This window comes from Microcaecilia unicolor, chromosome 2 (assembly GCF_901765095.1).
Source record: "Microcaecilia unicolor chromosome 2, aMicUni1.1, whole genome shotgun sequence".
Classification (NCBI taxonomy): Eukaryota; Metazoa; Chordata; class Amphibia; order Gymnophiona; family Siphonopidae; genus Microcaecilia; species Microcaecilia unicolor.
Genome location: NC_044032.1, coordinates 598,203,256 through 598,491,613, shown reverse-complemented (window position 1 = coordinate 598,491,613; position 288,358 = coordinate 598,203,256). Strand labels below are relative to the sequence as shown.

Genomic DNA, 288,358 nt, shown 5'->3' with positions numbered 1-288,358 from the left:
AGGCATGAATTTTGTGTTAAAATTTCCTTTTCAACGTGTACTGCTATTTCAGGATAAAAGTTATTTTTTTTACCTTAAATCGCTTAGATTTTATAGTGGTAAAAGAAGAATTTTATTTATTTATTGCACTTGTATCCCACATTTTCCCACCTCTTTGCAGTTAAATTGTACAGCGCTGCGTAACCCTAGTAGCGCTTTAGAAATGTCAAGTAGTAGTAGTAGTAGGCGCAATGTGGCTTACAAAACATCATGGATAATGGAAATGAGAAGAGAACAGACATTTGGTGTTACAGAAGGATGTTGGATTGCATGGTAATGGAATGCATGATAGTAATATAATAGAAGGCATTATTAACATTTCTGGAAATATGTTTCACATGATTTGATCTTTGTGGTATATCTTGTCGAAGAGATGGGTCTTTAGTAGTTTACGGAAGTTGGTCAGTTCATAGGTCGCTTTTAGGTTGCGTGGCAATGCGTTCCAGAATTGCGTGCTCATATAGGAAAAGGTTGATGCGTGCATTAATTTGTATTTTAGACCTTTACAGTTGGGTAAATGAAGATTAAGGAATGTGCGAGATGATTTTTTTAGCATTCCTGGGTGGTAGGTCTATCAAGTCTGACATGTAGGCTGGGGCATCTCCATGGATGATTTTATGTACTAGGGTACATATTTTGAACATGATACGTTCTTTGAGTGGGAGCCAGTGTAGCTTCTCTCGTAGGGGTTTTGCACTTTCGTATTTCGATTTTCCAAATATGAGTCTGGCCGCCGTATTCTGGGCTGTTTGGAGTTTTTTGAGTATTTGCTCCTTCCAGCCAGCGTAGAGTGAGTTGCAGTAGTCTAGATGACTGAGTACTAAAGATTGTACCAGATTACAGAAGATGGTTCTTGGGAAGAATGGTCTTACTCTTTTTAATTTCCACATTGAGTGGAACATCTTTTTGGTTGTGTTTTTCACGTGATTCTCAATTGTTAGGTGCAGATCAATGGTAACTCTAAGAATTTTCAGGGTTTCCGAGATTGGTAGATTTAGTTTTGGTGTTTTGATGGTGGTGAATTTGCTCATGTTGTGTTGAGAGGTGAGTATTAGGCATTGGGTTTTTTTCTGCATTGAGTTTTAATTGAAAGGCATCTGCCCAGGAGTGCATGATATGTAGGCTTTGGTTGATATCATTGGAAATTTCTTTTAGGTCTTGTTTGAATGGGATATAGATCGTTCCATCATCAGCGTAGATGTATGGGTTGAGGTTTTGGTTTGATAGTAGTTTGGCCAGGGGTGTCATCATTAGGTTGAATATAGTCGGTGAGAGGGAGATCCCTGTGGAATCCACATTCAGGTGTCCATGTGGCTGATGTAATCAAATTAGATGAGCGTGTGGTTAGGAATCCTTTAAACCAATTCAGAGTCAAGGTTTAAATATTTACTATAAAGAGCCAGCTAGTGGTATGTAGTGGAGGATGTGCTGTTCTATAGTTTTTTTTTTTGTTTTGTTTTTTTTATTTCATTTTCCTTTCTTGGTTCCATTTTTTCCTTTGTATAATGGATGATCATTGTATTATGTTTTTCCTTTTTATAATTTTCCTGAAATTCTTTTGTGGATATGTGAGATCACAGTGATGATTTCCTGTGATGTGTAATTTGAAAATTTAAAAATTTAAAAGAAAAAGAAACTATTTAAGGGCCCTGTTTACTAAGCCGCTTTGTAGACACATTAGCATTTTTAACACGCGTTAACCATGTACGCGCATTAACCATGTATGCGCCTACAATATCCCTATAGGCACCTACACGGTTAGTGCGCGCATTAATTGCAGGCAAGTAAAAAATGCTAACGCACCTTAGTAAACTTGCTTCTAAGTGATAGGCAACAGAGGGTTGTGATAAATAGTATTCACTCCAAAGAATATGGTTTATTGGTGTAGATTTTCCCAAACTGTGGGTTGGAACCACAAATGGAGTCACAAAACCCACATTTGGGGTCATAACCTGAGTGGATTATTCTGCATCTTTAGGGGTGATCACAATTTTATTTGGCCTCTATTATGGGGTCATGGCCACAAAAATGATTGATAAGCATGGTATTAATTGGATACCTCAGGAACCAGTCCTAAATCCAGCCATGTACAATATGACATTGCAGTAAGGCTGGTAGGTAAGGTTTGTATTTTTATAGATGACAGAATGATCTGCATCAAGGTAGACACTCTAGATGAAATAAAAACCATTATAAAAGGTATTTCAATGTGTAATCCCCTATTAGGGTGGAGATTACTAAGCGAGTAAGTCCCTTTAAAGAGTCACTGAGTGGAGTGACTGGGAGGTCCCTGGATGGGAGGAAGCCCAGCCCAAGGGGAATAGTTTGAAATAAAGTACAGAGAAATAGCGCTAGGAGACAGAAGAGTGACAAGGGTGGAGAAGACTAGGAGGAGATACAGTTAAGTGTTTGCCCTTTAGAGGGGTCTTTGATCACCTGCAAGCCCCTGTCAAGTGACCTGAAGAAAGAGAAGGGGGATCCTTTGGCTGTCAAGAGGAGTTGTTGCTCAGCAAAGGAGGAGAGCTACAGGTGGGCAGTGGAGAGTCCCAGCCTGGGATCATGGGATCAGAGGCATGAAGTGCCTATCCCAGGACCAGAGTGAGCCAATGCAAAGGTCACCTTGGAAGAAGGTCATGCCAGGAGGGTCTGGACCTGTAAGAGTGAGGAGCACAGCCTTCAGAACACTATTCTCTGGGATAGGCATGGACAGGAGCCTGTAAAAAGTGTAAATAACCCTGTTTCAGAGTACCTTGTAAAATATACCCTAAGGGAGGAGAATGCAGGAATTCCCTGAGGGATTACACCAAGCGATGGAACGTTTATGCAGTTGTAATGTTCCTGTGGTTACAAGTTGAAGAATAAACTGTTTTAAGCTACTGACTATGGACTGATCATTTTTGCCTTTTAGAGAATATGTGTCTTTTAAACCTAACTAAATCAACAGCCAACCTTATCTCTCACATCAGCATTTGGACTTGTGTTGAATTTCCTGGGAGAGTCGGGGAGAAGACAGTCATCCCACCCACTAACGCTTCTTTCCCCAGGTGTAGACATCGCGTGCCAAGTGACTTTGTGAGTGAGGGTCAGACAGAGTCTGCCCTTCGTGGGGGCTCCAGCCTACTCGATCCCCGGACCCAGAAGCACCCAGGCAAACGGGCGTTACAAATGTTTCAAACAAAAAGGCTTAAACTAGCAAATAAGTGATTTGCCAGCATCCATCTTTCAGCGTCAGCGTGCACAGGAGGAGCAAGAAGAAAGAAGAGCAGGGGGCAGGCTGCGAATGCTGCTGCACCAGAGACCGTCGCTGAAGAAGGATTCGGCTGGCGGGGGTTGGGGACCCCCGCCGGCAAAGGTATTTGTTTGTGAGGGGAAGTGGCAAGGAGGCGAGGTGGTGGGGAGGACAAGGAGGCATGGCGGTGGGGGTGGCGGCACTCAAAATGTACCCCCAACCTCGGGCTCTGGCCCCCTCCCACCGTGAGTTCTGGCTACGCCCCTGCCAATTGCCTTCCCAATTGGCCTTTCCACAAAACAAAAACTTGGTAAAACAAAAGAAAACTCATATGTAATCCAAATTGTGCTCACCCTGTATTGTGTTTTATGCTTCAATGTCCATCTCCTCCTGGCTATTCCACTCTATAATGTCCAGGGGTTCCCCCTCTTCCCCAGCATCAGAGAATATTTGAGTCTTCTGGAAACACTTTTCTCTCTCTCTTCTCTCTGGGGAAAGGATGGTTAAAAGTCATGCCCTCTTGCTTAGTTCCACATAATTGGTTCCCCCTCCCTAGCTCTCTCATTGGGTAGTAGGACTTTGAACTTCACTTTTCTGAATTTCTTAGGTGCTTCTCCTCCTGCCTCTCCCCCATGGTATAAAACCTTCCTTGTCCTTTTCTATTTCCCATGGACCATATGGCTTTTCTAGCCCAGCTCCCATTTGTGCCCTGGGATTTTTGATGAAGAAGGGCTTTCCTTTTCTCTTCCTCTGAGCCAAAACTCAAATGTCCCCATCACGATAGGCAACATCAACAGGGAACTAAATTTTGAAGGAACCATATACTGAGGCTGAAGAGGAGTCCATTCCCACCTGCTTTAAGGCCATATACCCTGCAATTTCAAAAGATGCTACCGTGGCATGCTGATCCCTTCTTATCTCATCCGGCCTTTAAAGTTCCAAAGGGACTCACATCCCCCCAGCTCTCAACACAGCTCTTTTGACCTGCCTCAGGATGCCAATCCGGTCTTGGTTGCAAGAGACGCAGTTAGTGGCCCCTACCTAAAGGCTGTCACTATAATGACTGAGATGATTTGGAGGTGAAAGAGGGGAAACACCTCAGGCAATTGTAAATAGAGGCCCATGGCACCATAGCCATATATTTATAAACAGAAACGTACATATAAAGAGAGAGAGATAGACACATTTATTTAGAAAATACAAAACAGTTCTACAGGTCCCTTCAAGAATTAAAGGGAAAGGGGAATGGGACTTGATATACTGCCTTTCTTAGGTTTCTGCAACTACATTCAAAGTGGTTTACATATATTCAAGGACTTATTTTGTATCAGGGGCAATGGAGGATTAAGTGACTTGCCCAGAGTCACAAGGAGCTGCAGTGGGAATTGAACTCAGTTTCTCAGTATCAAAGTCTACTGCCCTAACCACTAGGCTACTCCTGGTTTTCCTGTGTTTAATCATGAGCAAAACCACAACTATGTCAATATTAGAAGCACATATATAGCAGACATAATTGCCATAGTTACATGTCAGCTCTATCTGTATGCCATCACTTTGTCAACAGATTCCTTAATTCAGAAGAATGAAATCGCATTACAGAATACCTAACCTATTACAAATCTGTGTTCACCTGCTATCTGTCCATGGACAGTTCACTCTTTACTGCCTTCTTGCTTTGTTCTAACTTATTCCATGGAATTACTATGCAGTTAATAAATCTGACTGTTATCAACATTTGTCAAAACACTATCAAGGGCTTCTTAGAGAGACACTGATAGCCTCAGTGATAGAATGAAATTTGCTTGTCTTTGCTGTGAATCTGCTACTACCTGCATGCTTCCTTTCTTTTCACAGTTCCTTCTAAATTTATTTATTTGGATTGTGCTCACAACTTTTTCAGTAGTAGCTCAAGGTGATTACATTCAGGTACACTGGGTATTTCCCTGTTGGGCTCACAATCTAAGTTTGTACTTGAGGCAATGATGGGTTAAGTGACTTGTCCAAGATCACAAGGAGCAGCAATGGGATTTTGGACTGGGTACCTCTGGATGTCAAGACTGGTGCTTTAACCACTAGGCCACTCCTCCAATAAACAGGAATACACTGAAAGTTGTCTGGGTCCCCGGACACTGAGGTTGGTCTGGGCCCCCCGCCCGGCCGCTGCCCGACACACCTTCTACTGCCGCAGTGCTGCCCCCCCCCCCCCCCCACCGCCACAGCCAATTTCCCCGCTGCCCCAATCCTACCTGAAGGGCCCTGGTGGTCTAGTGGTCTCTGCAGGGGGAAGCATGTTCTTTCCTGCCCGCTGCGCTGCCGCTATTCCCCCGCCTGCCAGCACCACCGTGTTTTCAAAATGGCGGCCGAGACTTCCCGTTGTAATCTCGCAGGTCTCGACAGTCTCGCGAGACTTCCGCAGGGAGTCTCAGCTGCCATTTGTAAAGTATGGCAGTGCTAGGCAGGGGGAATAGCAGCAGCACAATGGGCAGGAAAGAGCATGTTTCCCCCTGCAGAGGCCACTAGATCACCAGCGGCACATTTTTAAAGGTAGGACTGGGGAGGTCTGTAGTGTGTGGCGGGCATCTGGGCAGAGCCTCTGGGCCCTCGGGTACTGCCCGGTTGCCTGAATGGTCAGTCAGCCCCTGCTGCTAAATGCCATTTTCATCTGGATTTCTCTGATTTCTCTCACTGTTTCTGTAGAATGTTTCCCTTCCCTTCCCCCCCCCCCCCCCCCCCTCAAAGAAAGAAAAATACAGGGTAAATATTCAGCTGGCGTTGGACAGTGTTTTTGGCTGCTACCAGTGCTATGCCCAGAATTTCAGTGCCAGACCATGTGCAGGTAACAGCACTGTATATTTGGGTATGTGTGGCCAGTTATCCCTTACCCAGGTAAACGTGATATTCAACTCTTAACCACCTAAGTGAAACCAGTTGCATGCAATCCGATTTTTGTGGGGATTGAAGACTTGAGGTGGAGGGTCTGAGCTTTATATTCTTTTAGAGGGAATTTTAAGAAGGATTATTTTGTACATAATGGTCTTTTTATGCATGTAAAAAGACTTTTATAAAATTACCTAGAGGCCTACCAATACCGAATCAGCAGCCGAAATACGTGGCTTGGTTTCAGCTAGAACCAGAACCAAAACCAAAAACATGTCACTGCTCCCTCCCCCCGCCGAGCCAGCCTTCCCCCAGCTCTACCCGCCCTCCCCCTCCCCAGGCCTACCTTCTAAAGGCCCTAGTACTGGTCTTGTGTCTTCTTTGGGAGCATCACTCATTGCTGCTGCCCCAATGGCTCTGTGTTCAAAATGGTGACCGTGGCTTCCCATGGCAGCCTCATGAGACTGTTGTGGGAGGTCACAACTGACATTTTGGAATTGGGAATGGCATGAGCAGGAGAAGAAGCTTGAGTAACGCTGTCTAAGAGGACCATACCCTGATGCAGCCTTCAGCAAAACATGGCCCATTTTGGTTGTGGGTCCTATTATTAAGATAAGTGATCCATTTCGATACAATATAGTGTGCATTTTAAAATGAGCGATTAGTAGTAAAGATTCAGGACTGATGATGAGGTAGGTGAGCCATAAAGCTATATCTCAGACTCTATGTGAAACGTGACACCACTGAGGTCCTTATAAGAATGCATCTATTTACATATACTATATTGATTCAAAGTGTGGTAAGCATTGGGTTTACTTAGTTATAGATATTTGAAAATTGTTTGGACTGTTGAAGTGATTGATCATATGTGTGTAAATGTCAAGATTTTGCCTATGTGCTATTCTGTGCATCTCACTTAAATAGTGCATATATGCAAGGGGGGCATACACAGGGGCAAATCACGAGTGGGATATAGGTGAGACTCTCAGCTACATATGCAGCTTACAGAATACTGTAAGTTATGTGGGCAGCTTCCGCACTCCGGTGCCCACACACCAGCTGTGTAACTATAGCCACCAAAATGTGAGGCATGTTGATATCGGGTTATGCTAGTATTCTATAGGGGAACCTAGACGCCTGTGTTCCCTTATAGAGCAGGCTTTCACCATGCTGCCTCAGGGCATTTAAATGGAGACACCCAGTTCTAGACGTGCCCTCACTCTCCCCACCCCCCGTCTGCCCTCCAACACTCCCTCCTTTCTGTACTGATATAAATGTGTGCACCTACATTTAGGTGCACCAATACCGATGTAAATGCTCTCACAGAAGAGGCCCACTGACCGGGAATTATGCAGCCCTAATACAAGGGAGTTAACACCACCTCAGAATGCAAAGGGGTCCTTCTACTAACCCGCGTAACATAGTAACATAGTAGATGATGGCAGAGAAAGACCTGTATGGTCCATCCAGTCTGCCCAACAAGATAAACTCATATGTGCTACTTTATGTGTATACCTTACCTTGTTTTGTATCTGCCATTTTCAGGGCACAAACCGTAGAAGTCTGCCCAGCACTAGCCCCGCCTCCCAACCACTGGCCCCGCCTCCCACCACCGGCTCTGCCACCCAATCTCCACTAAGCTTCTGAGGATCCATTCCTTCTGAACAGGATTCCTTTATGTTTATCCCACACATTTTTGAATTCTGTTACCGTTTTCATCTCCACCACCTCCCGCGGGAGGGCATTCCAAGTATCCACCACTCTCTCCGTGAAAAAATATTTCATGACATTTTTCTTCAGTCTGCCCCCCTTCAATCTCATTTCATGTCCTCTAGTTCTACCGCCTTCCCATCTACGGAAAAGGTTCGTTTGCGAAATAATACCTACGCGCACCCAACGCATGTCTATTTTGAGTTACCGCCTGGCTACCACGTGGCCCGTGTGGTAATTTCATTTTTGACATGCGTCCGCTACACACGCCGGAAAATTTTTTTATTTTCTGGCACACGGGAGGTAATTGGGCGGTAATCAGCATTTTACATGCGTAGACCAATACCGCCCAGTTACCGAGTGAGACCTTACTGTTAGGTCAATGGCTGGCGGTAAGATCTCAGACCCAAAATGGACACGCGGCAATTTTCATTTTGCCGTATGTTCATTTTCGTCAAAAGATTTTAAGAAGGCTTTTTTTTTTGCAAGGTGCGCTGAAAAATGATTCTTTGCGTGCCCAAAACACATGTCTATACTACCGCAGACTATTTTTCAGCGCACTTTAGTAAAAGGGCCCCATAGTGATCTTTCTAGGTGCACCTGGACTGCATTAACATGGAGCATCTTTAGGGTCAGGGATTTAATATTACTGCCTTTCTATGGTACATAATACCCCAGATTTTATATAATGCAACTAGAGCTGAATGAGCAAATCTAGGCATATTCTGATTTGTGCACGCAACTCAATTGGTTAACAAGCCAATCAGCACTGATAATTGGATGTTAAGCAATTATTGGTACTAATTGGCACTAATTAGAATTTACACGCACTACTCACTAAAGGCCCTTTTCACAAAGGCGTGCTAGCATTTTTAGCACGCTTAACATATTCTATAACATAGTCCGTATAAATTCTGTTGTGTGGATTCCAAAAGGCGGCATGGCTATGTAAGGAGCACGGGCGGGTTGCGGGCATTCCTAAAATGTACGCGCAGTGTTATAGAATAACCCAGTACACACCTAAAGTAAGACATGGGCATTTAAACCAGGCTTTCATTGGCATAATTTGCCGTGCCTAAATTCTACTTACTTACATGGACGGGTTTAGGCATATTCTGTAAACCACGTCTTAGGTGCAGTCTACAGAATACACCTAAGCGTGTTTTGATCAGTGCCAACTTTTTAGGCGCCATAAATAAAATTAGGTACAATGTGGTGTACATTCATTATATGCAGGTAATTTCTCTGCTCCTAGTGGCTCACAATCTAAGTTTACTGCCTGGGACAATGGAGGGTTAAGTGACTTGTCTATTTGCCTCCTATCTGGATTCCATCTCAGAATATCTGGATTTTATTACAACACTGTGGACTGCCTTAAAAAAAAAAATCACTGACAACAGAGTTTAAATATTGACCAGATTGTTTTATTTTAAACCACTGTGAAGCTCATTGAGAACAGTGGTATATCTAGCAAGAAATGCAAAGGGATTCCCTGGTTTAAAACATGTTTAAGCTTTAATGAGCTAGGAATACTGTAATAATAATAACTGTATTATCATTATTTAATATTGTTCTGCACAGCAGATTTGTCCTTACCCATAAGGAGCAAAAGACAATGACATGTGCCTATCTCATGTGTCATATGCTAAGCCAGACATTTGCTTCTGAGGTACTTTTTTAGCAGCTCAGGAGAGGCGAGGCAGGATGCTGTCTGTCAGCAGAAGGGAAGAAGCTGTGCTATGACAAGAGGTGTGTCTCTTTATCTGAATGTACAAAAGTGTTCATGTGAAGCCTGTCTGGCTTTTCATCTGATAAAAGCTTTCCAAGTGACAGCTGGTGAAAGTCTTTGATGAAGAATGGACCAGCACACAACAAAAGGACTAAGAAAAATGAAGCACTTTTTAAAACATTTTTGTAATGCTAAAACCCATACTTAGGACTAAATTTATTTCTGTTATATTTGTACCCTGTGCTTTCCCACTCATGGCAGGCTCAATGTGGCTTACATATTGTATACAGGTACTTATTTGTACCTGGGGCAATGGAGGGTTAAGTGACTTGCCCAGAGTCACAAGGAGCTGCTTGTGCCTGAAGTGGGAATTGAACGCAGTTCCTCAGGACCAAAGTCCACCACCCTAACCACTAGGCCACTCCTCCACTCAGTAAATGGTGCCAAATTTGGGCATCCAAAAAAAATGTGTCCAAAAAAATTCCCTTATGTGGTACACAGGTCCCACCTAGTGCTTCCCAGGATACACTGGGTGCGGAGGGGCGCTGCCATTTTGCAGATGGCAGCGCCCGGAGGCATGAGCAAACGGGCATCACTCCTGCCTCCTTCGAAGTTCGGGGAATGGAGAGGACTAGGCTTGGAGTGGGTGTTGGGGGTCCTACTAGACTACCAGGAATTTTGGGGGGACTTAGTGGGGGAGGAAAGAGCTGCGAGAGAGGAGGGCCAGGGATCCATTAGACCACAAGGCTTTTTTTTTTTTTACATTGGGGAGGGGATTGAGAAGGGGTCAGGGTCCACTAGACCACCAGGGTGTTTTTGTAATGTTTGGGGAAAAGAAGGGGGGTCGGGTATGTGGGGTCAGGGTGGGTGCTGCTAAGGATATGTTTGGGCTGGGTGGGAAGGGGTGCCGGGTTGGGGGTAAGGGTCTGATGCATGCTGCAGCATGCTTGTTTTTGTTTTTATGTCATCTTTCCTGTCAGTACCTGAGCCAATCACCGCTCAGGCACTGATAGGAAAGTTGACATTTAATGCTGAACTGCAAATTACTGCCATAGTTTTAACATGGCATTAAAATTTGCATGTTCATTACTTTGAGCATGCCATGGCAATTTTTGTGCGCAAATGTCATGGTAAAGTGAAGACTCTACTGCGAACCTTTGAACATCAGTTGGCAAAGCATTCCACCGTTGTGGTCCAACAAGAGAAATTATTCAAGTGTTTGTGATCATTTTACTGTAATTGTAGGTATCACTAATAGCTCCTGCTGAGTTTCTTGAAATCCACGTGATGGTACTTAGCTATAATAATGAAGCTAACCCTGCATCTGCAATTCCAAATATAGTCTTAAAACTAAACAGAGACTTTTATATGTTGTCCTAAATTTCACTGTTAACCAGTGTAACTCCTGCAATTTTGAAATAATGTGTTCTGATCTCATCGTTCCACTTAGTAATCATGCTGTGTGGCATTTTGGCTCAACTCTGGAAGGCCTAAATATAAAATATTACAGTAATCAAGATAAGGTAAAATTTACAATTGAACCACCAGTCAAAAATTATTTGGTGCTTGGACATTTCACTAATATTAGAGACATCTTCATCTCAGATTGACTACCGCAGAACTCTTTTGATATCATTTGTTTTTGAGCAGGATATGAATGCAGTTTTGAAGCTGTATTTTAAAAATGCTTTAAAAACTTTTTGTGGTCAAAGTGTGTGGGTATATCCGGATGTTTGTAAAACGACTCAAGATAGGAGAAAGAAATTTTTGTTGTATAGAGAAGAGACCCGAGCGTTGGGGGCAACATATTTATTGGCCTACCCATGTAAATGTCTGATCAAATACTTGGCGGTAAAATACACGTTTTTTTGAGCCAGAACATCTTAAAGCATTTCTAGAAATGAAAAAATTAGCCATTAAACCCGCAGAGTAAGAAATATCATCTGATTATCAAAGTTATGAAGGGAAGATAAGGTCAGGCCATATACGTACTTTTCTTTTTTTTTCCTTTTTGAGATCTCCTATTATCTGAATCACTCCTCCCCCATTGACTGACTTGTGGTCTAATCAATTGTATAACTTGTTTTTTCCTTCTGGGTTTAATGAATGTACTTGTAACTTTTAATATCATGACTAATTTTGTTTTATTGAACTATTCAAGTTATGCAATGTATTTCAAATTGCATGTTTTACGTGTAAAAAAATTTAACTAATTAATAATAAAAAAATTCTTTGGTGCTTCAATGAAGCCTTACAGGCAGGGAAATGGCCAGATACAATGTATGATGCTGTCATAATAGTATTCAGTGGTATGTGCTCAGGGTATTCAATGAATCCCAATACCCTGCCGTTAAGAAGCACACGACTTCTCTTTCCATTTTCCAGCATAGCACTGAGGGAAGGTTTGCACCTAGGCAATCAGTTTCGACCCCAGGACTATTGTGAGCTGGGACCCAAAGGCAGGTACAAATCAATGTAAGGTATACACATATGAGTTTATCTTGTTGGGCAGACTGGATGGACTGTGCAGGTCTTTTTCTGCCGTCATCTACTATGTTACTATCCAGCTTATAATCGAAAGACAAAAACGCCTATATTGCGACCTAAATCGGGAGATAGGTGTTTATCTCCCAAAAACGAATAACGCGGTATAATCGAAAGCCGAATTTGGACGTTTTCAACTGCACTACATCGCGGAAGCGTACAAAGTTGATGGGGGCGTGTCAGAGGCATGGTGAAGGCGGGACTGGGGCGTGGTTATCACCCGAACAGAGATGGGCACCTTTCGCCGATAATGGAAAAAAAGTATGCGTTTGTAGCTAGAATCTAGGGCACTTTTCCTGGACCCTGTTTTTTCACGAATAAGGCCCCAAAAAGTGCCCTAAATGACCAGATTACCCCCAGAGGGAATCGGGGATGACCTCCCCTGACTCCCCCAGTGGTCACTAACCCCCTCCCACCACAAAAAATGATGTTTCACAACTTTTTATCTTCACCCTCAAATGTCATACCCACCTCCCTGGCAGCAGTATGCAGGTCCCTGGAGCAGTTGTTAGGGGGTGCAGTGGACTTCAGGCAGGTGGACCCAGGCCCATCCCCCCCTACCTGTTACAATTGTGCTGCTTAATGCTTAGTCGTCCAACCCCCCCAAACCCACTGTACCCACATGTAGGTGCCCCCCTTCACCCCTTAGGGCTATAGTAATGGTGTAGACTTGTGGGCAGTGGGTTTTGAGGGGGATTTGGGGGGCTCAACACACAAGGGAAGGGTGCTATGCACCTGGGAGCTCTTTTACCTTTTTTTTTTGTTTTTGTAAAAGTGCCCCCTAGGGTGCCCGGTTGGTGTCCTGGCATGTGGGGGGACCAGTGCACTACGACTCCTGGCCCCTCCCACGAACAAATGCCTTGCATTTATTCATTTTTGAGCTGGGCGCTTTCATTTTCCATTATCGCTGAAAAACAAAAACGCCCAGCTCACAAATTGTCGAATAAAACATGGACGTCTATTTTTTTCGAAAATATGGTTCGGTCCGCCCCTTCACGGACCCGTTCTCGGAGATAAACGCCCATGGAGATAGATGTTTTCGTTCAATTATGCCCCTCCACTATGTATGTTACTATGTATGTTTTTGCTGCACAGTGAGTTTTAACTTTCTTTTTCTGCAACATTTCTATTACAGTAGGTACATAATACTACTGTACTACAGTACCGTATTTTTATTCTTCCTCCTTAGATCTGTAGAAGATCACTTCTGAAATGGCCAATCAAAAGAGGAAAAAAGTTGTTTTGTCTATAGAGCAGAAACTTAATACTTTAAAAAGAATTCATAAGGGTGAATCCATCCAAAAAAACTGCAACAGAACTAGGAGTGGGGAGAGTAAGTTATTGACTGGAAAAGGCAACACAGTGAGCTGGAGAAATGGGACTCAAAATCATGCCTCTACTTTTTCATTGGACCCTAGAAAAAACTATGAAAAAATATGAATATGAGAAGGTGAGTGGAGCTTTATTCGTGTGCTTCACACGGCAGAGAGACAAGGGCATAACTATATCAGGGCCTATATTGCAAGAGAAAGCCCTGTTTTTTCGAAAGAAATTCAATGAAGGTGACCCTGATTTCACTGCTAGTACTGGGTGGCTTGATTGTTGGAAAAAAAGATATAGAGTAAAGCAGCTCTACATTGCTGGGGGAAAGCTGTCAGTGAATTCTGAGGAATTTGTCACATTCAGCGTCTCCTTAAAAAGGAAGGCATTTCAAGGGACCAGATATACAATTGTCATGAAACAGACTCCAATTTTAAAATGTTGCTATCAAGAACTCTTGTATCATAGCTCGAAGCCTGGGCTCCAGGTTATAAACAGAGTAAAGAAAGAGTGACTATTCTGACCTTTAGCAGTGCAACTGGTAAACATAAATTACCACTGACTTTCATTGGAAAATCGAAAAATCCTAGGGCCTTTAAAAACATGCCTCCTGCTCACTTCCAGTATCTTATAGGTAATCAATAGAAATAAAACAAAATAAAACATGGAAAAGAAAATAAGATGATACCTTTTTTATTGGACATAACTTAATACATTTCTTGATTAGCTTTCGAAGGTTGCCTTTCTTCGTCAGATCAGAAATAAGCAAATGTTGGTAGATGACGGTATATATAAGTGAAACATCAAAGCATTTCAGTGACAGTCTAACAAGATGGGGGTGGATAGGTGAGAGACAGGAAGAGTCAGGTGGATGAGGGACAGGGAGATATGCATGGAGACAGGAGGGTGACAAAGCAGTACAATTTTATGGTTTATAATGGGCTAGAAAACCCAGATCTTCCTTAAGTCCTTTCTGGTGGGTGTCAAAATATTTAATCATTCTGACTTCAAAAGTCATACATTCCTGTATTGTTTTAAAGTTCCCTTTCAGGATTCTTACCATGAAATCACTGGTACAGTGTTCTGGTTTTGTAAAGTGCTGCCCCACAGGCATGACATCCTTATTGGTACTAGCATTGAATGCCTGCATGGACAAAGACATTTTCCATAATTATTTTCAAGGAATTTGTTCCATCATTAGAAAACTTCTTGAAAATGCCTAGGAAAGCAATCCTTCTCTTGAATAATGTGCCATCTCATCCTGATGCGGACAACTAAGAAGTGCTGACATCAGAGTGCTTTTTCTGTCTCCCAATGTCACATCATTATGTCAGCCAATAGACCAGGGGGTACTGGAAGCCTTAAAGAAATAGTATTGCCGTAAGCTTCTTCCATTGCTCTTCTCCCATCCCCACCTGCCCAGGCATCATACACACACATATCTCTAACCCTCTGCACATCCACTCCAAGAAGAATTGCAATGCACACAACATACTTGGAACTCCTGTATCACATAAAGTTACCCACATAAACCTCTTTTCCTACCCCTACACCCTATAGAGTTACTAAGTTGCCATGAAAATTTATAGTTGTTATTTATTAATCTCGATAAACTTCTTATTCTAGTCACAAAGCAGTAAACAATATTAGTCAGTAAAAATCCTACAAAAGCATTGAGATCAACCAGAGCCCCCATCAATCCTCCCCAATACCAGTAACAGAAAATAAGTTCACCAAACACCCCAAAATACCCATGTCCTCACAGCTGAAATCCACAGCTCTGGCCTCTCCACTCAATCCATCTTCCTCTCTTCTTACCATCCCTTTAAAAAGTAAGATATGACAGCAACTTAATTTGGAAAGGTTTTGTCGTGCCCCTTTACACTTCCAGCATAATAGCTGCCAGCCTTGTGATGAGCTACAATACCATAAGCCTTTCATGTATAACTTCCTGGGAGAAAGGGTTTCCTTATTTTATATCCCCAAACTCAACCAAACCATTGCTGTGACTGTCTTTGGTCAGTGGTCACAAGCTTCCTCAAGAACCAGGTTAATGTGAGCATAAATCTGGCCATTAGGTGGTGCCATTGGGTGGTAACTTGCATTCCCTCCTACCGGAATTGTGAACACCTCTACAGCAGCGCCAGATGACCAGTGGGAAGATGATCGAAAGCCCTGCGTTGTTCCAAACCGTGCAGGGCTTTACTGCCCCTATGATCAGAGATGATAGCATGTACATTTATGTGCGCTATTATCTCTGATCATAGAGTACAATCCTCCCGCACTTGTTTGATAGGTCTGGGCTTTACCTGTCAAACACAGGGGCTGGAGGTCCAAAGGACCACCAGACCCCAAACAGCATGGCCCTGGTGGCCTAGTACCCCCACCATGAGCCAAGTGACTTGGGGATTGGCGATCCAGCGGACCTCCAGTCCCCCCCAACCCCCCACACAAGTTCAGGGGGGCTGGAAACCTGGTGGGTCTCAGATCTCCAGCCCCCTAACCCCCCTAGCATCCCCTCAAATAAATAGAGCCCTGGTGGCCCAGTGGGCTGCGAGACAAACCCCCACCCCACCCCACCCCACCTGGTGGTCTAGAAGCCCTCTTCCCCACCATCCTGGGATGTGCTGGGCGGAGCTTCACACCATGTAGGCCACACCATATAGGAAACAGAAGATGAAATAGCATGGATGGCTTGGTAAAGAGATAGGGGGGTTGATCCTTGATACAGCCAGCAGGCAAACTATGACTCATATGGAACCATATGAACCTCCAGAGCTGACAGTTGAAGCTAAGTTTTTGATTAACCATATGGTCTTTTTCAGCCTTTATTTTGTCTGTTTCTATGTTACTTGTGTCCAGTTTCTCTTCTAATGTATTTGTAATGTTTTTACTCTATTTGGAGCTAAGATTATGGTGTACACCTTCTTTTTTGTAGCTGCTTATCACTGGAATTCTCTTCCTGTCTCCATTCATGGAGAACTATGTCTGAAGAACTTTAAATCAGTCAATAAAACCTGGCTTTTCAAGAAAACCTTCAATACTGCATAAGTTGTGGGTGGGAGGTTTGTATGGCTTGCACTGTTTCTCTCTCCCCTCCTTTTTTACCCTATCCTTCTCACCCGATCTTACCCCTCCTCCCCTAGATCTCCATTCCTTCTCCCCTGCTTTTGTAGTGAGTTTGACTGTGCTACTACTACTACTACTACTTATCACTTCTATAGCGCTACAAGGCATACGCAGCACTGTACACCATACACAAAAAGATAGTCCCTGCTCAAAGAGCTCACAATCTAAATAAGACAGGTAACCAGACAGAACAATTAAGAGGTAAGGGAATTAAAGAAATGGGGTACAGGGTAAGTTAGTAGAGGTTAGGAGTCAAAAGGAAGGTGTGGGTTAAACAGACTTTCAAAAACACATAGAGAGGTGTAGCCTGCGAAGAGCAAACTGTAGAACTCTAGCCATCTTATGGGCAGTCTAGACTACACTACTATGTATATATTGGTGATACAGCTCCATTTACCACTACAGCCCCCATTGCATGTTATGATTGTTTCAAATTTTTTTCCTCTCTAGCATTCTAGTTCTTTTCCTGCTTACCTATTAGTCTCTAAACGCTCAGATCTGCAAGTTAGCACGGGCGGTATAGTAAGTTTTAGTAAACTATAACTATAAACTACCCTTGTAGTTGGTCAACTGGATATCTATATCTATTTACTCCCCTTCTTTATAACAATTTAACTTTGTTAACCACTTTGTTGTGTTTTTTGAAAGGCAGTCAAGTAACCCTTTGGAATAAAAATATGGGAAAGAGTTCTGCATTCACTGGGGGAGATGCTGAGGGAAGGTGCTGGGGTCAGGGTAATGCTAGACTGCTGAGGTCAGAGAGGAAGGATGCTGGAGCTAAGCTGAGGAGAGGAGGATGCTGGGGTCTGGCTTGAGAGAGTTTTGGTCTTAGTATTTATTTTCTATTTTATTTCCAGGTTACATAATAATAATAATAATAATAATAAAAGTGTTTCAATTCTGAGCAGCATAAGAAGCATTCTAACACCTTAGGGTTTTTTTCAGGGGGGAGGGGAATATATTATGTAGCCTGGGAGCATAAGTTGTACGTTATTTGCATGAGGAAACTCAGAGTTGTAAGTGAGGGGATACTCCCCTACCTTTCCTGTTTAGAGCTCTGAAGGGGGCTTACTCCTCAGATCCTGATGCAGGTGAGAGCCACAAATGTAGCCCTGCTAAAATGTTTGGCCACCCCAGCTCCACATGAAATGAATCAAGAAAATATGAGCACTCTGGACCCCTTCATTCCAGGGTGGGGGGTTGTCTATATTGCTGTCAACTCTTGAATAATGTTGCTCTTTGCTCACAGCTGTTTCAAATGTATATTTACTGAGTCAAACCGTGCAGCTAGTGCCCCTCTAACAAACTGCAGAAAAGACCACCTGGGATAGCCTGTTCTGGTTCAGAGATATTTCATTGTCTCAGCCAACCCCAGTAGGAAGGAAAAACTCATCAGTATTTAACATGCTGAAAATGCAACAGGAGATTGCTGCACAGATCAAAAGACCAATTTTCAGTTATTCCAATTGCCATCAAGTGTCTGTAGAATCAGCTTTGTCTTTTCCTAGGGGCAGTGAGGAGTTTAGGAAGGGATCTGAAGCCCACAGTTTATCAGTTCTGGTCAATAAACACCATAGGAGGAATTGTTTCCTCTCCGACAGCTTTCAGCATCTGCTTTCAGGAAATGCCTTCTGCATGTGTTGTGGTGAGATAAATGAAAATATTTTTCACAGGCTGAAATACTGCAAGCAATAATTTAAAAAACCACGCAATCAAAGTGAACGAAAAGTTCAGAGGCTACTAGCAATTAACGGGAATCATTACAAAGCCAGTAAGTCACATGTGGCCTTGTAATGAAATTTCCCAGACTTTATGCAGTGTGTATTTGCCTTTTCTCCTAAGCTCTCTACCAGCGGTTAGCACAGTGCATTCTCAAGGAAGGAGATGGTTTGGCGTTTGGACTTAAATGTATAATTTTAGATTTTCAAAAGTATGCACACTAATTTTCCTGCAAATCTTCTGAATTTTAAATAGCAGGCATAACTGTGTGAGGTTATTTTGGGTGGGATAATTTTCAAAGGGAAAGCATAAGTATATTTTTGTTCTCTTTGAAAACTGTTGTAATCTGTGTATATATGGGCCACATAAGTCAGACAGGCTCTAATCCTTTCTGGGCTGATCGAGATCCTACATGACACTTTCATGCACTTTAAAACACAATTACATATGGTCTGTGTTAGAGGAAACGCGTTAAAATTCCTACCAGATGGATTATGGACTATATAGAGAGCATTTGTTAGCATATACGTAAACATTCATATTTTAACCACTAACCAGAGACAGAATGGAACCTTAGTGAATCACTACTACTACTACTTATCATTTCTATAGCGCTACTAGACATACGCAGTGCTGACCCTATGGGCCAGATTCAGCAATGACACACAATGTTAGGTGCCGTTATGATCTATGCTAAGATAGTATTCTGTAAAGGGCTCTCTGTGCAGTGTACCCTTTACAGAATATTAGCTTGGCATGCTTCTCATGCCTAAGTGACCAGTGACGACTATAATACATATTCTCATTGATAAAACTGAGGTCATGCTGAGGTCATGCAAAAATTATTGAAAAGGTTTCTGCATTGATATCTGATTGTGGGTGATTTATGGTGCATGTAGAGGGGCATTTTCAATATGACATCTAAGTCTGACTTTGGACGTTTTGCAAAAAACGTCCAAAATCCGAATAGAAAAGAAGGTCATTTTCAAAAAAGGAAAACTTCTATCTTCTGTTTTCAAAAATACTGTTTCTAGCAAGGTTTTTTGCTTTGGACGTTTTTGAAATGTAGAAAATCAAGCCATTGGGATGTAGGAGGGGCCAGCATTTTTAGTAGACTGGTCCCCCAGACATCTCAGGAGATAAATGGGGCACCCTAGGGGGCACTGCAGTGGACTTCAAAAACATGCTCCCAGGTACACATCTCACCGTTGTTCCCTTATTTTGTATGCTGAGCCCTCCAAAACCCACCCTAAGCCCACTGCCCACAACTGTATAGCCCTTTATACTCACCATTATACTCTCACCTTAGTTGATTTACTGCCACTTGGTTTTCCTGTACATTTACGCATGAATTTGTGTGCAACTGTAACTACAGTAGCCCTTATGGGTGAAGAGGGGCACCTATATGTGGGTACAGTGGGTTTCTGGTGAGTTTGGGAGTGCTCACAGTTTCCACCACAAAAGTGACAGGTAGAGGGAGATAGGGACCTGAGTCCCCCACTCCATGGTGCACTGCACTGACCATTACACTACTCCAGGGACCTGCATGCTGCTCTAATAGACCTGGCTCTAATATCTGAGGCTGTCAAGTCATATTTTTATTCACATTTTTGGGGGATGAGAGGGGATCAGTGACCTTTGGGGAGTATTGGGGGGGTCACTCCTGATTCCTTCCAGTGGTCATCCTGTCACTTAGGGCACCTTTTTGTGCCTTCTTTGTTATAAAAACAGGTCTAGTTCAAAACATCTTAGTTTTAGTCCTGGACAGTTTTGTTTTGTTCCATTATGGCTGAAAAATGTCCAAGTGTTAGGAACGCCCAAATCCCTCCCTTAACATGCCCCTAGCACACCCCTTTGTGTTTTGAACGCACTTCTGACGGACTTCATAGAAAAACATCTAAAAATTGGTTTTGAAAATATCAATTTGGACATTTTTGAGAGAAATACGTCCAAATGCTGCTTTATGCCACTTTTTAGACATTTTTCTCTTTTGAAAATGAGCTCCTTAGCTGTGTAACTTTGGGTATGAACACTTACATCTCCCAAAAGCTGGTGTAAATACTCATACCCAACTGATGGCAGTTAGGCACACAAATGTAGGTACTCCACAATATTGTACCTACTTTCTGGGAATGCCCCTGACCTGCCCATACCCCTCTCATGGCCACAACCCCTTGGGAGTTGCACGCTATGAAATTTAGGAGCACATGCTATAGAACAGAGCGTAGGGCAGATTCATGCAAAACTCCTAATTACTGCCATTTAAGTGTTTGTTAACTCCAATTATTGATTGTTAATGCCTAATCGATTAATTAGTTTACCTACAGATCTGGGATCTGTGCCCAGTAGTTAAGCTCTGGATGTGGTAACAGTGGTTAGCATATCTGGGTTTAAAAAAGGTTTGGACAAATTCCTGGAGGAAAAGTCCATAGTCTGTTATTGAGATGGACATGGGGAAGCCACTGCTTGACCCAGGATTAGTAGCATTGAATCAGGTACTTGTGAGCTGTAGTGGTCACTGTAAGAAGCAGGATACTGGGCTAGATGGACCATTGGTCTGACCCAGTATGGCTATTCTTATGTTCTTATACAAATCCATGGGTAAATGCTGCTCCTGCCTCTTGCACCCATTATGGGGACAATTTTATAAGTGGGCACCTCCTTTTAGGTGCACCGATGCTGCACTGTGAAAGCCTATTCCGTAATGGCATCTAGGTGCCCAGATTCTATTATAAAAAAACTAGTGTAACCGAGCATCATTGTGCCGTACATACAGTTACACCATCCATAGATCAGGTATAACTGCATGTCCCTAAATGCAGCAGGAACATGCATAACTTATTATCTGTAAGTGGTACATCTTTCGAAACCTAGTGCAATCCACAGTACTCACACACGCAGACTATTGCACCAGTGTCTTCTCAGGATATAAGACCCTAATTTTGAAGAGGCTACAGACTACCCAAAACACAGCAGCCAGACTCATCTTTGGCAAGTCAAGATTTGACAGCGCCATACCTCTTCGAGAGAAGCTTCACTGGCTTCTCATTAGAGAAAGAATCGATTTTAAAGTCGTCACTATGATTCATAAGATCATTTATGGTGAATCCCCTAACTACATGAACAACCTTATCGACCTCCCAGCCAGAAACAGACCATTGTCGTCTCGCACCCACCTTAATTTACACCTCCCAAATTGCAAAGGTATCAAATATAAGACCCCCCCCCCCCCCCCCCCCCCCCCCCCATGCATCCAGTTTCTCCTTCTTGGGCAGCCAGCTTTGGAACACTCTGGCAAGATCTATCCGGAAAATCAATGACCATCTACCCTTCAGGAAAATGTTGAAGACCCACCTCTTTAAGAAAGCATACTCGAATGACTGTACTTAAACTTTTAAACCCAGCCACTTGATTCTGATCCTGATAACTGTTATTCAATCTCCTTATGCACTTCCCTTTATCTTTCCTTACCATCCTTCCTACTCCCTACCCTTCCCTATCTCCTTTCCTTTTGTTATCCCATCTTTGCTTGTATATGTATTAACTCACATTTTCTCAAACCTCACAACTACTACGTCTACTACGATTTGTAATTTCTCCTCTAAACTTTGTAATTGTATTTACTATGTAAGCCGCATCGAGCCTGCAATATGTGGGAAACTGCGGGGTACAAATGTAATAAATACATAAATAAATAAGTGGCAACCTCACTTATGTCCCTTCCATGCTCCACTCATGTGAACCCCTTTTCCAGTTGCATGCTCTATCACTTTATGCTATCACAATACAATACTTAGGGAGAAGTTATCGATGTGGACTACCATTAAGATGAGTTATTTTACGACACAAGTTGTGCTATTTTAGCTCAGGGTCCCATTTTATGCAATGAGACCCTGTGATACAATAGCGCAACCTGTCTGGATGGTAGCCCCATTGATAACTTCTCAACTTAGTTGATTTACTGCCACTTGGTTTTCCTGTACATTTACGCATGCATTTGTGTGTAACTGTATGTGCCCTGTTATAGAATTGCCCTTCTTATATCACGCCTAGCTTCTATTAAATTGATTTTTATTAAACATAAGGGGCCCAATATTCAACCAACAGCAATCAGCATTTTGCTGATTGCCACCAGCATTATCCCTAGAAATTTAATGTCGGGCCATGTCTAGGCGCCGGAATTGAATTTCTGGGTGTACGGAGCTAGTGAAGCCATAGCTGGTTAAGTACAACATTCAGCACTTAGGAGCACGCTAACTCGGAACTAGGCCCAGTGCAGCCGCTGGCAGTAGTTTATCATTTATCGTTTATTTATTTACTAGTCCATCACTTATTACAAAGGTAAATCAGAACGGTTTACAATATAAAATAACATTAAAATAACATTAAAACAATAAGTAGACATACTCTGAAATCCATTTATGATAGAAAAGCACTGCAAAAAGTCAACACACATACAGATTTCACAAGCTATAGTCATAAAAGCATTGATAAAAATCAAAAAACTAAAAGGTTTTTTTTCCCCCTTTATTTTTATTTTAGGCATTTTTTTTCAAATGACTCTAGAAAGAAATGTGTTTTTAAAGCTTTACGAAAATGAGTATAAGAATCTTCAAGCCTAAGTTCTTTAGGAAGACAATTCCAAAGTGAGGGAGCTAAGAAAAAAAATGCCGATGTTCGTGTTGATTCCCATCTAGCTTTAGATGGAGATGGAATTACAAGTATATTGTCTGTCAATGACCAAAGTGTCCGAGCCTGCCTCGAGTGCATGCCATTTCCAGTGCACTAGAAACATTTTTTTTCTAGTGCGGCGGTATTCTGGCATCACCACGCACTGCCCGGTTATCCCTGGGTTACTGTGGGAGCCCTTACCGCCACCTCAATGGGTGGCAATAAGTGCTCCCCCTCATGGCCATGCAGTAAGAGTAAACTAGCTATGGTGAACCCCATAAAGCTAGAAATGACTTTTATGCACTCCTATTTTTGTGATTACCTTGGCCAGTTAAGTGCTGAATATCGGCACTTAATCGGCCATGTGCTGACTCCACCCTCAGAACACTTCCAAAATAGTCAGTTTCACGCAGAGCACTAAATGGACATTTTCAGCAGCACTATGAGTGCCACTGATTATGACTGGTTAGCCCCGGAGTCGTTTCTGGCCAGTTAAATCTGTTCAATATCGACCCCAAGATCAATGGAAATGGCTTTGAAAGGCATTTCTGAGAGGTTTAGAAGGAAGTTTATGATATATGTTCTTAGATTCAATGGGATTTAAAATAGAATATAACTTGATGGTGTTCACTTTGATGGCAACTAGTGCAGCAAAGAACTGCGGGTATATTACTGCTATTAATGCTTGAAGAATATGACTGAAGTAGACCTCTAGGAGGAGCATCTCTACGAGAAAGCAGGCAATACCAAAGTGGAGTAGAGGTTGACCCAGTGATGAACTAACACAGGAGATGTAGCTTCAAAAATCCTTTAACAAAAAGCACCAGGTAAGGGACCCAACACTTTTTTTTTATTTAACAGGAAGTCTTTATTGAAAAGAATGTAGAAAAAGAACCCTATACAGCAGTTGACAATTACAACGATACCAAAAGAAAAATATCATTCTCTACTGTTCACATCAAATACTATTCAACTAACAGGGTTGATAGCTAAAAACAGCTTATAATTAGACTTCACTTTTTATTACCATTTTACCCCAAAGAACCTCAAAGAAAAATAAAAAGGAAAGAAAAAAAAAAAATTCCCCCCAAAGAGCCCTCCCTAATTACCCGGTACATTACCCAGCATATAAAGTAAAAAGAAAACAATGCCTCTCACATTTGACATTCAAAGTATTAACATCAATCCCATCTATGGTCCCAAGCCCAAGGGGGCCCATATTCGTTCCCATTTTGTCATTTGTTTGCGTTCTTTCGCTAATAGTCTCTCTTTTTCTGCAATATTGCCAAGCAATGTTTTCCATCTAATTATGGAAGGACAGTTTCGCTGTTTCCAAGTTTGTGCAATTATCAATCTACCTGCACACAAACAATGTTTAGCTAGAATCTTACCCTCCTCTTTGAGGCCCAATATATGTTTATGAAATAGATACACGGCAGGGTCCCACGGTATAGCAGCTCCTACCCATTGTTGTATCCGCATTTGAATAGCTCTCCAAAATGCCTCTACCTTTCTGCAAGTCCACCATATATGACCCATGGTGCCCAGTTGACCACATTCTCTCCAGCATTTCTGGGATACTGTTTTAAACATGTGATGTAATCTTACTGGGGTTAGATACCACCGATATAGTATTTTTGTGGCATTCTCTTGAATATTGACGGCTGGGGAAATTTTAGTAGTTCCTCTTTCAAATCTCTGCCAATCCGCCTCTGTGTAATTTACTCCTAATTCCTTTTCCCATTGCTCTCGATGTCTAGAGTTCTGTGGAAGTGCATCCCTCAAATATCCATACAGCAGGGAGATTAGTCCCCTTGTTCCCTGTTCTCTTACACAAAGTTCCTCTAAGAACGTGACCTCTCCAAATAGACTTGCTTTGAGCCCCGAGGAATGTAAAAAGTGGATTAATTGTGTGTATGCATATTGATCCTTCTGAGGGAGATGATAAATTTCAGCCAACTCCGAGAACGTGACAAATCTCTCTCCACTTATCAGTTGTCCCCAAAGTTCAATACCACTCCGTGCCCATTTAGTGAACGTCGAGGATTCACATCCCAGAGGGAAAGTCAAATTATATGCTATAGGAGACAGTTTAGAGTTGTAAATTTTCCTTTTACGTTCCATTTTATCCCAACATGAAAGTGTATAACGGATAACAGGGCTCACCCATGCTCCCAGCTTTCTATGTTTAGGTGCTAGCCAAAGCAGATGGCCTAATTTTAATGGGCTGCGAAGTAAGTGCTGTTCCGCCTTTATCCAAAGTTTATGAGTGGTCTCCTGGAACCATTCTATCGCCGCTTTGACCTGGGATGCCCTATGATAAAATTCCAAGTGAGGAATTCCCAGGCCCCCTTTAGATTTACAGGCCATATATGCCACATTTGAGTGAATCCTCGGCGTTTTCCCTTGCCAAATAAACTTTGTCAAACGGCTCTGCACTCGTTGAAGCAAGTGTTCATCTATTGGCAGTGGTATCGATTGAAAAAGATATAATAGTCGCGGCAAAATGTTCATTTTTACTGTGGCTATCCTGCCAAACCAGGACAATCCAAGCGGTTCCCATCTATCCAAGTCTGACTTGAGTTCAGTCACTAAGGGATTATAATTCACCTCACTTAGGCGTTGTAAATTACTAATGAGAAAGACTCCCAGATATCTAATACCATCAGTCACCCACCGCAAGGGGAACAGCCTTTGACAGGTCTGATATATTTGCGTTTCCATTCCCTGTGCTAGTGCTTCTGTCTTAGTATAATTAATTTTAAAACCAGAGACCCTGCTATAGTCCTCCATAGTCTGAAACAGCTTTGGAAGGGAGTCCAAAGGGGATGTGATTGTCAACAAAACATCATCAGCAAAAAGTGCAACTTTGGATTCCCACTCTCCTACTTTCACACCCATAATTCCCGGGTCATTTCTAATGACCCACGCCAGGGGTTCCATCACCATAGCAAACAAAAGGGGTGACAGTGGACACCCCTGGCGTGTACCTCTTTGTAAATCGAAAAGGGGGGGAAACATGTCCATTGATCTTTAAACAAGCTTTAGGTCTGGTGTAAAATTCCCTGATCCAACCCATAAAATGAGTGCCAATACCAAAACGCTGCATTATCTGATAAAGAAAAGGCCAATGAACCCTATCAAATGCCTTTTCAGCATCGATACTTAACAGACAATAGGGTGTGTTCCTCTGTTTTGCAGCATACATAACATCTATTGTTCGCCGTATGTTATCAGAAGCTTGTCTATTGGCAATGAATCCCACTTGATCTGGGTGAATGATAGATGGTAAAACTACAGATAGCCTAGTAGCCAGCACCTTTGCCAGAATACGCACGTCAACATTTAAAATTGAGATTGGCCTATAGGAGGAGCATTCAGTCACATCTTTGTTGGGTTTAGGGATGACAGCAATCCATGCCTCCCGCATAGTTTCTGGCATACTTCCCCCTGTTCGTATGGAGTTAAGCACTTCTGCTAATAAAGGTGCTAAATATGGAGCAAATCTTTTATAAAATTCACTTGTATACCCGTCTAACCCGGGTGCTTTACCAGTTTTTAGGGATTTAATAGCTGTAAGCACCTCTTTTGCCTCAATAGGAGCGTCTAGCACTACCTTATGTTCTGGAGTAATATTGGGCAAATCTAGTTTCTCCAGGTATGATCGAACTTCCCCCTCCTGGATCGAGTCATCCTTAGAGTACAATACTGTCTAAATCGATTTCTAATCTCCTGCGACTGTCGGAGTCGTTCTCCTTGTTGTCCCTTAATACAAAAAATGGTACGCTCTATCCGAAGCTTTCGTAGTTTAAGCGCTAGTTGCCTACTAATCTTATTTTTCTTTGTATAATTATGAAGCTTTAATTTTGCATTAAGGAAGTCTAGCTCCTGACCTAGTAGTGCATCTAATTGTATCCTCTTAGCTTGTAGGACTCGGTAACATCTAAGAGAGCCAGTACTTTTATGTTTTAATTCCAATTCCCCAATCTGGCTTCTCAACTGGTTTAATTCGCTCTCTCTTTTCCGTTTAAGTCGTCCTGCTACTGTCATGAAATGACCTCGGGAAACTGCCTTAAGCGCATCCCAAATTATTGCTACAGAGGGACCTGAGTTTAAATTAAATGACAAATACTCCTCAAGTACTTTAATGTAGTCAGCACATGCCTCCTCTTGTTTTAGGATCAGATTGTTAAGAGTCCAAGTACCTCCCCTGCTCTCCACTTGAGGACTAGCCCACTGTAACATACATGGAGCATGATCAGAGAGGGTAATATTCCCAATTTGGGCCTTCCCAAGTTGAGTTCCTATTAGTTTATCTGTAAGAATGTAATCTATTCGGGAGTATGTCTGATGAACTTGAGAATAATAGGAATAGTCACGTTCTCGAGGATGGCTATCTCTCCAGGGATCACTAAGCCCCATATCCTCTACAAAAGTGGTAAAATGCTTAGCAAGTATCTTATCATTCTTAGTGAGAGAGCCAGATCGATCTAACTCTGGGTGCAACGTAGCATTAAAGTCGCCACCTAATATCACAGACCCTCCTAACACTGTTAACAATGTTCGCTTTAGCAACTGAAAGAAGGAGTGTTGTTCTGAGTTAGGGCCATAGATAGATCCAAATGTAACTTCTCTATCACCTATAGTACCTCTAAGCAGAACATATCGTCCCTTTTGGTCCCGTTTCACTTGGTGGACCTGCAGTGGAAGACTATTATGAAAAAGTAGAGCTACCCCTCTCTGTTTCTTATTAGAAACATCAGATGCAAAGTATATTTTGGAATATTGAGGATGTTTAAACAGATTTTCATGAGCTTTCTTCAAATGTGTTTCCTGTAACATTATAACATGCGGCTTTAGTCTCAAAATTTCTTGCCATACTAGCTGACGCTTTCTCGGAGCATTGAGGCCCCTCACATTAAGGGTTACTATGTGTACCTTATGTACCATTAGGGTTGTGTCGACTTAGTCTCTGTCGTAGGCATGAATGCTGTATTTGAGTAAAGTACTCTCCAAACCCTCCCCCCTCCCACCCTCCCCTGCCCAACCCCCTTCCAAGAAGACCCACCAAACGAGAAAAGACAAGGAGAGAGCCAAAACCCAGCTCCGCCCCTGCCTTTAACTCCCAGCAAGATCAACAAACCCATCCGCAGCCCCCAACTCCAACCCCCCACCCCTCTCGACTCTTTTGTAATACACAGATATTGATTATATCTTTCTCCAGTGGTTTCTCATATAGACACAGTAGTTCAATTACAGAACACTACCAGTTCTTTAGGTCGACTCCATTTCAGCAGAGATCATGTGACCGCTTTAGATGTCGACATTCGAGGTTTCTTGGCTTTATTGAAGACCTGCTGCCATTGCCGCACTTTGTCTCGTGTTGTCACGGATGTTGTCGCGGGTGCCTGCTCTGTCTCCACTTCCATCAGTCCTGCCTTTTGCAGTCGTTGTCGAGCCATATCCACAGTTCGGACTTTATGAAGATGGCCTGCTATAGTAAAGCACAGTGAGAACGGGAACGCCCAGCGATACTTAATATTATGTTTCCCCAGGAACTCCAAGATGGGTTTCATGGTTCGCCTTTGTTGTAATGTATAGGCTGAGATGTCTTGATAAATAGTCACTACGTTCTCTTGGAATTGTAAGTCTTTCTTTTGTCTTGATAAAGCAAGCACATTTTCCTTCTCAGCGTACTTCCAAAAACGTACGACAATATCCCGTGGTTTATTAGCCAACGGCTTTCCCAATGCTCTGTGAGCCCGTTCAATTTCTGGGAGTGTTGTGTCTGGGCCTGCTTCCAGCAATTGTACGCACAGTTCATTTATTATTTTAAGCACGTCCTCTTGTTCACCTGCCTCTGGAATTCCCCGGAAGCGTAAGTTATTTCTCCTTCCCCGATTTTCAATATCGTCCATTTTATATTGTAATTCTTCAAGTTGGGTAAGGAAGCCCTCTTCACGCTGTTTTGCTTGCGCCAACACTTCCTCCTGTTCCTCAACTCGGCCTTCGAGCTCTTCTAATCGGGTCCCGACCTCTTTAATCTCACCTCTTAAATTGTCTATACTTTCCACAATCTCCGATTTCATATGAGCCAGATCTTTCCGGAGTTCTTTAAGTATTTTAGTAAATTGCGAGTCGCGAACGCGAGCCGTTTCATCGTCAGAGCATACCGATTCAGAATCCGACATAGCCTCGTGCTGTGGAGACATATGGCGCCCATGAATCTTGCTCGCCCTTTGGCTGCTCCGCGCACCGCTCTTAGAGTCTGATACTTTTGATTTCTGCGACATCTTGACTTGTCACTGCTTCCACTAGATTTAAGTTTGTTATCGCTAGTTTTTTCATCAATCTGCGCCTCTATGTTCGCTGTTTTAACGAGAGAAGCCCGGGAGCTCCGAGCCTAGGCTGCCATCGAGGATGATGACGTCACCGGAAGTCCGGGACCCAACACTTTTACATCTCACATCTCTAAGACACATTAATCCTGCTAACACTTCTTTTTCAGCAGCACCTTTGCACCAGCCTTGCTTTCAAGTCACTCTGGGTCATAGAGATAACTCTTGTGACCACTGCAGCACAAGGATCACTACACCGAAACATGGCCCATGTTGGGTCCCTTATCTTTTTGTTGGTGCTTTTTATTAAAGGACTTTTGAAGCTGCATCTCCTGTGTTGGTTCGTCATTGGGTCAACATCTACTCCACTTTGATATTGAAGTAGACCTCTGGCATATGTATTTGATTTCTTGGTTAGACAGTATACCAAAACATGCAAAAGGGCAGAGATGGAAGAGAATGTCTGCCTTGACAACTTTTCATTTACAAAGTGATAAATGTTACTATGAGCTGGTCCTTTCAGCTCAGGTAGGTAGGAAGGAGTGGCACTGACTAGTGTTCCTACAACTGGTCAAGTGTGCTGTGTGGGATTAGAGTAAGATGATGGATTGAAGATGAAGGGCAATAAGATGGGAACGTGGTTCAAATAAAGTTGTTATTTTTATAGTAATTTCTTGTCCCAGGTATTACTAACCATTGGGTTGCTCTAGGTCAAGCATACCTGGAATATTCTGATTCAAATCTGATTGACAAATGAAGTAATCAAATTCTGGTGTCAAAATTTGAAACTTATAGGTTTTAGAAATCATTTTGTACTCTAAGGAATAGTAATTTAGGGAGTGTTTTACTAAGCCGTGGTAGCGTTTTTAGCTCGTGGTAGAAATCGGCTGACAGTAAACGCCGAGATGCCCATAGGAATATAATGGGTGTCTCAGCATTTAGCACCAGCTGATTTCTATCGCAAGCTAAAAATGCTACTGCGACTGTGTAAAAGACCCCCTTAGAAAATAGTTTACGTTCAGATCTACATATTACAGATACACTGCTTGATGTACTCTGTATGTACTGTTTGCACAATACAAGTTATTTCAGAAGTATTTCATACAGAGACAATTGGTCTATACAATACATTTGTAACATGGGCACACAATTTTTCTGTTGCTGGTTCTCCTCTGTCATGTGTGTCAGGAGAATTCTCAGTGTCAGTGACTATGGCCGGTTCTTCAAAATCATCAGCATCAGCATTTTCATAAGAACATAAGAGTTGTCATACTGGATCAGACCAAAGGTTCATTTAGCCCAGTAATCTGCTTCCAACAGTGGCCAATCCAGGTCACAAGAACCTAGCAGAATCTCAAAGAGCAGCAAGCTTCCATGCTACTTATCCCAGTGATAAGCAGTGGCATTCCACAGGACTACTTTAATAACTGTTTATGAACGTTATTTCCAGAAATGTATTCAAGCCTTTTTTAAAACCAGCTACATTAACTGCTTTTACCACTTGCCCTGGCAACAATTTTCAAAGCTTAACTATGCATTGAGTGAAAAAAATATTCCGACTGATACTCAAAACGATTTATCCGGCCGGAAACAGCTGCCGACCAGTTAAATCACTTGTTTGCGGCTATCCGGTCATTTTCAGCAATGTCATCGCCGCTGAAAATGACTGGTTGGCACCAAATTCAAAAGTGGCTAACTCATGGGAGTTCCAGGGGTGGGGTCACGTTACGTGTCAATATTCAGCCCCCCAATGCATAAGTAAACCGCTCATATGGGGCCACATAAATTGCAGTAAGTGGTTTGGCTTATGTGGTGGGCAACTGAATATTGACATAACCGACTATGTGTTAGCCAGCTCAAAAAAAATGGATATTCAATACCAAAGCCTGGACAGGGCCTGGCTTTGAATAGCTGGGAATAACACCAGCGGCAGGCAGCAAAACGCTCACCGGCTGAATACAGGGAGGGGGAGCTATCTCCAATGTGTTTTAAATGTGGTCTTTAGTAACTTCACGGTGTGTGCCCTAGTCTTTGCACTTTTTGAAAGAGTAAACAATCGATTCATATGTGCCCTTTCCACTCCACTTCCTCTATCATATTTTCTTCAGCCATCTCAATGTGAAGAGACCTAACCTCCTTGGCCTTTTCTCATATGAGGGTTGTTCCATCTCCTAAATCATTTTGGTTATTCTTCTCTGTACCTTCCATTATATCTTTTTATAGATTTGAGAACCAGAATTACATACAGTATTCAAGGAGTGATACAGAGGCATTATTTATTTTACTATTTATTCCTATCCTAATATTTTATTTGCTGTTTTTATGACTGCCACCTCACACTAAGCAGAATATTTCAACGTACAGTCTGCAATGGCACCTAGATCCTTTTCTTATGTGGCACCAATTCCATAGATTCCCACCAATGGGGCCCGAATACTGAAGTTGAACATAGTGGCAGAAAGGGCAGAATGAAGATGAAGTATACTAAAAACAGGGACCAAATGATTTTTATAGAATGATGATTGATTGTAATGAATGATAGGGAATGGAGTACTAGTGGGAACTTGTTCTGAATGGTCCGATTGTACCCTGAGGAAGTGGATGAAATCCGCGAAACGAGGGCCTTTGTTGTCGTACAGGACGTGACTCAACAGATAAGTTTGTTAGCTCCATATGAGTTCCCTTTGTAATTTGTGAATATTAAGAAAGGATCGTCTCAGATGTGCTAATTCAATGGCTCCCAAGGCAGAATTTTGTCTTGGTAAAGCCAGTTGCTGGCAGAATAAAACAATGGGGGAGGGGAGAGACCAGAGTCCCCCCTGCTCCTAGATGTCTGTCTGTTTTCCCCATCTCCTGTGTATTGTTCTCCAGTCAGCACAAGGAGTCAATGAGTAGCACTTCTTACCTGCTGCTTCTTAATTGTTGATTTTCTGCTGCAGTGAGAACTACAGGGTCAGGGACCCTATTTGTCAAAATTTTTTAAATGCATTTATATTACAATGAATGGCCCAATGAGCTTGTTTGCCTAGAGTATGCCAAAGAGTTAATCCTGTCCTCTTTATATGGTCTGAGAGAAGATTTTATTTATTTATTAGGATTTATTAGCACCTTTTTAAAGGAATTCACTCAAGGCGGTGTACAGTATAAACAGATCAAACATGAGCAATAGGCAATTACAGCAGTAAAAATATTCAAATAACTGTACAAAGTATGGCATAGTGTATACTACTTACAATGTCAACACAATATGTAATAGAACATTATAATTGATAGTGAAGGGTAAAGCAAAGATGTAACATATAGATAGGTAAGAGAGTAAGAAGAGTTAGAAAGTAAGGTGACTGATTTAAAGAAAGTTGCACATGAGGTCAGAGAGATTGTTTAATATTATCCCATCTAGAGTAGGAGTGGATTGTGTACTGACTATACAAAAATAATATAAAAGACGAAAACAACTGAAACCCTTCACTAAATCTAAAGAACAGACACCACACGATGGCCTAAAAAGCAGAATCTTTTTTGTTTTTTAAATCCAAACTAAAATCATAAATCCACTTTCTTGAAGAACAGGTAATTATTCACAGATTTTCTGCAGCAGAACAAATCCCATAAAATCTTGTGAGTGGTTTTATTCTTCATGGGTCATTTACAGCACAGAGAAAAGGTCTGTGAATCCCCAAGAATGGTCCCTATTGTAGTATAATTTATCATCACAAACATGGTTCTATCCTATCTAAATCCAGATAAGCAAGAAAGAGAGCACCATTAAATAAATAACTCAACAAATGGGTATATATTGATTATTTATTCCACAACATGATTCAACAATAAGTATCTTTTTGTGAAAAAGTATGTGATCCCCTAGTTTTCTTAGCACAATTAATTGGCCAATTAGAATCAGATGCTTAAAAAAATTGGGTAATAAACTACTCTGTCAAGTAAATCTACAGAACTCAGTTTGTCCTGGAGGAGTAGCCTAGTGGTTAGAACACCAGTCTTGACATCCAGACAGGGCCAGTTTAAATCCCACTGCTGGGCAAGTCACTTAACCCTCCGTTGTCTCAGGTACATAGTTAGATGCCAGTGTACCTGAATGTAACCACCTGGAGTATTGTGTTCAATTCTGGAGGCTGTATCTTGTTAAGGATGTAAAAAGAATTGAAGCAGTGCAAAGAAAAGCTACGAGAATGGTATGGGATTTGCGTTACAAGACGTATGAGGAGAGACTTGCGGACCTGAACATGTACACTCTGGAGGAAAGGAGAAACAGGGGTGATATGATACAGACGTTCAAATATTTGAAAGGTATTAATCTGCAAACGAACCTTTTTCCGGAGATGCGAAGGCAGTAGAACGAGAGGACATGAAATGAGATTGAAGGGGGGCAGACTCAAGAAAAATGTCAGGAAGTATTTTTTCACGGAGAGAGTAATGGATGCTTGGAATGCCCTCCCGCGGGAGGTGGTGGAAACGAAAACGGTAACAGAATTCAAACATGCGTGGGATAAACATAAAGGAATTCTGCTCAGAAGGAATGGATCCTAAGGAGCTTAGACGAGATTGGGTGGCAAAGCCGGTGGCGGGAGATGGAGATGGTGCTGGGCAGACTTATACGGTCTGTGCCAGAGCTGATGGTGGGAGGCGGGACTGGTGGTTTGGAGGCGGGGATAGTGCTGGGCAGATTTATACGGTCTGTGCCAGAACCGGTGGTGGGAGGCGGGGCTGGTGGTTGGGAGGCGAGGATAGTGCTGGGCAGACTTATACGGTCTGTGCCCGGAAAAGGACAGGTACAAATCAAGGTAAGGTATACACAAAAAGTAGCACATGTGAGTTTATCTTGTTGGGCAGACTGGATGGACCGTGCAGGTCTTTTTCTGCCGTCATCTACTATGTTACTATGTTACTCACCTTGAGCTACTACTGAAAAAGGTGTGAGCAAAATCCACTAACATAAATAAAGGTCCAAATGTTTTGAGTTTAGTTTACCATAAAAGTTAGTGAGAACTCCTCATGCAGGGCCAATGCTGGAGTTTCTGGCACTCCCTAGAACCTATATACCTCTGCCTCTCTCCTCCCCTCTGTCCAGCCTTGCACCATATCCCCTCACTCCCAGCCACCTGTTCACCATCACCAACTCTCTCTCCCCTCCCCTGGTCCGACATTTCCTCTACTCTCCACTTCCTCCAACCCACCCACCCATTCAGCATTTGCCCTCAAACCTCCCTATCTCCCTCCTTTCTGCTATTGCTGCTACCACTGCCTATCACTGCTATGCCTCCAGGCTCACTGACTTGCAGCAGCAACCAAATCACTAATATATGCAGGAGAGCCTTCTAGTCCAAGTGTGAAATATTTCCTGTGTCAGAAGACAGGACCAACAGGGCCTTGGCAAGCAGTAGGCACATGCACCTCCAGTTCTGCATCACAAACTCCATATTCCCATGGAACTATCTCCCTTACAACTTGACATAAAAAAAAAATATTGAAATTGCGATTATCACCTCAGGAACAGCACACACTCCTTCCACTGCCAGACAGCACTCAGGTTTCTTTTTGTGTAGTGACTGTAGTGTGAAGCGCTGCGTACGTCCGGTAGCGCTGTAGAAATGATAAGGAGTAGTAGTAGGGAAGGCCCGAAGGAAGGCGATCTGCAGACTACCACTGCTGCGCTTCTTTCACACGAAGCGAGGTCGAGGTGAGGCGCTATGATTTGAATTCTGGGGTGCCCGGCCTGGTGGTGGACGGAGGGGGGCGGGTGGAGGGGGCGGCGGGGTGGGGCCCCGGGGGCAGTCTTGTCCCGGGCCCGGCCCAGTCTCTCGGCAGCCCTGACCAGAAGTAAAACCTACTAAGTGTAGTTTGCTGCCTACACAACTGGGAAGAAGCATGCCTGGTGTCAGAGTTTGTGTAGTCACCTCTCCTGCAGCCAGGCTGGGTTTCCTGCAGCTGCTCTTCCCTCCCAGCCACTGCTCTGCTCAATGTTGAAGCTACTATTTTGAGGGGAGAGAAAAGAGAGGGGACAGGGAGCTGCTGAACCATAAAGGGACAGGGGAAGGAAGAGATCATGGGGAGTTTCTGCATCATAGGGCTGGAGAGAAAAGGTGAGGGGACAGGGAGTTGCTGCACTATAGGAGTGGAGATGAATTTATATTACTCTTTTGTCAGAGCAGCTCAGAATGGAATGCAATAGTATCAACATTTGTCCTGTAAAAAGGGAAAATTATTTAGTAGAGAACCTAAGGTGAACCTACACAAAGCTATTGAACAAAACTGGTCCCAGGACCAATCCCTGGGGCACTGTACTAATCATTTTTCTTTTCTCAGAGTAGAGAGATTTGATCTGATGAAGAAGGGTTACCTTCGAAAAGTAATCAAAAAATGTATTAAGTTAGTCCAATAAAAAAGGTATCATCTTATTTTGTTTTCTATGTCTTATTTTATTCTATTTCTATTGATTACCTCTTCTCAGAGTGAATTTCATTTATTACCACCCTCCGCTAGTAGTCACTCGTACCATTTCTAATTTAGTCCACCACCTTGAGGCATGCACCTAGTTGCTTAGTTTATTTGAGTCCTCTGTGTGGGACAGTAGAGAATGTAATGCAGTAACATAGCAAATAACATCAGACAAATCAAGTGGAGGAGTGGCCTAGTGGTTAGGGTGGTGGACTCTGGTCCGGTGGAACTGAGTTTGATTCCCACTTCAGGCACAGGCAGCTCCTTGTGACTCTGGGCAAGTCACTTAACCCTCTATTGCCCCAGGTACAAATAAGTACCTGTATATGTAAGCTGCATTGAGTCTGCCATGAGTGGGAAAGTGTGGGGTAAAAGTAAACAAATCCCAAGATGGCCCTCTTATCTGCCCAGTAAAGTATTTAGGGTTGTAACTGCTGCTCTATGTAGCTGTATCCAGTACAAAACCTAACCATCCAATCAAAGAAGTTGATCAGATTTGTTTGCATCATCTTCCGCTTATAAACCCAAGATGCCTTGGATCCTGCCACCCCTTTATCAATGGTGTTTTCTGTTTAAAAAGCAAAACAAACTTGATAACAAAAATGTTCATTGAGCACTCATGAGGATTTTGTGCTCATGGCTTGCGGAGGAGTTATTAGCAGGGAAGAAGGGGTTAGGAGAAGAGTAAGGTTATGGGAGGTGTGGGATAAGCATTTCTAATTATTAGTGAGGGCAACAGTAGGAACCTATAAGACCAAGGGCCCCTTTTACTAAGGGTACGTAGGCACCTATGCGCATCCAACGCATGTCAAATTTCCACTACTGCCTGGCTACCGTGTGCCCCGGGCAGTAATTCCATTTTTGGTACGCGCCCAAAACACGCGATATTTTTTACCGCGCAGCGTTTACCTGGCGGTAATCAGCAGTTTAGGTGCATCGAACCCTTACTGCCTGGTTAATGCGTGAGACCTTACCGCTAAGTCGATGGATGGAGGTAAGGTCGCAGGCCGAAAATAGACACGTGCTAGTTTTATTTTTGCCACACATCCATTTTCCGGCACAAAACAAAAAAAATGCCTTTTTCCAGGCGTGCTGAGTAACTGGACCAGTGCGCATCCAAAATACACACCTACACAAGCACAGGCCACTTTTAGGCGCACCTTTGTGAAATGGACCCCAAATGATGTGAGAAAAATGATACTGGTCATAAACTGAAGTTACTGTTCTTATAATGAGAGACAGATAGGTGGTAAGTATGATTTCTGTAACGTGAAGGGCACCAGGTTTTCGTGTTCTAAATGGATGTATGGTGAGGTAGCCTTGAGGTTTTATGGCTCAAGCGTGCAAGCTGACACAGGCAGTGATTGTTTGAAGATCCCTATTTGCTTGACTTCTGATAAATTGGCTTCTCTGTCTCTCTCATTACCTATGGTGAGGGCTTTTTTTGAGGGGGTACTTGGGGGTACTGAGTACCGGCACCTTTTCCATTGTCTGCTAAAATTGACCCATGGACCCCAAGTTTTAATGAAAGAGCTCAGGCTCTACACACCAATTCTGCCTTGTCATAGATTCTGTGACTAGTTGCAGGAGACCTGGCTATTGTGGGGTATATCCCTCAATGATCACCCCACACCTGAAAGGTGGCCTGGCATTTGAGTACCGGCACCTTTTTCGCTAGAAAAAACACACTGCCTATGGTACTGTGATTTTTTCAAGTTAGTCCTCTACACACTCACTGTTGTGTTTACCTTCATTATAAATGTTTCATGGCAGTTTGTCTTTTACAATAATGCAAGTTAAATTAAACAGGTAAATAGAATGATTAAGACAAAGTCTTGCCTTTAGTCCCAAAGTTGAAGACTTCATTGCTGTTATGAAAGCCAAAAAGCTGATCTTAATCCTGCCCACCTGCTGGTAATGTCATTCCATTCTGTTATGTTCTTTAAGAGACAGAAATTATGCAGATAAATAGGTCTGGAAGGAGTCAATGGACATGGAAAATAGTCAAAGAAAGGTTATTTCACCCTGTCCTTGTTAACTGAAATAATTTTTGCAGAGAGTGCCATTCCTGTGTTTATTTATTTTTGTACCCTGTGCTTTCCCACTCATGGCAGGCTCAATGCAGCTTACATGGGGCAATGGAGGGTTAAGTGACTTGCCCAGAGTCACAAGGAGCTGCCTGTGCCTGAAGTGGAACTTGAACTCAGTTCCTCAGGACCAAAGTCCACCACCCTAACCACTAGGCCACTCCTCCACTCATGCAAAAAGGGTGATACATTCATTCTTTTTGTTCATAGTCCCCTTTAATAAGACTAATTTATTTAAGTTTAAATAAGATTGGAGATTCAAGATGTCTCCATAGAAGTGTTTCGCCTCAGCTCCAGACATCTGGCCCTATTTTTCCTTACTGCTTTTGGTACTGAATTTTAAATTGACATTTATATTTTGCTTGATACATTAGAGCTCAAGGGGAAATTACATAACAGTAATAAAAACACAGGACCCCTTTTACAAAGCAGCAGTAAGCCCAATGCGGACTTACCGCTCGCTAAAAAGGAAGAACCGCCAGGCTACACAGCAGCTCGATGGTACTTCCCACCCCCCCAGCGCTCCATCATATCCGGCATGTGTAACCAGTGTGTGTATCCGGCGGTAATCAGGCAGTGCCGCACGCTGCCTGTTTACCGCCAGGTTAGCGCGGGAGCCTTTACCGCCACCTGAATGAGTGACAGTAAGGGCTCCTCCCTGAAATGGCCATGCATCAAGTGCTTTACTTGCCGCATGGCCGTTTCCTGCAGAAAAGCAAGACCTACCTTTTACATACCGCAGTAAAAAGGGGGCCTCAGCGCGTGTCAAAAACATGCGCCAATGACAGGCAGGTCCCCTTTTGATGCAGCTTAGTAAAAGGGGCCTACAAAGTACAATCAGTACAATCAATAATGACCTCCATGTACATAACAGCAATAAAAATGACTTAATATAATTAATGAAATAACAATCCTTGTTCAAAAGATCTTAGGGGTCCTTTTACTAAGGCATACTAATGGATTTAGCATGCGCTAACAATTAGAACATACTAAATGCTAAGAAGCCCATTATTTATTTATTTATAGCATTTATATCCCATAATATTCCCACCCATGGGCAGGCTCAAAGTGGCGTACAACAGTCTACAAAAACATACAACAATTCTGCAAACAATCAATATCGTAAGAGAGAAAGGGAAAGAGCAAAGTGAGAAAAGGGGAAAGAATAGCGGTGATCAGTATGTCGCTACGACAGTTGTAATTCAGAAGGAAGAGACACCAAGCGGGTTTGGAGCTTATGCTGTACCAAAAAGGAAGGTCTTGAGGCACTTCTTGAAGGTCGGGTGATCAGGAGTAAGTTTGACCAATTGAGGCAGCCCATTCCACAATTATGGGGAAGATACTATATATGACGCCTAAAAAATTGGCGCAGAAACCAGTGCCAACTAAGCATATTCTATAAGCGGCACCTAGATTTAGGCACAGTGTATAGAATATGCTTAGTTGATATCCCAGTGCTTGCAATATAATGTAAGCCACATTGAGCCTGCAAATAGGTGGGAAAATGTGGGGTACAAATGTAGCAAATAAATAATCAAATCTCACCAAAACCAAAGCCTAAGGAACTGTACAATCAGCAATAGTTAGAATATTCTTTAATTCCCTATACAATCTTAGTTGAAAATAAGAAGAGGAAAGTAACTGCTACATAAATGACTTCATTGAAAGAGTAAAATACCACCCCCAAGCTCTTCATCTTTCAACAAATCAGAATAGAAATCTGACCAACATCAAGCCTATCTGGGAGAACAACTAAAAAGTTTCTAGAATAAATCACCATTTTTCTGTCTTTGCTAAATTAATAGCTAATGAATTATTTTGCAAACTAACATAAATTTGAGACAAACATATACTAGTCTTATCCAGTACCTCATGCAAGTCATCCTTATTCGCAAAGAAAAATATCTCACCTGCATATAATCTGTAATGCTCATTAAGCTCTTTCATTAATTTATAAATTGCTGACATAAGTACATAAGTAATGCCACTCTGGGAAAAGACCAAAGGTCCATCGAGCCCAGCATCCTGTCCATGACAGCGGCCAATCCAGGCCAAGGGCACCTGGCAAGTTTCCCAAACGTACAAACATTCTATACATGTTATTCCTGGAATTCTGGATTTTTCCCAAGTCCATTTAGTAGTGGTTTATGGACTTGTCCTTTAGGAAACCGTCCAACCCCTTTTTAAACTCTGCTAAGCTAACCGCTTTCACCACGTTCTCCGGCAACGAATTCCAGAGTTTAATTATGCATTGGGTGACAAACATGATCCTTGAAGTACACCAGTAATAATAGAATGAAAATCCATCAATGAGTCACCAGCCATAGATCTGTGTGTCCTTCCAGTCAATTATGACCTAAATCATTCTAAAACTGTACCTCCTAGACCAATCTTTGCCACACATTCCAACAAGATTGCATGGTTCAATGTATCAAGGCAGCACTAACATCACATGTTACCATGATAAACTGGTCACCCCTATCAAAACCAAGAAAAATGACATCAACGGTGAAGAGCAATGCTGTTTCCGTACTATGGGACCTCCTGAACCCATGCTGAGGAGGACCTAATACAGCACAAGAGTTCTGGAAGTCTAAAAGCTGTTGTAGAACTTCTTTCTCCAATACCTTAACCAACAATGGGAATGAGTAGATAGGTCTATAACTCTGCAGATCATTTATATCATGACATCCCTTTATAGGAATTGACTTAACAAGTGCTCTCTTTAACTGGAATAGTATCCATCCAGACTGACAAGGACTATTAGTCAACTCATTAACATAAGGAGCAATACCTTCTTTCATATGTTTCATGATCTTGGCCAGACAAATGTCTAGAAAAAAAGTTTTAGAATTAACAGCAATCAGCAGAGAGGCAACATCTGAGGAAGATAAACAGGAAAACTCAGACCACTTAACAAGTGAAGTCTCAACAATAAGACTTTCCCGAGATAAAGGTACAAATCTAGAAAAAAAATTTGTTACTTTCTTATTACAAGCACTTGCAAACTGATCAGTAGAAAATAAACAGAAGTTTCGCTAGATTTACCAATCATGGCCATAACAGTGGAGAACAATGGACATAGATGATTTAAACCAGGGCCGGTCTTAGGCAGAGGTTGTCACACAGGGCCTCGTGCTCCTAGGGGCCCTGCATCTCTGGCACATCTGTCCTCCTATCTCGGAACATCTCCCTGCCCTGTACCTTAATGTGCATTCACATTTCAGTAGAGAGCATCAGGCAGCAGCAGTGATTTTCATATCCTGTCAGCTGCCAAGCCCAGAGCCTCCTCGCTGCTGCATCTTGCCCCCTTTTGATGCACTTCCTGCTTCTGCAAGGATGGGATGCAGCAATGAGAAGGCTCTGGACTCAACAGCTGACCAGATATGAAAATTGCTGCCACTGTCTGCCGCTCTCTACTGAAACGTGGTGGATGCATATCAAAGTATAGGGTGAGGTGGGGTTTCAAGAGTTCTAAACCTCCTTTTAAACTGATAAATTATGGCTTATAGTGGCAGGCACAAGTGGGCGGGGGGGCGGTTGCAGGTGGGGGGGCCCACTGAACTGGTCTGCACAGGGCCCCGCAATTGCTGAGACTGGCCTTGATTTAAAGGATCATTAATCTGCATAGAATAAAAAGAATTCCACTGGTTGTTTGTGCTGTTCTGAGATTTCAAGACTAAACAGTCCTTCTCCATCGACATTTTACTTGTACTTTTTTTGTTGTCTCAACTCCTAGGAATATCAAAAAGCTGAATTCGCATTTTTTGTTCCTATACTTCTGTTATGGAGATAAATGATCCAACACATCAACTAACACAAAAGCATGGAAGACAAGTATCTTTTAAAGACTGTACAGTATATGGTTTCCTATGAACTTGCAGTTGATTCTTTAGACAGAAAAAACCTAGTTTCCAACATAATTGAACATTTCAATCCAAAATGGATCAGTCCAGCTGAAAGATTCATGGTCTACAGAAGATCTAAACACATTCCACAGTTTTACTGATTAACAATGTGTATAATTCTGAATGCTGTCATAATAAAAAGAAAATTCTCACAAGTAAGAGATAATGGATTCTCATTTATATGTATATTAAAGTCACCTAATACTATAGTTTGAGAACAATATCAACAGAAAGTGAAAGTTCTGCTACCCAGCAATAGTTCTCAGATACTTCTGGGGGGACAATATGTCAAAGAAATAGTTACTTATTTCAATAACATTATAAGCACCTCAATAGGCTTTTGTCTTCTTTAGTACAGAGGCTTTATTAACAGCCTTGATGCAAGATAGAAAATAAAGATAGAATGCATGCATGAGACCACTCATGAGGATCCAGTTGACAACTCAGGTTGTCTGTTGGGGGACTGAGGTTGCTGAGTAGGTATGTAGCATGGAGGTGACAGCTGATAGGGATCTGATGAATGGTTCTGTTCCTATGCAGAAGACATTTTCCTACTGTTACCGATTAATTTGGATCAAAATTTATTCTCAAGAACATTAACAAATTCTATCAATAAAATTAAAACATGGACTCTGAAGGTTTAGCTTAAACTTAATATTGAAAAATACCAAGCTTTTATGGTTTTGGTCATCATGATGAATCTATCCCTGATTTAATATAGATATCTGATAGAACATCTTTTCAAACTGATCGAGTCTCTAAAGTATTGGGGATCTTACTAGACTCCTCATTAAGCTTTGAGAATCAGGTTAATATATTAGTTCAAACATTATTTTACAATTTAAGACAGTTGCAACTGATTCGTTCATATTTTCTTCAGCAACACTTTAGAGTACTTGTGGAAGCTACTGTGTTGTCCCAAGTAGATTACTGTAATTTCCTTTATTCTGGAATTTCAATAAAACTTATGAAGAAAATTCATTTAGTACAGAATACAGCCACAAGAATGATGTATAGGAAGTCTAGATATGATCATGTTACTCCTTTATTGGTAAATCTTCACTGGCTCCCGGTTGGATTACGTATTGAGTTTATGTAATGCTGTTTGGTCTTCATAACTCTGCAGAGGAGGTGCCAGAAGCTTTTCCCTATCTATTTCAGTTGTTGGGTGGTTTTACGAAGAGACATAATGGTTTCACGAAGAGTCATAATCAGGGCCATCTATTACTATCTTTTCCATCAATGAAAGGAATTAAACTTAAATCAGTATATGAAAAATCTATTTGCTATTGAATGGTTTGGAATTTGTTAGCTTTAAAAATTCATTTGATTCGTTTTTATATGGCCTTTCATTAAAAAAAAAAAACCTATCTTCTTAATGTTTGTATGATTTTCTTCTTTTCAGTAGCTAATTATGTTTAGAAGGATGTATGTATTGTACTGTATTGCAACCTCTTCTGAACCTGTTTTGTGGGGATATGGCGGGATACAAATCTCTAATAACATAACATAGCAAAAGTCCAGATCTTGCATGTCTCCCTGAAAAGTCTGAATGACCCTGTGCATTTTCATGCATATTTGGCCAGGTACATGTTGTCCCTTTAAGATAAGAAAAAAAAAAAAAAAGCTTCTGGAATTTGAAGGAGGAAAGCAGGAGGAGGGAAATTTCAGAGTGATACAGATTTTCTTTTAAAGTTGCATTCCTAAATAGATTCTTCCTAGTGAAAAGCTCTGAACAGTCCCCTAAGAAGAGTCTCCCTTTCATCTAATGAAGACCTACAAGTTTGTTGACTGCATGTATTCTGATCTTCATTTTCCATCTGGCATGCACAGGTTTAACATTTCACCCTAAATACAAAGAGTTGTTTTATTACCTAAAGGAAAGGAGCCAGAGGCATACTTTTGGTTGGCTTTGTACAGATAAGCAACTATTTCCTCAGATGTTTCTGACATCAAACTCTTGATATGCATAACCCCCTACAGCAAAGGTACCAACTACCTCCTTATTCTCATTAGCACAAGAAAAGGTCTACAGAGGGCCTCACAAATGTGACCCCAATGGAAGAATCCTTAAAAAAATGTTGCATGTGATAAATGATTTCTCACTGAAATTTAAATTGATCAAGATGGGAAAACACAAAGTTAATTCAATTCTTTAGCATTTCTTGTTGGCTGTCTTATGACTTCTTAATATAGTAACATAGTAAGTGATTGTAGATAAAGATAAATAGTTCATTCAGTTTACCCACTTGAAGTTCCTCCACTTTTGGTAAATACAGCATACCATCACATCCCCTATCCATAGATCTTTTACCTGACTTCTCATCCCTTTTCCTGCTGTCCCTGAGCAAATCCTTCTGCGACCATGTGAGTATTAATGGTATCTTTACAAGTGTAAGCATTCTCTTGGTGAGCCTCCATTCACAGTGAATTCTGGGGTTAAATAAACAAATTGTGGAGGGCTGGATGGGGAAAGGGGATCTTTTATCTTAGGCCCTAACATCACTATCACTCTATGTTCACTCCACTTCTTTCTTCGGGGCAATAAAGTCCCCTCTTCACAAATAAGTCCACTGCACACAAGGATTATATACTGAACTCCGTTTCTGAACAGTGGCAACCAACTGGTAATAGTATCCTCTGAGAAGACAATGGGCAAACTTATTTACAGTTCTAGTTCCAGTTACACTCTCCTTTACTGATGACAATTTTCTCTACTGTTTCAATATATATGTTCCATTCGTCTCTCTTCTCCTTTAGAAAGGACACCGCTTTCTTTACCTACCATGATTAAGTTAGCTTCCAGTGGGTCTCACCACTTCAGGTGGGCTCTACATTGGACTCTACACTGAGCTTGACAATAGAAATTTCTCCTGGAGAAAGTGTCCCTTCCTCCTGGTCCTTATGTCCCAGGCACAACACACATTTATTTCATCTGAAATTGTTTCACACAAAGGGAAAATCTGTTTTCAAGTTTTCAGAATCCTGAAGAAAGTGTCCCTTCCTCCTGGTCCTTATGTCCCAGGCACAACGCACATTTATTTCATCTGAAATTGTTTCACACAAAAGAAAAATCTGTTTTCAAGTTTTCAAAATTCTCTTGGTAGCCTAGACAGTCACCAATATTGGTCATTTTACTGGGTATTTCCCCCCTTTTTGCATTATTTTATTGGATTTGTTATAAACTAATTAGACATTGATATGATAGGTGATACATCAGATAAATATGGAACTTGAAAACTGTCAGGGTTCCCCTCCATAGACACTGCATACAGCTCACTTCCTCAGTTAGAGCGCAACTTGTTTCTGGTCTAGAGTATGAGTTTGATCACCCTCCACTCCTAGAAGTGAATCTACTTTTTGCTTGCTCTGAGGCCTAAGTGGTATTTAAGCCCTGCCTTGCAAGCCTTACTGCTTGCTGTCAGAAAAAAGAACTGGAAAAAACCATTTTCCCTCTAAAACTATGACCTTAAACAACCTTGAAGGCTCATGGTTCAAGGCATTAGTTTATAAGGTGTCATCTGCCTCTGTCAATTGTGAATAGCCTTGGGAAGACCACCTATCTCTTCTCTTGGGCACATCCCCTTGAGTACCCAACTAGAAAACTCTAGAGGTTTCTTTGCTCATGCTACTTACAGGGCAATTCCATCCTTGAAAGAACTTTGTCACCTTACTTAAAGGGCTGATAGTGACACCTTGACCACACAAATACTAGTTTTATTTTGTATTTTTTTTGTGTGTGTTTATTAGGAACAAATACCTAAGGGAAACAGTTTAATAAGTACAGGTGAAGTATAGCCTAGTAGTCAGAATTTGACACAGAATGTGCCCACCCAGGCCCACCCATAGCTGCGCCACTGGGGATAGCGTGAAGTAATCATCCACACCATGCCCCCTTTAATCCTTGATCATTCCTCCATGATTTCTTCAGTTCCTCTGTCCCAGACTGGAACAGGGTCGTCCATTCACTCATGCAATGCAAGTCCTGCCAGAAGTGAGGCTCACTCGCTCCCACTCCTCCATACCTGGGGCGGTTATCCTCAGGCACTCCTACTTTTGTTCTCACATTGGGAACAGGCACCTTCTGCAGAGTCTTCCAAACACCACACTTGCAAACTTCTCCTGCCTGACTTCTCCCTTGGTGCTACAGGTCTCAGCGGGGGGGGGGGCTACCAAAGACCAGAATTTTCTCCAAACAACCTCTTTTATTATTTCCCTTGGCCTGCCCCCCCCCCCCCCTCCCACGGGCTGGGCTTCACTCTGATTCTCTCACCAGGCTATCAATAGCAGCTCTGTCTCCTTAGTGACCACCCTGAAAATCCTTCCTCCCACCCTCTAAGCAGGGGCATTTTCAGGGAGGGGTCACACATGTATGCCAATCTACTACATGTGTAAGTGCTTCTATTTACAGATGCTTCTAAAATATGAGCATAAAGGAGTTAGGATTTTCCTGCAAAGTTACATTGGGTCAGGTCAGCCATTATACATTTACTGCAGGCATGATCAATTCCTGTAATGGGTAAAAACGCAAGAGCAAAATAAAGCAAAAAAAAAAAGAACAAAGAAAGCCAAAATTGCACTCATAAGAACATTCAGTTTTGAAAAGTCAAAGAACCGGAAATGAACACTGAGGACAGTGGTATCAAACTCCATTCAGTGTCACCAAGCTGCACTGGAAAATATAGTATACTGTAATCAGGCTCATTGACTGGAGAGGAGTCCCAGTGCGATGCTGCACTCAACTGGGAAGGGGGAGGGGGAAATTACATTTCCATGTTTATGTACATTTTCTTCTACTTTTTAAAAATAATTGAAGTATATAATTTGTTGACGTGATTTCTGTAGTATCTCACAGAAGCATTTACAGAATGTTTGAGAAACACTATTCAAAGCACAGTTATACCCATGGAGGCAACACACACACACTCACATACACACACCCCTGATTACATTAATGGACACTATAAAAAGTGATGTAAGGGCTCTGCATACTTCCCCTATCCTATATAATAATTTGCACCTCCAACATTCTAAGTCTGGATGCCTGGGTTCGTAACATCAATTCCCATTGGTCCTCCCTCGCCTCAAAACGTAATGACGTCAGAGGGCAGAACAATGAGAGGGAAGGGAACACTGGAGGCGAGCTGACGTCAGGATGGATGTTATGAACGGAAGTCAGCGCCAGCCAGCCAACCTGCACTGCCCGCCCTCTTCTCCCAGTCCTTTGCCTGCTCCTCCCCTTCCTGCGTGCCGCCCAGAATTTAAAAGTTCTTACCTCGGGGTACGGCGGCAGCAGTGAAAGGCGAGCAGGCTCGGCGCTTCAGCCTGCCTTCCCTTCTCTCGCAGCTCTGCCTCTGGTCCCGCTCTTGCGGAAACAGGAAATGAGGGCGGGACCAGAGGCAGAGCTGCATGGGCAGGTCAGGGGCATTCCTACAATTTGTGTGCAGTTAAAGAATGCCAGAACAGTAATAGAGCTGTGCTGCACCGATGCGTCCTCGTGCTCAGCCTGCACTACCTGCTCAAGATGAGCCTGGAGCACAGCCCAATCTCCTCCTCCAGCAGTCCTTGAAGCAAGGAGCCCCACTTTGCCTACCTCCTGGAATGTGATGCTGGATGCCACCAACCTACTCACCACACTTTTGAGGAGCTGTTGCTGGGGCCACACTGCTGCCTGCAGCTCAGAGGCAAGATACAGATAACCTCTGCCTCCCACACAGTGTGCCAGCAAGATCCAGAGAAAGATAAGGGTGCAGGAGTCTGGGATCCAGAGTATGTACACCAGTAGGGCAGATCAAGGATGCAGCTGAACAAGAACATAAGCATGAGGGATGGGCATATGAGCACAGTACAGGTCATGGACTACAAGACCAAGGACACATACAACATGACCACCAAGGACAGAGAGATCTCCCCGTAGTATCCATTGCTCAGCAGACCTGTATTTTTAAAATTCACGGACTGGCAATGCGTGAGATTAGCACCACCATCTCTGACTATTAAAAATGCTGCTTCAGTGGTTTGTTGAGCAATGGAGATTGCAGGTGGTTCAGCTCTATCAAACGCCGACTCCCGCAGCAGGCCTACTTTTGCAAGGATCAGAGGAAGTTAAAAAAAATAGAAGGAGAAAGGTCTTCTCGGCACCAGTTTCCTTAAGAAAAGAAATGGGTGACTAAGGAACTCTCTATTAAGGCTGCTGAGTGACCACAGTAGTCAGAGGGCTGGATTAAAGAGCCTTGTGTGTCAGAAATTCCTTATATGTTGGGCTTCTTAGAAATCATAAATGTAGGTGTTTATTTTCCAGCTAATTAGGGGGTCCTTTTATAAAGGCGTGCTGAAAAATGGCTTGCGTTAGTGTAGGCGCAGGTTTTGGGCGCACACCAATCCATTTTTTAGCGCACCTATAAAAAAGGCCTTTTTTGGGGGACGAAAATGGATATGCGGCAAAATCAAAATTGGCACGCATCCATTTTGGGTCTGAGACCTTACCACCAGCCATTGACCTAGCGGTAAAGAATCCGGGCGGTAATGACCTACGCGCATCCGTTAAGCGTGCCTGAAAATAAAAAATATTTTTCAGACACGCGTATCGGCCGCGCGCCCAAAATGAAATTACCACAAGAGCCATGTGGTAGTTGGGCAGTAGCTCCATTTTGGCACGTGTTGGGCGCGTGTAGACGCTTACACGGCTGTGAAAAGGCCCCTAGGTGTCATTTGAGGGTTCAAAAATTGGTGTTTACCAGTGTATCTGTGCTACAGATACTATTACTGTGTACGTTTTAAAAGAAATATCAGGACGATTCACAATAACGTATTAAAATACAGAAACAAACAACATAAACTATCAGCATAAGGGGGGTAGGATATGGTATAACACAACAGTAAAATGAAACAAATTAAACAGCACAACAACAAAAAAATTTTCGTCTACTACTGGGTAAAAACCATTTGTCCTATACTAAATTCAGTGTGCGTATTCCAAATCTGAAGTCAGAATTGTTCTAACACGTCAGGAAATGTTGTTATGCATGTTTGCCCAAATGAATTAAGCATTTGGAAAGCATTGAATAATTTTTTACAGAACGAGTTTTACTCCAAAAATTACCTGATCTACATCAAAGTTTTCTAGTATACAGTATATGAAAATGGAATGGAATAACAAAATTTCAACAAAGTCTCGTATTCCAGTTTAAAAGTCTTACTTCAGCCAGGCCCAGTACTGTTAAAAGTGCTTCAGGCATCTGCTTTTGCGTTTGTGACCGGTCATATTTTCCCGTTGCAAAAACCAGCAGTAGTCCCCCATCATGTTGGGATTCCAGCGGCCTTGATATCTGTTCTCCATTGTAGAAATGTCAAAATGCAAAAATAAGTCTGAATGGTGATTTTTCTGCTCACGCCAAACCATCGGCACTGCAAAAGCCATTCCTTTCCTTTTACCATTCAATCATTGTGTTAGCCCAGAGTAATACACAGTGCAACAAATATGAGGTGCCCAGCTTTTATCTTGATCTCCAATTTGGCAGTCAAAGTAATACTTGTAAGCAAGGCGCACTCGCTTTGTCAGATTCTTGCGCTGATCAGTGTATTTGCCACATATGTAGCAGAAATTGTCCGGATCGTTAACACATTTGCGTCTATCCATCTTGCCTTATATACTTACTGCTGACATCAGCCAATAGACCTGTCTGAGCGCATCTGGACAGGTCCGGGCATGTCCGTTGGACTATTTCCAATATATAATGCATTAATATTATAAGTGAATAGGCTTTGCATGTATAACTTAAAATCTAGACATGTCAGGCAAATTCGGAGTTCATATTTTGAATCGGTGGGTTCAATCACATGTTTTTCTCTCAGTAGCAAAATCATTGTTGTGTTGTGATTCAACAGAAACAACAAATGGGAAATTGTAATAAGAAAAGGCACAGAAACTGAGTGGCGGACAAAATGCAAGCAGGGCAAGGGGTGAAAAGGTACTGGGGGGGGGGGGGCTGGTGTTTTTCCAGGGTTTATGCAATAAATCCCTATTACAATTCTTTTTTGCATATGTTTTTACTGGTTAAAAACTGAAATCAGAAGTCCTAACCCAGAGATGCAAGAGTGTCACACATATGACTAGTCAGCAAAACACAGGGAATAACAACACAAAAAATCATCCAGTAGAAAAGATATATCCAAACACAGATGGAACAGACAAGGTGGACTCAGTAGTCAAAGGAAGCAATATTTTATTCAAACCCTGACATGGCCCATCTTTGCCTTTTGGCACAAGCAAACTGCTACTGCTTTTCAGAGCTGCACAGAGAATTGCTTTTTGCATTTTCTTGTGTTATGTTTGTGGTTGAGAAGGACACCACAGATAGACCTCTTAGATTTGACCTTTATCTGACCCCTGATTTAGGCGCTAGCTGAAACAAGGGCCGTGTTGTGTTTTGAATAAAATATTGCTTCCTTTGACTTCTGAGTCCACCTTGTCTGTTCCATCTGTGGTCGGATACATCTTCGACACATATGACTAGGGCAGGATACAGGAGTTCAGGCCTCAAGGGCCACAAACAGGCCAAGTTTTCAGGATATCCCTAATGAATTTGCATTAATGCTACCTCCATTGTAGGCAGATCTATCTCATGCATACTCTTTAGGCATATCCTGAAAACCTGGTCTGTTTATGGCACTCGAGGCCTGAACTCCTGCATCCCTGCCTTAGCCATACGTTGACACCCCTAATCTATGGCTTCTCATTAATACTATTTTTGTAACCAGGGGCAACTTTACTGTGGTACGGATGCATTCTATCAGATGCAGACATTGCTGGCCAGTTATAACAACTGAGCAATTTGTGATGATTTACTGCACTTTACAATGTTTTTGAGTGGAAGGGAAGACAGATTCTTTCCTCTGCAAAAGGGAATACAACATTCATTTTTCACACTCCTATGAATGAGAAGGTTAACAGTAAATCTGATTGATTTTACAGAGGGTTCCAGGCAAATGACCAGAAAAGTGGCAGATGAGATTTAAGGCCTCATTCATTAAGGTTTTTCTTTTTCTCTCCATATACACACAGAATTGCTGAGGGGTTAGGAGGAAGAGTTTGCATTTTGGTGGTGACACAAAGATTTGCAACAGAGTGGACACCATGGAGGAAGTAGACAACACGAAAAGTGATCTATAAAAATTAGAAACATGGGCTAAAGCTCAGCAGATAAACTTTAACACAAAGAGTGATGGATTTTGGGTTAGAGGATGACCAAAACCGGGGATATCAGTTTTGGCCAACACCAAATCTGCAGCCAAAATTCACCGCAGTTTCAGTTGGAACTGAACACCCCCCTCCCCACTGGCCTTCCCAACCAAAAGTCATTGGTTGCCCTCTCACTACCCATAGGCCCTCCTCGGGCCTACCTTAGAAGTAGAGAATGACACAGTGGGCTTACCACTGCTTAGTAAAATGGCCCTGCATAAAAACAAGGTGAATAATGAATCTAACCAAACGGTGATGGACCAAATAAAGGGGTCCTTTTACTAAGCCGAGGCAAGCACTAACGCATGCTTACCGCAGCAAAAAATGCCTTACTGCAGGGTGTACTCAGGCATCCTGCATTAATTTTGTGATTAACGCAAGCTTCCCATGCAATTAAAAATAGATTTTATTTTTTAGCACTGGGGCGGGTCAGGGGGTGGAGAGAAGTGTGTTCTGCGCTGGTCGGTTAGTGAAGCTACAAGGAGGGATTACCAGCAGGAAAAAAGAGGTGATAGTGCCCTTGGTAAGACCACATTTGGAGTACTGTGTGCAATTCTGGAGACCGCACCTAAGGAAAGTTACGGTCCAGAGGGCAGCTACAAGAAAGCTTGGGACAGGTACATGGGATCTCTTAGGAAAAAGAAAAGTTACTGATTACTGAGGAACAGCAGACTGGATGGGCCTTTTGGCCCTTATCTACCATCATGTTTCTATGTTCCTATTGCTGCATGCTAACCGATTAGCATGTCATAGTGCATGAGCCCTTACTGCCTATAAAATAGGTGGCAGTAGGTGCTCACATGCTAATGGCCACACACCAATGGGAAAATTAGAGCATGGCCATTAATTAAAAAATAGAAAAAGTGCCCACTTTACCCATGTGGTAAAAATGGCCTTAGCACACGGGAATGACCCAAGTATGGACGCACTAAGGCCACATTTTACTGCAGTTTATTAAAAGCCCGAAAAGAAGGAATGAAGGTTAAGAATATAACATAAGTGTTGCCATACTGGGACAGACAGACCAAAGGTCCATCAAGCCCAGCATCCTGTTTTCCAATAGTGGCCAATCCAGGTTACAAGTACCTGGCAAGATCCCAAAAAGGCACATTTTATGCTGCTTATCCTACGAATTAACCATGCAGGTTACTAACAAGTTTAGGAGTGAGCCGTGCAGCGTACTGACCTGAGTAAGAAAAAAGGAGTGGAGGACAGTCAATGAATGATACCAAGAAAACTCCTTTAACCAAGACTTTATTGAAGAACTGAATGGATTCTAATTTTTGATCATAATTCTGACTTCCTGCCCTAATTCTCTATCTCCTCCTCTATTTCCTTAACTTGGAGACATTTGTCCCAGATTTAAAAAAAAAAAAAAAACACAACTGAGATAAGCAATTAGTTAAGGCAAATTTCATCCTAGTAATCATCTCCATAACTCAATATTGGTAACTTTTCTGGGAGGAACCACAGGCAAAGATCCACACAAGGAGAGAGATCCAGAAAACACTTGCTGTAAACTAATTGGGAGAGATGATGGCATCTGAGATTTTTTTTTTTTTGTTACATTTGTACCCTGCACTTTCCCACCCATGGCAGGCTCAATATGGCTTACATGGGGCAATGAAGGGTTAAGTGACTTGCCCAGAGTCACAAGGAGCTGCCTGTGCCTGAAGTGGGAATTAAACTCAGTTCCTCAGGACCAAAGTCCACCACCCTAACCACTAGGCCACTCCTCCACTTCCTTCTGCAATTTGGTCAACCCCTTTCCCTATCACTAATGAAACACTAGAAACCCTCTCTGATTTATCAAAGTAGATTACTTGCAGTCAGGGCTACCAAGAGACTGGACCGGGCCCGGGGCAAGGCCGCCCCGGGGCCCTGCCCCCACCAAAGCCACCCCCTGCATTGAAATCACAGCGCCTCACCTCCGTGTGAAAGCGCAGCAGGCAGCGGCAGATCGCCTCCCTTCGGGCCTTCCCTCCCTGTGTCCCGCCCTCGCAGAAGATACGTCAGATGAGGGCGGGTCACAGGGAAGGAAGGAGGCCCGAAGGGAGGCGATCTGCTGCTGCCTGCTGCACTTTCACACAGCGGTGAGGCTCTGTGATTTCAATGCAGGGGGCTCGGCCCAGTGGCGGACGGTCGACGATGGAGCCGAGGGCGGGTGGGTGGGACTGCGGTGCCAGGCCCCCCTTGGAGGCCAGGGCCTGGGGAATTTTGTCCCCCCTGCCCCCCCTCTTGGCAGCCCTGCTTGCAGTGAATCATGCTTTTCATATATTGTTCATGGGGGTCTAGACCATTACCATCCCCCGATGATGACAAAACAGTCCTCACTGTAGCAGGCAAAATGGGCAGCAAGCATGGTATAGAACTCAAGGAAGCTTCATATCCTTCAGATCCCCCCTCCCCCATATTGGGTTCAGGGGAAGTCAGGGTAGGAACCCCAGATGACTCAACTACAGGAGCTCCTAATACAACAAAATGATCCATAAACCCTTGAATAGAAGAAGATGTTGATTTTTCCACAGTACTTGACTTCTCCTTGCCCTTCCTCTTCCCCATTTGGAAAGCACAAACAGAACAAAACAATACTCCAGGTAGAATGTGCCCCTTAGCCTTCTCTTGACTTCTGAAGGGGCAAAGGCATACTGCAGCAAATGCACTGGAGAACTTGGGCAAACGTTGTAGAGTTAAAGGAAAACTGTCCTGGGAATTGCTGGTTGACTTTGGAATCGCCTTCCAGTTGATCTTCATCTTTTGAGGCATTTTTTACATTTTTGTAAGGCTTTAAAGACTTGTTTATTTTCAATGTAATTAATTATCTTTTTTAATAGTTAAATTTTTGTTTGCTATTTCTAATTCCTGATGGTTGTATCAGTTTTCATTTTGCTGTATCCTGCCTCAAATCCTATTCGGAGAGTTGGCGATTTATAAGCCACCTTGTAATATAATGTAATGAGAGTACACTTGGTGAACTGGGGCTGCTGCAGTCATTGAAGGAGGCAGTGTGCATCTGCTAGATACACTGTGCTCAGTGAGAACTCATGCAGGACTCTCCCATTGGCTGTGTGCCAGGACTAGAAGGGCTTGTGAGGACTTCTGAGAGAAATTTTATGCTGCTTACGAAATGGCTTTTGGCAGTTGGGATCAGGTCTTTGAAGAAGAAGGTTGTAAAAGATGGTATTCATGAGGACAGATAATTTCAGATAGGAAAAGGAATTTGTTCAGAAACAGTGACTGTGTTTGAATGCTATCTGTGAGAAGTTATTTATTTAAGGTGAGAAAGACAGGATAGTTTTCTTTAGGGATGAAAGTATGGTTATTTACTTATTGGGATTTATTTACTAGCTTTTGAAGAAATTCACTGTTTGTGTTTAGCATGTGAAAGGGAATTCAATACACTAGGTGCCCGCATTCATGCACCCCTTGTGCTCACATTTACCTGCCCCTAGAATACTAGCACTTACCAGTGAAAGTTCTAGTAGGGCACCGAAGTATTATTCTGTAATGGCGCACCTAATTACATGCAAAGGGGTGGAGTATAAGTAGGACATGGGTGGGGATCCCACTGACACACATAGGACTAGATTCTGTATATGGTGCCTGAAAAATCCACAAAGAAAAAATATGCCTAGGTGTATTCTATAAAGTATGCCTAAATTTTGGTGTAATTTATAGAATAAGCCTAAATTTCCAAGCAGATTATAGACTACGCCGAGTGACTGTCCCTGCGACTAAATTTAGTCACGGGTGGTTACGTCAAGTAAAACTTGGTGTAAATCCCGAAGCCTAAATTAGGCATAGACCGGGTGTATTCTATATCAACGTGCATAGACTTGTGAAACTCCCATAACCCACCCATTCTACGCCCATGATCACACCCCCTTTTCAACTATGCAACTTAGAATTTCTGCGTATCACATTACAGAGTATGCTTAGACAATTGTGTGTGTAAATTTGAATTAATGTCAGTTAGTGTCAATAATTGCTAGTTAAGTGGCAGTGATCAGCACTGATTGGTTTGTTAACTAATTAAGTTGCACACACAAATCCAGAATATGACCGGATTTGCATGTGCAACTTGTTGTGCTATATAGAATCCGGGGGATAATTTATAAAATATTGTAAGTTACATGTGTCTATACTGCATGTACACTCCTGCCCTTATGCCATGTCTATGGCTGATGTAACTGCAGACGTATACATTTTTGGTGGTTTCATAACATGTTATGCTTGTATTCTATAACAGAACCTGGGCTCCTACCGCACGTCCTCAGGGCACCTAAATGAGGCACCTGACTGTAGAATTTCCTCCATAGAGTGAGGACTGAGGACATTAATTGCTCTCGAAAAAGCACCTTGATTAAGAGTGAGAACATTCATTTGCAAGTTTCACTGAAGTGAAAGTAAAGTGACATGAAGTGTGAGTGAGGGGAAAAAAATAAGAATGACTATTAATTTCTTAATTACTGAATTCTGAAGGTGAGCTTGAAGGAAAAACTCAGCATCAGCTGAATTTATTTGACTAATTCTGAATATTAAAAAAAACATTTGGTTGCCGGAGAATGTAGTGACAGCAGCTGGCCTTATGGAATTTAAAGGGGGTTTGGACAGATTCCTGAGGGAAAAGTCCATTGAACATTATTAATTTTTTTGGGGGGGGGGGGCGGGGGTTTGCCAGGTTCTTGAAGCCTGGATTGGCCGCTGTCGGAGACAGGATGCTGGGCTTGATGGACCCTTGGTCTTTTCCCAGTATGGCGGTGCTTATGTACTTATTTATTTATTTTATAGCTTTATATCCTGCTCTATCTTTCAATCTGGACAGGTTACAATTAAATGTACAGAACCGACAAAACATAAACTCCGGATTCTATATATGATGCTCAAAACTGCATGTGCAAATTTGGGCCCATGCCCCGTCTGCATACACAATTTAATAGAGTTACGAGCCAATTAGTGCTAATAATTGTGTGCTAACAATCAATTATTGGCATTAATTGGTAACAATTGGATTTTCGCCTACATCTTGCTAAGTGCTATTCTATAAACATGCACACGTACATTTTTTAGGGGTCCTTTTACTAAGTTGTGGTAAAAGAGGGCCTGCGCTAGAATCAACACGTTTTTGATGTGTGCTGAGGCCTCCTTTAACCACAGTGGGTAAAATGCTGTCCATTTTTGGGAAAAAGAAATGCCGTGCGGTAAGTGAGCCACCTACTGCACGGTCATTTCGGTGGGGACCCCTTACTGTCACCCACTGAGATGGTGGTAAGGGCTCCCGTGCTAAACCAGCGGCGATCGATTACCGCCAGTTAAGTTTCAGTGCTACAAAAACAAGGCATACTTTTGTAGCGCCAAGAATGGGGTGTGTTAGGGGTGGGGACTACCACCGGGCTCCTGCAGTAGCCCAGCGGTAGGTCCAGATTGGCATGCAGTAATCCCGTAGTGGGCTTACTGCAGCTTAGTAAAGGAGCCCCTTAGTGTGCACCTAATCACTACATCTCTTCTCAGGAAATCTCATCTACCCCAACTTGACATTTCGTCCGATTGTAAGCTCTTCTGAGCAGGGACCGTCCTTATTCGTTAATTTGTACAGCGCTGCGTAACCCTAGTAGCGCTCTAGAAATGTTAAGTAGTAGTAGTAGTAGTAAAAGGGGCGTGGCCATGGGAGGAGAATGGACTGGTCAAGAGGTATTCAGTAAAGATGTTCGCAGTAGTATCGAATTTAGCTGTGAGGATTTATACCAGGTTTCAGTTGGACCCGTATCCCAGCGTTATGTGCTGTTCTATAAATGGTACCCAACTCGGAGCGCTGTTTATAGCACTCAGCAATCATTTTTTTTGGCACCCAAATTTGGGCGCCATTTACAGAATCTAGTGCAAAATGTGCAATAGCTAATATTTATTTATTTATTACATTTGTACCCTGCGCTTTCCCACATAAAGCAGGCTCAATGCAGCTTACATAGTTAAAAAAAATAGAATTACAAGTCTTAAAGGAGATTATACGAATAATTGTAAAAAAAAAATAGTAGGGTAAAGGAAAGTGAATTAAGCATTTGAGCGTAGAGGGGAAGGAAAATGGGGAAGGAAGGCTTAGGGAGGATGGGAAAAATGTTATGAAATAGAAAAGATAATACACCTACTGCTCTTTAGTAAACATGCCTATACTTAGCTCTCAATTAGCAAACTTAAGGGCCGATGCAAAAAGCTGAGCCCCTCCACCTCTTTAGCCTCCGCAGGCCTACCTGAAGGGTTCCCTGGTGGTCTAGTAGAAAGCAGAGAGAAGCCATTCCCAGCTGCTCTTACCCATAACAGCTCCGGCAGCAAAATGGTTGCCGCAACCTCTAGTGGTACTCTTGCAGTACTACCAGTAAGGGTCAAGCTGCCATACTGTGTATGGAGCTTCACCTCTAGTGGTAGTACCACAAGACTACTGCTAGACGTTGCCGATACCATTTTGCTGCTAGAGCTGTTAATGGGTAGGAACAACTTGTGGATAGTAGCCTAATGGTTGTGGAGGATTAGCCTAATGGTTAGTGCAGCGGGCTTTGATTCTGGCAAACTGGGTTTGATTCCCACTGCAGCTCCTTGTGATCTTGGGCAAGTCACTTAACCCTCCATTGCCCCAGGTACAAAAACTTAGACTGTGAGCCCCCTAAGGACAGAGAAAGTACCTGTATATAATGTGTACAGTGCTGCTGGTAGTGCTATAGAAATGATTAGTAGTAGTGGGGTGAGAAGAGCTGGTCTTAGGCAGGGGCGACAGGAGCGGTCGCACAGAGCCCCACACCTCCAGGGGCCCCGCGGGGCTCCCTCCTGCTCCCCGCCATTGCTGCAATCTGACTCATTGCGTCCTCTCCCCCAAGCCACTGGGTGCCCTCCTGGCACATACCCGAAGCCACCCTGGTGGTCTAGTGGAGTCTTTGGGGCTGGAAAGATCCCCAGTATTTTCTTCCTTCTGCAGGTGCTGATCCCCCCTGTTGCTGCATTGCTCTTTAAAAATGGCTGCCGAGACTTCCAGCGGCAGCCTCATGAGACTTCCTCTGAAGTGTTGCAAGGAAGTCTCGGCCGCCATTTTAAAGAAGATGCAGCAGCTAGAGGGTATGTGGGGCCCCACCGAACTGGTCTGCACAGGGCCCCGCAATTGCTAAGACCGGACCTGGGGGTGAGGAATGAACCCCAGACCCTCCTGCCCCCACTGTCTGAGGGAACACTGTAATTTGTTTCCACTGTCCACTCATGCAAGGTCAGCAGTATCTAGGTGTAACATGTGATCTGTTTTGCTATTCTGTTCCCGTCTTTGAGTTGATATCGTCCTGTGTAATTGCAAGCAGTAATGATGATGGTGACTTGTCCATTTATTTTGTAACGTTATATTTAATGAAAACTTTCAGAAAGTACTCATTTTAGGAAAACCCTCTTGAATAAGAAAAGACATTTATGCCCTATGATCATATTGTACAAAAAAATGAACATTGAGAAAACAGTGATAAGGATGCAATGTCTTTCCAGCTCACAATCAAAGACAGGAGCTAAGCCTCAGTACGTGGGAGAAATAAACTGTGAATGGAGGTAAAGAGACATGGCATACTAGCAGCTGCTGCAGCCAGCTATATTAAGTAAGCATGTCCTGCGGTATTTAATCAGATCGTAATTAACCGGATGGCACAGGTGCAGTCAGATGGAGAAGCGGAAGGCGATACGTGATGCTTTATCCCTGGAGAAAGGTGATTAACATCAGCGAAAATGTAACAAGCTCCTTGAAAATGAATAACACATTTGCACAGACACTTAAAAAGAACAGGGCCCCAATTTGTGCAACCTTTTGCATGGCTTTTTTGCGTCATCCAGGAATAGAAGAACCCACTGATTCAAGACTAACAACCTCTATAACACAGAAGTCATAAGAATCCAATCATGGTCTGGCTCCAAGAAATAAAAATATATATATATGTGTCCATTAAGGACTGCATGGCCCATCTAGTCTGCTCAGTTTCATTCCTGGTTCATTGCCTCAATCTAACACACTCTGTATTATCCCCTCCCTTCTTAAAACCCTCCTCCTGAGCAACACTTCAAGCCTTCCCATATTCAGACTTTGCCACATTTCTCACGGGATATAACACTTTGCCCCTCCCTCTATACAGTCCCCTTTGCACCTCCCCTCCACCTTTGCCATCCACCTCCCCCAACAACACAAAGAAACTATTGCTTTAGCCAGGATTGTGCAAAATTCCCAGTTGCAGCAATGCAAAAGTATTTTTAGCATGAGATTCAGTAACTTGCTGTACCAAGATACTACAGGTTAGAAAATCTCATGGTAAATTATCTTGCAGTAAAATAGTGCATCGTACTGCACCTTAGTAACTCTGGGCGTACAATTGGAGGAACTTTGGAAGGACATTGTATGAATGCCAACATCAATCTCAGTTGATATTTAAGATTTTATCCCTACATATTTCTGAATCCATCAATAGAGAAGAAGCTGGATAACCCTGGAGGAGAAAGTGGTTAATATCTGGAGGGAATAACTTACTGTAATTAAGGATAATGTAGGTCTGCATAACAGAACTGTAGGAACAGTGTCAAGAAGCATAAATTGTGGTGTAATGATCCTTGCAGGACCCTCACTAACCTTGTATGCTCCTGCATTTAGGACCATACCAAGTCAGTGTAGAGAAGAGGTATACAGCATTTGGTTACAGCTTTCCCTCATAGAATGACTGCAATGGTACCACCTGCCCTTATATAATAAGAAACCTACAGAATCAGTGTGATGTAGTTTTTGTCTTGTGTGGAACTGAAGTCACCCCTTAACTTTTCTGAGTTGTGTCCAGTGTGAAATGAATGTGACAGGACAGACATTTTACCCACTCCTCTGCTATTTATTCGAGGAGTGGAGCAACACCTTGGTCCTCAATTTAAAGTGACCAGGAAAAAGCCCCATTCAGGAGCTGGACTACCACAGGAGGTATCGTGTATTAGACCAGTGGTTCGCAAACGTTTGGGGTTAAAGGCACCCTTGCAGGCTTATATTCAAAAGAGAAGGACACCCATCTTTCGACACAAATTGGAAGACAGGCGTCCTTCTCACACGGTCGCCAAAATTGGTATAATCAAAAGCCAATTTTCCTGAAGGCGTAGCGAAGGTGGGACTTGGGCACGCCTAACACATAGGCGTCCTCGACCCATAATGGAATAAAAGGGTGTCCCTGACGAACATTTGGATGACTTTACCTGGTCCAGTTTTTCTTACGATCAAGAAACAAAAAGTGCCCGAACTGACCAGATGACCACCGGAGGGAATCAGGGATCACCTCCCCTTACTCCCTCAGTGGTCACTAACCCCCCCTCCCCACCCTCAAAAAAGCATCTTTAAAAATCTTTTGTGCCAGCCTCAAATGTCATACTCAGGTCCATCGCAGCAGTATGCAGGTCCCTGGATAAGTTTTAGTGGGTGCAGTGCACTTCAGGCAGGCGGACCCAGGCCCATCCCCCCCTACCTGTTACACTTCTGGTGATAAATGTGAGCCCTCCAAAACCCACCAGAAACCCACTGTACCCACATCTAGGTGCCCCCCTTCACCGCTTAGGGCTATGGTAGTGGTGTACAGTTGTGGGTAGTGGGTTTTGGGGGGAGGGTTGGGGGGTTCAGCACACAAGGTAAGGGAGCTATGTACCTGGGAGCTTTTTATGAAGTCCACTGCAGTGCCCCCTAGGATGCCCGGTTGGTGTCCTGCCTGGCATGTGAGGGGGAACAGTGCACTATGAATACTGGCTCCTCCCACGACCAAAGGGCTTTGATTTGGTCATTTCTGAGATGGGCGTCCTTAGTTTCCATTATCGCCTAAAATCAGAAACGACCAAGTCTAAGGATGACCATCTCTAGGGACGACCTAAATGTCAAGATTTGAGCGTCCCCTACCATATTATCGAAACGAGGACGTCCTCAGGAAACTTGGACATCCCTTTCGATTTTGCGGCAACCCCCACCACCATCACCATCACCACCACCAGCACCAGCACAAAGGTCTCCACCCACCCCCCGACCACACAGGTCTCTACCCCCCCCCCCCCCACTACACATTATGTCCTGTATTTCTCCCTCTCTCCCCCATGCACCATTGCTCCCTTCCCTCCACCCCTATGTCCAACATTTTTCCCTCTCTGGCCTCTCTCCACTCTCCATGCAGCATTTCACCCTCCCCCTCCAACTCATGTCTAACACATGCCCCTCATTCCTCCTGCAGCATCTCTCAATCCCTCCACCACCCCACCCACAGTTCTCACTCCGTTTGAATGGGTTCCTAGCAGTGACAGCGATTCCCACATAGTGCCTGTCACTAACCCAGAAGCCTTCCCTTGGTTTCGTGATTTTTTTTTAACTTGCCGTTCTTACAGGGTCAAAATTCTGCTGCACGACTAATATTCCGCCAGGGTTGTTATACTCATATTAGCCCTCTCCTCAAGTCACTTCACTGGCTTCCTATCCATTTCCGCATACAGTTCAAACTCCTCTTATTGACCTATAAGTGCATTCACTCTGCAGCTCCTCGGTACCTCTCCACTCTCATCTCTCCATACATTCCTCCCAGGGAACTCCATTTACTGGGTAAATCTCTCTTATCTTGCACCCTTCTCCTCCACTGCTAACTCCAGACTCTGTTCCTTTTATCTTGCTGCACAATATGCCTGGAATAGACTTCCTAAGCCAGTACGTCAAGCTCCATCTCTGACCGTCTTCAAATCTAAGCTAAAAGCCCACCTTTTTTATGCTGCTTTTAACTCCTAACCCTTGTTCACTTGTTCAGAACCCTTATTTTATCATACTCACTTTAATATTCCCTTATCTCTTGTTTGTCCTGTTTGTCTGTCCTAATTAGATTGTAAACTCTGTTGAGCAGGGACTGTCTCTTCATGTTCAAGTGTACAGCGCTGCATACGTCTAGTAGCGCTATAGAAATGATAACTAGTAGTAGGATTAATTGTTCTTACCTTTATCTCTTATTAAATGGGATCACAGGCACAGATAAAGGAAGGATGTGGGATATTGCAGTGTTTATTCAATGCTGTTCAACTTCAGCACCGAAAGACTGCCTCAAAGCACATCTTGTTTTGCATGTATTTTCAGCAAAGAGAGTTGGAGCACCCCATATCTGTCTCTGAGTTATCTTTTGGAGAACTTTCTACACAGGACCTGAAAAGAAATCCTTTCCTCTGGTGATAACCTGCATCTTTTGATAAGAGTGTGCATGCAGGGAGTGAAAAGGGGAGAGGACTGGGAAGAAATAACTGTTCTGAGCATGCCCTGGGGTGCGAATCTGTTGAACTACCCCATGAATGGGACACCCTCTCCATAGTGATTTATAACTGTGAGAGAAGCTGTCCTGGTATAAAAGAGTTGGTATAGAGAGATACTTAAATTTCCAGGGGAAGCTATTCTTTCCATTTCTAAAATATATTGGGTCTCTCTTTTGAAGGAATAGGGAAGTAGAATAATTACAAGATATTCAATTATTATTCAGTCATCAAGCAATGTATTAAGTTATGTCCAATAAAAAAGGTATCATCTTATTTTCTTTTCCATGTTTTATTTTGTTTTATTTTTGTTGATTACCTTTAAAAGTGGACTAACACGGATACCACACCTCTCTACTCAATTATTATTTGAAATAGTGGCATAGCCACGGGGGGGTGGGGGGGCTTGGGAGCCTGGCACCCCCCCCCCCCCCAATTTTGGTTCAGACCCCCAAAGTCTGCTGTTTTGGCTGGCGGAGTTCCCCACCATGCCAGCAGAAGCTTTCCTGTGGCAATATTTCATTAAAACCGAGCATGCACGCTGAGTCCCTAAAGTAGTTTCTAGCTCTGCTGGTCGCAGGCTCGCAGTGATTTACTCATACTGCCTGGTGCTCAGCAACCTCCTTGCAGCCGCTAAGCGCTAACCCGGAAGCCTCTCCTCTACTGCAACTTCCAGTTTCTGCCCAGTTAAGATGCAGCAGAGGAGAGGCTTCTGGGTTAGCACTTAGTGGCTGCAGGAGGTTGTTGAGTGGCAGGCAGCATGTAGAAATCGCTATCACTGCCACTACCAGCAACCCGTAGAAGCACGAGCACAGTTGTGGGTGGGATGGGATAGAAAAGAGAAGGGAAGGGGGTGAAAGATGCTGCACAGAGGTGAGGGAAGATGGGCGAAAGATGCTGCATGGGGGAGCCAGAAAGACAGGGACAGATGTTGCAAGGGGGAGAGAACAGATGTTGCACGGGGGGAGGTAAGATGGGGAAAGATGATACACAGGGGGAGGGAAGACAGGGGACAGATGTTGCGTGGGGGGAGGGAACATTGGGGAAGGATGCTGCAAGGAGAAGGGAACATAGAGGAAAGATGCTGCAAAGGGGAAGGGAACATAGGGGAAAGATGCTGCATGGGGGAGGGAACATGGGAGGGAAGATGCTGCGTGGGAGAAGATGCTGCATGGGAGAAGGGAGAGATGCAGCAAAGGGATGGAGAGGTGAGAAAGGGAGAAATCTTGCATATGAGGTGGAGGGGAGGGAGACATGCTGCACAGAGAGGGGATAGGTGGCAAGAGAGGGAGAAATGTTGAACATAGGGGTGGAGAGGAGAGAGAAATGTTGGACATAGGGGTGGAGGGAAGGGAGAAATATTATACATAGAGTGGAAGGGAGGTAGAAATGTTGGACATGATGGTAGAGGAAGGGAGAGTTGCTGCATGGGAAGGGGAGAGAGATGTTGGACCCAGAACACAAGGGAGGGGGAAAGAGAGATGGTGGACAGTGGGAATGAGAGGAGGAGATGTTGGATATGGGGGTGGATGAGAGGGAGGGTGAGGTACACAGGAGGTGGTGAGGGGAGAAAGAGGGAAAATGCTGCACCATGGGGGGGGGGGGAGGCAGGAGGGAAGAGAGAAAGGACAGGAAAATGTCAGGCTATGAGGGTGGGGTGGGGAGGGAAAGAAGAGGGATCAGATGCTGGCTAGAAAGGTGGAGGGAGGAAAATGATGGGAATGGTGGAACCCTGTGAAGGGAGGAAGGGTGGCAAGGAAATGAATGATAGGATAGTAATTACAGAGGGTAGAAATATGGTAATGATTAAAGATGAAAGAGAATGTAGGACTGGGGAAGGAGTGAGATGGGTAATGGAAGAGCTAGTGGGTGAAAGAAGATGATGGAAATTTGATAGGCAGTTGAAAAGTAAAAAGGAGGAGAAGAAGGGTGAGAGAGAGGCAGAACAGAGCTAAAAAGAATGATTGATATGTCAGAGGCATGAGTAGTGAGGGCACAGACAGGAGAGAGGAGAAATGACAAATGGACTGCAGCTGCTTGAAGAAGAATTAGCAGAAAAGAGAAATTGGAACCAGCAAGATGGAAAAATAAAATATCCAGACAACAAAGGTAGAAATAAAGCATTTTATTTTGAATGTTTTAAATGGAGTATGTTAGCTTTTGGAAATGTGCATAGCAACTGTCTTTGTATTAGGTTCATTAAAAAAGGAAATGCATTTCTGTTTTATGTCTCCAGTGTTGCAGTAATGCTAAGTTTAACTTCTTGAGGTTCCCATTCAATTTTTGCCTAAATATTTTTATTTCTAATTTGTGATCCCTTGTTCTGTATTTGGTGAGGGTCTGTTAGTGGGATAGTAATGGCAGGTGGGAAATCGGAGGGGAGGCAGAGAGGAGAGGGAATCGGGAAGGGGGGGGCCCTCCTTTATTTTCTGACCTGGGCCCAAGCCGGTCTAACACCAATCCTGACCCTTGCTGTATAGCTGCTGAGGATCTGCAAGCATCCCCAGCTAAAGACCTCCTCCAAAGACGGTCCAGAACTCCCTTCTACCAAGCTCTGCAGTTGTCAACAGCATCCTTGGACCATCAACAACTAAGCATGTGTGGGGTGCCAGGATCAGTGGCTCAGGATCATAGCTGCTGTCTGCCAAGCTTGGTAAAAGAGAGTTCTGACCAAGGTTGCCAGATGGGAAAAATTTTCCCAGCCCAAAACCAGCCCTAAACCCGCCCAAATTCAAACCCCGCCTCCCACGTCACCGACCCCGCCTCCTACGTCACCAACCCCGCCTCCCACGTCACCGACCCCGCCTCCCACATCACCGACTCCGCCTCTCACGTCACCTACTCCGCCTCTCACGTCACCAACCCCGCCCCCTGACGTCACGCCTGACGTCGTTAACCCCGCCCCTGACATCAATCACGCCCCTGAAAAGCTTCTATTGGACCAAATTGGACCAATAGAAGCCCTGTAAAAGCTTCTATTGGACCAAATTGGACCAATAGAAGCCCCTGAAAAAAGCAGCACAGCACCACAGGAAAAAAAGCCCAAACCCGCATCCCGCAGCCGCCGGAATTTGCCCGCAGCTGCTGGTAGAAAACCCGCCCAGTGTTGCGGGAAGACCGCAACCCTGGCAACAATGGTTTTGACCACATTCAGAGAAAGTCTTCAGCTGACAGCACTTGGGGATCCTCATTAGCTATAGTATTTATATTTTGAGGCGGGGGTAGGGCGGGGCAGAGAAAACTTTGTGCGCACCCACTTTGGGCTCAGGCCCACCCAAAACTGGCTGTCTGGTTACGCCACTGTTTTGAGACTTAAGGGTAAAGGGAAGGAATATATGGAAGCTGATAATCATATGGCAGACTTGCTTAACAAATATTTCGTCCTGTGTTCACAGATGAAGGCTGGGTGTAGGACCTCAGAAGTAAAGCATAAACAGGAATAGAAATGAACGATTTTCAGAGGACTGTGTTTGTGAGGAGCTAGCTAAACTAAAGGTGGACAAAGCTTTGGGACCAGATGGCATACATTTGAGAAGAAATTTAGGAAAGTTCTGGAAGCTTCACTGTCTGACTTTTTCAATGTTTCTCTAAAGTCAGGAGTGGTCCCAGGAGACTGGAGAAGGGTGGATGTGGTCCCCCTCCACAACAGCAGAAGTAAAGAGGATGTTAGGAACTACAGGCTGAATAGTCTGACCTCTGTGGTAAGCAAATTAATGGAAACATTTCTAAAACAGAGAATAGTGAAGTTTCTGGAATCCAATGGATTGCAGGACCTGAGGCAGTATAGTTTCATTAGAAGCAGACCGTGTCAGACAAATCTGATTCATTTTTTGGCTGGGTGACGAGAGTTGGATTGCAGGAGAGCGCTAGATGTGGTATATTTGGATTTTAGCAAAGCTTTAGACCCAGAACTGCATAGATGACTTATAAATAAACAGAGTGCCGTCAGTATGGGCCCTAAAATGACTGACTGGGTTGGGAACTGGTTGCGTAGAAGGCACAGCTCTAAATGGAGCTCACTCTGATGAAAGGGATATTACCAGTGGTGATTCAGTTCTTTGGCTGGTTCTTTTTAACATTTTTGTAAGCGATATTGTGCCAAAGGGCTGTCTGGTAAGGTTTGCCTCTTTGCGGATGATACCAAATTCAGCAATAAGACAGAAACCCCTGATGATATGGATAGCATGAGGCAGGACGTAATGAAGCTTGAAGAATTTGGCAGTTAACATGTAATGCTAAAAAAATGCAGGGTCATGCATTTGGGCTGCAAAAACCTGAGGGAACAGTACAGTTTAGAGGGTGAAGAACTTTTGTGCATGAAAGAGGAGCAGGACTTGGGTGTGATCATATGTGATGATTTTAAGGTGGCCAAACAGTTAGAAAAGGTGACAGCAAAATCTGGAAAGATGCTTGGGTGCACAGGGTGAGGAATGGCCAGCAGGCAAAAGGAGGTGATGATGCCACTGTATAAGACTCTGGTGAGACCTCATTTAGAATACTGTGTACAATGCTGGAGACCCCACCTTCAAAATATATAAATAGAATGGAGTCAGGCCAGAGGGAGGCTACTAAAATGGTCAGTGGTCTTCGTCATAAAGCATATAGGGACCGAAGTTTAGATCTCGATAGATAGATAGATAGATAGATAGATAGATAGATAGATAGATAGATAGATAGATAGAAAAGTGGGAGAGGGGAGATATGATAGAGATGTTTAAATACCTACGTGGCATAAATGCACAGGATGTAATTTGTGTGAATGATGCACTTCTACTATCGAGGGAGAATACTGGATTGATCCTCAAACACAAACAAAGATTAAATTATCTATTAACACCAATTGTGATACACCGAACTGTGTGTATGTGATACAGTGTACTTGTAACAAAATATATATTGGCCGTAGTTTGAGAAAAATTAAGATCTCTTTAAGTGAACAGAAACCAAGAATTAAAACAAACAATTATGACACTCCCCTGGTTCAACATGGGAATACCATGATGGATATTCACTGGAGAATAATTGATACTGTGGTGTGTGGGTGGGAGGGTGAAATCTTGAAGACAAACTGAATTTTAAGGTGCAGCAGAGGATTCACAAATTAAAATCTGCAGAGCCAGCGGGATTAAACAGGGAGATTGAGCGGATGACGTTAGTCTGACATGGTACTGTGATTGGATGATGGATGTAGTCAGCTGACCGTGGTGCTTTAAAGCTTTTGAAAACACTACAGCCATTTTTAGATGCAACAAGCATATATGCCGCAGAAGAATTAAGGTATTTCAGAGGGTTGTTTTTGATAATATAAAAAGCTAGTCATTAAGTGGAGGAGTGGCCTAGTGGTTAGGGTGGTGGACTTTGGTCCTGAGGAACTGAGTTTGATTCCTGGCATTGGCAGCTCCTTGTGACTCTGGGCAAGTCACTTAACCCTCCATTGCCCCCTGTAAGCTGCATTGAACCTGCCATGAGTGGGAAAGTGCAGGGTACAAATGTAACAAAAAAAACAACATTAACACTCTTCTATTTTTGATTCATAGGGGGAAGCCTTGAGAAAGCTTTTGGCGAAGTATGTGTTGGCACATTTACCCCATTAATGCAATTCAGATAAGTGGTCTCTATAAGCCTTAAGAAAAACATACAGACATTTGTTTGTAGAGGCCTGCACTCAAGGCCTGCCACATTATGCCCTCCTTCCGACATGTAATGCGTCAAGGGAGGATGGAATACAGCAGTGCTTGTGTGTAGACCTCTACCTGAAGGCTCAGTGTTGGCATATAGTACTTTTAGAACAGCCCAAAGAGGCAGAGTGAAAGCAGCCACATGGGGAAGGGAAAGGGCGAGAAGATACTGGACCCAGGACCATGGGAATTAACAGGAAATGAGATACTGGCCCGGACGGGGGGGAGGGGGATGCTGGACCTGACAGGGAAGGGAAGGTGAGATGCTGGCCTTTTGGGGTAGTAGGAAGGGAAAAGATATATACTGGAGGAGTGGCCTAGTGGTTAGGGTGGTGGACTTTGGTCCTGGGGAACTGAGTTCAATTCCTGGCACAGGCAGCTCCTTGTGACTCTGGGCAAGTCACTTAACCCTCCATTGCTGCATTGAGCCTGCTATGAGTGGGAAAGTGTGGGGTACAAATGTAATAAAAATATTATAATAATATAACAGAGTAAAAAAGAATTTGGATTGATGAAAAATTAAAGTGATACACATACTTCCAAGTTGTTTAAAGCCCAAGGCTATACTGGAAGTTCACATCTGAAGATCTGTTTTCATAGCATTCTATTAAAATGTTTCTTAGATCAGTAAACAGCAGCATTTTTTTGTATTGAACAGTTGATAAATGCACAGGAGGCAAGTCTCTCAATAGAAAAGAAGTTCTAGAATGAGGGGGCATAGGAGGAAGGTAAAAGGGGATAGACTCAGGAGTAACATGAGGATATATTTCTTCATAGAAAGAGTGGCAAATTCATGAAACACCTTCCTAGTGGAGGTAAAGGACATAAAAACTGCATCCAAATTCAAGAAAGCTCGGGAAAGGTACATAAGATTTCTAAGGGAGGGGAAGGAATAGTAGACGGCATGGACAAGCAGACTGGATGGACCATTTTTATCTGCCTTCATTTTTCTCTGTGTCCGTGTTTACTTTTGATTTCCGCTGCCCTTTGCTGCCTCTCAGAAGTGGCTGCCCTAGGCAACAGCCTAGTTTAGCCCTGCTTCAGCCATATTTGTAGAAATGGATGTCTTCTTTCCATCCAGTGGCAGTTCAAACTAGGAGGTCCCAAGTGACTTTTTTTTAGAAAGGTTTCAGATCAGGAAAGTCCACCATAGAAGACCTGAAAAAGGATGAATTAGCACAAGTTTGAAATGTTTGAGCGGTAGCTCCAGTCATCAAGTACTCAGTCCTGTCAGGAGTGTGACTACTGCCTGAACTTGCCATTCTTGGCAAAATTAGTTAAAAAGCGTATTCTGGCACAACTGGATGACCATTTGAATGCTAATGAGCTATAAGATGACTTTCAGTGTGACACTGAATAAAAAAGGTATCATCTTATTTTCTTTTCCATGTTTTATTTTGTTTGATTTCTATTGCTAACAGTGTGACACTGAAACCTTAATGGTTTCCTTACCTTTGGGCTGATGCACAAAGCCTCACCTCAGCTTAAAAAGCAGTTAGCATCAGACTAGCGCTCTAGCGTGGGTATTAACATGTGCACCACAAAATCTATTGAAATGGTATTTAAATGAATGTGGAGTGGAGGAGTGGCCTAGTGGTTAGGGTGGTGGACTCTGGTCCTGAGGAACTGAGTTCAAGTCCCACTTCAGGCACAGCTCCTTGTGAATCTGGGCAAGTCACTTAACTCTCCATTGCCCCAAGTACAAATAAGTACCTGTATATGTAAGCCACATTGAGCCTGCCATGAGTGGGAAAGCACAGGGTACAAATATAACTAAAAAGAAGTCAGTAGTATTCCTTCCCAGTACTCAAACAGAAGTGCTGCAATACACAGAAACAAACACCAGTCTTAATGCCAAAAACTTAAGGGCAGCTCAGGGGTGGCATAGAAGGTGGACTTTTCATTATTATTTATTTATATTTAAAAAAAAAAAACAACATTTCAAGTACAACTTGAAAGAAAAAAATAATATTGCTTACACAATTCATTCTACTTATTCATCAGAACAACCAACAAGAAAACGAATTAAAACACAGGAAAACTATCACAATATTGTCTTTTAAAAGGAGAAAGAGGAAGGAGAAAAATAGCCCCCCCCCCCAATATGGAGAAATTCAGAGGACAGAAAGGAAAGGAAAAAGAAGAAAGCTTATCAATCAGGAGAATAAAAAATTAGGAGGTGGAATTTCCAAATACAGCACTACATTGAAGGTTTGTTTTCAGGAGCAGATTTCTTGTCAATTTGTCACATTAAACTGCTGGTTTTGTCCTTTCTTGCAAGGGGAAGGAAGCCCGTGCAAGTTTTAAGTGCTGTAGTAAGAGAGAAACATGTGCGAGTCTGAGCAAAACCAAAAATTAAAGCACACATTGGCACATGTTGTCCTGCGCTTAGATATGAGCCTTTGAAAAATGTAAGTGCAAACCATTTTTGAAAGGCTCATACTTACACTCGCAGAACAGTGCTGATATGTGCTTGCACTTTTTTTTTTTATCTGGACATGTGCACAGGAGCCGCACTTACCACAAAAGCTTTGTGCACATGTGCAAGGAACGTTCCTTCCCTACTTTCAGCTACTAGTGTGAATTAATCACACATATCATTTGCACAGATTTCCTTCTAAGCATTGTTTCACTATCAGGCATATTTTCGAAAGAGAAGGACGTCCATCTTTTGACACAAATCGGAAGATGGGCGTCCTTCTCCCAGGGTCGCCCAAATCAGCATAATCAAAAGCCAATTTTGGGCGTCCCCAACTGCTTTCCATTGCGAGGATGACCAAAGTTCCTGGGGGCGTGTTGGAGGCATAGCGAAGGCAGGACTTGGGCGTGCCTAACACATGGGCATCCTCGACCCATAATCAAAAAAAGAAGGGCATCCCTGACAAGCACTTGGATGACTTTCCTTGTCCTTTTTTTGTTACGGCCAAGGCACAAAAAGGTGCCCAAACTGACCAGATGACCACCGGAGGGAATCGGGGATGACCTCCCCTTACTCCCCCAGTGGTCACTAACCCCCTTCCACCCTCAAAAAATTATTTAAAAATATTTTTTGCCAGCCTCTATGCCAGCCTGAAATGTCATACTCAGGTCCATCGCAGCAGTAGTATGCAGGTCCCTGGAAAGGTTTTAGTGGATGCAATGCACTTCAAGCAGGTGGACCCAGGCCCATCCCCCCCACCTACCTGTTACACTTGTGGTGGTAAATGTGAGCCCTCCAAAACCCACAAGAAACCCACTGTACCCACATCTAGGTGCCCCCCTTCACCCATAAGGGCTATGGTAGTGGTGTACGGTTGTGGGGAGTGGGTTTTGTGGGGTCAGCACACATGGTAAGGGAGCTATGCACCTGGAAGCAATTTCTGAAGTCAACTGCAGTGCCCCCTAGGGTGCCCGGTTGGTGTCCTGGCATGTGAGGGGGATCAGTGCACTACGAATGCTGGCTCCTCCCATGACCAAAGGGTGTCCTTTATCGCCGAAAATTGGAAACGACCAAGTCTAAGGACGACCATCTCTAAGGTCGACCTAAATTTCCAGATTTGGGCGTCCCCGACCGTATTATCGAAATGAAAGATGGACATCCATCTTGTTTTGATAATACGGGTTTCCCCGCCCTTCACGGGGACATCCTGCGAGGATGTCCTCAGAAAAACTTGGGCGTCCCTTTCGATTATGCCCCTTCACATTTCTGCATTCATCCTACATTTTGGGCTTCTGTATTATGCACTTTAGTGCCTGGTTTTGTGCATCTGCCTCCAGATGCCTTATGCTGTCATATCGATAATGCAGGTCAGATGCTCCTAGGGGGGTCTTTTACTAAAGCTTAGCTCGAGTTATCTGCAGCCGTGCACATTTCATTCCTATGGGCCTTGCTGCAGATAACTCGAGCTAAGCTTTAGTAAAAGATACCCCTAGTGATGTAACGTGGTGAACTACACAGTACTTGGGGTACCTTTTACTAAAGGGTTGCCGCGTGGCAACGGGCTTGCTACATGGCAACCCAGAAGTACCATCGATCCAACACGGGTGCTGGCGGTAGTTATTTTTTGCCAGCCTGGATGGCACTCTCATTCTCCCTGTCTCATTAGCTCGTAACCTTGGGGTCATCTTTGACTCCTCTCTCTCCTTCTCTGCTCACATTCAGCAGATTGCCAAAACCTGTTGTTTCTTTCTCTATAACATCAGCAAAATCCGTCCCTTCATCTCTGAGCACTCTACCAGAACCCTTATCCACACTCTTATCACCTCTCGTCTTGATTATTGTAACCTGCTTCTCGCCGGCCTCCCTCTTAGCCATCTCTCTCCTCTTCAATCAATCCAAAACTCTGCTGCGCGACTCATTTTCTGCCAAAGTCGCTATGCCCACATTAGCCCTCTCCTTAAGTCACTTCACTGGCTCCCTATCCGTTTCCGTATTCAATTTAAACTTCTCCTATTGACCTATAAGTGCATTCACTCTGCCGCTCCCCAGTACCTCTCCACACTTGTCTCCCCCTACATTCCCCCTCGAGTACTCCGTTCTGTAGATAAATCTCTCTTATCCGTCCCTTTCTCTTCTACTGCTAATTCAAGACTCTGTTCCTTTTATCTCGCTGCACCTCACGCCTGGAATAGTCTTCCTGAGCCTATACGTCTAGCCCCGTCTTTAGCCGTTTTCAAGTCCAAACTCAAAACCTACCTCTTTACCACTGCTTTTGACTCCTAACTCACTTACCCTGTCCTTTATCCTCACCTCTTTATTCCCTCACCCTTAATTGTTCTGTCTTTTTACCCGTCTTAGCTAGATTGTAAGCTCTTTGAGCAGGGACTGTCTTCTATGTATGGTGTACAGCGCTGCGTATGCCTTGTGGCGCTATAGAAATGATAAGTAGATAGATAGATAGATAGATAGATAGATAGATAGATAGATAGTTTCACCCCCAGCGTGCTCCATTTGTGGCGCTAGCGTAAATATTTAAAAAATATTTCTGCAGAGGGTTACCCGGTGGGAATCAGACAGCATTACGCACTGCCCGTTTACCACCGAGTTGACGTGGGAGTCCTTACCGCCACCTCGGTGGGTGGCGGTAAGTGCTCCCCCTCGAAATGGCCACACGGAAGTGCAAACTTACTGCATGACCATTTCTTTTTTTGGCCTTTTTACACACTGCGGTAAAAGGGGCTCTGGCATGCAGCCTTGGGGTCATCTTTGACTCTTCTCTCTCCTTCTCTGCTCATATCCAGCAGATTGCCAAGACCTGTCGTTTCTTTCTTTACAACATCCGTAAAATCCGCCCCTTTCTTTCCGAGCACTCTACCAAAACCCTCATCCACACCCTTGTCACCTCTCGTTTAGACTACTGCAATCTGCTTCTTGCTGGCCTCCCACTTAGTCACCTCTCCCCTCTCCAGTCGGTTCAAAACTCTGCTGCCCGTCTCATCTTCCGCCAGGGTCGCTTTACTCATACTACCCCTCTCCTCAAAACCCTTCACTGGCTCCCTATCCGTTTTCGCATCCTGTTCAAACTTCTTCTACTAACCTATAAATGTACTCACTCTGCTGCTCCCCAGTATCTCTCCACACTCGTCCTTCCCTACACCCCTTCCCGTGCACTCCGCTCCATGGATAAATCCTTCTTATCTGTTCCCTTCTTCACTACTGCCAACTCCAGACTTCGCGCCTTCTGTCTCGCTGCACCCTACGCCTGGAATAAACTTCCTGAGCCCCTACGTCTTGCCCCATCCTTGGCCACCTTTAAATCTAGACTGAAAGCCCACCTCTTTAACATTGCTTTTGACTCGTAACCACTTGTAACCACTCGCCTCCACCTACCCTCCTCTCTTCCTTCCCGTTCACATTAATTGATTTGATTTGCTTACTTTATTTATTTTTTGTCTATTAGATTGTAAGCTCTTTGAGCAGGGACTGTCTTTCTTCTATGTTTGTGCAGCGCTGCGTATGCCTTGTAGCACTATAGAAATGCTAAATAGTAGTAGTAGTAGTAGTAGTATGCAGCAAAAACTGCCACAACTGCTAGCACAGCTTAGTAAAAGGGCCCCTGAGAGCTCATCTGAATTATTTCGGCTTTGGGGAAAGCATCAGGAAGTGGTTTGAGTCTTTTTACTTGTTATTTTCTACTTTTGAATCAACCTGGAAACCCTCATGGTTAGGAGTGCCACAAGAATCAGGTGACTTTGTTCAATATTTTTTATGCCAATTAGCAATGTTTCTTTGGCCTAAGAATATCCAGTTTAGAATGTGTGCAGATAACATACAGTTACTGCTGCTGGTTACCTTGACTGACCCTGCTGTTGAGTTAAACATGGCATTAAATGAAATTAGTGAATGGATGATTATTAATCAATTAGTTTAAAAAGAAAGAAAAGACAGATTATCAGGGTATCAACTGTCTTAGCCTGTGCTTGTGACAACATTTAATTTGGACAATATTAGCTTAGAAACTGTGCCAGGTGCACATAATTTGGGTATTGTATTCATTGCCAGAGAATGTGGTAAATGTGGTTAGCTTAGCGGGGTTTAAAAAAGGTTTGGCCGGCTTCCTAAAGGAAAAGTCCATAGACCATTATTAAAATGGACTTAGGGGAAAATTCACTGCTTATTTCTGGGATAAGCAGTATAAAATGTTTTGTACTTTTTGGGGATCTTGCCAGGTATTTGTGACCTGGATTGACCACTGTTGGAAACAGGATGCTGGGCTTGATGGACCTTTGGTCTGTCTCAGTATGGCAATACTTATGTACTTATGTAGATTAGTGGTTCTCAACACCTAGCTAATCAGGCTTTTAAGATAGCACAATGAAAATGCATTAGATACATTTGCATACAATGAGGTAGTGCAAGCAAATATCTTCTGCATATTCATTGTGGAGATCCTGAAAACCCGACTGGCAGAAAGTGAGGACTGGGTTGAGATGAACATTTGTCTTTGAAGCATCAGATTCAGAAAGTTTTAGTGGCATTCTTTAATGAATTCTGGTTGGTAAGGTGCCTGTACTACCTGGTCCCCCCTGGTGATTTTTGTACAGTCCTTCAATTGTTAGTAATTAGTAATCTTGATTACTGTAATGCCTTTTATTAACAGCTTCCTGCAAAGTCACTTTGGGCATTCCAATTAGCTCCTAATGCAGCTATCCATTTACTCTCTCTCCTTGTGGACCTCCAGACCACATACCAGCAATACTGGAATCTTTGCACTGGCTTCCTGTAATTCAGCATGTAAAATCTGACATGTTTTTGCTTGAATGGAAGAAATAAGATTAACCAGCTGGGGTGTTTGAAAGGGACAGGGCACACTTTGGGGTTGGAGAAGGTAGGTTGCAGGGGACAGGAGAGGGGTGAGTTTAAATGAAAGAGGGGGAAGTTCAGGTCAGTCGTTTCCTCACTTGCAGGCCGATGCTCAGAACTCCTGCGGTAAAACCAACAGCACAAAACCCATCCCGCCGGAACAGCACAGAAAACTAGCTCGCCAATGCTCAAAGGAAATGGTATGCAAATTATATGTGCAACGTAAAAGCAAAAGCAAGGGGGAACATGCTGGGTGTATGTGCAGAATGTTAGTGTCAATGCGATACTTCTTGACCGCTGTTTCCCCCAAAAAGAGTTCAACATGATGTACAGTAAGAGAAAAATATCACAATATTACATAAACCATACCAACAAAAAATCATTCAACAAACATTAGTAACAATAAAGTAATTAACCTTGACAAAAGAGGAATGTTTTCAACATCTTACGAAATTTCAGATAATTCTGCTCGATCCGAATAACTAATGGAAGAGAGTTCCAGTCAGGAATTGTAATAACAGAAAAGAATGTATTTATTTACTTATTATTACATTTGTACCCCACACTTTCCCACAGAAGCAGGTACAAGGCGGCTTACATAGTTAACAGAATTACAATTATTAGATTTATTAAGAAGAATATTAAGAACTATAATGTAACATAATAATAGAATGCTTTAAGTATCTATTAATTAACATGGGAAGGAGTAATGAGGATAGATAAGGAAATGGGGATGGTTATGATGAAGAAAGGAATGGGGAAGGGTAGTATGGAGTAGTATGGAGTATCTTGGGGTACATGGTTAATATATAGACATCGTTATAATAAGAAAAATGTGTAGGTTTATGTCGGGTCATTTGGATAAGCTAGCTTAAAGAGATGGGTATTAATAATTAATAATGAAAAGTGCACTTTTCTAAATGAGAGAGGGCAAAGGATAAGCTGATCCTTCAATCGGAGAGAGTAGCTGAGAAGTAGAGCCATAAACAATCTGAATCAATAAGCAGAGGGGTCCTTTTACAAAGGCGCACTGAAAAATGGCTTGCAATAGTGTAGGTACGGGTTTTGGGCGCGCGCCAATCCATTTTCAACACACCTGTAAAAAAAAGGCCTCTTTTTTTCCCGAAAATGGATGTGTGGCAAAATCAAAATTGTTGCGCGTCCATTTGGGGTTTGAGACCTTACTGCCAGCCATTGTCCTAGCGGTAAAGAATCCGGGCAGTAAGGACCTACGCATGTCAAATGCCACTTGGCGCACATCCATTCTGCGTGTCCGAAAATAACAAATATTTTTCAGACGCGTGCATCGGATGCGTGCCAAAAATGAAATTACTGCAAGAGTCACGCAGTAGTCGGGCAGTAAAAAGGGCCCATAGTGCTTTAAACAGTATACATTTCGCCACTGGAAGCCAGTGTTGCATGACCATAAAACCTGAGATGCTAGTAAATCTATTCACCCTAAAAATTAATCTTAGAGCTGTTTTCTGAATAAGTTGAAGCTTTTTAAGATGTTTATTTATTTGTTTGTTTGTTACATTTGTATCCCACATTTTCCCACCTATTTGCAGGCTCAATGTGGCTTACATAGTACCGTAAAGGCGTTCACCAAGTCCGGTAGAGGCAGTGGCGTAGCGGGGGGGCTGCCACCTGGGGCGGGGCGGTTCGCCGTTGCACCCCCCAGGTGCAGCACGATGACACCCCCTCCACCTGACCAGCTCCCGCACCCTACCTTTAAAAAGAATATCGGGAGGCAAGGCGCAGCGCCTCGCACCTGCCCTGCACACAAAAGAAATGTGGACCGTCGGGCCTTCTCTCGCTCTGTCCCGCCCTTGCGGAAATAGGAAGTTGCGTCAGCGGAGGGCGGGACAGATAGAGCAAGGGAAGACCCGACGGTCCACATTTCTTTTATGTGCAGGGCAGGCGTGAGGCGCTGCGCCTTGCCTCCCGATATTCTTTTTAAAGGTAGGGTGCGGGAGCTGGTCGGGGGGGGGGTGTTGATTTGCTGAGGGGGGAGCTGGCAGGGAGCACCCCCCCCTGAGCAGACACCCGGGGCGGACCGCCCCTCCCGCCCCCCCTTGCTACGCCACTGGGTAGAGGAACAAATATACGGTTATGTTGTGGTCGAATAAGGTAAGTATGTTTCAGGCACATTAGGCTCGAAGATAGGGAAGGTTATATGGTGTCCAATACGATCTGTGGTTTTGCTGTGTTGCAGAGTTCAAGCCTTTATGTTGGGTCGGTAAGGTACGCCTTTAGAACTCAGCCCTAAATAAAGTATGTTGTGATAGTCCGGATGAGGCAGTATCATCATCTGAACTAGGAGTGAAAATGCCTCCTGAGTGACAAATGATCCTATCAGCCCCAACTGCTTGAGTTTAAACAGTGTTTTCTTCCATAAGTGATTAACCTGCAGGACTTAAGACAATGAAGAGCCTAAAATAACCCCTAACACTCCAGATTCAGTCTCAATGGTAAATACCTTGTTATCAGCTAGTACCAAAGAAAAAGGTACTATAACATCTGGTCTTTTGAACCATTGAGTCTTTATTTTACTTGGGTTCAATCTCAGTTTCTCAGACCTGAGGAAATAATATCAGGTAAATCCAAAATATTAGAAGGTACTGGCAGAAGAAACAAAATGTCAGAAGAGTTTCACGGAAAGCTCAGCTGCTGTGTGCGTGCGACAGGTAATTTTTTTTAAAATTACATTTGTACCCCGTGCTTTCCCACTCATAGCAAGCTCAATACAGCTTACATATTATATACAGGTACTTATTTGTACCTGGGGCAATGGAGGGTTAAGTGACTTGCCCAGAGTCACAAGGAGCTGCCTGTGCCTGCAGTGGGAATTAAACCCAGTTCCCCCGGACCAAAGTCCACCACTCTAACCACTAGGCCACTCCTCCACACATTAGTGCCTGTTTTCTGTGCCTTTAAATATAAGCTTTTCAATATTTTCTTTTACTTGGAAGGCTTATATTTAAGCGCAGGAATCAGGCGACAATGTGTACTTTCACTTTTTGGTTTGCTGGGACTCGTGCACATTTATTTCTTAGTACTGGCGAATGCAGGCTTGCACGGGCTTTCTTCCACTTCCAAAAGAATTAAACAGTGACAGATTTTAAAGAAAGAATTTTAAGAAATCCTCTCTTCAAACACCCTAACACCTGTTCCGAGCTGGCGTTAGGTTTTCAGCAGTAAGGGCAGCTTTGTTTTGTGCACTAAATGACCTTATTAATTAATTATTTTTTTTATTTGTTACACTTATACCCCGCGCTTTCCCACTCATAGCAGGTTCAATGCGGCTTACATAATGGTAAGGTTACAGAGTGTTGCAGCGAGAACGTATATTATAGTACATGTGAGATGAGCAGGGAGAAGGGGTAGTATTGGTGGGAGATATAGTGGAATTAGTAGGGGATAAGGTATGAGGTAGATGTGGGATAGGTAGGGTAAGGAGGTCTAAGATGATATGGATTGTTGTCTGTTCTGTTGTTGTTGTGTGGAGGGGCCCTAGGTCAAGTCGGGTCATTTGGGTAAGCTTGCTTGAAGAGCTGGGTTTTCAGCAGTTTCCGGAAGGGTAGGTAGTTATTGGTCGCTCGGATAGATCCATTTATCTACGTTCGCATGCTGTTTGTACTAATCTTCCACGCTAGAGCCCTCTGAACATTCTGTACTCACTAACGCCGGCGCTAGTCTGGCGCTAATTGCCTCTAGCGCAGGCATTACGTTTTGAGCATCGGCCTGCTGGAGAGTCTAATTTTCCCTCCCACCCCACTCCCTATTACAAGCTGGGTGAGGTAGTCATTTGTGTTAATATTCTTATGGTGCAGCAGGTTACCTGAGCCTCACGTTAAACTAAGCAGGATGGCAGAAGGAGGGCATGGCCTATATAACTGGCATCCAGCACACAGGGGTATGATCTTTCTAACTCAGCCTGCAATAATGTGGAGGGCACAAGTCAGGGTTCCCGGCAGCTGGGGATAACCTGGCGCCATGCCCCTAGCCCTGCTCCCAAGGATCGCGGGAGCCACAAAAAGACAAGCTCGTCAGAGACGCGCAACAGAGAAGGTGCCAACCAAAGGTGCGGCTGCTTTTATAAACCGCGGCCATGAGGCATGCACCCTCTCTCTTGCTAGGCGCGGCTGCATCCCAGCCCACCCATCCCAGGTCAGCCGGACTTGGGGGTCTGCAGCAGCCGCAGCTGCGGGGTTACCCGAGCCAGAAAGGAAATCAATGGACTAAGAGAAGAACATTACTAGACAGGGCGGTGTACCCCTAGAACAATGGAATGCTTATGGTTGAGTCGGTGGAGGACGGAGCCACCTTTCTTCATGGCTGGTGCTACCCCCCCCCCCCCCTTCCTCACCAGGCAACTTGTAAGAGAGGGCCTTGCTGGATGGTATGGCGGGTCTACTTGATGTGTAGATCAAAGGTACCAGATAGCTCGTGCACTGATTTATTTGAAATGGCATGTTGAGGCTTTTAATAAAAGCTGCGGCCTAATGTTTACCATCAGTACAATTGTGTGACTAATCATTGCTCCTGGGAGCCTATCCATCGCCTGTTGAGGTGGACGGGATAGGTAAGAAACAGAAATCACAGGGCTAAGGACGGGTCATGGCTGCCCATGTTATAGCTGGGGAGAACTGGTACCCTAGCTAGTCACATGGTGGGGCACCAAAAGATTTTTTTGTGGCATTTGAGGGTGATTCAGCAGCCTTGGGGAGGGAGGGATTGTTCAGCAAGTAATACGGCAAACATCTGAGGTTCTGATGGTTCAAGCATATCTGTAAAGGGTAAAAGGTAATGGATTTGATATTCCGCCTTACTGTGGTACCTTCAATGTGGTTTAAATTTAATTATATGCAGGTACTTTCTCTGTCCCTAGTGGGTTCACAATCTAATTTTTTCTACCTGGGGCAATAGAGGGTTAAGTAAGGATAGGGCAAGGAGCATTAGTTATGTTGTAAAAACTATTTGAAACCTATCATATGGTCTGTCTACTTTTATTCATTGAGGGGATTGGGAGGGGGAGAGGAGGAGGCTAGGACAAGTGGGAGGTTTAATTAGATGCCATATCCACAATCTTTTTATTACATGCAGGTATAAAAGGAGCTCGATTCCTAACTTTAAACAATTCTGTGTGGGGAAAATAAATCTCCTGTGCTGTAGAGTGAGGCTGCTGTAGTGCTAGTATTTTAGAAACCCTTCCTGCAGCGTCTGCTCCCAGCTTTATTAAAACCTGTCCTCCTGGTAGCATCCCCATTTTTGTTTTATTCTGGTTTTGTTTGTTTTGGGGAAACGGAAGGGGGATCGGATTTGTGAGTGTAATCACAGTTGCCTGAAGTTTTCAACTCAAGATTCCCTTTAAGGCACAAAAAGCAAGAACCTGGATTTTACCAGCTCACCTATTCAGCACCACTTTGCAGCTCGTTTGGAAAAGCTGTTTTGCAAGAGTAAGAGCCGGCACAATACAGGCGGGGAGGCTTAAGTGAGTGCTTCAGACTCTTTCAGAAAGAACAAAAGAGAAACTTCCTGTCACTTCCATTCCCCGCTGCATCTGGCACCAAGATGGGCAATGCAAAGTTAAACAGTTGCAAATGGCAACGCATCATGCCTTGTTTTACATATTTCTCCCTGCCTGGCCACTATTTAAAGGGGAAACTGCCCCTTTTGTTCCCAGGACTCTTTACCCCCCCCCCCCCCCCCCCCCCCCCCCCCCCCGTCCATTGACAGGAGTTACTATTTCCAGCCCATCTTTATTTGTCTATGGAAAATAAGGGGAGTGGCAAAAAGGTATTGGGGTGGGAGGGAGGGGGAAGCACTGACTCCAGAGCGTTGCACAGTACCGATAACCTCGTCTCCTGTGTGATCATTAACCGTTGCTGGAAAATGCAGCTGCAGTCTCGCTCCCAAGCTTGGTAGGAGGATGTGAGCCGGAAGAACCAGCTCAACAAGGAGTCTTTTTATTTTACTGCAAGTCATCAGCCTGGTCTGCAACATGAGGCTCCAGCACCTCTTCTCCATCCTCTGGGTCATCCTGATGAGCCTCCTGCTCATCAGTGCACAGAGAACAGGTAGGAAGCTCTTCTAGATCATCATACCGCCCATGCATGCCCCCCCCCCCCCCCAGCTCAAGCTAATTTGGGGAAAAAACAAAAGCAATACGTGCCTTTTCTCTAATATGTACTGCATTTAGAGTCATCCACCCTAGAGGTGGCTGCAGGCGTGCTTCAGAAGTATAAATTGTATTAAAGCTGCTTGCATCAACCCACATTTTTATTATAATTAATAAATCATACAGCGGGCAAGTGAAACAATGATCGTGATGCAAATCATAAAACTATTTTTTTTTTTTTTTTTTTTAAAGCAAGAATCGCTTCTGGTTAAAAGTGACAGCTAAACAGTACGAGGGAATGCGCAGTCTGAAGGCTGAACTCATCACCCATTGATAAAAAAAAATCACAGAAGGAAACCAGCCGGACCGGGTCCAATACCTGCTCTGTTTCCACTGATAAACGTGATCTGGGAGCTCTCACCTAGTATTGAAATCTAATTCCAATAGCCATGCAGCCACTGCAGGACCAAAAATGTCAGTGTAGCTGATCTGTGTCGGACACTTGAGTGTATACCCAAATGTGTACACAATGTAGAGCCTCTTCAACCCAGCAGTCTTTCTAGCTCCTTTTTTTTTGGGGGGGGGGGGGGGGGGGGGGGCAAGGTGCTAAAAGGTCAGTAAACGGAGCGCCACATTCTAATGTAGCTGGAAGTCATCCCTAGAGCACACGGTGAGACCTTTGTTTCAATTAGTTTACTGCAGTCAGGCACTTACCCCCCTCCCCCCCCCCCCCCCCCCCCGATTCTATATAGTGTTCCTGGAGTTATGCATGATTCTGCATGTAAATCTAGACATACTGAGTGTAGATTATTTGTTTTAACAAGCTGTTAAGCGTTAACAGCTCTTAACAAGCAATAACAAGAACTAATTGGCAAAAATTAGACTTTACGTGTGTACATTGTTAAGCGTATTCTGAAATGTACTGTGCCTAAATTCTAACGCGCACAGGCAAAAAGGGGCGTAGTTAGGGGGCGTGGAAATGGGCTTGTTGTGTGCGTTCCAAAATCTACGTGTGTTGTTATAAACTATGGGCTACTACGCGTAAATCTACGTGCAGGGATGTACACCAGCTTTTCGTTGGTGTAAATGGATGAGCATAGATTCAGTCACATTAACTACGCCTAAGCATATTCTAAATACTGCACATCGATTTACGCACGGTATTTAGAATACGCTTAGACGAAATTGCCTAGTGCATGTAAATTTTAGGCACCATATATAGAATCGGGCCCCAAGGGGTAATTTCTATAAGTGGCGCTCATGTTATTCTATGAAGCGGGGGTGTCCAACCTTGCCCCCCCCCCCCCCCCCGCGCCAGGTTGGGTTTTCAGGATTTCCCCAATGAATAAGCATGACATCTATTTGCATACAATGGAGGGAGTGTATGCATATTCATTGGGGAAATCCTGAAAATTCCCACTAAATGCAAAGTAAATTAGTGGCTGGTGTACTCTGGGTATTCCTATGGATCTCTGAGGTCTCTTTCTCCTTAAAAAAAAAAAAGCAAAGTTTTATGATCCTGGAGTTTTGCATTTACTGGTGGTACTGTGGATATTTAGTATATGTTTACCATATTTTGAACACCAGTATATACTGCACAGTTTGTGTTATCATTAGGGGGAAAGGGAAATGGGACTTGATATACCACCTTTCTGAGGTTTTTGCAACTACATTCAAAGTGGTTTACATATATTCAGGTACTTATTTTGTACCAGGGGCAATGGAGGGTTAAGTGACTTGCCCAGGGTCACAAGGAGCTGCAGTGGGAAGTGAACTCAGTTCCCCAGGATCAAAGTCCACTGCACTAACCACTAGGCTACTCCTCTACTCCTGAAATCCTGAAAACCCAACTGGATTGCGGCCCTCAAGGACCGAGGTTGGACAAGGGTACTCGTCCTTTATAGAATAGCGCTTAGGGCATAAACGGTGCCTAATTTTAGGTGCTGGCAATTATGCAGGCTACAAGCTGGTGTAAATGCCAGAGCCTAAATTTAGCACGGTTCAGCTGAAATTCTGTATTTACGCGTATAAAATTGTGGAACGCCTCTGAAATGCCCCTAGCTGCGCACCCCCCCCAAAAAAAAAAATTTACACACATTAGGATTTACACATGGATCATTATGAAACACAATCTTCACCAAATCCTAATTAAGGCCAATTAACGCCAATAATTGGTTGTTAACAACCGATTATTGGCACTGATTGGCTTTTTAAGCAATTAAGTTTATAGAATTGGGGGGGGGGGGGTTAATCTCTATCTGGCAGAAGTGCTGTAATGAAGTTCGTTCCTCACCTTTGTCTTGATAAGAAATTATATTAGTCTTGTGTGTGACAGGAAGCACACACTGCAGAGGCTTTGCAGTTACTATCAAATGAATCATTGGCAGTAAACTAGTGTTCGCATTCCAGGTATGAGAAGAGAAGCGCCGTTGAGCTATTCATGATCTCTCTTCTTTGGATCAGTTGGTTAATATTTGAGGAACTAAAAACCTGAAGCTTTTGTAAATGATTGACTGAAAGAAAACCTTGCTGGCCTGCAGGTGATGACAAATGCGGTGGCAGGTACCTGCACCTTGCCTTTAACTTCAGTTCCAGCTTTCAATGGTCCCCTTGCCCCCCCCCCCCCCCCCATCTCCCCCTCAGCAGTGGCCAACAAACCCTGGCAAATATATCAAAGGGAAAGGGGAAGCCTTTTGTGGCTTTGAAACAAAACGCCCCCTCAAATGCAAATAGAGAGATTAAGGAGTTTTATTGTGCTCCTATTTAGAATACATGGTTACATGACAGTACACAAGAATTAAAAAACATTTTAACAAGGAAGGTTTTGATTGTTTTTCTGAGCAGTCTAATAACTCCGTGTCTTCTTATTTGCAGTGAACCTGGGCCAGCGCCGAAAGCTGCACAGACACAACTGCCTACAGAGGCGCTGTTTGCCGCTGCACTCCCGGGTGCCCTTCCCCTGAGGTAGGAGCGCAGCTATGTCCTATTCATGCCCCTAACGCAGTGCTTCCAAAACCTGTCTTGGGCACCCCACAGCCGGCTGGAGTTTCAGGATATACCAGTGGCGTTCCTTGGTTGGCTGCCATCTGGGACGGGTCACCGCTGCACCCCCCCCCCCCCCGGGTGCAGCATCATCTGTCTGTCTCCCCCCCCCCCCCCGGGTGCAGCACAACACCCCCCCTGGGTGCAGCTTCCCCCCCCCCCCCCCCCGCGCATCACCTCCAAGTCCCCCTCGGGTGCATTCTTCCTACCTGCTGGGGAGCTGAGGGGCAGCTGCAGGGCTGTCGGCTCCCCTGGTTCCCTGCTCTCTCTGCCCTGGAGCAGGAAGTAACAGCAGAGAGAGCAGGGAACCAGCGGAGCCATCAGCTGCTCCCTGCAACCCTCCTGGAGAGTGCATCTGGGGCGGACCGCCCCCACCACCCGACCTCCGTACGCCACTGGAATATAAACAATGACTATGCATGAGATCTATTTGCGTGTATGGGGAACAACAATATAGAGAAACTGATCTCATGTATACTCATTACGGATATCACAAAACTAGAAATCCCTGTCCTAGAAACTGGAAAACGTTTTTTCCATGTGTGTGGCTTTGGGGAGGAGGCAGATTACAGCTGGCCCCTTGGAGTTTGCTTAAAAAAAAAAAAGGGCAGGCGCCATGGTCCAGGGCTCCTCCAGTCCTCCGCATGCCTTGGCTTTCACAGTTGTGGGCACAATCTCCGTACTTTCCAGAAGGGACAGATTTCAAAGTTGAACTGGCCTTCAGCAAACCACACACTGATTTGTTTAACTTATTCTGAGTTTTTTTTTTTTCTATTTAATGGTGCTGTGAAGCTTTACATAAACTTATTACATTTGTTTTGTTTCCAAACTGTGGGTTAGTATTTTCCCAGGGTAACCAGTGAAAAATGCTGCCACAAGACAAAACAGGAGACATTTTTAAGAACAAAATAGTCACAAGAATGTTGGTTTCCTTGCTCTTCAGTGCCTCACCCAAACAAAAGCATGGATTACATTTTCCTAAAATGATGTTTTTATTTAGAAAAATGCTAACGTCCTTCATTTCCAAAGTTTTACGGTTCAAGGGCTGGGGCAGTCGTCAGGCAGGATTAGGCAGTTACCTGGGACAACAGTTTCTTGTGGGGCATCAAAGAGCAACTGCAGTGAAACCAAAACAGTACAGATCCTGACAACTACACAGTCCCCGTATTCCACATAATGGACCAGATTCTATATAAGGCGCCTGCAAAACCCGCGCATTAAACATTTCTGCCTAAGCATATTCTATAAGCAGCGCCTAGATTTAGGTGTGGCATATAAGTACATAAGTAATGCCACACTGGGAAAAGACCAAGGGTCCATCGAGCCCAGCATCCTGTCCACGACAGTGGCCAATCCAGGCCAAGGGCACCTGGCAAGCTTCCCAAACGTACAAACATTCTATACATGTTATTCCTGAAATTGTGGATTTTTCCCAAGTCCATTTAGTAGTGGTTATTGGACTTGTTCTTTAGGAAACCGTCTAACCCTTTCTTAAACTCTGCTAAGCTAACCGCCTTCACCACATTCTCCGGCAACGAATTCCAGAGTTTAATTATGCGTTGGGTGAAGAAACATTTTCTCCGATTTGTTTTAAATTTACTACACTGTAGTTTCATCGCATGCCCCCTAGTCCTAGTATTTTTGGAAAGCGTGAACAGACGCTTCACATCCACCTGTTCCACTTCACTCATTATTTTATATACCTCTATCATGTCTCCCCTCAGCCGTCTCTTCTCCAAGCTGAAAAGCCCTAGCCTCCTTAGTCTTTCTTCATAGGGAAGTCATCCCATCCCCGCTCAAAATATGCTTAGTTGATTTCCCAGTGCCTAAACGTGCCAACGAAAATGTAGCATAAATCCCCGCACATAGATGTACGTGCACTGGGCCATATTTTATAAGTACACGGGTAAACTTTGGAACGCCCACAGAATGCCCATTTTCCCGCCCATAGCCATGCCCCTTTTGAACTGCACGCATTCGAATTTAGATGCAGTTCATTACAGAATACGTTTAGCGAGTTGTATGCATAAATTCTAATTATTACCAATTAGTGCTTATTATTGCTTGTTAAGTGCTGTTATCAACACTGATTAGCTTGTTATGCCAATTAAATTACACGTGCAGTTATAGAATACACCTGGATTTTGCTTCGGATCTCTGGGCATACTATATAGAATCCAGGGGAATTGCTATAAGCTTGGGTGCACAGTCTTGCGACTGTCTAACTGGGCCCTAATTGATTTTAACTGCCAATAATACTGCTAAGTGGGTTAATTGCCACCAGTTTGCAGTTACGCACATAATGCGCTTAGGCACTATTCTATAAATTTACCCCTGGATTCTATATATGGTGCCAAAATAAGGGCATGCTTCCAAGATGTGTGTGCAACTTAATTGGCTAATGAGCTGTTAACCATCATGAATTGGATGCTAACAACCAATTATTGATATTAATTGGTACCAATTGGGATTTGTGTGCACAACTGGCTGCACATTATTCTGTATTGCTGGGTGTCTAAATCCCATAGCACACAACTCAGAAGTGGCCCTGGCCATGGAACGTGCATGGGTAGGGCAGGGGCAGCCTGACCATTAGGCCACTTGAGGCAGGGGCATCAGGCGGCACTCTTTCGGGAGTGGCATCTCCCCCCTTCCTTCCTCCATCTCATGCCATGATTTTACCTTCTTTTTACATTTTTTAAAAGCTGGCAGTTGCAGTGATTCCCATACGCTGCTCTGTTGCTGGCATGTGCCTCTTCCCTTTACTGCAGTTGCCTCTCTGATGTAACTCCCTGTTTCCTCAGAAGTGGCCGCAGTAGAGAAGAGGCCAGTGCCAGGGACAGGGCACATATGGGAATTGCTGCTGCCGGATTTTACAAAACGTGAAAAGAAGGTAAAGTCGGGGAATGGGGTGGAGGAAGGAAGGGGGGAGATGCCAGAATTCAGTCCGGGGGGGGGGGGGGGGGCGGAGGCTGCATCTCAGCCCTACCTCAGGCAGCATCTTGCCTTGGGCTGTCCCTGGTCAGGGGCGTTCTGAAAATTTGTCTGCAGTGTTAAAGAATCATGGGTCTTCACAACCAACTTGGGCGCTGGGATTTACTCAAGATTTTAGCAGGCATAAGCCTGATGCCCACAGAATTGGTGCTAAGCACTATGCACCATTTCTAGACTAGCTCTTAGCACCAATGTTTTCCAGTGCCCATTCCTGAGCTCCATTTATAGAATTCCTTCCTAAGTACTATAACGCATAACTGGGGGAGCACTAGTCCCTCTAAGCTGAGCGGGTGTCCTCCAACTGCATTCCTGCCAGTGGTGCTTCAAGATCGTATTTTCAATCTCTAGGGAGAGGCAAGTTCCCTGGAGTCCTGCAGAACTTGCCTGTCCCTCACTAGTGAAAATGTGATAGGAAACAGCACCCCTCCCCCCCATACACACAGGCACACCAGGGGCGTAGCTACTATGGGCCACGGGGGCCTGGGCCCCCGTAGATTTGGTCCTGGACCCCTTTGCCATGACCTTTTTGACCCCCCTTCCTGCCACCAACCCTCCCCCACCGCTGTTGCATACCTTTGCTGGTGGGGGACCCCAACCCCCGCCAGCCGAAGTTATCTCCTCGGCCGTGTGGCGTTGCTTGCTGAATGATCTGATCAAGTTTCTATGCGTGCAAGAGGACTTCGGCTGGCAGGGGTTGAGGTCCCCCGCCAGCAAAGGTTGGCGGCGGGAAGGGGGGGTCAAAAGGGTTGCGGTGGCGGGGGGGGGGGGTGAAAGTTGGCGGCTGGCAGGGAGGCGGCGGCACCGGGGTGGGGGCTAAAATGTGCCCCCTCACCTCGGGCTCTGGATCCCCTCCCATCGAAGTACTTTTTTGGGATCTTGCCAGGTATTTGTGACCTGGATTGCCCACTGTTGGAAACAGGATGCTGGGCTTGATGGACCTTTGGTCTGTCCCAGTATGGCAATACTTATGTACTTATGAACTCTCTTAGGTACTCTTACTATATTGATGCTTCTTTTTCAAATCTCATGTTAACATCGCCAAATGACGAGAAAACACTCTACCGATTGGTATCCTCCTCCATGCAAAATTAAATCGTCCAGCTAAAGACTGACTGAATCTCAAACAAAGATAATTTCTTTGTAGTCAAAGCCACAGAAATTGCATCATTAACAGCCTGAACCTTTTCTTGTGGTAATCGATATTCCATACAACTTGAATCAAACTCTATACCCAAGAAAACTAATACCGAAGAAGGACCTTCTGACTTCTCTTCAGCCAATGGCATTCCAAATTCAGCAACAACACTATGAAAATTGTGTATTATTCTCAAACAATCATCAGAATTAGTTGCACCGCCAAAAAGAAAATCATCTAAATAATGTACGATGTGCCTGGACTCAGCTGTTTGTTCCAGTACCCAATTCACAGAGGATGGAGATGCCTCAAAGTATGTACATGAGATAGAATACCCCATGGGCATACATTTATCAAAGTAGTATTGCTTCTCAAATAATGTAGAATGTAAATGTTACCTTGCAAACTATCTAGTCATAGATGGTATAAATTTTTTTTTACATAAATAAAATGAAACCCCAGTAGATGAAAAGAACTCAGATGTACCGGAAGCAGACAAAACACAGCACCTATATCTGTTTTTGCCATTAAGGCCCCTCGAACAAGCTGCTGCAGCATCTCAATTGCTCTATCAAAAGATGAATATCGTACCAAACAATTGCATTGATTACATTTATGACGGAACCTGCATCCCAATTAATCGCATCATCCATTATTAAATTGAAAACAGGCATTACTGGACAGTCCACTCCACCATCTGCTGCGCTAATAGCCTCTCCCACATTGTACCCAGATTGTCCAATTTTTCTTGCTCCTTGACCAAAGCTGTATTTCCCCCCCCCCCCCCACCCCCAGGACCTCATAACTGAGGAAGTGCCAGCTTGAAAAAATGATGATCTCCATCCCATCATTCCAGCCAGCCACAAGTCAACATACCTCCACCCCCAACAATCTGCCTTATTTTTTGCAACTATGATGAAAATTTTTATCATAATTAATCCACGCCCACCCACTATATGTTCTACATGCTCTTAAAATTAAATCAGCATAATGTAACAAACCGGGATATAATGCTGTTTCTGCCTCCCCTAACACACTAGAATAAATATTAAACTCTAAAATCCAATTAAATATTGTTCTTGACGCTCTCCCTTTTTCCTTCTTATCCTCGTCCTACGAATCATCACTCTTCTTTTTGTCCCCACTCTCCCTTTCCTTTTCCAATAATGAAAATAAATCCACATATCTACCTGTAAGGATTCATTTCTACTACTACTACTACTAATAGCATTTATATAGCGCTACCAGATGCACGCAGCGCTGAACACTTGACATAGAGAGACTCAAAGAGCTCAAAGAGCTTACAATCTAAGTAAAACGGACAGACAAGACAAGACATTTCTCATTTTTGCAGATAAATGTCAATCCAAAGGAGCTATCTCACTCAAGGTATTTCATTTATTTGGTAGACTTGTATCCCACATTTTCCCACCTATTTGCAGGCTCAATGTGACTTACATAGTACCGTAAACGGCGTTAGCCGATTCTGGAATGAACAAATACAAGGTAGGCACAATTGTGGTAGAATGAGGTGCATGTATGGTAAATTGGGGAACATTAGAGAGGGAGAGGAAGAGTTGGGATATGCCCTCTCCTTGAAACGTTTACACCCTCACTATATTAGTCCCATCTTCCCTTTGCATGAAATACAGTCTCAGAGGTAATCTCTCATCATCTGAAGAGGATTCAGATGAAGATGAGATAGAGAAGTCCCAAGAATCTGATGACTCCCATACTGTCACAGGGTGAATTTTATATGTCTGAACTCACCAACAAAACTAGACATGGATGGACCAGTACCTTCCCCACCTGCTTCTCCCATTTCCACAGGATGAGCTAGCTTATTACCACTCTGACTTTTCCTTGGTGCAGCTTCATCAACAGTTCTTCGTTGCCTTTTATTCCTCTGAGCCCCACTAACACTCAACTGTTGCACAGACTTTCCAGCAGCAATTTTAGCTGATCTCATGTGTGCCTTACTGTTCTTTTCGGTTTCTTTTCTAGCACTACTCTGTCTATTTTCACCCTGCCTTTTTGCAGGCTGCTTTTGAGGTGCCACACTGAAGAAATAAATTAATTTTAAATTTATTAAATGAATTAATTCTGTCCACTGCTAGTCAGGCAGAACTTCAAAGCCCAAACTAAGACCCACACAAGCCCAAACAATGGAAACTCAGCGCTGCAGCTCCCAACCAAGGTACAAGTACCCATCTGATATCCGAATTATATTAATAAATTAATTAACGTAACTCCTAATGACCACAGTCTCATCTCCTTCCTGCCCGTCGAATCTCCACAGCCCGCTGCCTGCCAAAACTATCTCGTTCCTCGCTCTCCTTAAGCCCTGCCCCCTAAGCTTCGATTGTAACACCTGTTAAAAATTCCTTATCATTAAATTTTAAAATTTTCCCTCAATTCATCAATTGTTATGCCTGCTACAATAAACCCCCTTCTCCCTACTTTGCTAAATGAAATCGCTAAAAATGTTAAAACCCAAAACTAATTAAAGTTTTAATAACATGAATTCCAATTTCTTTCTTCTTAGCTTTTAATTAAATTCAATAAATTCTTCTTACTATCATTAATTTTTCTCCCACCCTCCCCCCAAATCAAAACCTTTCATCTCCACTGCCCCACCCCACCCCCACCGCAACAAAATAATAATTGAACTCCTGCAGCAATGCCAATGTTATATGCCCATAGTTAAATCTATGGGCTTTCTCTATTCTAGAAACCCTAATTCTATAAAGTTGTTTGCCCAGTTTTGCAACTAGCGCACAAAGTTGCACAAATTTATATCATAGGGTCAGTTATGCGCATAACTCAAATTGGCATTAATGCCCAATTATTGGCTATAATTGGCAGTAATTTCAGTTATGTGCGTAAAGAAGTGAAAAAGAAACAATAGAATTATAACAATAAAATAAAATTACATAGTACTGAAAGAACAGTTATAAAAACATTTTCCAGATTATGGCTGTAGCTACTTAACACATGTTTTTTTTTTGTCTAAAGCTCTAGTAGCTGTGGAAGGAAAGCTTTAAAACATATCACACTTTTGGACAGATTCTTGGCAGGCGGTGATAGGGGACCAGCATAACAATTATTCCATTTCATTCATAACTTATATTCCTCTATATCTCCATACGGATTCATTGCAGAGTACAAGAAAAGAAACATCTCAGTCAGATGGAATTACAAAATAGCAACCAAAAAATAAAACAATATAACACAGCTTAAACTAAATCGATATCTGAATACGCAAAAGCCTTCAATTGTTTTCTAAATAAAAGATAGGAAAAATGGACTTTATCTGATAAGAAATACATTCCATATTTTCACCGCTGAATATTTAAAAGAATTATTCAAATAACTGTTAAGCTTCACACCTCGAGGACTCGGAAACTCTAAAGTTTACAGATAAGCAGATTGCAACACCCTCCCTGAGGACAACAGAAAAAAATACTTAGATCAGCAATTCCCAAACTGTGCACCGCTTCACCCTGGTGTGCCGCAGCGAACTCTCAGGGGTGCCGCAGCACATTGCTCCCTACTTTCCCCTCCCGCAGGTCCGGCATCTGCCGCTTCCTGCTTCTTCCCCTGCCACTGTTATATTGCTTGCAGCTTACATTTTCAGGTCATTCACAATTCACACAGGCACTGAGGGGACTTACCTCTGCCATGTCTGACCCTTGCAACAAGAAGTTGCTTCAGACAGGGCCGGACGTGGCAGATTGGAAAGGCCCCGGAGTGCCTGTGTGAATCGCTGATGGTCTGAAAATGTAAGCTACAAGCACTGCAGCGGTGGCGGGAGAAAAAGAAATAAGCAGCAGCAATCCTGAACCTGCAGGAAGGAAGGTAGCGAGCAATGCTGGATTTAGGGATGGCAGAGGTGTGCTGGTGTTAGAGAAGGGGACTGCAGGGAGGCAGAGGTGTGCTGGTGTTAGAGAAGGGGACTGCAGGGAGGCAGAGGTGTGCTGGTATGAGAGGAGGGGACTGCAGGGAAAGGGAGACCCATGTGTGTGTGGGGGGGGGGGGGGCTGCAGAGACCCATGTGAATGGGGGGGGGGGTGCTGCAGAGACCCATGTGGCCGGGGGGGGGGGGGGTGCCGCAAAATGAAAAAGTTTGGGAACCCCTGACTTAGATAGGCTGACTGGATTTTATCCTGCTAAAGTCTTAGAAACCATATAGGCTATTTAAAATTTACATGGGAGAATACTGGAAGCCAATGTAGTTTATAGAGAAGAGAAGATACTCTTTCAAATTAGATAATTTTAAAAATCAATCTAGCAGCTGTATTTTGAAGGAGCTGAAGCCTCCGTAATAGCTTCACAGTAATTCCTCCGTATAAAGAATTATAATAGTCAAGATAAGGCAAAAGAACAGCCTGGGCTATACTTCCAAAACTTTCAGCAGTAAGACTAGACCGAATTGCTCTAAACTGATGTAAATTAGAATTAATTTTTTTTTTTTTTACCAGGGCAGTAATCTGTTCTTCAAAAGTTAATCTTTTAGGATTTCCAGATGGATCTGCAACATAAAAAGAGAAACTTCTGTACTTTCAGATATCCTCTCAAAGCACACTCTTACGTCAAACTGGCTGCCACATATGCAGGTCTGGCAAATTCATGAACAAATCATCTTCACATAACTCTTACACTGAGCTGATAAAAAATTAATCATCACAAACTGCATGGAATACAATTTTTACCTGGACTAAAATGACTGAGATATCTGTGCATGCACTTTGTTCTCAAACAAGACAAGATTTGCCTGTCTGTCTTTCACAAACATAGTTCCTTTGTTTGGGTTCATTGTACAAGGGTTAAATGAAAAGTAATGCCTCTATGTCCCTAATTCATCAACAGATGGCAGCACTGATGCACTACACATGTTCACTTGTTCTTTGAAATCTCTTTCTTCACTTCAGTTTACGAGAAATGTCTGTGTGAAGAGGCTGTTTTGCTATTGTTGTGAAATGGAAGCATGCAGTGAGCTTCACTGGTGTGATTTAAGCAGCATACCATGATAGAATCTCTGACTGTTAAAGGAGTCCCTCCAGTTGAAACTCACCGCCAGATGCAGGTTTTTATGGTGATGACTATGTTGATGTCAGTATTGTGCATCACAAGGCAAAAAATTGTGGACCGGGAAGGGCTGATTTATGTGATCATAAATGAAAGGAAGACCCATGACAGCAACAGACGAGACTCACAAGAAAAGGGTTGATGAATTTGTAAAGGACACTTGAGGATTACTCAAAGCATTACATTGCAATACTGAAAACTTTGAAAAAAGCAATTGAGAAGAGTTCAGAAGCACAAGAAGGACATTTTTTTTCAACTTGACAATGCTAGGCCTCACACAACACGAAACACCTCAGAGACAAATGCCAAAATGAGTCTCCCAGTCATACCCCATCTGCCATAAAACCCGGACTTAGTGCCATGCGATTGCCATCTTTTTCCAAAATTGAAGGTATATCTTCGAGGGCATCAGTTTGACTCAAGCAACTGGTATTCAGCCAGTGGCCGGCTGCGCATTAGCTGTCCACAACTGGCGTTAAACCCAGATATTCAATGCCGGGTCATTTCTGGCAACTGACATTGAATATCCAGGTTTATTTTGGCTGCTAAAAGATTAACCAACTATGGCGATATTCAGCACTAACCGGTTAACTTTTAGCGGTCAAAGATAGGCTTGCTATTTAAGTGGCCTATTTTGGCTGCTCAACATAGCCGGTTTGGTGCTGAATATCCATGCCTAACCAGCTATGTTGAGCAATGTAGCTGGTTATCAGCTAGCCGCTGATCGGGATATTCAGTGGGAGATAACTGGTTATCTCCTGCTGAATATCTGCAGTTAGACACTTAGGGCCCTGTTTACTAAGACGCTTTAGCATTTTAAATGCGCCTACAATTAGCACGCACGCTAACCGTGTAGGCACCTATAGGATATTGTAGGCGTGTGCATGGTTAGTGCGCATACATGGTTAACGTGCATTAAAGATGTTAATGCACCTATAACGCAGCTTTGTAAACAGGCCCCTTAAATGCTATTTTACCATCTAGGAGCTATTCCTGGCTGGTTAAATAGCTTTGAATATCAGGGTGAAGAAGTGCAGTTCTTTCACGACAGCTCTCAAAAACATGTCTATCGTTTACAGAAATGTGTGGTGAATGGTAGCAACTATGTAGAAAAGTAAATACATGTACTATATAGAGCAAGTTTCAAGCATTATGTTTTTTTCTTTTATTCATTACAAAATATCTTCATTTAAACAAAAATTATCAAGGTAGAGGTGTAACACCTCTACCTTGATAAGTTTTGTTTAAATAAAGCTTTAACTCTCGTACAGAGGAGGTCACTTAGTTCAGGCATTGTCTCCAGACTTCTTCCAAGCCCTGGCATGGATTCTTTGGCAAATGGATAAAATTCTCCACATCAAGATCCCAGACACATTATTAATAGTTTAAACAGACACTTCAGTTCAGACACAGTAGTGGTGTTCTAACATAACTGTCTTTACTCAGAAAAAATACTCCAAATCAAATAGTGCAGCTGCAGCTTCACAGCATACAAAGCGCAGAATGGGGTTCTACTTTTTTCCCTATGAACATAAAAACTCTTCACCGGACAATAGATTTTACACTCAAACATCACTTTCAGCTGTGATTTTCTACGTGTTCATATATATCGTAGGAAGGAAAAAGCCTCAGAGCCCAGCCTTACTGATCAAATATGTCAACCAGCTCAAAGGGCAAGTACTTCGTCAGCAAAAAAACCCTTCCTACCACACTTCTAATACAATCAAATGTGCACGACAAACAAACAAAAAATAAAGAAACTTATCTGTGCTCAAAGTGCAGCAAAAAATTCAAAAACCAAGAATGTTGTCCCACCTACTTCTTTCCCTCACACACTCCGCTTCCATTGCGTAGGACTTTGGGTTCCTTCTGAACATTAAATGGGTTCTCTGGCTAGCAAGGACTCCGTTTGATAATCTGTTATTCCAACTGCTGCAATCTCTCCTCTTCACTGCTTTGTTTCTTTCCTCCTCTGGACTCTTGGATTAAGCACCGGCTGACCATCTCTCTCCACAAAGCTTGAGTACCTCTGCACAGACAGTAGACACATACACTGCTCACTACTTCTGCAGAACATTCAACAGATCTCAGCTCAGTCTCTCCCCGTAAGAGACAGGCCTAGAGTTAGAGACTTATTATACCCTTAGAGTTGGACCATGCTCCACTCTACCACGGGACCTCTCAGGATCAGCTACTTCAGTGAAATGCCAGGAACAAGGGAGTTTACTACGTAGCCTTCTGTATCCAGCACTGGATGCAGCAAAAAAGAAAGTTGGGAAGACAACAAAAGTAACAGTTCCGGGAGTATATGCAAGAAGATCCCACACAAGTAGCTATCCGGGAGAAAACCTTTATTGGCACCAGTATGTACCCGACACCGGACTGTGTTTCGGCGGAACAAACCCACCTGCTTCAGGGGTTGTATAAACACTACAAATAAAACAATAACATTTAAAACGGTGCATTGCAACACAATATATAAAAAATATAAAATATGAATGTTTAAAAAAAGATAGAACAATAAACCGATAGCACAAATATTACAATGGACTGTGAGAACTTACTATAGCTCTATATAAAAATGTACTGTGTGTGTATGTGACATGTTCAACTTATAGAAAAGTTTATACAGACATAAGATGCTAAGACAAATATTAATGTCTGAAGTGAAGGATAGATAGATAGATAGGTCTGTATAAACATTTATATAAGTTGAACATGTCACATACACACACAGTACATTCAACAGCTTTATTTCCTACATTGATTTTAGACCATTCGGGGCAGCACTTGTACTTTAAAATGTTTTTATATAAAGCTATAGTAAGATCTCAGAGTCCATTGTAATATTTGTGTTATTGTTTTATTTTTCTATCAAGACCTATCACTGTAGTATGATAATGAAAAGTCGGACCTGGAGATACCTTGGTCTGCCACCTCGAGAGGCTGAGGAGCCAGCCTGGGCTGAGAATGGAACTGCACAGTGGCGGGAAGGCTGAGCCTGCCACTAGGAGAGGTTGAGGAGCTGGCCCTGGAAGAAGATGAAATAGCACAATCATGGGGAATCTGGGTCTGGCACTGGGATATGGTAATAACAGCTGGCCCCAGCAGAGAATGGAGCAGCACAGTATTGGGGAGGTTGGGCCTGCCACCAGTGGAGAATAGTACGGCGGGGAAGCCGAGCCCACTACTGGAAGATGGTAGCAGGAATCAGCCCTGGAGGAGAATGGAACAGCTTGGTGGCAGGGAAGCTGCCTGCTATAGGGACATCATTATACTGGTTGAAGAAGAACTCTCATAGTACCATAACATTTTATGTCATGTTGCTTACACTTATCTGATTCTGTTTTCCGCTAAGGCCTACAACAGCCACCGTCATCCTGTACACAAGCACTCATCTCACAGACATTATCTGTGAGGAACCTCATCTGGCCCAATATAATCTTTCACATCACTTCACTTTCACAAACCAAGCCCTTCAGCCCCTCCAACATCTCATTAGATAGTCCAGATGCCATTTCCAGAGTTGATTTATGTCTCCAAGGAAAGTTAACATCCTGGCAAGTCTTTCATTTTGTCAAATGACAAAAATTTACTAAAAGCCACTGCTGCTGAGCTATAATGACCTTCAGATTGGCGCATGCCCATAAATCCCAACAAGCAAAAAGTGAACCAAGTAATGCGTTACGTTTTTATTCTCCACAACTTGGGTCATTACTCAGGGCACAAAGGGGGCATAACACTGAAGATCTTATCGGCACACATGTGTTAACATAATTTTTTAACTTATATTGAAAACTCAACAGTAAAAAGTTGTTGGTGTAGACTGCCATTAAGGCATTAATACCACAGCCCTTTAAAGCTTATCCATTCTGTTGAATGATGTGTGTTGTTAACTGAACATTCATCTTGGGGCAAAACATGATTGACAGAAGCCCTAAGGATAAGACTATCATATCTGGGAAAGGCATATCAAAGAAGGGACTGGCCACGCAACCCAACTGTTGTGCACCAGGGTAGCTGCCAGTTTCTACTCTGGTCAGCAGGAGTGCTGAAGCCAGAATTCCTTGGGGGTGGGAATCCTATGAGAGGCTGATATGGAATCCTGAACCACATGGTTATGGATTATGGCTTATTATGATTTAATATACTGCCTTTCCTCATGAGATAGCAAGGCTGTGTACAGTAATAGTCAATAAAATTTAGAATGAAAGGAACGCCATTTTGTTAAGGAAAGGAAAGAAGAGTGAGGTAAAGAGCAACAAGATTGGATAGCCACTCATGTGATAATACAATTGCGCAGGTTAGTGGATTCCCTGACAACTGTCAGTACTTGGGTGGCATATGCCTTTTTGACTAGGTGAGTCATTAAGAGGATATCAAATTTTGGGTAGGAAGGTTCTAATTATTTATTGCCTATGTCCAGATTATACTTTCTGTACACAATGATACATGCAGAGCTGGCATTGGGGTGGGCAAACAGGGCAATTGCCCTGGGCCCCCATGTTACTGGCCTGAAGTAGAAAGAGGGACAATCTGCAAGAAAGCTTTGTGGCCCCTTCCCTATTGTCTGCCCCGGGCCCCATTGTGTCTAGCGCAAGCCCTGGCTGCAGGCAACCCCCAACTGCTTCTTTCTACATCCATTTGAATCTAGGCTGTTAATTTATTCATATTTATTTATTTATTGGGATTTATTAACCACCTTTATGAAGAGATTCACCCAAGGCAGTGTACAGCAGGTAAAATTTAACATAAAACTTTAAATAACCAAATAACATTATAACTAAACTTCTCAATGTTACAGTTCTGATTTTTTATGGTCAGCACCTGAGAAAAAGCTCTAGGTGTCATCATTGACAATACATGGAAATCTTCTGCCCAGTGTGTGGCAGCTGCCAAAAAAGCAGACAGGATGCTGGGAATTATTAGGAAAGTAATAGAAAATAAGACAAAGAATATTATAATGCCTCTGTATCACTCCATGGTGTGACCGCACTTTGAGTATTGTGTGTAATTCTGGTCACCATATCTTAAAACAGATATAGCAGAATTAGAAAAGGTTGAAAGAAAGGCGACCAAAATGATAAAGGGGATGGAACTCCTCTCCTATGAGGAAAGGCTAAAGAGGTAAGCAAAGAGCTTGGCAAAGAGATGGCTGAGGAAGGATATGACGGACATCTACAAAATACTGAGTGGTGTAGAACGGGTAAACATAAATTCATTTTTTATTATTTCAAAAAGTAGAAACACTAGGGGACACTCAGTGAAGTTACATGGTACTTTTAAAATGAACAGGAGGAAATATTTTTTTCACACAACAAATAGTTAAGCTTGAGAACTCATTGCCTAAGGATGTGGTAACAGTGGTTAGTGTAAATGGCTTTAAAAAAGGTTTGGACACAACTTGCTAAGTGTATTCTGTAACAATGTGTGCCGAACTTCTAATGCATGGAGGCAAAAAGGGGTGTGGTTATGGGCAGGGAAATGGGCATTTCATGTGAGTTCCAAAATTTAGGCACCTAGTTATAGAATATGGCCCAGTGCACCTAAATCTGCGTGCTGAGATTTACACCAGGTTTTTGTTGGCGTAAATGGATGCACGCAGATATTGGCACAGAAATATATATTCTATAATCGGTGCCTAAATCTAGGCGCCGATTATAGAATACGCTTAGTTGGCACTGATTTCAGCACCAGTATTTTAGGTGCCATATTTAGAATCTCCTCCAATATGTCTTATCATTTTAACTTGAAACACCTTACATTTCTGAATTATTTTAAAATTTCCTCTTATTATTCTGATCTTTATAAAATTGTCTCCCTAAACAGGTCCTGCATAATGTTGCCCTCACTTCAAGGCAGCTTTGTGTGAACATACAGTATATATGCTGGTAAGAATTGACACTCATGTGTGTATTTTATAGATGCATGTATAATTATTTATTACATTTGTACCCCGCGCTTTCCCACACATAGCAGGATCGATGCGGCTTACCTAGTAACAAGTAAAAAGAATTACAAAGTCTTGAAGAAGATTATTACAAATTATAGTGAACGTAGTAATAATGGGGTCAAAGGATAAGTAAATTGAGCATAGAAGGGAATGAAAATGGGGAGGGTAAGGCGTAGGTGGAGGAGTAGCCTAACGGTTGGAGCACTTGGCTGGAAATTAGGGAACATTATATTTAATTTATCTGGGCTTTTTACTATAATACTGGTATATAAACTACAAATACTACTACTTGACATTTCTAAAGCGCTACTAGGGTTACGCAGCGCTGTACAATTTAACATAGGACAGTCCCTGCTCAAGGAGCTTACAATCTAAAGGACAAATGTACAGTCAGTGAAATAGTGGCAGTCAAATTGGGGCAGTCTAGATTTTCTGAAAGGTATAAAGGTTAGGTGCCGATACCACTATATTTATACCAATGTAAACATATTCATAACATCATATACCTATTGTAAAAAAAAATGTTATAAAACTTTTTTTAGTGCTCAGTGTAAATAAAGTGCATATCACTGGAGGTATCAACACCTATTGCAGCACTACATGTAATTCCATCATCTCACCAGTCCCCTACCTCCTGCCACGTCCAGCAATCTTTGAATAGTTACTCATAATTTTTGGAGTAACAACCATCACATACACTGTAAGTAAACTTGTTCAAGTGTTCTTTCAACAGAACTAATGTCCTCCAAGAAATGTTTTATAAAATTAGATAAATTAGGGAAGCCAAGCGTCAAATCCCACCGCAGCTCCTTGTGACCTCCACGGGCAAGTCATAAGTACATAAGTAATGCCATACTGGGAAAAGACCAAAGGTCCATCGAGCCCAGCATCCTGTCCCAGACAGCGGCCAATCCAGGTCAAGGGCACCTGGCAAGCTACCCAAACGTACAAACATTTTATACAAGTTATTCCCGAAATTGTGGATTATTTAACCTTCCATTGCCTCAGATACGAATTTAGACAGTGAGCCTTTGTGGGATAGAGAATTACCTAAATGTAACTCACATTGAGCAACTATTGAAAAGGCAGGAGCTAAATCCAAAATACTTTCCTACTATATAAAAGTAGGCACTATCTCTAGCACGCCTAGAGATCTGTATTCTAGAACAACGTGCATAACTTAATTGGCTTAACAAGCTAATCAGCGTTGATAACAGCACTTAGCAAGCAATAATGAGCACTAGTTGGCAATAATTAGAATTTACACATGCATCTCGCTAAGTGTATTCTGTAATGAAGTGCGCCTAAATTCTAATGCATGCAGGAAAACATGCATTTCATGGCGTAACAAATGCAGTTATAAAATATAGCCCAGTGCGCATAAATCTATATGCAGGGATTTACGCCACCTTTTTGTCGGTGTAAATGGAGGTGTGTAGTTCTAGGTGTTGGGATATCAACTAAGCGCATTCTATATACAGTGCCTAAATCTAGGCACTGCATGTTTACCGTGCGGATTTTTTAGGCACCTTATATAGAATCTGGCCCTATGGAAGGAATTCAGTAAAAGGCACCCAAAGATAAGTGCCAGGAAGATCTGCACTAAACTAGTATCCTGCATAGTGCAAGCAGTTACGCCTGCTGAAACCTGGCAGGTCCGCCGAGAGGGGGGGCAGAGGGGGCAAACTTCCCTGGGCCTGGCCTCCAAGGGGGCCGGTGCCAGCAAGCTTCTACTTTCTGCCTGCTTCTGGGTCTGTCCTCCCCTGCTCCTGTATGCTGCCCAGGACCCGGAAGATTGCATTAATGTGATATCGCTTTAATGCAATCATCCGGGTCCTGACTTCCGCAACAGACAGGACCAGGAGAGGACAGACCGTGGGAGTAGGCACGCAGGAAGCGGCTTGCTGGGCCCGGGCCCCCCCTTGGAGGCAAAGACAGAAAGGTAAGGGGGAGGGAGCGATGTGCGAGTGGAGGGGGCCGGTGCAAGTGGGGAGATCAGCTTGCAGCAGTCTTGTTCTGCCCCGGTCCCGGCTATGTCGCTCTGCGACCCTGAAACCTGGAATAAATGCTGGTGCACAACTAATTGTGGTTGGGTGCATAAATGACACTATTCTATAACATTGCACCTAAATTCTGGGAAAGTCACCGACCCACCCATACCCCTCCCATGTCATGCCCCCTTTTGAACTGTGCACATGTTATACAATAGAGCAGTGGTTCACAAACCTGGTCCTAGAGGCACCCCAGCCAGTCAGGTTTTCAGGATATCCACAATGAATATTTATATGTTATGTTACTGTGAGAGAGATTTGCATGCATTGCCTCCACTGCATGCAAATCTCTCTCATGAATAATCATTATGGATATCCTGAAAACCTGACTGGCTGGGGTGCCTCCAAGATCAGGTATGGGAACCACTAGATTAGAGTGCAGGGCAGATCTATGTATAAACCCAAAAGAGTGCCAATTAACACCAATTGTTAATGGCTCATTAACACATTAGTTTGCACATGGATCTGGGTGACCTGTATTGAATCTGGTGTTATAAGGGCAATTCTATAAACTGGTGCTTAAATTTAAAGCACCTTAAAACCATAAAGAGGTTAGAGCTCTTCAGATTGGAAAAGAGATGGATGAGGGGGGATACGATTGAGGTCTAGAAAATCCTGAGTGGTGTAGAATGAGTAGAATTAAATCGATTTTTTACTCGTTCCAAAAGTACAAAGACTAGGGGACACCCGAGGAAGTTAGATGGAAATAATTTTAAAACAAATAGGAGGAAATATTGTTTCATTCAACAAATAGTTAAGTTCTGAAACGCTTTGCCAGAGGATGTAGTAACAGTGGTTAGTGTATCTTGGTTTAAAAAAGGTTTGGACAAATTCCTAGAGGAAAAGGCCATAGTCTGCTATTGAGACAGACATGGTGAAGGCAATTGCATGCAATGTTACTGCTAATTGGATTTCTGCCAGGTACTTGTGACCTGGCTTGGCCACTGTTTGGAAAACAGGATACTGGGCTAGATGGACCACTGGTCTGACCCAGTATGGCTACTCTTATGTTCTTATAAAGCCCAAGAACTGCTGAAGTGATAAGACTGTCTGTAGTGTCATATTTCATGGAGAAAAATGAGACTGTGCACAGGAGAACTCAAGTACTATAAAAGTAAAACAGTCACTATGGAAATTGGTGGTTAATTTTGATGGAGAGACACTGGCGGACTGATGCCCAGAAAGTGTATCATGAACTCTACTGTCTTGCTTTCTTTCCTAGCAGTCTGCAGCTGTGCGGTCTGAATGGGGGAAGAAGGACAGGATGGCTCTGCAACAACTCCCAGACTATTGTTCTCTTGCAGAAAGCAGTGTCCGTGCCATGAGAACAGTCACCTAGGGCCATTCAGCTTTACATTGAGCTGCAGGAGTGAGGACCATGAACTCCAGGGATGGAGGGCGAGGGAAAATAGTGTCATTAAGTGACACTGTTCGGACTCAATTCCACTCCACTCCCCCACCCCCCTTTGCTTCTTTTGCAACATACCAAAGGGACAATCTTCTGCCCTAAATAGAAAGACATGGGAAGCAGAAACTGTTATAATATGAAATCAAAAGAGATTAATAGCAGAGCTGTACTGGACATGAATAAATATATTTTATAAGCTGGTGCTTTGCAGAACAGTTAACTTTGATTGCTGTATATATTACTCTGCAATGCAAACCCTGTTGACGCAGTTAGATGACAAATATTCCAAGAGACATCATAATGTACAGACTGCTCTTCAGAGATGTATGCGTGCGTCTGTGCACGCCCACGTGGACGCATATAGATGTGTCAGCATCAGAAAAATACCTACAAAAATAAAATTGTCTGACTAAAAAAGAATGAAAAAACTTTCTCCTGGCTAAAAAAAGGAAATTTGGTTTTGATTTTTTTTTTGTGTGGACACATTTTTATCTGTGCAGAGTTGTAGTGTGTTTTATTGCTGTCACCCCTATAAAATGGACAAAGGACACAGGTTAACCATGCGATATCAAAACATGTCTTAGTCTATTATGTTATGATACTGTATCATTCAAACAAAAATTGATCTCAGTCACTTTAAGGGACCCTTTTACTAAACTGTGTTAAGCAGTGACCACAAGTGCACAACCGCTTTGAGGGGCTTTCAGGTATTTTTGCAGTTACCATGTGGTAAACTGCGTGTTAAGTGCTTTTTGTGTTAGGGGGACTATCATGGGCAAAGAATGGATTTTGGAGTTAGTGTGTAGCAAATGCTGCATGCTAATAGGCACTTTTGCAGTTAGCTTGGGACCACTTACTGCCTCCTAAATAGGAAGTACTAAGAGGCTGATACTCAAAACTCTGGTGCTGTATAAAACAGCACCAGAAAATACCACTGAAACAAGTGCTATTCCCGGCGGTAATTAGCAGTGTGGCCACATTGCCGCACGCTGCCTGATTATTGCAGGGTTAGCGTGTGAGCTCTTTCCGCCTGGCCATTATTGCCAAAAATAGAAATTAGGCTTTTTGGCAGATGCACTAAGAGGTGGCCTGACCGCACAGAAAAATCACCCGTTAAAAGTAGCGCAGGCCACGTTTTAGCATGCCTTTGTAAAATGGCCCTGTAATGCGGCACCTTTAACAATAAATGCTGGGAATAGTTGCCACAGTGAATTTGCAGCTACCTCATAGTAAAGTCCCACGTTTAGAAAAAGGACCCCTTTGTTTTCATGAGGTAAATGGTTGAACTAGTTGTTTGTATATTTGTAAAAAGATATGCACTTCAATTAACACATCTAGTATGTATCTTTAATAAACTTTGAATCATTTTTATCTTCTTTTTTATTGAAGTTGTCCAAGGAGTTATTACTTTCTATTAATATCCTTTCATATTTAAGTATGTTACAAAAAGAAGGCCACCAAAAGGAGAAAGTGACTAGTTTATGTTTTTCCAGTTGTGAATGATAATGGAGACAGCAATGGCTATTAGTGTATCAAATAACCTCAGGTGCTGTTCAGGTATAGTGCTGAATAAACAGGCAGACTGGAAAATTATAACATAATACGAAAGGGGGATTTTGATTTGGGTGATTTCACAAATCCTATCCCAACATCCAAAAGGAATATAATTCCAGGCATGAAAGACACGTGTTCAAGAGTACCAAAAATCACCATTATATGACAAACACAAATTAGATAATTCTGAATTAGCTTTGTGCTGCTTAACCGGTGACCATAAGGCCTTATGAGCTGAGATATAAAGATTGCAAGATAGGGGCAGAGGCATTCGGTTTCAAGGTTTTAACCCAGTACCATTTCCAGCATTTCTCAGACAATGAAAGATTAGTATCTATAGCCCAAATACTTTATAACGTGTTACGTTTTGGATCCCAAGAGGGTAATAATGTAAAATAAATTATGGAAGCAATGCCCTTGAGCATTGAAATTGAATGAAGTATACTTAAGGCCTCTGGGGACTGATATGACATATTATAATTACGCACTCATTTAGTAATAGCAGCTTTCAATTGAAGATATTTAAAAATCTGATTAGCTGGAAGGTTAAATTTACTTTGTATGTCCTTGAATGAGAGGATATCATTATGTATACAAATATCCTTGAAACGGAAAATACCTCAGGATACCTAGTTTTTCCAAGCAAAAGATTTAGATCCAATTTTTACTTGAGGGTGACCCCAAATATCAGCCTCCATGGAGAGTGAGAGACGAGACTCGCATGTGGAGTCAAAGAAAAGAAGGGCCTGAACAGTGTCGTGAGTAATAGGCCATTTAGCAATTAAGGATACTGAGGACATAGTAAGTAATTTGTCCAAGGGAAATGGATCCACAAGGAAGCATTCAACTAACATCCAGATGGGAGAAGAATCATCTCTGGAATGATACCAAGCCACAACACTCTTAACTAAGAAAGCTTGTTTATAATTATAAAAATCGGGGGGAGGGGGGACTTTAGATCTCCTAAATGTCTGGGCAATCCTAGTTTGAACAAGGAGATTCTAGGTGCAGGGGCGGCCCAAGGGATGAAATGGTGCCCCAGCCCCCCACCATCACACCCCCTCTGCCAACATCCCACCTGCCCCCCCCCCCCAGCTGTGGTCTAGCATCTCTTCCCCCCCCCCCCCAAGCCTATCTTCCTTTTTTTTTGTTTTCAAAACTCAGAAGTGGAGCGGTCCCAATTAGCTGCCCTGGCACTGGCGTCTCCTCTGTACACCGGCCCCCCTCCGAGGAAACAGGAAGTTAGGTCAGAGAGGCGGGCCACAGTACAGAGGGGATGTCGGAGCCGGCGGCATGAGAGCATATGGGGATCGCTGCCGTCGCTGACTTTTAAAAAACAAAAAAAAAGAAGGTAGATTGTGGAGGGGAGTTGAGGAAGGGAGAAAGATGCCGCTACATAATGAATGCCGCCTGAGGCCCCTGCCTCAATTCACCTATTAGTAGGGCCACCACTGTCTAGGTGATTAATTTCTCCAGAGAAATAATGTTATAATTTTATCAAGTGCATGAAAAAAGGTTTAGGGAACTGGAAAGGTAACATCCTTATTGCCAGAGAGCATATAGGTGTGTTCATCTGAAGAGATTTCTTGTTCAGTTGAAGGAGTTCTTGTTTACGTTTTTTGTTAACATGCGCAGAATATGCAATGATTTCATCACAAATGTGGGCTTTATATCATCCCAAATAGTAAAAAGAGAAATATCTAGTGAGATTCAAATTAAAATTGGATTCAATACATTCAGAAATCTTTTGAAGAAAGACATCAACTTGTAGAAGTGCTGAATTAAAATGCCAAATCCTGGATTCAGATAGGCAAGAATTAACATCTAGAGACACTGTAACACCATGCGTGGTCAGATACAGTGCATTTTTTCTAGCGAAAAAAGGTGCCGGTACTCAAATGCCAGGCCACCCTTCAGGGGTGGGGTGATCACTGAGGGACCCACCCCACAAAAGTCAAACCCCCTGCAAACTAGTCACAGAATCTATGACAAGGCAGAATTGGTGTGTAGAGCCTGAGCTCTTTCATTAAAACTTGGGGACCATGGGTCAATTTTAGCAGACAATGGAAAAGGTGCCGGTACTCAGTACCCCCAAGTACCCCCCTCAAAAAAAGCCCTGGTCAGATATATACAAAGGCCCAATGGTAGTAGTAAGTAGATTGTCAACTAAAGACTTTGAAATAAACCAATAATCAAGTCTTGAGTATGATTTATGGGGGATAGACTAAAATGATTCAGGATGTAACAGACACCACATAACTATTAAGCCAAATTGAGCTTTATAAGATTCTAAATTTAACCATAGATTTCTGTCTAAAACAAAATCTATTGGAATGTTCATATTGCCACCCAAGATAACGTGGTCAACATTAAAATTAAGAATAATTGATTAATTTAATCCAAATTAGGGCCATAAACATTAATAAAGGTATATGGCATACAGCAATTATCCACCTGCCATCAGAGTCCGCATGATGGATAATGAGGTCAAATTGTAATTTTTTGCAAATAAGATGGCAAACACCATTTTTTCTTTTAGGACTAGGAGAAAATAAGCAAGTAGTAAACCATTTAGATTTCAATTTGACTGACCCTGAGGCAGATAAGTGTGTCTCCTGGAAAAAAAAAGTCACAAAGGCTGAAAGACTCTGTAAATAGAACAGGGTCTTTTCCCCCTTAATTGGATTCGTGACCCCTTTCAAATGAAGGGAGACACATTTCAAGATTTTCATAAAGAATGCTCATGAATATAATGGAAATCCTTTGTTTTCCACATGAGTTATAAAAAAAGATAAGCAGTATACAGAGCTTATTAAGAAAGCAACTACATATAAACCATAGCAAAAAGTAATCATAACAAGGGACAGAGAGGAAGAATGGACATGAAAAAGAAGCAAATCTCCTAAGCTTCCTGCAAATGCATATTTGTTAAAGGAACAGCCTAATCCAAAAATCTCAAAAAGATATACTGTAGAGCATAATATAATGAGAAGAAAACAATCATACAAATACTACACACAATTTAGTAAGCATACCACATAGGTATATGAATATGATCACGCAGATGTATTCATACTAATCTTGTTCCATTCAGCAATATATTTTTCCAGAAGTGCAGGATTCATGTAAGTTTTTCTGATGTTATTATGCATAATTTTCATCCGTGCAGAATTTAGCAAACCAAACTGGGTGTTTAGTGCCCTCGGTCGTTGCCTCAGAGTGAGAAATTGTTTGCAGATGGTGACAGTGTGTTTGGTGAAATCCAGGAGGAAATAAAGCTGGTGACCATTCCATTTCATGTGCTGAGAGGTTTTTACTGCTTGCAGTATAGCTTGAACCTGAAGAAACCTAAGGATTTTCATAATGAGTGGTCTTGGAGTTTTCCTGCCAGCACAGAAAACTGTAGGAACCCTGTGTGCCCGCCCTATTTCAAACAGATAATTTGGAAGGATAATTTCAAGTTTCAGGATAAACATGTTTGTCTGGGTTATCGCCTTCTGTGTTTTCAGGGAGACCAAACAATCTGATGTTATTAGAACGCTGTTTCTTCCCGGTGTCTTTCATGGCAATTTAAAGTTCCTGTGTCACTTTAGAGATGCACTGGAGAAGTAAGGCCTGATCCTTCACATAGCCAACCCTTTACTCGAGATGATCAATTCTGTTCTCGAATGCTCTGAGACGCATATTTATTTGAGCAACATTGGATTTTATGCATTTTATATCAGAGGAGTTATCCGAAAGCATACCTGTGATGGTATTCAATTGTTCTGTGATCACCGACAGGAAACTGTTGATGTCGGCCTTCACTTTAGCCGATTTATCAGGCGATGAGGAATCTGGTTTGGAGCCAGATGTCAAAGCAAAAGCTGAATCAAGTTTTGTTTGTTTGCTGACAGCTATAAACTACAGGTATGCATGGTATTTATTTGAATTTCAATTGGAAAAGGCTGAAAAATATTATTTTAATTGCAGGGACAGGGGAGCTCCTTATTCATGCATCCATTATGTGCCACTCTCTAGCGCCCCCCCATCAGGGTTTTTCCTGTTCCTGCTCCCAGGCTGGGATTCCTGGAACCCTCCTCCACTTCTCGGTTAATACTTTATTGGCAGAAAACTTCCTCTTTGGTCAGCCTTAGTTTCTCGAACCCATCCAGGACACCCCCCTCTTCTCAAGGGTTCCAGTGGGGGGTAGAGGCAACCAAAGACCTTGTGCAAACCCCAACAATAACATTTGTTAACTTCTAACTCCTCCCCTACTGTCATTCAACAATAAGGAACATTTTGCCCTGCAACTTATACAGGAACCCTTGGGTTGGATCCTCACCTCCCACAACCTCAGAACCCTCCCCTCAGCAACTCTGGAGAGTTCTTTCATGAGCTTCAGTAATCCCTAGTATAATGGGGGATTACACTTGGAATGACAAATATATACAATCTTACCTTTTATAAATACAACCAATCAACTTAACTGAGCCATGCTGTGCCAAAGCAGGACTTTCCAGTCCCCTACTCTATCCCTGTCATGGATGTTCATTTCCTGGGAGAGGAGGTAAAACTGGAGACCACGTTTCCTCATATCTATCAATGTTCCCCCTTAGAGACCAAGTAAGATTTTCAAATTACATCATTTTAATCCCACTTCATGGTACATTCCTCCACTGCAGGGCCAGACCATTCAATTTTTAGGCAACCACCATTCTAGCAGCCAACAATAATTGCTGTATCAGGCTCAAATTCCCCTTGGGTATCTTCTCTTGAGTGCCTAGTCTCAACAAGAAACATTTCAGATATAACCCAAGCTGTACCTGCACCATGGCCTTCATGCAATCTTCTCTCAGAACCCCCTTGTAAACTTACAATCCCACTATATATCCCTCATCACCATATACCATCCAGCATTCGGTAAAAATGATTTTATCAGTACACATTTTAGTGGCTTCTCATTATGTTAGTTCTTCTGCTTCTCTTGTTCTCATACTTTGCACATTCAGCAATTCACTTGCTTGTATACTAGACATCCCTCAGGGAGACTTCATAAACTTTAGTATCTGTAGCACTGTTCCGTAGATGTTCAGAAGAATCCGCAGCCAAGCGGAGAACTCGAACTCCCCACGGGAAAACACAAGTGTAAGTGAGAGTGGGATGTTTGACCACGGAAATTCAAATCCTGGAGACAAGAATCTTAAAAAGCTTGTTTATTGATGAAAAGACTCAACACAACTGTTGTGTTTCGGCCATCAGGCCTGCATCAGGAGTCTTGCTCAATAACGTGTCGTTTATTGAGTCTCAGACGCCAGGAAGAACAGCTGATATGTGCAGTAGGTAGCACGTGATATGATGATCTGTTATTGAGCAAGACTCCTGATGCAGGCCTGAGGTTCGAAACACAACAGTTGTGTCGAGTCTTTTCATCAATAAACAAGCTTTTTAAGATTCTTGTCTCCAGGATTTGAATTTCCGTGGTCAAACATCGCACTGTTCGGTAGAACCATAGCCCTTAGTTGTTGTGTTCCTCTTTTGAGAGTGCATCACTCAGATTTCACATAGAAGCAACACATTCTTTGTTTCTAAGTTCTGCATTTTATTCTGTTTGCTTGCTCACTTGTAGTAAAACAGCATCATCAACCTCTTGCCTGCCATATTCACCTTTTGGTCTTCCCCAAATCACTGGACGGATCACACTGGCTGCCCTGACAAGAAAAGGTCTCATGAAGAGCTGATGAAGGTCCTGGACAGGATTTGATTTGAACATCACACGGCTGTCCCATAGTTTTATGAGGTGGACTTCTTAACCTGACCCTTCTGCCATATCTAGCATGTCCAGTGCAACTGAAGAAAATTAGGTTCATATAACTTTACTGGAATCTCAGTCTTACATATGTTGCCAAGATAATTCGTTATAGTGAATAAGAAGTAGAAAGAAATAATTTACTAAATTGTAGCCAGCCAACTAGCAAACAAAGGAGCCAGGGTGTCAGTGGGCTGGTGTATAGAACCTAACTCCATCCCCCATTTCCGAATTTGCATGCATCCAAAGAGCAGCTAATTATTCTCCCTTGGATAAGTCTTCTTCATCTCCCTCCCCCATAGACACCTCCGCAGACGGGAGGAGCCTGCGAGCCAGCAGCCAATGCCTCAGCAGCCAATGCCTCAAGGCTGCCGAGACAGTGCCTGCCGGTGCCGCGCTTTTTTTTTTTTTTAACATTTCTCGTCCTTAGCGCCGTTAGCGCTTCTTCTTTTTGTAGCGCCGGCCCTGCTGCTCAACAGGAAAAGCAGCAGTGGCCGGCAATGGGTGCTGGGGCTGGCACTGGGGGGGCCTGGACTGAAATTGGGTGGGCCTGGGCCCACCCAGGCCCACCCGTAGCTACGCCCCTGATCCACACCTCCTACTCAACTTTACAATCTCTTCCTCTGCCTGTGAAATTCCCTGTTCTGGTCTCATGCTTTCTTGAATTCTGAAGCTCTTCTTACCTACACCACATCTACCAGGAGGCTGTTCCATGCATCTACTACCCTTTCTATAGAGAAACATTTCCTTGGATTAATTCTACCCCCTTTCCCCTTCATTATTATTATTATTATTTATAACTTGCTTTTATCAAAGACTGATTACAATATAACATACATATTTAAAAAGCAACAAACAAATTGAATAAGTGGGGTAGCATTTTGCACTCTTGCTTAGTAGGGCTGGTGTGTCTCTTTCATTGCATGTTATACCATCCTTGTAAGGTTGCATCACAAGAAGCGGGGGGAGATGGGGGTGGGAAGGGTGAGACACGAAATGCTTAGTTGTGTATTGGTAGAATTTGATTGAAGTATATCTCTCACTTCTTATTCTGTTGTTTCATGGGGAGTATAATGGGAGATGTGAGGGGAGGAGTGTAATTCGACATAGTATGGTTGTCATCTGTGGGATGTTTTGAGGGACTACCAAATTGTTTCAACTAATTGATATGTGTATAATCTGGAAGGGAGTTTAATAGCTTAAGTTGGAGAGGGAAGAAAATGTTAAAACTTTGATGATGGAATTCCACCTTGCTTTGTTCAGAATGTATTAACAACTAGTTTATTGGTGGAACTTGCTGGCAATGATAATATGCTAAATCATCAATAAAAATTATTGAAACTAAAAAGCAACAAACAACAAAACAACATAAATGAATTAAGGTAGAAACAGTAAGCTTAAGCAGATCAGTGCAAATCATGGACCTGACCCAGCAAATATCCTTTCAACATTGAGCCTTCATTCTAGATCTTCCTTATCATCAAAAGCAGCCTGCCTCCTGTGTATCAATATTTTGGAGGTATTAAATGTCTCTATCTTTTTCCTTGCCCACCTTTCTTTAAGCATACATAAAAGTAATATGCTTGAAAACCACTGACAATTTTAGTAGTCACCTTCTGAACTAACTCCATCTGGTTTATATCGTTTAGAAGGTGTGGCTTCCGGAATTGTACACAGTTTTCCAAATGAGGAGGCAATGCTACTTCCTTTTTCCTGCTGGCCATTTCTCTTCTTATGCACCCAAGTATCCTTCTGGCCTTTGTCATCACCTTGTTTACCTATAAGTACATAAGTATTGCCATATTGGGAAAGACCAAAGGTCCATCGAGCACAGCATCCTGTTTCCAACAGTGGCCAATCCAGATCACAAATACCTGGCAAGATCCCAAAAAAGTACAAAACATTTTATACTGCTTATCCCAGAAATAGTGGCTTTTCCCCAAGTCCATTTAATAACAGTCTATGGACCTTTCCTTTAGGAAGCCGTCCAAACCTTTTAAAAACTCCGCTAAGCTAACCGCCTTTACCACATTTTCTGGCAACGAATTCCAGTGTTTAATTACACGTTGGGTGAAGAAAACTTTTCTCCGATTCGTTTTAAATTTACTACATTGTAGCTTCATCGCATGTCCCCTAGTCCTAGTATTTTTGGAAAGCGTGAGCAGACGCTTCACATCTACCTGTTTGATCACCTTAATACAATCACATTTAATCACCTGAAAGTTAACTCCGAAATCCCTCCTGATGAAGAGTACAAAATAAGGGGGCCCTTGTCGAGGATCTCTTTGTGTCATGGCATCTTGGTTATGCTTGTCTGCTTACAAGTGATGTGTTCAGACTTCAGCTTCTAAATGAAGATGAGGATAGAAGATGCCATTGATTAGCAGCTAAGCCGCGGTAGGCTCTACTCGCATGCAGCGTACACCCGAATGAAACTACAGCCAGGCCAGCCAGGGTAATAATCAAGCATTTGAATAAGAAAGGGAGAGAGTGGAATTGGGGAATAGGGAAAGGAAAATGTAGGATGAATCAAATAGGACAGAGATGTTAGAAGAAAGAAAAGTAGAGGAATTGAGGCAGGCAAGAGAAAAGACAGACCACCCTGCTTACAAAGCCACACTAGCGGCTGCCGGTGAACTAATGCCAACACAGCCGTGCGGCTTTGTAAACAGGGGGGAAGAGTGTGGTAAAAGAAAAAGTGAGATGAAAGAAAAGAATGAACGAAGTAAAAAATAAGGTAAAAATAAGGAGAAAAAGTCCCTTTCTCTTGTAGATCAATTTATGATTTATTGGAGTTTAAAAGATCTATTAACATTTTATTGTTCAATCAAGTTTTGTTTAATTTCAGTGAAGTGTTTTATCTACAATATTTGCTTTTATGATTTATAATTGTATTTGTTTTATTTGATTTTGTATGCTTTGGGCCCTGTTTACCAAGCCGCTCTAGAGGCACGTTAATGCTTTTAACGCATGCTGTGTAGGCGCCCACAATATTCCTATGGGCGTCTACACAGTTAGCGTGCGCTAATTGTGTGCATGCGCTAAAAATGCTAGCACACCTTAGTAAACAGAGCCCAATTGTTATTGGAGTTATCGGGAGGACAGGCTAAATATTGAATGAAGGGGCCATTTTACTAAAGCTTAGTGCACGCTAAGACCTATGTTTACTAAGCGGCGCTATGGGCGCATTAGCATTTTTAATGCACGTAAATGGTTTACATGCGTTAAATGCTAACGTGCCCATAGAAATGTATAGGCACGTTAGCGTTTAAGGTGCCTTAAATTTACAGGTGCGTTGAAAACACTAACGCACTTCAGTAAACATACCCTAAATGATAAGAAGCCCATAGCACTTAGCATGTGCTAAGCTTTAGTAAAAAGACCCCTAAATAAATAAATAAATAAATAAAACTTAAGGAAAACATGAATAAATTAAAACATCCAGATACACTTTATAATGAAAAATAGTTTTACATAACAATGTGAATTTAATGCAAATTTATATAAATCTGCTACGGAATTGACAAAGAATTTATAAATATTTCTTTCTGACATTCCAATTACCACTGGGTAACCTCCTATAGAAATATTTTTCAAATATTTCTGCTAGCGCCAGAAACGCCGTATGCTGGTGGTGGAATTACTGCTGACACCCGCGTTGGGCCAGCAGTAGTTCCGGACTGCCATGTCTCTCAATGCTGTAATGTTCTCTGAACATTTATATTATACTAGCCGTTAAGCCCGTAAAAACGGGCGAGTATTGCAGCCCTCCTCTCTCCCCTGGCCTCGCTCCGTCCACCGATCCTCCCCCCCCCCATATCCAGCGACCCTCCTCTTTCCCTTGGCCTCCCCCTCCCCCCATGTCCAGCAACCCTCCTCTGTGCCCTGCTCTCACCCCAAGTCCAGCAACCATGGCCTCTCCCCCCTGCCCTCCCCCATGTCCAGCTACCTTCATTGCCGCCGCTCCCTCCCACCTCCGTGCCGGGCCCCCTGCACTGACCTGACAGCGCCTCTCACCTCCATGTGAAAGCGCTACAGGCAGCAGCAGCAGCGGCGGCATCCGACAATTCGACTCCGTTTACCTCTCTGTTCCGCCTTCTGACGTCATGATGTCATGACGTCTTGACGCGAGGGCGGGACAGAGAGGGAAGTCTGTACTGCGCATTTGCAAGTGAGTACGGTCACTTGCTGTTTATATGTTTGATTGTATTATTGCATAAATCTTAATAAACCAAAAAAAAAAATGCTTGCTGTCTTTTTGTATGGACAGCAAACTTTCATGTGAGATAGTCATTAGGCTGCAGGAAATCTCATGGAGTGGTATACTTGCCTGTAAGGTTCAACTAAATAGGTTTACACTGCTACTTGGATACTCTGGGGGTTGAAACATAGAACCATATGACCCTGGCTTTGGAAAAACTTCACTGGCTCCCCATGACTTTTTGAGTACAGCTCCAGACTCTATTGTTGGTTTTTAAATTATTATTTTTAACTAGCCAGTGTTCATTCAAAGATTTCTTGCAGGCTAATATCCTCAGTAGGGGATATTAGTTCTAAAAATGCTTGTCTTTGTATTCCATCTGTAAAAGAAATTAGAATACATGAATTGAGACTATGAAGAAAGCTTTTCACAGATAGACCCCAATCTCTGAAACAGTGCCCGTAAGGAATTATCCCTTCTGTTTACTAAGCCGGGCTGTGTCGAGGCTAGCGCAGCTTAGTAAACAGGGAGTATATGATTCATGGGGAACAACCTGAATTTTAGCACTGCAAAGTCTATTTATTAAAATATGTCTTTCAACCAAAGGGATTTGAGTGTCTTTTTTTATTATTTTAATCTTGACATTAGTTATTATTGGAACATAGCTATATTTTAGTTATGGTTAATGAGTGATGAGGGGATGGGATTTGATATACTGCCCTTCTGTGGTTACAATCAAAGGGTTTACTTATTTTGTACCTGTTACTTCTGTAACGGGCTCTTTTATTAAAGGATGTTAAGCCTTAATACACGCTTAGTGTGTGAAAAACAGGCTACCATAAAATGCTATGCCATTTTCCAGGATCTCATTTCCATTTTGTGTTTCAACACTCTCCCTGTCCTATATCTGTCTCTGACATTGATCTTTCTGTTTCATCTCTTTTCTTCATTTATCTCATTTCTATTTTTATCTACCTATAATTAGATTTCATCGCTCACCTTCAGTCTTCAGTGTCCCTCTTTTCACCTTTCAGCTACTTATCAACTTTCCATTTCCTACTCTTAACATCCCTAGTTCTCCAATTCCCCACCTGACTCATTGCTGTTCCCCCACATCCTTTGCCCACTTTCTAGTCCCACGTTTGCACTCTGTATTCACTCCCCCAGCCTCAGCTATCTTCTCCTTCTTCTCATCCCCAGTACAGCCCCAGCTGCTTCCCAGTTGCTCATTCTCTCTCTACCTCTAATCCCTTTCTTATGTCTTACATCCAGAGCCCATGCAAGGGTAGTGGGCACCCTAAGTGAACCTTCTCTTACACCCTCCTTAATTAACATTCAGGCAATAGCTTGCAACTACCCCCTGAAGATTCTGATAATTAAACAACAGACATGATATGTAGTTAATGATAGTTCTTTGACTTTGGTGGTTGTCAGGATCTATTGTTTTACTTTGACTGCAGTTGCTCTTTGCTGTCTCCAAGAAGCTGCTGCCCTAGGTGACTGCCTAGTCTTTTGTAACATAGTAACATAGTAGATGATGGCAGAAAAAGACCTGCACGGTCCACCCAGTCTGCCCAACAAGATAAACTCACATGTGCCATTTTTTGTGTATACCTTACCTTGATTTGTACCTGTCTTTTTCAGGGCACAGACCATATAAGTCTGCCCAGCACTATCCCCTCCTCCCAACCACCAGCCCCGCCTCCCACCACCGGCTCCGGCACAGACCATAGAAGTCTGCCCAGCACTATCCTCACCTCCCAACCACCAGCCCTGCCTCCCACCACCGGCTAAGCTTCTGGGGGGTCCCTTCCTTCTGAGGAGGATTCCTTTATGTTTATCCCACGCATGTTTGAATTCCGTTACCGTTTTCCTCTCCACCACCTCCCGCGGGAGGGCATTCCAAGCATCCACCACTCTCTCCGTGAAAAAATACTTCCTGACATTTTTCTTGAGTCTGTCCCCCTTCAATCTCATTTCATGTCCTCTAGTTCTACCACCTTCCCCTCTCCGGAAAAGGTTCGTTTGCAGATTAATACCTTTCAACTTCATTCGTTCTCCCATGTCCCCCTTTACCTCCCTTATTTCCACCCTCTCTCACCTCCTTCAGAGGCCTATCCTCCTTCTTTGTCTCTCACCATCTCCATAGCCTTCTGTCCTTTTCAAGTGCCTCCCAATGCCTTCCCAAACCTCTCTTTCTACAGTCTCACAGCCCTCTCATACCCCTCACCCGATCACCTTATCCATGTTGTCCTTCTTATCCCTGCTCAATTAGTCCCCACTATCCTCCCACCTAATCTCCAAGTCTCCACTCTTCTAACTTTTCCCACTTACAATCCCACCTATGCCCTGAGTCCCCACTTATACTCCCGATACTAGAGTATGTCTTCTTCTGGCCTCCCACCCAGTTCTGGAGCCTCTGCATACATCTGAGTTCTTGCTCTCTCATATCCTCATGTCCACTGTATCTGCTCTCCTGCCTCCTCCTCCTCCCGTTCTCCAGCAACTGTCCATCTACTTTCTCCAGTATTCACTAATTCTGCCTTTCCTCCTCCTCTAGTATTCAATGATATTGCCTGTCCCAGTTGCCACAAACATCAGCCCTTTCCTGTTTGAGACCCCAGCATTAGCTTCTTCCAATCCTAGCATCAGCCCCTTAGCATCTCAGCATCCTTCCAAGTTCCAGCATCAACACCTCTCCCCCTCCCAGAATTAGCCCCTTTCAGCTAGCTCCTCTTCTCCAGCATAAACCCCCTTCCAGCCACTCCTCCCCCAGCATTAGCCTCCTGCCAGTCAGCTCCCCCCCAGCTTTAGTTCAATTTCAGCTAGCTCCCCCATCTCCAGTACAAATCTCCTTCTAGCCACTCCCCCCTCTGCCCCAGCATTAGGCCACTTCCATCCACTCCCCCTCCCCCTCAGCATGATTAGCCCATTTCCAGCCAGTTCTGCTGCACCACCAGTGAGTTCAGGTAGGCCCAGGGGGGCCCTATTCTGACTGGGCATGTGTAGGAGGATTTTTTTTAATTCTTGTGGGGGGGGGGGGGATGGGAGGGGAAATTGGACCTTGCTGGGGAGTGGAGTGAAAAGAAGGAGAGGACATCAAACCATGTGAAACCAGTACCAGAAGTTATATGGGTGCTGGCTAATATTCAGTGCCAGCACCTGCATAGTTAACCAGGCAAAGTTAGAATTACTTTTTTATATGGTCCTATATGCCCAGTTAGCTATGTGGGTGCCAGCACTGAACATTGCCATCATATGCATAATTCCTGGCTCTGCCCTCGCAACTCCCCTGACCAGCTTACTTAAGACATGGCCGGTGAATGTCAATATTCAGCAGCCATGGATATTGCCACTGGATATTGCGGGCTGGGCAGGCATAAGTAATTTAAAGAAGCTGGAAGAACTCCTGCCCATTTAAATTGCTTGGACTATCAACCTCTTTATTTTTCTAATTGTGTTGGCCCGAGCTCTGGTTTCTGCTTTCCTTCATCTTCTCTTCTCATTTTCCTATCTCATCCTTTTCCATTCAGCTTTCTTCCATTTATTTTTCTGCCTCTCTGTCCAGATTTAATTCATTCTTTCTATCCAGTCTTCAATTTCAATCTTCTTACTGCCTCTGCCTACAGCTTTCCATCTCTCCCTCACCCCAGTTCTCCTATTCCCCTTCTTCTTATTCCCCAATCTTTCACTACCTTTATCCTCTTCTCCCCTTCCATCCAGCATCTCCTCTTTTTCTTTCCCCCTTTCTATCCAGCATCTCCCTTCTCTCACCCCACCCTTCCATCCAGGGTCTTTTCTTTCCCATCTCGAGTTTACCCTCGCCACTCTAGTTCTCCCTTGCCAATGCTGCTGTTTCTCTAGACCAGCGGCAGCAGCAACAAAATAGCATACAGCAGTTATGGGGCCACAGTTTCCATGTGGCTGCTGTTGGCTCTGCCAGCCCCCTGACCCCTCTGATGTGATGTCAACTTCTTGTTCTTTTACTAGCACTTCCAACAGATGTTCCTATGGTTATCTCTATTTGCATGATCTTACATTATGTTTGCCCTTTATATAATTTTTCATTGTACTTACGTATGCAAGATTTTAATAGGTTTTATACTATCCAGCTCATTTTTGAAAGAGAAAGACGCCCATATTTCAACCCAAATCGGGAGATGGGCGCCTTTCTCCTGTGGGCGCCCAAATTGGTATAATCGAAAGCCGATTTTGGGCGCCTCCAACTGCAGTCTATCGTGGGAATGAACAAAGTTGACGGGGGGGGCGTGTCGGAGGTGTGGTGAAGGCGGGACTGGGGCGTGTTTATCGGCCGAGGAGAGATGGGTGTGCTCGGCTGATAATGGAAAAAAGAAGGGCGCCAGAAGCGAGAATTTGGGTCACTTTTTTTGGACCCTTTTTTTTCACGAACAAGTCCCCCAAAAGTGCCCCAACTGCCCAGATGACCACCGGAGGGAATCGGGATGACCTCCCCTGATTCCCCCAGTGGTCACTAACCCCCTCCCACCAAAAAAAAAGAACTTTAAAACCTTTTTTTTCCAGCCTGTATGGCAGCCTCAAATGTCATACCCAGCTCCATCACAGCAGTATGCAGGTCCCTGGAGCAGTTGTTAGTGGGTGCAGTGGACTTCACCCAGGTGGACCCAGGGCCATCCCCTCCTTACCTGTTACACTTGTGCTGCTAAATGGGAGCCTCCAACCCGCCCCCAAAACCCACTGTACCCACATCTAGGTGCCCACCTTCAGCTATAAGTGCTATGGTAATGTTGTAGAGTTGTGGGGAGTGGGTTTTGGGGGGATTTGGGGGGCTCAGCACCCAAGGTAAGGGAGCTATGGACTTGGGAGGTATTTTATTTTATTTTTTTTAATTGTTACAAGTGCGCCCTAGGGTGCCCAGTTGGTGTCCTGGCATGTGAGGGGGACCAGTGCACTACGAATCCTGGCCCCTCCCATGACCAAATGCCTTGGAGTTGTTTGTTTTTGAACTGGGCGCCTTCGGTTTCCATTATTGCTGAAAACCGATACCGCCCATCTCAAATCCACCCAAATGCGATGCATTTGCCTGGCATAAACCGTATTATCGAAACAAAAGATGGACGCCCATCTTTTTTGAAAATATGGTCTGTCCCGCCCCTTTGCATACTCCTCCTCGGAGATAGGTGCCCATGGAGATGGGCGTTTGCGTTCGATTATGCCCCTCTAAGGGCCCTGTTTACTAAGGTGTGCTAGTGTTTTTAGCGTGTGCACAAAATTAGCAGGCGCTGTGTAGGCGCCCATAGGAATATTGTGGGTGCCTTACACAGTTAGGGGCCCTTTTATTAAGGCATGCCCAAAAATGGACTGCGCTGATGTAAGCATGTGCTTTGGATGCACGCTGATCCGTTTTCATAGCATGCCTAGAAAAAAGGTGATTTTTTAAAAATGTGCCGGAAAATGGACGTGCGGCAAAGTGAAAACCTGCACGCATCCATTTTCAACCTGAGACTATAATGCCACCCATTGACTTAGCGGTAAGGTCTCGCATGCTAACTGAGCGGTAAGTGTGCAGCACATTCCAACTGCCGATTACCACCAGGTAAGGGCCCTGCGGTATAAAATAGAAAATATTTTCTACTGCGTGTTTTGGGCGCGAGCCAAAAATGCAATTACTGCCTGGAACATGCGGTAGACGGGTGGTAGTGCCAATTTGATGCGTGTTAGACGCAGGTAGGCACCTATGCGCCTTAGTAAAAAGGCCCCTTGCTGCACTAACGAGCCTCTAGCATGACTTAGTAAACAGCGCCCAAAGTTTGATCAGGTTTGTTTTTTTTTTAATATTATACTTCTCACATTCAAATATACATGTTTTCACTCCAGCTTTTTAGATGTTTATGTATAAAAAAAAACTTTTCAAGTTTTAACACTGCAATATTAAACTCATTCTAAATTCTTTGTTAAGGACCCCTGATGATGGTTGTATTGCCAAAACACAGCCTGTAGTGTGTCCAGATGTTAATATCTCTGGACCATTAAAGGTCTTCACTTCATCCAGTGGACAATGGGGCTAATTTCCAAAGCACTATGGAACTTTGTACATCTAAGTGCCTTGATAATACACCTCTTTGTGATTTTTCTGGCATCTTCCACTTGAGTGTGCTGGCTTTGTATTCCTGTGGATGAGACATTTTTTCACTTTGTTTGTGTAAATATATTTGTAAAGTATACAATAAAAGATGCAACACACAGCAGGTCCAAAAGTGGTCTCAATGTGAATATCATTGTTGAAATATTTCAATAAAGATATTCAGGTTCTGAGAAATTCTACAAATGGCACCTCAAGCTGTGTGTGTTAATTTGGCTGCATGGCCAAGTTGCACACACAACTCAGGGGGTCCTTTTACAAAGGTGAATTAGCGGTTTTAGGGCACATTAATCATTAGTGCGTGTTAAATGCTTGTGGCGCCCATAGAACTATATTATATATATATATATATATATATATATATACACATTTGTACCCCACATTTTCCCACCTATTTGAAGGCTCAATGTGGCTTACATAGCGCCGTGGGGCGAAAGCCTCCTCCGGTGAAGAAACAAATATAGAATGATGTTATTTTAAATGAAATAGATATGTACAGACACATTAGAGAAACATAGAGAGGGAAGTTATATAAAGTTCATAACAAATTTGGGTTTCTTTGAATTGCTGGATTCAGATAATTAAGTTGGGTCATTATGATATGCCTTTTCGAACAGGTAAGTCTTTAGTGATTTCCGGAAGTTGAGGTGGTCGTATGTAGTTTTCATGGTTTTTGGGACTGCATTCCAGAGTTGTGTACTTATATATGAGAAGCTGGATCCATGAACTGATTTGTATTTGAGTCCTTTGCAACTATGGTGGCGGAGACTTAAATAAGAGCGTGATGATCTGATTGAGTTTCTGGTTGGTAGGTCTATGAGGTCAGACATATATACTGGGGTATCACTGTATAAACTTTTATGGACTAGCGTACAAATTTTAAAAGTAATACGTTCTCCTACCTTTGTACAAGGACCCCTTAACAAGCCAATCAGCACTGATAATTGGTACTTAAGAACCAATTAGTGACACTAAATGGCTTTAATTAGAATTTACGCGCATAACTTTTTGGAGTATTCTGTAACATGGTGCACGTCAATTCTAATGTGCACAGTCAAAACGGGGGCATGGCCATTGGCGTTTCAAAAAACTATGCGCACTCTTATAGAATACACCTGAACTTCATCTAAATGAGCATTTTACTCACAAGATCAGCCACCTAGCATATTCTATAAACTACGCCTAACTTTAGGCGTAATTCATAGAATCCCGCTAAGCATGTGGTGTTTTGGTGCTTTCTCAATATGAAAACATTATGGAATGTGGAATGGTATGTGATATGGTGCTAAGCAGATATTTATTGTAGAACACTTTTTCCCTTTCCTTTAATTTTGTGCTGTACCAACTTTACTCAGCAGGATGTTTCGCATTCTTCTTGGTGAACTAGCTCAAGTTCTTTCATAGGATAGAAAATCACGTGTGAACTGCGGTCTTAAGTATTGAAACAAATTTTCTATTGGATGCAGGGCTTTCACTTTCTTCTTTCTAAGTCGCTCCCATTGTTGCTTTTGCAACTATTCATATTCTCATTTACTTTATGAATAGTTTTATAATTGCAGTTCAACATAAAAGACTATGTTACTTTAAAGCTTTTTACATAAGTACATAAGTATTGCCACAATGGGACAGACCGTAGGTCCATGAAGCCCAGCAGCCTGTTTCCAACAGTGGCCAATCCAAGTCACAAATACCTGGCAAGATCCCAACAAGGTTCAATACATTTTATGCTGTTTATCCCAGAAATAAGCAGTGGATTTTCCCCAAGTCATTTTAATAATGGTCTATGGACTTTTCCTTTAGAAAGCCAGTCAAACCTTTTTTTTAAATCCCGCTAAGCTAACCGCCTTTACTACATTCTCTGGCAACAAATTCCAGAGTTTAATTACACGTTGAGTGAAGAAACATTTTCTCCGATTTGTTTTAAATTTACTACTTTGTAGTTTCATTGCATGCCCTCTAGTCCTAGTATTTTTGGAAAGAGTAAACAAACGATTCACGTCTACCCGTTCCACTCCACTCATTATTTTATAGACCTCTATCATATCTCCCCTCAGCTGTCTTTTCCCCAAGCTGAAGAGCCCTAGCCGCTTCAGCCTGTCCTCATAGGGAAGAAACAGATGGAGTGACCAGAATTGAACATAATATTCGAGGTGCGGTCGCACCATGGACCGATACAAAGGCATTATAACGTTCTCATTTTTGTTTTCCATTCATTTCCTAATAATACCTAACATTCTATTTGCTTTCTTAGCCACCGCAGCAGACTGAGAATCCAAACTATACAGAGAGAAAGGTCCCACTTAACTTTCTTTCTGAGAATTTCTGAGAGATGAGGCCATCTCTGTGGGTGACATTATTTTATCCTGAGCTTGCTAACTTAAAGATTAGGGTTTAAAAGAGGAAATGTATTTTTTAGATAGCAGAATGTGAAAAATGTACAAAGGTGTGAGGTCTTTTACAATGCGCTATAACTTTGCTAGCTGTGGATCCTGGTATTTAAAGTTCATGTCTCCTTTCATTCCTGTGCCAAAATCTATTTCAATGATGACAGACTCACTAGCAGAAGGATCCCCCCCCCCTTCTGGAATGCTTTACAGGGAGACTCCACATTCATCTCTGCCTCTACACCTTGAACTAATTATGTGGTAATCACTTGAAAGATATGCTTCAGATTTACAAATCTTGTCTTGCTTGATCCCATCATAAGTCATCTGCTCTACATTTTTGGTATCATGAGAGCAGACAAGATATGAGAAGCCCCTTTAAAGCTGGTCTATTCTGCACAATTTCCCACCCCATCCTTACCTTATTTTGCAGCCTCACAGCATGCACCCATCTCCTCCTGGGACTCCAATTCAAGGTACTTTCTCCTCAAGTTAGCCTCTCCATAGCAATTCCAAAAAAACACTCTTTCCCAACATTTCACACAATGCACTCTGACCAGGATATATCTTCAATTGTCTAGAGTGCACTAAACATATATCAAAAAACTAATGAATGCACTCTTGCTATACACTCTGTGAGAAATTGCACAATACTGATATATATCATATACTTTATAAACTAGCCTCAATAGCCCAGGGAACCATTAATTAGGACTCCACTGAATTGGCCTGTATCATGGGCTCCTCCTCCTTTCCGAAAAAACATCCACAAGTAACAAAAAACTCCCTACATAAGGAAGAAAAGGATCTTGTGAATAAAAAACGGATGGAGGGGTATTTTAATGATCTACTTCAAATATCAATATGACTATAAGTGCATTATATCACAGAGAGTATTGAATGGAAGTAAAGAAAAAGTATGTATGATCACTTAGTCCTCTTAAGGCTATATACTGAAGCAATATTCAAACAGAGAACCTTCATTCATTCATTCATTGCTTGATTAGAATCTTTTTTTCATGTTGAAATAAACCACTTATCTTAAAACCTGGGAATATTGTCACTTCTATCCATCAGAGACAATCCATCCAAAGTAATTATAACCGGTTCTCAACTCTAGTTTAAATCCTTCAGTCCGACTCTGACCAGGATGCCAGACTGTTTCCCCTCAGGGACATGGAATAAAGTTAATCCTTACCCCAGAGGTCCCTAGATATATTCTAGATATTGTCATGCTACCCCTACTAATGGGCCCCTTTATTAAGTTGTACTAATAAATGGGCTTAGCATGTTCTTATTCAGGCCTTTCTCACACACTAAGCCCATTTCTACTGCAGCCATCAAAAAGGGCTTTTTCTATTTATTGTATTTCTAGCCATGTGCATATGTGCATGGCTATTTAAAAATATACAAAAATAACATTGGAGCATTTACTATCTCCTGGTGTTAATGGCTCCTGTGTTATGGGCATGCCAATTAGCAGGGGAGTAATGTCAGCACACCATCTGATTAGCTCATCCATGCCCATTCTCCATCCCTGATACATTCCATCGAAAAATAAATACACAGAGGGTCATAATCGAACGGGGCACCCAAGTTTTCCTGAGGGCGTCCTCGCAGGCCGTCCCCGCGAAGGGGAGGGGAAACCTGTATTATCGAAACAAGATGGGCGTCCATCTTTCGTTTCGATAATACGGTCGGGGATGCCCAAATCTCAACATTTAGGCCAACCTTAGAGATGGTCGACAAATGTTGAGATGGTCGTCCCCGGTTTTCGGCCATAATGGAAACAGAGGACACCCATCTCAAAAATGACCAAATCCAACTCATTTGGTCGTGGGAGGAGCCAGCATTCATAGTGCACTGGTCCCCCTGACATGCCAGGACACCAATCGGGCACCCTAGGGGGCACTGCAGTGGAATAACTGATACACTAACTGAAAGGAAAAAGCCCCCTTTACCGATCCCTTAGTGATTCAGAAAGGAATGGGCATGCATGAAGGAAATCGCATTAGTGGCCTAGCCAAGGGTGGGTCTGGGTGGGCCCAGGCCCGCCCACTTTGGGCTTAGGCCCACCCAGTAGCAGCACACCTATGATGTGGCTGGCAGGGATCCCCGAGCTCCACCAGCTGAAAACTCCCAACAACTGTCCCTCCTGCATACCTTGTAAGTAAATCTTCGCCTGCAGGGAGCAGAGACTGATACATATTGCTCGCACCAGCCCCAAAGCCTTCTCTGTGATATATTCCCGCCTATGCAGAAACAGGAAGTTGCATCAGAGGGAAGGCTGTGGGGCCAACATGCAGTGTGCATTAGTTGCTGTTCGCCGCTGGTGAAAATCTGCTATTCAAAAGGTATGCAGGGGAGGGGGATGCATGTTTGAGAGACCATATGGCATGCAGGTGAGAGAGGGAGAGACCAAATCACTTGTGGAACAGAGCAGAGTTCTTCTGCCCACCCATCTTGGGCCCAGGCCCACCCAAAATTGGGTATCTGGCTACGCCCCTGAATCGCATGCAAATGAGCTGAGCTCATTTGCACATGATTTCCTTCATAAGGAGGGGAAGTCAGTGCAGAGCAGCCAAGCGTTATGGGTGTCTGCTCTGCACATGCCAAAGACGGCTTCATAATAGCCATCTACAACCTTAAATAAATAGCCAACAAGTCCAGGTGAAAACGTCCAAGTGCTCGCCAGGGATGTCTTTTTTTTTTTTTTTTTAGTATGGGTGGACGTCCAAGTGTTAGGCGCCTTCGCTAACTGCGACGGGCAGTTGAGGATGTCCAAAATGTGGATGTTTCTGTGAGAAGGACGTCCATGCCTTTGCTATGCCTCAGACATCCCCTTTATTTATTTATTTATTTGGATCACAAGTAGCAGCAGTGGGATTTGAACCGGCCACCTCTGGATTGCAAGACCAGTGCTCTAACCACTAGGCCACTCCTCCACTCCACTCCCTTGTAATTTGGCCGTCCCTGTGTGTGTGTGTGTGGGGGGGGGGGGGGGGGGCAGTCCAGGACGTTCAAAATTTTTGAAAGGACGTCCACGCCTTCATTATGCCTCCGCTGACACACACACACACCTCCTCCCCCCCCCCCCCCCCAGGGACCTGCATACTGCTGCAATGGACCCGAGTATGATACTTAAGGCTGGCAAAAAAAGTTTTATAAAGTTGTTTTTTTCAGGGTGGGAGGGGGTTAGTCACCACTGGGGGAGTCAGTGGAGGTCACCACAGATTCCCTCTGGTCAGTTCGGGCACCTTTTTGAGGCTTGGTCGTAACAAAAAATGGACCAAGTAAAGTCGGCCAAGTGCTCGTCAGGGACGCCCTTCTTTTTTCCATTATCGCTTGAGGACGCCCATCTGTTAGGCACGCCCCAGTCCCGCCTTCGCTACGCCTCCAACACTCCCCCCGGGAACTTTGGTCGTCCCCGCGACGGGAAGCAGTTGAGGACACCCAAAATCGGCTTTCCATTATGCCGATTTGGGCGACCCTGAGAGAAGGACTCCCATCTCCCGATTTGTATCGAAAGATGGGGGCCCTTCTCTTTCGAAAATAAGCCTGATACTGTGCACTTAGGGCCCTGTTTACTAAGCCACACTAGAGGCGTGTTAGCATTTTTAGCATGTGCTTTGCATTTACCCACAATATTCCTACGGGCATCTACACAATTAGCGCATGCTAATTTTGTGCATACGCTAAAAACGTTAGTGCCCCTTACTAAACAGGGCCCTTAGCATGCACAGATGGCAAAACTAACACAGAATTAGCACATCCTGCTTTAGGACTTTTTTTCCCAGGTTAGGTGTGCATTAGCACCTAATGCAGCTTAATAAAAGGGCCCTTAAGATTCTTCACCTTTCTTGAAGGGGGACCACATCAAATAAAAGAAAATCACCATATATACTGTAATAACTGTGCCCTGGTAGCAATCCCTCTGGGGTGGTGGTAGGCTCCCTTCAGCAGTCCAAACAAAGTCGTTCCAGACAACACAGCTTTTAGTCAACCCAGTTTATTCCCCCTCCTCCACAAAACTCAGTTTAAAGGGTTAATGTCCCATTCAGTTCCAAAAACATATCAAAAAGAAAAACTCTCCATTTAAATCCAAGTTCTCCCAGTTCCAACCTCTTGGGTTTCAGTTTTAAAAGTCTTTCCTCTTGAGGGGTCGCAGAATGGCAGTACACCTCCCACAACACAGCTACTTGACTCCTGTGACCACCCACCGCCTTCAATCCCTGCAACTCTGCCCCAGAGTACAATTACAGTCCATGTCAATGGGTTCCTCCAAACCTGGTGTGCTGGGCCCTCCTGACTCTCCTTCCTCCAACCACTCCATTCAGGGTTGCCAGGTGGAAAATTTTTTTCCCACCCAATCCAGCCTAAAAACAGCCCAAAACCCGCCCAAACTCAAACCCCGCCCCTGACACCCCCACCCCCGCGTCATCAACCCCGCCCCCGCCGTCATCAACCCCGCCCCCACCGTCATCGGCCACGCCTCCCCCATCACCGCCTCCCCCGTCATCAGCCCCGCCCAGAACATCACTAACCCCGCCCAAAACGACACTAACCCCGCCCCCCGCGGCCGAAAAAAACACCCGAAAAACCGCGGAAAAGAAAAAAAAGAAGCCCAAAAAACCGCGACCCGCCGCGGGCAAAAATTTCCCATGGCGGGTTGCGGAAAACCGCCCAATTGGGCGGTAAAACCGCCCACCTGACAACACTGACTCCATTAACTCTGCTTCTGTGCTAGTTTGTTGGTTAGAGCCTTCCCCTTCCTCTCAGGTGGGAGGAATCTTGTATTGATTTCTGACCCAAGGGAATTGAGCTTTGTCATCAGGCTCCCCCTTCTGGCCCTTGTCTGCCATAGCAGCTGCTCTTTCCAGCCCTTACCTCCCTCCCTTTCACGTGGTGTCCCTAAAGAGTTTTGGAACCTACCACCCCGATTCCTTCTCTCAGGGTCTTGTGGGAGATGTAGTCTGGCCTCATACCTCCTCCTCACCTGCTTAGACCCTCCAACCTCCTTACAATACATAAATTTCTCATGAACTGCAAAATAAAACTGAGGTACTAAGGTTAAGAAATAAGACGCTCTTTACGTCTTTTTCTGATTATATTTATTATACATTCATTTTCTGTACAGGCAGAAATAAAAGATATAAGTTGAGGTATTTTTCCATACAAAATTTTATGAAGACATTAACAGCAGCACTGTACCTAAGTTCAAAATAAAAAGCTTGGGTTTCGATATTATTTTTAAAAAATCTGACAATGATCATTTTCCGCCCAATTCTCTTCTCCAATCATTGGCTGACAGATTTTAAGGGAAAATTTTATTCAAAAAATACAAAAACCTATTTCCCCACAGAGGAATTCAACATTTGGCATCAGGAAATACTTCAAAGCCTGCTCCGCGAGGTCAAATATAGAGTCTCTTAGCTACACATATTTTCTTACACAAGCAATGCGCTCTGAACCATTGATGGGTTCCCCATTTGAGCGCAAGGAAAAAGATCCAACAAGACCCTTCCTGCATTCAAAGGAAGATAGAAACAGAGACAATGGCTCCAAGTGCTCTACTCCATACCAGTCCTCAAAAAGGAATGAGTATTTGGAAGCCAGAATGCAATGATAGCACCTCACCTCAGAAAACTAATATACAACACCGTTCTTAAGGCAACACAAGCAGAAATTTAAAAAAACTTTAATTCAATACTATAATCCACTGCCCTTCCATTTATTTCCCACAACTTGACCATATGCAAAAGCTAGAGACAGGAAAAAAGGCCAAACGTATAACAGATGATTATTTTTAAATTAAGTTAGGGAAAACTCCATAGCACTGCAAAATACAAGGGCTCCATCCCAACCTTTACAGCAGTGTCATATGGTCTGTGCATAAGGTCACACAGTGTGATAAGTATACAGCTTCAACCATGGAAAGGCGGCTGGAAGTCACTCTTTTAATGCCTTTTCGACTCCCTGCTGCACCCCTCCGATTGCCACTAATGAAATGAGCACTTTCCACATAGCAGAAAGATACCATGCAACACAGGTGCAGACAAATACATCCACCAGCAACTACAAGACAAGGACTGTTTTTCCAACACAGCTTATAAGAAACACAATCTACAGAAAAAATGGAAACTCAGTCCAGAGTGACAAATCAATGGGTCAACTTGATTACACACTGCAAGACAAAAAAAAAAAAAAAAAAAAAAAAAGAACAAAACCTTCCACAAACTCTTGTCCTCTTCAAAAACAACCAAACATGAAGAATGTCCATGACAGGTCATTGCAAATTGATTCGAGTCAACCATTCCCTGCTCAGCTGAGTTTTGGACCACTGGTCACGCAGGCACAGGTTCTGACAGACATGATGCTCCTTTTCCTGCTTCTAGGTGAACCTTCAGTCTCTGTTTTGTTGCAAGGTTAAAGCTAACAGATGTTTGCTGAGAAGCTCATTGTGCCGCCGAAGATACTCTATCATGTCGCCCTGTTTTTCAGCCACTTCTTCCAAACTTGTTCCTGTCCTGAAATATAGAAACAAATGTGAACAGGTTAGTTCACAGAATTAATGCTGGTTCTACCATAAGTACATAAGTATTGCCATACTGGGATAGACCAAAGGTCCATCAAGCTCAGTGTCCTGTTTCCAACAGTGGCCAATCCAGGTCACAAATACCTCGCAAGATCCCAAAAAAGTTCAATACATTTTATGCTGCTTATCCCAGAAATAAATGGTGGATTTTCCCCAAGTCATTCTAATAATGGTCTATGGACTTTTCCTTTACAAAGCTGTCCAAACCTTTTTTAAACCCCGCTAAGCTAGCCTAATATCCTACTCATCTATGACAGTTTCATTTCAGTATTCTGATACCACAAGCCAATGACAGAAAATGTATTAGAAAAAGGATTTGTGCTCTGTCCTACCTTGATGCAATATTCCCATTTTCTCACAAGCTATTAACAAAAATCATGATACACCAAATAATGTCAAAAGATGAACATTTATCAAGAACCAAATCCCCAATACCTCTCTCATCACTTGCTTTTAGTGTTGGCTTCTACAAGGACACCCCTACCAGACGGACAAGCTGCTGTGGCAACCCCCTTTTCCAGAAGAGAATAATGAGGAAACCCCTGCCCCCCAACCAAAATCTGCACTGCCTTGGAGAGGGACCTCTGGCATCATCACATTAAAAACACTTCACCAGAAATAGACTACTTGCCTGATTATTAAAAACGAAAAAAAGCCTAATTCATCAACAAATCTTTCTTCTCACCAACAGCAGCAAAAAACAAACAAAAAATCCTCAATATGCAAGCTTGTGTTAAAATGTGCAGATGCCACAGAAAGATATATGAAGAGCATATTGTTGGTATTCCCCCTGGGCTAATGAATAATTTTTTGGTAACGTCAGGGGCACAAATCTTCATTAACTTCCATGTCTCCAAGATGGATTCAAGGTAGAAGATAAATGGTTCTAAACAAAGCGCAGGAAAAGGCGATGACCTTAAACCTGCCCAAGACTCATTATTTAAATGTTGTCCAAAAGCCCATTGGAGTAACGTAATTAAGTAAAATCCATTCATTTTCAGAGCAGCGCCACAAAGAGATACTATAGTGCCGGCAAAAGTCTCCAGCCTGAAGTTTGTCAAGGTGTAGGCACACGAGTGAACAGAATCTGAAAAGAGGGGCATTTGGTGCTGTGAGTAGAGTGAGAAAAGTTACTTTGGCAACTTGTTTTGTATTTTATTTTTATCCAGAAGTTTCTTCCAGCAAATTTAGGCCTACAGCTCAGACACAGCCAGTACTGGGATCATGCGCCTTTATTTGAAGTTACCCAGGGATTCTCCCCCCCCCCCCCCCACCAATTTTATATATCCATATACCTTGTATAGGCAATATAGCAATGGTCCTGGGTCAGACACACAGCTCCTTCTGGAAGCACCACAAGCAAGAATTCTAAGACCCCGATGATCAAAACTCCTGTGCTGCAGGAAACGGTGCCAGAATTTTACCACCACAGCAACGCCGTGACCTAACTCCCTCATGATCGAAACTAATAGTATGCAAATGATATGCGCACTATTAGCTTCCATCATGAGGGACCAAAGCGGGCAGATGGCGCCTGGTGCATGTGTTCAAAAGTTGTGCGTTAAGTTGAATGCATGCCTAGCCTGGGGGTCCACCCCCCGTTTGTAAGGCCCCACGGGTACGGTACCCCTGGACCCCGCACACAAATAAAAACCAGCCTGGTGGTCCAGTGGGACCCCTGTCCTCACTTTCCCCAGGCCGACGCTGCAGGTCCAGTGTGATCCGCGACAGGGGAACAGACTTCATCCTCCCCCACCAAAAAACTTTCCCTGATGGGCCAGTGGTGGTGGACAGACTTTTGAAAATGCAATCTTTCTTGGTGGAGCTGAGTAACTTTAATGAAAAATTTAGTATCCTCTCTTCCAAAATACAAGAGAATGGGCAACTAATTTCCCAGCGAGAAAGCAGATGGAAGAACAGAGAGACGTCGGAGGAGGCATCACTGATCGCCGATCAGCTGTTCTTGCCCGTGCAGCGCCTTCACACAGAGGTGAGAGGCGCTGCGTGGGCCCGGTAAGGCGGAGGGGGGGTCCGGTGGAGGGGGGGAGCGGCGGCGACGACCTCAGGGGGCAGGGCTGTGGGAGAAGGAGAAAGAGAGAGAGAGAGAGGAAGGGAGGGGGACCGGGGCTACTATAAACTTTTGATTTCTGTTTTGATTTTTTATTTAATACAGGCGGAAGCGGGGAGCAGCGCTGACCTTGGGGGGGGGGGGCAAGGCCGTCCATACAGGACGCTCCTGACGAGCGCCTTTGCCCCCTCCTGATCTTTTTTCGATTTTTGTTTTGCTTTTCTATTAATGCAGGGGGAAGCCTATGAAGTACTACATCCACCTTGTCGTTCTTTATTGGTAGCATTTTTATTTAATCTCACTTAAACATGCCAGCTTGGATTTTTATGGTGCAGGGGGAAGCAGGGAGATGACAGCTCAGTCCTTAACGACAGGTCTGACCTCACGTTAAATTTATCACGGTAAATGATTTGTTGCAATCGTCGGTATGGTTAGTGCATCCCGAATTGTCCACATTTCAATGGTAGTTACTCGTTTGCATTCCGTTTTCGTTAGCTGCTAGCGTTGTCGGAAAATGGCCTTTAATGCATGCTACGGTTGAAAATTTCTTCGTTAAAGGGTCGTTAAGGTTTAGTGCATCTGGGCCTAAGGGACACTGTGCCTATGTCAATGTTCATGGTCAGATCACACATGGTTTGCAAGGCTTGGTCAGTAGAACCTTCCATGTTGCTTAAGTTTGCTGATTACCAGAATTAGTAACAAACTTTTGTTCACTCTAACTAAACATAACTGCCCAATAACCGATTGCAAACCAATGCATTTTTATTTGTCAACTGTCTTGTAGACTGGTAACAAGATAAAAGGAAGCAAAAAAAAAAGATCGGGAAATTTACCTTTTAAAACCTGGTTTAACCTTTCCACTGCAGTTTCTAAATATTATACAACTTCTATCTAGTATCTAAATATCCAAACTTCCTGCCTGACAAAATAACAAATGCATTCCATAAAAGAAATCTGACACACCTGGTCACAAGCTTCTATTCTCTGCTTTTTCAGTCAAAATATTGGAAGACAGATGAGATATAACACATACCATACCAAAAGTCTTCAATAAGGGAATAAAATTCCATCTTCAGTACTCTGCTAAACTCAAGATCCAACATGAGGGCACAACCAAGATTCTCACTTCAAAAATGCTACTGCCAGCTTTGTGACTTTCAGTTTAACATAGTGAGATTACCCATTAAACTCAATTCACAGTAAATCACTCCCATTTCTTTACCATGCATATTATACTGCAAAATCTGCACGCGTGCAAAAAATCTGTTTAATTTGAAAATGTGTATTTTCAAATCGCTTTATCTGTTCCTTTTGAAGAACACAGCAATATTGTGCCAGTGCTCAAGCAATCCTTGTGCTCTGATGATTAGTCTTGTTTCGCAACAATCAGTGATTGCTGGAATCTGGAAATTAGAGTCAAACCAAGGGGCTGTGTGAGCGGCTGCACAGAGCACAAATATGGAGAGGCAGAAAAAAACTGCTCCCAGCCAAATGTCTCCTCTCATTAGTGGTGGCGAAGCAGATGGCGCAGGAGGTAGCGGCCAAGTGGCACAGGATGAAGCTGTATCTCCGTGCGGTCCTGCTGGAAATCAGCTGGGAATACAACTGTCTGATGAACTGTTATAATGTTACTATACTCAGCATGTAGGAGCTTTGTGAAAGTTGAGAGGCAATTTATGCATGGAAAGCTTTTTAACTGTTAACATGAGATAATTACGCTGCCTTCCTTGTGTTGCTGTTCACAAGCATTAATTTATTTTATGACTGTCAAAATGGAAAACTGGTTTGGAAGCAATAGATGGAAGCTGAAAGGTTGGAAGAAATACTGCTACAGATGAGTCAACGTTCTACCAGAAATCAGGCTAACTTGTTCCATAGATGTTGCTCGGGAAGCAGCTGAGTTGGTGAAAAGCAGAACTTTCCACCAGAAACCAGACAATATCCCTCCTGGAATCTACTCTAGATTAAATCATATCCTTATATATTTCTTATTTCTTAATTTGGATTTTGCTCACACCTTTTTCAGTAGTACCTCAAGGTGAGTTTCATTCAGGTATACTAGATATTTCCCTGTCCTTAAGGGCTCACAATCTAATTTTGTATCTGAGGCAATGGATGGTTAAGTGACTTGCCCAACATCACAAGAAGCAGCAGTTCAATCTGAACTGGGCATTTTAAACTTAAGATTTTTACGCACTATTTGCAGAAACTATTCCATATTAACTCTGGTGTCATTAACACTTTTTCAGGAAGCTGGAAACTTTCCATTAGGGGCCCCACTATTAGATATCTTACATGGGAAAAACAGATGCTTATAGAAAAAAAAAAAGCCCATTAGTACAGATACAGAACTTAAGGAAAGTTCAAATTAATGTAATGTGAGGTAACTAAAATAAAACTTAGGGAAGTAAAGTGCAATCTTTGGGCCCTGTTTACTAAGGTGCGCTATCGTTTTTAGCACACGCTAAATGCTATTCCTATGGGTGTCTCTAGCATTTAGAATGCACTAAAAAAACACTAGCGTCTCTAGCGCGGCTTAGTAAATAAGGCCCAAAGTCTTAACAACTCAAAAAGCCAAAACAAAATGCTTTATTTTTCAAATACAAACTGCCAGCAGGACTGAATAAAGGTCAATTTAAATGAACTCATGTTACAACTAAAAAAATAAATGAATAAAGAGGCTTTTTTTTTACTAAGCTGCATAAGGGCCTACGCGCGTACAGCATGTGCCAAATCAGCACTACCGCCTAGCTAGTGCGTGAGCTGGGCGGTAATTCTGAATTTGGAGTGCGCCAAATCCTGCAGTATAAAATAATTTTCTATTTTCTACTGCAGGCCGCTTACCTGACAGTAAATAGCAGTTGGCACACGCTGCATGCTTACTGCGTGGGTAGCACATAAGACCTTACCGCTAGGTCAATGGGTGGTGGTAAGGTCTCAGGCCAAAAATGGACATGCGCTGGTTTCAATTTTAGAGCATATCCATTTTCCGGCCCCTTAAAAAAGGCCCTTTTCCCTAGACGCATTAACAAAAAAAATGGCCCAGTGCGTGCCTAAAAGATGCGCTCGCATTACCAAAGGCCACTTTTTACCGTGGCTTAGTAAAAGGACCCCAAAGTGCCATTATCATGTCAGATTATATACACAATGAGGCAAAAAAAGGTAACCCCCTCAAATTTTTTTGCTGTTTTCTCAGAAACTGCTTAGAATTTCAAAGTTAAATTTTATAGCTTTTTGTTGTTGCTATCTACATTTATGTACCCAGATGAATTAGCTTATCTTTAAACATGGCAAAGTTACAGGCATAACCACCCAGCTATTTTCACGCATTCAAAAAATGTTTGCACTGTAAAACTGCCATCAATTGAAAAAATAAACAAAACGGGGTACCAGCTTACTATAAATGACATCACATGACGTAGACTTTTGTCTGGGGAGCAATGTTAGAGGCTCAGCACAAGCTCCACCCAAAGACACAAACAATCGCCAAACTCAAGGAAGCGCTGCAGATCTGGGAGGCCTGTCATAGGGAGCGATCGACAATGCTATTAAGAACTTCCCAAAGTGACTGAAGGCCTATGGATGCTGAGCATTCACAGTGATTGTGAAATTATAACACATTGTTAACTGCATTGTTTGAATGATGTTATGTTACTGTGTTTTAGCTCGAACACAAAAGAAATCACTAGGTAGTAACGCTAAAATGTCAGTGATAACATAGCTTAAGCTAAGTATTACTATTAAACAGCATTTAGTTAAGTACGATGACTAAATAAGTACGTAAAATTTCTTACTGAAATTCAAAGATGTTGCTGAGAAAACGGCAAAAAACTCTAGGGGGATACATTTTGCCTCACCCTCTATTTGGAATCTGAGGGGGCACGCAGCAAGGACAATACTTATATGACTTTAATGTTAACAGTAGCACTTGCTTATTATTAATTGGAAGAATTCAGCACTATGTTTGTTTCAAAAATATGAAAGATAGCAAAGAGACATTCACACAGAGAAAAGAACAGTAGGAAAAGAGGGGGTAGGGGAGCAGATGTTAAATACCGTGTGTCTCTGCATTTGACCAAAGGGTTAGCACTTAGGTAGGAAGCCGAAGGCCTTCTGGGAAAAAAATACGTTTTCTATTAAAATGGGGCAGGGAAAGTTCATATCTAATATCCGTGGGTAAGCTGTTCCAGAGGAAAGGAGCTAAGAAAAAGAATGCAGAATGATGAGTAGTTTGATAGTGGGCTTGCTTCAGAGAGTATAATACTAATTTGTTAGTATCAAGTGATCTAAGAGCACGAGAAGGGGTGTATAGAATAATCAATGAAGCCAAATAAGGGAGGTTTTATGAGCAAGAAGTAGAACCTTAAATTGAACACGATAGGAAAGTGGTAGCCAGTGTAGCTTTGCTAGTAAGAGGGTGGTTGGATCAAATCGTTTAGCCCTAAACAACAGACAAACAGAAGAATTTTATAGAGTTTGAGTCGATGGAGTTGGGACTGAGGTAGCCCTGCATAGATCATATTACAATAATTTTTTTGAAATATGATAAAGCACGAATTATAATTTGTAATGATGAAAAATCTAAGAAATGTCTAAGTGTAGTCTCCAAAGCCAGAAAAATCTTTTTTACAATCATAGGGGCCTTTTTACTAAGTCACGTAGGCGCACACCAATTTGGAACTACCACTGTCTACCGCGTGGCCCAGGAAGTAATTTCATTTTGTACGCGAGTCCAGTAGGTACGCCTGAAATTTTCCAGTGTGCATCGCTAACCAGGCAGTAATTAGCATTGTATGTATGCTGATGATTACCGCCCAGTTAACGTGAGAGACCTTACCGCTAAGTGAATGGGTGGTGGTAAGGTCTCAGGCCCAAAATGGACATGCACCAATTTTTATTTTGCCGCATGACCATTAACGGCCAAAAATAAAAATTAAAACAAGGCCTTTTTTGCAGGTGTGCTGAAAAATGGACCTGAACACATCCAATACATGCGTCTACAACAGCGCAGGCCATTTTTCGGCACATCTTGGATCTCTTAGATATCTGCTGGTCAAATGCAAGCTTTGAATCAATGATAACCCCAAGGTATTTAAAAGAAGCAACCAGTGTAATAGGAAGGTCAAAAATTGTGAGAAGTACTATGGGATTGGATAATAAGCCAGTGATCCGACAAACAATGATTTTACTTGGATTTAAAACAAGCCTATGGGAGGATAACCAATGGGACAAAGCTGTTAATATGATTTGGATAGGGGCTATGTTCAATGACTGAGGAGACACTGGACAAACCAATAGAATATCGTTGGTATAAGTGAAGCAATGGATGTTATGGTCTTGTAGCAGGGTTGCAAGAGGACTAATAAAAATATTGAATGGAAGTGGGGAGAAGACGGATCACTTTGTCACACCAGAACACAGAGAAACTGATTCAGAAGTTCCAGATGGGTTAACAACAGAAAAACTACAGACTGACAAGTATAAGGGAAACAAGTGAGAGTAAGGTTACCACCAAGTCCAAAGGAGTGGAGACAAGATATAAGCAAAGAATGATCAACCAATTCAAATGTTCCGGAAAGGTCAAGGGAAACTAGCAATACGAGTCATCCGGTGTCTAAAATGGAATGAAGTTCACTGGTTGTTCAGGCCTCTAAGACTTGTAGCTAGCTTCTAAGTCTTATAACCTGACGTATAACCTCGGTACACCAGTTCATACCTGAAGACTCTTATCTCTCTAAAAGTCTTTTATTTGAACAACACAATGTTTACTCACAGTCAACTGTAGATCAGAGATTCTGCCCCAATGGCAAAGAGTCTCCGTGATTCTGAAAACAACATTAGCTCAGAGCTGGTTGAATGGAGTACAATATCTTTTTTAGTAAGATATATTCAAGGTAAAAACTAAGTACTCTAACAGAGGGTAACGCAGGAAAGGGTTCTGTACTGTCTAACAAATGGAGCCTACCTCAGACTAAAGGGAACAAAAAAGGGCACACTCTAACCCACAGGCAGATGATGAAAAGCAAACGCCGGCGCTACTAGCGCCAGCATTTGCTACTGCCCCGTGATCAGAGCCCTCCAGCGCGTGAAACAACGCGCTCAAGGGCTCTTAGCGCAAGTAGCATACAAATGCATGCTAAACATGGCTCTTAGCGCAAATAGCTTGCAAATGCATGCTAATCAGCGCTTAACGCATTTGTCCCCAATGATCAGTGACCAGCGCGCCAAAGATTGGGTCGCTGGTCGAAACAAACCCTACGCCAGCTCCGAGCTGGTGTTAGGGTTTGCAGATCATTGGGGAGGAATGGTGAGCCCTGTCCAGCATGCATTTGCATGCTGGCAGGCCCCCATTCCCCCCTACAGCAAACCTGCCAGCGAGGGCAGTTGAGGATGTCCAAAATTTGGACGTTTCTGTGACAGGCAGACGTCTTTCTCATAAAAACATCTAATTTTGGACGTCCTTGACTGCCCATTGCAGAAACGTCCAAAATTTGGACGTCCTCAACTGCCCCGTCTCTATACCTCCGACACCCCCTTGAAATCTGGCCGTCCCTGCAACAGGGCAGTTGAGGACATCCATCTTCCGATTTAAAGATGGGCGTCTCCATCCCAGACCTGTCAAACAAGTGCGGGAGGATTGTGCTGAGCGCATACTCAGGCACAATTCTCCCGCACTTCTACCCCATGATCAGAGATAATTGCGCTGCTTAAATTTGCATGCATTACCTCTGATCACAGGTCTAACAGCGCCCCACGCTGTTCCAGCGTTATTTTAGAGCGCTGTTTGGAACAGCGCAGGGCTTTTGATCATCTGCCTGCCAGTGAGCAGGGGGAAAACCACCAATGGGAACAGAATGTGCCAACTAGCAACAGCATAACCAATCATATAACAGTTCTATGCAGACAGGCTAGTGAAATCACGTTGCCTGATAACTACACCCCCCCACAATGCTACGCTCATGTGACTCTGCAGTGAGAATGACAAAAAAAGTGTCACACCCACCCCAGAGCCGCATTACAATCAGGGAAAGGCTGTCAGAGGACAGAACACTGGTTAATGCTGTAATAGTAGTTTCTGTGCTTTGGTTAGCCCTAAATACAGTCCATCTGGGGTGAATATCTTTTGATGTTCGACATGAGATAAAAATTGATCAAAAACAACCCTCTCGGTGAGGTTTGAAGCTATACACAAAGATTAGAAATTGGATGGTAATTGGAAGGATTAGAGTGATCTAGAGATGGGCCTTTGAGAGCAGGTTTAACTAAAGCATGTTTACAACACTGAGGTACAGTTCCTGTTGAAAGACCCAAGGAGATCATATGGAGAAGTAACGGTGAAAAGCCATGTCACTGAATTCGCAGCCACCCTGCATCTAATAATACCAAATTTAGTCCATGAAGACCAAATTAGTCGGTTTAGTTGAAGTCCTGAAAGCTGTGAAACAGTACTAAAAAGTTGGATCAGGAAGTGTTATTAAGTTTAGATGCGCAGGTCTTTGACAGGGTAAGCTGTGATTTTTTTTGGCAACTGCCCTGATCAGGTGCTGAAACCATTTTCCTACATAGTCTTATGGCTCTGTATTAATATCCAGGCCCTAGAAGGCATGCAATCTACCATTTACATTTTTTCCACGAGCAAGACAGAGATGTCCCTTACTGCTACTTTATTTTCATATTTATTGACCGCCTCCCCTTAGTGGAAACACAGGCTATTAAACATTAGAAATTAATAACTTTAAAAGGCAATGGCCTATGAAGTGGTAAAATTAATCTAAAGTATATTTGTAGACATGATCCTTTTAGAGAAACCCAAGGTTAACTATTCCTGCAATAAAGCCAAGTTGCTTAAATGTAACTGGTATTCTGCATAGACAGCAGGATTAATCAGGCATACAATATAGACCTCAGAATAGAGCATATGCAGCCTGTCGCCTCGAGGTCTGGTCAGATGATGGACGGTCCTGGGGGGCCTGCGCAGGAGGCCTCAAGATAGGTGGAGACCCATTCGATGCCTCACTACTCTCAGCACACCAGCATCCATGCATACCTCTGCTCCCGATGTCGATGTGTCCCTCAATGTTGACGTTGCTGCTGACCTCGTTTCAGAAGCTGACTGAGCCCCAAAAAGCTTCTCTTTCTGGGCTTCTCGAGCAAGTTGTGTCCTCTTTTTCATACGAAGACAGAGGGCACAATGAGCCAGGCTATGGTCGGGCCCAAGGCACTGGATACACCAAGAATGGGTATTCTGCACAGAGTACGTTTGAAGACACTGAGCGTCTTCGATGCCTCACTACTCCCAACACGCCAGCATCCATGCATACCTCTGCCCCTAATGTCGATGTGTCCCTCGATGTCGACGTTGCTGCCGACCTCGGTTCCGAAGCTGGGCTAGGGCTCTTCAGCTTGGAGAAAAGGTGGCTGAGGAGAGATATGATAGAGGTCTATAAAATAATGAGTGGAGTTGAATGGGTAGATGTGAAGCGTCTGTTCACACTTTCCAAAAATACTAGGACTAGGGGGCATGCGATGAAGCTACAATGTAGTAAATTTAAAAAGAATCGGAGAAAATCTTTCACTCAACGTGTAATTAAACTCTGGAATTTGTTGCCAGAGAATGTGGTAAAGGCGGTTAGCTTAGCAGAGTTTAAAAAAGGTTTGGACGGCTTCCTAAAGGAAAAGTCCATAGACCGTTATCAAATGGACCTGGGGAAAATCCACTATTTCTGGGACAAGCAGTATAAAATGTTTTGTACATTTTTGGGATCTTGCCGGGTATTTGTGACCTGGATTGGCCACTGTTGGAAACAGGATGCTGGGCTCGATGGACCTACGGTCTTTCCCAGTATGGCAATACTTATGTACTTATGTCCTGTGGACAGTTGTCTCCCCAGTCCCCTTAGTCAGTTCCGTAGCTCAAAAAGTAGAACTCAGAGTTGGAAAGGGATTGTACGCCTGATTAATCCTGCTGCCTACAGAGAACTTCCATTTTGGGAAGCAATTGTTCTCTCTGTTGACAAGTAGAATTTAATCAGGCACACAACTAGATGGCTCCCAGACTCAGGATTGTTCCAGTTTGTTGATGGCTTCTTGTTGTTGAGGAACAATCCTGTGAACCGAGTAGATGGGAGATGCCTAACTTATGAAGAAAGATTATTCAGCACTACTAGGCCAAAAGCACTCCCTCAGAAGGCAGTATAATGCGAAGTAAAAGTAAGACGTGAGGACAGAAGCAGCAATGGCTCGTATATGAGGAACAACTTTATTGAAAAAGGCAATACCAGTAAGTACAAAACAAAAACTGGATACAAGACTCTAGACAGTTAGCACTGGAACTCCTAATTAGAGAGTTGCACGGGGACAGAAATTTTACTCATCCCCACTGAAATCTTACTCATCTCCACCCATCCCCGCAAGAATTTAACCTGTCCCCACTCAGTTCCCCAAGAAATTAATGGTACATTAAAAAAATTCCAGTCGCCTCTGGGTTCGAGTCGCAACACTGCAGACAAGGAAGGAACAGAAGCTGGAACTTGGAACACTCTGGTGCGCACATTTAAGACTTGTCTCTGATTCACTGGCACTGTGTGCTGAGAGTTCGTCACATGCACATGCCAGTAGGTCAGGTGACATCTGATGCTCTTGCCTGTGTCAAAGCTGAGGTCTGTGCATCAGCCTGGGAGCAGAGAGGATTAATAGTAATATAGTAAGTGACAGCAGATAAAGACCTGAACGGTCCATCCAGTCTGCCCAACAGTCACACTCAATATCAATTTATGATTAAATCAACAATGAATGTGATATTATATACTTGATTATGGTCTTTGATGTCTCTGGGACATAGACCATAGAAGTCCGCCTGACCCTATCTTTATGTTCCAACTGCTGGAGTTGTCATCGAATCCCACTCCAGCCTATTTGTCTTCTCATATGCAGGACACAGACCGTAAAAGTCTGTCCAGCACTGCCCTCATGTTCCATCCACTAAAGTTGCTGTCCAAGCCCTTTCCAGCCCATCCTAAACCAGATTGCCATATGTGAGACACAGACTGTACAAGTCTGCCTGGTATTGGCCCTAGTTCATCACAGCCTAGTTCATCACAGACTGTCTTTTGTGTATGGTGTACAGCGCTGCGTATGCCTTGTAGCGCTATAGAAGTGATAAGTAGTAGTAGTAGCAGCCGGAATCGCCATCTAAGAGTCACTCGACACATCCACACACATGCAGCCATTTAAATTTAGATTTTTTATAACTTTCATTTTCTAATTAGAGATCCTCTGTGCTCATCCCACGCCTTTTTGAATTCCGTCACCATTTGCGTCTCTACCACCTCCTTAACGGAGACTTTCCACATCTGTGCTGTTAAAGCAAGGAGGAGGAGACAGCACTCAAAGAACTTGGTACTTGGTAGGTGAGAGGCTGGCGCAACTGCAGCGTAGACTTCCACGGGAAACAAAACTGTCATACTGCTCCAAAAAATAACGCCAAGTCGGAGCAGGCGTTAGGCTGTTGGAGAGAGGATTTCTCATGATTCTCATGCTTCTCTCATGAATCTTTCTGCAAAATCTGCCGGTTTTGATTTCTTTTAGAAGCAGAAGGAAGCCCGTGCAAGCCCATAAGCATTGGTAATACAAAACAGCAGACCTATGCAAAAGCACACATTGGCATCTATTTCCTGCATCTAAATATAAGCATCCAGGGTAAAAATAAAAAAAAAATGTCAACGTTTATATTTAGGCCGCACAAACCAGCAGCCAATGTGTGCTTCATGTTCAGGTTTTACCAGGCGCACGCGCACAGCAGCCAAGCTTATCGCGGAACGCCTCTGTGCATGCACAAGCACAATCTTCCCATGCCAAAGCACAATCCTCCCAACAAACTCCCTAATGCCCAACACTATGAGCATACCTATATTTGCATCTCATTAGTGTTGAGCATTAGGACGTTGTTCCGATGGTATTTTTACGAAGCTATTTGGAACAGCACCAGAGATTTAAGCATCGGGGCCGTAATGTACAGTGCTACACCACAGATTAAATGTAAGGCACAGTTCTCACCACATTGCACATTTGCCAGTTAACAACAAAATTAGCATGCACCAAGTGTCAAGACACTTCATTAACTGTTAGCATGGATGTAGGCTAATAGAATGTAATACCTGCATTAACAGCTTAACACACTTTAGTAAACGGGGGCAATAAATGTTTTCATTGAAATTTATTTGCAATGTAAAATCGAGATAGTGTCATTTTTTTTATGTTGCTTTCAATGTGAACTGTTAAACAGAATTCAATTTGTGATTTGTAAATCAGACCCCTTAGGTGGGAGAACTTACATTGTTAGGAAATATAAATGTATTAGCAGACTTCACAAATGTCAAGAAAGATTTGCATTTATTGCACTGATTTTTGGAACAAAAGCTATTCTGACAGTTTGAGTAGGAGACAAGAGACCAAGGATTAAACAATGGGACAACTGATGGTGAATTATCTATTTAATGAGAGGCTAGTATTCATTCTTAGGTGTAAGGCATGGCTGGTCTCAGAATGGTGCCCTGTGGTTTTGGGTTTGCGGCCAACCAGAACTCTGCTAGCTGTGTCTGGTCTTCCGTTTTCTATTTCTGTGTGCTGATTGGCCCTGAAGGGGCTTGTTCCTTGCAGATTTCTCATTTCCTATTGCCGATTCTTGATTCCTTATTTGGAGTCTTTGTTCCCAAGTTCCTGCATTACAGCCTTGTTCTCATCTTTCTTTGCCATGTTTTTATTTTCCTGATTTGTTCCTGTTAATGTTCTACTAAATGTAAAGTGCTATTAACTTGCCTTGTTATACTAAAAGGTAATGTGTCATTAAACCTATCTGTGATACTGTGTAGATTCTGCACTCTTGCCAAAGGAAGCATCTTCCCCAGAATGTGACCTCAAACCCCCACCTACATTCCTAGTCAGGGTCTCCAGTCTGGGAAATCTCTCCTCAAGAATAGACTGTCTTGAAGGGTAAGTTTGCAAACATACTAAGCAAAGAAAATTAAAAATTCTTTTTTCATGACCTTTAAATTCAACCTGCCCTTGCCGATGCCTGCATTTGAGTTGGAAGACTCAATATACGCTGAGGTGATTTCTTGGCTTTTAAGTCCAGTGCTCTGCTGATTTTTTTCAATATGCTCTGTAATTTTGTTCTTTATAAAAGTCTCTACCATTTTGACCGGCACCGGCATCAGGCTCACCGATCTATAATTTTCTGGATCACCTCTGGAACCTTTTTTAAAAAATCGGCGTTACATTGGACACCCTCCAATCTTCCGGTACTATGATTAAAGTTTAAAGATAAATTACACATTACTAACAATAGTTCTGCAAGTTCATTTTTCAATTCTATCAGTACTCTGGGATGAATACCGTTCGGTCCAGGTAATTTGCTACTCTCCAATTTGTCAAACTGCGCCATTACACTTCCAAGTTTATACAGATTTCATTAAGTTTTTCTGTCAGCTTTGAATACCATTTCTGGCACCGGTATCTCTTCCAAATCTTCCTTGGTGAAAACAGAAGCAAAGAATTCATTTAATCTCTCTGCTACAGCTGTCTTTCCCAAGTGCCCTTGTTACCGCTCGGTCATCTAGCAGTCAAACTGGTTCTTTTGTCGGCTTCTTGATTTTAATATACCTAAAACAGTTTTTACTATTTGTGTTTGCCTACAATGCAATCTTTTTCAAAATCTCTCTTTGCATTTGACTTGACATTCCTTATGCTGTTTCTTATTATTTTCTGTCGAATCCTTCCATTTTCTGAAGGATATTCTTTTAGCTCTAATAGCTTCCTTCACCTTACTTTTTAACCATGCAGGCTGTCCTTTGGCCTTCCTTCCTCCTTTATAGTACATGGAATATAACTGGCCTGGGCTTCCAGGACGGTATTTTTGTACAGTATCTATGCCCGATATAAATTTTTGACCTTCGCAGCTGCTCAGGTTTTTTTTTTGGTTGGTTTTTTTTTCACCTTTCTTCTCATTTTATCATAGTCTCCTTTTTTGAAATGTAAATGCTAACAAATTGGATTTTCTGTGTGTACTTACTCCAGAGCTGATATCCAATCTGATCATATCAAGCGGCCTCAGCACCATTACATCCTGCACCAGATCATGCGCTGCACTAAGCACAAGGTCTAGAATTTTTCCTTCTCTTGTTGGCTCCTGTACCCCAGGTGCTCCATAAAGCAGTCCTTGATTTCGTCAAAGCGAATGCTACATACCTGTAGAAGGTATTCTCCGAGGACAGCAGGCTGATTGTTCTCACTGATGGGTGACGTCCTCGGCAGCCCCTCCAATCGGAATCTTCCTAGCAAAGACCTTTGCTAGCTCTCGCGCGCACCGCGCATGCGCGGCCGTCTTCCCACCCGAAACCGGCTCGAGCCGGCCAGTCCAGTATGTAGCAATACAGCTCAAGGGAAGACACAACTCCAAAGGGGAGGCGGGCGGGTTTGTGAGAACAATCAGCCTGCTGTCCTCGGAGAATACCTTCTACAGGTATGTAGCATTCGCTTTCTCCGAGGACAAGCAGGCTGCTTGTTCTCACTGATGGGGTATCCCTAGCCCCCAGGCTCACTCAAAACAACAACCATGGTCAATTGGGCCTCGCAACGGCGAGGACATAACTGAGATTGACCTAAAAAATTTACCAACTAACTGAGAGTGCAGCCTGGAACAGAACAAACAGGGCCCTCGGGGGGTGGAGTTGGATCCTAAAGCCCAAACAGGTTCTGAAGAACTGACTGCCCGAACCGACTGTCGCGTCGGGTATCCTGCTGCAGGCAGTAATGAGATGTGAATGTGTGGACAGATGACCACGTCGCAGCTTTGCAAATTTCTTCAATGGAGGCTGACTTCAAGTGGGCTACCGACGCAGCCATGGCTCTAACATTATGAGCCGTGACATGACCCTCAAGAGCCAGCCCCGCCTGGGCGTAAGTGAAGGAAATGCAATCTGCTAGCCAATTGGATATGGTGCGTTTCCCTACAGCCACTCCCCTCCTATTGGGATCAAAAGAAACAAACAATTGGGCGGACTGTCTGTGGGGCTGTGTCCGCTCCAGGTAGAAGGCCAATGCTCTCTTGCAGTCCAATGTGTGCAGCTGACGTTCAGCAGGGCAGGAATGAGGACGGGGAAAAAATGTTGGCAAGACAATTGACTGGTTCAGATGGAACTCCGACACGACCTTTGGCAAGAACTTAGGGTGAGTGCGGAGGACTACTCTGTTATGATGAAATTTGGTGTAAGGGGCCTGGGCTACCAGGGCCTGAAGCTCACTGACTCTACGAGCTGAAGTAACTGCCACCAAGAAAATGACCTTCCAGGTCAAGTACCTCAGATGGCAGGAATTCAGTGGCTCAAAAGGAGGTTTCATCAGCTGGGTGAGAACGACATTGAGATCCCATGACACTGTAGGAGGCTTGACAGGGGGCTTTGACAAAAGCAAACCTCTCATGAAGCGAACAACTAAAGGCTGTCCTGAGATCGGCTTACCTTCCACATGGTAATGGTATGCACTGATTGCGCTAAGGTGAACTCTTACAGAGTTGGTCTTGAGACCAGACTCAGACAAGTGCAGAAGGTATTCAAGCAGGGTCTGTGTAGGACAAGAGCGAGGAGCTAGGGCCTTGCTGTCACACCAGACGGCAAACCTCCTCCACAGAAAGAAGTAACTCCTCTTGGTGGAATCTTTCCTGGAAGCAAGCAAGACGCGGGAGACACCCTCTGACAGACCCAAAGAGGCAAAGTCTACGCTCTCAACATCCAGGCCGTGAGAGCCAGGGACCGGAGGCTGGGATGCAGAAGAGCCCCTTCGTTCTGCGTGATGAGGGTCGGAAAACACTCCAATCTCCACGGTTCTTCGGAGGATAACTCCAGAAGAAGAGGGAACCAGATCTGACGCGGCCAAAAAGGAGCAATCAGAATCATGGTGCCTCGGTCTTGTTTGAGTTTCAACAAAGTCTTCCCCACCAGAGGAATGGGAGGATAAGCATACAGCAGGCCTTCCCCCCAATCCAGGAGGAAGGCATCCGATGCTAGTCTGCCGGGGGCCTGAAGCCTGGAACAGAACTGAGGGACTTTGTGGTTCACTCGAGATGCGAAGAGATCCACCAAGGGGGTGCCCCACGCTTGGAAGATCTGGCGCACCACACTGGAGTTGAGCGACCACTCGTGAGGTTGCATAATCCTGCTCAATCTGTCGGCCAGACTGTTGTTTACGCCTGCCAGATATGTGGCTTGGAGCACCATGCCGAAACGGCGAGCCCAGAGCCACATGCTGACGGCTTCCTGACACAGGGGGCGAGATCCGGTGCCCCCCTGCTTGTTGACATAGTACATGGCAACCTGGTTGTCTGTCTGAATTTGGATAATTTGATGGGACAGCCGATCTCTGAAAGCCTTCAGAGCGTTCCAGATCGCTCGCAACTCCAGGAGATTGATCTGTAGACCGCGTTCCTGGAGGGACCAGCTTCCTTGGGTGTGAAGCCCATCGACATGAGCTCCCCATCCCAGGAGAGACGCATCCGTTGTCAGCACTTTTTGTGGCTGAGGAATTTGGAAAGGACGTCCCAGAGTCAAATTGGACCAGATTGTCCACCAATACAGGGATTCGAGAAAACTCGTGGACAGGTGGATCACGTCTTCTAGACCCCCAGCAGCCTGAAACCACTGGGAGGCTAGGGTCCATTGAGCAGATCTCATGTGAAGACGGGCCATGGGAGTCACATGGACTGTGGAGGCCATGTGGCCCAGCAATCTCAACATCTGCCGAGCTGTGATCTGCTGGGACGTTCGCACCCGCGAGACGAGGGACAACAAGTTGTTGGCTCTCGTCTCTGGGAGATAGGCGCGGGCCGTCCGAGAATCCAGCAGAGCTCCTATGAATTCGAGTTTCTGTACTGGGAGAAGATGGGACTTTGGGTAATTTATCACAAACCCCAGTAGCTCCAGGAGGCGAATAGTCATCTGCATGGACTGCAGGGCTCCTGCCTCGGATGTGTTCTTCACCAGCCAATCGTCGAGATATGGGAACACATGCACCCCCAGCCTGCGAAGTGCCGCTGCTACTACAGCTAGGCACTTTGTGAACACCCTGGGCGCAGAGGCGAGCCCAAAGGGTAGCACACAGTACTGGAAGTGGCGTGTGCCCAACTGAAATCGCAGATACTGTCTGTGAGCTGGCAGTATCGGGATGTGTGTGTAGGCATCCTTTAAGTCCAGAGAGCATAGCCAATCGTTTTGCTGAATCATGGGGAGAAGGGTGCCCAGGGAAAGCATCCTGAACTTTTCTTTTACGAGATATTTGTTCAGGGCCCTTAGGTCTAGGATGGGACGCATCCCCCCTGTTTTCTTTTCCACAAGGAAGTACCTGGAATAGAATCCCAGCCCTTCTTGCCCGGATGGCACGGGCTCGACCGCATTGGCGCTGAGAAGGGCGGAGAGTTCCTCTGCAAGTACCTGCTTGTGCTGGAAGCTGTAAGACTGAGCTCCCGGTGGACAATTTGGAGGTTGGAGGCCAAATTGAGGGTGTATCCTTGCCGGACTATTTGCAGAACCCACTGATCGGAGGTTATGAGAGGCCACCTTTGGTGAAAAGCTTCCAACCTCCCTCCGACTGGCAGGTCGCCCGACACTGACACTTGGATGTCGGCTATGCTCTGCTGGAGCCAGTCAAAAGCTCGCCCCTTGCTTTTGCTGGGGAGCCGCGGGGCCTTGCTGAGGCGCACGCTGCTGACGAGAGCGAGCGCGCTGGGGCTTAGCCTGGGCCGCAGGCTGTCGGGAAGGAGGATTGTACCTACGCTTACCAGAAGTATAGGGAACAGTCTTCCTTCCCCCGAAAAATCGTCTACCTGTAGAGGTAGAAGCTGAAGGCTGCCGGCGGGAGAACTTGTCGAATGCGGTGTCCCGCTGGTGGAGAGACTCTACCACCTGCTCGACTTTTTCTCCAAAAATGTTGTCCGCACGGCAAGGCGAGTCCGCAATCCGCTGCTGGAGTCTATTCTCCAGGTCGGCGGCACGCAGCCATGAGAGCCTGCGCATCACCACACCTTGAGCAGCGGCCCTGGACGCAACATCAAAAGTGTCATAAACTCCTCTGGCCAGGAATTTCCTGCACGCCTTCAGCTGCCTGACCACCTCCTGAAAAGGCTTGGCTTGCTCAGGGGGAAGAGCATCAACCAAGCCCGCCAACTGTCGCACATTATTCCGCATGTGTATGCTCGTGTAGAGCTGGTAAGACTGAATTTTGGCCACGAGCATAGAGGAATGGTAGGCCTTCCTCCCAAAGGAGTCTAAGGTTCTAGAGTCTTTGCCCGGGGGCGCCGAAGCATGCTCCCTAGAACTCTTAGCCTTCTTTAGGGCCAGATCCACAACTCCAGAGTCGTGAAGCAACTGGGTGCGCATCAGCTCTGGGTCCCCATGGATCCGGTACTGGGACTCGATCTTCTTGGGGATGTGGGGATTAGTTAAAGGCTTGGTCCAGTTCGCCAGCAATGTCTTTTTGAGGACATGGTGCAGGGGAACAGTGGACGCTTCCTTAGGTGGAGAAGGATAATCCAGGAGCTCAAACATTTCAGCCCTGGGTTCATCCTCCACAACCACCGGGAAGGGGATGGCCGTAGACATCTCCCGGACAAAGGAAGCAAAAGATAGACTCTCGGGAGGAGAAAGCTGTCTTTCAGGAGAGGGAGTGGGATCAGAAGGTAGACCCTCAGACTCCTCGTCAGAGAAATATCTGGGGTCTTCTTCTTCCTCCCACGAGGCCTCACCCTCGGTGTCAGACACAAGTTCACGGACCTGCGTCTGCAACCGTGCCCGGCTCAACTCCGTGGAGCCACGTCCACGATGGGGGCGTCGAGAGGTAGACTCCCTCGCCCGCATCGGCGAAGCTCCCTCCGCCGACGTAGTCGGGGAGCCCTCCTGGGAGGTGGCCGCAGTCGGCACCGCACGCGGTACCGACGTCGGGGACCTCACCCCGGGCGATGGGCCAGCCGGCGCCACGCTCGACGGTACCGGAGGCGCAAGCACCGCCGGTACCGGAGGGGTAGGGCGCAACAGCTCTCCCAGAATCTCTGGGAGAACGGCCCGGAGGCTCTCGTTCAGAGCGGCTGCAGAGAAAGGCATGGAGGTCGATGCAGGCGTCGACGTCCGAACCTGTTCCGGGCGTGGAGGCTGTTCCGGGCTGTCCAGAGTGGAGCGCATCGACACCTCCTGAACAGAGGGTGAGCGGTCCTCTCGGTGCCGATGCCTGCTGGGTGCCGACTCCCTCGGCGACCCAGAGCTCTCGGTGCCGACACGGGGAGGGGACCGGTGTCGATGCTTTTTCGACTTCTTCCGAAGCATGTCACCGGAGCTCCCCGGCACCGACGAGGAGGACGTAGAATCCAGCCGTCGCTTCCTCGGGGCCGAGGCCGAAGGAGGTCGGTCTCGGGGGGGCTGTACCGCAGGAGCCCTCAGGGTAGGAGGAGACCCACCCGAGGGCTCACCGCCACCAGCAGGGGAATGGACAGCCCTCACCTGCACTCCACTCGATGCACCACCGTCCGACGACATCAGGAGACGAGGTCCCGGTACCACCGACGTCGATGCAGCTATCCGATGTCTCGGCGCCGATGCAGAGGGCCGATGCCTCGATGCCTCGATGCACTCGATGCACTGGCAGCCAAGGAAGAAGGTCTGGACGCTGATGACGTCGATGCACACGATGACCCCGGTGCCGATGCCGACGAAGAGCCCGAGAACAAAACGTTCCACTGGGCCAATCTCGCTACTTGAGTCCGCCTTTGTAAGAGGGAACACAGACTACAGTTCTGGGGACGGTGCTCGGCCCCCAGACACTGAAGACACGAAGAGTGCCTATCAGTGAGCGAGATTACCCGGGCGCACTGGGTGCACTTCTTGAAGCCGCTGGAAGGCTTCGATGTCATGGGCGGAAAAATCATGCCGGCGAAGTCAAAATCCGAAATGACGAATTTGGAGCACCAAAACTTTAAGGGAGAAAAATCTCGACCGAGGCCGAAAAGAGGCCTACCCCGACAACGAAAGAAAACTTACCGGGGCAAAAACTGGAAATACGGGAAGGGGCAAACGAAACCCAAGGGGGTTTCCGGAGCACTTTCCGAACGAAAAGCAACTTTTCCGAAGAAAAAACACGTCGATTTAGATAACGGACGCGCGAGGTCGACTCTCCGGGGCTCGACACGACAAAAACACAGCCGTACCGAGTGCGGACGAAAGAAGACTGGCCGGCTCGAGCCGGTTTCGGGCGGGAAGACGGCCGCGCGGGCGCGAGAGCTAGCAAAGGTCTTTGCTAGGAAGATTCCGATTGGAGGGGCTGCCGAGGACGTCACCCATCAGTGAGAACAAGCAGCCTGCTTGTCCTCGGAGAAGGAATTTTACCTCCTTAACATGCCTTGATGTTACATTTACCCAGCCAATATTGGGGTAACTGAAATCGCCCATTATTATTTTGTTGCCCAGATTGTTAGCCTCCCTAATTTCTGATAGCATTTCTACATCTGTCTGTTCATCCTGGCCAGGCGGACAGTAGTACACTCCCTATCACTATCTTTTTCACCTTTACAACATGGAATTTCAATCCATAGGGATTCCAAGATGTGTTTTATGTCCTGCAGAATTTTCAATCTATTTGGTTCAAGGCCCTCATTAACATACAATGCTACCCCATAACCTATTTGATCCACCCTATAACTACAGTATAATTTGTACCCTGGTATGACAATGCCCCATTTGTTATCCTCCTTCCACCAACTCTCAGAGATGCCTATTATATCTAATTTTTCATTTAGTGCAATAAATTCCAACTCTCCCATCTTATTTATTAGGCTTCTGGCATTTGCATATAGACATTTCAAGCTATGTTTGTTGTTCCTATCTACATCTTGCTCAGCATTTGACAGTGATAATTTGCAATCTTTTGTCTGCTTTTTATTTAAAGATACATGGTCTACTATGGTCTCTACTTGCTATCTGGATACCTTATCTTCCTTGTTTTGGAGATATCTTTGAAAGATACCTTGTTCCGAACCATGCGCTTTTGAATGACTGTCAGCCTTCTCCCACTTTGTCGTTTAAAAGCTGCTCTATCTCCTTTTTAAATACCGATGCCAGCAGTATTTTCCATGTCTTTCAAACAAATGCAAATACCTGCACTACACCTATACACCTAAACAGATATCTAAACACACTGAGCTCCTTTTGCAAAGCTGCGCTAGAGATTCCAGTGCGGCAAATGTGAAAAAGCTCATTCAATTCCATTGGGCTTCTTTGCATTCAGCACACTCTAACTGGTAGTGTTGCTTTCTAAAAGGAGAACACTGTTAGTCATAGTAGCATAGCAAATGTTGGCAGATAAAACACCTGAATGGTCCATCCAATCTGCTGAATAAGGTGGCCAGAGTTGATCTTGCCACACTGTGCAAGTTCCAGTTCTCCATGATTAAATACTGGCATACTAAAATCGGAACACTGCAGTCAGTCTTATTTTTTCAGCTCACAAGTTTGATAGGGCTACACCTCTGTTGTACAGATTGCATTGGCTTCCAGTGGAAGCTCGGCTTTATTTTAAATTATGTACTATTGTATTTAAAATACTTTATGGTGATACCCCATTATACATGAAAGATTTAATTAGTTTATTGACTCAGTCAACAAGAAATCAGTTACTTTACAGTTCCCCAATCCTCAAAGAATACAGTCTAAACACATTTTTTCATCTAGTTTGCAATATTTAGAATCTCAAGTTTGGAACACTCTTCCAACTTAGATTAGAATAATTTCCGATTATACAGTTTTTAGGAAACAGTTAAAAACACGTTTTTTAAAGAAGCATATTTTTTTATAAGTACTAAATAGATTTTGTTATGCTGTTATGAGTTATCATTTTATGATTGTTAATTCTTCAAGTTTGTCCGAACTTCTTTTGATACATGTAATCCGCACTGTAGTAAAAGGTTTTTGCTGAATGTAAGTGTATATCAATATCAGTATCCCTCTCCCTGCCAATTTTGGGGTATAGACTGTATAAATCTGCCTGGCACCTATTCTATTCCCAAGTACTGTCTGAAAGGATAAAGACAGGCAAACTGCACTGTACCTCAATTACACAAGGCAAGCAAACAAGACTACATACAGGGAATCAAAACCATGTTATACTTCCCAGAAAAGAGATTAGCTGAGGCTTTACTTACAGGACAGTTGAGGAAAGGTTAGGAACTTTGGTAGGGTTTTCTAATAAGTATCTAACAGCAGAAGTATGGCTGGGAAACATTGTCTCGTAAAGTTGTCACCCACCACCACAACCTTAAGTTTACAACTTCTGCCTCTATCCAGATGAGAGCCTGAAATAGTGAGAAAACTGGTTAAGCATGAAAAATTCCTACAGGTTGATTCCCTTAGAAAACAAATGGAGAATTGAGAAGGGAAGTGGCAAGCAGGGCTGTGCCTAGGGTCTATGGCACCCCCCTGCAGACTATCAGTTGGCGCCCCCCCCCCCCCCCCCCCCGGACCTGCCTGGCAATGTGCTCCGCATCCGCTAGCGAGGCTCCAAGGCGTGTGGATGTCAAAGAATAAAGTGGTTGCTCAAAGCATATACTAACCACAATTGCTCAATTGCAAAACACTATACACAAACTTGTGCAAAAACACACTCATAACCTCACCAAACCATAACAGCACTAATTCCAAGGACAGAATGAGCTACAACCTTATGCATGGAAAGGCAGCACTGTAATTACACCGGGCTCTAAAACACCAGTACACAACCTAGTGAAAAAAAAAAACCACCAAAAAGGGCTGAAAATACTACACGCTAGTTACCTCAAGAAGTCAGACTCAGCATGCAGCAATACTAGAAAAATTGAAACTTACATGCAAAATGCACATTTCCAAAAGCTGACATATTCCAGTTAATAAATTCTGAATAAAATACTTTTTTCTACCTTTGTTGTCTGATCATTTAGTTTTTCTATTCGCTTTGGTCCCAGTGTCTTCAGTTTTATGCAGTCTCTTCTTTCCATTTGATATTTTTTCTCTCACCATGTCCATCATCCTCCTGTGTCCTTATGCGTACTGCCTACCATCTGTAGCCCTATCCTTCAGTGTCCCGATCCAGCTCTTAAATTCAGCAGTTTTCCCTCCATCCATATCCAGCATTTCTCCTCACTCCCCTCCATCCATGTGCATATACTTCCCTCCCCTCCATCCATGTCCAGCACCATCCCTCTTTCTCTCCTACCCTTCCATCCAGTGTCATCCCTCTTTCTCTCTCTTCCACCCATTACCCTCTCCTTCCATCCATTGTCTCTCTCTATCTCGACCCTTTTCCATTCAGCATGTCCTCTCTCACCCCATCCTTCCAGTGTCTTTCCTCTTTCCCTACCTACCAGCATCTTCCCTCATTCTGCCCCCTCCTTCCAGCATTTTTCCTCTTTCTCCCTTCTTTCATCCAGCATTTCTCAGTCTGGCTGCTAGGTTCTCCCCCAGTTTCTCCCCAACAGCTTCGCTCTCTCTCCTGCCCATGTCCCCTCTTTCTCTCTCCATCTTTAAACTCATCTCTCTCTCCCTCTCTCTGTACCCCTCTTCCATTCAGCATCTTCTCTCTGGCTCTCACCTGCTCTTTTCCATGGCCTCTCTTTCTCTCCCCATCTCTTTCAGGCTCTCCCCTGCTCTTTTCCATGTCCCCTCTTTCTCTCACCATCTCTCTCTAGCTGTCCCCTGCTCTTTTCCATGTCCCTGGCTCTACCCTGTTCTTTTCCATGGCCCCTCTTTCTCTCCCCATCTCTTTCTGGCTCTCCCCTGCTCTTTTCCATGTCCCCTCTTTCTCTCCCTATCTCTCTCTGGCTCTCCCCTGTCTTCCCAATCCCAACCCTGGGACCAGCATGTCTTCTTCTCTCTTCCTTCCCTCCCAGCTCCCACCCCTCTCTTTGGGAGTTCAGCAACTATTTGTCTTTCCTCTCTTCCTCCTGGGATCCAATAAATATCCATATCTCTTCTCTCTCTCTCTCCTGTTCCCACTTCAACTCCTTCTGTGGGTCTAGTATGTCTCCTGCAGGTCCCAGCATCATTGCCCCCCCAGTCCAATAATCTCTCACTCTCTCTGCTGTGCACTGATCCAGTCATCTCACTCCCTCCCCCACTCAAAGCTTGCTTTAGATTAATGGCGGTGGCAGCACTCCACCCGGGCTATCTCCGATTCTGCCCCCCAAAAAACAGGAAGTCATGTGGCAGTACCTGGCAGAGGAAGGCGCAGACATAACAAGAAAAAGAAGCGCGGAGCCGCCCGCAGCAGCCTTCAGACATGCGCTGTCGGCTCTGCCGGTCCTCTGCCCCCAGAACGGGAAATTGACGTCAGGGGGCAGAGAACCGGCAGAGCCGACAGCGCATGTCTGAAGGCTGCTGCGGGCGGCTCCGCGCTTCTTTTTCTTGTTATGCTGGCTGTGGAAAGAAGCGGCGCCGGCAGCAGCAGAGGTTCAGCGTAGGTCTTGTTTGTCGGGAGTCTAGTACAACACGGTAAGCGGGGTAAGCGCGGCGCCCTTGAAGGCAGGCGCCCCCCTGCGGTGCTTACCCCGCTTACTGTGTTGGCACGGGCCTGGTGGCAAGTCTGAGATGTATCCATGACCATGAGAACAATATCAATTAAATCTATCTTGAGGCCTCTAAGATCTCCAGCAGAGGGGAAGATGAAACCAGACAAAGATTGATGGCAGGACACAAACTGCCAAAGCTAGTAAAATCAAGACCCCCCCCCCATCTCCACCTTCCTTTGGACTGAAGAGCTGTTATGCAGTCCTGGAAGAGGTGAAAACATCCCAGAAAAGGAAGAATAGGAGCTGATAAACCACAAAGCGGAAGAATCAGCAACCACTGTACCCAGGAAGCAAAAGATACTAGTGTTGTATCAAGAAGCATGCTGTCTGCCTGGTGCCAAGATCCAAGACATTATAGAGTCTCTTACTATTATCCAGTGCTGCTCACCCTTAACACAAATACTACTACTAGGTATCCCTTGAAATCTATCCAAAGTGACTACACAGTTCTGCTAGTAGGTGTGTGGATGGTGTTCTTCTCAATTCTCCCCATTGTAAGAACATTTAAGAAACGCCATACTGGGTCAGACCAAAGGTTCTTCTAGTCCAGCATCCTGTGTCAACAGAGGCCAATCCAGGTCACAGGTACCTGGCAGAATCCCAAAAAGTAGCAAGATTCCATGCTGCTTATCCCTAGTGATAAGCAGTGGCTTTCTCCAGGTCTAACTTAACTGTTAATGAACTTTTCTTCCAGGAATTTGTCCAAACCTTTATTAAACCTACCCATACTAACTGCTTTTACCACATCCTCCAGCAATGAATTGTAGAGCTTAACTATGCACTGAGTGAACAAATATTTGTCCTATTTGTTTTAAAATGCACTGCTTAGTGACTTCAAGGCAAGTCGCCTAGTCATTGTACTTTTTGAAAAACTAAACAAATCAGTGTTTACTCTTTCTATTCCACTAAGGATTTTACAGACTTGGAGGGGCATAATCGAAAAGGGCGCCCAAGTTTTCCTGAGGATGCCCTCGCAGGACGTCCCGGTGAAGGGGCGGGGAAACCCGTATTATCAAAACAATATGGGCGTCCATCTTTCGTTTCGATAATACGGTCATGGACGCCCAAATCGTGAAATTTAGGTCGACCTTTGAGATGGTCATCCCCGATTTTCGGCGATAATGGAAACCGAGGACGCCCATCTCAGAAACTACCAAATCCAAGCCCTTTGGTCATGGGAGGAGCCAGCATTCGTAGTGCACTGGACTCCTGACATGCCAGGATACCAACCGGGCACCCTAGGGGGCACTGCAGTGGACTTCAGAAATTGCTCCCAGGTGCATAGCTCCCTTACTTTGGGTGCTGAGCCCCCCAACCCCCTCAAAACCCACTCCCCACAACTGTACACCACTACCATAGCCCTTATGGGTGAAGGGGGGCACCTAGATGTAGGTACAGTGGGTTTCTGGTGGGTTTTGAAGGGCTCACATTTACCACAAGTGTAGCAGGTAAGGGGGGGATGGGCCTGGGTCCGCCTGACTGAAGTGCACTGCACCCACTAAAACTGCTCCAGGGACCTGCATACTGCTGTCATGGAGCTGGGTATGATATTTGAGGCTGGCATAGAGGCTGGAAAAAATATTTAAAAAAAAATTTTTTTTTGAGGGTGGGAGGGGGTTAGTGACCACTGGGGGAGTAAGGGGAGGTCATCCCCGATTCCCTCCAGTGGTTATCTGGTCATTTAGGGCACATTTTTGTGGCTTGGTCGTAAGAAAAAAAGGAGCAAGTAAAGTCGTCCAAGTGTTCGTCAGGGACGCTCTTCTTTTTTCCATTATCGCTCGAGGACGCCCATGTGTTAGGCACGCCCCAGTCCTGCCTTCGCTACGCCTCCGACATGCCCCCGTGAACTTTGGTCATCCCCATGACGGAAAGCAGTTGGGGACGCCCAAAATTGGCTTTCGATTATGCCGATTTGGGTGAACCTGGGAGAAGGACGCCCATCTTCCGATTTGTGTCGAAAGATGGGCGCCCTTCTCTTTCGAAAATAAGCCTGTTGGTCATCTCTTCTCCAAACTGAAAAGCTCCAACCTCTCTAGCCTTTCCTCATAGGATTTGTTCCATCCCCTTAATCATTTTGATCGCTCTTCTATGCCTTTTCTAATTCCGCTATATCTTTTTTGGCATGCAATGACCAAAATTGCATACAATACTCAAGGTGCAATCATGACACTGAGTCATTATGATGCTTTTTGTTTTACTCACTATTCCTTTCCTAATAATTCCTAACATTCTTTTTGCTTTTTAGGCCGCTGCAGCACAGAGCAGAAGATTTCAATGTATTATGCGTGATGACACCTAGATCTTTTTCCTGGATGGCGATTCCTAATGTGGAACCCTGTATCATCTAATATAATAAAACGCACCGTGAACGTTCTGAAGACAACGTTCTGAAGTCACTCAAACACTCCCTGAAGGGTTCGTGGATTCGTGGTGTGAAGCCAGCCAGGCTGCCAGCCGTCTCTGCCCCGCCCTCGCGTCAAACGTCATGACGTCGAGGGCGGAAAAAATAACAAACAAAGCGCAGCATCAGGGAAGGAGGCGGCGCTCCCGACGTCTCTAGCCTTCCCTTCACTGTGTTCCGCCTTCTTCCGCCGCCACGGAGGTAAATTTAAAAAGAAAAAAAAAAAAGGGATGTTGGGGGGAGAAAAGAGGGTGGGCAGTTGAACAATGGGAGCGGGAGGGCAGAGGAGAAACGACAGCAAGGATGCGAAGGGGGGGGGAGAAGAGGGCGAGACAGGCTGGGACATGGGAGAGAGACGAGCATGGATGCGAGGGGGGGCATGGAAGGGAGAGAGGGGAATTGCTGGAAAAGGATGAATGGAGGGGGCAGGGGACAGAGGAGCATGGATGGGCATGGATTGGGATGGCAGGGCTCAGGGAGAGAGGGGAATTGCTGGAAAGGGATGAATGGAGGGGGCAGGGGACAGAGGAGCATGGATGGGCATGGATTGGGAGGGCAGGGCTCAGGGAGAGAGGGGAATTGCTGGATAGGGATGAATGGAGGGGACAGATGGGCATGGATGGATATGGATTGCAGGGCAGGGCTCGGAGAGAGGGGAATTGCTGGATAGGGATGAATGGAGGGGGCAGGGGACAGGAGCATGGATGGGCATGGATTGGGAGGGCAGGGCTCAGGGAGAGAGGGGAATTGCTGGATAGAGATGAATGGAGGGGACAGATGGGCATGGATGGATATGGATTGCAGGACAAGGCTCAGGGAGAGAGGGGAATTGCTGGATAGGGATGAATGGAGGGGGCAGGTGACAGGAGCATGGATGGGCATGGATTGGGAGGGCAGGGCTCAGGGAGAGAGGGGAATTGCTGGATAGGGATGAATGGAGGGGACAGATGGGCATGGATGGATATGGATTGCAGGGCAGGGTTCAGAGAGAGAGGGGAATTGCTGGATAGGGATGAATGGAGGGGGCAGGTGACAGAGGAGCATGGATGGGCACGGATTGGGAGGGCAGGGCTCAGGGAGAGAGGGGAATTGCTGGAAAAGGATGAATGGAGGGGGCAGGGGACAGATGGGCATGGATTGGGAGGGCAAGGCTCACACTCTCTCTCTCATATGCAATGTCTTTCTGACTCTCACTCTCACACACTCTGTCTCACAATGTATCACATTCACTCTCTATGTGCCACACAGTCACTCACACACTCGCTTGGTCTCATACACTCACTCTCACAGAGAATCTGTGTCTCACACACACACTCTCTCTCTCGCAAACACACACACACTCTCTCACATACACACTTGCACACACTCTCATTCTCACACACACACTCTCACAAACACACTCACACCCAGACTCACACACACACACACTCACACTTTCACTCTGACTCTCACACAGTCACTCTCGCATACACTCTCCCAAACATACACACTCCGAGGAAAACCTTGCTAGCGCCCGTTTCATTTGTGTCAGAAACGGGCCTTTTTTACTTGTGTAGCTATAATTTGGGTTATTCTTCCCTATAAGCATCACATTGCCCTTGCCCACATAAAATTTCATCATTGCCCAATCTTCTAAGTTTCCAAAGTCTTCCTGCAATTTCTCACAATCTGCTTGTGATTTAATAACGTTGAAACATTTTGTGTCATCTGCAAATCTGATCGACTCCCTCATTATTCCCATATCATATATTAATAAGCACAGTTTCCAGTACCCTGTGGTATTCAACAATTCACCTTCCTCTATTGACAGAATTGGCCATTTAACCCTACTCTCTGTTTTCTATCTTCCAACCCTCAAAAGAAAATTACTTCCTATCTCACTACTTTTAAATTTCCTCAGGAGTCTTTTGCGATGTACTTTAGCAAAAGCTTTCGGAAAATCTAGATACATTGTATCAACTACCTCACTTTTACGATGATGTTTTCTGCTATATTATCCTTTTTCACCTAATGTTTAATAATGCTGGCTATCGTTTGGATTTCGTTCTGCCTTTAATAGGTGGGGTACATTCATCTTGGGCTTCCAAAATGGTATTTTTAAACATCCATGCCTCATGTAAAGCCTTAATCTTTGTAGCTACTCCTTTTAGCTTTTTTTTTTTTTTTTTTAACCATTTTCCTTGTTTTCTGATAGTCACCCTTTTGAAAGTGAAGTGCTGATAAAAGTATATTTATCTTATTTATAGCCTGCCTTTATCCAAAGCAGGTAACAAGTTAACATACATAAAAACTTACATGGAGACATAGATAATCACAAGCTCAGATTCAGCACAGTTTAATTCATTCCAGTTTAGTAACTCAATTAAATCATGTTACGATCACTTTCGCCAGGGTAGAAAAAACAAAAAGCTATGGGACTAATGGTCACAGGGTGAGGGTGAAAAGGGGCAAACTCCAGAACAGTGAAAGGAACTATTTCTTCACACAACGGGTAGCGGATGCATCAAACAATCACCCAGTGGAGGCAGTGGAGACAAAGATTGTACGTATCAGAGCTCACGGAACACAGGATAAGCAAAGAGGATCTCTAAAGGAAAAGAAAGGGTTGTAGGTACTGGGCTATTGGTTTGGATGGGCAGATTGGGTGGGCTATAATGGTCTTTTTCTGCTGTGTGGGCGAGAAAGCAAGAGCTCCCATCTAATGTTTCAGTTGGAAGCATTGTGTGTAGCTTGAATAAGTATTTGGTTACAGTAAACAGGTTAAAAGATAAAAGGATCATTGCGGATTACAATCTATCTGTATTCCTTGTTGAAAAAAAAATTAAAGTTATATGTTTTTATGCACCAACATACCACAACTGCTCATGCATAAATAAAAAGACAAAATAAAAAATTCAAACAAGTGAACAAGTATACGATGCCCATAGGGAATTATTCAGAAAGGAAAAAAGACTAAAATGGAAAATATAATAATGTCTCTATAAATCTATGCTAAGACCATATATTAAGTATTGTTCTGCAATTCTAATTATCCCACCTCAAAAAAGGCCTTCCAAACAGCATCAGGACTAGGAGATATTCCATGAAATTTGCAGCAGATTTAGATCAAATGTAAAATAATTATTAAACTGTAGAATGTTACTAGTAGAGCTGAGTTAAAAAAATCTTATTTTCTCTTTTGTAGTGATTATTTATGTCCTATAGTTAATGGAATTCCTTTTAGTTGACGTTTTGTTTGATAATTTTAATTTGTAAAAACCACTTTGGCCAACTCTGTTATAGTGGTACATGAAGTTTTTAATAAACTATAAACAAGTTTCTGGAAGACTTGGGAATTGCCATCCCTAATTGTCTAGCAACAAGCAAAAAGAAATGGGGCTTCCCTATTAGCATCTGCTAGGAGTCCCTATTGACCCAGACTGGCCACTATCAGAGAGAGGATATTGTGCTCTATGGACCATTGATTTGACCCAGCATGACACTTCTTATGCACATAGCACTCCTACAAAGACCCTGTGACTCCTGCCAGAGACACAGCACCAGGATGAGAGTGCTGCATCACAAGGCACTTTGTAAGAGACATCCTGATTCTGGATAGAGATACAACACTGCAAGTGGTTTGGAAAGAGGCTACAGTCTCCTTCCTTGGTCAACAAAATGTGAAAGGAGTATGGGAGAATACAGGAGGCGATGCACAACAGCTAATGAGAGGTCAATGGGAACCAGAAAGAAAGCCTTGCAGAAATGGGAAAAACAAAACAGGCATACAGCATTTGTGGGAAAACTGATATGCTTAAGGATAAACATACTGTGACAGCATAATGTAAACATTTCTGAGGTAGAAGCAGTTCCAGTTAAAGTGAAACACAACAATTAGGGAATTGCTTCTTTCAAACTGCCTCTCCCTGTTCTTTATTCTCATCGCCACCGCCTCATAAAACTGCTTGATCCCCCAAAACTACACCCCACCCCCAAAAACAACCTTCACAATTGCCCCCACTCAACCAAAACTATCCCCTACACTTGTTTTACCCTCCAAAACTACCCTACTTCTTACAACTACCCATCACCCCCAAACTGCCCCATCTCAAAACTACCCTTCCACAACTCCACTATACCCCAAACTACTCCCTGCAAGTAGAGGAGTAGCCTAGTGATTAGAGCACCAGGCTAACAACCAAGGAAACCCCATTCAAATTTGCTGCTGCTCCTTGTGATCCTGGGCAAGTCCCTTAACCCTCCATTCCCTCCGGTAGAGGTAGACCGTAAGCTGTCTAGGGACAGGGAAATACCTAGTGTACCTGAATGCAACTCACCTTGAACTACTAGTGAAAAAGGTGTGAACTAAATCCAAATCAACTATTAAAAAGCAGTGGAACCAGGTTGCCACATGTCTCAATATCTGGCCAGAGCAGGAGACACCAGGCAGTTCAACACAATCTAATGCTCAAATTAAAACTGGCCCTCTGTAAATGGTAAAGGAACAATGTGACAGAGAGGAAGGATCTGAACTTAAAAAGAAACCTGAAATCCTAAGTTGCTTCTCATTTTTGTTAATGTCAGTGGACTTTCAAGAGCAAACGCATTCACTGCATGCCTAAACCTCAGTACTTAGTTTTTCATAGTAACACATCTGTTGGAACTTTTCCAAAATGTATTAACAATTACACAGTTACTCCCCAGAGCTGGTGGTTCATATTATTCTGCCTCGTGCCCAGACATGAATGCTCTGTATGAGCCATCACCGGGCCATATTGGAGATGATATTTTATGCAGAGGGCAATTATGGGGATAATTTTGTAAAGTACTTTCTGCATGTAAAGTATGTTCTATATGCATGAAATAGCTCTTATAAAATTACACAAGTGAATATACATATATAGAAGATAATCCTATAACTGGGTCCTCACATTTCAGGGCCACTTGTACATCTGAATGTACAGAATACCTGCGTGCTCAGGGGTAAGTGCGCGCTTACGCCCATAACTGGCAGCAAAACAGATGTTAAGTTTGTAAAGGCATGCCTAAGTGGCATAGGTGTAAATGCAAAGGGGAGGTGCTGCCACTTACACCTGTCACTTACAGAATACTGTAAATGACACGCACCCTTGCCGCACTTACATGAGCTCTAAGCTGGTGTAACTTTTAGGTACCACAATACTGGATTAAGCTACTATTCCATGGGGCTCATTTTCAAAGCACTTAGTAGTCTATGTAACTTTGTAAGTCTAACTGCTTTGAAAATATACCTCTATAATCAGCATCCGAGTGTCTAGGGGCAGATACAGAATAGGCTCCGAATGAGCAGCATTGGGGCGCCTAAAAGGAGACGCTCATCTATACAATTACCTCCATAAAGTCTATGCACCAGCTATGAAAACACTATGTGGAGTAGAACAAAACAAAACAGCCGCCCTGAAAATGGCAGAAACAAATCAAGGTCAGGTATACACAAAAAGTAGCACATATGAGTTTAATCTGGTTGGGCAGACTGGATGGACCGTGTATGTCTTTTTCTGCCATCATCTACTATGTTAACAAAAAGGCCTGGTACGTAAGCAGCATAAACTCTGGAAAAAAACAGTGTCCAGTGCCAACTGACCTATCTCCCCCAAGGAAGAAGTAGTCACCAGCTATAATTACGTGCCAAAATTCCCCTCCAAATGTGACTGCTCCGCTGCAGGCGAAAAGAAGAACGCCGGCGGATCAAAGATGGCCACTGCTGATGCACGCTCTGACAGCAGTATCGAGGGGCCCGCCAAAACTTCAGCCCATCTGATCCTGATTCGGCGGGGGGAGGGCTGGAGGAAGAAGAGGAGGCCTGACTTGAAGAAGAACATAACCCTGACGCTATCCTCCAGCTCCCACATTGGGAGCAGCCTTATTTAATTGTCTCCACGGAAGCCTGCATCAGCAGCAGAAAAACTTACAGGTTGAAGGATCGTCGCTGGCAGAGGTAAGTGCAGTAAGCAAGCCATGTTGCTTCCCAAGGCCCCAGCCCATTAAGTACTGCTTAAGCTGTCCAACAGAACACTCCTGTTTTTTTTTTCTTTAAAGAGGCAGGAGGTTTTCTGGTGAATCAATCCCCCATTTTTTTTAAACCATCAGAAGAAGGCTAAGAAAAGCGGTGATAGGGAAGGGGGGGGAGGAGTGAGATACCCGGCACCACCAGGTGTAACCCGGAGACTTGCAAAGCTGGGGCAACCCCCTTAGCTCAAAACTAGAGACCAGACCAGAAGCAAGCACCCATTGCACAGGATAGGTCCATCCACCTATAGAGACAGAGAGAATACTAAAGAGGGAGCTATGGCACAGGTGGCTTATAGCTCAGATTTGGTGTTCTCTCTATCTCCTCCTGCTGGTAGATGGCCATAACCCGCAAGTCTCTGGATTGATCTGTGGGACAGAATGGAAAAAAAAAAAGCTGTTAGCCTTGATAATCAATTGATTACTATCTTTCAGCAAAGAACCAAACCATCCTAAGGCTCTTCCCCCAATTCCCAACACAGCCAGAGTGTTCAGCAATAATCCATGATGACCCTCATCAAAACATAAAAAGACCACCCAGAACACAATGCATCCTTCCCCCAGATAATGAATGAATCACACAAAACAAATCTCCAGGTCTAGACAAGGAACCCTGTAGTTGCAGCTCATAGTAAGTCTTCTTAGCCTGTTACATTTCTCCTATATACACAGTAACATTCTCCTTCCAGATCTGTTACTGAGCCAAAGACCTCGAGGTCCTCCGTTTTTTCTCCAAACGTCTACACTCCTGCTTCCTCAACCTAAGATCATTAGTACACCAGGGAGCCAAATTGACGTTTACTATGAGGAACACACACATTGTCTGTCTGAACTGGTGCTAGATGGGAACAAAATCCATCCAACCCCAGTTCCTTTCAAACACCATCTGCTCCATATCCTGACCAAGGCAGTAAATTCTCCCACACAACTTTATCCAAGATCTTACCCATTTTTCTTTCCTTCCATCAAATACAGGCCTCTGATTGTCTCCTTTCCAGCAACTTCAATTGAAACCTCAATACCCAATGATCCGACCATGGTACCGGTCAGGATCCAAAAATCAGTCCCTAGAGACTCCTTATCCTGCCTCGCAAGTTCAAATCCAGCATATAACCCCCTACATGGGTCTCCCAAGAACATATTGTTGACATCCTAAATTCAACATACAGGTTACAAAAGATAATACGAACTTATATGCACCAGGGCCATAACCACAGGTGGGCCTGGGTCTGTCTACTTTCAGACCTAGCCCACCTAGCAGCTGGCGGGGGATCCCCAAGTCCTGTCAGCTGAAGATATCTGAACCCCCCAGAACTTCCCTTAGCCAAGCTCTGTAGTCAGCAGCAGCATTCTTGAGCCACTGACACTGGCACTCCATGCATGCTCAGTTTTCGTGCATGTTCAGTTCATGTGCAAAACTATGCATGCACGGGGTGCCAGTGTTGGTGATCATGAGTACTGCAGCTGAATGCCAAGCTTGGCTAAAGGGAGTTCTGCGGATATTTGGAAGTCCAAGGAAGGTAAAATTATGTATAATCATACCTGATAATTTTCTTTCCATTAATCATAGCTGATCAATCCATAGACTGGTGGGTTGTGTCCATCTACCAGCAGGTGGAGATAGAGAGCAAACTTTTGCCTCCCTATATGTGGTCATGTGCTGCCGGAAACTCCTCAGTATGTCGATATCAAAGCTCCATCCGCAGGACTCAGCACTTAGAGAATTACACCCACGAAGGGACACTCTGCCCAGCTCACCACCGCCGAAACGGGGGAGGGGAATTAACCCAGCTCATCCCCACACAAGTGGGGGAGGGGAATCCGTCCAGCTCATCCCCGCGGAGCGGGGGAGGGACACCACACCCGCCGATGCGGGGGGATCTGGCTTATCCTGCAACCGCAACCGCGGGAGGAGCTGACTGACCCTAACACCGCCGAAGCGGGAGGGGTACAAAACTGCCCTACAGCCGCACGAAGCGGGAGGGAGTGCCGGCAGAATTTTAAGTCTCAATCCAGCCCCGTAAAACGGAGGGGAGAGGAATGCAGCAGCTCACTGTAACACAAACTCGTCTTAACTCTTGAAGAATCCAAGTGAAAAAACTTGAACACGAAGTCTTTCTGAAGTAACTGAAGACTGAACTTGAACCTGAAATGCAACCAGAATAAAAACAGTACAGATATCTGGGAGGGGCTATGGATTGATCAGCTATGATTAATGGAAAGAAAATTATCAGGTATGATTATACATAATTTTACCTTCCATATCATCAGGCTGATCAATCCATAGACTGGTGGGATGTACCGAAGCAGTACTCACCCAGGGCGGGACATAGAAATCCCTGACCGCAACACTGAAGCTCCAAACCGGGCCTCCGCCCGAGCAGCCACAGTCAAGCGGTAATGCTTGGAGAATGTATGGGCCGAAGCCCAAGTTGCCGTCTTGCATATCTCTTCCAAGGAGACGGAACCGGCCTCTGCCATCGAGGCCGCCTGAGCTCTTGTGGAGTGAGCCTTCAGCTGGATAGGCGGCACCTTCCCCGCGGCCACATAAGCCGCTGCAATGGCTTCCTTGACCCATCTTGCCACTGTAGGCTTAGCAGCCTGCAGACCCCTACGAGGACCTGCATACAGGACAAACAGATGATCCGATTTCCGGAAATCATTGGTCACTTCCAAGTATCTGATGATGACTCGTCTCACATCCAGATATTTAAGAGCAGAGTACTCCTCTGGGTAGTCCTCCCTACGAAAGGAAGGGAGACAGAGCTGCTGATTCACATGGAAGCGAGAAACAATCTTGGGCAGAAAGGAAGGCACTGTGCGAATAGTCACTCCTGCCTCAGTGAACTGCAGAAAAGGCTCTCGACATGAGAGCGCCTGGAGCTCGGAAACTCTTCTGGCTGAAGTGATAGCCACCAAAAAGACTGCTTTCAACGTCAGGTCTTTCAGAGATGCCCTTGACAAGGGTTCAAACGGCGGCTTCTGCAATGCTCTTAGCACCAGGTTGAGATTCCACGCAGGCACCACTGAGTGCAGAGGAGGGCGCAGGTGATTAACTCCCTTGAGAAAGCGCACCACATCTGGCTGCGAAGCCAGGGAAGCACCCTTCAGGCGGCCCCTGAAGCAAGCCAGAGCCGCTACCTGGACTTTAAGGGAACTGAGCGACAGGCCTTTGTCCAGACCTTCTTGCAGGAACGCCAACACTGAAGAAATTGGAGCAGTAGAAGTAGAGCGCTTCCTCGCTCTCAGCATAGTGGCGATGACCTTGTCTGAGAAGCCCTTCTTCCTCAGACGCTGCCGCTCAATAGCCAGGCCGTAAGACCAAAGGGGGAGGGATCCTCCATCACCACGGGACCCTGATGTAACAGGCCCTGCTCCACTGGCAGCCGCAGAGGATCGTCGACTGAGAGCCTGATCAAGTCCGCATACCAGGGACGCCTGGGCCAATCCGGACCCACCAGGATTACCCTGCCGGGATGCTTTGCCACCCGGTCTAGCACCCTGCCCAACATGGGCCAGGGCGGGAACACATAGAGAAGCTCTTGTGTCGGCCACTGTTGGAGAAGAGCATCTACTCCCAGGGATCGAGGGTCCCGTCCTCTGCTGAAAAAGCGCGGCACTTGGCAATTGGCCGATGACGCCATCAGATCTAGGCTCGGCTGGCCCCAGCGCTTCGTGATGTCCAAGAACGCCTGAGCAGATAGCTGCCACTCTCCGGGCTCCAAGGTATGGCGACTGAGAAAGTCCGCCTTGACATTCATGACTCCGGCAATGTGGGCCGCTGACAGCTGTTCCAGGTTCGCTTCTGCCCACTGGCATAGACTCATAGCCTCCTTGGTTAGAGGGGCGCTCTTGGTACCTCCCTGGCGGTTGACATAGGCCACAGCCGTGGCATTGTCCGACAGGACCCGTACAGGCTTCAACACCAGTACCGGGATGAACTCCAAAAGCGCCAACCGAATGGCTCTGAGTTCCAGGAGGTTGATAGACCACTTTGCCTCTGCAGGAGACCAGAGCCCCTGCGCTGTCCTTCCCAAACAGTGGGCTCCCCAGCCCGACAAAGAGGCGTCCGTCGTGACGACAATCCACTCTGGGGTCACCAGAGGCATTCCCGCAGACAACTTGTCTGTCTGCATCCACCACCTCAGCGCCTTGCGCACTGCTGGATCCAAGGGAAGGCGCACAGCATAATCCTCCGACATCGGAGTCCAGCGCTGCAGCAGAGAGTGTTGAAGTGGTCTCATATGAGCCCTGGCCCAGGGCACTACTTCCATCGTGGCCGTCATAGAGCCCAACAGCTGCACATAGTCCCAAGCCCGAAGAGGAGAGGCTACTAGGAACTGGTCCACCTGAGCCTGAAGTTTGACAATCCGATTGTCTGGCAGGAACACTCTGCCCACTTGGGTGTCGAATCGAACTCCCAGATACTCCAGGGACTGAGTCGGGCGCAGCTGGCTCTTCTCCCAGTTGATGATCCATCCCAGGGAGCTCAAAAGAGCAACTACCCGGTCCACAGCTTTGCCGCACTCTGCATAAGAGGGGGCTCGGATCAACCAGTCGTCCAGATAAGGATGGACTTGTACTCCTTCCTTTCGCAGGAAGGCCGCTATGACCACCATTACCTTGGAAAAGGTCCGCGGAGCAGTAGCCAACCCGAAAGGGAGGGCTCTGAACTGGAAGTGTCGGCCCAGGACTGCAAAACGCAGAAAGCGTTGATGAGGAGGCCAGATGGGAATATGCAAGTATGCTTCCTTGATGTCCAAGGATGCCAGGTACTCCCCTGCCTTCACTGCCGCTAGAACAGAGCGGAGAGTCTCCATGCGAAAGTGCCGCACTTTCAAGGCCCGATTGACCCCTTTGAGGTCGAGGATAGGCCGGACAGAACCTCCTTTCTTTGGTACCACAAAGTAAATGGAGTAACGCCCCTTGCCAAGCTGACTTTCTGGCACCGGAACGACCGCACCCAGGCGGATCAGATTGTCCAAAGTCTGCTGCACTGCCACAGCTTTGACCGGAGACTTGCAGGGAGAGAGTACAAACCCGTCTCTTAAGGGTCGGCAGAACTCTAGCTTGTAGCCGTCTCTGATGACTTCCAGCACCCAAGCGTCTGAAGTTATTGTGGTCCACTCGCCCAGAAACGAGGACAGCCGTCCTCCAATCTGCACTGGGGCATGGACCAAGACCCCGTCATTGGGTACGAGACCCTGGGGGAGGACCGGAGGGAGCACCTCCGGGACGGCGGTCTCTGCGAAAGGAATGCTGCTTGGGGGAGAAATTCCTCTTAAAGGAAGAGGGGGCAGAAGAACCCGACCTGCCCGGGCGGTACCGACGGGCTTCCTGAAACCGTCCTCTGGAGGTACCGGGACGAGCACTAGCCCGAGCCCTGACCTCTGGTAACTTCTTGCCCTTAGACGTGCCGAGATTTCGGTCACGATTTTGTCCAGCTCGACCCCAAAGAGCAGCTTGCCTTTAAAAGGCAATCTAGCCAGGCGGGATTTAGAGGCGTGGTCAGCAGACCAATGTTTCAGCCAAAGCCACCGCCGCGCAGAGACTGTCTGAGCCATGCCTTTAGCTGAGGCTCTCAAGACATCATACAGCAAGTCTGCCAAATAGGCTAAGCCCGATTCCAGGGCCGGCCAATCAGCCCTCAAGGAATGATCCGAGGGGGAAGCCCGCTGCACCATAGTCAGGCACGCCCTGGCCACATAGGAGCCGCAAACTGAGGCCTGCAAACTTAAAGCAGCCGCCTCAAAGGACGACCTTAAGGCCGCCTCCAATCTTCTGTCTTGGGCGTCCTTTAGGGCCGTGCCACCTTCCACCGGCAACGCCGTTTTCTTAGTCACCGCAGTGATTAAAGAATCCACGGTAGGCCACAGATAGGCCTCACGCTCACTCACAGCCAAAGGATAGAGGCGGGACATAGCCCTAGCCACTTTAAGGCTCGCTTCTGGGGCATCCCATTGAGCCGAAATTAAGGTGTGCATGGCATCATGCACGTGGAAGGTTCTAGGCGGGTGCTTCGTCCCCAGCATAATGGCAGAGCCAACAGGGGCTGAGGGAGAGACGTCCTCCGGAGAGGAAATCTTCAAAGTGTCCATGGCCTGTAACAACAGGTTGGGCAAATCCTCTGGGCTAAAAAGCCGCGCTGCAGAGGGGTCATCCGCTCCAACCGAGCGGGGATCCGTCTCCTCCAAGGAATCCGCAAAGGACCGTTGGGAGACCTCAGACACGCTGCCCTCATCTACATCGGAGGAGACAAATTCCTCCAAGGCCTGGGAATCAACCCGAGGGCGTTTGCCTCTGGGAACCTCAACCTCTTTACCAGACGAGGGAGCAGGGGCAGCGTTGTGCATGAGGAAGGCCTGATGCAGCAGCAAAACAAACTCGGGGGAGAAACCCCCCAGACTGTGCACTTCCGCAGCCTGGGCAACAGCCCTAGACGCACTCTCAACCGGCGCTCGAAATAGCGGGGGAGAGACATGCTGCGCATCCAAAATGGCGTCCGGCGCGAAACTCCGCGAAGGAGCCGCGCGGGAAGAACGGCTCTTAACATTAGCCGGTTTTGTGCCGTCGCCAAAATTAAGGGCGTTCATGGCATTAATGTCTCCAACCTCAAGGGCGGCCCCCGAAGAAGCCGTCCGAGCCGCGTGGCCGGCCAAGATGGCGGAGGCGAGGAGCGGGGGATGGGCGTTTATGGCGGGAAAAACCGCCACGCCGGAGGAAGGACCGGGACATTCTTCGGTCACTAAACTGTCACCCATCAAGGGCGAATCAGGCTGTAAAACCCCCGCATCCCCTCTAGAAGCGCTCCAGCGATCCGGGGAGCGACCCTTTGCGCCCTCGCCCTCCGACGCCATATGCCACGAGGAGAAGAATCGGGGAACCCCCTGCCCGCTATAAAAAGGTAAAATTACCTGCTTGCCGCTCCGAGCTGTAACGAACTGGTGTCCCAGTGAGTAGCTGCAATGAACGTTTAAATAAACGTCAAAATAAACGCCTTTAAAGACGTTTAAAATTTTTTTTTTTTTTTTTTTTAAACGGAGCCAGCGGGAGGGGGGAGAAAAGGAGGGACCTGGCACCACCAGGTTTGCACTTGCTCAAAAGAGCCCTCAACCCCAGGCCTCAACAAAACCTAAGGATTAGGCTTGGAGGCCTAGCCAGAGCTGCTGCTGTGTGTGACCACCACCTGCTGAAATAGAGAACATACTGGGGAGTTTCCGGCAGCACATGACCACATATAGGGAGGCAAAAGTTTGCTCTCTATCTCCACCTGCTGGTAGATGGACACAACCCACCAGTCTATGGATTGATCAGCTTGATGATATGGAATAGAGAGAGACAAAACCAACTAGTGGCTTCGGGATCCCCGCCAGCTAAGGTATTTAAACTTTAAGATCAGCTGGGGGAGGGGAGGGGAGGGAAGGATAGCAAATGCCTGTTGGCCCACCCAAAACTTGCAGTCTGGCTACACCATTGATATGCACAGTGTGCAGTGATGTCCTCAAGGGTGTGCTCTGAGTGATGTATGCATTCCATAATGAAGAGAAGGATTAAATTGGTGCAAAATCATTTGTGAACTACACAGGGTCACTGTACAAGCCTATTTTATAAAGGCACATAGATACCTCACATCTTCTCTTTCTGGACTTTTCACACACACAACCTGTTCTAAAACTATTTTAATGTGAAAGATACACCTTTCATATCGAGTGTCATCGTGTCCAGTCAAGTATTGGATAATGCATGGTGAAAGGTCAAAAGTTACTCAAATCATGGTCATATCTGACACAGCATGGAGACATTCACCACAGAACGTCATCTTGTCACGACTGGTATGACAATGCTGTGTGTGTAATGCTATCATCTTTTGGCCAATAAGATTACATCACATCCATCAGCTAATGATGACAATTAACAGGCAGAATTATTACCTGAATCCAACCTCTGAATTGATTAGACCAGGGTAGGCAAGCTTGTTCTCGTCTTCTATCACATCAGGCCTTTTTTTTTCTCTGTTAAATTTGCAGATTTTCACTAAAAGAAAAATAAATTACAAAATAAAAATCATAAAAGAGGAAGAAAGAAGTGCCCATGTTAATATGCAAGGAAACTTTTCAAATCACAAAACATTTCAAAAACTACAAGAAAATAATTTGCCCTATAAACTTTCTTTTTAATTACAACATATACAGTTTCTGTTGCTTCATCACAAATGGAATAAAACCCCCTAATCTATACATTTTGAAGTTGAGAAAAATGGTTTGCACAAAAATTATCCTAAAAAAGCCAACTGGAATTGTTGATTTAGGGCCTGCATTTGAGTTTTCCACTGGAGGGTCACAACATAATTTTTGTTATATTTGTACCCCGCGCTTTCCCACTCATAGCAGGTTCAATGCGGCTTACATATTGTATACAATGCGGCTTATTTGTACCTGGGGCAATGGAGGGTTAAGTGACTTGCCCAGAGTCACAAGGAGCTGCCTGTGCCTGCAGTGGGAATCGAACCCAGTTCCCCAGGACCAAAGTCCACCACGCTAACCATAAGAATAATTACATCACAATAGGACTTTTCCGTTAACCTCGGTTCCCAGCATATACTGCCCAGCAGACAGAAAGGATGTCACATATCTGAAAATCCCGAAATGACTACAACTGAAGAGCTTGATGCAAGCTTTCCTGATATCCAGGTCAGAGACAGGCAACAAGGCAAACATCCAACTTTATTCATACCTCCAACTCTGGATTCCTCTTTTTCAATATACTAGAGGACGGGGTTTAAAAAGAAAGATACTGAAATATCCTGTTTAAATGATTAGAGATTTCACTTGGAAAAAATTCATTTTGCTTGATCCCATGTCTCAGTTTATGCTTTTGACTTATAATTTCTTTATCATTTGAATTGTTCCTTCATGTGCTGCTTTTTACTGCTTGGGATTTCAATAAAGATCTATAAAAATAACCCCCCCCCCACACACACACACACCATGCCCGGGTCCAACCAAAAGTCAGCTGAGCCCAACAGTAGCCAATTAAGGGTAACAGGTACCTGGCGGAATCTAAAGAGCAGATTAAGGGCAAGAGGTGGCTTTCCCTCCCTTTTTTCAGCTCAGCTATGCCAACTGCCTTGAGTACATTCCCAGGCAACAAATGATACAGCTTGATTGTGCACTGAGTGATAAACCCCTCCCCACCACACACACACACCTTTTTTTCAATTTGTTTTAAATGTGCTACCTGTTAATTTCATGGGAATGTCTTCGGAACTTAATACCATTTGAAAAGGAAACAACCAATCCTATTTACTTGTTACATGGACCTCATAATTTTATAGACCATTATCATGGTATAATCTGCAACTCCTGTACAAATTGCTGTAGACTGGATTAATTTGCAAAAGCATTAAAAAAACCCAACTGGGGGGGGGGGGGGGTAACACTTTCTTCATGTATTTGGATTCTGAATTCATACCGCTTTCGCTAACAAAACAATCTATTTATAAACCACAAGGGCACTAATTTCTTTTAGTGCCTAAGAGACTACTAAGCAAGTGGGAAAATAAGGTCTACCCAACAGTTCCAGATCATGAAGGACAGACTGAGCTGGTCCTTGTTTTGCCACACTAAATGCATGGATTTGTAGCTCTTAAAATACAGTACTGTCTTATCTTATTAGCTGTGATCTGAAGCAGGGGTCCTCAACCCAATCCTCGGGACACACCTAGCCACTCAAGTTTTCAAAAAATCCATAATGAATATGAATGAGAAATTTGCATATGCACTACCTCAATTGCGTGCAAAACAATCCTAGGCGTATTCATTATAGATATCCTGAAAATCTGACAGGCTAGGTGTAACCTAGATCTCTCATTATCCAACAATATGCAACTCAACATAAACTCAAACCCTGCTGATGATAGGTAAAAACAATGGAAAGCTGACAAATTTCTAAAACAGTGTTTCTAAAAAAGTAATGCTTAGGAATAGAGTCTGACTTAAATGTCTCTTAAGTGGTACAGAGAATACTCAGCATCAGATTCATATTGCTCCTTGCTGTCATCTCAGGTAAATGTTTGCATTCATTACAGCACTATAGAAAACACACAGTGAATCAGAAGTGCAATTCTTTCCCAGACCTCTTGGCAATCCATAGTTCAGATAATGAAATGAAAATATGATTATAAATAGCAGGTAAGTAAAGACTTGTGATAACCATTCATTTCATACTCTGCTAATGCCTGCAAAGGTGAAAAAAAAATAGCCGTTTCATACAGCTGCAATAAATCTGTTCACAAAACCACTGAGGGTTTGAATGAAATACTCTCTAGAGCAGCAACTTCAGAATATGGCTGACACTCAGGAAGAGTCATTCATTGACCCTCCCCCTTAAAGAAAAAAGGTTTTTCTCAAAGGCTGTCCCAGAACACCTGCTGATGTGGAAGCAGGTCACATGACAGAAACAAGAATCTTTACAAAAGCTTTCCTGCAGAGGAATACATACATCAGACAGCAGGTTGTAAAATAATCACAAAGACCACCATCAGATAGGTGCAGGGTGGTCTGTTCCACCTTCTCCTGATATCATTAAACTTCTACAATGGTAAACCAGGTGTATGGAAATTAGCAAGGTAACTTTAGACTGGTGGCCCTTCAATATATCCTCTCTGGTTGAAACAGCAACACTAAGAAAGGGCATAAAACGTAATTAAAGCATAATCCTGTGGAGTCCTAATTTTAAAGTATTTTAGGAAGGCCCCCTCTTACTTAACCTGACCCACCAGGCTTATCACCTGCCAAAACATTGGTTGGCTAGAGGGATGAGGGAGGTGTCAGTGACATGACACCCCCACTGCTTAACTGATGGTAGAAGCACATCCTGCACTGGCACACAGGATGGGTGCTAATCCTGCACAAAACCTTGAGTTAGACACACAATATATGAAAAATCAATGCTATTGAGCCTATTAGCTATTCCACTCCGATGCAAAGAACTGTGTAGAAGATGAAAGTAAGCACAATACAGGAACTTGGAATGCCAGGTCTGAGGGAGGAAGGAAGGGAGGAAGACCAAACAGCAGCAGCATGGTTAAAAAGTGAGGTGAAGGAAGCTATTAGAGCAAAAAGAAAATCCTTCAGAAAATGGAAGAAGGAACCAACTGAAATTAATAAGAAACAGCATAAGGAATGTTAAGTCAAATGCAAAGTGCTGATAAGGAAGGCAAAAAGGGATTTTGAAAAAAAGATTGTGTTGGAAGGCAAAAAACACATAGTAAATTTTTTTTAAAGTATATTAAAAGCAAGAAGCCAGCAAAAGAATCAGTTGGACCACTAGATGACCGAGGGGTAAAAGGGGCAGTCAGGGAAGACAAAGCCATAGCGGAGAGATTAAATGAATTCTTTGCTTCGGTCTTCATCGAGGAACTTTGAGAGAGATACTGCTGCCAGAAATGATATTCAAAACCGACGAGTCAGAGAAACTGAATGAAATCTCTAAAAACCTAGAGGATATAATGGGGCAATTTGCCATATTGAAGAGTAGCAAATCTCCTGGACCGGATGGTATTCATCCCAGAGTACTGATAGAAGTGAAACATGAACTGGCAGACCTATCATTAGTAATAAGTAATTTATCTTTAAAATCAAGCGTGGTACCAGAAGATGGGAGGGTGACCAATGCAATGCCGATATTTAAAAAAGGTTCCAGTGGGGATCCAGGAAATTATAGACCGGTGAGCCTGATATGATAAAGGTCTATAAAATAATGAGTGGAGTGGAGTGGAGCGGGTAGACATGAATCATTTGTTTACGCTTTTCAAAAACACTTGGACTAGGGGCATGCGATGAAGCTACAAAGTAGTAAATTTTAAACGAATCGGAGAAAATTTTTCTTCACTCAATGTGTAATTAAACTCTGAAATTCATTGCCAGAGAATGTGGTAAAGGCGGTTAGCATAGTGGGGTTTAAAAAAGGACTGGACAGCTTCCTAAAGGAAAAGTCCATAGATCATTATTAAATTGACTTAAGGAAAATCCACTGCTTATTTCTGAGATAAGAAGCATAAAATGTATAGAACTTTTTCAGGATCTTGCCAGGTATTTGTACCCTGGATTGGCCACTGTTGGAAACAGGATACTGGGCTTGATGGACCTTTGGTTTGTCCCAGTGTGGCAATACTTATGTACTTATGACAGGAAAGAGGGCAGCAGAGAACAGCAAGGAATTAGAGCAGCAAATCTGACATGACCTGCAGGCCTGGCCCAGGGACAACCTCAAGAAAGTACAAAAGCAACTTCAAAGAGAAATGTTTTAAGGTCGGATTTAAGTTTCACCAGAGAGGTCTGCAATCTAAGATGAGATGGGAGGGAATTCCATAAAATGGGACCAACAATTGAAAAACTGAGTGATGTGTAGTAATGTATCTAATATGTTGAAATGTAGGCACAACCAGGAAGAGCACGAGGTGGAAAATAGGGAGTCAGAACATGAGCTACGAAAGAAAGAGTGCCCGAGTTCTTGATCTGAAAAACTAATAGAAGAATCTTAGATGTGACTAAGCTGAACTGGCAACCAGTGTGCACTTTTGAGAAGACGGGTGAAATGATCAAATTTTTTGAGCCTGTAATCAATAGAAGTGTTTTGAATTAATTGGATAAGACGCAAGTCTTTTTCCCTCAAGCCCTTATACAGTGAGCTGCAATAATCTATTTGTTTAAGAACAGGAGAGTGAACTACAATATGTATGGCAGAGGGATGAAGGAGTGATTTATTTGATCGGATCAAGCGTAATTTAAAGAAGCAGTGTCAAATTAAAGAGGAAATTTGTGGTTGAAAATTGAAAGAGTGGTCAAGCAAGACTCCCAGAAGTTTTATAGTGTGGGCCAGTGGTATTTGGACATCACAAAGTAGAAATGGTGCAAGGAGTGTCAAGGAGGGAGGATCAGAGAACAATACCATCTTGGATTTTTCCGGGCTTAACTTATTATCTGCAAGCCAAGTTGTTACCTGAGAGAGTTTATCATTGAACGAACGAATGTTTTGAGGATTGGAAGGGTTAATGGGTATCGGAATTTGGATGTCAGCTGCATAAAATAAAGCTTGTGATCCTAAGGACCAAGCAAGAGTTAGAAGTGGCGCCAAGAAGATTTTGAACACAATTGGTGTTAATATAGAGCCTTGAGGGACTCCACAGGCAATGGTAAAGCAACTGCATAAAGTGCCATGATGATTCACAATATATTATCTAGAGGAAAGATAGGGATGAAACCAATCCAAAACACCACCTTTAAGGCCAATGTGATAGCAAATCAAAATCAATTAAATTCTTGTATATCGCTAATATCCACTTTCCAGGGCTCAGTGAGGTTTACATGCTAGGTGAGACAAAAGCCGATATTGTTAGTGTGAGGTATGAGAACAATTAGAGACCACTGGTGTAATGCACGAAACAAAAAACATTATAGAAAAGGATAATGGATGATACTAGGAGGTAGAAGTCAATGGATTGTTATGAAGCAGTCTTTGGGAAGACAAAGCCTCTTCCTGAAGCTGAGGTAGCTGTTTTCTGTTCTGATGGCAATAGGTAGAGAGTTCCATAGTGGAGGTATTTGCTGTTTGAATGATGTGGAGATACCTTACCTGAGGATAGCTCGTTCTTCAGCGATATAATCTGTGAGGATTTAATATCTTTTTTCTTTTTGTTGCTAGTCACCCCCAACCCACTCCCAAAGATAACAACTCTGATCTATCTCAGAGATGACCCCCCCTCTGATCCCCAAACTTCCCACCCCTTGACCCCTCTTTCTCTGATCCTCCAATTCCCCCCTCCAACACCCAACAAAAAATCCCTGGTGGTCTAGTGGAATCTAATCCCCTCCTCCCCACATACTTTTAACAGGAAATACAGGAGGCAGGAGTGATGCCCACTTGTTCCTGCCTCTGCTCATCATCATCTTCCAAAATAGCAGTGCCTAATCGGATGTGGTACATCCTGGGTCAGCCTAACAAATAAGGGCATTTTTGCCTTATTTGGTAGGTTCCTCCTAGATTACCAAATAAGGGGAAAAAATTCCTTTATTTGACAGGATGTAGAATGCGGAGTCTGGTGCCAACATTTTGGAAGATGGTGGTGTAGAAGCAAGAGTGAAATGGGCATCACTCCTGCCTCCTTTTTAAGGCACATGGGGGGCTGAATTCTTGAGAGGAGTCCACTAGACCAAAGAATTTTTTTAGGGGGGGGGAGGGGAAGGGAAATCAAGAGTGGAGCATTGTGGAAACGACCCATGCCTGTAGTATCTTTCATGAGCTGAATGTTGTCCTGGTGACTAGGGGATACGGATGTAAGACAGACCATGACAGCTGGACTAAGAGTACCTGGAGGGGATGTAAGAAAGGCCTCTAGATGGGGGTATATATAGCAATAAATAACCACCTGGCCCCACAGCACTCAGACTACACTCTTTACCAAGCCAAAAAAGGCTGCAGGTGACCAGTACTGTTTGCTGCTCCTAAAGGCTCACCATCACTGGGCCCAGACTCTGTGTCAGCAAGCCAGAGCAAAGAAAATTAAGAAAACACTGGGCCACCAACCCATAGAGTCACTCTAGCCTTGCTGATAAAACTCTTGGCAGGCTTTTCAAAAGAAATGCAGGAACCAGAAGTGGTATCCAGTCAGGGGGGGGGAGGGGTGCTTGGTGTGAATGATTGCCATGTTATGCCCACCATGTGGTCTGCGGCCCTCCACAAACGTAGCAGATAGAGAACAGGGAAAGGCAATTTAAAAGGTGGAATTCCCTACTCTTCCAAACCCCCAAACTGCCCCCAATCACCCCCCCCCCAAAAAAAAAACCTTACTCCTTCACAGCTGCCCCATCCCTAAACTGCCCCCACTGCCAAAACCTAGCCTATGTCTGCTACACCACCCCACCAACTGCTCCATTTCCACACAGTATCCTGTGCAACTCTCCCACCATCCCACATACTGTCCACTAGGGCTGTACCAAATATTCATATTCTATTCAGCCCAGAATAGTGTCCAAATACACTATTCATATTCGACCGAATAGTGATTTTTGAATTCTGTGACTGTTTTTGTCTCTATCACCTCCCTCGGGAAGACATTCTAGGCATTGACCACCCTCTCCGTGAAAAAGAATTTCCTGACATTACTCCTAAGTCTACCACCCTGAAACCTCAGTTCATGTCCTCTAGTTTTACCATTTGCCCTTCTCTGGAAGACATTTGTTAATTTGTTCCTATATTAACACCTATAAAGTATTTAAATGTCTGTATCATATCTCCCCTATCCCTTCTTTCCACTAGGCTATACATATTCAGGTCTTCCAGTCTCTTCTCATATGTCTTATGACACAAACCCCATATCATTTTTGTCACCTTCCTCTGGACCACTTTGTCTTTTTATATTCTTAGCAAGATGCAGCCTCCAAAACTGAACATAATACTCCAGGTGGGGCCTCACCAGTGACTTGTACAGGGGCATTAGCACCGCCTTTCTTCTGCAGGTTAGTCCTCTCTCGATGTAGCCTAGCATCCTTCTGGCTACAGCCACCACTGTGTCACACTGTTTTTTTTTTTTTTACTGTGAAGTCCTCGGATACCATAACCCCAAGATTCCTCTCCCTATCTGTGCATATCAACATCTCACCTCCTAGGACATACAGTTCCCTTGGGTTTCTACTCTCCAAACGACTCACTTTGCATTTCTTTGCATTAAATTTTAATTGTCAAACATTAGACCATTCTGCAGATTCCTTTTCATGTTTCTACTCCCTCCAGGGTGTCCACTCTATTACAAGTCTTAGTATCATCTGCAAAAAGGCAAACCTTACCTTTTAAGCCTTCGGCAATGTCACTCGCAAATATGTTGAACAGAATCGGTCCCAGCACCCATCCCTGAGGCACTCCGCTACTCATCGTTCCTTCTTCAGAATGAATTCCATTGACCACCACCCTCTGGTGTCTGTCTGTAAACTAGTTTCTAATCCAATTCACCACTCTGGGTACTAACTTCAACCTTTCAAGTTTAAGAACCTCCTATGAGGAACTGTGTCAAAGGCTTTGCTGAAATCCAAGTAGATTACATTTAGCACACATCCCTGATCCAGTTCTCTGGTCGCCCAGTCAAAGAATTCAATCAAATTTGTTTGGCACGATTTACCTTTGGTAAAACCATGTTTTATGCACAGAGAAACACAAACGCACACATGCAGAGAAAAACACAAACACACATACTCATCAATTCCCCTCCTCCCAACGCACATATGCACATTCATTTATATGCAAAGGAGTTGGAAAACATTCTTTAAGCAATGCTCTGCATGCTTTCCCCTCTTGTTATGGGATTGTCCTTGAAGAGAGGAGGCGTTTATGATTTTTCTTTTTTAGTTTTCACATTTTTAGGGGGAGGGGAGGGTGTTATCAGTCTTATGCCCCAGATCGTTTAAATTCTTAACAAGCCTTCTGATCTTAAAACACAATGCAGAATGTCCCTCAATGTGGCAAGATCTTAAGGACTATATGTATTACTACAGAATAAACTTCAGTCTCTCTACCCATCATTATCCCCTGCCAATATCATACACATCTGGAACTGGGGTAGACAGACCACACAGATCATTCTTAAGTCTCAGATGTTGGCATACAGGATAGAAAACCAACAACAGATGTTCATTCTCCAGCACACTCCAGGACATTTCTCATTGTGGTTAAATACTGTTTCAGTCATGTAAATTCATATAAATCAATACAAAACAGATAATTAAAAAAATAAAGGACATATATGTTATTGTGTCTTATAAAAACATACCACCAACGCTGTAAAATTTAATACAGTGAAAATTAAAATAAAATTTAATGTATTTAACATAATAATAATAACACATATAGTCAAAACAATAACTTACCAACTTCTGCCTCTGTCTCCCCAACCAATAATTTGTTTTGGAGGGAGGAGCCAGAGGAATATATGGTGAGTGTATTTCTTCCCTATTCTACCCAATGCTACTCAGAGTTGCAGCCATTTACTGCCCTCCTGATAAGTCCCTCTCTTCCTTCCTTACCGACTTCAATGCCTGTCTCTCTGTCTTTCTTGAACCCTTATCTCCGTCCCTCATTCTTGGAGACTTTAACATACACGCTGATGACCCATCTGACTCTTACGCTTCTCAGTTCCTCACTCTGACATCCTCCTTCAACCTCCAGCTAAGCTCCACCACCCCTACTCACCAAACTGGCCATTGTCTTGACCTTGTCCTCTCCTCTACCTGCTCACTCTCCAGTTTCTGCACCTCAGCTCTTCCTCTCTCAGATCATCACCTAATCACCTTCACACTTCATCACCCTCCCCCTCAGTCTCGCCCAACATTAACCACTACTTTCAGGAATCTCCAGGCAGTCGACCCTCCCACCTTATCCTCTAGTATCTCTAATCTCCTCCCTTCCATCATGTCCTCCGAGTCTGTCGACAAGGCTGTCTCTGCTTACAATGCCACTCTCTCCTCTGCTCTGGATACCCTTGCACCATCCATCTCCCCTCCCACAAGGCGTACTAATACTCAGCCCTGGCTGACCCCTTGCATCCAATACCTTCGCTCCTGCACCCGATCTGCTGAACGCCTCTGGAGAAAATCTCACACCCATACCGGCTTCATTCATTACAAATTCATGCTATCCTCCTTCCAGTCCTCCCTATTCCTTGCCAAACAGGACTATTACACCCAATTGACTAATTCTCTCGGCTCCAACCCTCGTCGTCTCTTCGCCACCCTTAACTCCCTCCTTAAAGTGCCCTCCGCTCCCACCTCCCCTCACTCTCTCCTCAATCACTGGCTGACTACTTCTGCGACAAGGTGCAGATCAACCTTGAATTCCCACCTCCTCCTCTTCACCCTTTAACCCACTCCTTCAACCAATCAACCCAGGCCTCCTTCTCCTCTTTTTCTGATATCACCGAAGAGGAAACCGCCCACCTTCTTTCTGCCTCGCCTCAATCTATGCTTGGAATAAACTTCCTGAGCCCACATGCCAAGCCCCCTCCCTGCCCATCTTCAAATCCTTGCTCAAAGCCCACCTCTTCAATGTAGCTTTCGGCACATAACCATTTACCTCTATTCAGGAAACCTAGACTGCCCCAATTTGATTGACTGCATACTTTGTCCTTTAGATTTTACGCTCCTTTGAGCAGGGACTGTCCTTCCTTGTTAAATTGTACAGCGCTGCGTGACCCTGGTAGCGCTTTAGAAATGTTAAGTAGTAGTAGTAGTAGTACGATAACACTCCTAATCTAACCTGGTGCAGCACTCTTAATCTATCCATTCATATCATGTACCTCTCCCCCCACCACCATTTCTCTTGCCTCGCCACACCCAAGTGTAAGCCCCTATCTTCAGCCCTTACTCCTCTTCCCCTCCTTCCCCCTCACCAGATGCTGTCCTCAAAGCATTCACTCTCCTTAGACTCCCCCTTCCCAGTGGGGGTGCTGGGAAATTTTTAACAATGGGCTTTCTCTCTGGGCATAGCCAGCTCTGCAACTGGGGAGGGGGGTGGGAAGAGCAGCAACCTATTCTTCTCTCCTCCTCCCCCCTCCCCCCCGGTGCGGGCATGCTAGGCATACATTTGCTGGCAGGGATGCTGAGCCCCGCCAGCCAAATAAATGCACTGCCACCGCTCCCTACTGCTTGTTTCTGGCTCCGAGTAACATGCAGAAGTTCCAGAATCCTGATCAGAGTCGGAAAAAATGGCAGAACTCTATTTGGCTGGCGGTGCTCGGTATCTCCGACCACGAAGGTAAAGGGAAGTTCAAAGACGCTAAGGGTGGCTCATCTCAAAGCTGGAAATTTACCACCGCTATGCTAGAGATTAAGGCCAATGAGTGAGGTTTTTCTTTTGGGCCTCCAGCCATGTTTAAAACAAGTTCTGGCTGGCGCACATTCCAGAAACTGACATATTCTAATCAATAAAAAGAAAACAAAATGATTTTTTCTAACTTTGTCACTTCAGTTATTTTATGTTTCTTATTGTGTTGGTCCCAGTCAGCTTCTGCTTTCCTCCTTCTTCTCTTAACTGTTTTGCCAGAGTCTCCTGGTACATTTGGCAATTCTCTTCATGTCCACCATTCATCTTCTCTCTGAATTCCTATCTATCTGACCCAGAATCACAACGTTTTTTTCTGCCATGATGAGCATCCCCCATCCTAGTGTCCCTATTCTTGCCCTATCCAACTTAACTCTTCTCTGTCCCTATGCCCCCTGCCATGTGCCAGCATCTCTCTCTCTGCTCCCCCAAGAGGTTCAGCAAATGTTCCTTTCTCTTCCTTCACTCCTGTTCTGTCTCCCCTTTGCAGGGCCAGCACCTCTTCCTCTTCCTTTTTTCCCTGCACCTCCCTCCTTTTCTTGCCCCCCCCCCCCCCAAGTCCAGCACCTCTTTCCATTTCCACACCCCCCTTCCTCACTGCCCTCATTGGATCTTTCTTCCCTACCTGACCTCCCTGTCCAGCATCTCTCTTTCCTTCCTTGCACTCCAATCCAGCAACTCTGTCCTTCCCTGCCCCTCCTGATGCAGCAACTCTGTCTCTCCCTCCCCCTCCCCCGATGCAGCACCTGTCTCCCTCATTGCCCTCCCCATGCAGCACATCTCCCTCACTGCCCCCTGATGCAGCACCTGTCTCACTCATTGCCCCCTCCCCGATGCAGCACCTGACCCCCTCGTTGCCCCCTCTCCAATGCAGCACCTGTCTCCCTCGTTGCCCCCTCCCCAATGCAGCACCTGTCTCCCTCGTTGCCCCCTCCCCAATGCAGCACCTGTCTCCCTCTTTGTCTTCCTCCCACAATCTGGTACTTCTCTTCTTGCCACGATTAAAATTTGTTTTTAATGCAGTGCCGACACCATCTGCAACAGCAGGCTGCTTCAGCCAACCCCAGGGGCCTTCCCTCAGCATGTCCCACCCTCTGAGAAAGGAAGGGGCGGGCCACAGCTGAAGAAAGGTCCCCGGGATTGGCTGAAGCAGCCTGCTATTGCTAACGGTGCCAGCACTGCATTAAAAAATTTATCACAGCATGAAGAAAGGTACCAGATGGCGGGGTGTGAACAACAAAGGAGAGAGGTGCTGCATTCGAGAGGGCAGTGGGGAGTTACTCGAGCCACATGGGAGGCCGACACACGGAGGGACCCCGAGCCCAAATTTTGGGAGCCGGGTGGGTGGGGGGGCTACTTTAACAACCTGCTCCCAAAAATTCTTAAAAGCCTAACAGTTGCCTATTGCGAGCCAGCTCCAGCACACCACTGCCCCTCCCACCCCCCAGCCTCTCCTGTCTCACTTTTTCTGGATTCAAATATGTGGCTAAAATTTAAGATGCTGCCACCATATCTGCTTCCTTCTAATGGTCTTCGGTCAGATTGAAAACACAAGGGTTGGTAATCAGACTGGTATAAGCAAGCAGGAAAGGCTCTTGCCTGCTTAAAAAAATGCTGAGTGAGCCCATCACCAATATTCAGTGGCAGTTGACCAGGCAGTAAATCTGAATATCGGCTCTGACCACCACAGCACTGACTGGTTAGTGCCAAGGCGGTACAGAAGCAGACCTTGCATGGAGCTAGCAATTTACAAATTAGCAGCGATATTACATAAGAACATAATAGCAGCCATACTGGGTCAGACTAATGATCCATCTAGCCCAGTATCCTGTTTCCATAGTGGCCAATCCAGGTCATAAGTACTTGGAAAATAGCAGCTGCATTCTATGCTACCAAATCCAGGGCAAGCAGTGGCTTCCCTATGTCTGTCTCAATAGCAGACTATGGAATTTTCCTCCAAGAACTTGTCCAAACTTTTTTAAATCCAGTGTGAGGGGGTTTATAGAACACTGACCCTCACCCTTAAGAATAGTCCCTCAAATAGCCTGAACCAGTTTAAGATTACTGGTCTTGCCCTGGGAGAAAGTGAGCTGGAAGGGGTGGAGTCAGAACCAGGAAGTATAAAAGGTAGGGCCAGACTGAGGTTAAGGAGGCCCAGGGAAGGAAGAACGGGAGCCCCAGTACATGCCTCTACAGCTTATGACTAACGATTGCGACCTGGCTGAGGTAAGCCACTTTTGTTTCACGTTTTGAGACTAGCAAGCCTTGCTCTGAGGTCTGGCTGGAACTCAGAGAAAAACCAAGAAGAACTTACAGGCTGTGTTTGGGGCATGGCCATCCCACTAACCATAGACTGTGTTTTGGTCCTTCCAGCTAGTGGCCTGCTTGAGACTTTATTTACTATACTACAGAGGCTTGTGTTCATGGCTCTGTGACATAACAGGACACAGGATTCAGTTAATAAACCACTTATTTTCATTTATATACCTTTGTCCAGATGTGTTATTTCGCAGGCCTACCCTCAAACCCCTACTCTGGTATCACACTCAGAAGCTGGTGGTTGGTAAGGAGGGGAGAGCGTGGCGAGGCAGCCGTCTAAGTCTTAAACTGCCTATCACACTCGGGTAACTTTTGAGTATGGTGCAATTTTTCTAAGTCAAGTCCAGGGGGCATTTTCTTAAAAGCACTTAGACATAGCATATCCCCTCAAAATATGTTTTTTGCAAAAACAGCAGCAAGAAAAGATGATTAGCAAAATACTACTATAGTTCAAAGTAGTTCAAAAGGAATAGCAGGTAATTGCTAATAATTAATTTCTCCTTACTTTAGGTCAGCAGGTATGTTTCTCCTCGTCTCTGGGTATCCACTTTTCTCTTCTCTGGAGAGCTCTTTAAAACAGAATATACTTTCTCCAAATAACTCAAGTACCAAAGAGAATTTGTGAACAGCCGTGTCCTGAGCCAGAATTGCTTCATGCGCAACACATCCCCTAGTACCCCCCCCCCCCCCCACCTGCTGCTCTGATATCACCACAGGGAAAACAATAGGCAAGGAGTGATTTTTGCACCCATCTCCCTTTTATTCTGTGTGGCTACCCACCTGCACAGCCCTTGGGACAGCCCTGTTCGTTAAAGTACGAAAAAAAAGGATGTTGTGCCCAGGATGCTATAGAAAAATAATCCAAAACATTCTCAAAAGTAGTACTTTCGGGCACGATACAGTTACAGGGAAAAATACATCACCCTCCCCCCCCTCCAAAGACAAACATAAGAACATAAGCGCTGCCATACTGGGACAGCCTGAAGGTCCATCAAGCCCAATATCCTGTTTCCAACAGTGGCCAAGCCAGGACACAAGTACGTGGCCAGTCCATCTCAATAATGGCTTATGGATTTTTCTTTTAAGAAATTATCCAAACTTTTTTTTTAAACCTTGCTAAGCTAACTGCTTTTAAAACATTCTCTGGAAACAAATTCCAGAGTTTAATTACATGTTTAGTGAAGAAATATTTTCTCCAGTTTGTTTTAAATTTACTTAAGTAGATTCATTGCATGTCCCCTAGTCCTAGTATTTTCGGAAAGAGTAAACAAGCAATTCATGTCCACCTGTTCCACTCAGTATTTTATAAACCTCTATCATATCTGCCCTCAGCCGTTTCATCCCCAAACTAAAGAGTCCAAGTCACTTTAGCCTTTCCTCATAGGTAAGTCGTCCCATCCTCTTTATCATTTTTGTCGCCCTTCTCTGTACCTTTACTAATTCTGCTATATCTTTTTTGAGATGTGGTGACCAGAATTGCATACAGTATTTGAGGTGCAGTTGCACCATGGAACGATACAAAGGCATAACATTCTCATTTTGGGTTTCCATTCCTTTCCTAATATTTCCTAACATTCTATTTACTTTTTTGGCTGCCGCTGCACACTGAGCAGGTTTCAACATATCAACCATGACAGCTAGATTTAAAGAATGTTTGAACAAGTTCCTATAGGAAAAGCCAATAGTCTGTTATTGAGATGGACATGGGGGGAAGCTACTGCTTGCCCTGGGATTGGTAGCATGGAATGATGCTACTAATTGGGTTTCTGCCAGGTACTTGTGACCTGGATGGGCCACTGTTGGAAGCAGGATACTGCGCTAGATGGACCATTGGTCTGACCCAGTATGGCTATTCTTATGGTCTTATCCTTTTTTTTGGGCAGCGATTCCTAATGTGGAACTTTGCATCACGTAGCTATAGTTTGGGTTCCTTTTTCCCACATGCATCACTTTGCACTTGCTCACATTAAATGTGATCTGCCATTTGGATGCACAGTCTCCCAGTCTCGTTAAGGTCCTCTTGCAATTTTTCACAATCCTCTTGCGGAGTGGAGGAGTGGCCTAGTGGTTAGGATGGTGGACTCTGGTCCTGGGGAACTGAGTTCGATTCCCACTTCAGGCACAGGCAGCTCCTTGTGACTCTGGGCAAGTCACTTAACCCTCCATTGCCCCAGGTACAAATAAGTACCTGTATATAATATGTAAGCCGCATTGGGCCTGCCATGAGTGGGAAAGCGCGGGGTACAAATGTAACCACAAAAACAAACAAAAAAAAAAAAACAATCCTCTTGCAATTTAACAACTTTGAATAACTTTGTGTCATCAGCAAATTTAATTACCTCATTAAATATGCCCATCTGTAGATCATTTATAAATATGTTAAAAAGCAGCGGTCCCAGCACAGACCCCTGGGGAACCCAACTATTTACCCTTCTCCTTTGTGAATATTGACCATTTAACCCTACTCTCTGCTTTCTTATCTTTTAACCAGTTTTTAGTCCACAATAGGACATTACTTTCTATCCCATACTTTCTATCCCATGACTTTCTAATTTCCTCAGGAGTTTTTCATGAAGTACTTTGTCAAATTCCTTTTGAAAATCCAGATACACAATACACAAAACCCATTCAAAAAATTTTCAAAACTCCTCACTGGCCAAATGATACCAAAATACTCAAAATCAGACATGCCAAATCATATGCATTAGGTGCATGACATATACATTTGGGCCCTTTTTCCAGTTCATATGCCTAAGTGTCCTCCTCATATAGATTGGCTCCTGGCATCCCGCCCAAACAATTTGGCATCTCTCTCTTATCCCTCCCTTTCCTTTGTCTCCACTGCTATGACCCAGCATCTCTCACTCCCTCTCCAACCCGCCAATCTTGCCTTTGTAGCTAGCAGTGCTGAAGACAGGCTGAAACCAACTGGCTCAGTGTCTTTGTTCTGCCCCACCCCACCTTCTCTGACCACTTCCTATCTCCAGAGGGCAGGTGTGGAAGATGGAAGGCAGTATGTCTTCAGCACTACCAGCCACAAATGCAAGGTTGGTGAGCTGGGGGGAGGGGAGAGAGAGATGTTAGACTTGCAGGGCGGGGAGGGAGTGGAAGATATGCTGGAACTTGTGAAGGAGAGAGAGAGAGAGAGAGATATGCTGGACCCCTCACAGAGAGGAGAGAGGAAGAAATACCAGAACTTACAGGAGAACGGAAAAGGAGGAGTAAGAAGAAGGGATGCTGGACCTGCTGAGATGTGGGGGACAGGAGAGAGGGGAGAGAAGCTGGCCTTAAGGGGAGAGGGGAGGAAGAGAGATGCTGACCCCAAGGGGTGTGACTGGTTCCCCAAGGGGTGCTGTAGTCCAGAACGACTAGACCTACTGCTACTCGTTTCCTGTTCTCTCCCCTGCCTACACTGACCACATTCTTCTTACTTTCACCACGTCTGGCTCTTCAGAATCCTTGCCCATCAAGAGAAAGGATTACAATAGACGGAATCCTGCCTCTATGATGGCTGCTTGGCCCGTAGATTTGGCTTCCTTTACCACTCTTGGTTTGGAGAAACAAGCTTCCAGTGGAACACAGTGCTAGCTGCACTGCTAAATGCCTTTGACCCTAGATCAACCAATAATCCATCACATAGTCAGGTTCTGAAGTCAGAATCATGGGTTAATGCTCATCTGAAATTGATAAAGAGAGATACCTCTGTCACTTTGAACGACTGCAAAAAAATCTGGTTTGGTAGTTTATTGGCAAAAATTTCAAAGTGTATTCCATTATTATAAGCAGCAGATTAATGCAGATAAGAAGCAATATTTTTCCATACTGATCCAAAACGTGTCAACCTCTAAGAAGCTGTATTTTCCAGAACATCTGTGCTCCAACGTAGGATTAGAATTTAACTCAGCCCTTACTGCAGATGATCTAGCTTCACATTTTTTCACTAATGTGAAGTCCCTTGGTTCTTCTGCATAGATGCTAGAACCAGGGATGCTACCCCCCCCCCCCCCCCCCCCCGTGCTCAGCTCAGGTGTAGGTCCATCTACCACTGCCCCACTACTCTGAATGCTTCTGGACAGACAGCTGTTCCATTGCCCCTAGGCCAGATGCAGAACACACCCTCTCAGGTGGAGTTGGACAATCCAAGCTCAGTAGACAATGAAGGATTTGAGATACCTACCCAGTCAGCAGTGGATTGAACAGTGCATGCTGCTAAAACTACTACAGCACCAACTGATCCTATGCCAAACTTTCTTGTAAAACGTTTCACTGGACGTCTTCTCTATATAACCCACGTGGTTCAGATCAGTTTAACTGAGGGCTTAGTACAAACCCTCTGGAAAGCAGCCACTATTTAGCCAACGATCAAGGATATTCATCAAAACAGGTATTTGGCTAATAATTACAGGCCTATAGCTTAACTCCCCTTCCTTTGAAAGGTCGTGGAATATCCTGTGCTAAATTACCTTATAGCATTTGTGGATGCCCATTGGACGCTGCATAATCTAACAGGTTTCTGTCCCCATCATAATACGGAAACAACTTTCATTGGGATGACTATGTCGATTCAGTCAGAACTGGCAAAGAAACTTTCTGTCCTCCTGCTTTCACTAGATTTGCAGCCGCCTTAGATATGGTAGACCATGACCTGCTCTCCTCTCTTGACTGGCAAACTTCAGGATTGACAATTCAAAACTTAAGTGGCTTCACTTCTTTCACAGATACATCCACCCCCTCTCAACTTCCATGCAGCATACCCCAAGGTTCCATTCTGGCACCGATGCTATTTAATAGCTTCCTGTCCTCATTAATGTCTAAGATTCTTCTATTAGTTTTTCAGATCAAGAACTCGGGCACTCTTTCTTTCGTAGCTCATGTTCTGACTCCCTATTTTGATAGAATCATTAGGCCCGATACCCTTCATATAAGCAAACGATGTTCAGATTTTGGCACCTTTAGATTCCATAGACGCTTCTACATTGATGCTGATAGAAACAAGGTGCAACTAGAAACTTGGATAAAGGACAAACTGCAGCTAAATGTTCATTTAATAGGACACTATACCCTTGGTCTTTACCATCTCTTATGATAGGAAGGTCCATTTTGACACCCAGTGACTATCAAAGTGCTGGGAGTCATTTTAGACTCCAATGTTTCTTTTCATCAATATGTTTTTATCTGCAGTCGACGCGTTTCTTTCATTTATGCTACCTCTGCACTATTCAACATCTCTTCAACAATGATACCATACATGTCCTTATTCACTCATTTGTTACAAAATGTATAGACTACTGTAATGCTCTCTTGAGGGGGGTTGGCCAGGAGACCAAGAAATTGAGATTACAACCAATTCAGAATGTTGCCATTAAATTGTTCCACAAAGCACACAAATTTGATCATGTAACTGAAAACTTGAACAGGACAAGGCAGATAGGACACAGAGGGAAGGTGAATGATGAATGTGGAAAGAGAAGAAAAGCTAAATGGACAAGGAGACCCTAGTAAAAAAGTTAAGATAAGACAGGAAGACAGAGGAAAGTAGAAAACAGAGACTAGAACAAACATGATTACAAAAACCCAAAATGACCAAAGGTAGAAAAAGAAATTTCATTTCCTACTTATTGATTAAAATATGTGAAGTGTTTGGAATATACAACCACCAGAACTGGTATAAGACATGGCTGGGGCCCACGAGAAAAACCCTCAGTCATTGGCTTTTAATCTCACCCATTGTGGTGGTAAAATTTCACTCTTTCAGATGGGCCACTCTTAGCATCTCTGTAAAATCCTCCTTAGAGTGTGAATGGGATTCACAAAAGTTTGGTCCTTTATACCCATGGTTTCATTTATGGATAATGAGGAAGTGGAGCTGTTAAGTATGGAGAGGGCTGGTGGGCTAGTGGCAGGAGCAACAACAACAAGGAAGTAGAGTGACAGTTTTCTGCTCTGCTCCAGGCTTACATCTTCTTCACCACAGGCTGCGTTGTGCTCCAGCCCCAGTTTTCAATACCCCTGTAACTCTGAAGTCTAAAAGAAATGGGAACTGTATTCCAGGCCCATTCCCCCAGAAATTAAGCCCTGCTCACACCACACTCTGGACTTCCCAGGATGGTAAATGGAATGCACAAGTCCCACTAACCTCTTGAGGTGTATTATAAAAATATTATTATTAATAATAATAATAAAAGACTTCTTGTAGCCAAGTGTTCCTAGAGGAGTCCTCTTCAGACTTCAGCAGCTCACAGGTGGTACTTCGCTTTTCTCCATGCCCTCTGTTAGCCAAGCAGTTCTAGGGGACCTCCATTCCTTTCTGTCATAGCCTACATAGCCATGTAGAGAGGCAGCTCTCTTTACTGGTCCTCTGCAACTCTGAGCCCCATACGCTGCCCAGGACTGGGTAAAATTCCAGCTCTTCAAGGTAAACAAGACCTTTTATAGATACCTCCAAAAACCCTGGAAGGATGCATTCAATGGCAATAATGGATCTCTTAGCTCATCCTCCTTTGTATGACCTTAGGCACAGAAACATTTTGGAGCACAGACTCTAGAAACTTCCTCACTGTAAATCTAGAGAAAGCTTTTTAGAGTTCTGCTACGCATATTACCACAAAAAGACAGTATCACAAGGTGACAAGGCCTGGGAGGCACTGCATTAACATAAACACCATACTTCACCTATAGAGTACCTGAATGCATATAAAATGAAATCATTTGAGTTTCATACCATAAACACCATCCCACCATAAAATGTCTCAATAGGTTCCGAGTTTGAACTTTACTCACATTAAATTATCCTTTGCCTACTCAGCAGATATACTGAGCCTGAACATCTTTAAATCCAGCAGACAGCCAAGACCTGTCACTTCTTCCTCTTTAACATCAGCAAAATTCGCCCTTTCCTCTCTGAGCACACCACCCGAACTCTCATCCACGCTCTCATTACCTCTTGCCTTGACTACTGCAACCTACTCCTCACTGGCCTCCCACTTAACCATCTATCCCCCCTTCAATCCGTTCAGAACTCTGCTGCACGTCTTATATTCCGCCTGAACCGATATACTCACATCACCCCTCTCCTCAGGTCACTTCACTGGCTTCCGATCAGATACCGTATACAGTTCAAGCTTCTCCTTCTTACCTACAAATGCACTCAGTCTGCAGCCCCTCATTACCTCTCTACCCTCATCTCCCCTTACGTTCCCGCCCGAAACCTCCGCTCACAGGACAAATCCCTCCTCTCTGTACCCTTCTCCACCACCACCAATTCCAGGCTCTGCCCATTCTGCCTCGCCTCACCCTATGCTTGGAATAAACTTCCTGAGCCCTTACGCCAAGCCCCCTCCCTACCCATCTTCAAATCCTTACTCAAAGCCCACCTCTTCAATGTTGCTTTCGGCACCTAACCTTTATACCTTTCAGGAAATCTAGACTGCCCTAGTTTGACGACCCCTACTTGTCTGACTGTACATTTGTCCTTTAGATTGTAAGCTCTTTGAGCAGGGACTGTCCTTCTATGTTAAATTGTACAGCGCTGCGTAACCCTAGTAGCGCTTTAGAAATGTTAAATAGTAGTAGTAGTAAATCGCTTTGATTTGATTTAATAATTTGATATACTGATTTACACACAAGTTTTAAAGTGGTTTACAATAACATAACAGTAGAAAAGAATCAATGGGCCTGCTTATTTTTATACTGCTCAGACATAAAGGGCAAACAAATATAAGGTAATAGTTTAGTATAAAAAAATTAACATAAATTGTCTTGCCTAAACTTAAGAGTTGTCTGTCATACACAATTGATCGCCTGTAAGCTCTCACTCCTTATCAAGTCAGGTTTTTTCTTTCATATTTGCCCTTTCCAACTACAAGTAGATAAGCATATCTTAACCTAGTACTCCAGGGCACCCAGTCACCCACTTCCGTTAGCCAACTGCTCAACCTAATCTATATCTGTCACCTCCGCTCACAGGCTATTCTAGACATCTATAACCTTACGGCTGACATATCTCCTCAGGGCCTCCCTCCCTTCCTCCCACTTCTTTTCATGACTTCAACTTGAACATTTTCTAAGGAAAACTGCACTTTCCTGTACTTTTGTGACGCCTGTTAAATATTTGAATGTTTCTAATTAAAACCCCCCTTCCTAGACCCTGTCGCCTTTCCCTCAGCAAGTAGATTTTGAGAGTCTTAGACCTTCCTGAATAGGGAGTGTGTCGCCGACAGCTTATCTAAGAAAGCCACATCAAAAGCAGTAAGAACAGTGGAGCCATAATGAATTACTCTTGTTCTCATTCTTACTCCTGTTATTTAGAGCCAGTGAGCTGTTCTGTACTCTCAGTGAACCAAAAGTACTACTCAAGCATTCTTTCCAAGTACTAAAGGCAACAAATGTTTAACGAAAGGGAAAGAACAAAATGTAGGATGAACATAAATGTGCATTTAGATTTCTGATGAGTGCTGAGTGGCAATGTCTAGGACACAAGGATGCAAACCACATGTTATGTAGGTGAGCGTCAAAAATACAGAAAAATAACTAATCTTCTACTAAGAGGCAAATAAAGAACTAAAGATGCGGAGCAAAAGGTTAAAAAAGTAGAGCCCATATATAAGAATTGTGCAGATCTGTCAAAATGCAGTATAGTTAAAAGAAAATAATTTATGATATTATAATGTGACTGCTGCTCTGGGAGCTGAGGGCATGAGATAGGTTAAGTACGAGTCAAAGGATGAGGTCATGTTTCCTAATAGGGAAAGCAGGCTCAAGAATAAAGGACAGAGAGACGTAGGAACGATTTTATAAAGACTTTTCCACATTTAAGACCCGTTTTAAACTCTAACAGGGGCCTTTTATAAAATCATCACATATGTGCAAAGAAAGTTCATCCACATTTGCGTGATCTACACGTAAACCTTATCTTCAATAACCATAAACTATCATGGAGCCACTGTATGTAGTCAATTGGAAAAAGAGAAACTATAGACAAAGAAAGATTGTAAATAGAGACTCAAAATCCTTCTACCATGGAGGTCCCTTACAGCTGTAAAGGATGCTATACTCGACCATAGTGCTTCTTTTGATCTAGTTGATCATGATCTGCTGTTATCACAGCTGGGCAATTTTGTATAGGTGACATTGAGGTGTATTTTCAAAGCACTTAGACTTACAAAGTTACATAGTGGAGGGGGCCAGCTATCTATAAGGGCGGACATCTTCAAGGCCAGTCCCGTAAAGCGGCGTCCCGACCGTATTATCGAAACAAGATGGCCGGCCATCTTTTGTTTCGATAATAAGGTCAGAGCCGGCCAAATCTCAACATTTCGGCCGGCTTTAGAGATGGTCGGCATTGGTTTTCAGCGATAATGGAAACTAATGGCAGCCATCTCGAACCCGGCCAAATCCAAGGCATTTGGTTGTGGGAGAAGCCAGCATTTGTAGTGCACTGGTCCCTCTCACATGCAAGGACCCCAACCGGGCACCCTAGGGGGCACTGCAGTGGACTTCAAAAATTGCTCCCAGGTGCATACCTCCCTTACCTTGTGTGCTGAGCCCCCCAAATCCCCCCCAAACCCCACAAATGTACACCACTACATAGCCCTTAGGGATGAAGGGGGGCACCTACATGTGGGTACAGTGGGTTTTGGAGGGCTCACATATACCACCTCAAGTGTAACAGGTGGGGGGGGGGGGGGGGGAGATGGGCCTGGGTCCGCCTGCCTGAAGTGCCCTGCACCCACTAAAAACTGCTCCAGGGACCTGCATACTGTTGTCAGGGTGCTGGGTATGACATTTGAGGCTGGCATAGAGGCTGGCAAAAAAATGTTTTTTTAATTTTTGTTTTTGGGTGGGAGGGGCTTGTTGACCACTGGGGGAGTAAGGGGAGGTCATCCCCGATTCCCTCCGGTGGTCATCTGGTCAGTTGTGGCACCTTTTTGAGGCTTGGTCATGAACAAAAAGGGACCAAGTAAAGTCAGCCAAATACTCGTCAGGGCCGGCTTTCTTTTTTCATTATCGGGCGAAGCCGGCCATCTTGTAACCACGCCCCCGTCCCACCTTCTGTACCCTGCCGGCACGCCCCCTTGAAGTTTGGCTGGCTCCGCGACGGAAAGCAGTTGAAGCCGGCCAAAATTGACTTTCGATTATACCGATTTGGCTGGGTTTAGGAGATGGCCGGCCATCTCCCGATTTGTGTCGGAAGATGGCCGGCCTTCTCGTACGAAAATAAGCAGGATAGAAACCTATAGAACTTTGTAAATCTAAGTGCTTTGAAAATGAACCCCATTGTGTATTTTAGATGGTTCCATTCCTTCCAGGAGGATTAGAACAACCTCCCCTCTCCCTGCATTTCTCTAGGTTGTGGGGATCCAGCCTTATTCCCACTCTTTCCAAACTTGTCTTGTCCCTAGTGGCCATACTTATCCAAAGTTTTGGTATTAGTTGTTTTCTGTATCGTCACAGTATTCAGCTATGTTACACTACTGATTGTAATAAATGTTATCTTTTTATCCATGTCAGTTGTTCTATATAGGACAAAGAAAGAGAAATTTAAAACCAGAATCTCAGAGTATCTTTGTAACATCTGCTTTGGCAGAAAGGAAACACCCTTAGGGCAGCTCGACATTGCACCTAAATATAGTGAAGAGGACATGTGTATGTACTATTTAAACTGCCACCTTTTGATCTACATTAATATAAATGTTTGAATTATCTCCGAGATAATAATTTTATATTTGATTTTTCAGATGGAAAAACTGACCTGTGAAAGCACTCGTTTGCCTCCCTGAAACAGCTTTTTGTGGAACATGGACCATGTCAGGAGCTTATAAATAAGTTTATTTTAAGTAAGATTTTTTTTTAAAGTTTAAACTTTTTTTCTTTCTTTCTTTTTGATATGTTAGAATTTTAGAACCTGGAGATCTTATGGTCAATTACGAACATATAAAAATACTTTTTCTTATGTAAGTCTTGATTTTTAACACCCAAGATTTAAATTTTTCCTGTGAGTGTTAATAATTTGATTACCTATGTACACTTGTTAGGAAAACATAAGCACCTTCTGATCCCAGAAACCAGAAGCTATCTAGGTTTCACAGATAACAAAACCTTCTGGCACAGGTAGCCTCAATGTTTAGTAATACTCTTACTATAAAAAGAGGTGCAACTCTATTCAAGGACCTCCAATTTCAGCATTAGTACAATTTTTCTATTTCTACTGAGAATCCGCTCGTGTAGACACTTACCCAGTAATTCCATAAACTTGTGCATACAAATTTCCAACTAGCATTAAAATTTGTGTGCAAGCTATACAATAAAAATCAGTTGAATGTGTAACTTAACTCCAATTAATTATTGAACAGCCAATTGAGTACAATTGGCCTTAACCGACACCAGTTAGCAGTTACACATATAACTGCCCTTAGATGCTATAAGCTGCATGCTCAAATTCTACAGCATGCAACTTCAAGGGGAGGGGATGGACCTGGGAGGGGCATGAGGTCAGTGGGTCAGGTATTCTATAACCTCTGAGCCTGCCTATCATTTGCATGCCTAACTGCCTTGAGTTAGGTGCATCCAATAAATAGGACAAGAATATTATATGTGCAGGGACATATACAATACAATGATAACTTCCCAACAACTTCTACTTAAACATGCCTCAAATATCAGTGTCAATGTCACTTCAAAATCCTCTGGTACTTTCACTGATTTTCATTATAATAATAGTATTAGGATCATCGGAGTTCACAGCAACAGCATTTCTATCAAGCCGTTTTAGGCAATGCTGTGCAAATCTTCATCGATCCAATATTTGAACTTTTTTTTCCTAATTAACTTGAAGAAGCTTCCAACACAGTGAGAACCTCCACTGATATGGCCAAGTTTTGTTACTTCCACAGGGAAGAGGTCCACTGAAACCAAGAAAACCAGACGCATATACATAGTAAATGACGACAGATAAAGATCTGTACAGTCCATCCAGTCTGCCCAACAAGATAAACTCATTTACATGGTATGCGATACTTTATATGTATACCAGAGTTTGATTTGTCCTTGCCTTTCTCTGGGCACAGACCGTAGAAGTCTACCCAGTACTGTTCTTCTACTAAGTTCTGGAGCTAACGTCAAAGCCCCTTAAAATTTACACTTGTAATTTATATAGAACAGGAGTACTGTTTGCTATTATTATTATTAAATTTTACCTGCCAGACCCTAGACCATTCTTCTAAGGTTCAGAGATCCCTTCTCATCATTTCTACTCCCTCCAGGGGATCCACTCTATTGGCTATTTTCGTGTCATCCGCAAAGAGGCACACTTTTCCTTCCAGTCCTTCAGCAATATCTCCCACAAATATATTAAACAGAATAGGCCTCAGCACCGACCCCTGAGGAACTCCACTGCTCACCTTTCTTTTCTCCAAGCGGATTCCATTTACCACCACCCTCTGCCACCTGTTGGTCAACCAGTTTCTTATCCAGTTCACCATTTTCGGTCCTAAGTTCAACCCTTTCAGCTTATTCACGAGCCTTCTGTGGTGGACCGTATCAAAGGCTTTGTTGAAGTTCAAGTAGATTTGTTTGGCAGGATTTTACTTTGGTAAAGCCATGTTGCCTCGAGTCCTGTAACCTGTCGGCTTCTAGAAAGTTAACTATCCTTTCTTTCAGCAGCGACTCGATTATTTTTCATACCACTGACGTGAGACTTACCAGTCTGTAGTTTCCCATTTCTTCCCTGTCTCCACTTTTGTGAAGAGGGACCACATTCGCTCATCTCCAATCCCACGGAACCTCTATATAATTTATTTGGATTTTGCTCACACCTATTCTGTAGTAGCTCAAGATGAGTTATATTCAGGTACACTGGTATTTCTCTGTCCCTGGAGGGTAACAATATAAGTTTGTACCTGAGACAATGGCAGTTGGTCTGCACAAAATATCATTATAGAATTTGCACTTACAGCGCATCATCCTGGCACCTAAATTTTGGTGATCTTCTGAGAATTTACCCCTTAGGACAGTGGTTCCCAAACCTGTCCTGGGGAAACCCAGTCAGTCAGGTTTTCAGGATATCTACCATGAATATTCACAAGTTAGATCTGCATGCACTGCCTCCACTGAATGGAAACCCAACTCATGGCTATTCATTGCGGATAACCTGAAAGCTTGACTAGCCGGGGTTCCTCCAGGACAGATTTGAGAACCACTGTTTTAGGGGACAATTCTATTAAGTGATGCCTAAATGTAGGCATGAAAATGAGACATGCTTAGCGCCAATTCTATAACGGTGTTAAGGTGCACCTAACCCATTACAGAATAGTAGCACAAAGCCACTTTGGCATGCCAAAAACTTAGGTGCGACAGCTCATGCCAGGTCAATGGCACCCGATACCATTCTATAAAGTGTTCACGCTCCTAGGCAGAACTCTTATGACACATCCATGTTCTTCCCTCCAGTACAGCCCCATTTTCTGTTACACACCATGCATGTTAATTTTATAGAATAGCGCCTACCACATATGCAAGTAAATACCAATTTGTGACATCATTCATACACATAAATGTACCTATTCTATAAAATTTGTTTACTCAATTTGCTCCTAAATTTAGGTACCCTTATTCTACCTGCAAAGATCTCAACCTCTGAAAGCATGCCATTGTCCTAACAGATTGGCCTGCTGCAACTTATTCTACAAAAGGTCTGAAACACTCCTCAAGATTACAATTTATACAAAATACAGCAGTCAAAGTTCTTGTTAAGGCATGGAAGTTCGATCATACCATTTGTCAGCTGTTTACCGCTGGTCACCTATAAGCACTTAGGCTGCAGTGCAGTTTAAATTTTTTTTTCTGACTCACCAAACCTTCTAAATTGGACTTCCTATTATTTAGTAAGGCTTCTCATACTTTAGGCTTCTGCTTGTTCCCCAATTGCCATACAAGGTAATCTCTGGCCCCTACCTGCATATGTCTGGAAGCTACTGAAAGATGTAATTCAGTTATTTAGCCACTCTCTCTGGAATAGGCCCCCAGATAGTCAGGCTTCGGTTCTCCTACCTGAAATTCAAGGCTAGGCTGAATATAATGTTTTACATGAAAGGTCATATTGATGAACTTAATTGCACAGACAAATAACTGCATTTAAATTACTCAATATTTTTTTTTGCATTTTAACAGCTCACTTTTTATTTTGCATAAATCTGAATTAATGGATAAAATAAAAATATGTCTTGGTGCTAACACACACAAAGAAGAGAGATAGTCCAACCCAACGCTGTGTACGACACACACAATTGGGTTTAAATGCAAATTACATCCAGGTTGTTCCACTATTTTGCACCCTATGTATTTACTTTTGTGCAATTTATTTATGCATTTTATTTTGGAGGAAAAGGACCTTAGACACCCCCACTTCTATGCTACAAAAGCAGCTGTTTAAAGGGGCACATCGTTTGCCATGAATCTTTGTTTATCATCAAACATTCACAACTTCTCTTTAAAGTCAACAGCTCAATGCAGTTTTAATTCAGGCACTAGTCAAAATCAAAACCAGCTCAGAACATTAAAAAAGGTACCCAATGCAGAAATTGGTGCTTTTTCTTCCAAACCCCAATTTCAGAGACACAAATCACACTGCATTTAAATAACCCAATTAACAAATTTTTGCATTTTAGCAGCTTTATTTTTGCATGAATCTGAATTTTATTCATGTAGGAAGATGGACGTCCTTCTCTTTCGAAAATGAGCCCGATAGTAAACTGAATAATCAATATAAATTGTAACAGTTTATGGAAAAAAACCTTCTATACAAATCACCGTGAGATACAGACAAAAAAGGAGATCCATGCATATAAGGTTATTTCAGAGAAGAGGCAGTACAGAAAGATGTGGAGGGGCATAATCGAACGCGAACGCCTATCTCCATGGGCGTCTATGTCCGAAAACGGGTACGTGAAGAGGCGGGACAGACCGTATTTTCGAAAAAATGGACGTTTTTCAGCTGGGCGTTTGTTTGTTTTTTTAGCGATAATGGAAACTAAAAATGCCCAGCTCAAAAACGTCCTAATTCGAGCCATTTGGTCGTGGGAGGGGCCACGATTCGTAGTACACTCGCCCCCCTGACATGCCAGGACACCAACTGGGCACCCTACAGGTCAGTGCGGTGGACTTCAGACAATGCTCCCACATGCTTAGCTCCCTTACCACGGGTGCTGAGCCCCCAACCCCCTCCCCCAAAACCCACTACCCACAAATGCACAACACTACCATAGCTCTTAGGGGTTAAGGGGGCACCTACATGTGGGTATAGTGGGTTTTGGAGGCCTCCCATTTACCAGTACAAGTGTTACAGGTGGGGGGAGAATGGGCCTGGGTCCGCCTGGCTGAAGTGCACTGCGGTACCCACTAAAAGTGCTCCAGGGACCTGCATACACGCAGGTCTCTAGGACTTGTTGCTGCTATATAACATTGGCACAGCAGTTGACACCTGAAGACTAATCTCTCCGAAAACGTCCTTTATTGGAATAAGCACGCTTACTCACAGTTAACTGCAGATCAGAGGTTGTGCCCCACTGGCAACGAGTCTCCCTGGTACTGAGATGAGCAGTAGGTCCGAGCTGGCAGAATGCTGTACAATGCCCTCTTTCAGCCAAATTCAAGAGAAGAACTAAGTTCTGTAACGTGGCTAACACATGAAAGGGATCTAAAACTGGCTTACAAAAATGGTCACTACCTCATGGACTACCGGAAACAAAACAGGGCACACTCTGACCCAGTAAGCAAGGGGAAAAGCACCATGGGAGTAGAGCCTACCAACTACTACTACTACTTGACATTTCTAAAGCGCTACTAGGGTTACACAGTGCTGTACAATTTAACATAGAAGGACAACTACCAACATCGTGAGCATTTGCCACAAGCTAGTGGAATCATGGAGCCCAATACCCTACACCCACCACAATGCATTGCTGATGTGACTCTGCAGTGCGCATAACAGAAAAGGTGTCACACTCACCCGAGAGCCACATCAGAACCAGGGAAAGGCTGTCACAGGATAGAACACATTCTGCTGTCATAGAGGTGGGTATGGCATTTGAGGCTGGCATAGAGGCTGGAAAAAAAGTTTGTAAAGTGGTTTTTTTTTGGTGGGAGGGGGTTAATGACCACTGGTCAGTTGGGGCACTTTTTTTGGGACCTGTTCGTGAAAAAAAGGGTCCAAAAAAGTGACCCAAAATCGCGGTAAAAACGCCTTTTTTTTTCCGATTATCAGCTAAAGACGCCCATCTCTCCTCAGCCGATAACCACGCCCCAGTTCCGCCTTCACCACGCCTCCAACATGCCCCCATCAACTTTACCCGTTTCCGCGACGGATTGCAGTTGGAAACGCCCAAAATCGGCTTTCGATTATATCGATTTGGGCGCCCACGGGAGAAAGACGCCCATCTCCCGATTTGGGTCGCAATATAGGTGTTTTTCTCTTTTGATTATAAGCTGGATAGTGTTTACAATAAAAAATAAAAACTTACTTCCATTACGTCCCACAGATCAGTTGAGACGAATGGGTTATGTCCCCTTACCAACAGGTGGAGGTCTTGGCATTCTCTGCCTGCATGTTGCGGGTACATCTGCTGGGGCCAGGTCTCTCCCTCCTCCCTCCTCCCCCCCCCTCCCCCCGCCTTCTGCACCGTGGACCTTCCTCTCTGGTTCCAGTCTGGCTATACTGGTACATTTTCAAAGCACTTAGACTTAACAAAGGTCCAAAGTAAATCTAAGTGCTTTGAAAATAAGCCTCTATATGTCTTTTTAGACCAGTTTATCTCAACATCTTTTGGCACATTGATCTTTTGGGTAATTATATTCTCTATATTTAACCCCAAGGTTGACAAGTTTTACTTGGAACATCATTTTTTTATACCTCTGATTTTACAGATGTGTATCTATTATTCATTTTGTTTGTGGGCTCCTTTTTGACATGCAATATCAATGTTAATGTTTAACATTTAGATAATTTTTGTGTCTTCATCTTACATAAACAGGTAACATTTAACATGTTTTACTTTTTACCTTTATTTTAGATCTGTACTTTAAAGTTGGTATCTTTTTATGGTGTAGTCAATATGTTTATGTGTCGTTTTAGACGCCTGAGGCAGGCATCCTTGCCGAAACATAGTGCTGTATCAAAACTGGACTATAAATAAAGATTGCTTCTTTGAATATTTGGCTTCCCTTTGGTTCCTTATCTCTTATACGGAGGGCCATGCCACCGAATTACTGCTACTGCATGTTTCAAGTTTCCTTATTGACAAGCGCAAAGTTCTACGTACTATCACAAGAGCATATAGAAGAATGACCCTCCCTAGCTCAGCATAATCAAAGAAATGTGTGGTTCAGAGCTGCTGCAGGGGTGGTAGGTCCCCTAGGTTGACCTTCAGCCTTACACTCTCCCTCAAATAACTTTTGGGCCCTAGCCTGTTGCCCCTCCTCCCACTCAACAATCATGATCACCTCACAAACGTCCTATAAAAATGCAGGTTAAAGTAGGAGCTGATGGTTCTTTGAATTTGTGTGGCTGACAGGATCTATGGTTTTACTTTGACTGCAGTTGCTCTTTGCTGACCCCAAGAGGCTGCCGCCCTTGGCAACAGCCTAGTCGTGCTTCTTGCTATTCATGAGAAAGCAGCAAGGGCTGACACCCCCCCCCCCCCCCAGCCTTTGTTTTTGGCAGCTCAAAGTGTCCCCTTCTTTTCAAGTGGTGATGGCTCCAGCAGAGAAACCTCCTTTTTCTCTTTCCTTGTATGTAGCAACCCTTCTCTTCCTACCCTCTGCCCAGCACCATTTAACCCCTCCTCCCCCAACATCATCCTCTTTTTACCTAATGTGGAAGGACATGGGGAAGGGGTCAGCATGGTGGCACCTGCTGCAGATATAGAGGCCACTTATCCCAAGAGGCAGCCCTGAAAGCAGCCCAGGTTTCCCCTCTATATTTTATGTGTGAACAGGCTGAGCTCTTCATAGATCACAGCTGGAAGCTTTACCACCCCATCTGGTTTCAGCACATACACTAGGATCTCTCCAATCCAGCAGATACCTTCATTCATTCTACTCTAATTAAACACGTATCTTGTTTAAAATATATTTTTTCTCTCTTTCTGCCACATCTTTAAAAGTATGACTTGCTAAGAATCAAGCGTCCTGCCAAGAATGGGGCACTTTACTTCATGACTGAAACCTAACACCCGGATTAAGCAGAGATCTCAGAGCATTACATCCTTTTGTTTCTGGGGATGATTAGCCCTAGCACATCAGTCATTAGCTCACAGTTTGAGGCATGTATCAAGGCATCATGTGTGGCTTTCCTTGCCAGATCTCTCTCATTCAAAGGGCTTCCCCTCCCCTTTCTACCTAACCTCCCCACAAAAGCCAGTTTGCCTTACAGATCAGCTCCATGCACATTAAATTGATAGGGGATAAGTATTAAGGGGCATTTCTTATCTTTAAACAGGTGTGAAGCTGCTTAGTCAAGATCTATACTTTCATTCAAGCAAAACATGATTCACAGACAAAATTTCAAGCCTGGTGACTTACAAAGGCCCATTCCTGAATTAGTTGTTTGTGCACTTAAAAGTGGGAGGAGGAGGCAGGTCAAGGGAGGGGCTATCTTCCCCCACCCCACCCCCATGCTCTCATCTCTTTTCAGTATATAGAGTGCCAGAGCAACTGATAGGGACACTTTGATGCAAAGAATGTAAAAACTGTTTTTATACAGCAAGTGCTTTTCACCTGCAAATGAACAAATTACAATGAAAAAAAAAAAACACAGTTCTACAACGCAGACTTCAAAGAGAAACCAGTGACTTCCAAGACACACATATACAATCACCTCAAGAGTTTTAACCAACATGAAAAGGAATGAGAGGAGAGGAGTTGTCCCATTTTACCCTGATTTTAAAAGGGATGCTGAAAGATGACACATTTGTAGAAGAGAAGGCAGAAAATCCTATTACTGTCATTGTTAACACTGTACAGATATATGGCAAATAATGCACAAAGAATATTAAAGCATTGACAGATAGAGTACACTTTAAAGTGGGGATTTATGAGAGTGGGAAGATGATTTCAAATCCTGCTCCTTTGTCAACTCTAGGAAACTCTGAAGAAGTCATTTTCTCCCAGTGCGTCAAAGTACTATAGTTATCTGCAACTGAAGAGATGAGTTCCAAAATCTGTTAAGTATGGGCCTGATATTCAGCCAGCGGTAATCAGCGATTTGCTGACTACTGCCAGCATTAAACCCAGAAAATCAATACTGAGCCATGTCCAGACACAGGCACTTAATTTCTGGATTTCCAGAGCAAGTTAACACATAGCTGGCTAAGTGCAATATTCAGCAATTAACCAGCTATGAGTTACTGCATAAAGATAGGACTGACTATTTATGCGGTTAGCCTGACCATTTAATTGCCGAATATCAGTACTTAACCAGCCAAGTGCCAACTTCACTCCCAGAATGCCCCCAAAGTAGCCAGTTTTCAGTTCAGTGCCAACTGGTTAAGTGCCACTGAAAATTAGCGGTTAGCCCTGAACAGCAATTTAATCGGCCAGGAGCCGATTCCAGCCAGTTAATCATTTATATATATATATATATATATATATTTTTTTTTTTTTTATGTAAGGGTCAATATTAAAATGTTCATACTGGTAATAGACTGCCTTTATAGATAGTAATAAGATGTGTGAAATTTGCACAAAAGGGCATTTATTCATATGGTATATTGATATTTGGTTGAAAAAAAAAATCTCATATGTTGGAAAGAAGTCTTGAAAATAAAAACTTGCATTTATCAAAAAAATTTGCTTTTGTATGTAACAGATTTTGGAACTCATCATTTGGGTAACAACAACTCTTCCCCCATCTTTGGAATGGGTAATGGAGGTCCAGCACCAAAACCCCACAGATGACTGCATGTGAATGATTTCTTTTTGGCCTATCAATTGCTAGCTGATCTGTTTGACTTCAAGCTCAGTTAAGTATTCTTTTTGGGCTACAGCAGGATGAGACATTCACAGCTACTTGAGGACTTCTCTCTCATTTCACATATCTCTGACTCCCTTAGGTGTCATATATATATATGTATATATATATATATATATATTTTTTTTTTACTAGTCCTTCTGGAAGCCCTACAAATACAGCATTACAGTAATAAATGTGGGCTAAAAGTAGAGATTGAGCATTTAATTCTAAAAGTATCAGAATTAAAACTAGATCTGATCCTTCTTAATTTGTTCATTGTATAAAATATCTTCTGCATCACTGAGTTTACATGTGATTCAAAAGTAAGATGTTCATCAAATATTACACCCCAAATCAACTGTTTTTCTAAATTAAATATAACATTGTTTATAGTAAGAGACCATTTCTAATTGGCCAGCAGATTGCATTTCCTTCGCTTACGCCCAGTCTGGGCTGACTCTTGAGGGTCATGTCAAGGCTCATAGTGTTAGAGCCATGGCAGCGTCAGTGGCCCACTTGCTTGAAGCCAGCCACTATCGAAGAGATTTGCAAGGCTGCGACGTGGTCATCTCTCCACACATTCACATCGCATTACTGCCTACAGCAGGATACCCGACGCGACAGTCGGTGCTGCAGAATCTGTTCGGGGTTTAGAATCCAACTCACCCCCCTAGGCCCATTTTTATTCTGTTCCAAGCTGCACTCTCAGTTAGTTGAATAAGTTTAGGTCAATCTCAGTTATGTCCTCGCCGTGCGAGGCCCAATTGACCATGTTTGTTGTTTTGAGTGAGCCTGGGGGCTAGGGATACCCCATTAGTGAGAACAAGCAGCCTGCTTGTCCTCGGAGAAAGCGAAAGCTACATACCTGTAGAAGGTATTCTCCGAGGACAGCAGGCTGATTGTTCTCACCAACCCGCCCGCCTCCCCTTTGGAGTTGTGTCTTCCCTTGTCTTTGTCTTTGCTATTTACTGGACTGACGAGCGAGTTCGGGCAGGAAGACGGTCGCGCATGATTTAAGAAACACGCGAACTAGAAATAAAAGAAGACTTCCAAAGCGGAAGAATGCGGCAAAAGCGCGAGGGTCTCCTCAGGGCACAGAACGACTATAAACACAGCCGTCCCGAGCGTAGAAAAAAGAAGACTGACGAACACGAGCGAGTTCGGGCGGGAAGACGGTGTGCATGCACGCGCAAGGGCTAGCAAACGTCTTTGCTAGAGAAGATCTCCGATTGAAGGGGCTACCATGGATGTCACCCATCAGTGAGAACAAGCAGCCTGCTTGTCCTCGGAGAATATATGTTTAAACTACATTTTTATTTTATTTGTTACATTTGTACCCCACATTTTCCCACCTATTTGCAGGCTTAAATCTAATGCTAATAGTATTTAGCTTGCTAATTTCAACATTATGATGTCTTCCCCTCTACCTTGAGATGCACAGTACCCCTACAATAACATGATATACAATACACAAGCTTCATCTGTCTTTTACCATTTGTGGGACACAGACTATAGAAGTCTGTCCGGCACTGGCCTTAGTTCCCAACTACTCCTGCCCAATATAACACCTCAACAGCCATATATTGCTTCCATCCTCTTTCTTTGTAGGTATCTCTGTGTTTATCCCAAGAATTTTTGAAATCCTTCACTGTTTTTGACTCTTCCACCTCTACTGGTGGCATCCACTATCTGGTGTTTTCTTTTTCTTTAATTTTTAAATAGCAGGATTAGTATATGCTAAATAACAAATAAAAAGCTCTCCAGTATCTGCAGACTTCACAGTGGATGGATGAGTCTAATCTGCCTCATTCAGGCACTGCAAACATGGAATAAACTTACTGTCAAACACCCACTACAGCTGTGTCCGCCTGGAATTGTCTCAGTAGGTATAAATGATGTATGCTTGTGGACCTTACATCAAAGCAAGCCAAACCAATTCATATCACATATGTATGTTCATAGTAGTTCTATGATGCATAAAACAAGAATATATTTCACCAGCAAAATCTGCTCTGAAGGGACGTATGGGATCTCAAATGCTTATATGACCCTTTTTATGCTAGTCAGTACAGGTTTCACAAACTACAAAAAAAAAAAAAAGTCCCTCAACACACAACCAATAAATATTCACTTCCAAATGAGAGTCGTGGAGGCTCATTTTCGAAGCACATAGACTTAGGAAGTTCCATAGGTTACTACATAACTTTGTAAGGACTTACGAAGTTATAGATTACTATGGGGATCACTTTCAAAGTGCTTAGACTTGCAAAGTTCCTAAGGTTTGTAAGTCTAAGTGCTTTGAAAATAAGCCTCTCCATAACTTTTTAAGTCTATATGCTTGGAAAACAAACACCCATATATCCAAAGCAAAGCAACTACACTACCACTAAGATGAGGGTTTGCATTAACAGACTCAAACTGTGCAATGTTCCTTTTCTGGATATGATGCAGAGACTGGGTACATGGTTTGGCTATCCTCTAATGACAGCACATGACCTTTAACAGGTTAAGTAGAAACTTCCAAATCCAGCAACCTGGCAAACAGAAACATAGAAAATGACAGGAGATAAAAACGATATGCCCCGTTCAATCTGCTCATGTACCACAACGGCAACTTTAGAAGGGCTAGTCACATTTGAGACATGCATAAACGAGCATAAACGTTTTTCTTGCATAAACATCTAATTTCCCATTTTACAAAGCCAGGATATGCAAGTCAGTAACGTAAGTACATGCAAATAGCAAGGGGGAATGGTCTGGGTGTGTTTTGGGTGGAACTAGAGGGCCATTTCAGAAAGGGAATAAGTATCACCTTTCTAACAGGTCGACTTCAGCATTTACACTCGTTACCAAACACATTTAGTATTAGTCAACCTGCTCCAATTAAGGCGCACATCACTGGAGGAATTAGAGGAGGTTACCCTCGACCCCCAGTGGATTTTCTCTCACCTAAAGCCAAACTGGCAAAGGAAAACTGGTCTTTGTAACAGCATCAAGGACATAAATGTGTATGGGATACAAATGCAACAAATAAATAAATAAATAAAATACATTCTAGAATGGCAAAAATAACCGTGTATGTGCTGATTTTCAATCCGTGGAAATTTTTAACATTTATTTTTCTACAATGGATGTTTACACCACATGTACCTGGCGCATAAACATCCATTTCTCCTGTATTTTAGAAGAGGCTCTACATCAGCAGATTCTGTTCTGAAATATACGTGAAACAAAGACGTCCTCATTTGGATATCTCAATTCAATCCTTTCTAAAATGGGGCTGACCATCTAATATCTCTTCTTCTCCCTTAGAGATTTTATGTGCTCATCCCATGCACATTCCACTATCTACACCAAGAGGCCATTCCATGCATCTATCACCCTTTCTGTAAAAAAAAGTATTTCCTGGATAGGCAGTCATGTAAGGAGGACAGGGACAAAAGAAAGAAAAACAATGAGTAGGATCAAGGCCCAGCTGTTCCCTCCAATCCCACACCGTCCCTACTGAAACACTTTTCAGTAAACCATGTTCAAATGTGCTTGGGAGCATTACTGATTTTCCATCTCCAAGCATCTCAAATCTGTGACAAGAAAAAAAAACTATATTGACAGAAAGTTTGCTTGGTTTTCAGGCACAAAACAGAAAACCTGCCCAGCTTGTACCTCTATCCCTGGCAATTATCAAGACTGAGCCACCTTGTAAGTAAGGGAAAGAAAGATACCACACATACACAGAGGAACTATGCTCTTCTAATCATTACTGATTATCTCTGCAGGGACAGACAGCCCCTATCTTGCAGCTGCAAAAGGCATATTCTTTGCCCACAGGTTCCATCCTCCCTTGCCTGCTGTGTCTTATTCTACACAGCACATACCAGACACTTTCAACAAACCTCAAAACTTTCAACAAGTCTAAAAAGCAAACCTGCCCAGCTTATTCAGACTCACATATCCCATTAAAATAGAAAAGCCCTTTCTTCTCAGATTGCAGGTAACTCAAGAAAATGCAAACTGGATATCCAAAATTGAATCAGATCATAATTTCAAAGCATTACATTCAATTTTTTTTTTTGTTATATTTGTACCCCGCACTTTCCCACTCATGGCAGGCTCAATGCGGCTTACATATACAGGTACTTATTTGTACCTGGGGCAATGGAGGGTTAAGTGACTTGCCCAGAGTCACAAGGAGCTGCCTGTGCCTGAAGTGGGAATCGAACTCAGTTCCCCAATTCCCCAGAACCAGAGTCCACCACCCTAACCACTAGGCCACGCCTCCACTCCACAGTTCAACCCATTCTAGAAGGAAGAGTGTGTCGTTGTTTAATAATAATGCAATCAAGGTCACCCAGGAGGTTTCATTTCATGATGTTTGTTCACATGGCAGCATTTTCCCCTTTCATTCTTCCTTATGCTGCTTCTTTTTAATTATTAGTACTTTACTAAATGAAAATATGATACTGTTTCAATGAAATAAGATATGTGGGGCTGGCCCCACCAGTAAGGAAACTAGGTGCTCGCCTAAGGTGGAAGCATTTGGGGGCAGCAGCATGGCAGGAGAGCATCCTTTCTCCCATTGTATCTTCTGTCACTTCCCTTCACCCTCTCTTCTGGATCTGCTCCAAAAGTACTGTGCGCTGGCGCAGTGCCTTCCAGTAGAGGCCTGCACCCAAGGCCTGCCACATTATGCCCTCCTTCCGACATGTAATGCGTCAGGGGAGGATGGAATACAGCAGTGCTTGTGTGTAGACCTCTACCTGAAGGCTCAGTGTTGGCATATAGTACTTTTAGAACAGCCCAAAGAGGCAGAGTGAAAGCAGCCACATGGGGAAGGGAAAGGGCGAGAAGATACTGGACCCGGGACCATGGGAATTAACAGGAAATGAGATACTGGCCCGGACGGGGGGAGGGGGATGCTGGACCTGACAGGGAAGGGAAGGTAAGATGCTGGCCTTTTGGGGTAGTAGGAAGGGAAAGGATATATACTGGAGGAGTGGCCTAGTGGTTAGGGTGGTGGACTTTGGTCCTGGGGAACTGAGTTCAATTCCCACTTCAGGTACAAGCAGCTCCTTGTGACTCTGGGCAAGTCACTTAACCCTCCATTGCCCCAGGTACAAATAAGTACCTGTATACAATATGCAAGCCGCATTGAGCCTGCCATGAGTGGGAAAGCGCGGGGTACAAATGTAACACAAAAAATACTGGACAGGGGAAAAGTATGACCTTAAGCCACCAGCAGAGGTGGATGTGGGGTGGGTAGCGCATAGCTAAAGCTTTGTCTAGGATGTTACATATAAATTACCACTACTAAACTAAGGATAATATACTATTCCAATGACAAGAATAGTAAGTCTAATGCAGTGGGCTTTTAAACATGGGGTAGCAAGATCAAGGCACATCAACGATTGGGTCTCAACAGGGCCGAGAAGCACAAGAATACAAGGCATTGCATGGCTCAAAGTGATCATGTCACAGAGGCCCAGATGCACAAAACTTTAACAACCCTTTAACCATCCTTTGTCGAAGAAATTGCCAACCGTTTCATGTACTAAAGCCCATTTTTTGAGGACCGTAGCAGCTAATGAAAATGGAATGCAGATGAGCAATTAGTGTAGAAACCCTTTTGAAATGACATGCACTAAAGTTTTCCGATTGGTTTAACGAAGGAAAACGCCGAGAAATCTAACGAGAGGTCTGTACCTCTCATTAGGGCTCTCCGGCTAAAAACTCTAATGTAGAACTAAAAAAAAAAAAAAAGAACAAGGGGGGTGAAAACACGCGCCAGGGGCGTCCTTTATTGACGCCCCAGGTCGCCGCTGCTCCCCGCTCCCTCTGCAAGCAATCCAGAAGTTAAAAAATAAAAGACCGGGAGGGGGCAAAGGCACTCATCAGGAGCGTCCTGTTTGAACGGCCTTGCCCCCCCCACCCAGTCCGCGGTCGCCACTGCTCCCCGCATTATAAATTTAAAAGCAAAACGAAGGAATCCTTACTTTAGAAGCCCCGGCCGGCCCCCCTCCATTCCTGTACTCTTCTGTCAACAGCTCCGCCTCCTGACTGACACCCTCCGCCTTGTGTCCCGCCTCCTCCGCGGGTCCTCGCCACCATTCCCCCCCTCCATCGGGCCCCCCCTCCCTCTTACCGGGCCCGTGCAGCACCTCTCACCTCTATGTGAAGGCGCTGCACGGGCAAGAAGATCAGCTGACGCCTCTGTCTTCCATTCTTCCTTTGCGTCTCTCTCCTTTTGGGCCCGCCCCTGTCTGACGTAAGTAACCAACGTCAGGCGGGGGCGGGCCCAAAAGGAGAGAGACGCGAAGGAAGAATGGAAGACAGAGGCGTCAGCTGATCTTCTTGCCTGTGCAGCGCCTTCACATAGAGGTGAGAGGCGCTGCACGGGCCCGGTAAGAGGGAGGGGGGCCCGATGGAGGGGGGCAATAGCGGCGAGGACCCGCGGAGGAGGCGGGGCACAGGGCGGAGGGTGTCAGTCAGGAGGCGGAGCTGTTGACAGAAGAGTACAGAGGAATAGAGGGGGGCCGGCCGGGGCTTCTAAAGTAAGGATTCCTTCGTTTTGCTTTTTAAATTTATAATGCGGGGAGCAGTGGCGACCGCGGACTGGGTGGGGGGGGCAAGGCCGTTCAAACAGGACGCTCCTGATGAGTGCATTTTCCCCCTCCCGGTCCTTTTTTGAGTTTTGTTTTTATTTTGGGAGCCATGTGTTTGTTTTTTTTTTGTTTTGACAGTGGCATGCGCAGAGCAGCCAGCATAACGCTTGGCTGCTCTGCGCATGCTTTAGGGGCCTTTTACCGACGGGGATTACGGACGTATGATACCTTGTACTTTTCAATACCGCACCGAACATTTCTGAGCTGTTTTTTTTTTTTTTTTTTTTAATATTTGTTTATTGATTTTTTTTACATTTACATATTCAAAACATAAATGTGGAAATAGAGAAAAAAAAAAAAAAAGGAAAATATATAAATCACATATTTACATCCAGCAAATATATTATTGAAATATAATTTAGTTTAGTCCCCAATATCAATATCTGAATCAAGATACTAGGATATATAAGAAATAAAAAGGAATAAATCAATTTTAGAAGCACTTAGGAACAACAGAGACCGAAAGCCGACTTTACAGCGTTTCTTATGAGATCGTTTCCAGGGGTCTTCTCACTGTTTCTTTAAGTTCAATAAATTCCAACAATTTTCTTGGAGTGTAAAATACATAATTAACTGATTCTAAAGATATACAACATCTGCAAGGAAACTTTAACACAAAAAAACCACCTAATTTCAAAATCCTAGATTTATATAAAAGAAATTCTTTTCTTCTTTTTTGTGTATTTCTTGCGATGTCTGGAAAGATCTGGATCTTACCCCCAAGGAAAAAATCATTCAAATGACGAAAATAAAGTCGAAATATATTATTTTTGTCTGGTTCCAGAGCAAACGTTACAATTAACGTTGTTCTTTCAGTTATTATCTCAAGAGAGTTTTCAAGAAATTCTGTAAGATTTAAATTAGGATTTTCTTGATTTGGCCCTTTAGATCCCTTTATTCCTGATAAATACTGGGCCCTCGTGATGGGCGGAAGGCCCTCCATTGGGATCTCCAGTATTTCTCTAAAATATTTCTTAAGCATTTCACCTGCGGGTATCAATGGGCACTTTGGAAAATTTAACAACCTCAGATTATTCCTACGAGCATTATTTTCCAAATGTTCAATTTTCCTTTCTTGAAACTCTCTTTCTCTTATTAGTTCTGAGGTAATATTTTGTTGTTTTTCCAATTCTCCTTCAAACTTGGCATTTTTCTCAGTTTGCTCCTGAAATTTAACAGACAAATCCTGATGGCCTTGTTTTAGTTCCAAAATTTCATTTTTCATTGAAGTATTCATTAATAACAAAGCGTTACTCACTCCCTGTATAGCGTCCCATAATGTCTCCAACGTGACTACAGCAGGTCTTATAATTCCTCCAGAGTTCCCCGGTGCCAAACTCCCAAGGAGTAGAAGAACAGGGTTGACTCAGCCCCTGCTCCACCGTTTCACTTCCTGGGGTTGAAGTTCCCCTGGGTCCTCCTTCCACGGCTATGGCTGGATACTCCTCCATTCTCCGTGGCCCCAATGGGGAAAATATGACACCGGGCTGCAGGGGTGCTGTAAGTGAGGGAGGACTCAGTGAGACTCCCTCTATGCTGCGCTCCGCTCCCGAAAGAGCAGGGCTAGTCGAAACGGAAATCCGTTGAACCTGGGAAGCGATGCCGAAGCTGTCGAGAGTTGTCTGGCGGGTGGATGGCGTCGAATGCGGGACCAGGGAGGTAGGTGCCGCAGTTTTCCCCTTCCGCTTCCCCATCATTCAGACAGTCAGCGAAGCCCACGCGGCGGATCACTCAGCAGCTTACAAGCGTCGCGTCCACACAACTGCTCAAAACGCCATCTTGATTCGTGATGTCACTCCTGAGCTGTTTTTTTAATGCATTCTTCGTTTTTTAAAATTCGCTAAGTACTTTTACGATTTTGATTTTTTTTACGTTTGGTTGATGCATCTGGGCCACAGTTACATAGTAACATAGTAGATGACGGCAGAAAAAGACCTGCACGGTCCATCCAGTCTGCCCAACAAGATAAACTCACATGTGCAGGGCCGGTCTTAGCAAGTGCGGGGCCCTATGCAGACCAATTTGATGGGGCCCCACCTAGCCCCGCCCCACCCTAACTCCGCCCACCCTAGCTCCACCCCCCTAACTCCGCCCACCCTAGCTCCACCCCCACCATAGCTCCAGAGCCGGCCACCCCTCCCTCCGAGCTCCAAGACCCCCAGGGCTTATCGATCCTGCACAGTCAATGCCAACTGAAAACCATGTCTTTTTCACAAACACAGATACACCCTAATCCACTATAGAATAAGTAGTAATATTTAAACTTTCTATTTAGACAAAAATTAAACTGAACCCCCAAGATGCCAGACTCTGCATACAATACAACACCACAGAAACAGAAAATGTCCCCTAGTACTGTGCAAAATATAAAAACAACAGATGTAAATTTGAAAAAAAACTAACAAATACCAATCACCACTTTACAAATTAACAAATAGAAACAAAACAAATATAGAAAATAAAATAATACCATTTTATTGGACTAATACGTTTAGCTTTCAGAGGCCAAAACCTCCGTCCTCAGGTCAATACAATATAGAGCTGTTACAGTATCCTATCCTGACCTGAGGAAGGGGGCTTTGTTCTCCGAAAGTTTGTCAAAATGTATTAAAATTAGTCCAATAAAAAGATCACCTTATTTACATGTTCTATTATAAACATTTATTAACACAGCTACAATACTATATCCTAAAGCAAAAAAATAAAAATATATATTTTATTTACAGTTTGTCGTCTCTGGTTTCTGCTTTCCTCATCTTCTTTTCACTGTCTTCCTTCCATCCAGCATCTGTCTTCACACTCTTTCTGCCATCCAGTGTCTGCCCTCTCTGCTGTCCCCTCCATCCAATGTCTGCTCTCTCTCCCTGCCCCTTCCATGCACATCTGCCCTCTATCTCTGCCCCTTCCATTCACTGTCTGCCCTTTCTATCCCTTCCATCCACTGTCTGCCCTTTCTCTCTGCCCCTTCAATCCACCATTTGCCCTCCCTCTCCCATCCATCCGGGTCTGCCCTCCCTCTCGCTCCCCCTTCCATCCAGGATCTGCCCCTCTATCTGCCCCTTTTTTTCAGCCCCCAGTTCCAGCCCCACTATCCCACCAGTCCCCCATTTCAGCCCCAGCCCTTTTCTCCCACCAGTCCCGAGCTTCAGCCCCCAGCCACTCCTCCCTGTCCCCTTTTCAGCCCCCAGTTTCAACCCCAGTCCCCAGCCCTTTTCTCTCACCAGTCCCAAGCTTCAGCCCCAGCCACTTCTCCCCATCTCCTTTTCAGCCCCCAGTACCCACAGTTTCAGCCCCTGCCCCTTTTCAGCCTCCAGTCCCAGTACTAGCCCCCTTAACCCACCTACCCTCCTTTTCAGCCCCCAGTTCCAGCCCCCTTCATCAACATGCCTTGTATTAGAGCCCCCCTTTTCAGCCCCAGAACCATTCTCCCACCTGACTCACGCATGCCCCATTTTCCCACAAGCCCCATGCATGGCCCCCATTTCCCATATGGCCCCTTCTCAAACCCCAGTTCCAGCCCTCTTCTCCCATCTGAGAACCCCCATCCCACACCCTTCTCCCATCTGAGTCCCCCTTACCCCCCTCCCCCCAACTGAGAACCCCCATCCCACACCCTTCTCCCATCTGAGTCCCCCTTACCCCCTCCCCCCCAACTGAGAACACCCATCCCACACCCTTCTCCCATCTGAGTCCCCCTTACCCCAACTGAGAACCCCCATCCCACACCCTTCTCCCATCTGAGTCCCCCCCCCCCCGACCCACCTACCAACTCTGTTCTCCTCCTGCTGCACCCACTAACTTTAAAAAAAAATTGAGAAGTGCCGAGTAGCAGGCAGTGCCTCGCGTCTGCCCTGCTAGTAAAAATCTCCTGCACGTCGTTGGGCCGGCCTTCCTGCATTAAGTCCCGCCCTCCTCTGAGGTAATAGGCTCTTCCCGCATTAAGTCATGCCCTCCTCTGAGGTAATAGCCTATTACCTCAGAGGAGGGCGTGACTTAATGCGGGAAGAGCCTATTACCTCAGAGGAGGGCGGGACTTAATGCAGGAAGGCCGGCCCGACGATGTGCAGGAGATTTTTACTAGCAGGGCAGACGCGAGGCGCTGCCTGCTAGTCGGCGCTTCTCAATTTTTTTTACAGAACAGCCATTGATCGTCGGGGGGCGGGGAGAGCGGCGGGCGGGGCGACCCCAGGCGTGCCGCGCGGGGCCCTATGCGGCCGCCTCGGTCGCCTCACCCTAAGACCGGCCCTGCACATGTGCTACTTTTTGTGTATACCTTACCTTGTTTTGTACCTGTCCTTTTCAGGGCACAGACCGTATAAGTCTGCCCAGCACTATCCTCGCCTCCCAACCACCAGCCCCGCCTCCCACCACCGGCTCTGGCACAGACCGTATAAGTCTGCCCAGCACCATCCCCGCCTCCCACCACCGGCTCTGCCACCCAATCTCGGCTAAGCTCCTTAGGATCCATTCCTTCTGAACAGAGTTGCAGGAGCATGGGAAATAGGGAATGATGAGGGCTTCCGAAGTGGAGGAGGGGATGCTGAAAGTGAGCACTAGGGGCTGGGAGTATATGAGAAAATAAGAAATAGAAGTTGCTTGTGGGGGGGAAGACAGGGTATGTGTGGTAAAAATAGCATATGGGAGAGGATGGGCAACAGGAGTTGAACTCAGATATGGGGGGCAAGAAGAGGATAGTTCTCTACAGATCGCCTAGGTTAGGTGTGGATGATCTCTATACCATCGTTACAGAATACTAGCTTAAGTCCGCAGTTAGGTGCCTAACTTATGTAGAGTAGCCGCCTAGTAGTTAGTGTAGCAGACTTTGATCCTGGGGAACTGGGTTCGATTCCCACTGCAGCTCCTTGTAACTCTGGGCAAATCACTTAACCCTCCATTGCCCCAAGTACAAATAAGTACCTGTATAGTCTATGTAAACCGCTTTGAACGTACTGCAAAAACTAGGGAAAGGCGGTATATCAATTCCCATTTCCCTTTCCCTAGCTCAATGGCTAGTGTAAATGCAGGCAGTAACTACTAGTATTCTTTAACCCATGCGCAGTAAGTGCTAGGCACACCCCAAACCACCCATGCTTCTCCCAGGTTGTGCGCCCTCCCCTCTTGCACTATGGATTTTTCATTCACATTTTGTAGATTACCTGCTAATGGCAGATATCCACATAATTTGTGCTAATTAGCACCAATTAAGAGCAATAGCCAATTATTGCTTGTCAATATCAATTAACAGCTCATTATGAAATAAAGTTACACACAACTGCCATTATATAATTAGTGTGCCCCAATGTAAAAGATGTGCTGCAAATTTAACAGAATCAGGAGGGGGGGAGGCAGAGTATATGCCCCCCCCCTTTAATCCGGGGTCGTGTGAAAATAAAGTCTGGAAACCACTGGTCTAATGGACAGCCTTGAAGAAAGACATTTTGTCTGTATAACTGTTTTCGCTTTATTAACTTTTTACTACAATTAAAGGCTGAGTCTGCTTCTAAAAAAAAAAAAATCACAAGACTAGCTAATGCTCCACTTTATACCAGCCGACTACTTTGATGTCTCTTCTAAAAGCACTTCTCTGCCCTGGCAAGAAATGGTATCCCCCATTGGTTTCTGTCCTTGATCAAAGCTCAGGCTCATAAAATAAAACAACGATCATTATTACATAACTTGTGCGCAGCAACATAAAAAAGTTGTGCTGCAAATTTAATAGACTTGGGGGCAGGAAGGATATATGCCACCCCCGGTCCCCCCTCCACCCGGGGTCATGTGAAAATCAAGTCTGAAAACCACTGGTCTAATGAAGAAAGACATTGGTTTCTGTCCTTGATCAAAGCTCAGGGTCACAAAATAAAACATGGGGCAACAGGTGAAGTATAATCAACACCACAGGAACCAAATTTTCAAAATTATTGGGGGTGCTAAGCCCAGTGGAAATAACTCCTCCCTGGACACATACAAGGAATTTAATCCATATTGGCGGTGCTCAAGCACACCCAGAGCCGGCTCCTATGATCAAAACACCTTTGTGATGGCAGAAAAGGGCACCAAACAACCACCAACTTGTGGGTTACAGTAAACACTTCCATTTCCTGGTCTGAAAAAAAAAATACAATGAAAGGTCCCCCCCCCCTCCCATCCCTTAGATCATGTGGCAAAGTAGTCTAAGGTTTGAGGATGGGAGGGACTGGGAGAAAGCACAACTGAGGAAGATGCAGCATGATATCTCATACCCTTAAAAGCAAAGTCCAAACACCCTATTTGTTTTATCACCTGCATCGATTTATATGTCAGACAACTGCTTGAAAGCTAATCTGAACCTTATTAGTTACCTCCCACAAAAGCTTTCCTCTGAGTTCTTCTTGGAGTTATTTAACTATCCTCAGCCCGCTACAAAACATTTCTATTGCAAGCAAGTGTCACTTTTATATACCCACAACTGTTAAGTGTTTTGTTTCTTATTGTAAAAAGGAGAACCTGGACAATGAAAAGAGCAGGTGTTAAATACAGCCGTTTGCATTTGCGGATGTAATGAAGCACCCTCTGCTCCCCAAAGGTATATTGTCTTTGTATTCTGAGAGCAGGAAGCATGGCGTTTAAGGGCCATTGTGAGCAGGTGATGGTAGCAGCAGGACAGCTAGGGTAATTCTCACCTGTGTAAATGCCCAGATACACCAGTGAAAAAATCAGCTCCAACCCCAGCACACTCAGCATCAAGTAGAGATACTGGTCCCGGAAGGCAGGAAAGGAATCCTCTATGGACAGAATCAGGAGCACGAACACACTGCCTGACAAAGAAAAAACACAGGAAAAAGGTTTAGTGCATCTGTGGTACCCCAGGACCAAAGCTCCACACAATAGCCAATATTCCTACAGGAAACGCATCCTTCTCAGGGCTACAGGTGCATGAAAAACAAACCTCCTCAACTGTTCAAAGCCAGAGAAATTCCTAGCCACAGTAATTCATGCAATCCGTGAGTTAGACATAATATATAACCAGCTTTCTCAGAGCATTTAGCCTTAGACATTAATCTCCTTTGTGAAGATAGATTAGAATGTATCTTCAAAGAAAGATTACAAGATACAGCATGCATGCAGTTCAACAGGAAACATATCATTTTAAAAATATGCTGAAACATGATTTAATGACGTTAAAGAAAGCTCTTTACATTTTCAGGAATCTCCTGGTATTTAGGGAAAAATATGTTACATACAGTGCACGTAATTGTCAGATTTTGGATTTTACACCTTACCTATCCAAACCTAAGTTTGAAGGGCCGATGTAGAAAGTTTACCTGCTTGTTAATGGCTGCTATATGCTCAAAGGGTTTCTGCGCTGTGGCAGTAGACATCAGCTCATGGCACATTAAAATGCATGCTAAACAGTTGATTAAGCCACCCTGTAGCATGCAGGGCTGTGCACTGTATACCATGAGGGCTCAACGCCAGAAATCTAATGCCAGGTCCGAGGCTGGCATAGAGGCCCCATGGTCAGCATCCTCCCCACTCCTGTCCCATCTGCCGAAATTATCCAACTTAGTTCCCTTCTCCCCCCCCCCCCCCCCAAACCCGGTAATATTAAAAAAAAATTCCCTATGGCACCCCCCTCCCCCCACCCTTCCAATAAAAACTGTTTTCTTGGTGTTTAGTGGCACCCTTCCTTAACTCCTCCCCATACCCAACCAAAGCTTTAAGAGAGTGTGCCTGTGTTAATGGTACCCACCTCATCCCTGACATCTTTAAGCCCCCCTTGACCTAAATACCTTGAGGGAGGAAACTCCAGTAGTTGGGATGTAGGATCCGTGCTGGGCAGACTTCTATGGTCTGTGCCCCAAAATTGGCAGGGAAAGACTGAGATTAACCGGCTAATATTCTGAGCGAGATAGTGTCACAACTGTCAGGACTGGTGGGCCCTTGGACCAAAGCCAGAGCTTAGGCAGACAAATCACCGGGGCTGGCACAGGCAGAAATCAGAACAGACTCAACAAGGCAGGACAGAGGTAACTAAACACAATGGACAACACAAGAACTGGATACAGACGAGGCAAGGAAAAGAAGGCAAGGGCCAGAACTGGAACCCAGACAGGACTAGATTGAAAGAGAAGACAAAGCACAACTAGACAGGCAAGACAAGGTAGGAGCTAGGCAACAAGAATAACAGAAACAAGACAATAAACAAGGCAGGGACAGGATTCAGAATTTTTGAACATGCTTGGCTGGCACAGGATTCTGGAACAGACTTGGCTGGCACAGGATACTGATAGGGACTTGGCTTGGCTGGGCACAGGATTCTGGAACAGACTTGGCTTAGCTGGGCACAGGATTCTGGAACAGGATACTGAAAGGGACTTGGCTTGGCTGGAACAGGAAGCTGAAAGGGATTTGGCTTGGCTGGCACAGGATGCTGAAAGGGATTTGGCTTAGCAGGGAACCGGGACAGAACTACCATGTTTCCCTGAAAATAAGACACTGTCTTATATTAATTTTTGCCCCCCAAAATGCGCTAGGTCTTATTTTTAGGGGCTGTCTTATTTTTCGGGGAAACATCAGGGTTGGATCGGGGTTGGCCCGCCTGCCCTCTGTCGCTCCCGGAACTACCCTTAAACACCTCCTTTCACCTTCGCAGCAAGCAGCAGCAGGGCAGGCCACTCCTTGCTTCCGTGTCCCGCTCTCGCCTGACGTAATGTCCGTGAGGGCGGGGCACGGAAGGAAGGAGAGGTCTGCCCTGCTGCTGCTTGCTGTGAAGGTGAAAGGAGGCATTTAAGGTTAGTTCCGGGAGCGACGGGGGGGGGGGGGGGGTGGAGGGGGGGGCGGCCCGGGGGCAGCCTTGTCCGACTCTCGGCGGCCCTGCTTTCAAATAAAAATTTGCTAGGTCTTACTTTAGGGGGAGGCCTTATATCTACCAATTCAGGAAAACCTCTACTAGGTCTTATTTTCGGGGGATGTCTTACTTTCGGGGAAACCGGGTAGCTGAAATATAGTGCAGGAGCAGAACCTGGCTGAAACACACACAGGAACAGAACTTGGCAGAAACAGAGCTCAAGAGCCAGGAAGCAAACATGGCAGGCAAAAGATTAAGCAGACTAAGGGAAGACAAACAAAGAAGCAATGTGCTTACCAGCACCCACTGCTGGATAGCAGTGAAGTAATCAGGTATGACTCAAGAAAAATGTCAGGAAGTATTTTTTCACGGAGAGAGTAGTGGATGCTTGGAATGCCCTCCCACGGGAGGTGGTGGAAACAAAAACGGTAACGGAATTCAAACACGAGTGGGATAAACATAAAGGAATCCTGTTCAGAAGGAATGGATCCTAAGGAGCATAGCCGAGATTGGGTGGCAAAGCCGGTGGTGGGAAACGGAGATGGTGCTGGGCAGACTTATACGGTCTGTGCCAGAGCCGGTGGTTGGGAGGCGGGGCTGGTGGTTGGGAGGCGGGGATAGTGCTGGGCAGATTTATACGGTCTGTGCCCGGAAAAGGACAGGTACAAATCAAGGTAAGGTATACACAAAAAGTAGCACATGTGAGTTTATCTTGTTAGGCAGACTGGATGGACCGTGCAGGTCTTTTTCTGCCGTCATCTACTACGTTACTATGATGCTGACTTCTACAGACTCAGAACAAACAGAAAAGAACCACACACACAGGAAACAGAACAGGGAATACAGAAACAGAGCTTGACTAAACACAGAGGTTGGCTTAAACACAGAGCTTAACTATAGCAAGTGTCTAAAGCAGGGCTAGAGTAAAAGCAGGAGCCAAGGGTTGAATCAAACAGATACAGACACCAAGGGCAGGGTATGGCTCTATAGCCAGGCTTTCATGAAACAAGATTCAAAAGCAAACTCACAGAAACAAAGGAAAGCATTGAAACACAAGACTCAGAGAAATACAGCACAGACCTTCAGGAGCAAAACACTCAGGAGCAAAGCCAAGCATAAATATGATCTAAACAGGTAACACAAGATTAAGAGACCTCTTGCAAAGGCAACATAGGAAAGCCCCCTGGGTCCTTATAAAGGAGTAGGCTGATGATGTCACAAGTAGGAAATGAAGCAGAAGCAGGGACACCAAAGCAAGGCTTGGCTTACAGGAAGAACGACAATAGGAAAAAAGGCAGACTGGAGAGGTCACAGAGCAACAGTAGGTCTGAACATAAGGGCACAGCCACAGCCGTGACAGATAGCTGGTTCTCTCTGCTAAGTATTAGCGCTTAGCGGCTAACCAGCCATATCATGCGATATAACCGGCCAGTCACGAACATTCAGAGCTTCACCATCTAAGTTTAGAGGCCAAATCAGATCACCTAAATAGCAGTCCTATCTTTAGCTTCTATAAACTTAACTGGCCAGTGCTGAATATTGACTTGACCAGTTAAGTTTAAGCTGACCAAAAAAAAAAAATGGATAATCAATTCCAGTCACTGAAAACAACATAGCACTGAATATCCGGGCTCAGCACTGATCACTACAACTTAGCCGGCCTGTCTCCCATGAACTGAATATCGGCCGGTAAGTATACCAGTGTTTAATCATGAAAAAGTGGAACCTGTGCAGAGTGTCAAATTCAACTCTGGCCACCTTGCTGGGCAGGCTGGAAGGACCATACAGGTCTTTATTTGCTGACATTTACTACGTTACTATAACTGGGCAGCAAGCCATGCATGTAACTTGTATTATAACTGCACACACAGCCAGTTATAAGAACATAAGAGTAGCCATAATGAGTCAGACCAATGGTCCATCTAGTCCAGTATCCTGTTTTCCAAACAGTGGCCAAGCCAGGTCACCAGTACCTGGCAGAAACCCAAATCGTGGCAACACTCCATACTACAAATTCCAAGGTAAGCAGTTGTTTCCCATGTCTGTCTCAATAGCAGACTATGGAGTTTTCCTCCAGGAATTTGCCCAAACCTTTTATAAACCCAGATACACTATCCACTGTTACCACATCCTCTGGCAAAGAGTTCCAGAGCTTAACTATTCGTTGAGTGAAAAAATATTTCCTCCTATTTGTTTTAAAAGTATTTCCATGTAACTTCCTCGAGTGAACCCTAGTCTTTGTACTTTCAGAACGAGTAAAATCGATTTACTTCTACTCATTCTACATCACTCAAGATTCTGTACACCTCAATCCTATCTCCCCTCATCCGTCTCTTTTTCAAGCTAAAAAGCCCTAACCTCTTTAGTCTTTCCTCATATGAGAGGAGTTCCATCTCCTTAATCATCTTGGTCGCTCTTCTTTGAACTTTTTCTAATTCCGCTATATCTTTTTTGAGATACGGCGACCAGAACTGAACTCAATACTCAAGGTGCGGACGCACCATGGAGGAGCGATACAAAGACATTATACTATTTTCTGTCTTATTACCCTGAAAGCATTTTGCCCAAAATCACAACAAGCATTAGGTGGAAGAGGTGGGATTTGAACTCTGGCTTCCCTAGTTGTCAGGCTACTCCTCCAGGCCATCTGTTTACTGCTTACCGAAAGATTATTGTCTTTTTCTCGGTTGATATACCTCGGTTGCTCGGTTGGGCATTCTTGGTTTTGTATCATATTCAAGGGAAGTAAATTCTATTTCTCCTCCATATGTTTATAGAAGTAGTCTTGCATTTTATTTCAAGGCAATGCCTGTATCAAAACAATTTTGCCACTTAAAAAAACATGAAAATTAGCTCATTCTTCCTAAGATGACTGTCTTACTAAGCAGCATTAATTTGGTGGTGGTGGTGTGGGAGCAGGAACAGCAAACAGAAAGAACCTCTATGTCAAATTATCCAATTAAACAAGAGTAGAGGCTGACCAAAGGACAATCCAGAACTGGAGACAGTTCTTAAAAGACGCTTTATTTGCTACTTGGACAAAAGGACCCGATAGTCCGTGTTTCAGCGTCACAAAATGCCTGCCTCAGGGGTCAAGAATAGTATTCTAAAAAACACATAAGTATGTCATACATATGTAATGTGTAGATACAAAAACACACATACTTTATGTAATAACCAAAACAGTGAACTAAATAAGTTATATAAAATGCATGAACAGAAATAAAAATAATAGTAAGAGAAGACATGCACATGGAATTTGTAGCCCTGCCTCTTCCATCTAAGAGCCCAAATTTAAGTACCAAAAATCCATCAAGAAGGGTGTCACGATAATGAGAAGGCTATAAGACAGACTAAAGTCTCTGAGTCTTTGGTGGCTTTGACCTAAAGAGGAGTTTTCTAAAGAATCAAGGGACATTTTCTCTCTGACTCACACTATAAGCCAGAAACACCCGGTCTTTCTTTCCATGCAAGCCCGTGTATAGGTCCATTCTTATCCTTAGAGCTCCCCCTAGTGGTGATCACCTCTAACTTCTGTGCTATAGATAGAATTCTTCAATGGGTTCCATACCACAGAGCTAAGTGGAATTTACATTCATTACGGTGCTCCCATGTTAAAGGAAGCTTGCCTTGTCTGAAGCAAGTATATCCACAGGACCACACACAGCTTTCCTTCTCAAAGCTGGGGAGCAAGGGGTGAGGGCGCGCAGGAACAAAAGCAGGTTTCAGATTAAAAGGCCATTCATTTAACACAGCCTACAAACCGTGCACTATCAGTAATCAATCCTTCTGCTACATCAGTGCTTATCAATCTTTCTGTGGCCATGACTTCATTTGTGCAGCCTCAGAAAAACACACACTTCCAGGCAGTGTAGACCAATGACATATTACGGAGGGCCTGCAGGTCATGACTCCAAACATGGGTTTTGCAATTCCACTTGGGGGTCACAACCCACTTTCGAGAAGCTCTGTACTACATGAAACAAGATTGGAACAAGCAATAAAAGTAGAAAAAAAAATACAAGGAGGATCTGAAAAGAGCAATGAAAATATCTACAGTACCCACTTTGATAGTATAAGGCGGTATGTAAGAAATTAAATACAAAATAAAGAACCCAACCACATGACCTGAAAAGGGGATGGGGGACGACTTCCCTATGAAGAAAGGCTAAAGACAGCTGAGGGGAGATATGACAGGTCTATAAAAAAAATGAGTGGAGTTGAACGGGTAGACGTGAATCGCTTGTTTACTCTTTCCAAACATACTAGGACTAGGGGGCATGCAATGAAGTTACAAAGTAGTAAATTTAAAACAAATCGGAGAAAATATTTCTTCACTCAATGTGTAACAACTCTGGAATTCATTGCCAGAGAATGTAATAAAGGTGGTTAGCTTAGTGAGGTTTTAAAAAAGGTTTGGATGGCTTCCTAAAGGAAAAGTCCGTAGATCATTATTAAAATGGACTTGGGGAAAATCCACTGCTTATTGCTAGAATAAGCAGCATAAAATGTATTGTACTGTTTTGGGGTCTTGCCAGGTACTTGTGACCTGGATTGGCCACTGTTGGAAACAGGATGTCGAGCTTGACGGACCTTTGGTCTGTCCCAGTATGGCAATACTTATGTACAACATTGCTTCCCACGTGTGTTATACTTTTCTCTGTTTGAACTATGAGGTTACACATGAGCTCTTTTGGTGAGAGTGACTCCAACAAAGACTGAGGGGCCAATGCTCAAAGGTTCGCAGTAGAGTCCTCACTTTACAGCAAATAACACAAACAAATAGCCCCTGCATGCTCAAGCATGCAAATTACTGGGGCATTAACACTGTGCCTGTAATCTGCAGCTTATTGGTAAATGTCAACATTCTGGTCTGTGCCTGAACAGTGATTGGCTCAGGCAGTGAGAGGAAAGATGACATTTAGAGGCAGATGCACTAAACTTTAATGAGCCTCTAACGACCCTCCAATGAGGAAATTTTGATCCTTGATCCGTTGCATGCATCAAAGGGCTTTTACCGACGAAGCTGGCAGCTAACGAAAACGGAATGCAGATGAGCAATTTGTGTACAAACCCCATTGAACCGAGATGCACTAACCTTTTCTGATTGCCTTTACGCTAGCATGGGAAGACACACAAACTAAAACATGGGCTATTACACTATAGGTTTGATAAAATGATCAAAAATAGCCATACGTTATAGAAGTATACACGGGAAGGAGTAGTACACAATCCAGAGGGAGTACAAATTTTGTCACTTTTGACTAAAGTAGTACATTTACCCCTCATTCTAAAATCTTGCATGCACAGTTTTATGCTTACCTTGCAAAATTACGTACACAGGCTATTATTAACCAATTATTCACACTACAGCCCCCAAAACATCGCGCACCATGAATACCAAAAAATGTACTTAAAGGAAATAGGAGTTGGGGTCCCACTACACCAATTTTTCCTCAAAACTGTGAAAAATGAATATATATCCCTTCAGCCCTACAGGAAATAAAGGGTTTGGTTCCTGCATTGGAGAACACAACAAAAACTAGAGAAACAGCGTGTTGCAAAAAATAAGTAAAAAAAATATATATTTTATTTATAGTACTGTAGTAACTCATACATTAAAGAAATTGCAAAGAACAGTACTGGAAAATACTGTACCATGGTTTTGCCAACATATTTTACAGTTCTTGCAGTTGGTAACACTAAGAAAAAAGTGCTTGATAAACATTGCTACATAACCAGTACTGAAAGTGCTGTACTGTACTGGTTTTTGTCAACATTAAACCACCAACATTATGAAAACAGTTTGAAAACTACGGATCTGCTTGCAAGGGGGACAGGGCCAGAGAGAGTTGCTCCTCCTGCACAGATGGAGATAAGGGCATCAAATCAGGAGAGTTGACCTGTGAAGAGCGACAGCATTGCAGAATAATAGTAGATGAAGTTAGAGACTCTGGAGGTCATCTTCTGCCTGATCTATCTCAGGTGCTTGGGTCTCACGCCTCGTTGACTGAAAAAACTGTGTCAGCCTTGTCTGCTTGGCTTTCCTTCTCGAGTCCTTAAGTGTTTCATTGTAAGACACAAAATGCAGCGCTTGTGCGATGCTTAAATTTTAGACTGCGCTCTAGCATAGATCACATTCCTCCATGTCACTAAACATTATTTCCAGTGTTGACGCCCGCTCTATTTTAGCGGACGTGAGAGGCACGAGTCTCAGCTGTCTCTTCTTCATTATCACTGCCCCTGAGGCTTTGTTGCGCCATCTTATCCAGGTTTTCATTGCTGGGATCTATTGCAATCTCTACCAAAATTTCCTAGACATCTTCTTGCATCATGTCCTTGAAGCCTTCTACAGGGGTTTTTCGTGCAAAGCTAATGACGCTTTGCACATTTCTACTCATGTGTTCTGCTACACCTTCAAATCCCTAGAAATTCATTACGCAGTCCAGCCAAGTTTTTTTCCAACAATTATTTATAGTAGCCTGTGCGTCACCATCCCAGGCTATCCCAACAAAGTTGATTACATTGCGCAGTCATTGTCTTCTAGTAGTCCAGCATGGTGGTTTCCTTATCGGCATCTAGAGCTTTACAGACCTTGCTGTACAGCTCCTGCATGAAGTGGCACTTGAAAGCCTTTATTATTCCACTTACTGTATCCCTCCTCTTGGCTGCTCTAGGATGCTTGGTGGCTGTTTCCAGAAGCAAACTTTACTGTATTATTCTCTGAAAAGTCCTGAGATTGCTACAGACTCTGTGATCCCTGGGGCAAGTCCCTTTTTCTCACAGTGCCTCTGTATCATTCATATGGAAACTGTCTTAATCTGGTCATCAGATTTATTTCATTTTGCAAGTACATGTAGTTTTTGGAGGCAAAGATTAAAAGCCATCTGTATTCCTTGTGGCTGCTCTAGGATGCTTAATGGCAGTTTCCAGAAGCAAACAAGCAAATGCCAAAAACACAAAAGTGAAAGGTGAACGTCTATGAATATGCAAACACAGTAACGCAAACGACTTCCACTATTTGCACCTCTGCAGATAAGCGAAATAGCGAATGCGCGAATAACGATAAAGGAATGTATTTGAAACTAATTTGCAGTTATGTGCGTAACTGCACTTAGTTGGTATTCTATAGCACATAACTGCAAGGGGGGTGTGGAAGTGGGAGGGGAATGGGCAGAACTTAGGCAGCAGGCTTATAGAATACCAACAATTTTGTGTGTAACTAATTGTAAATGCCGACTTACACTAGTATTCTATAATGGCAATTACACATTTAATTGCCAAAGAAGAATTCATGCTTAGCTCGCAGCATCCCGACACCTAATTGTTGGCAACCTGTACAGAATTATCCCCTTACTGTGTTGTTCTATTGAGTCACGCAAAAATGTTTTTATTGGACTGTTGGTTGACCTGGAAAAAAAAAAAAATCGACCTGTAACTCACTTTGGTAACACAGTAAATGACAGCAGATAAAGACCTGTACGGTCCATCCAGTCTGCCCAACAAGATAAACTCATTTACATGATATGCGATATTTTATATGTATAACCGAGTTTGATTTGTCCTTGCCTTTCTCAGGGCACAGACCGTAGAAGTCTACCCAGCACTGTTCTTCTACTAAGTTCTGGAGCTAATGTTGAAGCCCCTTAAAATTTACACTCCAGACCATCCATATCTATTCAGTCACAATCACAGCATAGACCGTAGAAGTCTGCCCAGCTCCCATTTTGTTTCCCAATTACCGGCGTCACCACCCAATCTCCGCTAAGATTCTGTGAACCATTCCATCTAAACAGGATTCCTTTGTGTTTATTCCACGCATATTTGAATTCCATTACCATTTTCATCTCCACCACCTCCCTTGGGAAGGCATTCCACATATCCACCACCCTCTCCGTGAAAAAATACTTCCTGATATTAGTCCTGAGTCTGCCCCCGTCAACCTCAATTCATGTCCTCTAGTTTTACCGCCTTCTCATGACCAAAAAAAGTTCATTTGCAGATATTTGAACGTCTGTATCATGTCACCCCTGTTTCTCATTTCCTCTAAGGTATACATGTTCAGGTCAGCAAGTCTCTCCTCGTACGGTTTGCAACGCAAATCCCATACCATTTTTGTAGCTTTTCTTTGCACCACTTCCAGTCTTTTTACATCTTTAGCAAGATATGGTCTCCAAAACTGAACACAATACTCCAAGTGGGGCCTCACCAATGACTTGTAGAGGGGCATCAACCCCTCCTTTCTTCTGCTGGTTATGCCCTCTCTACGCAACCTAGAATCTTCCTGGCCACGGCCGTCGCCTTCTCGCATTGTTTCTTCACCTTTAGATCCTCAGACACCAACACCCCAAGGTCTGTCTCCTGAGTCAAGCTTACTAACCTCTCCCCTCCTATTCAGTATCTCTCTTTCGGGTTTCTGCACCCCAAGTTCATCACTCTACACTTCTTGGCATTAAATTTTAACTAATAGTTCACTCAAGCTACAATATTCAATTGAAAATCCAAACACAGCCTCACACTTAACTGTGTATATCTGATGTAGAACACTCACTCTGCTATGAAACCTATAACTTCTGTTTAAAATTAAAGATGGAGAAAAAAAGCCTCAGAGTCGCCACCCAGCCAGCCCATCTCAGCAGGCTATAAGGCATAGGCTCGGCGTGCCATCATGTAGCTTTAAAAAAACTGCATCAAATTTTACTCATTGAAATATCAACCAGAAAGTTTCTCTCTCAATATTTAATCTTTTGGTTTGCAGTCGTTTGTGTCTACCCTCCTATAGATCAATGATAATTTGTATAGTATACATTCCAAATGTTGTGGCTATCACACTCGAATTTCAATGCGGAGAACACCCCAGAAATCACTTAGCTCAATCCTTATGTTTCAGTGATCCAGACTGCAAACCAAAAGATTAAATATTGAGAGAGAAACTTTCTGGTTGATATTACAATGAGTAAAATTTGATGGAGTTTTTTCAAAGCTACATGATGGCACGCTGAGACATGCGAGGCTGTGTTTGGATTTTCAATTAAATTTTAACTGCCAAACTCTTGACCATTCTTCTAAGATTCGGAGATCCCTTCTCATCATTTCTACTCCCTCCAGGGTATCCACTCTATTGGCTATTTTCGTGTCATTGGCAAAAAGGCACACCTTTCCTTACAACCCTTCAGTAATATCTCCCACAAATATATTAAACAGAATAGGCCCCAGCACCGACCCCTCAGGAACTCCACTGCTCACCTTCCTTTCCTCTGAGCAGATTCCATTTACCACCACCCTCTGTCAAGTGTCGGTCAACCAGTTTTTTTATCCAGTTCACCACTTTCAGTCCTAAATTCAACCCTTTCAGCTTATTTATGAGTCTTCTGTGGGGGACAGTATCAAAGGCTTTGCTGAAGTCCAAGTAGATTACATCAAGCGCACATCCTTCATCCAGTTTTTTGGTTACCCAGTCAAAGAAGTCAATAAGATTCATTTGGCAGGATTTTCATTTGGTAAAGCCATGTTGCCTCGGGTCCTGTAACCTGTCGGCTTCTAGAAAGTTAATTATCCTTTCTTTCAACAGCAACTCCATTATTTTTCCTAGCACAGGCATGACACTTACCGGTCTGTAGTTTCCCACTTCTTCTCTGTCTCCACTTTTGTGAAGAGGGACCACATCCACTCGTCTTCAATCCCACGGAACCTCTCCCGTCTCTAAAGATCTATTAAATAAATCTTTAAGAGGTCCCGCCAGGACCTTCCTGAGCTCCCTCAGTATCTCGGGATGTATACCATCCGGCCCCATAGCTTTGTCCACCTTCAGATTCTCCAGCTGTTTATAAACTTTTTCTTCCATAAATGGTGCAGTATCCGCTCCATTCCCAGACGTTCCCTTGGCAGCCAACCACGGTCCTTCACCAGGATTTTCCTCCATGAACACCGAAGAGAAATAATTGTTTAGCACGTTCACTTTATCTTCATCATTCTTCACATAGCCATTCTCATTATCTTTCAGTCTCACAATTCCATTTCAATCTCTTCTCCTTTCTCCAATATATCTGAAAAAGGTCTCGTCATCTCTCTTTACATCTTTAGCTATTTTTTTATCCACTCGCGCTTTCGCTAGCCGTATTTCCCTCTTCGCTTCTTTGAGGGAATTCGATAATCTTTTCCGTGATCCCCTCATTGCGTTCTTTTGTATTTCTTGAACAAAGTCTCTTTTGCTCTTATTTTTTCAGCTACTTGTTTGGAGAACCATATAGGCTACCTGCTTCTCTTGTTTTTGTTTACTTTCCTCACAAAAAGATCAATCACCATATTTAGAGCAGCCTTTAGCTTGGATCACTGTTTTTCCACATCTTCTGCGCCTTCCCACGCTAACAGCTCCTTCTTCAGGTATTCCCCATTTTATCAAAATCAGTATGTCTGAAATCCAGTACTTTGAATTTTGTGCGTCTGCACTCCGCCTTCACCCCTATTTCAAACCATATGGTGTGATGATCACTATTACATAGGTGGGCACCCACCCGGATATCGGAAACACTACCCCCATTTGTGAGCACTAGATCCAACATTGACACTTCCCTCGTGGGTTCCGTCACAATTTGTCTGAGCAAGACACTGACAGGCATCCACAATCTCCTTACTTCTTTCCGATTCTGCAGACGGGACGTTCCAATCCAAATCAGCCAAATTGAAATCTCCCAACAGTAGCACCTCCCCTTTCATACCAATCTTTTGAATATCTTCTATCAGATCCTTGTCTAACTTCTCCATTTGCGCAGGAGGTCTGTAGATAACCCCCGGGTGGATACAGGTTCCGTCTTCTCTTTCCAGGACGGTCCATAAAGCTTCTTCTTTTCTCCAAGTTCCCCGCATTTCAGCCGCTCTGATATAGTCTCTCACATACAGAGCCACTCCTCCACCTCTTCGGCCCTCTCTATCCTTCCTAAAAAGATTATAGCCCGGTACGGTCACATCCCATTCATGGGAATCGTTGAACCGCATCTCCGTAATAGCAACAATATCCAAGTTTTCTTCAACCATCAGGGCTTGCAAGTCTTGAACCTTTTTAGACTACGAGCATTTGTGCACATAGCTTTCCATGTTCTTAGTGAGTTTAGGTGGTTTACTATATTTACATGATCTTTCCCTCTGCCATCATGTTTATTCTGGGGGTGACTTTCCGAAATCCCTTGTTTCCTTTTGAGGGTTATAATTGATAAAGAGTTCTCAGCCCTTGAAAACTAGTCACAAGTAAATTGAGTCAGTTCAGTATGAAGATAATCAGTGGCAGCCTATCTGTGAAGTTTTATTTCTAAGTTGTTAAAAGTTGTTCCCTGCACATCTGAGAGCAGCCATGTTCGACACACTATCACAAATGACTACCTACACAATAGACGTGACAAGTACATATAGGTTATGATCTTAGATGACATCAGCAGAGAGTATATACCAATTGTATACAATTCCCAGTGATGTAACCAGTAGCACCGCTCTTGAATACATTTGCTTCCAAAGAACCTAGGAAACACAATGCTTTAAAATATTTCAACTGCAAGAAATCAGATGCATTATCAATCTTGATATCATCAGAATTAAAATATATAGGAGGCGTATTTCCATAGTAACCTATGGAAATTTGTAAGTCTAAGTGCTTTGAAAATGAGCCCCAGTATAACCGACAGAACTTTGCAAATCTAAGTGCTTTAAAAATGAGCCCCTTAGTGGCACCTGTCCTTCCTTCTGGAATGCACTTCCTCTCTTTTTCCGGAAGCAGTGTTCCTTTCTGACATTTAAAACAGGACTAAAGTTGCTCTTGTTTCATGATGACTTTGGAATAGAATATTGAGGTGGCGTATATAAACTCTTCATCTGGTCCTGCATTTTGCCATCCCTCTGGATTGGGGGGGGGGGGGGGTCGAGGTCAGCAGCCATCTTGCTTGCATACTAATCTGTTTCCTGTTTGACATTGTAGTTCTTTTCCTCCTTTCAGCTTCCAATTAGAGAATTGTAAACCACCTAAAAAGCCTACTGATTGGGCAGTATATCAAGGATGAAATAAAACTTGGAAAACTTGATATAGGGAGGACATAACAATGTGATACACAGACTTTCAAATCTTTACTCAATCTAGTGATAGGTGTGGTTCATTAGATGGTCTCAGATGAAATCATAAAACTTTGAAAATAACAAAAAGGGGGCTGGTCTGGTTACTTAAGTGCTACACAGTGTTTTAAGACTGAGGATCATTCCCAGGCCAGGTTTCTGTTCCCTAGACCAACCAACTAGGACTGAGGATACTACAAAGGTAGTGTTTACTGGTTCGAAAATCACTTTTTTCATGGATGTTTTGTACTCAGTGTGTTTCTTTTGGGACAATTTTGGAAAATAAAATGTCCAAGAGAAAAATTCCTCCCTAAAACAGTAATCAGGATGTCTGGTGGTCATCAGGATGTTGGGGGGGGGGGGGGGGGGGGGTCATCATTCTTAGTAGACTGGCCATACAGACATCCCAGCAGAGCAGTGGGCCAGCCTAGGGGTTGCTGCAGTGGACTTCACATAAAAAGGTCCCAGGCACATCTCACCGTAACCTCCTTATATTGTATGATGAGCCCTCCAGGAGCAGAAAAATACCTACTGTACATTGCTACAATAGCTCTTAAGCTTGTAGGTGTCACCTATACATAAGTACAGTAGGTATTAAGTGATTTTGGAGGGCTCCCCACGTTCCACCACGAGTGTACCAGATAGAATGGGATATGAGCCTGGGTCCCCTTCTCTAAAGTCTGCTGAACTGACCACTAGGCTACTCCTGGGACCTGCTTGCTGCACTAAAAGGACTGGCCATCATATCTGAAGCTGTCTGTCGGGTTCTCGAGGCCCTTGGAATGCTGTCAGGTCCTTGAGGCAGCACTGGGGATCGTGAGTCCATGGGCCCCTGCCGAGGAGCGGCAGAGGCAGGCAAGACCATCTTGGAACTGGACGTCCGGAAGGACCGGACTGGAACTCGGGACGGGAAGTAGGCCACTGGAACCGGCAGAACAGGAACCGCTTCACCTGTGCTTAGCCACCTTTCTGCTGGAGTTGAGCTCCAGCGTGCGGGCGGCCGACAGGACTGGAGATCCAGAGGACCCACCGAGGATCGAGGAAACTGGACTAGGAACTAAACTCAGACGGAGTGCTGCTGCACAGCCACTAGCAAGAACCAGACGGCAGACCAAGGAGAGAAGACATAGGAACAAAGACTAGGGCAACATGCCAGCAAGGCAGACTGGGGATCAGGGAATACCCAGCGGGTAAACCCACTAGCTAGGAAGCAGCAGGAAACAGGGACCACGCCTTGGCAATAAACACTAGCTAGACAGAGAGACAGGATTCAGGATATACACACAGGAAATACAAGCAGGGTAAGCACACAGACTAGGCAAGGCAGGATTCAGGATATACACTCAGGAAATACAAGCAGGGTTCAAGATAGGCAACAGAGCGAACAGAGTAAACCAGGAAGACAGGCCAAGGGTCTTGGGCCGGCAGCAGAGCAAACAGAGTAAACCAGCAATATCAAGCCAAGGGTCTGAAGCCACAGCCACTCCACACACCAAGTGGGAACTCACAAAGGCTGAGGCTTCACATGCAGACAGAGAACAAACACAGACAGAGGCTTCACCCCAAACACAGAGTAAGCCAGGAACACAGGCAACACCCCAAACACAGAGTAAGCTAGGAACAGAGGCAACACCCCAAACACAGAGTAAGCCAGGAGCAGAGCCAACACCCCAAACACAGAGTAAGCCAGGAGCAGAGGCTTCACCCCAAACTCAGAGTAAGCCAGGAGCAGAGGCTTCACCCCAAACACAGAGTAAGCCAGGAACAGAGACAGGGAAACCCCCCATGGCAAAACAACAGACACAGAAAGAAGCTGGGCTGGGACCCAGAGAGAGGCTAAGCAGTAGTGCAGCAGACACCTACTAACCTGACCTAAGAGCATAACACTTCATGCAAAGGCACTGACTGCAAGCCCAGCACTTCCTTATGAAGGCTCTCACTGATGAGTCACTACCAGCAGGACAGAAGCAGGAAGTTCCTTGCCTCCAAAGAGAGGCTTGACACACAGAGAAAGAGAGCCCACAGGAAGGACAAGCAGGAGCCATCTTGGATACTGGCATAGAGGAGGCGGCAGCCATCTTGGAAGAGGCATAGCCCACACAGGTGAGGTCCAGTAAGGCAATCAGCACACAGAGCCAGAGAGAAACTAAGACAGAGACAGACACAGAGACAAGCAGAAGCCAGCACAACCACTGACTCCCAGAAACAGGGTAAGTATGAGGGTGGTCACGGCCACAGACGTGACACTGTCATAGAGCCTGGTGTGTACTGTCACATTTTAGGGGGGCTGAGAGGGCAGTCAATGACCACTGGGGGAATAAGGGGGTGTTATGCCTTAATCCCTCCAATGCTCATTTAGGGTCTAGCCTAAAAGCTCATAATTTTAGCCCTAGATGTTTTCATTTTGTTCCATTATTGCAGAAAATATCTATATTCTGGTGCTCTCCATGACCTGCTCAAAACATAGCCCCAACACCCCCCCTTGAAATTTGAACGAACTGTGGAGCAACATGTCTTAAATCATGGTGTCAAAAAATTGCAACTTGGATGTTTTTGAGAGAAAAAAAATGTCCTTCCGCCACCTTATGACTTTTTTTGTTTTGAAAATGAGCCCCTTAGTCATTTAGGTTTTTTTTTTACTAAGCCACAGTAGTGTTTTTAGCTCTCAATAGAAACCAGCTGACGGTAAAAACAGAGATGCCCATTACATTCCTTTGGGATTATTGGCGTTTACCAGCAGCTGATTTCTATTGCGAGCTAAAAAGGCTACCACAGCTTAGTAAAAGACCCCCCCTCCACACACACACTTAGTGAGTGTTTACCAAACACAAAGCAGAGTCAGTCTGGTGCCAGCTCACCTGTAGAGTGCACAATGAGAGGAAGCCTCTTGAGGTATTTTGTAGATCGATACAGGGCCAGGTAGCCATGGCATCGGACCTTGCTGTGGTGATACTGTACATACTGTTCAAAGAGCGCGTACAACAACCACACAACCACTTTGGCGATGACTAGGATAGTCTCCAGGCTTAGGGGCTGTATATATTTCTTGCATGCTGCCACTATTTCTTCCTCAAAACAGCAGAAGATACTAGCTACAAGCGCCAAGACGACAAACACAACCTGAAAAAAAATATAGAAGAAAAGCATAAGATATACTCATGATGCTGTAAGAAACAGATCCTCGTATGCTGATATTCAAAACACAAAGTATTTAAGATTTTGCATTCAAACCATCAGTCATAGTAACATAGTAGATGACGGCAGAAAAAAGACCTGCACGGTCCATCCAGTCTGCCCAACAAAACAACTCATGTGTGCTACTTTTTGTGTATACCCTACTTTGATTTGTACCTGTGCTCTTCAGGGCACAGACCGTATAAGTCTGCCCAGCACTATCCCCGCCTCCCAACCACCAGCTCTGGCACAGACCGTATAAGTCTGCCCAGCACTATCCCTGCCTCCCACCACCAGCTCTGGCACAGACCGTATAAGTCTGCCTAGCACTATCCCCGCCTCCCAACCACCAGCCCCGCCTCCCACCAGTCCAGATAAGTGTTGCTCTGCTCAACATTTCTCTATTTGAAATGGTTTCATTGAAAATTTTTTTTAATGTTTTATTTTATTAGGATTTATTTACTGCCTTTTTGAAGGAATTCACTCAAAGCAGTGTACAGCAAGAGTAAGTCAAACATAAGCAATAGACAATTACAGCAGCAAAAATATTCAAACAACAATATAAGGAATGGCATAGTATACTATTTTAGAGAAAATCCGCCAAAATGAGGAGAACTCAAAATGCCCCACGGGAAAACACAAAGGTAGGAAAAAAGTAGGAGGTTGACCACAGATGCAAAAGACTGGAGAGGTGTATACTTGAAATCAAATATTTATTTGATAAAAAGACTCAACACAATGTTGTGTTTCAGCCGCTAGGCCTGCATCAGGAGTCTACAATAAAAATATGTACATACAAATGAAAAAACGAAAACAGATAAAAAACTTTGCAATCTATAAGGCTGTGACAACAAGTAAAAGCAAGTGAGATATTCGATTATATAAACAAAGCGAAAGAATATACATATGCGATAGAGAAATAATAGGAGTATACAATGATATGTAAAATGGGTACAATAAAAATGGTGGTACGCATGCTAATATGTAAACAAAGTAATACTTTAAGGTGTATATATCACATACATGTAAGATATTTATTTGACAAACAGTATATGGACAAACTTTGGCATCTATGATCAACCTCCCACTTTTTTCCTACCATAGTATACTATTTACAATGTCAACACAATTTTAATACTGACAAACATTGATTACTGTTAACTCTCTATTTCTGGGAATACCATCATCCTGAATCTGAGCTCTGCACGATTGATTACTGGAATCTCAATGTCTGAACACATCACTCCAACATTTAAAAAAATTATATTGGCTTCCTGTAACGTACAGAGTTCAATTCAAGACTTTTATATTGACTCATTAACATATTTAGGACTGTTCCAGCCTACTTTTGAAATAAACCTAAATGAGCACCGAGATACGAGACATCCTATCAGCTCGGTTTACCTTCCGTGAAGTCATATAACTATGTAGAGACAAAACAACAGGCCTTTATATCGCTGCCCCATACTTATGGAATGCTCTACCTGGATACCTAAAATCATGTGAAGATATTCAACAATTCAAGCGGTTGTTAAAAACGCGTCCGTTTGTAAAAGCCTTTTTTGATACATGAGGACTTATGTGTTTGAATTTTTTTTCTTTTTGGTTACAGCCATTCTATTGATCATGTTTCATCATCAGATGCTTAGTGATTGTTACGTATCTAGAACCATGTATGTGACTATTGTTTAAGATTATGTATACGATTGGATGGTGACACATGCTTGGGAGTATGAAGTTTTAACACAGTACTCACTGACCATTTTTAAAGCAAACAGGTTCCTAAGAAGTTCCTCTAGCGAAACAATGAGTGTTCCTGTATAACCATATTATATATTAACGAACATCTGTTTAATGTCACTTTGGTAGTGGGAAGCTGTTAGGAGAGGAAAATAAATAAAAGGTTTATAATATATAAAGACAAATAAGAAGGTCTATTTGAGGGTTTGATAAGGGAAGAAGGGTACAAGGTGTCTTCAGAGGGGGGGGGGGGGGGGGTTAGGGAGAAAATAATATCAGGCAGGGAACTCGGCCATAATGGTTGGCCTATTCAATGGGGGAAAAGAGTTGAGGGGTTGTTTGAAATTTGAGTTCTATTCAGTTCCGGGAGACCTATAGTGTATGGGGATTTGATTAAGGCTGAACATTGGGTTCCCCTTGGTAAATCAGATTTTACCAAAAGGATATCAAATTAAATTATCATGGGATCCACTGCCCTGAAATTGTATTCCTGGAATATAGCAGGAATTCATTCCCCAATAAAAAGAATAAAAATTTTGCAGGAACTCAAGAAACAAAATATACATACAGTATAGCATGTATTCAGGAAATGCATCTTTTGGATCAGGAACATCTAAACCTGTGGCAGAATTGGGTCGGGGAAGTGATCTAAGCAAATGCAACAACCCATAGTGCAGCAGTGGCAATATTAATAAGCAAATTTATTCCAGTCTCAGTGATTACAGTAGAGAAGGAGCCTTTTACGGAGATATGTTCTAGCTCACCTGAATATACAGGATTTCGAGATGGAGACACTCAAAGTTACATGGATATACTTTTGAAACAAATTTTTTCACTCAACGAATAGTTAAGGTTTGGAACTCTTTGCCTGCTGAGGACCCCTGCTCTAAACTATATTTGAACCATTGGATACTTAATGGACTGGGTGATGTGCTCACAGAAGATGAGAAAATAGAAGAAGTGGGAAGTAGACCAATAACTCCAGGGACTGGGCCAGATAAGTCACAAACTTTATTACAGACTCGACACAGATCTGTGTTTCGGCCACAGGCCTGCCTCAGGAGTCTTTGTGAAGTGCACGCGGGTGATGAACATATGAAACCATTTGAGATTCTTTGTGAGCAGGGATCTCTGCAGTGTACTGCTTGGTTTGAATACCTGCAAGTGAGTCATTTTGAAAGCACTTAGACTTACAAAGTTCCATAAAAAGTGCTTTGAAAATACACTTCTATGTGCATTCGTTGGACACAAATACCTTAAATGAAGATGCCACAGATATGGTTGCTGAAACTTTTATTTTTGCCATAGACACCAAAGCCAAACTGTCTTTTTAATCAAGCTAGAGTTCCAAAATGGGGCTAAGATAATGTGGCAGTGGCATGGAATAGGAAGCTGGCCAGCAATGACCTGGTAACTGGCGATGGGCTTACGTATCCTGATGAAAAATATCACTAAAGTTTAAAACTCTACAGTCTTGAAGGAATACAAGTTTCTGCTACATATGTTTATATCACCTTATCAAGCATTTCAGAATCAGCAGAGTGCCTTAAATATCAATCCTCTCCGGCCACTCTTCCACATGTTTTGATTTTCTGAGAGATTTCAAGATTTTTGGAAGCGATTATTGAATTATCTTATTATACTTGGTCAGAGGATACCTCTGAGAGTGGATACACAATTGATATCAAATTTTGTGGCATTGGAAACTAGAAGATACACCAACCCTTTATTGCAAAAAGTGTTTCTTTTGACTAGAAAGTGCATACTAGCTTGCTGGTGACAACAATGTCCTCCTACAGTGACAAGTTTGGAAAAATTAGATTTATTATCTGTTGAAAATGGAAAGATTGGATACCAGATGAGGTTTTTCTAGGACCTGGGGAATATAACAACAGACTTGGTCACCAGTTTGGGATCATAAACCTCATAGGGCTCATAGCTACCTATTAACATAGTAACATAGTAGATGACGGCAGAAAAAGACCTGCACGGTCCATCCAGTCTGCCCAACAAGATAACTCATATGTGCTACTTTTTGTGTATACCCTTACTTTGATTTGTACCTGTGCTCTTCAGGGCATGGACCATATAAGTCTGCCCAGCACTATCCCTGCCTCCCAGCCACCAGTCCCGCTTCCCACCACCGGCTCTGGCACAGACCGTATAAGTCTGCCCAGCACTATCCCCTCCTCCCAACCACCAGCCCCGCCTCCCAACCACTGGCTCTGGCACAGACCGTATAAGTCTGCCCAGCACTATCCCCACCTCCCAACCACCAGCCCCGCCTCCTACCACCGGCTCTGGCACAGACCGTATAAGTCTGCCCAGCACTATCCCCGCCTCCCACCACCGGCTCTGGCACAGACCGTATAAGTCTGCCCAGCACTATCCCCGCCTCCTAACCACCAGCCCTGCCTCCCACCACCGGTTCTGGCACAGACCGTATAAGTCTGCCCAGCACTATCCCTGCCTCCCAACCACCAGCCCCACCTCCCACCTGATCTCGACTAAGCTCCTGAGGATCCATTCCTTCTGCACAAGATTCCTTTATGCTTATCCAACGCATGTTTGAATTCTGTTACCGTTTTCATTTCCACCACGGATGATGGGGATGGGGGTAAGGGGAGGTTATAACTAGATAACTGCTTTGTGTAACAAATCACAGTGGAGGAACAACGCAAGTGATCATGGTCGTTAAGAGTTTTCTGGATGTTATTGTGTGAATGATGGTTATGTGCTTATGGTTTGATATACCAATAAAAGCATAAATTTAAAAAATGGCCATAAAAATCTTTTTTATTATATTGTCAGCAGGGAGCACAAGCAGCCAGCAACACTACTCATGCTGGCCACATAGCCTTCCCAGTAACACGACTTCCTGTTTCCAAAAAGGCGGGAACACGGCAGAGGAAAGGCTGTGGGGCTTGCAGGAGTAGTGTCGCTGGCTGCTCACACTCCCTACTAGCAAAGAACAACAGTTTTAAAAAGGTACGCGAGGAAGGCCTCAAGCTGCTGCTTAAAACAAACGTATCTTGTGCCAAGGTTCAGTTGTGAAGATGAGAGCAGCAAGGTAAGATTTAGCATGGGGACTCAATTGTATTAGCAAGAGAGATTTTTCAAGAGTGAACAATACAGGGACTGGAATAGTCCTGCTTTAAATATTAGTGTGGGTTCATGGATTAGCTACTTAATGTTTTGTTTTTCTTCTATTGTGGTAGATCTTCCTTCACTCTCTCTTCCCCATCCCCCCAACTGTGCACACACTTTTGTGGGTTTGATTAAATAATTTTTGATAGATTTTGTTCTTGTTATCACTGCCAAGGGGTTACTTATATGCTGCTTAGTGATTTATAATAAGATTTTTTGTTACCGTCATTGGTGCTCTTTCCACAACAAAGTTAAATTCAAAAGATTGCAACTACTGTATACTAGCACTTTTATTTATCTTTGAAGAACAAAATGGATTCTTCTTCTGCAGTATTATCGGCACTTTTTCATTCTAGAATGTGTATATGACAGTACCTATAACCATTGTATATAATTTATGTAGTCATGCTCATGTTGTACAGGTTATTTTCCTAACAGTGACATATAACTGTTTTATCATATACAGACAGCTGTTCATAATCAGAGGCTGTATTTCAAAGAAAGATCTGATGCAACTATAGTGTTGTAATAGCGAAACCCACTTTGCATAGATATTGAGGTTGAAGAAAGACTTCTGGGCCATTGCACTGACATTTCCCAATTGCCTAGCAATAGTAAAACAATTTTCTCTTACCCTTTCCCTCCCAGTGAGAACAAACAAACAGCAGACAGCTACTAGGCACTGAATCATTTAACAACTGAGGTAAGGGTAGATCTGTGTTTCCTCAAGTCAGTCCTGGAGTGCCCCCTTGCCAGTCAGGTTTTCAGGATATCCACAATGAATATGTAGTGTATGCCTGACTGGCAAGGGGGTACTCCAGGACTGACTTGGGAAACACAGAGCTACCCTCACCTCAGTTGTTAAATGATGGGCAGTGAAACTAGTATAATCTCTTAAGCAACTGTCTTTTAGCAAAAACAAGGTGAACTCATTTGTTGCAAATAGCACTAAATTTGGAAGGACTGAAACCAGAAATCTATTTTACATATTATCAAATAAGCAAAGTAAATTCTGGATAGATTCTCAGTTTCTTTTTGTGTACAGGATTTGTCCAAAATAATGCACCTTATATTCTATCATCACAATCCGACTTATTCAAACAAGTGGCGTTATTAGTGAATTTGCCCCCACAGAACTAATGGGTAAATAAAGCAGGTTATTGTGACAACATATTTTCAGCTTACTGGTGATTAAATGAAGATACCACCAATATGCATTGCTGTATGAATCTGCTGGTTATTAGAATAATTACAAATAAATCTTTTCACCTTTTGTTTCCATATGTAGAGGAAGACTAGTCTAATGGTTAGTCCAGTAAGCTGAGAGCCTGGGGAACTGGGTTCAATTTCAGCTGCAGCTCCTTGTGGCCCCGAGCAAGCCACTGAACCCTCCATTGAACCAGGTACAGATTGTGAGCCCACTAGGGCAGAACGTTACCCGCATATAATGTGTACAGCACTGTGGACGTCTAGTAGCACTATAGAAATGATAGTAGTAGCCCATAATCTTAAGTATTAACAGTACTTTAACTCGTGAGGGAGCTCCCATGCAGCAACCTCCGCTGCTGTTATGTCGATGAATTTGTGTTTTAGATGGCCAGTTATCATACGGAACATTACTAGATTTGAAGATTGACTTGGCATAAGTAGCCGAGGTTAGGCTATTCTTATACACAAAGAGGAATGACCACAGCATGTGATCTAGCTACCAATCTCCGAACGCATCAGATTCAAAACACTATGTACAAGGCACTCTTCGGTACAAATGCAGAAGGACTGATGGACCTACTAGAAATCCCTTCCTCCTCGAGAAATCTCTGTTACCATCGGGCACTAACACTGGGCTACTCTTCCACCAGGAAAGCCAATCTAAAGTCTATTCTTGACAAATCATTGCCTTTTCCTGGAGCGCGCCAATGGAACATGCTCCCACTGGCCCTAAAAACACAACGTTTCTACATTCAATTCAGGAAACTGCTTAAGAACTATTTGATCACTAATCTGAATTCAGACCAACACCTAGGCCCACAGCAGCCTCCCATACTCCCACCCATTTTACCCTCTCCCTAAACCCTCCTTAACACCCTGTCCTGTTGACTCCCTAAACCCTCTGTAATGCCCTCCCCAGTTGACCTCAATTTGTAAACCACTGTGAATCCTTACAGCTACAGTTGGTATAAATGAACTAGATTAGATTAGATGCATGTTTTATTACTGAAAGTATCAAAACAACTTTTTAATGCAACAGAGAAAGGACACATTGAGAACACATTGAAAAAAGGAAGACAAAGCTAGAAGTACTGGTTGATAGACACATAAAAGCAGAACAGAGTACAGCTGAGGCCAGAAGTCGAATATAAAAGTGGTAATTCTATCAAGTCACATCAAAATATACGTGCCACAAAGGGGCCCGCATAGCACCAATTTTATAATGGCGTTAGGATATGCCCAACCCTTTATAGAATACTAGTAAAAAAGGCCTGTTTCTGACACAAATGAAACGGGCGCTAGCAAGGTTTTCCTCGGAGTGTGTATGTTTGAGACAGTGACTGAGAGAGAGAGAGAGAGAGAGAGAGAGAGAGAGAGAGAATGTGTGTGTATGTGATAGAGATAGAGTGAATGTGGGTGCAAGTGTGTCTGTGAGAGGGAGTGTGTGTGAGACAGATGGAGTGTGAGAGTATGTGTGCGATACACAGACTCTCTGTGAGACTGAGTGTATGAGATCGAGAGAGTGTTTGAGAGTGACTCTGTGACACATAGAGAGTGAATATGATACACTGTGAGACAGAATGTGTGAGAGACAGTGTGTGTGAGAGAGAGAAAGACAATGACTGTGAGAGAGAGTGTGTGTGTGACAGAGATACCTCCCCCCCCTTCCTCTGTGGTCTCAGGACCCTCTTCCCCCCCTCCACCTCCCTGTCTGGAATCAGGACCCCCTCCCCCCTCCCCCCTCTCTCTGAGGTCTGTGGATCCCCTCCACTCTGGTCTGAGGACCACCCCGCCCCTCTGGTCTCAGGACCCCCTCCCTATTCTGATATTGAATTTTATCATAAGCAGAAATGTTGGTTTTCACTGAGAGCTTAGCCATAGTCTGATGAGAAAAAGTACATAATTAGAGCACTGAAGTTCACCATTACCTGCTGGAGACAAACCTTCTAGGGACAGCCCGCCTAACCATAATCAGAAGGAAGTTGCAAGTGGAAAGGGGGTTGGCTTGCCCCCTGAACTGTTTTTAGGCCTCCGTCGGCTTTGCATCCACTCCTCTCACTTCTCTCACGTCGCGCTGTGCTCCTCCGGGGTCTACTCCAGGGGCAGTGACGTGAGAGGCGAGAGGAGTGGCTGCACAGCTGTTTTTGTTTTTCTAGCGGCCGAACTTTGCATGTCTGTGTTTGGTGGGCGGGCCTGGAGGGAAAGTGGCAGGGCCTGGGTTGCGAACTTGGGGGGGGGGGGGGTGGAAGGCGGAGCAGTGGCTGCGGGGGGTTAAGGGGGGGGGAGCGGTGGCGACCTCGTGGGTGGTGGAAGGGCAGTTGACAAACTTGTGTCCTGGTGCCGGGGAGTGCTGGGAAAGCCACTCGGAATTATAAACAGGCTTCTCTTGGGGAAATTGCGCTTCCGACTTTCGTTAGTAGGGGGCGATATATCTTGCGGTGCTGAAGTAGGAAATTGCTTTCTGTCCTGTGCTTGGTCCCTTCTTGTGACGTCGCGTTTTTGTTTTTCTAGCACCCAAGCCCCCCCCCCCCCCCAAGCACATCAACACCCCCCCCCCCCCCGGCCACATCAAACCCCTCGCGCCCCCCCCGCACAATACGTCACTAACCCACTCACAACACCCCTCTCACTCCCGCTCCCCGTAGGCTTCATAATCGCCCATGGTAACGCGACGTCACAAGAAGGGACCAAGCACAGGACAGAAAGCAATTTCCTACTTCAGCACCGCAAGATATATCGCCCCCCCCACTAACGAAAGTCGGAAGTGCAATTTCCCCAAGAGAAGCCTGCTTAGTCTGCCGAATGGCTTTCACAGCAGTCCCCGGCACCTGTCCACCACCCACGAGTTCACCACCGCTCCCCCCCTCCACCCCCACGAGGTCGCCGCAGCCACTGCTCCGCCTTCCACCCCCCTGCCCCCCCAAGTTCGCAACCCAGGCCCTGCCACTTTCCCTCCAGGCCCGCCCACCAAACACAGACATGCAAAGTCCGGCCGCTAGAAAAACAAAAACAGCTGTGCAGCCGCTCCTCTCGCCTCTCACGTCACTGTCCCTGGAGTAGACCCCGGAGGAGCACAGCGCGACGTGACAGAGGTGAGAGGAGCGGATGCAAAGCCGACAGAGGCCTAAAAACAGTTCAGGGGGGCAAGCCAACTCCCTTTCCACTTGCAACTTCCTTCTGATTAAGGTTAGGCGGGCTGTCCCTAGAAGGTTTGTCTCCAGCAGGTAATGGTGAACTTTAGTGCTCTAATTATGTACTTTTTCTCATCAGACTATGGCTAAGCTCTCAGTGAAAACCAACATTTCTGCTTATGATAAAATTCAATATCAGAATAGGGAGGGGGTCCTGAGACCAGAGGGAGAGGGGGGTATCTCTGTCACACACACACACTCACACTCTCTCTCACAGTCAGTCTCTTTCTCTCTCTCACACACACACACAGTCTCTCACACACTCTATGTCTCGCAGTGTATCATATTCACTCTCTATGTGTCACACAGTCACTCTCAAACACTCTCTCGATCTCATACACTCGGTCTCACAGAGAGTCTGTGTATCACACACATACTCTCACACTCCATCTGTCTCACACACACTCCCTCTCACAGAGAGTCTGTGTATCACACACATACTCTCACACTCCATCTGTCTCACACACACTCCCTCTCACAGACTCGCACCCACACTCACTCTATCACATATATACACACTCACACGTTCACTCTCTCTCTCTCTCTCTCACAGTCACTCTCACACACACTCTCTCAAACATACACACTCCGAGGAAAACCTTGTTAGCGCCCGTTTCATTTGTGCCAGAAACGGGCCTTTTTTACTAGTAAAGAATAAAATTACGGAACACATAAATAAACATGGATTCATGGGACCGTCAGTTTGTGTTCAGCCAAGGGAAGTGTTGCCTCACCAATTTGCTTCATTTCTTTGAAGGCGTGAATGAACATAGGAATAAAGGTGAGCCAGTTGATGTAGTGTATATAGATTTTCAGAAAGCTTAAAGTTCCTCATGAGAGACTCCTGAGAAAGTAGAGAGTCATGGGATAGGAGGCAATTAGAAATTGGTTATTGGACAGAAAACAGAGGGTAGGGTTAAATGGCCATTTCTCTCAATGGAGGAGGGTGAATAGTGGCATGCCGAAGGATCAGTACTGGGACAGGTGCTATTTAACACTTTTATAATACGATTATATCGGATCATGCGGCAATATTTATTGAATTTAAAGATCAGAATTCACAAAGTAGACAGTTTAGATGGATATTTCCCATGGACCTGTATTATGATCAGGAATTTTGGACATATATTAGGGGGAAATGGGCAGAATATACACTACATAATGCATCTCATGTAGATACACCGATACTGTTCTGGGAAGCTGGGAAGGCTGTTTTACGGGGTGAGATTATAGCGTACAGTGTCAGAAAGAAAAAACAGAGAGATCGTGAGATCATCAGACTGGGGGAACAGTTGGTGCAATTGAGGAGGTCTTATGGGCAAAAGTCCGCAAATCATACCCAAGAACAATTATTAGCCACCCAGGTAGCCCTAAATGAGCTGTTACATCAGCGAGCAAGTAAATCTGCTGAATACTATAGATATCAACTATATAGGTTTGGCAACAAACCAGGGAAGAAGATGGCAGGTCTAGTGAGGAAGGCGAAGGGGCAGAGGAGAGTGTTGGCGGTTAAGACACGGATGGGAGGCCTGGTACATGCTGATGTAGAGATACGAGATGTGTTTAGGGATTACTATGCTAGGCTATATGCTAAAAATGATGATGATGATTTAGATCCTGATATATATCTAGAGAATGTCACTAAGCCAAAGATCTCAGAGCAACAGAGGAGGGAGCTAAACAAACCGATTGAGACGGATGAGGTCCTTAGAGAAATAAAAGGCAGTGCATTACATAAGGCTGCGGGGCCAGATGGATTTAGGGCTGAATTGTATAAAATCTTAATGCAGGACATAGGAGACCCCTTAACTAAGGCCTTTAATAGATCAGTTGAATTAGGGGAGCTTCCGCAGTCTTTGCGACTAGCGGACATAATGGTCTTTCTGAAACCCGAGAGAGATCCTACCTTACCAGATTCTTATAGACCAATCTCTTTGATTAGCTATAAGGCCGTTGGCTAAAATTTTGGCTTCGAGATTGGCAAAAGTGTTACCAAGCATAGTTGCAACCCCTCAGGTAGGCTTTGTGCAAGGGAGACAGAGTGGGAAAAATATTAGGCTGATATTGGCATCAATGGAGAGTGTGTGCAGGGAAGGCGGGGATTCCCTCTTGATCAGTTCCGATGCCGAAAAGGCGTTTGATCGGGTTGAGTGGGAATTCCTGTTTGCATCATTAAGGGCGTATGGCTTTGAAGGCTACTTCGCACAAGCGATCTCTATATTATATAAGAACCCTATGGCGAGAGTGTTGGTAAACGGAGCGTACTCGCGAAGCTTTGTAATTAATAGAGGAACCAGACAGGGATGCCCTCTATCCCCTTTACTTTTTGCTATCACGTTGGACCCCTTGATCAGGGAAATTATGGGTAACACTGAGATTGAAGGTATAAAATTGGGAACCAGAGAATTTAAGATCTCGGCCTTTGCCGATGACATTTTGGTTCATCTAGCTAGACCGGAGAGATCGCTGCCGGTGTTGATGGAGGTTTTTGAAGAATACGGGGCCTTCTCGGGATTTAAATTGAATTTTCAAAAATCTGAGGGATTGCCCACAACCAATACGGTAAGGAAGCAATGGAAGGGAAAGTTTCCACTGCGTTGGGCGAATAAGGAGTTTAAATACCTAGGCATAACACTAACTGGAGACCTGAGTAGATTATATAGACAGAATGTTGATAAGTTACTACAGTATACGAGACATAAGTTAGCAGTATGGGAGGGGCTACCTATAACATTAAGTGGGCGAGTTGGTTTGTATGCAATGATGCTCTTTCCAAAATGGCTATATGTATTAAGACAGCTGCCCATATTATTACAGACTAAAGATATAAAGAAGCTTCGAGGAATGATGTCTAGGTTCTGTTGGAGTGGGAAAAAGGCTAAAGTTAAATTGGACTATCTTTATGGGAAAAGGACAGAGGGAGGCTTGGGGCTGCCCGATATTAAACAATATAATTGGGCCTGTTTGGCTCGGCACCTAGCGGATTGGGTATTGGAAACAGAAGAGCATACAGCAAGGAATATTGAGTGTGCATTATTTAGACCATATCATCCCTATTATATGCTACATGTTGAGGGTAAAATGTTACCTAAGGAATGGGGCCATCATATTTTATTACACCCAATGCAAAGTATATGGCAGTACATATTAAAGAGACTAAATAAGAACCCACGGTGTACGGATCTCCTCCCACTAGTTGGGAATGGAGCATTTGAACCAGGGAATACTCACCCGAAATTTATAAAGTGGGCACAGGAAGGAGTGGTATTAGTGGCAGATGTCATGCAAGAAACGGGAAAGGCTATATCCAGGGAGGCCTTAGAGGATATGGTGGGAGTAGAGAATGTGACATGGTATGACTATTATCAGCTTCATAGCTATATTGAGCACTTACATAGAGAAAGATGTGATAGAGGGATGTATGAGCTACTGGTGAATTTGTTTCTGCCCCAGGGAAGAGAACAGACTTCGGTGTCAACACTGTATAAACAGCTAAGTATGATTGCCCCATACCGAAGCTATGAGGCAGTGGCTAGGCGATGGTCGGAGGATTTGAGGGTAGAGATTAGCAGTGGAGATATAGCCCAGTCATTGAAGGAGATTGTACATAAAGTGACTAGTGCCAGACATAGGGAGATAAATATGCTCTCAGAATGATTCTAAATTGTCTCTCCCATACAGGCTTATCATGCAGGTAGATTGCAAGCACCACATTGCAGTAAATGTAATTTTCAGAGAGCAACACCGTATCACATGTTCTGGGGATGTTCTGTTATTAAAAAGTTTTGGGGTCCAGTGCTGGAATTTTGCGAGGCTCTGTTGCATAAGAAGATTGGGCTCATGCCTAAAACTGTCGTGCTAGGACTGGGGGGGAGTGGGTCAATTATGCGATACAAAGAAAGCTTATTTATATATAAGGCACTCATTATTGGGAAACAATGTATTTTACAATATTGGACACAGGAAATAGGACCATCCTTTTGGCAGTGGAGGAGTACGCTTCATTCCCTGGTGCGGATGGAAGCACATGCTATGAACAGTAGCCCTAGAAGTAAACAACGTTTCTGGGAAGTCTGGGAACCGTATGTGCAGGCTCTATCAGGCAGAGCTCGCAGCCTATTGGTGAACTCACTCACTGGGGGGGGGGGGGGGGGGGAGGAACGGAAAGCTAAAAAATGACATGTATGCCTATTTGAATTATATTGATGTGACAAACATTAAAGCAAGGGTATAGGGGGGATGGGGGGGAGAGGGAGGAAAACTTACAGGAAAGTTTGATGACACTTCAGTTAAAGGTTTTGTTAAAGAAGACAGAGATCTGTATTAAGTACATGTTTATTGATCTATACATGTTGTAAACTGTGACATCAATAAAACAGTTAAAATAACACTTTTATAAATGATCTGGATATCAGAACCAGTGAAGTGATTAAATTTGTAGATGACACAAAACTATTCAAGGTTGTTCGAACATGTGCGGATTGTGAAAAATTGCAGCAAGACCTTAGTAAATTGGAAGGCTGGGCATCCAAATGGCAGATGAAATTTAATGTAGACAAATGCAAAGTGATGCACATTGGGAAGAATAATCTGAATCACAGGTGGAAGTTTAACGGGAGACTTTGACAAGAGCAAACCTCTCATGAAGTGAACAACTAGAGGTTGTCCAGAGATGGTCTTACCCTCTACATGGTGATAAGCACTAATTGCACCGAGGTGAACCTTTATGGAGTTGGTCTTACAGCCAGACTTGGAAAGATGTAGAAGGTAATCAAGCAGAGTCTGTGTAGGGCAGGAAATAGATCTAGAGCCTTGTCCTCACTCCAGATGGCAAACCTCCATTTAAAAGAATAACATCTCTTAAAGGAATTTTTCATGGAAGCTAGCAAGACCCAGGAGACACCGAAGCAAATTCTAGGCTCTCAATATCCAGGCCGTGAAGGCCAGAGACTGAAGGTTGGGATGCAGAAGAGATCCCTAAAACACTCCAATCTCCATGGCTCTTTGGAGGATAACTCCAGAAGACGAAGGAACAAGATCTGTCAAGGCCAGTAAGGAGCGATCAGAATCATGGTCCCACAGGCTTGCTCGAGTTTCAGCAAAGTCTTCCTCACAAGGGGTATGGGAGGATAAGCTTACAGAACTCCTGTCCTGCAATGACAAAAGAAGGCATCTGACGCAAGTATGTCATGGGCCTAGAACCTGGACTTTGTGATTGATCTGAGTAGCAATGAGATCCACCAAGTGAGTGCCCCACGCTTGGAAGATCTCTCGGGCAATGCCCATGTTGAGAGACAACTCGTGTGGTTGCATGACGCTGCTCAGCCTGTTGGCCAGGCCATTGTGTTTGCCCACCAGATAAGAGGTGCAGAGGAGCATACCATGCTGATGCGCCCATCACCACATCCAAATGGTCACCTGACATACAGGGCATGATACGGTGTCCCCCTGCTTGTTGGTGTAATACATTGCAACCCGATTGTCTGTTTGAACGAATACAATTTGGTGAGACAGCCAATCACTGAAAGCTTTTAGAGCATTCCAAATAGCCCAAAGCTTCAGGAAATTGATCTGGAGATCTGTTTCCTAGGCAGACCAAGCACCTTGAGTGTACAGCCCATCAACATGAGCTTCCCATCCCAGGCAAGATGCATCAGTCCTCAGCACTTTTTGCAGCTGAGAAATTTAGAATGGTAGTCCCAGAGTCAAATTGGACTCTCTTTGGCTGTAAGATGTTTCAGGTCTGTATGCTCGTGTCCTGTATTCAGTCTTACCAACTCCTCATGAGCATCTACTTGCTAGATTTGCAGACTTTCCCTCCAGAGCAGGCTGAATTGCTTCACCTGTTGACCAAGCAGCAGAAGGTGTGTCGTAAGGGGCACCTAAGACACTTTTGATGTGGTTTCCAGGATCTCTGCCCAAAATATTGCAATGTGCAGACTCTCATAGCTATGTGTCTCTGACTTGGAACCAGCGGTTCAGCAGAGGTTGGCGGATGCCCCATGCCAGAGGGATAATCTTTTTGGAGAGAAGGTTGGACTCTTCTGAAGTCCCGAGCAGTTGAGCCCATTCCAGCAGGAGGAAGAGCAGAATTCTATTCCAGGTACTTCTTGTGCAAAAGACAACAGAGGATGAGTCCCATCCTAGACCTAAGGGCCCTGAATAAAATCCAGGTCAAAAAAGTTCAGGATGGTTTCGCTGGCCACCCTTCTCCCCGTGATTCAGGAAAACTATTGGCTATGCTCGCTGGACTTGAAGGATGCTTACATACACATCCTTTTCCAGCTCACAGAAAGCATCTACAATTTCGGCTGGTACCGTGTGTTGCTTTTTGGCTTTGTGTCAACTCCTAGGGTTTTTACCAAATGTCTAGCAGTACTCGCAGCATTGCTACACAGACAGAGTCCATGTGTTCCCTTATCTGGACTATTGGTTGGTGAAGGGCATGTCGCAGGCTGGTGCTCGGGAGTCCATGAGAGGACTATTTGGTTGTTCGAGCTACTAGGGTTTGTTTTAAACTATCCCAAGTCCCATCTGCACCCTGTCTATCAATTGGAATTTGTTGGAGCCTGAAGCAATCTCTAGAACTCTTGGCGCTTTTGAAGATGGATTCAAAACACAAGGGAATGATGAAGCAGCTGAGACTTATCAAACCCAGGGGTACACTTAATCCAGTATATGGTGTCAATCTTTTTGGGGAGTACCGGGATAGAGACTCCAAATTCCGCATGAGAACATCCTGTAAGATCTCATGAAGCGGTCCCATCATGGCCTCTCTAGGAGGGAACTTGTAGTCTAGGACCTCAAGCTTCTTGGCCCTGGACTCGTCCTCCACTTCTAAAGGAAATGTAATGGCAGCCACCATTTCGTTAACAAAAGAGAAAAAGGAAAGGGACTTTCTCCTTTCCTGTGGAGGAGAAGGGAAAGATCAAATCCCCTAAGACTCCTCCGAGAAGTATCGAGGGTCATCTGACTCCCAAGAGCACTCCACACCAGTGTCAGACAAAACCTCCTGTGAAGAAGACTGAGACTGAGTGTGCCTCGACCTAATGAGACCGAGTCTGCCTCGACCTAGGGGAACCATGTCTCCGAGAGGGACATTGAGGAGATGGCTCCTGCATCGACTCCGGTAAAGCTTCCTCCACTGACGTCGAGGGAGTGCCGACTTGGGCAGCAGTCGACACCAGTGAAGGAGGCCTCACCGCAAGCTGAGGGCGAAGCACGGCTGCAACTAGAGACATGGCAGGCACAAGCACAGTCAACACCAATGCACTCTGTTGAATAAAGCCAGCCAGTAGTTCAGGAACCAAGGCCTGGAAGTGCTCATCGAGGGCCAACACCGGAAAAGGCTGGGGTATTGGCTTGGAGACAGCCTGCTGAACTGCTGAGGTCAAGACAGGAGGCTGGTCCTGGCTGAATGGAGACCTCTGCAATGGTACCTCTTTTATGGAGGTGGAGCAGTCCTCCCGACACCATGCTTTTCGGGTGCCAAATCCCTCGGTGCCACACAGCTCCCTGCACTGATGCTTCTTGGCCTTTGCCCAAAGCTGGTCATCAAGGCTCCGCAGTGCCAACGAGAACAACGTTGAATCCTCCCATTGCCTCAGGATCGGGTCCGATGCAGGTTGGTCCCGAGGGCTCTGCACAGCATTCGGCTTCGAGGCAGGTGGAAACCCACTCAATACACAACTGCTCCCACTGTCAAGTCTAGCAGCCACGCGGACCAATGCAACACTCGACGCCGATACCAAAGATTTGGACCAGGCTCCAAAAATCTTTTTGCATTGAGCCTCTTTGGCCAACTGACTCCTTTTCTTCATACAAAGACACAGGACACAGTTGGAAGGGCTATGATCAGGCCCCAAAAGACACCAAAAATGGGTGTTTGTACCAGAGATGGTCCTAGTGCATCAGGAAGAGCGCTTAAAGCAACTGGGAACTTCATGGACATGGAAGGAAAAACTTCCATGGCCAAATCAAACAACTTAATGGTGTCGAAAAAGGGGCAAAGCACCCGAGAAAAAAATAAAGGGAGAACCCATCTGAAGTCAAGGACTAAACGCAGCCTTGTGACACAGAAAAAGAAAGAAAAAAAGTTAACTAAGAAATAAGGGATGGGAGAAGGACAAAATCCGAACATGGGAGAACCCGAAAAACCATAGCGTAAACAAAAAAAAAAAAAAAAAAAGCACTCAAGCCCTCTCTCGAACCAAGCTGTGAGGAGCAGAGGGAAAAATGGCATCCACCTCTGACTGTGGTAAAAAAAAACCCTGCCGGTAGAGGAGGTGGAGACAAATGATGCTGAAATTCGAAAAAGGCACAGGACAAAAACAGAGGATCCCTAAATTAAAAAAAAAAAAAAAAAAGGAGGATGGTATCAAAACAAAACTTAAATAACTTCATTGATGTTGATGTGTTAAGATAGGCAGGGCTTGTGCTTTGACAGCAACTCCAGCTATGGGCAATTAAGGCCAGCGCCAGGCAGACTTCTACAATGTGTCCCATATATGGCAAGATAAGGATGGGTTGGAGTGGGCTTAGACGGTGACTCCAGTAATTGGGACGTAAGGATAGTACTTGGCTGGACGTCTGTATGTGTCTCGAAAATGGCAAAGAAATATCAAGATCAAGTATATGTACTTTATACCACACTCTTTGTTGTGGTAATAATGAATTGGTAATGAACATGACTGTTGGGCAGACTAGATGGACTGTGCAGGTCTTTATCTGCCTTAATCTATTATATTACTCTCCTCCATCTAGTGTCTTCTCTTTCTTGCATTCTCTTCCTCTGTCCAGTGTTTCCCCTTCTCTTCCTGTCTTCCCATGCCCAGCATCCCCGTCTTTCTCTATCCTTTCCCATCCAGCGTCTTTCTCTCCCCCCTCCCAAATCCCTTTTCTATAATCAGCATCTTCCTCTTTTCCCCCCTTTCTCTCCTGTGTCCATAATCTGCCCTCCATTTCCCTATGCCCCTGTCCAGCATCTTTTGTCCATTTTCCTATGCCCCTGTGTCCAACATTTCCCCTCCATCTCCGTTTCTCTGTCCAACATCTCCCCTCAACTCCCCATCTCCGTATGCTTCCCAGGTGTCAAAATCTCACCGCCATCTCTTTGTGCCCCTGTCTCCTTTGCCCATGTTCAACATCCCCCTATGTCTCCATCATGTCCAGTATCTTCCTTCCATTTCCCTGTATCCTCCTATGTCCAGAATCTCCTCTCTACCTCGCAGCTCCCACCATTTACACTCTCCTGATCTCTCCCCATATCCAGCATCTGCACTGTCTCCATCTCTCGCCATGTCCAGCTTCTCCCCATTTACCTCTCTATGTCAAACATCTTCCCTCTGTTCCCTATGTCCTCATCATGTCAAACATCTAACTATACAAACCCACCCCTTTCCAGCATATCTGCCCTACATGTACCTTTCACACCCCTCCTCCCCTCCATGTGCGAAACCTCCCTTTTATCTCCCCATATTTGTCTCACGTCCAGCATCTTTTTTTTTTTGGTTACATTTGTACCCCGCGCTTTCCCACTCATGGCAGGCTCAATGCAGCTTACATTGGGCAATGGAGGGTTAAGTGACTTGCCCAGAGTCACAAGGCGCTGCCTGTGCCTGAAGTGGGAATTGAACTCAGTTCCCCAGGACCAAAGTCCACCACCCTAACCACTAGGCCACTCCTCCACTATCTTCCCTCTTTCCCTCCCTCCCCTCCCCCAGGTCCAACATCTTGCCCTCTCTCTTCCCTCCATCCTTTCCCTAAACTCCAACTGAGGGTTAAACATACCCTACTCTCACTCTCAAGCCTCCTCTGCCCATGGTCCAGCAGCTCCCTTCTCTAACTTCTCCCTATCTACCTTTAAAAGTATCTTTCTTCCCTCAAGGAGGCAGCAACAATAGTGATTCACATAAAGCAACTTGGCCCACTTCCGGAGCCTCACCCTTGCCACGTCCCGCCCCTTTGATGTAACTTCCTGTTTCCGAGGGGTTGAATACAGCAAAGCAAGGCTCTGGGGCTGGTGCACATAGCACTATGTGAATCACTAATGCTGCTGCCTCCTTTAGAGAGGAGAAAGTCACTTTTAAAGGTAAACGGGAGGGGTGGAGGAGGAAAGGGAGAAGGTAAGAGACTGAATGTGCTGGACATGTGGGGGTGAGGGGTGGGAGACACTGTCACTAGCTGGAGAAGCAGGGAGTTGGCCACTGCAGGGGAGCTGCTGAGGTATGCTTTTGGCACCCTTGAGGCTTGGCACCTTGAGCCATCTTTGATCCTTAGAGAATGAAGAACTGACCAGGGTGCAAACCCAGATTCTTTGCACAAGAGCACTGCCACTGGGCTAACCCACATTTAGCCTAATACCTAGAAAATAACTGCACCTACAAAAAAAATGTCTAAACACAAGCATCAAGACAGAAAAAAAAGAAAGATTCAGTACTTACATGTATGCACTGTAAAAGAACTGCTGGGCAGACAGTAGGTATGGGATGAAATTGTGGCCTGATGTCAGCCATAAGGGTCTGAGTGGGTAGGAGAGGCGCATCGAGGAGATGGTCATCTTCCAGACTCTGAGACACCTCCAAGGAATTCTGAAAGAGAAGCAGAAGCCAGAAAACCTGCTAGACCAAAGCCATTAACAAGGAGTCTTTGTTCATTTGGTAGACTCTATGCCACTTTTCTGTGGTACAACCAAAGCAGTTTACATACGACACACATCTGAAACATCAGCTTTTTTGTTTGAAATCACTTCAGCAGAAAGAGTGTTCTCTCATGTCTGTCACTAAATTTATCTAGCATTAGATAACAATGTACCAATCCACAGAGTTACAGCACTTTGTGGCTTCACTCTCCACCTCCAAAATATACAAAATTAAAGTGAAGATTTGGGTATTATATCCTCCAGACTTTGTACATGGGAGAGAGGTGGAGGATAAACAGGCACCCTTTTAGGGTGATCCTGTTGTCTAAAATATTTTTTTGAGGTCCATATTTTATTATATTTACTGTAATATGGATCTACTGAACTAAAAGGTGCTCCAAAGCAATGAGTTCTTCCACCAGCTTACACGAGACCACTTCAAGGCTCACTATTGAATAATCTTGTTTTACGTATTCAGCTCCTTAAGCGTGAAAAAGAGTTCTTCAGAAGCTACTGCATTCATGCAGTGAATTCTTCAGTTGTGTATTCCCCTGCAGTTAAACCAAGTACACACTGCAAAGTCTGAATCCCTAAATCTGTGAACTTTAAAATTCAGGGATTCAATATACAACAGCAGCAACCTACTGGTATAGGTGAACAAATTTTACACTGGGTCAGTGGAGACTGAAGGTTCGTCGACACCACTGGCCAGTGCTCCATAAAGAAAAGGGATTCACTATAGGAACAATATTGACACTGCAGAAAAGAGACTAAGGGGGGGTTGATTTTATAAACGATGCCCAAAGTTAGGCGCCAGAACGATTCGCGCCAGTTCTATAAAAGGTCACTTACCACCAAGCAACCTTTATAGAATAGCTCTTAGTACCGATTCCTGCATTCAACTTTGGGTGCAAGGACTTACGCCTGCTAAACCTGGTGTAAATGCTTGAACGCAACCACTGGCAGTTGGGCACATAACTTACCCTATTCTATAACACTGCGCCTAAATTTTGGCAATGCCCCTGACACACTTATGCCCCTCTACTGAGTTGTACATGCATAGGCAGATCCATTCGCAAGTCCTAATTAGTGCCAACATCAATAATTGCTTGTGAACAGCTCATTAACTAATTAGTTTACGCACAGATTTGGGATCCACGTCCAAATGTGGGCAACCTTTACAGAATGCAGGAGTAAATGCAGAAATGCCAGTCACAGATCAGCCAGTTAATGAGGAGGCATGCGGCAAAGTCACAAATGAATAGTTAAACAATATCTTACTGTACACCACCTTGAGTAAACTTCTTCAAAAAGGCAGTAAATAAATCCTAATAAATAAATAAGTAAAATATAGCTCTACAGACATGTCATGGTGTATGTAAAAAAAACTGGTTAGGGAAGGAAAAGAATCAGAATTATTAGCACCCATTTGTACTATTCATACTGCAACATTAGTGGGAAAACCTCCCCTTCAGCATCTTGCAAATTTTAGTCTGAAACAAATTTTCCAATTCAAAGAGTGAAAAGTGTTTAAAAATTGCCACACCAGATTTCAGTATCTCCGTTCCTCAAGGCCTAAAATTGCATTATTTGCGCTGTATCTGAAAGATGGGAGCTTTTTTCACTAAGGATAGAGTAATAATAGCACAAGTAACTGCTATTAATGATTCTGAGGCTTTTCCTTCCCTAAGAAAAGTGGTCCCGTTACACATGGTACTATTTGTAGAAAGGAGTAGGAATAAATATGTCAAGTGACACAGTATTAGTTTAAAATGATGACCTATCATGATCATCACAAAAAATGATATCTCAAACCTACTTTATCAACAAAATAGGAAGCCTGTATGTCTTGCTCAGGGAATAATGCAGTGGTAAGTTAATTTGTCATTTGCAGATCAACATTGACCACTGCATGTGAAACATTTCCCTGGGTTTATTGTCAGTAACATCAATTCTAGCAGAAAAAGCTATTTGTTTTACATATCAAATTCAGACAGGTGTCTACTTGCTGTCTCTAGTAATTTATTATCACCTGCTAAAAAAGACTTCTTTCTAAAGATCTTAATTTTTGCCTAAAATATCGTAACTCACTAAAATACCCACAATTTATAGGGGGCTATCTCAGGCAGAACAGCCACTCCAGTCAGCCACTTGAGGATTCCTTTGGTGTCTGATCAGCCATCATTCACTGATCAACAACCAAATGATACAATCTCAATGTATTTTACCTCGAGCATGCTTAATAGATAAGCAAGGGGCAGAATACAAAATATCCAGTTTCTAGTGAAAACTTAAATGAACCAAACAAGGAGCCTGACAGTTTTTGGGGTTTTTTTTTTTTTTTTCGAATTTTAAGTCCCTCAGAATCCATCTAATTACTACAACCGAAAATCCAAAAAGCCACCAGTGAATTATGACAGCAACAAAAATGTTTCCTTGTAGAAAAAAAAATATATTTTATATATGTATAATGGGACCTTCATTTCCAACTACTGTAAGCAGATGGAATATAAAATCCAGAGCCACCTCCTCCCTCAAATAAAATCACTGCCCCCCCCCACCCAAAAAAGCTCACCTGTTATAAAACAAAATTCATCACACTATGTAAATATCTTCAATATGACGAAACATATATAAAAAAAAGGGTGGGGGTGAAAAGTTGACACGTCCACTTCAGCCTTTCAGAACAAATATGTTCATATCTTCAATATCATCTCACTACACATCCATAACATCATACAATAATGTATCCCAACATTAATTCATGTTTTGAGAAGTATCTGCATCAGTGAGTTCAAACAGGGTCCAAAAAAGTGGACTTTCAATGAAAGCACATTGGTTCATTTCACTTCTGCTATGATCTGACTCCATTTTGTTCTTACAGAGCCACTGAAACAATCAACACACTTATAAAAGAGATCTGATTATCCAACTTTCAACTTCAATCCAAATGGTCGTACAGTCCTCAACTTGTGCATGCATAATCACAAGAATAATAATTTTTTAATGACATTTTTCTTAATTAGCACAGTACAAAAGAATCTCAATCTTAGTTGGCTCAGTTCTTGCGATGCTAATTTGCAGTTTATGATGGCCTGTAATACATATATTATTGATTTTTTTGGATGCGAGAGGATTTTTTTTTATTACACATTGATCTTTCAAAAGAATATGTTTGTTACATGTGTATCCCGCATTTTCCCACCTATTTGCAGGCTCAATGTGGCTTACATAGTACCGTAAGGCATTTGCCAAGACCGGTAGAGAAACAAATACAAGGTGATATTGTGGTCGAATAAGGTCCGTTTGTTTCAGGCTCAATGGGGTCAAAGAGAGGGAAGGTTAAGTAATGTCCAATACGATCATTGGGTTTGCTGTGTTGCAGAGTGTTGGCATCTATGTTGGGTCAATAGGGTATGCCCTTTTGAACAGGTAGGTTTTTAGTGATTTCCTGAAGTTTAGATGGTCGTAGATTGTTTTCCCTCCTTTTGACAGTGTGTTCCATAGTTTTGTACTTGTATATGAGAAGCTGGATGCATAGGTTGCTTTGTATTCAAGTCCTTTGCAGTGTGGGTAGTGGAGGTTTATGTATGTTCGAGATGATCTGGATCTGTTCCCGTTTGGCAGATCTATGAGGTCTATCATGTATCCTGGGACTACGCCGTAGATAATTTTGTGGATCATGGTGTAAATTTTGAAGGTAATGCATTCTTTAATTGTTGTTTGTTTGCTTGTTACATTTGTACCCCGCACTTTCCCCACTCATGGCAGGCTCAATGCAGCTTACATGGGGTAATGGAGGGTTAAGTGACTTGCCCAGAGTCACAAGAAGCTGCCTGTGCCTGAAGTGGGAATCAAACTCAGTTCCTCAGGACCAAAGTCCACCACCCTAACCACTAGGCCACTCCTCCACTCAATGCAATTTTTCTGAGAGGGGTTTGGCACTTTCGAATCATGTTTTACCGAATATCAGCCTGGCTGCTGTGTTCTGGGCTGTCGGGAGTTTCTTTGTGAGTTGTTCTTTGCATCCCATGTAGATTCCGTTGCAGTAATCTGCATGACTTAATACCATTGATTGTATTAGTTTATGAAATGTTTCCCTCGGGAAGAAAGGTTTTAGGTATTTAAGTTTCCACATTGAATGGAACATTTTCTTTGTTGTGGAGGTCAATCTACTGCATTTTGAAAGCTTCCATCTCTCTTTAAATTGCAATATTAGAGTAGAAAACTCAATATATCAAAATTTAGAGCTAGGGAGCAAAAATATAATAGAAACTGCAAATCTAAAGGTGCTCTCACTATACCATAATGGATAGAGGACTTTCCAAACGTTTAATTCAATTTAAATAAGTGAAACCTCAAGAATCCAGGGTGCCTACAGAGGTGGTCTACCTTGTAACGAACTTATAATGGGTTTCATGAAAACCTCCAAAACCAACCACAGTGTAAAAAACTCCTTAATGGAGAAAAACTGTAGCAAAAAAAAAAAACCGGAGGAATCTATTTATTAGAAATGTCCCCTATCCGTGACTCTATGTTTCAAAAATCTGGAAAAATATTAAAGTCAGGGCGCACTACATGCATATATGAAAAAAACATTACTTAGCTTCTTCATCTGGACCGACGACCAACTGTTATAGTCCAACCCAGGAGAGCATGAAACACAAAGAGTGGCCACCCGCTGTTGCCCCAACAGAGGGATCCCGTTTCAATCCTGCCTCGGGGGGAATTAATAATATCCACCAGTCTCGAAAGCAAAGCAAAAGCCAAAAAATGGCTACTGGCTATATAAGACAGCAACAAGTTACACACTCACTTTTAATAACGTCATACCATTGAACCCAGCTACTAGCACACAGCTTCGCTAACATCCAGTCAATAGAAAGCTTCCCACTCAAGTGGGCCATTAAGCCCACTCAGAGACATAGTTTGGAGTTTAAAAATCCATGTTCGTTCTTTCTGATGGAGGCAGCACGTCCATTGTCCAACAATTGTTCAATCACAAAACATTGCAGTTGGTCAAGAGTGTTGTAGCAAATCGCAATGTTTAGCTAAAGGCACATGAAGTTTCTTAGTATTAATGGTATGTTTGTGCTTAGTCAGGCGAGTTTTTAACATACGTTTAGTTTGACCAACGTATCTTAAGCCACAAGGGCATGTGATCATATATATCACTGCTTTAGAATTACAGTTAGTAGAACTTTTAATTTGTATCCACCTTTTATTTATATCATCCCAAAATTTAGTGGTCCCTTCCATAACTGTACACAAAGTACAGTGACCACACTTACAATGACCAAGACCTTGGGTCAATTTTTCAGTCCATATATCAGAATGACACAATCAGACTTATTTTCGAACGAGAAGGGCACCCATCTTTCAACACAAATCGGGAGATGGGCGTCCTTCTCCCAAGGTCGCCCAAATTGGCATAATCGAAAGCCAATTTTGGGCATCCTCAACTGCTTTCTGTCGCGGGGACGACCAAAGTTCACGGGTGCGTGTCGGAAGCGGGACTGGGGTGTGCCTAACACATGGGCGTCCTCGACCGATAATGGAAAAAAGAAGGGCGTGCGTCCCCGACGAGCACTTGGGCAACTTTACTTGGTCCATTTTTTGTTACTACCAAGCCTCAAAAAGGTGCCCGAACTGACCAGATGACCCACCGGAGGGAATAGGGGATGACCTCCCCTTACTCTCCCAGTGGTCACCAACCCCCTCCCATCCTAAAAAAAAAATACCTTTTTTAATATTTTTTCCAGCCTCTATGCCAGCCTCAAATGTCATACCCAGCTCCATGACTGCAGTATGCAGGTCCCTGGAGCAGTTTTAATGGGTGCAGTGCACTTCAGGCAGGCAGACCCAGGCCCATCCCCCCTACCTGTTACACTTGTGGTGGTAAATGTGAGCCCTTCAAAACCCACTGTATCCACATGTATGTGCCCCCCTTCACCCCTTAGGGCTATGGTAGTGGTGTACAGTTGTGGGGAGTGGGTTTTAGGGGGGTTGGGGGGGCTCAGCACACAAGGTAATGGAGCTAAACACCTGGGAGCAATTTCTGAAGTCCACTGCAGTGCCCCCTAGGGTGGCAGGTTGGTGTCCTGGCATGTCAGGGGGGACCAGTGCACTACGAATGCTGGCTCCTCCCATGACCAAAGGGCTTGGATTTGGTCGTTTCTGAGATGGGCATTCTCGGTTTCCATTATCGCCTAAAATCGGGGATGACCATCTCTTAAGGTCGACCTAAATTTCGCAATTTGGGCGTCCCCGACCGTATTATCGAAATGAAAGATGGACGCCTATCTTGTTTCGATAATACGGGTTTCCCCGCCCCTTCGCAAGGACGTCCTCAGGAAAACTTGGGCGTCCCTTTCGATTATGCCCCTCAATATGTCTGCCAAATTTGCTCATCTAGAGTAGGCTATCATACATCTCTTGTGCAAAAGTCTCATGTGCAGATAAAATATTCGGGGCAACAGCGGGGTTTCACTTATTTAAACTGAATTAAATGTTTGGAAAGTACTCTATCCATTACGGTATAGTGAGAGCACCTTTATATGTGCAATCTTCCAGTAGAACAATTTTTTTTATTCTATTTAAATATATATGCTCCTCCAAGTTTGATTTTGAGCATCAAGCTGCCGATTTGAAGCTACTGTGTATTAAAAGCTTATAAACAAGAGTGTTAGGCCAACCAGGGTTATCTCTTAAAATAGGAGTCAAGAGCTGAGATGGAGAAGACTTGCTGTGATTTGATTGGCTCATTCACTATTTAAAAGGTCATCTGACACCATTTTGTTCTTACAGAGATGCCGGAACAATGTGTTCCATTGAAAGGCAACTTTTTTGGATCCTATTTGAATTCCTTGATGCAAAGGCTTTCTTGAAACGTGAATTCATGTCAAAGTTGCATGAAGTACAGCATTATAGATGAGTAGTGAGATGATAGTGAAGATTTGGATACATTCAGTCCAAGAGGCTAAAGTGAAGAGGTGACAGATAAGTTTCTCTCACTTTTTTTTTTTTTTAAATATGTTTCTGTTTCATTATATTGAAGATATTTACACACAGTGATAAGTTTTGTTTTATAACATAATTGCTCTTCTAGGCCAATTATAGGCAGATATATATTTGAGGGGAAAGGCAGTTCTGGATTTTATATTCAATCCACCTAAACGCAGATGAAAGTCCAATAATTATATATATTTTTTTTTTGTAAGGAAAATTTGTTTTGCGGCTACTATGGTAATTCACTGGTGGCTTTTTGGATTTATTGTTAAGTAATAGCCCTTAGCTTTGTTGTTAAGCAATAGCAGAAATGGCCTGTCACACAAGTGATACAGGGCCAGCAGCTATACTCGGGCTGTCTGCTCTTGAAGACACCACAGGGTCTGGCAGCCAGCATGCCCAATCATGTGGCAGATGGGGGGGGGGGGGGGCTCTGGCGTGTATGCCATTCCCAGCTCTCTCTGGTTGCACTCAGAGGGAAATTCCCTTTCATTTTAAGCTGCAAAGACGGCTTTCTCCCACCCCCAAATAGCTTTATTCCCTGACAAAGAGAATAAAGCTAGCCAGGCCAATAAAGTTTTTTTTAAACCACGCTGGTCTGGGAGTTGTACAGGAAGCAACACCCAAACAGGGTGTATGGGTTTAGAGGGGTGGGGGATCCTCCACGAGGGACAAGGAAGCCTCACGCAGTGGCACTAAAAACTGCAACCGGGGGCTGCGGAGCCAAGCTCCACGCTCAACCAGGTTATGTTCCCAAGATCGGAACCCTAGGAGTGGCCATTACACTCAACCTCATTGCGCAGCTGTGGCCAGCAAAGCAGGTAGCTAGACCAGGGGCCAGAAGCACCATCAGCACAGCTTACTCCTAGGAGGTAGAGAAAAATAGTGGATTGTTCCAGAGAGCACTCCAGCTTATACCAGTGATGTCACTAGCCACTGGCATTTTTATGAGGATTTGATTCACTATTATAGTCCCCAGTATGTATAGGCATTTTAATTAATTGGATTAAACTAGCAGTCTGGAAAGAAGAAAGGATTCACTATCTGATGTTACATCTATATGCAAATCATAATTCTCAAGAACTAATAAATCCTGAAAATCCAATCTAAGTGCAAGGCTCAGTTCAATCAGTTTGTCCCTGTCATCTTTCTCTGAAGGAGACTAAAGAGAAATGGCAAACCCCACACTACTATGCAATCACGTCTTCAGTCCATTCATTACCAATCACACAACCATCAAATTTGTCACAAATCACTATCACCACCCTTCCTCCCCCTCATTTATCATTCCTAGGAACATGTAGACCATTATAGCCAGCAGAACACATTTCAGATTTCAGTATATTTCATATACCACAAATCAAAGAATAATATACAAGTGGTCTACAATATATAGGGAAGTTAAAAAAAAAAAGGAAAGTAGAAAAGGAGGCCTAGGTTACAATCTTATAGCCTGTTCTGCCTCCATTACACAGGGCAGCTTGTGCTGCCTGTATGTAACAGATTAAGTGTCTGTATATTGATTAAGCTGTGTATAATGGACCAGGTCCCTGAATTGCTGTGGTCCTCTGTGATTAGCCTTTATGAACACCTGTGTTCTGCTCTCAGGCCCTGATGCTCAGGACTCCCACTGTAAGCCAACAGCACTGAAACTATACCGCTGGAACAGTGCAGAAAATTAGCTCGCCAATGCTCAAAAGAAATCGTATCTGCACTGTTAAAACGAAAGCAAGAAGGGGGAATGAGCTTGGCGCATGCGCAGAAGAGTTTCGTGATAAGCCCAACTCCTCTGCGCATGCGCCAGGCAAACCTGAACGTGAAGCACATGTTGGTGTCTGTTTTCTGAGCCTTTAAATATAAGCTTTTTTTTTTTTTTTTAATTACTTGGAAGCTTATATTTAAATGAGGGAACAGGCGCCAATGTACGTTTTCACTTTCGGGTTTGCTTGAACTCGCGCATGTTTGTTTCATACTACTGGCACTTTGGGGCTTGCACGGGCTTCCTTCTGCTTAAAAAAAAAAAAAAACTGGCACATTTAACAGAAAGAAACACAAGAAATACTCTCTTCAAACACCCAATGCCTGCTCTCAGCTGGCGTTATTTTTTCAGCGGTAAGGGTGCCTTTGTTTGTGCGCTGTTCTCTCAACATTGTGAGGGAATAGGAAATTACTTCTTTTAACATACATTTGACTACATTAGCATGTTATTTGCGCTAATCTGTGGCGCACTTGTTTCCTGCGCTAGAGCGCTAGTCCGGCGCTAATGGCCTCTAGTGCTCATGTTTGCTTCTGAGCTTTGGGGCATCAGTGCCTTTTGGCGCTTTGTTGTTACTGCCTGCCTCTGGTTATGCTGGGAGGAGCAGAATTCCCCCTCCCTTTGATTGCTGTCAAGGTAAATTGAGAGATGCCTAGGTCATAGATCCAGCATGTAGAGAGCTTTAACTCTACATGCTGCGAATTTTTCCTCTCACAGTAGTAATCCATGATGATTTTTCACCTGTTGCAGCTGCTGCTGCAGTCACCATTAGTGCTGTGTTTCAGTATTTCAAATTACCAGTCATCTCCATCCCCACGGGAACCCCGCAGGAACTGCCTCCGTCCTGCGCAGCTCTCTAGTGTGAACAGCATTCCACCCTTTGGATATGCCTCATACATGGGTTAGAAGGCAGTATTATACCAGGTACTTAAGTGCACTTTAATGGCAATTCCAACAAAGCAGAACTTCAGGATTATCAGGCTCAATACCTTCCGGCTCCCTCTAAATAGAGCAGGCAAAGCTCTGCTTGAGACAGTCACGTCCACTGCAATCAGTGAGCTCCTCAGAAGCTAGGCAGGTCAGCAAAAGGCATCTACAGTGTATGATGCATCTGTAGCACCTGGGGGCCAATGTTTACCTTTTTTCCCCCCATCCCAATTCACTGAGGACTTGTACTGGGTTTTTTTTTTTTTTGGCCTTTCAGCTCTCCCTCCAGGTCCTCCAGTATGGCCCCCTAAATTCCCTCCCCCATTTGTATGCTACTGGTTGGCACTGTTCTACATACATAATATTAAGGTATATAACTGAATTATAATAATACAGGCCTTTAGAAATCTTCTTTGAATCTAGGAGCCAGCAACTAAGGCCTCTCTCCCACCTCTCCTCCAAGCTTGAATAGCCAGCAGTTGGGAGGGAAGGGCAGAGGAAGATCGCAGATCTTCACCAGTCTTTTTGCTCATGGTTCCTCACCCTCCTCAGATTAATTCTGAAAGTACATATCAGTCTGTGTTTGCCTTCTTGGCCCTTCACTTTGGAAAACAATTCTACTTTACCCTCTTTTAAGAAGGGCCTGAAAACTTGTTTCTTCCAATGGGCCTTTACACAGATGATGCAGGACAGACCCTTGGAGCCTGCAAAAAAAAATTCAGCAGGAGAATATTTTGTTTATACATGAGATATTCCTAAGTAAAACCACATCTAAATGGTGTACAATATTTGGGGAATAAAGTAAACATGTTTTCCATTTTCTCTATCATTATTGTAAAGGGAAAAAGTTACAATAATGATAGAGAAACTGGAAAACACAAAGAAAGATAAACAGCATCAGTAATTTATAAATCCAGGGTACTCCTACACTCCAAGGTCAGGAACAGTTTATTTCTGGTATAGCTTTTATTTATGATATACCTTACTTATCTTATTGTAAACCACTATGATAGACTATCTACCAGAAGGGTCATCAAGAAAATCCTCTGATCTGCCACAGTTCTTTTAGGACCTCATTCACAATGGCTATTTCCCCATTCTCCAAACTTGTATGCACAAATGAACACAATATCTAATTAAACAAATTACGTGCATAAATGCCCTTACTTGCACACCAATTGGCCTTAACCAATAATAGGATATTATTGGTGCTAACTGGCATTAATTAGCCATTACATGTGTAACGCCCTTAGTAGGTGGCGTGCAAAATCAGGGCCCCAATCTTCAAAACTCCAGCGCTATTCCAAATACTGCTGTAAAAATACCGCCAGAACAACCCCCTAATGCTCAACACTAATGATATGCAAATATAAGCGTACTCATAGCGTTGAGCATTAGGGAACTCGGGTGGATTGTGCTTGGCGCATGCGCAGAAGAGTTCCACAGAAAGCTTGACTCCTGTGCGCATGCGCCTGGTAAAACCCAAACGTGAAGCGCACATTAGCATCTGTTTACTGCAGCCTAAATATAAGCATTTTTAAAAAACATTTTTAGCTTGGAACGCTTATATTTAGATGCAGGAAAGAGACACCAACATATGCTTTCACTGTGGGCATTTAATTTTTTTTTTTTGGATTGACACTTTAAATTTAGCAGAAACAGACGCCAGCACGTGTGCTTTTGCTTCGATCTGCTGTTTCTTATGACCTGCGCCTAAGAGCTTGCATGGGCTTCCTTCTGCTTCCAAAAGCAATCAAAACCGGCATATTTTGCAGAAAGATTCACGAGAGAAGCATGAGAGTAATGGGAAATCCTCTCTTACAAGACACTAAAGCCAGTGTTATTTTTTGCGGAAGGTAGCGTTTTGGTTTTTTTGGCTGCTCTTTTCTGAGCAATGGGGAGAAATACAAAATCACCTCATTAATATAAGCTTGACTATATTAGCATACTTCTTATGTTCGTCTGCGCACTTGTTCATTCCCATGCTCCGGGCCTCTAACATATGAATAGCCATACTGGTCAGACTGATGATCCACCTAGACCAGTATTCTAAAAATAGTAGCCAATACAGGTCTCAACTACCTGGCAAAATCCCAAATAGTAGTAAGATTCCATGCTACCAATCCTAGGGCAAGCACAGGTGGAGAAAAGAGAAAGCTGGAGAGAGGTATGGAGAAATTCATTTATGGGGGGGTGTCATTAGGAGACATTTTTATGGTTTGTAATGGGCTTTACAAAACCAGAACACTGTAGCAGTGATTTCATAGTAAGAATCCTGAAAGGTAACTTTAAAACAATACAGGAATGTAAGACCTTTGAAGTCAGAATGATTAAATATTTTGACACCCAGACAAGACTTTACAAAGATCTGGGTTTTCTAGCCCATTATAAACCATGGAGTGGAGGAGTGGCCTAGTGGTTAGGGTGGTGGACTTTGGTCCTGGGGAACTGAAGAACTGAGTTCGATTCCCACTTCAGGCACAGGCAGCGCCTTGTGACTCTGGGCAAGTCACTTAACCCTCCATTGCCCCATGTAAGCCGCATTGAGCCTGCCATGAGTGGGAAATTACACGAGAGAAATTACATTGGCTTCCACTTAAGGAACGCGTTACTTTCAAAGTTTGCACACTAGTCCATAAGATCATCTACGGCGAAGCCCCAGCATACATGTCTGATCTAATAGACCTACCACCCAGAAACGCTAAAAGGTCATCCCGAACATACCTCAACCTCCACTTCCCCACTTGCAAGGGCTTGAAATACAAGACGCTACACGCGTCAACCTTTTCCCACATGAGCACGCAGGCCTGGAATACACTACCGCGCAACCTAAGAATGATTAACGAACAAGCTTCCTTCCGAAAACTACTGAAGACGCATCTGTTTGAACAAACTTACGGAAAGAACCAAAACACATAGAGTCCATACTCACTCATCAATGCAACATACAACCACTTCAGATCCCTCATCCTGTAATCAATTGTCCCACTGTCTCCTCCTAATGTTTCTATGTTGATGTCCCATTGTTTCATTCCTAATGATAATCGAATGTCTCACACAACTCTGCACAACGTATTCCATATTCAAGTTGTTACAAATGTATTTCTACTACTCATATCTTATTGTAAGCCACACTGAGCCCGCAAAGAGGTGGGAAAATGTGGGATACAAATGCAATAAATAAATAAATAAAGCGCGGGGTACAAATGTAACAAAAATAAAAAAAATAAAATAAATATCCTGCACAAGAGGGAGGGATGGAGCATTTTGAGAATGAGCTACGGAGGTATGCATGCTGGAGGAGAGGAAGAGTGAGCAAGCTATGGGTGTGAGTGGGTGTGAGTTCGTGAGAAAACTATGGGAGGGTGTGCAGACAGGAGAGGTACGGCAGAGAGAGAAATATAGGGATGAAGTAGAGGGACAGCTAGATATGGGAGTGTGCGCACTGGCGTGAGGCAGGGAGAAAGTGCATGCTATGGGAGTGTGGGAGGCAGACAGCAAACTATGGGAGTGTGGAGAGAGACACACACAGAGACAGAAGTATGGGGATGGGAGTGTTGGTGGAGGGAGGCAAACAGAGAGCTATGGGGGTGTGGAGGGAGGCAGAGAGAAAGAAAGATATGGGGGTGGTGGAGGTAGAGAGAGAGAGAGACCAGGACGAGGGGTTTCCACCCTGGAGCCATCTTAATCAAGAGGATATTTGGAGCTCTCCTTAAGGAGAATTGCTACTGTAGAGGAGATTATCCAGCAGCCCTGTTGACAATATCAATTTCATTTTTTAATTAATTTTTTTTCAGGGGGGGGGGATAAGCTACTGTAGAGTGGTAAGGGGGACAGAGATTCAGAGAGGCTACTGCTGGGGACAGGGATGCGACAGCAAGGCTGCTGCTAGGGTGGCTGTGTAGGTGATGGAGAGAGGCTTTATTTAGGCTGTGGTTTCTGGGAGTGGGTGGACTAGGGGTTAAAACTGCAGCTGCTGGAGGCACTTGAGCAATGGAGAAAGACTAAGGCTGCAGCTTTTGGGGGTAGGTGGGTGGGTGGGTGCACCACTCCTACAGCTGCAACTTTAGCTTAAGCTTCTTCCCCACTACCCTAGAAACCACAGCCTAAAGCCTCTCTCCATTGCCAGGAACGTTGTAGGTAGGTAGGCAATAGGGACAGCAGTAGCCTCTAACCCACTCCTTCCCTGCTACTGTAATAATATGCTGTGCATCACCCTGAGCATATTATAAATGCATGATTTGTAAATTTGCATTAAAAAAAATTCAAGTTGGCCCAACTCTGGCACCAAAATTTTTGGCCTGACTCCTAGATCCTAAGAAACTTTGTTGAGCCCTGCCCTCAAGTACTGAAAGAATTTTAAAAAAGTGCAAACATACTATTAGCAATCTATAATCTATCATATAAAGTACCGGAAGAGTGTCAACATAACACCAATTAAAAAAAAAAAAAAAAAAAAAAAAAAGTGTTCCAGAGGTTATCCATGACACTACAAACTGATGAGCCCAACATCAATGCCAGGGGAAATGATAGAAACTTATGATAAAGAACAAAATTACTGAATGCATGGATAGACATGGTTTAATATGCCAGAATCAACATACTACTACTACTTATTTCTATAGCACTAGACGTACACAGCGCTGTACACTTAAACATGAAAAGACAGTCCCTGCTCAACACAGCTTACAAATTAATCAGGACAGAGAAGACGAATAAGGGATAAGAGAATTACTAAGGTGGGAATGATAAAACAGACATTGGATTCTGTACAAGTGAATAGGGGTTAGAAGTTAGAGTATCAAAAAGGTGGGCTTTTAGCCTTGATTTCAAGACGGCCAGAGCTTGATGTACCGGCTCAGGAAGTCTATTCCAGGTATATGGTGCAGCAAGATAAAAGGAATGGAGTCTGGAGTTAGAAGTGGAGGAGAAGGATACAGATAAGAGAAATTTATCCAACAAACAGAGTTCCCGGGGAGGAGTGTAGGGAGAGATGGTGGAGAGGTACTGAGGAGCTGTACAGTGAATGCACTTGTAAGTCAATAAGAAGAATTTGAACTGTATGCAGAAACAGATAGGGAGCCAATGAAGTGACTTGAGGAGAGGGCTAATATGAGCCTAGTGACACTGGTGGAATATAAGTTGTGCAGCAGAATATTGAACAGATTGAAGGGGAGAGAGATGGCTTAATGGGAGACCTGTGAGAAGCAAATTGCAATACTCTAAGCGAGAGATAAGAGTGTGGATAAGGGTTCTGGTATTGCGCTTAGAAAGGAAAGGATGAATTTTGGTGATATAGAGGAAGAAACAACAGGTTTTAGCAGTCTTTTGAATATGTGCAAAGAAGGAGAGAGGAGTCATGATTAGCCCAAGGTTATGAGCTGATGACACAGAGAGGATGAGAGTGTTATCCACAGAAATAGAGAATGGGGGAAGAGGAGAGGTTGGTTTGGGGGGAAAGATAAGAAGCTCAGTCTTGGTCATGTTTAGTTTCATATGGCGGTGAGACATCCAGGCAGCAATATCAGACAGGCAGGCAGGCTGATACTTTGGCCCAATTCCTGCTGAAATTTCTAGTGTGGAGAGGTAGATCTGGGAGTCATTAGCATAAAGGTGATACTGAAAACCATGGGATGAGATTAGAGTACCATGGGGAAGAAGTATAGATGAAGAAAAGAAGGAGGTCCCGAGACAGAGCCCCGAGGTACACCAATAGTGGATTTAATAGAGGAAAAGTATTGCCCCGATAGTCTGCAACATGTTCTTAAAGGCTTGAATACATTTATGGATAATGGTGAGCCAATATATACAGTGGTGGAAATAAGTATTTGATCCCTTGCTGATTTTGTAAGTTTGCCCACTGACAAAGACATGAGCAGCCCATAATTGAAGGGTAGGTTATTGGTAACAGTGAGAGATAGCACATCACAAATTAAATCCGGAAAATCACATTGTGGAAAGTATATGAATTTATTTGCATTCTGCAGAGGGAAATAAGTATTTGATCCCCCACCAACCAGTAAGAGATCTGGCCCCTACAGACCAGGTAGATGCTCCAAATCAACTCGTTACCTGCATGACAGACAGCTGTCGGCAATGGTCACCTGTATGAAAGACACCTGTCCACAGACTCAGTGAATCAGTCAGACTCTAACCTCTACAAAATGGCCAAGAGCAAGGAGCTGTCTAAGGATGTCAGGGACAAGATCATACACCTGCACAAGGCTGGAATGGGCTACAAAACCATCAGTAAGACGCTGGGCGAGAAGGAGACAACTGTTGGTGCCATAGTAAGAAAATGGAAGAAGTACAAAATGACTGTCAATCGACAAAGATCTGGGGCTCCACGCAAAATCTCACCTCGTGGGGTATCCTTGATCATGAGGAAGGTTAGAAATCAGCCTACAACTACAAGGGGGGAACTTGTCAATGATCTCAAGGCAGCTGGGACCACTGTCACCACGAAAACCATTGGTAACACATTACGACATAACGGATTGCAATCCTGCAGTGCCCGCAAGGTCCCCCTGCTCCGGAAGGCACATGTGACGGCCCGTCTGAAGTTTGCCAGTGAACACCTGGATGATGCCGAGAGTGATTGGGAGAAGGTGCTGTGGTCAGATGAGACAAAAATTGAGCTCTTTGGCATGAACTCAACTCGCCGTGTTTGGAGGAAGAGAAATGCTGCCTATGACCCAAAGAACACCGTCCCCACTGTCAAGCATGGAGGTGGAAATGTTATGTTTTGGGGGTGTTTCTCTGCTAAGGGCACAGGACTACTTCACCGCATCAATGGGAGAATGGATGGGGCTATGTACCGTACAATTCTGAGTGACAACCTCCTTCCCTCCGCCAGGGCCTTAAAAATGGGTCGTGGCTGGGTCTTCCAGCACGACAATGACCCAAAACATACAGCCAAGGCAACAAAGGAGTGGCTCAGGAAGAAGCACATTAGGGTCATGGAGTGGCCTAGCCAGTCACCAGACCTTAATCCCATTGAAAACTTATGGAGGGAGCTGAAGCTGCGAGTTGCCAAGCGACAGCCCAGAACTCTTAATGATTTAGAGATGATCTGCAAAGAGGAGTGGACCAAAATTCCTCCTGACATGTGTGCAAACCTCATCATCAACTACAGAAGATGTCTGACCGCTGTGCTTGCCAACAAGGGTTTTGCCACCAAGTATTAGGTCTTGTTTGCCAGAGGGATCAAATACTTATTTCCCTCTGCAGAATGCAAATAAATTCATATACTTTCCACAATGTGATTTTCCGGATTTAATTTGTGATGTGCTATCTCTCACTGTTACCAATAACCTACCCTTCAATTATGGGCTGCTCATGTCTTTGTCAGTGGGCAAACTTACAAAATCAGCAAGGGATCAAATACTTATTTCCACCACTGTACCATGTATCTGGATTTTCAGAAAGCTCTTGGTAAAGTCCCTCATGAGAAGCTCCTAAGGAAATTAAAAAGCCACAGGATAGGAAGTAATGTCCTACTAGGAACTGGTTAAAATATAGAAAACAGAATAGAGCTAAATGGCCAAATATCTCTCAATGGAAGGAGGTGAATAGTTGAGTACTGTAGGGCTGTTCCCTATGCCTCACATTTTCTGACTCCACCATGAACCATTTTCTGAGTAATATTATCATGGATGCTACAGGACTTCCTGCAGCACTGGTATTAGGATGACATCATCCAAGAACATCTGGAACTGACTCTGTCCTCCCTGTGAGAAGCCTGGAGGAAAGCTGTTCACAAAGATACAGAAATGAGGTATTCGTGGTTAGCAACCTCATTAGTGAACCATCCTGTACTAGCCCTGATAAGGAGTACCATCTGGAAGTCTCAGGACCCCTCATTATCTGAAACTGTACATCATCTACTGGACAGGTATATACAATGCCTGTGGTCCTGACAAGACATCTGGGGTCCAAGAGGGCACAGCTGAGACTGGACTTTGCTGTATTTTAGTTCCAAAAGGATTCCAGATGATGATCAGATGGCATTCACAGCTAAGGAGAGGGACTGACCTCCCTGTACAAATTGCTTGCCTCGCTGTTACAAACACAACTAGAGCTTCAGGAGGAAGATCCTATCTTTTCCAAGCAGAAGCTGTCTAAAGGTGCTGCAAGTCACATAAGGTGAGGGAAGGGTTCTTTCCTATGTTTCTGAGGCATATAAGCTTGCAAAGGACAAGTTGGATTCTCAGGTCGGTGATCAGCAAACCTAATATATTTGCTGCTACATTTTAATCACTTCTCAGGAAATCATTAGCTGTGCTGTATCAGAGTGATCTATACATTTTGTGCACAGACAGCACCTGAACTACTAGGGCCAAACATGGGTGCATGTCAAACTCTTAACAAATGAGACCAGAGTAATTATCTGACCCTATATGCGCCTACAGTACCACATAGGTCTGTATGGTAACCAACACTTAACATATTTATAAATAATCTGGAAACCGGAATAATAAGTGAAGTGATCAGATTTGCAGATGGAACAAAATTATTCAAAAACTATGGACTGAAAAATTGAAAGACTTATTTCCAACACCCTTTCAGTCCAATGCAACTAATATGGACAGCGGATTTTGGAACTGAACCCTTCAATTGCAGATGGATCTTGAGAAACTGGAAGGCTGGGCATCCAAATGGCACATGAAATTTAAGATAAACAACTGCAAAGTGACGCACATAGGCAGGGCCAGTGGAAGAGTATTAGGTGCCCTAGGCAAATCTTCAGTCTTGAAAGCCCTTCAATTAATTTCCAAGTCTACTAGGCACCTCCCTCTCCTCCCCCCTGAGATTTTGATTCTCGTAGCTTTTCTTTGCACCGCTTCAATTCAAGTAAAAAGAATTGAAGTGGTGCAAAGAAACGCAACAAGAATGGTATGAGATTTGTGTTACAAGACATATGAGGAGAGACTTGCTGACCTGAACATGTCTACCCTGGAGGAAAGGAGAAACAGGGGTGATACGATACAGACGTTCAAATATTTGAACGGTATTAATCCGCAAACGAACCTTTTCCACAGGGAAGGCGGTAGAACTAGAGGACATGAAATGAGATTGAAGGGGGGCAGTCTCAAGCAAAATGTCAGAAAGTATTTTTTCACAGAGAGAGTGGTGGATGCTTGGAATGCCCTCCCGCGGGAGATGGTGCAGATGAAAACAGTAACGGAATTAAAAAATGCGTGGGATAAACATAAAGGAATCCTGTTCAGAAGGAATGGATCCTCAGAAGCTTAGCGGAGATTGGGAGGCAGAGCTGGTGGGGTGGGGCTAGTGGTTGGGAGGCGGGGCGACTGCTGGGCAGACTTCTACGGTCTGTGCCTTGAAAGTGGCAGATACAAATCAAGGTCAGGTATACACAAAAAGTAGCACATATGATGAGTTTATCTTGTTGGGCAGACTGGATGGACCATGCAGGTCTTTCTCTGCCATCATCCACCATGTTACTATTCCTGATCACCTCAATGCCTCACCTGGCAGAATAACCCTATAAAAATGCATAATTGAACATCACACATTTAAATATTAAATAAACTTACCGAACACGTGGAAAGACATGAGTAAATAGGCTACTTGAAAATTCACACTCTCCCTGTGCGTAAAAAGTATAGGCTGATGGTTCTTTTGTTTTACTGTCCTGCATCTTGCCAAGTACTTGTTCATAAGAATGTGTGGCAGTCAAGCCTATTGCTTTGCCTGCAGCTGATCTTTCCTGCCCCTGCTGCAGTAGGTGACCCCCTAGTCTTGCTTAATAGTTGGGTCTCCTTGTGAATAGAAAAGAATAACCCAAATTGTACGATACTAGCTTCCACATTAGGAGTCACCACCCAGCAAAAGGATCTAGGCGTTATCACTGACAATAGGATGAAATCTGTGCAGTGTGTGGCAACAGACAAAAAAAAAAGTGAACAGAATATTAAGAATTTTTAGGAAAGAAATAGAGAATAAAATAAAACAAAGACCATCATGTCTGTGTACTGCTAGATGGAGGAACTATACCTAAAATACTGTATTAGAAAAGGAACAGAGAAGACCAACTAAGGGGGTACCATAAGGAACAGATAAGAACAGCCATACTGAGTCAGATCAATGGTCCATCTAGGCCAGCAACCCGCTTCCAACAGTGCCCAATCCTGGTCAAAAGTACCTTTCAGAATTCCAAATAGTAGCAAGATTCCATGCTACCAATCCCAGGGCAAGCAGCGACTTATATTAAAGGTAAAATGTTTTAAATCATGTGGTGGGTGAGTTTAGTGTTTCCTCTTCCTTTACCTTATTTGGTACTTTCTTTTTGGTTTCATCTTCTGATTTGCTTATAATCCTATATAATAAATTTCCAACTCCAACATTCTGAAGCTGACTCCCCGTGGCACTGAAGGGTTCGTAGGGTCCATGAGGTTCATGCTGCCTGTAACCATCTGTCTCAGTGTCCCACCCTCACGTCATAACGTTATGACGTCGAGGGCTGAACACTGAGAGGGAAGGGGACACAGCATAGTTGCCAAACAAAGCAATGCAACGTCACAAACATAAGGGACCTATCACAGACAGAAGAACTGAACGCCAGCAGCACGAGGCACAAACCAACTGCCTCAAACAATCAAGCAAGTCGTGTGCCCGGACCCACAATCCCACAAACATCTTCACATCACAGAAGTGAGGAAGATCCGCCATCAACAAAAAAATTGCAATATGAAGCAAAATCGTAAGCACGCAACCCGGCTGACACAGCCCATGACTGTGGACCTGGACCCCACCGTCTCCCCTCTCACTCCCGAGTCGCCACTGGACCCACTGCTCTCTCCCTCGCACCTCCCGAGTCGCCGCTGGAACCCGTCTCCCGCCCAGAGCCGCACTCACTCACCCTCCTCCCCGATGGACACTCCCCACAGCCACACGCAAGCCTCCTCAACCCATTCCCCGCCCAGAGCACCCCCTCACCCACCCTCCTCCCCGATGGACACTCCCCGCAGCCACATGCAAGCCATCCCACCGACCTCCCTCTCCTCTCCTAGTTCAGACCCCCGCCCTCCCCCTCCTCCGCAACCAACTCCCTCCCAAGTCGCCATTGGACCCCCCCATCCTCTCCCCCCTCTGGACCTGGAGGATCCCAGCCTCTCCCCCCGCTCGCTCCCGAGTTGCGGCTGGACCCGCTGCTCTCTCCCTCCCCCCTCCCACACAGACTGTCTCTCTGCCTATGACTCAGACTCTGAATCTCTCACTAACACACATACTGTCCCTCTCACATATATACACACTCTGTCTCACACATACTGTATCAATAAGTCACGGGAAGGAGGGAGGGAGGGAGGGGATGACCCTGGAACAGGGAGGGAGGACCCTGGCACACACTCTCTTTCTCACACACACTCTCTCTCTTTCACAGACACACTCGCACCCAGTCTCACTCTCTCTCTGTCAGTGTTGCTGCTCAGTCACCTGGAAGGTAACAGAGCTTCTGCAGGATCAGCCCAGCAAAAGCAGCCCCCAAACTTACAACCAGGGGAGTGGGCTACGCAGGCATCAATGTCAGAGTGCATTGCCACAGCTGTTTCTGTTTTCCTCTACTCAGGCTCTGCCTGCCCTCAGTGAATTATACAATTTTGCACAATTATATGTAAAACTACACAGACACACAAGTACATAATTTCCCAGGATAGAAAAAGGATTCTATGCTCTCTTCTAGAATCCACAAAGAAAAATAAATATTCACAAGTGAAAGATCATATGAATGACTCTCATAAGAAATGGCCACAGTTAGGGCTCATCAGCTTGGAAAAGAGACAGCTGAGGGAAGATATGACAACAGTCTACATCATCTCAAGTAGAGTGAAACAGGTAAACAAATCAACTGTTTGCTCTTTCAAAAAAAGTACAAAGACTAGGTGACATGCTAGTACATTAATTAATATATTTAAAACATAAATGAACAATATTTTCTACCATAACACATAATGCTCTGGTACTTTTTGCTGGGAGATATAGTAAAAGCAGTTAGTGTATCTGGGTTCAAAAGAGGTTTGGGCAAATTACTGGAGGAAAGGTCCCTAAATCACTATTAAGGTAGTAGACCTGCACTGCTTACCACTGGGGGTTAAATAGCATGGAATCTTGCCAGTTTTTAGGATTCTTTTGGGTACATATGATCTGGTCTGACCACTGTTGGTAGGGCACCAGGTTAGATGGACCTTTGATCTGACCCAATCTGGCAATTCTTATGATTTTTCTTCCTAAGATGATCAGAGAAGCCAAAGATGAGTAGATCCCCACATCGGAACTAGACAAACATATAATACGACCACTTCTCACAGGTAGTCTATCCACACATGACCAAAATTTGACACCTCTGCAGATTCTCCACCCAATCCTATGTTCTTACCACGTGTGCCATCTCCCATCAAACTATAGAAACAGACTTCGGCCAGCTACGTGACCCAACACCTGTGAACTTTTAGGTACAAGCAACCAAGGAGGATTAATAGACAGGCTCACTTCCACTCCTATCTAGTCCATTGTAAGCAAGGAAGCCTTTTTGGTTAATCTGTTTCAACTCCCCTGCGCAGCCGTCATCATCATGCACTCAAAACAAAGCAAGCAAACCTATGAGCTGCTGCATCCACGTTGTCGTTCTTTATTGTTGGTCCACCTGTAACAAGTCTAAAGCTGTTTCAGTTGGATAGGCAGTGCCTTAAAAGGTGGAGAAAATAAATAACAATTGAATATCACTAAAACAGCTTCAAAAATTATTGTAGCCGGTAGAAACAGCAATTATAAACTCTAGTTTGTGTTCATTTTTCTTCACTGTTCTTCTATACCACACAGATGGCCAGATTTCAGTGAGGATATCCTGTTTGCTGATGGGTTCATCTTAACTGTTGTTGTAAGCCTGATGTTATAAAGATGATGGAATATATTGAAATTAAATGGAAGTAGAATTAAAACTCTTCTTTCATTGGGGAATGTGGAATCACATCACCTGTTTTGTAGAAGTTTACCTTTAGATACACAAATGGATTATTCTGTCATTTGAGCATGTTTCAGGGACAAGGGGGTTATAAGGCAAAATAATAATAATAATATTTTCTGTCAAACAGATCTCATTTGTTGAAATATAACTAAATGGGCTATAAGCCCCTAATGCAGTCCATTGGTTTTCTCAGATTTTTTTTCTTGTATTGACTTATGCTGTGCCAGAGCTGAAAGCTCTTATCTCTATCTGGTCAATAATAAAAGGAGCTCATTGTTAACACTATCCATCCTAAAACATTGTTTTGTGGCTATACATGAGAAATTGTGATATTGAATAAATAAGTGTATGTTTGTGTCCCTAGTCATGAATTCTAAGTTTATATAATTTTTTCAAGAAATCAAGTTAATCGTTTAAATTATTAGTGGAGCATAACCACAGAGCCACTGCATGGTCGCATTTCCAATATGGTAATACTAGGGCCCAACTAAGGAACAGGTTATTTTGAGTTAGTCTTCACTGGACCAAACTTGCTTTCCTTGTCCCATCACTATCCAGAAGGTAAGCAGTGTCTTAATAGGTGGAGGATAAAGGATTTTTGGTTGTTTTTTTTTTTACATTTATATCACACATTATCCCAAGCAAAGTCGGGTTCAATGTGGCTTACATTTGAAAATATAGTGAGACAGAATAATAGAATTCAGTTATATCATGGGAACAAATAGATGGATATGTCTGAAACATTTAACAAAGTTGAGATTAGCATTTATACTCAACTGGACATTTAAAAGTTTGTCCTTTAATGATACCACATGTTCAGAAATCATAGCCTAAGTATAGGCAGTTATTCAAAGATTATCACATGCACACACCGGAACAGGCATCCATCACATTGCAAAAGTAAATAACTTCTACAGAGTACATCCAAAATTTAATTTTTATTTTCTTATTTCCATCTTCCAAAATTCCAGATAGAAGATGTACAGATCATCAGGAGAACCCAAAGCACTCCAAAACAAGTCAGAAACAACACAGTTTATACCTAATTATTCAACCACCCTTAGGATTCACCATTGGGTTTAAAAAGCAAACCATGTGCATGTAACACCTGGATAAACAAATTAAAACAATCAAAATGCCCATATGTAATACGTGGTAGCAATAATGAAACAATGATGGAATATTTGAACATAATTAACTTTGTATGAACTTGGTGGCTAACAGTGTGCTGAACTGGACAATGTTGGCATATTTTGATTGACTCTGGACTTCTGCATGAAGGTAGCTCTGCCCTCATTATTCAATATCTGTCTTTGAAATAACAGTAATAAAAATATCAAGTACATCTGCAACCCACAAAACTAAAGGAGCAAGTTCCTACATGCCATCTTTTTCTTTTCATTTAGGCACAGGAAAAAAAAAAAAAGATTTAAAATACTCCCAGGTTTCAACCTAATTCATGTTTAATGTGGGGGTATAAATGTCATAAATAAACTGATAGAAACTCTGAATGTTGAGCACCTGATTCTCATAACATGATGTCTGTTTCAGTGGCCCTTTACCAGGAGGAAAAAAAATCTCTGAAAGAATATAACACGTGCTGATAACTTACTACTCTACCTATGAAAAGTTATTCTGTTATTATACTTCCAATGTGTACATCCGTATACTACAGAAGCCGGCATGTTTGAAAATATAAGTGAGATTAAATACAAATGCTACCAACAATAAAGAGAGACAACGTAGATGCAGCAGCTCATTGGGTTGCTAGGTTTGTTTTAAGAGTACGACAATGACGGCTGCGCGGGGAAGAGGAAACCAAAACTGACCTAATTGGTTTCGACCTCTTGACGTCACTTGGTCTCTTGTCTATTAAACCTCCCCGCAAGTTGCAAACAATAAATCATCATAACAGCGTTCACAAAACGCCGAGAACCCGTTTCTTTTGTTCCTGCAAAGAAAGGGACCTTAGGCAGGCACTAAAGTGACCAAGCTAGGAGATGGCGAAGGGCAAAAGTGAACACACCTACTAGCCCTAACACGAGCTGGGAAAAGGTAGAAGCTGCTGTGCACCTGCGGCTTCATCAGGCTCCTGCGGAAGTCAAAGAGCCGCGTGCGTCCGGGAGTCTCCGTGACGCGCACGGTGTGGGTGTACCCCGGCGTCCTGTAGCTTTTAGTGGTGACGGTGGTGTCACTGCGCGAGCTTTTGGGACCGGCTGGTAACTGCGTTGGGACACTAGTCATGGCAGCCGCACGGCGGCCCTCAGAAAAGGTAAAAAGAGTCAGCAGGAGACAATAAAGAAGGGAGAAATGGGGCCAGTGCTGCAACTCAAGTGGTCACAATCGGCAGAACGTGCCGGCCCGTCGGGATAAAGAAACAGAACGCTGGGGCTTCTCACGTGACCAGGAGCAGCCAAGCCGAATACGCTGAGCGCGAAAGGGAGTCTTCCCTTTTCTGTGTTTCCGCGGCAGCCGCGTTCCCCTTTCTAAAACCTTTCTCCCTGTGTAGCAGCTCATAACTCACGTGTTGCTGGTGTGTAGACTCTGCGGCCATGTTTAACGGCTACTTGGTGTCACGCGCTCTCTTTATCTCCCCCTCCCTTTGGGCTAGTACCTTCCTAGTCATCCATACCCTGGACTGGTTCTGCTTTCCGGCTCGAGTCGTTTTATTTTAGTGGGAGGAGTTCCCCTAGCTATATAATCGCTGAAAGGTGTTTGTAGAGAGAGATACAGTCTCGCTTACTATGTGAAGCTTTAAGGGTAGGGTGGGGGGGATAGGACAAAAAAAAAAAAAAAACCGTCTGTGTTGCACCTGTTCCCTTGCTGTTACTTAGTTTCCTAATGGTTAGTGCAGTAGGCTGAGAACTTGGGTAGCTGGATTCTATTCCCACTGCAACTGCACATGACTTGGGCAAATCACTTAACCCTCCATTGCCACAGGTACAAAACTTAGATTGTGAGCCCACTAGGGACAGAAAAAAAGTATCTGCAAATAGTATAAACTGACTTTGGTTGTAACCACAAAAAGAGGGTATATCAAAATCCGTGACCATCTTCATTAAGCTTTTACGTATTAAAATGTTTTCCTAAGGCAGTGCCACAGCTGCCAAGTTACTCATTCCAGGAGGGAGACATTTTGGCCTGTGTGAGGTTTTAAAATTTACATCCCAAAGCAGTGTAGTATTTGTAGTCTATGATTCTATCCATTGAAATCAGTGCTGCAGCCTGCGCCAAGATGAGGTTGGCAGAAATCCAGATCTGCTAAAAAGTCTTCCTCCTGGAATGGGGTAACTCTGCAGCTTTGCAGTGTTTCTTAACCAGTCAGATTTTCAGGATATCCACAGTGCAGATTCATTGTGGATATCTTGAAAACCTAGCTGACTTGTAGGATCCCCAGGACAGATTTGGGAAACCCACCCTAATGAAAAGCATTTCAAATTGTTCCACTTAAAGCAAAAACATAAATGATTTTCACACTTTTTAGAGAAGAGGCTTGGGGGGGGGGGGGGGATTTACCTGCACAGAGCAGCAGTTATATCCCTATTGATAAAGGGGAGGGAGGAACTTAAACATACCGTATTTTTCGGACCATAAGACGCACTTAGGTTTTAGAGCAGGGAAATAGGAAAAAAACCATTTTGCTTTTTCCCTCCTCTAAAACCTAGGTGCTGCGGTGTGTCTTGTCCAAATCCCTCTTTCCGAGTTCGGGATCGCCCTCCCCCCGGCCCTGTCACCACTTCTCCCTACTCACGCGATCTTCCGTGGTGGTCTAGTGATGTCGGGGCAGGAAAGAGCTCCCTCTTTCCTGCCCAGCGCGCTGCTCTCCATCCTCCTGTATGCATTGCTGCCTGACGGTCTCGGTGAGATTCAAAATGGCCGCAGAGAATTGAAGTCTTGGCGGCCATTTTTTGAATCTCGCCGAGACCGTCAGGCAGCAATGCATACAGGAGGATGGAGAGCAGCGCGCTGGGCAGGAAAGAGGGAGCTCTTTCCTGCCCCGACGTCACTAGACCACCACGGAAGATCGCGTGAGTAGGGAGAAGTGGTGACAGGGCCGGGGGGAGGGCGATCCCGAACTGGGAGGGTGGGCGGCCTGCCAGCCAGCCAAATCTCCACCTTCGGACTATAAGACGCACCCCCCATTTTCCTCCCAAATTTTGGGGGAAAAAAGTGCATCTTATAGTCCGAAAAATACGGTAGTAGTATGTACAACCATGGCAATCGTTCTGGGCAGACTGGATGGACCATGCTGGTCTTTATCTGCTGTCATTTAGAATGTTACTCTTCTGTTTGATTAGGAAAGGTATATCAGGATTACCAGTGCTGGCCCAAGGGTATCATGTCCTAGAAGGGCTTGGGTGAATCTTCAGCCATGTGCCTGAACCCCACTTCTCCCATAGTTAAACATCTCTCCTTCCTTCCTCCTTCCCAGATGAACAACATCTCTCCTTGCCCCCCCCCCCCCCCCCCCCCCAGGTTGCCAGCATCTCACCTTTTCCTTTCTACCCCATCCCCAAGGGGCCAGCATTTTTCCTTTTCAAACCCTTCTTCCCCCTGGCTTGGCTAGCTCTCATTTCCCCTGCCCAACCCCAATCCTGTGTCCAGAATATCCTCTTTCCTGCACACTTCAGGTGCTGCCATCGCCACTTCCTAACTCCTGGGCCAGCTTAAAGATTGAGGGGCTGATGCACAAAGCTTACAGAGCTTTTAGTGTTTGCTTTAGACTGGTTGTTGCAGAACCAAAAATCCCTAGTGATCCCCCTCTTGACCCTCCCCCATGCCCACTGGAACCAATAAAGCCTCCCCAATATTCCCAATCCAGTGGGCCCCCTGCCAGGCCAGATTTCTTCCCATCCCCCACCCTCCCACCCCCATCCTGGAATGCACTGGGAGGGGCAGGGTGCTGCCATTTTGCTCTGGGCAGGCCCAGAGGCAGGAGGGAGGAGACGGTCCTCCTGCCTCCTTTAAACTATGTGGAAGGGTCAAGGGGGTGGAGGGAAGGAATCCAACCAGCCCACCAGGGCTTGTCAACAGGGGTCTGGCCTAGCAGGGGTGCATGGGGTAGGAGGGCTGTATTGGGTGTGGGGAAGTTGGGAGGGGGTCCACTGGACCACCAAGGATTTTTGGTTTGGGGGGGGGGGTTCACTAGATCCAGTGGCATACTGAGGGCGGTCCGCCCCGGGTGCACATAGCTGCCTGTTCCGGGGCAGAGGTAGCAGGGAACCAGCGGAGCCGACAACTGCGTGGCTGCTCCCAGCAGGTAGGAAGAATGCACCCTGGTGGGGGGGGGGGGGGGGGGTCATGCTGCACCCGGGGCGGGGAGTACACAGTTGTGATCTGCCCGGCTGGCAGTCAACCAAGGAACTCCACTGACTAGATCACCAGGGGGTCTTTGGTCCTGGGGGTGTGCCCATGGAAGGAGGGTCTAGAAACGGACTGGAGGCAGGACTGTGGAGTTGCTGTAGGGTGCAAGTGGCTTTAGGAGCGGAGGCAGTCTAGTGACAGGTGCTGTCAAATGTAATTTTCTGCACATGTGCTAGACTACCAAGTCACAAACAGCGACCAATGTACAAAGGGGGATCCTTGCATCTTATTTGCATGCCACCCCCTTTGTGCATTGGTGGCATGCAAATGAGATGCAAGGATCCCCCTTTGTGCATCAGCTCCTGAGTGCTACCCTATCCTGCCTCTGACAAGAAGTCTGCTCCAAAGGAAATATGGCAGCATTTGAGCATGGCCTTGTGCTCGCAGAACCAATTTAGTGCTTCCTCTTCAGTAAGCTTTGGGCTGCCTAGGAAGAGGCAGGGGGGGCAGTGGTGGCAGGCCTGGCAAGAGGAAGGAAAGTGGAAGAAGGTTCTCATTGAGCTGTGTCGCTACCGCTACCATCCTCCCCGACACCCCCCTCCAATTCAGTCATCTTAGGTGGATGCCTAGTGGCAGGACCAGTTCTGAGGGCCAGAGGACTGGAAGAGTACAGCAAGAAAACAAATTGCTGTACTTTATCTTGAGAAGACAAGATAAAGCCTGTCTGGATTTCTAAGTAGCTGGTAGATGTGGTGTGGCAGTATAATGTAGGGTAGTCAAACTCTGACTGCTTTAGGGGAAAACTTACATCATGCAGACCAATGGAAGAAGGAATTGAGAGAGATGAATATTTGCATATTAAAATAGGTACATTTATATTTTAAAATAAATTCAATTTACTATAAATCACATGTTTTTCTCTCAGTAGCAAAATCATTGTTGCGTTGTGAATTGAATCCAGCAGTAGCTGAAAATAAAAAAAATCTTTTTCAGAGAAACAGCAGCAAAATCAACACAATAACAGAAATCAGGACTAGAGCCATGGCACTCATCCCCACAGGACAGCTATGAATGCTAATCTAGCCTGCTGTGTGTTATTGTCACAAGGGTCAAAGGTCTATCTTTCCACAGGCACAGTTTAAAATAGCCTGTGTGTAGACAAAGCTCAAAAGTGATATGCTGCCATTTTTTAATTAAAAATAAATCTCACTTTAAAATTTAATAAAAAAGTATATTATTTGATAGTCATTTAAATATATTTTAGCAATTTCAGGAGGACACTTCTATCAAATTATATGCTTTTTATTCAATTTGAAAGTCACCAGGAAAAAAAAAACAGTCAAAAACAAATCATTTTTGAATTAGATGTGACTGAAATTTGCTTACCTGTCCTTACTGACATTTGTGACTATCCTTGGGAAAATGTGACTAAAATCACCAGAAACAAACAAACAAGAAAGAAGTTTTATCGAATTCTGTTAGAGCAAACAATTTGTAATACAACAGTCCAAACCTCATCCTTTTATGTGAAATAAAAAACTTACAGACGTTTAAACATGTAACTTTTGCAGACCTCATGGACTCCTGACATGAAAAATCGGCCATTCTCAAAATTTTGGATCCACTATTTTAGTCACCTTTCCCTAGAGACAGTTACAGTTATGCTAAAATATACTTCTTATCCGCATATTGTAAAAAAAACTTCATCCATGTTTTAGGGACATGAACCAGCTTATTTTCGAAAGAGAAAGACGCCCATATTTTGATCCAAATCAGGAGATGGGTGTCTTTCTCCCGTGGACGCCCAAATCGGTATAATCGAAAGCCGATTTTGGGCGTCTCCAACTGCAATCTGTTGCGGAAACAAACAAAGTTGACGGGGGTGTGTCGGAGACATGGTGAAGGCGGGGCTGGGGCGTGTTTATCGGCTGAGGAGAGATGGGCGCGCTCGGCCGATAATGGAAAAAGGAAAGGCATTTTTAGCGCGAATTTAGGTCACTTTTTTTGGACCCTTTTTTTTCATGAACAACAAAATGTAGTTTATTCATAAAAAACTAATTCGAATATATATATATATATACACAAATAGCCCGACACAGGCCGTGTTTCGCCTAACAGGGCTGCTTCAGGGGCTACTACTATTTAGCATTTCTATAGCGCTACAAGGCGTACGCAGCGCTGCCCAAACATAGAAGAAAGACAGTCACAACAATCCTTTACTGTCAAGTATAATGGATATTTAATGGCTATATGCTGAAGTATAATGTACAGAAGATCACCTCGATTTTATGTTGAAAAAACAGCTCAGTCAGAGATGCCAAAAAAACCCGACATGAAGTCAATCAGACGTCTCATATCTCAGAGATATGAGACGTCTGATTGACTTCATGTCGGGTTTTTTTGGCATTAGAAGACTGGAACAGTATATAATTTGAGATGTGATTAGTTGAATTCTTAGATATTAGAGCCCCCTCTGAATACAAAATGCATCAAAGTTTATTATACCATAAATACCATTTTCACAAATATGGTAACAAGGCTAGATGGCTGTTAGCATGGGTTGTCAAAACTTGGGGGAGAACCAGAGCGATGGCTTCTCTGAGGAACCCACAGGGACAGGTCATTAATCGTCCTGATCAAATTACCCAAATGTTTTATGATCATTTCAAAGCTCTATATATGGAGAGGCCTTCGGTTGATCCTCATCTTATAGAGGATTTTTTAGAGAGAGCCTGCCTTCCTACACTGTCTGCAGATGCTTCCCGAGCAGGCAAAGGAAGTGCAGAGGGCCATTAAGTTTTTGAAATGACATTCAGCTCTTGGAGCAGATGGATTCTCGGGGAAGTTCTTCAAACAGTTACAGTATCAGCTCTTCAGTCCCTTGATGGATTATTATCAGGCAGTGATTGATGCGGAGGAGTTCCCCATTCATCATAATGTGGCCCTAGTAACCCTAAGCAAGGCAACCCTCAAGAAGAGGCGGACTCCTATCGCCCCATTTCCCTGTTAAATGTAGATATTAAGATCCTGGCCTGCATGCTGGCTGCACACATAAGAACATAAGAGTAGCCATACTGGGTCAGACCAATGGTCCGTCTAGCCTAGTATCCTGTTTCCAACAGTGGCCAAGCCAGGTCATGGCAACCAAATCATGGCAACATTCCCTGCTACAATCCCAGGGCAAGCAGTTGCTTCCACATGTCTTTCTCAATAGCAGACCATGGACTTTTCCTCCAGGAACTTGTCTAAACCTTTTTAAAACCCAGATATACTAACCGCTGTTACCACATCCTCCAGCAAAGAGTTCCAGAGCTTAACTATTCATTGTGTGTAAAAGTATTCCCTCCTATTTGTTTTAAAAGTATTTGCATTTAACTTCTTTGAGTGTCCCCTAGTCTTTGTACTTTTGGAATGAGTAAAAAAGATTTACTTCTACTCGTTCTATATCACTCAGGACTTTGTAGACCTAAATCATATCTTCCCTCATCCATCTCTTTTCCAAGCCGAAGAGCCCTAACCTCTTTAGCCTTTCCTAATACAAGAGGAGTTCCATCCCCTTTATCATTTTGGTAGCTCTTCTTTGCTATATCTTTTTTGAGATACGTTGACCAGAAGTGAATGCAAAACTCAAGGTGCAGTCGCACCATGGAACGCTACGGAGGCATTATAGTATTTTTGGTCTTATTCACCATTCCTTTCCTAATAATTCCTAGTATTTTGTTTGATTTTTTTTGGCTGCTGCCACAGACTGAGCAGAAGATTTCAGTGTATTATCTACAACAACACTCGGATCTTTGTCATGAATGCTGACCTGAAAGGTGGACCCTAGCATCAGGTAACTATGATTTGGATTATTCTTTCCAATGTGCATCACCTTGCATTTGTCCACATTAAATTAAATCTGTCATTTGGATGCCCAGTCTTCCAATTTCCTAAGGACATCCTGCAATATTTCACAATCCGCACGTTTTTGAACAACCTTGAATAGTTTTGTCTCATCTGCAAATTTAATCACCTCACTCGTCGTTCTGATTTCCATATCATTTTAAATATGTTAAATAGCACCCTGCAGCACTCCAGTGTTCACCCTCTCATCCTCCTCCATTGAGAGAAATGACCATTTAACCCTACCCTCTGTTTTCTGTCCAATAACCAATTCCTAATCCACACCAGAACCTTGTCTCCTATCCCATGACTCTTTAATGTTCTTACCTCTTCATTTCTCCATCTATACCTCTTCCCTTAGTACTTATGATCTCATCCCATGGTTTTCAGTATCACCTTTATGCTGATGACTCCCAGATCTACCTCTCCAGAAATTTTAGCAGAAATCCATGCCAAAGTATCAAACTGCCTGTCTGACATTGCTGCCTGGATGTCTCGCCATCTGAAACTAAACATCACCAAGACTGAGTTTCTTATATTTCCCCCTAAACCAACCTCTCCTCTTCCCCCATTCTGTATCTCTCTGTGGATAACACTGTCATTCTCCCTGTCTCATCAGCTTGTAACCTTAGGGTCATGTTTGACTCCTCTCTCCTTCTCTGCACAAATTCAACAGACTGCTAAAACCTGTAATTTCTTTCACTATAATATCATCAAAATTCATATTCCAGAGCAGACAAGGAAGCATTTGCAGCTTCAACTCTGAGCAAATTTCTGCTCTCCTAAGTTGTTGTACTTCAATAGTTGG

General features: G+C 44.0%; 2 protein-coding genes across 5 annotated transcripts; one reads left to right on the top strand and one right to left on the bottom strand.

Annotated features, from left to right (window-relative positions):
• The first annotated feature begins 81,113 nt into the window (after nt 1-81,113).
• Nucleotides 81,114-103,267, top strand: APELA (apelin receptor early endogenous ligand). 2 transcript variants are annotated; one of them, XM_030192677.1, is made up of 4 exons: nt 81,114-81,335; nt 84,251-84,340; nt 99,465-99,526; nt 102,865-103,267. In XM_030192677.1, the coding sequence occupies exons 1-2, from the start codon at nt 81,260-81,262 to the stop codon at nt 84,337-84,339; spliced, it is 165 nt and encodes a 54-aa protein (XP_030048537.1). In that variant the 5' UTR covers nt 81,114-81,259; the 3' UTR covers nt 84,340; nt 99,465-99,526; nt 102,865-103,267. The 2 variants fall into 2 exon arrangements, with proteins under 2 accessions (XP_030048537.1, XP_030048536.1); XM_030192676.1 differs by having other exon boundaries at nt 102,862-103,267.
• Nucleotides 103,268-128,189: 24,922 nt separating this feature from the next.
• TMEM192 (transmembrane protein 192) lies at nt 128,190-281,113 on the bottom strand. Of its 3 annotated transcripts, none has more exons than XM_030191583.1 (6): nt 280,886-281,113; nt 255,489-255,635; nt 235,444-235,705; nt 218,322-218,456; nt 171,747-171,849; nt 128,190-129,622 (listed from the first exon to the last, which is right to left on the bottom strand). In XM_030191583.1, the coding sequence occupies exons 1-6, from the start codon at nt 280,913-280,915 to the stop codon at nt 129,499-129,501; spliced, it is 801 nt and encodes a 266-aa protein (XP_030047443.1). In that variant the 5' UTR covers nt 280,916-281,113; the 3' UTR covers nt 128,190-129,498. The 3 variants fall into 3 exon arrangements, with proteins under 3 accessions (XP_030047443.1, XP_030047444.1, XP_030047445.1); XM_030191584.1 differs by lacking the exon at nt 280,886-281,113 and adding an exon at nt 280,388-280,849; XM_030191585.1 differs by lacking the exon at nt 280,886-281,113 and adding an exon at nt 266,003-266,045.
• Between the last annotated feature and the right edge of the window lie 7,245 nt (nt 281,114-288,358).

Excerpts from the sequence above, each read along its gene's own strand:
- TMEM192 (XM_030191583.1), bottom strand. The coding sequence starts at position 280,915 with ATGGCCGCAGAGTCTACACACCAGCAACAC. Across the intron at positions 218,457-235,443 it reads TCTCATTGTGCACTCTACAG|GCAGTGTGTTCGTGCTCCTG; the intron begins GTGAGCTGGCAC and ends TTTCTTTGTCAG. Across the intron at positions 129,623-171,746 it reads AATTCAGAGGTTGGATTCAG|GACAGGAACAAGTTTGGAAG; the intron begins GTAATAATTCTG and ends TCTATATTTCAG.
- APELA (XM_030192677.1), top strand. The coding sequence starts at position 81,260 with ATGAGGCTCCAGCACCTCTTCTCCATCCTCTGGGTCATCCTGATGAGC. Across the intron at positions 81,336-84,250 it reads CATCAGTGCACAGAGAACAG|TGAACCTGGGCCAGCGCCGA; the intron begins GTAGGAAGCTCT and ends TCTTATTTGCAG.